The sequence below is a fragment of the Canis lupus genome, chromosome 2, assembly GCF_003254725.2.
Source record: "Canis lupus dingo isolate Sandy chromosome 2, ASM325472v2, whole genome shotgun sequence".
Taxonomy (NCBI): Eukaryota; Metazoa; Chordata; class Mammalia; order Carnivora; family Canidae; genus Canis; species Canis lupus.
Genome location: NC_064244.1, coordinates 55,858,518 through 56,146,875, shown reverse-complemented (window position 1 = coordinate 56,146,875; position 288,358 = coordinate 55,858,518). Strand labels below are relative to the sequence as shown.

At 42.5% G+C, this 288,358-nt stretch overlaps 6 protein-coding genes and 2 pseudogenes across 31 annotated transcripts; 5 read left to right on the top strand and 3 right to left on the bottom strand.

Annotated features, from left to right (window-relative positions):
- Window positions 1-11,203: 11,203 nt before the first annotated feature.
- LOC112659768 (olfactory receptor 6C74-like) lies at window positions 11,204-34,594 on the top strand (annotated as a pseudogene).
- A 2,521-nt stretch (window positions 34,595-37,115) lies between these two features.
- LOC112660537 (olfactory receptor 2AP1-like) lies at window positions 37,116-39,008 on the bottom strand (annotated as a pseudogene).
- Window positions 39,009-60,492: 21,484 nt separating this feature from the next.
- On the top strand, window positions 60,493-71,674 carry LOC118354027 (uncharacterized). 10 transcript variants are annotated; one of them, XR_007404221.1, is made up of 7 exons: window positions 60,493-60,700; window positions 61,208-61,314; window positions 62,442-62,577; window positions 62,749-62,936; window positions 68,885-69,258; window positions 70,160-70,229; window positions 71,609-71,674. XR_007404221.1 is itself a non-coding variant. In XM_049098007.1 (5 exons), the coding sequence occupies exons 2-5, from the start codon at window positions 61,272-61,274 to the stop codon at window positions 63,339-63,341; spliced, it is 708 nt and encodes a 235-aa protein (XP_048953964.1). In that variant the 5' UTR covers window positions 60,493-60,700; window positions 61,208-61,271; the 3' UTR covers window positions 63,342-68,187. The 10 variants fall into 10 exon arrangements, 1 of the variants encoding a protein (XP_048953964.1); XR_007404223.1 differs by having other exon boundaries at window positions 62,442-62,770; window positions 62,893-62,936; XR_007404236.1 differs by having other exon boundaries at window positions 62,442-62,936; window positions 68,885-69,037; window positions 69,212-69,258.
- A 1,268-nt stretch (window positions 71,675-72,942) lies between these two features.
- On the top strand, window positions 72,943-80,437 carry LOC112660289 (USP6 N-terminal-like protein). 4 transcript variants are annotated; one of them, XM_035713583.2, is made up of 10 exons: window positions 72,943-72,980; window positions 73,290-73,389; window positions 73,758-73,867; window positions 75,751-76,177; window positions 76,561-76,681; window positions 77,360-77,454; window positions 77,658-77,723; window positions 78,249-78,348; window positions 78,617-78,772; window positions 79,454-80,437. In XM_035713583.2, the coding sequence occupies exons 3-10, from the start codon at window positions 73,761-73,763 to the stop codon at window positions 79,561-79,563; spliced, it is 1,182 nt and encodes a 393-aa protein (XP_035569476.1). In that variant the 5' UTR covers window positions 72,943-72,980; window positions 73,290-73,389; window positions 73,758-73,760; the 3' UTR covers window positions 79,564-80,437. The 4 variants fall into 4 exon arrangements, with proteins under 4 accessions (XP_035569476.1, XP_035569477.1, XP_035569478.1 ...); XM_035713584.2 differs by having other exon boundaries at window positions 79,066-80,437; XM_035713585.2 differs by having other exon boundaries at window positions 75,751-75,799; window positions 78,617-80,437.
- Window positions 80,438-105,281: 24,844 nt separating this feature from the next.
- Window positions 105,282-169,051, top strand: FAM169A (family with sequence similarity 169 member A). 9 transcript variants are annotated; one of them, XM_025446945.3, is made up of 14 exons: window positions 106,899-106,960; window positions 118,401-118,494; window positions 126,589-126,723; window positions 127,783-127,882; window positions 128,242-128,327; window positions 130,404-130,575; window positions 146,354-146,533; window positions 152,530-152,658; window positions 153,387-153,499; window positions 156,447-156,486; window positions 156,989-157,139; window positions 160,797-160,953; window positions 164,010-164,213; window positions 164,936-169,051. In XM_025446945.3, exons 3-14 carry the CDS (start codon window positions 126,592-126,594, stop codon window positions 165,482-165,484), a joined length of 2,013 nt encoding a protein of 670 aa, XP_025302730.1. In that variant the 5' UTR covers window positions 106,899-106,960; window positions 118,401-118,494; window positions 126,589-126,591; the 3' UTR covers window positions 165,485-169,051. The 9 variants fall into 9 exon arrangements, with proteins under 9 accessions (XP_048953931.1, XP_025302732.1, XP_025302730.1 ...); XM_025446946.3 differs by lacking the exon at window positions 106,899-106,960 and adding an exon at window positions 107,814-108,249; XM_049097974.1 differs by lacking the exons at window positions 106,899-106,960; window positions 118,401-118,494 and adding an exon at window positions 105,282-105,303.
- A 7,255-nt stretch (window positions 169,052-176,306) lies between these two features.
- On the bottom strand, window positions 176,307-183,883 carry NSA2 (NSA2 ribosome biogenesis factor). The gene is made up of 6 exons (XM_025448024.3): window positions 183,745-183,883; window positions 182,273-182,460; window positions 182,035-182,185; window positions 179,768-179,947; window positions 177,623-177,815; window positions 176,307-176,551 (listed from the first exon to the last, which is right to left on the bottom strand). The coding sequence occupies exons 1-6, from the start codon at window positions 183,745-183,747 to the stop codon at window positions 176,484-176,486; spliced, it is 783 nt and encodes a 260-aa protein (XP_025303809.1). The 5' UTR covers window positions 183,748-183,883; the 3' UTR covers window positions 176,307-176,483.
- Window positions 183,884-183,976: 93 nt separating this feature from the next.
- GFM2 (GTP dependent ribosome recycling factor mitochondrial 2) lies at window positions 183,977-245,897 on the top strand. 6 transcript variants are annotated; one of them, XM_025448017.2, is made up of 22 exons: window positions 183,979-184,109; window positions 184,625-184,683; window positions 188,768-188,854; window positions 190,846-190,930; window positions 192,541-192,598; window positions 193,043-193,140; window positions 203,979-204,104; window positions 204,957-205,045; window positions 210,186-210,274; window positions 211,811-211,871; window positions 212,333-212,512; window positions 216,065-216,145; window positions 218,116-218,264; window positions 219,514-219,654; window positions 219,739-219,838; window positions 222,083-222,272; window positions 231,661-231,737; window positions 234,848-234,986; window positions 239,839-240,018; window positions 241,094-241,209; window positions 245,046-245,228; window positions 245,626-245,897. In XM_025448017.2, the coding sequence occupies exons 3-22, from the start codon at window positions 188,792-188,794 to the stop codon at window positions 245,761-245,763; spliced, it is 2,343 nt and encodes a 780-aa protein (XP_025303802.1). In that variant the 5' UTR covers window positions 183,979-184,109; window positions 184,625-184,683; window positions 188,768-188,791; the 3' UTR covers window positions 245,764-245,897. The 6 variants fall into 6 exon arrangements, with proteins under 6 accessions (XP_025303801.1, XP_048953910.1, XP_025303802.1 ...); XM_025448016.3 differs by lacking the exon at window positions 184,625-184,683 and having other exon boundaries at window positions 183,977-184,109; XM_049097949.1 differs by lacking the exons at window positions 183,979-184,109; window positions 184,625-184,683 and adding an exon at window positions 187,953-188,101.
- Window positions 245,898-246,023: 126 nt separating this feature from the next.
- HEXB (hexosaminidase subunit beta) lies at window positions 246,024-275,295 on the bottom strand. The gene is made up of 14 exons (XM_025448023.3): window positions 274,903-275,295; window positions 271,994-272,139; window positions 268,553-268,618; window positions 266,462-266,508; window positions 266,120-266,230; window positions 254,318-254,419; window positions 252,017-252,146; window positions 250,501-250,681; window positions 249,800-249,886; window positions 248,585-248,657; window positions 247,742-247,916; window positions 246,848-246,938; window positions 246,576-246,680; window positions 246,024-246,192 (listed from the first exon to the last, which is right to left on the bottom strand). The coding sequence occupies exons 1-14, from the start codon at window positions 275,112-275,114 to the stop codon at window positions 246,144-246,146; spliced, it is 1,575 nt and encodes a 524-aa protein (XP_025303808.1). The 5' UTR covers window positions 275,115-275,295; the 3' UTR covers window positions 246,024-246,143.
- Between the last annotated feature and the right edge of the window lie 13,063 nt (window positions 275,296-288,358).

Sequence of the window (288,358 nt, the reverse complement as noted above, 5' to 3'; positions counted from 1 at the left end):
CAACAAATATAGCAGATATTAATCCAACTGTATCAACGGTCACTTTGAATGTCAATGGTCTAAATGCACCAATTCTAAGACAAAGATTGTCAAATGGATCAAAACTTTTTTTTTTCCAAAAAAGAGTTTTTATCTTCTAAAAGTATCCAGGTAAAAACTAATGAATTATATGGTATTATAAATGTTTCAAAAACAAGGGTTTGGACAGAAAATAACAGTTTATAAAACATTTAAGTGACAGTCTAAACAACACTACTTAGGCTATTTCAAAGGCTGTTTTCAATTTATCATAGTTGTTCAAATGGTCCCAATTCAAAAAAATTGCAGTTAAAATAAGCCAATTTAGGCCTGACAAATATTGTTTTCAACCCTAGACATGGGTTAAAGTTGTTGATTTTAACAGTAGATTGCCAAATTGATGCAATTACTTGGCCACTGTGACTACTTTGAAAAACCTACCAAATAAAGGATTTTCATTATCATCTGCTATGATATTTGGGTACCATTGCCATTAACAGGCAGTTATTTGAGAATTCTTTTAGATTATGAGGTATAAAGTTGTTCTGAATGACTTGGCCTATAATTAGAATTTATAAGCTCTGTCTTGACTTCTATTTTTGTAACACAAATGTGTTTGCAGACATACTATACCCTGATAACACCAAGTAGTTGGCTTCCTCTTTCTTCTGCTTCTTTAATTACAGAAACAGTTATAATTACAGGTGAACACTGGAAATTTAACACACAGTGATTTTATTTATCCTAGATGCATACTTAGCCCTCTATAAACAAATAGTAGTCCTAAAGGTGAATATTCCCTCTTATTTTTCTTTGTCTTCTCCTTTGTGCTTCAACTATTACTGTTTTAACTATTTCATACTGGGTTTCAGACTTTAAACGCTGTCTTTAACTTTTGACCTCACTTTCTCCTGTCCTCTGGACTAGGCATTTCTACTTGTTTTCTGTCTTTGCTCTATAATTCTGTGTAAAGGACTCTGGCTTGGATTCATTTCATTGGCTATTTTGGAATTTTTTTTCAGATTGCACCCCTACAGTCCTAACTGGCTCCTTGCAATCCAAGTTGGTCTGCCTGAGCCATGACAAAGGGAAGATTCTGACCAGTGGAGTGATTACAGAACCACCTAGTTTGTACTTTCTAGAGTATTAATATTAGTTTAGAAAAAAAATGAATCTTCATTGCATTATGAATTATGAACCTGATTGTGTAGCCAATTTAAAGGAATAGGCTCAGCCAGAGGCTCTTAAAGGCTGAAGAGTTGCAAGGCAGATGATAGGAGGCCCCAAATTCCAAATGTGAAATTTCATCAGCTGAACCTTTTGAGGTAGAGAGTGCCATTGCTGCAATGATACACTGTCAGTACAAGCTACTCCAGACCTCATTTCAGAGCAAATACATTGCACCGGAGAACCCATATCCTATTAATGTCTTTAGATAAATCTGTATTCCTGGGATTCCTAAGATCTGATAAAGGAACCGTAAAATAGGCTAATAGAGATTCATGCAGTCTGGCCTAAGAAACTCCATCTGAGATACTCACAATATAAAAGAAAAATTGCTCTGGATGCTTGTTGAAAATGTTAAGGAAGACTCTATTCAAACTATTGCAATGTGGGATGTCTGGGTGGCTCAGTAGTTGAGCATCTGCCTTCGGCCCAGGGTGAGATCCTGGGGTCCCAGGATAGAATCCCACATTGGGCTCCCTGCATGGAGCCTGCTTCTCTCTCTGCCTATGTCTCTGTCTCCTCTTTCTGTGTCTTTTCATGAATAAATAAATAAAATCTTAAAAAAAAGACTATTGCAGTGTGGGTCAACTCCACTGAAACAAAAGGCAGGAGAGTTTAGAAGCTCTGGGGTGAGCTAGTGGAAGAGTCCTGAAGGATATTAAGGGGGAGGGTTGTCAATGTGACCAGGCCATTTCTGTTTGCCCATGAGTGCTTATCAAGTTGGGCTTCCACTCTCTCACACAGACTTGAAGGTATGGGCACTGTTTTTCTAGATGTCTACATTTCTGGGGGAAGATTTATACCTGGAAGGCACAGAAAAAGAATTTGCATTTGCAAATTCTCAGACCATAATGCCTTGAAATTAGAACTAAATCACAACAAGATGTTTGGAAGGACTTCAAACACGTGGAGGTTAAGGACCATCCTGCTAAAAGATGAAAGGGTCGACCAGGAAATTAAGGAAGAATTCAAAAGATTCATGGAAACTAATGAGAATGAAGATACAACCGTTCAAAATCTTTGGGATGCAGCAAAAGCAGTCCTAAGGGGGAAATACATCGCAATACAAGCATCCATTCAAAAACTGGAAAGAACTCAAATACAAAAGCTAACCTTACACCTAAAGGAGCTAGAGAAAAAACAGCAGATAGATCCCACACCCAGCAGAAGAAGAGAGTTAATTAAAATTCGAGCAGAACTCAACGAAATCGAGACCAGAAGAACTGTGGAACAGATCGACAGAACCAGGAGTTGGTTCTTTGAAAGAATTAATAAGATAGATAAACCATTAGCCAACCTTATTAAAAAGAAGAGAGAGAAGACTCAAATTAATAAAATCATGAATGACAAAAGGAGAGATCACTACCAACACCGAGGGTTCCCCTTTCTCCACATCCTCTGCAATATTTGTTTCCTGTCTTGTTAATTTTCACCATTCTCACTGGGGTGAAGAGGTATGTCATTGTGGTTTTGATGTGTAAATCCCAACACAGAGCAAACATATAGCATATCACCCAGAGCTCATCCCGTCAAGTGCCCCCCTCAGTGCCCATCATCCAGTCACTGCAACCCCCAAAGTACCTCCCATTCCACTACACCTTGATCCTTTCCCAGAGTTAGGAGTCTCTCATAGTCTGTCATCCTCAACTTATATTTCCACTCATTTTATCTCCTTTTTCCTTTATTCCTTTTCACTATTTTTTATATGCTCCAAAGGAATGAGAGCATAAAATGATAGCCTTTCTCCAATTGACTTATTTCCCTCAGCATAATACCGCCAGTTCCATCCACATCGAAGCAAATGGGGGGTATTTGTCATTTCTGTTCTTTTCTTTCTTTTTTAACTTAACAAATATATACAGAACATTTCTTCCTAAAACAGCAGAATGCACAGTTTTTTTGAGTGCATATCGAACATTCTCCACAATAGACCACATACCCCTTCACAAATCAGCCCTTAACAAGTACAAAAAGATTAAGATTATACCAACCACAATGATATGAATCTTAAGGTCAACCACAAGAAAAAAGATTGGAAATACCACAAATACATGGGGGTTAAAGAATATCCTCCTGCTAATAATGCATGGGTTAACCAGGAAATTAAAGTAGAAACTTAAAAATACATGGAAGGAAATGAAAATGAAAACATGAAGGTAATATTAAAAGATGTGTTAAGTGATCCTCTGATTTTCACACATGCTCTTCTTAACCTCCATTGTGGAGCTCATCCCATTCCTCCCAGGAATTTGGAATTAATCACCCAGCCAGCATAGTAACTTCCTTGCTTGCCTATTGATTCAGAGGCATGAAGAGCTCAAAGTGGCCAGGCAGCAGTTTCAATTTCCGGATCAGTGGGATTGTTTTTGTGTCTCTCTTTGTAACTGAGACCTCTAGGCCAGCAGAATATAAAATCGTGGGAGCAGAAAGTAAACAGTTTGCAAGTAGATCATGAAGGATTATAGAGAGTGGTACCACTTCCAGTTCCAGGCCTTGATTTCTGCACCTGTGAATGTGCCCTATGGGAGAAACAGCATCATATATTAAAAGCAGATTTCAAACATATATAGCCCTCTGGAGAAGCTTGTCCTAGCCTGCAAGGAATTGTCACCCAGCTGGCACAAAAAGTGCTTCTTTTTTTAATTTTTTTCTAAAATTTATTTTTATTGGTGTTCAATTTGCCAACATATAGAATCACATCCAGTGCTCATCCCTTCATGTGCCCCCCTACGAGCCCATCTCCCTGTCTCCCCCCATCCCCCCGCCACCAACCTCCCTTTCTACCACCCCTAGTTCATTTCCCAGAGTTAGGAGTCTCTCATGTTCTGTCTCCCTTTCTGGTATTTCCCACTCATGTTTTCTCCTTTCCCCTTTATTCCGTGTCACTATTTTTTATATTCCCCAAATGAATGAGACCACATAATGTTTAGTTTATCCTTCTCTGATTGACTTATTTCCACTCAGCATAATATCCTCCATTTCATCCACGTCAAAGCACACTGTGGGTATTTGTCATTTCTAATGGCTGAGTAATATCCCATTGAATACATAAACCACATCTTTATCCATCTAAACCACATCTTTATCCATTCATCTTCCAATGGACACTGAGGCTCCTTCCACAGTTTGGCTATTTTAATGCTTGTTTAATGCTATAAACATCAGGGTGCAGGCATCCCGGCGTTTCATTGCATCTGTATTTTTGGGGTAAATCCCCAGCATTGAAATTGCTGGGTTGTTGGGCCGCTGTATTTTTAACTCTTTGCAGAACCTCCACAAACTTTTCCAGAGTGGCTGCACCAGTTCACATTCCCACCAAAAGGGCAACAGGATTCCACTTTCTCCGCATCCTCTCCAACATTTGTGATATCCTGCTTTGTTAATATTCCCCATTCTCACTGGTGTGAGGTGGTATCTCCTTGTGGTTTTGATTTGTATCTCCCTGGTGGCCAGTGATACAGAGCATTTTCTCATGTGCTTGTTGGCCATGTCTATATCTTCCTCTGTGAGATTTCTGTTCATGTGTTTTGCCCAGTTCATGATCGGATTGTTTGTTTCTTTGCTGTTGAGTTTAATATGTTCTTTATAGATCTTGGAATCTAGCCCTTTATCTGATACATCATTTTCAAATATATTCTCCCATTCTCAAGTTTGTCTTTGAATTTTGTTGACTGTATCCTTTGCTGTGCAAATGCTTCTTCTCTTGATGAAGTCCCAATAGTTCATTTTTGCTTTTGTTTCTCTGGCCTTCATGGATGTATCTTGCAAGAAGGTACTGTGGCTAGGATCAAAAAGGGTTTTGCTTGTATTCTCCTCTTGGATTTTGGATGGAATCTTGTCTCCCATTAAGATCTTTCATCCAATTTGGGTTGATCTTTGTGTTTGGTGCAAGAGAGTGGTCTAGTTTCATTCTTCTGCATGTGGATGTCCAATTTTCCCGGCACCATTTATTGAAGAGACTGTCTTTTTGCCAGTGGATAGTCTTTCCTATTTGTGGAATATTAGTTCACCATCAAGTTGTGGGTCCACTTATGGATTCTCAGTTCTGTTCCATTGACCTATGTGTCTGTTTTTGTGCCAGTACCACACTGTCTTGATGACAACATCTTTGTAGTACAGGCTGAGACCTGGCATTGTGATGCCCCCAGCTATGGTTTTCTTTTTTAATATTCCCCTGGGTATTCGGCATCTTTTCTGATTCCACACAAATCTTAAAATAATTTGTTCCACCTATCTGGAGAAAGTCCATCGTATTTTGATAGGGGTTGCATTAAACGTGTAAATTGCCCTGGGTAACATTGACATTTTCACAATATTAAGTCTTCCAATCCAAGAGCATCGAGTATTTTTCCATCTCGTTGTGTCCTCCTCACTTTCTTTCAGAAGGGTTCTGTGATTTTTATGGGATAGATCCTTTACCTCTTTGGTTAGGTTTAATCCTAGGTATCATACTTTTGGGTGCAATTGAAACGGGATTGACTCCTTAATTTCTCTTCTTTCAGTCTCACTGTTAGTGTATAAAAATGCCACTGACTTCTGGTCATTGATTTTGTATCCTGCCACACTGCCAAATGGCTGTATGAGTTCTAGCAATCTTGGGGTGGAGTCTTTTGGGTTTTCTAGGTACAGTATAATGTCATCTGCCAAGAGGGAGAGTTTGACTTCTTCTTTGCCAATTTGAATGCCCTTTATTTCTTTTTGTTGCCTAATTGCTGAGGCAAGGACTTCTACTACTCTGTAGAATAGCAGTAGTGAGAGTGCTCATCCCTTTCCTGTTCCGGATCTTCGGGGAAGGGCTCCCAGTGTTTCCCCATTGAGAATGATATTTTCTGTGGGCTTTTCATAGATGGCTTTTAAGATGCTGCGGATTGTTCCCTCTATCCCTATACTCTGAAGAGTTTTGATCAGGAATGGATGCTGTATTTTGTCAAATGCTTTCTCTGCATCTATTGAGAGGATCCGATGGTTCTCGTTTTTTCTCTTGCTGATATGATCAACCACATTGATTGCTTCATGGGTGTTGAACCAGCTTTGTGTCCGGGGATAAATCCCACTTGGTCATGGTGAATAATCTTCTTAATGTTCTGTTGGATCCTCTTGGCTAGTCTCCTGTTGAGAATTTTTGCATCCATGTTCATCGGGGTTATTGGTCTGTAATTCTCCTTTTTGGTGGGTTCTTTGTTTGGTTTTAGAAATAAAGTGACGTTGGGTTCATAGAATGAGTTTGGAACGACTCCATCTCTTTTTATCTTCTGGAACAGCTTTAGTAGAATAGGTTGATAGAATTCCCCCGGGAAGCCATCTGGCCCTGGACTTATGTGCCTTGGGATGTTTTGAGGACTGCTTCATTTTCCTCCCCGGTAAGCAGCTTGTTCAGGTTTTCTATTTCTTCCTGTTCCAGTTTTGGTAGTTTGTGGTGTTCCAGAAATGTGCCCATTTCTTCTAGATTGCCTAATTTAATGGCATACAGCTGCTCCTAATAAGTTTTTTTAATTGTTTGTATTCTTTGGTGTTGGTGGTCATCTCTCTTTTCTCATTCATGATTTTATCAATTTGAGTCCTTTCCCTCTTCTTTTTAATAAGGCTGCCTAATGATTTATCTATCTTATTAATTGTTTCAAAGAACCAACTCCTGGCTTTGTTCATCTGTTCCACATTTCTTCTGATCTGCATTTCATTGAGTTTTGCCCGAATGTTTAATAACTCTCTTCCTCTGCTGTGTTTAGGATCAATTTGCTGGTTTTTTCTCCAGCTCCTTTAGGTGCAAGGTTTGCTTTTGTATTTGAGTTCTTTCCAGTTTTTGAATGGATGCTCGTATTGTGATATATTTCCCCTCAGGACTGCTTTTGCTGTTTCCCAAAGATTTCCAATGGTTGTACTGCGTTCTCATTAGTTTCCAAGAATCTTAATTCTTCTCTAATTTCCAGCTTGATCCTTTCATCTTTTAGCAGAATGGTCCTTAAGCTCCACGTGTTTGAAATCCTTCCAGAGTTGTTCTTGTGATTTAGTTCTAATTTCAAAGCATTATGGTCTGAAAAGATGCAGGGGACGATCCCAATCTTTTGGTATTGGTTAAGACCTGATTTGTGGCCCAGTATGTTGTCTAATCTGGAGACAGTTCCATGTGCACTTGAGTAGAATGTGGATTCAATTGTGTTTGCATGGAAAGTTCTGTAAAGGGATCCCTGGGTGGCGCAGCGGTTTGGCGCCTGCCTTTGGCCCAGGGCGGGATCCTGGAGACCCGGGATCGAATCCCACGTCGGGCTCCCGGTGCATGGAGCCTGCTTCTCCCTCTGCCTGTGTCTCTGCCTCTCTCTCTCTCTCTCTCTCTGTGACTATCATAAAATAAATAAATAAAAAAATTAAAAAAAAAAAAAAAAGAAAGTTCTGTAAATATCTGCGAAATCCATCTGGTCCAGTGTATCATTTAAAGCTCTTGTTTCTTTGGAGATGTTGCGCTTATAAAACCTGTCGATTGTGGAAAGTGCCACATTCAAGTCACCACGTATAAGTGTATTATTATCTAAGTATGTTTTAACTTTGGTGATTAAATGATTGATATACTTGGCAGCTCCCACATTCGGGACATAAAGATTGATGATTGTTAGGTCCTCTTGTTGGATAGATCCTTTAAGTATGATTGATATAGTGTCCCAATTCATCACTTACTGCAGTTTGTGAAGAAATGTAGTATATCTGATCTAAGGATGGCTACCCTGCTTTCTTTGGAGGACCATTGGAATGGTTCGTTTTTCTCCAACCTTTTATTTTCCAGCTGTAGGTTTCCTTATGTCTAAAGTGAGTCTCTTGTAGACAGCAAATAGATGGGTTTTGCTTTTTTATCCAGTCTGAAACCGCAGCTGCACATTTAATGGGGTCATTAAGCCCATTCACGTCCAGAGTTACTATTGAAAGATCTATATTTCGTGTCATCATGATCCCCATTCAGTCCCTGTTTTTGTGCATTGTTCCCTTGGACTTCCTCTATTACAGAATCCCCCTTAGTATTTCTTGCACAGCTGACTTCGTGGTCACATATTCTTTCGGTTTCTGCCTATCTTGGAAGCTCTGAATCTCTCCTTCTATTCTGAATCAGAGCCTTGCTGGATACAGTATTCTTGGCTGCATGTTCTTCTCATGTAGGACCCTGAATATATCCTGCCAGCCCTTTCTGACCTGCCAAGTCTCTGTGGAAGGGTCTGCTCTTATGCTAATACTTCTCCCCATAAAATTTAGAGATTACTTGTCTCTTGCTGCTTTAAGGAAATTCTCTTGATCTTTCGAATTTGCAAGTTTCACTATTAAATATCCAGGTGTAGAGCGGTTTTTATTGATATTGGGGTGGGATCTATCTATTTCCTGCATCTGAATGCCTGTTTCCTTCACCAATTTACGGAAGTTTTCAGCTATGATTTGTTCAATTACATATTCTAGACATCTGTCCCTTTTGGTACCCCCGGAAACACCAGATAAACATAGATTTTTGTTTCTAAGGCTGCTATTTTTTCCCCTTAACCTATCCTCATGATCTTTTAGTCGATTTCTCTTTTTTCCTCAGTTTCCCTCCTTGCCATCAACTTGACTTCTATGTCACTCACCCGTTTAGTTGATTTTTAATTTCGGCCTGATATGATCTAAATTCTGCAGTCATGAAGTCTCTTGAATCCTTCATGCTTTTTTCGAGAGCTACCAGTAGCCTTATAATTGTGCTTCAGAATTGGCTTTCTGACATTGAACTGTAATTCAAATTTTGTAACTCTGCGGGAGAGAGAGCTGTTTCTGATTCTTTTGTGAGGTGAGTTTTTCCTTCTAGTTATTTTACTCAGTGCAAAATGGCCAAAAACAAGTTTTATTGGGAAAATAAAAAAAAGACAGAAGAGAAAGAAGAAAAGAAAAATAAAGAAGAAAAAATAATAAAAAGAAAAAAAGAAAGGAAAGATAAAAGAGAATAGAATAAAAAAAGGGTGGGGGGAAGCAAATCGAAATCAAAAAACAGAAAACAAGGGGGAGTATCCTCTCATTTTCTATCCTGTAAATCCCTCTGCTTCCCCTGAAACTTTCCAGTGCTTCTTGGTCAATAATTTCTTTTTTCCCCTGTCCTTCTAGCTGGTCTTCTGTGGGAGAGGCCTGCTGTGCTGATTTTCGGGTTTTAGCACTTGGGGGAGCTGCTCAGCCCCCTCCCTGGTGAGGGAGGCTCAGTGAAAGATGTTTAACCTCTTTATCCGTTGAGGCCACTGTGAGGTTCAGTGGGGTTGTTTATCCTGTGAGGCCCCAGGAGGAACAACGACAGTAGAGGCGGCCAGCTCTGGAGTCCTGGACTAAGCTCCCGCAGTAGCTATGGAGCTTGCAGTCTGAAGAAGCCTGGATGCTCTGGGGGCACGGGCCGCTGATCTGCCCAGCTCGGGGCCACCCGGCGGCAAGAGTGTCCTTGCTGTCCTGAGGCTTCCTGGCTTCTGCCTGTCCCGGGGGAGGCGCCGGATCTTGGGCTGAGTCCCCGGCGCACTGTGCTCCCAGGCCTGAGCTGTTGGAATCGTGCTACAGGCCGCCCAGCCCCCTCCATGGGGAGCCTCTGCCCGAGCGCATTCTGAGCAGTTCCCAGGGCCACGCAGCCCCCTGCACGGAGCCTCTGCCTGAGCCGCTTCCGAGCTGCGCCCCGGGTCGCGCAGCTCCCTCCCAGCGGAGCCGCTGCCTGAGCCACCTCCAAGCTGTTGTGGGGGCCCCACGGGATGCACGCTGCAGCCCTTTCGGGAGCTCGGCTGCGGAGTGGGGCGCGCTCTCCCTGGGTCGCTGGTGCTCTGTTAGTGTCCCAGGGAGGCTGAGGCCATCCCCGCCCTCCTGGGATCCTGCTCCAACTCCCGGGAAGATTGGTTAAACCCCTGCTTCTCCAGGATGGGGCTTTCCTGTCCTGGGGACACTCGCTATGGCCTTAGCCCAGGTCCTCGCGGGCCCCTCCCACTTGGATGCCTTTTGTTTCTTTATTTCTTCCCCCACCCCGTCTTTCTACCCTGATAGAAGCGTGAACTCTTCTCACTGCAGTATTCCAGCTGTTCTCTCTTTAAATCTCAGGCCGAATTCATAGGTTTTCAGGAGGATTTGAAACTTAGGTAATTTTTGGAGACAGGTGACTTGGGGACCTTACTCTCTGCCATCTTGCCCCTCCTACTCTGTTTTCCGTTTAAAATTGTCTCTAGGCAACGGTATCAGGAGGCTCAATGAGAAAGCCATCTGACATTGGCCACCTGAGCTGCATGGTGATTGGCCACCTGAACCAGGCCCCTCTGAGAGCGTGTGTGATTGGCCAGGGCATGGCGGTGACATCACAGAGGGGCACCCTGATGCACCTGGGTTGATATAAAAGCATGACAACCGAGCAGGTGCCCGTGATGACAGAGATGGCACTTCAGCCACAGATCTCCCTGCTCTCCCTCAGGTTGTCTGCCCTGTTTTCTGCCCATGCCCATGGCAAGCCCCCGGACCACCCTCCTGCCCCAGTCCTCTCACCAAGACTTTGGGGTCCACCTGCATGTTTGCACATCCATTCATCCCCCTCTGTGGTCCTGAGAGTCCTCGAACCCACAGCAGGCGACTCCTGCTCCCATTTCCCACTAAGAGGTTGGCCTGGCTGCTCACGGACATATTCGCAGGTGGACTGTGGGAGCGGGACACCAGGAATCGCTACCATGGGTATTCAGGCAGAGGGCAAATGCCTCTCCGACACCCCTGGGGTCAACCCGGGGCTCAACACAGGAAAGCTGTGAGTCCCTGTCCTGAGGGAACCCAGGGCACTCACTGCTTCTCTGCAGCTCTCCAACCCAGCTCAGTACAGGGCACACGAATGCCCTTAACCTCCACTCCACCCCCATGTGTACAGTGTTTGCAGTGCCTCCAGGCACCCGGCAGAGAAGGGATTGTAGGAAACAAGTATGTCCTGGGACAAGGAGTCACCACATCACTGGACATGGTGGGGGTCATTGGAACACGGGCCCTCAGACCACAAGCTGCCTGCCCCAGCTCAGTAGTGGACAAATGGATGCTCCAGATCCCTGCTGACCAGGCGCCCATTCACCACAAACCCTCGAACACAGCAGGACATGGAGAAATTCAGTCCCCTGAACAGAGCACCTACCAGGATCCCTCAACTGGGAACCCTCTTAACCCTCGTGCCCCCGGGCATGTGAGTCACCCAGACACTGGATCTCTATCAAAATACCATGGACTTTCTTCAGAGAGTTGGAACTACTTATTTTAAGATTTGTGTGGAATCAGAAAAGACCCCGAATAGCCAGGGGAATATTAAAAAGAAATCCACAGCTGGGGGCATCACAATGCCAGATTTCAGGTTGTAATACAAAGCCGTGATCATCAAGACAGTGTGGTACCGGCCCAAAAACAGACACAGAGATCAATGGAACAGAATAGAGAATCCAGAAGTGAACCCTCAACTTTTCGGTCAACTAATAACAAAGGAGGAAAAACTCTCCACTGGAAAAAACAGTCTCTTCCATAAATGGTGCTTGGAAAATTGGACATCCACATGCAGAAGAATGCAACTAGACGACTCCCTTGCACCATACACAAGAGAAACTCAAAACGGATGAAAGATCTCAATGTGAGACAAGAGTCCATCAAAATCCCAGTGAGAACACAGGCAACACCCTTTTTGAACTGGCCACATTAACTTCTTGAAGATTCACCGATGAAGGCAACACAAACAAAAGCAAAAATGAACTATTGGGACTTCATCAAGATAAGAAACTTTTGCACATCAAAAGAAACTGTCAACAAAACTAAAAGACAACCTACAGAATGGGAGAAGATATTTGCAAATGACCTATCAGATAAAGGGCTAGTGTCGAAGATCTCTAAAGAACTTGCTGAACTCAAGAGCAAAGAAACAAACAGTCCAATCGTGAAATGGGCAAAGACATGACCAGAAATTTCACAGGAGAAGACACAGTCATGCCCAAAAAGCACGTGAGAAAATCCGCTGCTTCACTTGCCATCAGGGATATACACATCTAAATCACAATTGGATACCACCTCACACCAGGGAGAAGGGTGAAAATGAACAAGACAGGAAACAACAAATGTTGGAATGAATGTGGAGAAAGGGGAATCCTCTTGCACTGTTGGGGGGAATGTGAACTGGTGCAGCCACTCTGGAACACTGAGTTGTGGTTTGTCAAAGAAAGTTAAAAATAGAACTTCCCTAAACCCAGCAATTGCACTGCTGGGGATTCACCCCAAAGATACAGATGCAATGAAAGACCGGAACACCTCCACCCCAATGTTTATTACAGCAATGTCCACAATTGCCAAATTGCGAAAGAAGCCTCGGTGTCCATCGAAAGATGAATGGATAAAGGAGCCGTGGTCTATGTATACAATGGAATATTACTCAGCCATTAGAAACGACGAGTAACCACTATTTGCTTCGATGTGGATGGGACTGGAGAGTGTTATACTGAGAGAAATAAGTCACTGGGAGACAGACAAATATTATACGGTCTCATTCATTTGGGGAATATAAAAAATAGTGAAAGGGAATAAAGGGGAAAGGAGAAAAAATGAGTGAGAAATAATAGAAAGGGAGACAGAATATGAGAGACTCCTAAGTCTGGGAAACGAACTAGGGATGGTAGAAAGAGAGGAGGGCAGGGGGTGGGGGGGAATGGGAGACATGCACTGAGGGGGGCATTTGATGGGATGAGCACTGAGTGTTATTCTATATGTTGGCAAATTGAACACCATTAAAAATAAATTTAAAAAAATAAAAAAAATAGAAGTTGCAGCCATAGTACCAGCTAGTTGGCAATTCCTTGCAGGCTATGACAACGTTCTCCAGCGGGCTCTATATATTCCAAATCAGCTTCTAATATCAATGCTCTTTATCTCATAGCTCACATTCATAGGTTCAGGACTCAAGGACTGGAACTGGAAGTGGTACTGCTCACTATAACTCTTCATGATCTCTTTGCAAAATGTTTACATTCTGTTACTACGATTTTATCTTCTGCTGACATAAAGGTCTCAGTTTCAAGAGAGACACAAAAAAAATCCCAGTGATCTGGAAATTGATACTGCTGCCTGGCCACTTTTCGCTCTTCATGCCTCTGAATCAATAGGCAAGGAAGGACGTTACTATGCTGGCTGCGTGATTAATCCCAAATACCTGGAAGAAATTGGATGAACTCCACAATGGAGGTTATGTAGAGCCTGTGTGAAAATCAGAGGATCACTTAAGACATCTTTTAATATTACCTTCATGTTTTCCTTTTCATTTCCTTCCATGTATTTTTTAATTTATACTTTAATTTCCTGGTCAACCAATTCATTCTTAGCAGGATGATATGGTTTAACCTCCATGTATTTGTGATCTTTCCAAATTTTTTCTTGTAGTTGACCTTAACTTACATATCATTTTGATTGGAAAATACGCATGGTGTACTCTTCATTTTTTGTACTTGTGAAGGTCTCATTTGTGACCTGGTATGTGATCTATTCTAGAGAATGTTTCATATGCACTCAAAAAGACTGTGTACTCTGCTGTTTTAGGATTAAATGTTCTGAATATATTGTTAAGTTCCAAAAACAAAAATAAAAAGAAAAGAAAAGAAAAGAAACGACAAATACCCACCATTTGCTTCGATGTGGATGGATTAGGAGGGTATTATGCTGAGAGAAATAAGTCAATTGCAGAAGGGCAATCATTTTATGGTCTCATTCATTTGGAGAATATAAAAAGTGAAAGGTAATTAATGGAAAACGGGGGAAAATGAGTGAAAATATCAATTGAGGATGACAGAATATGAGAAACTTCTTATTCTGAGAAACTAACGAAAGGGAGGTGCTGGGATCCCTGGGTGGCGCAGTGGTTTAGCGCCTGCCTTTGGCCCAGGGCGCGATCCTGGAGACCCGGGATCGAATCCCACGTCGGGCTCCCGGTGCATGGAGCCTGCTACTCCCTCTGCCTGTGTCTCTGCCTCTCTCTCTCTCTCTCTCTCTGTGTAACTATCATAAATTAAAAAAAAAAAAAGAAAGGGAGGTGCTTTGGGGGTTATGGTGACTGGAAGTTGGGAGCTGAGGGGGGTCTTTGAAGGGAGGAGCCCAGGGTTTTAAGCTGTATGTTGGCAAATTTAATTCTCATTTAGGAGCCTATGAGAACCTTTCCAACTGGGAAGACTTTTTAAAAGTTTTTTAATTTCTTTTTTATTGATGTTCAATTTGCCAATATATAGAATAAAACCCAGTGCTCACGCTGTCAAGTGCCCACCTCAGTGTCCGTCATCCAGTCACCCATACCCCCCCCCCCCCCCGCCTACCTCCCCTTCCACCACCCGTAGTTCATTTCCCAGAGTTAGGTGTCTTTCATGTTCTGTCTCCCTTTCTGATATTTCACACTCATTTTTCTCCTTTCCCCTTTATTCCCTGTCACTATTTTTTACATTCCCCAAATGAACGAGACCATATAATGTTTGTCCTCCTTCGACTGACTTATGTCATTCAGCATAATACACTCCGGTTCCATCCACGCCTAAGCAAATGGTGGGTATTTGTCGTTTCTAATGGCTGAGTAATATTCCATTGTATACATAAACCACATCTTCGTTATCCATTCATCTTTCGATGGACACCGAGGCTCCTTCCACAGTTTGACTATTATGGACAGTGCTGCTATGAACATAGGGGTGCAGGTGTCCTGGCGTTTCATTGCATCTGTATCTTTGGGGTAAATCCGAGCAGTGCAATTACTGGGTCGTAGGGCAGATCTATTTTTAATTCTTTGAGGAACCTCCACACTGTTTTCCAGAGTGGCTGCACCAGTTCACATTCCCACCAACAGTGCTGGAGGGTTCCCCTTTCTCCACATCCTCTCCAATATTTGTGGCTTCCTGCTTTCTTTTTTCCAGTGCATAGTCTTTACAGCTTTACAGCATTCTCACTGATGTGAGGTGGTATATCATTGTGGTTTTGATTTGTATTTCCATGATGACAAGTGATGCGGAGCATTTGCTCATGTGCTTGTTTGCTTGTTGGCCATGTCTATGTCTTCCTCTGTGAGATTTCTGTTCATGTTTTTGCCTATTTCATGATTGAGTTGTTTGTTTCTTTGCTTTTGAGTTTAATAAGTTCTTTATGGATCTTGGAAACTAACCCTTTATCTGATACGTCATTTGCAAATATCTTCTCCCATTCTATAGGTTGTCTTTGAGTTTTGTTGATGGTATCTTTTGCTTTGCAAAAGCTCCTTATCTTGATGAAGTCCCAATAGTTCATTTTTGCTTTTGTTTCTCTTCCCTTCGTGGATGAATCTTGCAAGAAGTTACTGTGGCCAATTTTTAAAAAGGTGTTGCCTGTGTTCTCCTCTGGGATTTTGGTGGAATTTTGTCTCACATTTAGATCTTTCATCCATTTTGAGTTTTTCTTTGTGTATGGTGTAAGACAATGCTCTAGTTTCATTCTTCTGCATGTGGCTGTCCAATTTGCCCAGCACCATTTTTCGAAGACACTGTCTTTTTTCCAGTGCATAGTCTTTACGGCTTCGTCAAATATTAGTTGACCATAGAGTTGAGGTTCCATTTCTGGGTTCTCTATTCTGCTACATTGATCTATGTGTCTGCTTTCGTGCCAGTACCACACTGTCTTGATGACGACAGCTTTGTAGTACAATGTGATATCTGGCATTGTGATGCCCCCGGCTCTGGTTTTCTTTTTTAATAAATAGACTCCAGTGGGGGAGAGCCCCCAAGAGGAGCCAGGCTAACGCAGGGCAGCAGAGCCTCCAGGACAGGAAAGCCCAGGCCAGGAAAATCAGGAACTTTACCAATCTTCCCGGATGGAAAGGCGCTCACAGGGAACTCCGGCAGGATCCCAGGAGGGGCAGTGGAGCCCCCAGGTTCCCAGGGTGACTAACAGAGGAAGTGGGGAGACTGCGCCAAACACCATGGGCCGAGCTCCGAAAAGGGCTGGAGCGTGAGCCCAGCGGGCCCCAGGAGCAGCTCAGGTGGCGGCTGGGGTAGCGGCTCGGCGAGGAGGGGGATGCGCATCTCTGGGAGAATGATTCCAGTGGTGCAGGCCCCAGGCCAGGGTGCCAGGGGACACAGCCCCTGATCCAGGGATTCCCTTGGGACAGGTGGTGGCCGGGAGGACACAGGACAGCGAGGACGCTCCTGCCGCCGGGCACACCCGAGCTGTGCAGGTCAGTGCCCCCCACACTCGGAGCATCCAGGCTCCTGCGAACTGGGAGATGCAGGACTTACTGCGGGAGCTGACTCCAGGGCTGGAGAGCTGGCCGCCACCAGTGTGGTTGTTACTCCCTATGTCACCTTGTGCCTGAGATGGAACTGGACCCCCAGGGAACATGGGCCTCACAGGATGAAAAGGTCCCACAGAGCTGTGCACCCGGCAGGGAGCGGAGCAGCTCCCCCAGCAGCACACACCTGACAATCAGCAGAGTAGGCCGCTCCCCCAGAAGACCAGCTGGAAGGAAAGGGGAAGAGCAAGTTCTTGACCAAGCAGCGCTGGAAAGATCCAGGGAAAGTCGAGGGACTGACAACACATAGAATCAGAGGAAACCCCTCCTTGTTATTTTTTTAAATTTTGAAATGTTTCTTGTTTTTTGTTGTTTTGTTTGTTTTTGTTTTTGTTTTTTCTTTTCACTCTTCTTTTCTTTATTTCCTTTCTTTTTCCATTGCAACTTGTTTTTTAGGCACTCTGCACTGATCAAAATGACTAGAAGGAAGAACTCACCACAAATGAAACCATGAGATACAGTCCTCTTTCCCACAGAATTACAGAAATTGGGTTACATTTCGATATAAGATTGCCAATTCAGAAGCACTAATATAAAGCTACTGGTGGCTCTGGAAAAAAGCATGAAGGATTCAAGAGACTTCATGACTGCAGAAGTTAGATCTAAACAGGCCGAAATTAAAAATCAATTAAATGAGATGCAATCCAAACTGAAGGTCCTAACGATGAGGTTAATGAGATATAAAATGAGTGAGTGACATAGAAGACAAGTTGATGGCAAGGAGGGACGCTGAGGAAAAAGAGTAAACAAAAGTCCATGAGGAAAGGTTAAGGGAAATAACTGAAAGCCTCAGAAGAAAAAAATCTACGTTTACTGGGGATTCCAGAGGGTACCAAAAGGAACAGAGGACCAGAAAGTGTATTTGAACAAATCATAGCCAAGAACATCCCTAACTTGGGGAAGGAAACAGGCATGTAGAACCTGAAGATAGAGTGATCTGCCCCTAACATCAATAAAAGCCCTTCAACACCCCAATATTTCATGGTGGAACTTCCAAATTCTTAGGATAAAGAGAAGATCCTCAAAGCAGCAGGAGACAAGAGATCCCTAAACTTTATGGGGAGAAGTATTAGGTTAACAGGAGACCTCTCCACAGAGACCTGGAAGGCCAGAAAGGGCTGGCAGGATATAGTCAGGGTCCTAAATAAGAAGAGCTCAATTTGCCAACAAATAGCATATCACCCAGGGCTGATCCCTTCAAGTGCCCCCCTTAGTGACCGTCATCCAGTCACCCCAACCCCCCAAGAACCTCCCTATCCACTATCCCTTGTTCATTTCCCGGAGTTATGACTCTCTCATATGCTGTCATCCTCAATTGATATTTTCACCCATTTTCTCTCCTTTTCCCTTCATTCCCTTTCACTATTTTTCATATTCCCCAAATGAATGAGACCATATAATGATTGCCCTTCTCCCATTGACTTATTTCTTTCAGCATAATAAGCCAGTTCCATCCACATCGAAGCAAATGGGGGGTATTTGTCATTTCTCTTCTTTTCGTTTCTTTTTTTTTTTTTTTGAACGTAACAAATATATTCAGAATATTTCATCCTAAAACAGCAGAATACACAGTCCTTTTGAGTGCATATGAAACATTCTCCAGAATAGGTCACACCCAGGTCACAAATCAGCCCTTAACAACTACAAAAAGATTAAGATTATACAATGCATATTTTCCAACCACAATGCCATGAAACTTAAGGTCAACCACAAGAAAAAAATTGGAAATACCACAAATACATGGTGGTTACGGAATATCCTCCTGCTAACAATGAATGGGTTAACAGGGAAAATAAAGTATAAATTAAAAAATACATGGAAGAAATGAAAATGAAAACATGAGGATAATATTAAAGGATATCTTAAGTGAAACCGGTGGGAGGGGGGCAAGACAGCAGAAGAATAGGTTCCCCAAGTCACCTGTCCCCACCAAATTACCTAGATAGCCTTCAAATCATCCTGATAATCTAGGAATTCGGCCTGAGATTAAAAGAGACAACAGCTGGAATGCTACAGTGAGAAGATTTCATGCTTCTATCAAGGTAGGAAGACCGGGTGGGGGAAGAAATAAAGAAACGAAAGGCATCCAAGGGAGAGGGGCCCCGCGAGGAGCTGTGCTAAGGAGGAGGAGAGTGCCCCAGGACAGGAGAGCCCCGCCTGGCGAAGCAGGAGTTTCACCAACCTTCCCGGACAGAAAGGGGCTCGCAGGGAGTTAGAGCAGGATACCAGGAGGGGCGGGGATGCCCTCAGGCTCCCTGGGACACTAACGGAGCACCTGTGCCCCAGGGAGAGCTCACCACACCCCCGCAGCCGAGCTCCCTAAAGGGCTGCAGCATGCCCAGTGGGTACCGGGAGCAGCTTAGAGTCGGCTCAGGCGGCGCAGGCGGCGGCTCAGCATGGAGGGGGCTGTGCAACCCTGGGAGCAGCTTGGAGGCGGCAGAGGCAGAAGCTCTGCGTGGAGGGGGCTGCCGGGCCACGGGAGCAGCTCAGAGGTGGCTCGGGCGGCGGCTCCCGTGGAGGGGGCTTCGCGGCATGGAGCGCGAATCCAACAGCGCAGGCCCTGGAGCAGAGGCCGCTCGGGACACAGTCCAGGATCCGGCGCTCCCCCGCGGACAGGCTGAAGCCAGGAGGGCACAGGACAGCAAGGACACTCCTGCCCCGAGCTGAGCAGATCAGCAGCCCCGACCCCGGAGCATCCAGGCCCCTGCAGACTGAGAGCTCCGCAGTTCCTGCAGGAGCTGAACCCGGGGCTCCAGAGCTGGCCACCGCCACTGTTGTTGTTCCTCCTGGGCCCTCACGGGGTAAACAACCCCCACTGAGCCTCACAGTGGCCTCACCGTATAAACAGCTTAACATCTTTCACTGAGCCCTTCACCGGGCAGGGGGCAGAGCAGCTCCCCCAAGTGCTAACACCTGAAAATCAGCACAGCAGCCCCCTCCCCCAGAAGATCAGCTAGAGGGACAGGGGCAAAACAAATTATTGACAAACCAGCACTGGAAAGTTCAAGGGGAAGTCAAGGGATTCACAGTATACAGAATCAGAGGATATAACCCCTTGGTCTTTTTTGTTTGTTTTTTGATTTTTATTTTCTGTTTGCTCCCTGCCCCTTTCTTTTTCTTTTCTTCTCTTTTTTCTTTATTCTCTTTTTTTTCTTCTTTTTTTCTTTTTCCATTTTTTCTTTTCTTTCCTTCTTTCTCTTCTCTCTTTTTCTCCTTTTCCTAATACAACATGTTTTTGGCCACTCTGCACTGAGCAAAATGACTAGAAGGAAAACCTCACCTCAAAAGAAAGGACCAGAAACAGTCCTGGCTCCCACTGAGTTACAAAATTTGGATTACAATTCAATGTCAGAAAGCCAATTCAGAAGCACTATTATAAAGCTACTGGTGGCCCTAGAAAAAAGCATAAAGGACTCAAGAGACTTCATGACTGCAGAATTTAGATCTAATCAGGCAGAAATTAAAAATCAGTTAAATGTGATGCAATAAAACCTAGACCTCCTAACGATGAGGGTTAATGAGGTGGAAGAACGAGTGAGTGATATAGAGGACAAGTTGATGGCAAAGAGGGAAACTGAAGAAAAAAGAGACAAAAAGTTAAAAGATCATGTGGATAGATTAAGAGAAATAAGTGACAGCCTGAGGAAGAAAATTCTACGTTTAATTGGGGTTCCCGAGGGCCCCAATAGGGACAGAGGTCCAGAATATGTATGAACAAATCATAGCTGAAAACTTCCCTAATCTGGGAAGGGAACCAGGCATTCAGATCCAGGAAATAGAGAGATCCCGCCCTAAAGTCAATAAAAACTGTTCAACACCTCGACATTTAATAGTGAAGCTTGCAAATTCTGACGATAAACAGAAGATCATTAAAGCAGCAAGAGACTAGACATCCCTAACTTATATGGGGAGAAATATCAGATTAACAGCAGACACGTCCAGAGAGACCTGGCAGGCCAGAAAGGGCTGGCAGGATATATTCAAGGTCCTAAATGAGAAAAACATGCAGCCAAGAATGCTTTATCCAGCAAGTCTCTCATTCAGAATAGAAGGAGAGAGAAAGAGCTTCCAAGACAGGCAGGAACTGAAAGAATATGTGACCATCTAAACAGCGCTGCAAGAAATTTTAAGGGGGACTTTTAAAATTCCCCTTTAAGAAGAAGTCCAATGGAACAATCCACAAAAACAGGGACTGAATAGGTATCATGATGACACGAAATACAGATCTTTCAATAGTAACTCTGGACGTGAATGGGCTTAATGACCCCATCAAAAGGTGCAGGGTTTCAGACTGGATAAAAAATCAGGACCCATCTAATTGCTGTCTACAAGAGACTCATTTTACCTAAGGACAGCTACAACCTGAAAATAAAAGGTTGGAGAACCATTTACCATTCCAGTGGTCCTCAAAAGAAAAGGAGGGGTAGCCATCCTTATATCGGATAAACTAAAATTTATCCCGAAGACTGTAGTGAGAGATGAAGAGGGACACTATATCATACTTAAAGGATCTATCCAACAAGAGGACTTAACGATCATCAATACATATGCTCCGAATGTGGGAGCTACCAAATATATCAATCAATTAATAACAAAAGTTAAGACATACTTAGATAATAATACACTTATACTTGCTGACTTCAATCTAGCACTTTCTACACTTGAAAGGTATTCTAAGCACAGCATCTCTAAAGAAACAAGAGCTTTAAATGATACACTGGACCAGATGGATTTCACAGATATCTACAAACTATGTCCAAACGCAACTGAATACACATTCTTCTCAAGGCCACATGGAACTTTCTCCAGAATAGACTACATACTGTGTCACAAATCAGGTTTGAACCGATACCGAAAGATTGGGATCGTCCCCTGCGTATTCTCAGACCATAATGCCTTGAAATTAGAACTAAATCACAAGAAGTTGGGAAGGACTTCAAACACATGGAGGTTAAGGACCATCCTGCTAAAAGATGAAAGGGTCAACCAGGAAATTAGGGAAGAATTAAAAAGATTCATGGAAACTAAGGAGAATGAAGATACAACCGTTCAAAATGTTTGGGATACAGCAAAAGCAGTCCTGAGTGGGAAATATATCACAATAGAAGCATCCATCCAAAAACTGAAAGAACTCAAATACAGAAGGTAACCTAACACCTAAAGGAGATAGAGAAAAAACAGCAAATAGATCTGACACCCAGCAGAAGAGAGTTAATAAAGATTCGAGCAGAACTCAATGAAATCGAGACCAGAAGGACTGTGGAACAGATCAACAAATCCAGGAGTTGGTTCTTTGAAAGAATTAATAAGATAGATAAACCATTAGCCAGCCTTATTCAGAAGAAGAGAGAGAAGGCTCAAATTAATAAAATCATGAATGAGAAAGGAGAGATCACTACCAACACCAAGGAAATACAAACAATATGAAAAACATATTATGAACAGCTATATGCCAATAAATTAGGCAATCTAGAAGAAATGGACGCATTTCTCAAAACCAGAAATTACCAAAACTGGAACTGGAAGAAATAGAAAACCTGAACAGGCCAATAACCAGGGAGGAAATTGAAGCAGTCATCAAAAACCCTCCAAGACACAAATTCCAGGGCCGGATGGCTTGCTGGGGAATTCTATCAAATGCTTAAAGAAGAAACCATACCTATTCTACTAAAGCTGTTTGGAAAGATAGAAAGAGATGGAGTACTTCCAAATTCGTTCTGTGAGGCCAGCATCACCTTAATACCAAAACCAGACAAAGACCCCACCATAAAGGAGAATTATAGACCAATATCCCTGATGAACATGGATGCAAAAATTCTCTACAAGGTACTAGCCAATAGGATACAACAATACATTGAGAAGATTATTCACCATGACCAACTAGGATTTATCCCCGGGATACAAGCTGGTTCAACTCTCGTAAAACAATCAATGTGTTTGTCCTTCTCCAATTGACTTATTTCACTCAGCACTTGCTCAGCACTTGCACTTGAGTGAAATAAGTCAATCGGAGAAGGACAAACATTATATGTTCTCATTCATTTGGGGAATATCAATAATAGTGAAAGGGAATAGAAGGGAAGAGAGAAGAAATGGGTAGGAAATATCAGAAAGGGAGACAGAACAAAAAGACTCCTAACTCTGGGAAACGAACTAGGGGGGTCGAAGGGGAGAAGGGCAGGGGGAGGGGGTGAATGGGTGACGGGCACTGAGGGGGGCACTTGATGGGATGAGCACTGGGTGTTATTCTGTATGTTGGCAAATTGAACACCAATAAAAAATAACTTTATTATTAAAAAAAACAATCAATATGATTCATCACATCAGCAAGAGAAAAAACAAGAACCATATGATCATTTCAATAGATGCAGAGAAAGCATTTGACAAAATACAGCATCCATTCCTGATCAAAACTCTTCAGAGTGTAGGGAGAGAGGGAACATTCCTCAACATCTTAAAGCCATCTACGAAAAGCCCACAGCTAATACCATTGTCAATGGGGAAGCACTGGGAGACTTTCCCTTAAGATCAGGAACAAGACAGGGATGTCCACTCTCCCCACTGCTATTCAACATAGTACTAGAAGTCCTAGCCTCAGCAATCAGACAACAAAAAAATGAAGGGCATTCAAATTGACAAGAAGAAGTCAAACTCTATCTATTCATTGATGACATGATACTCTCTAGTGAAAACCCAAAACACTCCACCGCAAGATTGCTAGAACTCATTCAGCAATTTGGCAGTGTGGCAGGATACAAAATCAATGCCCAGAAGTCAGTGGCATTTCTATACATTAACAATCTGAAGAAAGAGAAATTAAGGAGTCAATCCCATTTACAATTGCACCCAAAAGCATCAGGTAGATAGGAATAAACCTAACCAAAGACGTAAAGGATCTATACCCTAAAAACTACACGACACTTCTGTGTCACGGGCCCCGTGAGCAGCTCGAAAGGGCTCGGGCGGCGGCTCCGCGGAGGGGGCTGCACGGCCGGGAGCACGAATCCAACAGCGCTGGCCGGGAGCACAAGGTGCTGAGGACACAGCCCAGGATTCCGCCTACCCCCGGACAGGCAGAGGCCGAGAGGGCCCAGCACAGCAAAGACGCTCCTGCCCCGAGCTGAACAGATCAGCGGCGCCGCCCCTGGAGCATCCAGGCCCCTGAAGACAGAGAGCTCCGTAGTTCCTGCAGGAGCTGACTCCGGGGTTCCAGAGCTGGCCGCCGCCACTGCGGTTGTTCCTCCTGGGGCCTCCCGGGGTAAACAACCCCCACTGAGCCCTGCACCAGGCAGGGGGCAGAGCAGCTCCCCCAAGTGCTAACACCTGAAAATCACCACAACAGGCCCCTCCCCCAGAAGACCAGCTACATGGAAGTCAAGGGACTTAAAGTATACAAAATCAGAAGATACTCCCCGTGTTGTTGTTTTTGCTTTTTGATTTCTGTTTGCCTCCCCCACCCTTCTTTTTTGTTTCTTTCTTTTTCTTTTTTCTTTTTTTCTTTTCTTCCTTTTTTCTTTTTTCTTTTTCTCTTTTCTTTCCTTCTTTCTCTCTTTTTCCAAATACAACTTATTTTTCGCCACTCTGCACTGAGCAAAAGGACTAGAAGGAAAACCTCATCTCAAAAGAAAGAATCAGAAACAGTCCTCTCTCCCACAGAGTTACAAAATCTGGATTAAAATTCAATGTCAGAAAGCCAATTCAGAAGCACTATTATACAGCTACTGGTGGCTCTAGAAAAAAGCATAAAGGACTCAAGAGACTTTATGACTGCAGAATTTAGATCTAATCAGGCAGAAATTAAAAATCAATTGAATGAGATGCAATCCAAACTAGAAGTCCTAATAACGAGGGTTAACAAGGTGGAAGAACGAGTGAGTGACATAGAAGACAAGTTGATGGCAAAGAGGGAAACTGAGGAAAAAAGAGAAAAACAATTAAAAGACCATGAGGATAGATTAAGGGAAATAAGTGAGCCTGAGGAAGAAAAACCTACATTTAATTGGGTTTCCCGGGGGCGCCGAAAGGGACAGAGGGCCAGAATATGTATTTGAACAAATCATAGCTGAAAACTTTCCTAATCTGGGAAGGGAAACAGGCATTCAGATCCAGGAAATAGAGAGAACCACCCCCCCAAAATCAATAAAAACCGTTCAACACCCCGACATTTAATAGTTAAGCTTGCAAATTCGAAAGATAAAGAGAAGATCCTTAAAGCAGCAAGAGACAAGAAATCCCTGACATTTATGGGGAGGACTATTAGGGTAACAGCACACCTCTCCACAGAGACCTGGCAGGCCAGAAAGGGCTGGCAGGATATATTCAGGGTCCTAAATGAGAAGAACATGCAGCCAAGAATACTTTATCCAGCAAGGCTCTCATTCAAAATGGAAGGAGAGATAAAGAGCTTCCAAGACAGGCAGGAACTGAAAGAATATGTGACCTCCAAACCAGCTCTGCAAGAAATTTTAAGGGGGACTCTTAAAATTCCCCTTTAAGAAGAAGTTCAATGGAACAATCCACAAAAACAAGCACTGAATAGATATCATGATGACACTAAACTCATATCTGTCAATAGTAACTCTGAACGTGAATGGGTTTAATGACCCCATCAAAAGGCGCAGGGCTTCAGACTGGATAAAAAAACAGGACCCATCTATTAGCTGTCTACAAGAGACTCATTTTAGACAGAAGGACACCTACAGCCTGCAAATAAAAGGTTGGAGAACCATTTACCGTTCAAATGGTCCTCAAAAGAAAGCAGGAGTAGCCATCCTTACATCAGATAAACTAAAATTTACCCCGGAGACTGGAGTGAGAGATGAAGAGGGATAAAATCTCACACTTAAAGGATCTATCCAACAAGAGGACTTAACAATCCTCAATATATATGCCCCGAATGTGGGAGCTGCCAAATATTTAAACCAATTAATAACCAAAGTGAAGAAATACTTAGATAATAATGCACTTATACTTGGTGACTTCAATCTAGCTCGTTCTACCCTTGATAGGTCTTCTAAGCACAACATTCCAAAGAAACGAGAGCTTTAAATGATACACTGGACCAGATGGATTTCACAGATATCCACAGAACTTTACATCCAAACTCAACTGAATACACATTCTTCTCAAGTGCACATGGAACTTTCTCCAGAATAGACCACATACTGGGTCACAAATCGGGTCTGAACCGATACCAAAATTGGGATCGTCCCCTGCATATTCTCAGACCATAATGCCTTGAAATTAGAACTAAATCACAACAAGAAGTTTGGAAGGACCTCAAACACGTGGAGGTTAAGGACCATCCTGCTAAAAGATGAAAGGGTCAACCAGGAAATTAAGGAAAAATTAAAAAGATTCATGGAAACTAATGAGAATGAAGATACAACCTTTCAAAATCTTTGGGATGCAGCAAAAGCAGTCCTAAGGGGGAAATACATCACAATACAAGCATCCATTAAAAAATTGGAAAGAACTCAAATACAAAGGCTAACCTTACACCTAAAGGAGCTAGAGAAAAAACAGCAGATAAATCCTACACCCAGCAGAAGAAAAGAGTTAATTAAAATTCGAGCAGAACTCAACGAAATCGAGACCAGAAGAATTGGAACAGATCAACAGAACCAGGAGTTGGTTCTTTGAAAGAATTAATAAGGTAGATAAACCATTAGCTAACCTTATTAAAAAGAAGAGAGCGAAGACTCAAGATAATAAAATCATGAATGAGAAAGGAGAGATCACTACCAACACCAAGGAAATACAAACGATTTTAAAAACATATTATGAACAGCTATACGCCAATAAATTAGGCAATCTAGAAGAAATGGACGCATTCCTGGAAAGCCACAAACTACCAAAACTGTAACAGGAAGCAATAGAAAACCTGAACAGGCCAATAACCAGGGAGGAAATTGAAGTAGTCATCAAAAACCTCCCAAGACACAAGAGTCCAGGGCCAGATGCCTTCCCAGGGGAATTCTATCAAATGTTTAAAGAAGAAATCAGAGATACCTGGATGGCGCAGCAGTTTAGCACCTGCCTTTGGCCCAGGGCGCAATCTTGGAGACCCGGGATCGAATCCCACGTCGGGCTCCGGGGGCATGGAGCCTGCTTCTCCCTCTGCCTATGTCTCTGCCTCTCTCTCTCTGTGTGTGTGACTATCATAAATAAATAAAAATTTTTAAAAATCTAAAATCTTTTAAAAAAATAAATAAATAAATAAAATAAAGAAGTAATCATACCTATTCTACTAAAGCTGTTTGGAAAGATAGAAAGAGATAGGGTACTTCCAAATTCATTCTATGAGGCCAGCATCACCTTAATTCCAAAGCCAGACAAAGACCCCACCGAAAAGGAAAATTACAGACCAATATCCCTGATGAACATGGATGAAAAATTCTCAACAAGATACTAGCCAATCGGATCCAACAGTACATTAAGAAAATTATTCACCATGACCAAGTAAGATTCATCCCCGGGACACAAAGCTGGTTCAACACTCATAAAACAATCAATGTGATTCATCATATCAGCAAGAGAAAAAACAAGAACCATATAATCCTCTCATTAGATGCAGAGAAAGCATTTGACAAAATACAGCATCCATTCCTGATCAAAACTCTTCAGAGTGTAGGGATAGAGGGAACATTCCTCAACATCTTAAAAGCCATCTACGAAAAGCCTACAGCAAATATCATTCTCAATGGGGAAGCACTGGGAGCCTTCCTCTAAGATCAGGAACAAGACAGGGATGTCCACTCTCACCACTGCTATTCAACATAGTACTGGAAGTCTAGCCTCAGCAATCAGACAACAAAAAGACATTAAAGGCATTCAAATTGGCAAAGAAGAAGTCAAACTCTCCCTCTTGGCCGATGACATGATACTCTACATGGAAAACCCAAAAGCCTCCACCCCAAGATTGCTAGAACTCATACAGCAATTTGGCAGTGTGGCAGGATACAAAATCAATGCCCAGAAATCAGTCGCATTTCTATACACTAACAATGAGACTGAAGAAAGGGAAATTAAGGAGTCAATCCCATTTACAATTGCACCTAAAAGCATAAGATACCTAGGAATAAACCTAAGAGGTAAAGGATCTATACCCTAAAAACTATAGAAGACTTCTGAAAGAAATTGAGGAAGACACAAAGAGATGGAAAAATATTCCATGCTCATGGATCGGCAGAATTAATATTGTGAAAATGTCAATGTTACCCAGTGCAATTTACATGTTTAATGCAATCCCTATCAAAATACCATGGACTTTCTTCAGAGAGTTAGAACAAATTATTTTAAGATTTGTGTGGAATCAGAAAAGACCCCGAATAGGCAGGGGGATTTTATTTATTTATTTTTTTTATTTATTTTTTTTATTGGTGTTCAATTTACTAACATACAGAATAACACCCAGTACCCGTCACCCATTCACTCCCACCCCCTGCCCTCCTCCCCTTCTACCACCCCTAGTTCGTTTCCCAGAGTTAGCAGTCTTTATGTTCTGTCTCCCTTTCTGATATTTCCCACACATTTCTTCTCCCTTCAGGCAGGGGGATTTTAAAAAAGAAAACCATAGCTGGGGGCATCACAATGCCAGATTTCAGGTTCTACTACAAAGCTGTGGTCATCAAGACAGTGTGGTCCTGGCACAAAAACAGACACATAGATCAATGTATCACTATAGACAATCCAGAAGTGGACCCTGAACTTTATGGTCAACTAATATTCGATAAAGGAGGAAAGACTATCCATTGGAAGAAAGACAGTCTCTTCAATAAATGGTGCTGGGAAAATAGGACATCCACATGCAGAAGAATGAAACTAGACCACTCTCTTTCACCATACACCAAGATAAACTCAAAATGGATGAAAGATCTAAATGTGAGACAAGATTCCATCAAAATCCTAAAGGAGGGGATCCCTGGGTGGTGCAGCGGTTTGGCGCCTGCCTTTGGCCCAGGGCGTGATCCCGGAGACCCTGGATCGAATCCTACATTGGGCTCCCGGTGCATGGAGCCTGCTTCTCCCTCTGCCTATGTCTCTGACTCTCTCTCTCTCTTTCTCTCTCTCTCTCTGTTACTATCATAAATTAAAAAAAAAATTAAAAAATCCTAGAGGAGAACACAGGCAACACCCTTTTTGAACTCAGCCACAGTAACTTATTGCAAGATACATCCACGAAGGCAAAAGAAAGTAAAGCAAAAATGAACTATTGGGACTTCATCAAGATAAGAAGCTTTTGCACAGCAAAGGATACAGTCAACAAAACTAAAAGACAACCTACAAATGGGAGAAGATATTTGCAAATGACGTATCAGATAAACGGCTAGTTTCCAAGATCTATACTTATTAAACTCAACACCAAAGAAACAAACAATCCAATCATGAAATGGGCAAAAGACATGAAGAGAAATCTCACAGAGGAAGACATAGACATGGCCAACGTGCACATGAGAAAATGCTCTGCATCACTTGCCATCAGGGAAATACAAATCAAAACCACAATGAGATAGCACCTCACACCCGTGAGAATGGGGAAAATTAACAAGGCAGGAAACAACAAATGTTGGAGAGGATGCAGAGAAAGGGGAACCCTCTTACACTGTTGGTGAGAATGTGAACTGGTGCAGCCACTCTGGAAAACTGTGTGGAGGTTCCTCAAAGAGTTAAAAATAGACCTGCCCTACGACCCAGCAATTGCACTGTTGGGGATTTACCCCAAAGATACAGATGCAATGAAAAGCCGGGACACCTGCACCCCGATGTTTCTAGCAGCAATGTCCACAATAGCCAAACTGTGGAAGTAGCCTCAGTGTCCATCGAAAGATGAATGGATAAGGAAGATGTGGTTTATGTATACAATGGAATATTACTCAGCCATTAGAAATGACAAATACCCACCATTTGCTTTAAGGTGGATGGAACTGGAGGGTATTATGCTGATTGAAGTAAGTCAGTCAGAGAAGGACAAACAGTGTATGTTCTCATTCATTTGGGGAATATAAATAATAGTGAAAGGGAATAGAAGGGAAGGGAGAAAAAAAAGACTCCTAACTCGGGGAAACGAACTAGGGGTGGTGGAAGGGGAGGAGGGCGGGGGGTGGGGGTGACTGGGTGACGGGCACTGAGGGGGGCACTTGACGGGATGAGCACTGGGTGTTATTCTGTATGTTCATAAATTGAACACCAATAAAAAATTAATTTATTTAAAAAATAATTAAAAATAAAGAAAAAATAATAATAATTTACTATTGGTTCCTGTGCATATTGTTTTCTCAATATTTTTACCAGAGCAGAAGCGTATCAATAGGTCAAGATTGAAAATCGTACAACTGTGACAGTATTTATATTAGCCAGATTGACGGAGGACACAAACTGAAGATTGTGCTATTTGTCTTCCTGCTCCTCACCTACTTGCTAAGCATCTCAGGCAACTTAGTTATTATTACCCTCACTTTGCTGGACTCACATCTCAAGACCCCTATGTATTTCTTTTTTTTTTTTAATATTTTTTTTATTTATTTATGACAGTCACACAGAGAGAGAGAGAGAGAGAGAGGCAGAGACACAGGCAGAGGGAGAAGCAGGCTCCATGCACCGGGAGCCCGACGTGGGATTCGATCCCGGGTCTCCAGGATTGCGCCCTGCAGGCGCCAAACCGCTGCGCCACCCAGGGATCCCCCTATGTATTTCTTTCTTTGAAATTTTTCTTTCTTAGAAATTTCTTATACGACAGTCTGCATCCCCAAATTGCTTGTAAGCATGGCCACTGGTGACAAAACCATTTCCTTTAACTGTTGTGCAACTCAGTTGCTTTGCCTTCCTTCTTGGAGCATCTGAATGTTACCTCCTGGCTGTCATGTCCTACAATCGTTATGTAGCCATCTGCAAGCCCCTGCATTACACAACCATTATGAGCAGCAAAATCTGTATCCAGCTAGTTCTTAGCTCTTGGATCACTGGTTTCCTCATCATCTTTCCAGGACTCATTTTAGGCTTAAGCCTGGACTTCTGTGATTCCAATGTCATTGATCATTTCTACTGTGACACTGCTCCCCTCCTGCAGATCTCCTGCACAGACAGACACGTGTTGGAAATGATGAGTTTCATCTTAGCTTTGGTGACTCTGCTGGTCACTTTGGCATTAGTAATTCTATCATACACATATATTGCCCTAACAATTTTAAAAATTCCTTCTGCCAACCAGAGAAAAAAGCTTTCTCCACCTGTTCTTCTCACATGATTGTCATCTCCCTCTCATATGGCAGCTGCATCTTTATGTACCTTAAACCCTCAGTCAAACAGAGGATATCCTTGATGAAGGGAGTGGCAGTTCTCAATACTTCTGTTGCTCCACTTTTGAATCCCTTTATTTATACTCTAAGGAAACAGCAGGTGAAGCAAGCATTTTATTTTTCTGTTCCATTGTAAGCTTTCTCAATTTTTAAAAACATTTTTAGGGGATCCCTGGGTGGTGCAGCGGTTTGGCGCCTGCCTTTGGCCCAGGGCGCGATCCTGGAGACCCGGGATCGAATCCCACATCGGCCTCCCTGCATGGAGCCTGCTTCTCCCTCTGCCTATGTCTCTGCCTCTCTGCCTCTCTCTCTCTCTCTCATAAATTAAAAAATAAAATAAAATTAAAAAAAAAATAAATGTTAAAAAAACATTTTAAAAAAATATTTTTCTTATTTATTCATGAGAGACACAGAGAGAGGGGCAGAAACACAGGAAGAGAGAGAAGCAGTCTCCCCTTTGGGAGTCTGATTTGAGACTAGATCCCAGGACCCCGGGATCACGCCCTGAGCTGAAAGCAGATGCCCAACCACTGAGACACCCAGGCATCCCAACATTCTCAAATTTGACTCATTTCTTCTCTGCTTCTTCCATTTAAATGTAGCAAATACTTGAAAGATTATTTTAGTCAACTCTATATATTAGTTCATGGAGACTTAATTATTTTTATATCTATGCGGTATATTTTGTTCTTATATTTGATTTTCTGCAAAATCTTGATAAGTTTGAAACAATTATATATCTTCCTTGGCTTTTATGTCCTGATACACATTCTCTATTGTTTTAAATAAATATATTTAAAAGTGGGAAGTTGAGATTAAAATATCAATATCATCCTTTGTCTTGAGAATTGAAAAAAAAACCACTATGCTAGTGTAATAAAATATTGTATATTATTTTTATTTTACATTTTATGCCATATAAGTAAATAAGTAAATAAATACTGACTCATGTATGTGTACTAAATCAAGTAACTTTGATTAAGAATAAAATGCATCCTGTAGAGAGAGATCACATTTGATGCTTTATCAGCTATTCTTTATTCATCTTGGAACTGTGTTCCTTAAATTCTACATCTATAACATAGCAACAACAAGTTTTTTTTTTATTTTGAGACATTTTAAGGCTAATTTGAAAGTATAAAATCAGTATTCTCCAGATTAAAAAACAAAATAAAATGAAAACTTGTAGAATAAATTATTCTGATTTTATCTTGTAAAAAAATGCACTTCGGAGAGGTACGATAAGTTACTCTCGTCACATAGCTAGTCAGAGAAACAGAATTCAAATTCATTTCTGCTTGATTCCAGAGGCTATGTCTATCCAGTACCAGCAATCCCCCATCAGTTTGTAGCAAAGACTCGTCTACGTGTATTCTGAAATGATGATGGATTCAGTTTTGGGGTTGAGTGTAGAGATGCAATTAGAGATTCTCATGCTGATTCCATTGCTTGCTAATGTAATTTATTGTAGTGCTTTGTCATTTTATATATGTGATATGCTACTTAAAAATCTGGAAAACTTTGTAATGTAGCAGTTAAGTACTTAGAGGACGCTTCCTACAGTTTTACCATATGGTCTGGTATAGAGTCAAATTGTTTTGAAGTAAATAATTGCTTTTGTATATCCTAAATAATCTCCCTCTCTCTCGCTGTCTCTTCTGACTTTTTCTTTCTCCCTCTCTCTCACATACACACATACACACATACACACCTTTCTCTATTTCAATAAATTTTTCTTTTTTCTTCCATTTCTTCTCTTTTCTTTTTTTCTTTTTTTTTCATTATCTTCTTTTGGTAGAATGACTTCTGTAAGTCATATGCGGATCTATAAACCATAGTTAGCTAATCAAGGCTTTGGACTCCATGATTAGTTCAAGACTACACTTCTACTCTGGGCTTTACAAATGATCATATTCTCTCTACAAATAAGAACTCAATTAATGTTGGGCATGAAACTAAAGTCAGTTCAGTAAAACTCGATGTGATAAAAATTTTGTAAATGTTAGAATATTCTTTTCTGTTATAATTACAGCTATAAAAATAAACCCAGAACTTTCAGGAGTTCATTAAATAGAGCATGTTTACCACTATGAATCTAGGGTAAAGAAAAGCAGAGCCAAGAAATAAACTGAAAGAATATGAATGCCAATAACTTAATTTGATTCTCCGTAACCAATAATAATGAAAGCTCATCCCTTGGAATTTCAGGTGGGACTCATAACTAAGGTGAATCTATCTAATTGTCCTATCTACTAAATGTTCTCTTTACCCCTTGGCCCTTGGTGGGTAGGGCTGTACCTCTTGGCCCTTGGTGGCTTTGTCATCAGGTAGAAAGCAAGAGAAAATGAAAACTAAGAAAACTTTTACTCCCTATTTTTTTGTCTACTACATTTTACTTAATGTTTATGCAAATACCATCAGGCCAGATAGTCCTAGAAATCTGTTTCAGAAAGGGACAATATTTAAGGTGCTAATTTTAGAGCACTTTTAGGTATAGAACAAAATTGAAAGGAAGGTACAGAGATTTCCTATATACCCATGGACCTCATACACACACATACATACGCCTTCCCTATTTACAACCTCCTTCAGCAGAGAGGTATGTTTGTTACAACTGATGAACCTATATTGATACATCATAATTACCCCAAATCCATATTTTGCATTATGGTTCACTCTCAGTGAGTGTTCATTCTATAGATTTGGAAAAAATGTATAATGATTGATAGACATATAAAGGTATAGCTAGGTAGATGATATAGGTTGTTGATAATAATACAGATATTGATGATATATAGACATAAATTCTCTGTGGCCTGCCTACTCATCACTCCCTATCGCTCAGCCACTGAAAACCATTGATTTTACTGTCTTCATTGTTTTTCCTTTTCCAGAATGCCATGTAGTTGGAATCATAAAATTTCAGATTGGTTTTTTCACTTAGTGACGTGCACTTAAGTTTCCTCTGTGTATTTTCATGACTTGATAGCTCATTTATTTTTAGCACTGAATAATATTCTATTTTCTAGAAGTATCATAGATTTGGGGGTCCCTGGGTGGCGCAGCGGTTTGGCGCCTGCCTTTGGCCCAGGGCACGATCCTGGAGACCCGGGATCGAATCCCACGTCGGGCTCCCGGTGCATGGAGCCTGCTTCTCCCTCTGCCTATGTCTCTGCCTCTCTCTCTCTCTCTCTCTCTGACTATCATGAATAAATTTTAAAAAAATAAAAAAAAGAAGTATCATAGATTTTATCCATTTACCTACTAACAGGTATCTTAGCTGCTTCTAAGTTTGGGCAATTATGAATAAAGTTGCTATAAAGATCCGTGTGCAGGTTTTTGCATGGACATGTTTTCATCTCATTTGGGTAAATATCAAGATGAGTGATTGCTGGATCGTATGGTAAGAATGTGTTCAATTTTGCAAGAAACCGCCAAACTGTCTTCCAAAGTTGCTAGACCATCTCACATTCTACCAGCAACAGATGAGAGTTCGTTTTTCTCCACATCCTCATCAGCGTTGGGTGTTGTCATGTTCTAGGATTGTGTGTAGTGGTGGTATCTCCTTATTGTTTTAATTTACATTTTCCTGATTACACGTGATGTGGATCATCTTTTTGTGTGCTTATTTGCCATCTCTGTAGTATCTTGGGTGAGGTGTCTGTCAAGATCTTTGGCCCATTTTTTAATATTGTTGTTCTTTTTCAGATTGTTGAATTCTAAGTTTTTGTGTATTTGAGTTGACAATTCTTTTTAGATGTGTTTTCTCAAATCTTGTCTCCTCTATGTGCCTTGTCTTCTCATTTTCTTGACATTATCTTTTGCAGAGCAGAGGTTTTTAATTTTAATGAAGTCCAGCTTATCCATATTTCTTTCATGGATTATGGTGTTGTATCTAAAAGATCATTACTAAACCCAAAGTCATCTAGATTTTCTCTGTTACTTTTAGAGTTTTAAAGTTTTGTCAGTGTACATATAGGTCCACTCTCAATTTTGAGTTCATTTATGTGATGAATGTAAAGCCAGTGTCTAACATAGCATAAGGAAGAATTGAAACCTGTGTTAGCTGTTGTCGCCTCTGAGCTCAGGTGTACTGGTGTCCTATAAAAGCTTGGACGTTTTGCCACAGAGCTAAACATTGATAACTAGATTTGGAGTTGGAGAAGATGAAAAAAATCCAGGTGAAAATGGAACAATTACCGACAAAATAAACCCACCCGTCTCCTACCAACAAGGTAAACCAGCAGATAAACACAACCTGTGTGAGCTACCAAATGGCTTCTGCTTTATTCTATTCTCCAAATATCCCAATAATCTCTCTGGTGGTTCACCCTAACAGGAAACAAACAGGGAAGGACATCCTAGAGAAATAGTTCAGCCTAGCCAATTGAAACATTACAACGCCTCCAGGGATATATTACCAGAGTGCCTAAGGAAACTTTTGAAGTTCACTATCTTGATTTTGGTAATGGTTTCACAGGTATATACAGGTATCAAATCTCAAGTTCTAAACTTTATTGGATACACTTTATTTTGCATAAATTGTTAACTCCATAAAATTGTAAAAATAACTAAACAAACAAGGGAAAATAGAACAGCAACAAAACCTGCAACTCAGCCTGAAATGAACTCAGATTCTAATTGAATAAATAATAAAAAATAAATTTATTATTAAAAAAAACAAAAAAAAGAATTAAGAGACTCAGTTATTATTCCCTCTTATTATTCTCCTGGATGTCCTAGGGTTCCTCCATCCTGACTAACTTTTTTCCCCCTATCTTCTGCAGATTTTCAACTACTTCAACATAATGTTCCTGGATTTTTGATTGGTTGGTTGGTTGATTGATTTACTTTGGTGTTTTAATCCAATCAGTGATTAACAGAATTTTGTCTGTTTGAAAAGCAGTCACCTCTGTCAATAGTGTTCAGCTACATATCATTATGTGATCTGTCTTCTGAAATTGAGCAGCCACTATAATGTGACGTAATGTTTTGGATAACTATAATTGACATACACTGATGATGTAGAAAACAAATAATCAAGTGAACTAATGAGTCAGTTACCTGTCAATCTAAGTAACTAACACAATATCTAACTTACTCACCTGTTAACATCAGCCATGTGTCAGGTACTTAGGTGTTTTTTTCTGATGAAATTATGGCAGGTGTATATGAACTAACAAGTTCTACATTTTCAATTGTCTTTCCCCATGGCTTCTCAGGGCACTGTTTTAGTATTTCTGCTACTTAATAGAATCTGCATCTAATGATGGGTGAGTAAAGAATTCAAGAGTACAAATATAACTATATACTTTAATAAAAGTTTGTTAATATCTTTAAGTATTCAATTTTCTTCATCTGTACATTGAAAGGATTAAAGTAGAAACATTTATAGCTTCTTTAATTCATTTTTTGGCTTCTTTATATCTAAAAATTTAGAAATTATAGTATGAGTTTGGCCCATGCTTTCTGAGAAATTAATATGAACAAGCAATGTTCAGAAAATATCAGCTTGTGATGGACATTCTGCCTGAGGAGATCAGATTACAAAAATGTAAAGTTTAGTATGAAATTTAGAAAGAATATGATTTAAGCTTACAAGATTATTAACACCATAGATACTGTTAATATAGTTTTGTTTCATATGCTTGTTAAAGAGAACCAGAACAATGATTAGGCACATCACTAAATTGTAAGAATTTGCCATAATGATATGTCGCTAATTAACCTAAATTTGAATCATCCCTTTACCTCTTTTCTGGATTCACTCAGAGTTTAATGTGTGTATAAATCATTATTAACGAATTTCTTGTCAGTTTGAAAACAAACATGTATTGATTTTCCCTTCGTCAGAACTTTCTTTATCTCAAATATTTAGTAGACTAAGTTCTCAGTAAGTGAAACACTAAATTTAAATCTGAATAATATAATTTGAAAATAACCAACTTTCTATTAATTCACTAATATATTATTTAAGCTATTATTAACAAACCAAAGTAGATTTCTTCTGGGTGTATATTTGACTATTCAGTTATCAACTGCAGCATTTGAACACCATATGGCAGTGAGTAAGATAAGCAAAACTCAGTAGCAAAAAGTAAACTATTGGAAGTCATATTCCCAATCTGCTTTTCTCCCAAATCCTTTCCTTATAAGTGAGGTACAGATAAGGAAAAGTAGCATGAAAATGTTTGAGGATACACACACATATACACACAGGCCTGTAAAATTTTAAGAAATAAAGTGATGGCAAAATAGGCTTCATTAAATAAGTAGTTTTACTGTTTTTGTGTCCCTGTTAGGAATATTGATGATAGATAATAGCAAACACTTCAATGTTATAATAATGTACATCTATAATTTTCCAAACATTTATTTGTTATTTTTTATTATTATGAACCTCACTTTCATTTTCCTGAAAACATTGTTATCTTGCTGACCATGTCTTTGAAGGCTATTTTCACTTGCTTTTTCCTTAGGATATAGATGAAAGGGTTCAACAGAGGGGCAACTGAGGTATTTAAAACAGCCACTCTCTTATTAAAAGTTTCTGCATCCTTAACAGAAGGATTTATGTACATAAAGATACAACTTCCATAAGAAAGTGAGACCACAATCATGTGACAGGAGCATGTAGAAAAGGCTTTTTTTCTTTGTTGAACAGAAGGGATTCTCAGAATTGTCCTGATTATGTACGTGTAGGAAAGAATCACTAGCACCAAGGTGAAGATGAGGGTAACTGCTGCAAAGATAAACTCCATCACTTCTATGAACTGTGTGTCTTAACAGGACAGATGCAGCAGTATGGTATAGTCACAGCAACAAGTGATTGATGACATTGGAGGCACAGAAAGGCAGTTGGAGAGTCATTGTATGTGGCACAATGACAACCAAAAAACCAGAGAACCAGGAACACAGAACAAGCTGAATGCAGTTTCCTGCTCATTACAGTTGTATAATGCAGGGGTTTACAAATGGCAGCATAGCAATCATAGGACATGGCAGCTAAAAGATAAAATTCAGTTGCCCCCAGAAGGATGGCAAAAAAATACTGAGTGAAACAACCAGCGAAGGAGATAGTCTTGTCTCCAGTTGCAATATTGACTAGCATTTTGGGAACAAAGACAGAAGTAAAAGATATTTCCAAAATAAAAAATTCCGGAGAAAGAAATACATCGGAGTCTGAAGGCGATAATCCAAAAGGGTCAGAATGATGATGGTCAAGTTTCCCATGATGCTTAAGACATAAGTTAGCAGCAGAAAAAGGAAAAGCACAGCTTGAAGCTCAGTGTCATTCGTCAGTCCAAGAAGAATGAATTCTATCACTGATATCTGGTTTCCCATCATTAACTTCAGACAAATAAGACAGAAAATAATAATAACATGAAGTGATCAACATATTTTCTTATTTTTCTAAATTCAATTAGCCAACATATAGTACATACTCTGTTTCTGATGTAGTATTCAATAATTCATCAGTTGTGTATGACACCCAGTGCTTATCCCATCATGTGTCCTCCTTAATGCCCGTCACCCAGTTACCCTATTCCCCCCACCCTTCTTCCCTCCAGCAATGCTGTTTGTTTCCTATAGTTAAGAGTCTCGTGGTTTTCCTCCCTCTTTGATGACTTCCCATTCAGTTTTCCCTCCCTTACTCTATGGTCCTCTGTGATATTTCTTATATTCCACATATAAGGGATACCATATGGTGTCTTTCTCTGACTGACTTATTTTGTTCAGCATAATACCCTCTAGTTCCATCTGCATTTTATTATTTTACTTTATAATTATCAAAGGTCTTGCTTCTTAAGAACATTTTCAATTGGGCAGCCCCGATGGCACAGCGGTTTAGCGCCGCCTTGCAGCCTAGGGCGTGATCCTGGAGGCCCTGAATCTAGTCCCACGTCAGGCTCTCTGCATGGTGCCTGCTTCTCCCTCTGCCTGTCTCTGCCTCTCTCTCTCTCTCCTCTGTGTGTGTGTGTGTGTCTATCAATAAATAAATAAATAATCTTAAAAAAGAGAACATTTTCAATTATTCTCACCATTTTTTTCATTCATTTATGTTTTCCTTCTTAATCTTTGTATTTTGATTTTTATTTAAGTCATTGGATGTTGTCAGGCCGCCTGGATGGCTCAGCGGTTGAGCATCTGCCTTGGGCCCACGGCGTGACCCCGAGTCCCCCATCGGGCTCCACACGTGGAGCCTGCTTCCCCCTCTGCCTGTGTCTCTGCCTCTCTCTCTCTGTGCCTCTCATGAGTAAATAAAATCCTTTAAAAAAAAAGTCATTGGATGCTGTCATATGTATGTAGACAAACCTAAAACAACTTTAGAGAGTAGGTTTCATTTGATTAAATAGATTTCTTGTTTTCTTATTTATTTATGATAGTCACACACACAGAGAGAGAGAGAGGCAGAGACACAGGCAGAGGGAGAAGCAGGCTCCATGCACCGGGAGCCCGACGTGGGATTCGATCCCGGGTCTCCAGGATCGCGCCCTGGGCCAAAGGCAGGCGCCAAACCGCTGCGCCACCCAGGGATCCCTGATTAAATAGATTTCTTAAATCAACCTCTTAACTCTCAGTTTCTGGCCAATGGAGTAAAAAATCAAGGTATGAACTACAGGAATAAAACTGAACTTGCAAAAAAAAAACTGAACTTGGTTATTTTCTTCTTTTTGCTGTTTTGTATTTTTTATTTCAATTTTCTCAGTTTGAATTATAATTCTGTGCACTTACTAAAGCTCTACATTTGGATGGATTTTTCCCTAATTCTTTTTTTTAGGATCCTAAAATCTATTTTAGCAAATCTATACAGTTGCTATCTTATTGGAGCCCGACGCAGGATTCGATCCCGGGTCTCCAGGATCGCGCCCTGGGCCAAAGGCAGGCGCCAAACTGCTGCGCCACCCAGGGATCACCAGTATACGGTTTTTAAAAGGACGCTGAGGAGGGCACCGTCTGATGTCCACTTCAACTGCAGCTCCTTTCCTCCTCCTGCGAGAGCCTTTGGGACGAGTTCTCCACCCTGGGGCTGGAAGGGCCCGGCCCCTCGGCCCCCATCCCTGCAGCCCTCCGCGGGGGGTGGGGGGGCAGGTGCTGCCATCTGTTCACCTGAGAGCGGCTGCACGGCTACCCCACACCCCGGCCCAGCTCGGAAGCCGGTCCCAAAGCCACTGCAGCTGCTGTACGGACACCCGGGGCGGGGGGCAGCAGGTGTGCAGATGCAGGCAGCTCTCCGAGACAGGGGGGCAGCGCCAGCCAGGCCGAGGGCGAAAGCAGCCTCCTCACCCCTGAGCTCAGTGTGCAGACGGCAGGCACGTCCTCAAGGAAATGGCCACAGGCATCTCAAGTGACAAGGACATAGGCGCCCACACAGCATAAATACCAGCTGCTCCCAGAGGATGAGGTTGAAAAATAGCAGCATGGTCGTGGAGGAGGTGGTGCGGGCTGCGGACTGCACCTGTGGCCGGGCCTCGGGCTGGGGGCTGCACCTGTGCCTGTGCCTCGGACTGGGGGCTGCACCTGTGCCTGTGCCTCAGGCTGGGGGCTGCACCTGGGGCCGGGCCCTGGCTGGGGACTAAACCTGCGGCGGGGCCCGGGGCTGGGGGCTGCACCTATACCTGGACCTCGGGCTGGAGGCTGCACCTGTGCCTTGGCCTTGGGGCTGGAGCCTGCACCTGTGGCCAGACCTCTGGGCTGGGGACTGCATGGGCTGTGGTGTTCACTACAGCCCCCCCGCCCCCGCCCTTCAGCCCCGAAATTGTTAATAAAATGTTAGGAATCATACTACTTAGCTTTCCTGGCTCATGGCAAGGGCTCAATAAACACTATCGCCATTTAATATAGATACATGGGTGGATTGATCAGTACTTGGCAAAATTCAAAATATAACTGATGGTACTTTCTGGCTGAACGCAGGTCCCATCAGCAAATTATAGTTCCTTAAATGTCAGCTCAAGCTCAGCTTTTCATAAATTTTATCTAATAATCACAATCACCAATAATTTTGTCTCCTCTTCTTTCTTAAACTTGACCACAGGGAGGAGGGGCAAGATGGCTGAAGAGTAGGGTCCCCAAATCACCTGTCCCCACCAAATTACCTAGATAACCTTCAAATCATCCTGAAAATCTATGAATTCGGCCTGAGATTTAAAGAGAGAACAGCTGGAATGCTACAGTGAGAAGAGTTTGCGCTTCTATCAAGGTAGGAAGACGGGGAAGAAAGAATTAAAGAAATGAAAGGCATCCAAGGGGGAGCGGCCTCGCGAGGAGCCGGGCTAAGGCCGGGGCGAGTGTCCCCAGGACAGGAGAGCCTCGTCCTGGAGAAGCAGGAGCTGCACCAACCTTCCCGGGTGGAAAGGCGCCCGCAGGGAGTTAGAGCAAGACCCCAGGAGGGCGGGGATGCCCTTGGCTCCCTGGGACACTAACGGACACCTGCGCGCCCAGGAGAGTGGGCCATAACCCGCGGCCGTGCTCCCTAAAAGACTGCAGCCCGCTCGGCAGGACCCAGAGCAGCTCGGAGGCGCTCGGGCGCGGCTCTGCGCGGAGGGGGCTGCCCGGCGGAGCTCGAATCCAACAGGGCAGACCCGGGACACAGGGCGCCGGGACAGAGCCCAGGATCCGGCCTCCCCCCGGACAGGCAGAGGCGAGGAGCGCCCAGGACCGCAAGGACGCTCCTGCCCCAAGCTGAGCAGATCAGCAGCCCTGCCCCGGAGCCTCCAGGACCTGCAGATGGACAGCTCCGAAGTTACTGTGGGAGCTGACTCCAGGGCTCCAGAGCTGGCCACCGCCACTGGGGTTGTTCCTCCTGGGGCCTCACGGGGTAAACAACCCCCACTGAGCCCTGCACCAGGCAGGGGGCAGAGCAGCTCCCCCAAGTGCTAACACCTGAAAATCAGCAAAACAGGCCCCTCCCCCAGAAGACCAACTAGACGGACAAGTTCCAGGAGAAGTCAAGGGATTTAAGTGTACAGAATCAGAAGATACTCCCCCGTGGTTTGTTTTTGTTGTTGTTGTTGTTGTTGTTTTGTTTTTTGTTTTTTGTTTTGTTTTTTTTTTTTTTTTTTTTTTGCTTTTTGATTTCTGTTTGCTTCCCCCACCCTTTTTCTTCCTTTCTTTCTTTTCTTTCTCTTTTTCTTCTCTTTTTACTTCTTTCTTCCTTTTTTCTTTTTTCTTTTTCTCTTTTCTTTCCTTCTTTCTCTCCTCTCTTTTTCTCTTTTTCCAAATACAACTTAATTTTCGCCATTCTGCACTGAGCAAAATGACTAGAAGGAAAACCTCACCTCAGAAGAAAGAATCAGAAACACTCCTCTCTCCCACAGAGTTACAAAATCTGGATTAAAATTCAATGTCAGAAAACCATTCAGAAGCACTATTATACAGCTACTGGTGGCTCTAGAAAAAAGCATAAAGGACTCAAGAGACTTCATGACTGCAGAAGTTAGATCCAATCAGGCAGAAATTAAAAATCAATTGAATGAGATGCAATCCAAACTAGAAGTCCTACCGACGAGGGTTAACGAGGTGGAAGAATAAGTGAGTGACATAGAAGACAAGTTGATGGCAAAGAGGGAAACTGAGGAAAAAAGAGACAAACAATTAAAAGACCATGAGGATAGATTAAGGGAAATAAACGACAGCCTGAAGAAGAAAAAACTACATTTAATTGGGGTTCCCGAGGGCGCCGAAAGGGACAGAGGGCCAGAATATGTATTTGAACAAATCATAGCTGAAAACTTTCCTAATCTGGGAAGGGAAACAGGCATTCAGATCCAGGAAATAGAGAGATTCCCCCCCTAAAATCAATAAAAACCATTCAACACCTCGACATCTAATAGTTAAGCTTGCAAATTCCAAAGAAAAAGAGAAGATCCTTAAAGCAGCAAGAGACAAGAAATCCCTGACTTTTATGGGAGGACTATTAGGGTAACAGCAGATCTCTCCTCAGAGACCTGGCAGGCCACAAAAACGATGGCAGGATATATTCAGGGTCCTAAATGAGAAAAACATGCAACCAAAAATACTTTAGCCAGCAAGGCTCTCATTCAAAATGGAAGGAGAGATAAAGAGCTTGCAAGACAGGCAGGAACTTAAAGAGTATGTGACCTCCAACCAGCTCTGCAAGAAATTTTAAGGGGGACTCTTAAAATTCCCCTTTAAGAGGAAGTCCAGTGGAACAATCCACAAAAACAAGGACTGAATAGATATCATGATGACACTAAACTCATATCTTTCAATAGTAACTGTGAACGTGAATGGGCTTAATGACCCCATCAAAAGGCACAGGGTATCAGACTGGATAAAAAATCAGGACCCATCTAATTGCTGTCTACAAGAGACTCATTTTAGACAGAAGGATACCTACAGCCTGAAAACAAAGGTTGGAGAACCATTTACCATTCAAATGGTCCTCAAAAGAAAGCAGGGGTAGCCATCCTCATATCAGATCAACTAAAATTTACCCCGAAGACTGTAGTGAGAGATGAAGAGGGACACTATCTCATACTTAAAGGATCTACCAACAAGAGGACTTAACAATCCTCAATATACATGCCCCGAATGTGAGAGCTGCCAAATATTTAAGTCAATTAATAACCAAAGTGAAGAAATACTTAGATAATAAAACACTTATACTTGGTGACTTCAATATAGCTGTTTCTATAAGCGATAGGTCTTCTAAGAACAACAGCTCCAAAGAAACGAGAGCTTTAAATGATACAAAGGACCAGATGGATTTCACAGATATCCACAGAACTTTACATCCAAACTCAACTGAATACACATTCTTCTCAAGTGCACATGGAACTTTCTCCAGAATAGACCACATACTGGGTCACAAATCGGGTCAGAACCGATACCTAAAGATTGGGATCGTCCCCTGCATATTCACAGACCATAATGACTTGAAATTAGAACTAAATCACAACAAGAAGTTTGGAAGGACCTCAAACACGTGGAGGTTAAGGACCATCCTGCTAAAAGATGAAAGGGTCAACCAGGAACATAAGGAAGAATTAAAAAGATTCATGGAAACTAATGAGAATGAAGATACAACCGTTCAAAATCTTTGGGATGCAGCAAAAGCAGTCCTAAGGGGGAAATACATCGCAATACAAGCATCCATTCAAAAGCTGGAAAGAACTCATATACAAAAGCTAACCTTACACATAAAGGAGCTAGAGAAAACACAGCAGATAGATCCCACATCCTGCAGAAGAAGAGAGTTAATAAAGATTCGAGCAGAACTCAATGAAATCGAGACCAGAAGAACTGTGGAACAGATCAACAAAACCAGGAGTTGGTTCTTTGAAAGAATTATTAAGATAGATACACCAATAGCCAGTCTTATTAAAAAGAATAGAGAGAAGACTCAAAATAATAAAATCATGAATGAGAAAGGAGAGATCACTACCAACACCAAGGAAATACAAACGATTTTAAAAACATATTATGAACAGCTATACGCCAATAAATTAGGCAATCTAGAAGAAATGGACGCATTCCTGGAACGCCACAAACTACCAAAACTGGAACAGGAAGAAATAGAAAACCTGAAGAGGCCAATAACCAGGAAGGAAATTGAAACAGTCATCAAAAACCTCCCAAGACACAAACGTCCAGGGCCAGATGGCTTCCCAGGGGAATTCTATCAAACGTTTAAAGAAGAAACCATACCTATTCTACTAAAGCTGTTTGGAAAGATAGAAAGAGATGGAGTACTTCCATATTCGTTGTATGAGGCCAACATCACCTTAATTCCAAAACCAGACAATGACCCCACCAAAAAGGAGAATTACAGACCAATATCCCTGATGAACATGGATGTAAAAATTCTCAACAAGATACTAGCCAATCGGATCCAACAGTACATTAAGAAAATTATTCACCATGACGAAGTAGGATTTATCCCCGGGACACAAGGCTGGTTCAACACCCGTAAAACAATCAATGTGATTCATCATATCGGCAAGAGAAAAACCAAGAACCATATGATCCTCTCATTAGATGCAGAGAAAGCATTTGACAAAATATATCATCCATTCCTGATCAAAACTCTTCAGAGTATAGGGATAGAGGGAACATTCCTCGACATCTTAAAAGCCATCTACAAAAAGCCCACAGCAAATATCATTCTAAATGGGGAAGCACTGGGAGCCTTCCTCTAAGATCAGGAACAAGACAGGAATGTCCACTCTCACCACTGCTATTCAACATAGTACTGGAAGTCCTAGCCTCAGCAATCAGACAACAAAAAGACATTGAAGGCATTCAAATTGGCAAAGAAGAAGTCAAACTCTCCCTCTTCGCCAATGACATGATACTCTACGTAGAAAAACCAAAACTCTCTACCCCAAGATCTAAATGTGAGAAAAGAGTCCATCAAAATCCTAGAGGAGAACACAGGCAACACCCTTTTTGAACTCAGCCACAGTAACTTCTTGCAAGATACATCCACGAAGGCAAATAAACAAAAGCAAAAATGAACTACTGGAACTTCATCATGATAAGAAGCTTTTGCACAGCAAAGGATACACTCAACAAAACTAAAAGACAACATACAGAATGGGAGAAGATATTTGCACATGACTTATCAGATAAACGGCTAGTTTCCAAAATCTATAAAGAATTTATTTAACTCAACACCAAAGAAACTAACAATCCAACCATGAAATGGGCAAAAGACATGTAGAGAAATAACATAGAGGAAGACATAGACATGGCCAACATGCGCATGAGAAAATGCTCCGCATCACTGGCCATCAGGGAAATACAAATCAAAACCACAATGAGATACCACCTCACACCAGTGAGAATGGGGAAAATTAACAAGGCAAGCAACCACAAATGTTGGAGAGGATGCGGAGAAAAGGGAACCCTCTTACGCTGTTGGTGGGAATGTGAACTGGTGCAGCCACTCTGGAAAACTGTGTGGAGATCCTCAAAGAGTGAAAAATAGATCTGCCCTACGACCCAGCAATTGCACTTCTGGGGATTTACCCCAAAGATACAGATGCAATGAAACGCCGGGACACCTGCACCCCGGTGTTTCTAGCAGCAATGTCCACAATAGCCAAACTGTGGAAGGAGCCTCGGTGTCCATCAAAAGATGGATCGAAAGATGAATAGATAATGAAGATGTGGTCTATGTATACAATGGAATATTACTCAGCCATTAGAAACGACAAATGCCCACCATTTGCTTCAACGTGGATGGAACTGGAAGGTATTATACTGAGTGAAGTAAGTCAATCAGAGGACAAACATTGTATGTTCTCATTCATTTGGGGAATATAAATAATAGTGAAAGGGAATATAAGGGAAGGGAGAAGAAATGTGTGGGAAATATCAGAAAGAGAGACAGAACATAAAGACTCCTACTTCTGGGAAACGAACAGGGGTGGTGGAATGGGAGGAGGGTGGGTGGTAGAGGTGAATGGGTGAAGGGAACTGTGGGGGGCACTTGACGGGATGAGCACTGGGTGTTATTCTGTATGTTGGTAAATTGAACACGAATAAAAAATAAATTTATTATTAAAAAATAAATAAATAAAATTGACCACAGCATAAAACTTGATAATAAAGTCAAATTGTTTTCCAGTTACATCAAGTATGTACGTTTTATCTGTCCAATTTTAACATAAATGAGTTACCCCTTAGAATAAGGTCTCATTTCTCTATATATTTTATACAGAGGCTAGAAAATTGTACAGATTTGGTAAAAATTTAATGTGAAATATTTTTTGACATTTTTAGATTCATACCGCTATTTTAATAAATGCTGTGGTTTTTATGCAAATAAAATTTCCAACTAAGCGTATGCATAAGCCCCTTAAAATTTTCTTTTAATATTCTTCATCATCAGGCACAGAGATATTAAGGATATCTCTTTATCTTGCTTTTCTCTACTCAGAAAAACCATAAAATTATTTTCATTTTAACAACTGACATATTTTCATATTACACTATGTAATGTTAGTAATAGCTACATATAATATATTCTTTTTTTAATAATAAATTTTTTTTCTATTGGTGTTCAATTTGCCAACATACAGAATAACACCCAGTGCTCATCCCATCAAGTGCCCCCGTCAGGCCCATCACCAATTCACCCCCACCCCCCACCCTCCTCCCCTTCCACCACGCCTAGTTCGTTTCCCAGAGTTAGGAGTCTTCATGTTCTGTCTCCCTTTCTGATATTTCCCACACATTTCTTCTCCCTTCCTTTATATTCCCTTTCACTATTATTTATATTCCCCAAATGAATGAGAACACACACTGTTTGTCCTTCTCTGATTGACTTATTTCACTCACATAATACCATCCAGTTCCATCCACGTTGAAGCAAATGGTGAGTTTTTGTCGTTTCTAATGGCTGAGTAATATTCCATTGTATACATAAACCACATCTTCTTTATCCATTCATCTTTCGATGGACACCGAGGCTCCTTCCACAGTTTGGCTAATGTGGACATTGCTGCTAGAAACACCGGGGTGCAGGTGTCCCGGCATTTCATTGCATGTGAATCTTTGGGGTAAATCCCCAACAGTGCAATTGCTGGGTCGTAGGGCAGGTCTATTTTTAACTCTTTGAGGAACCTCCACACAGTTTTCCAGAGTGGCTCCACCAGTTCACATTCCCACCAACAGTGTAAGAGGGTTCCGTTTTCTCCGCATCCTCTCAAACATTTGTGGCTTCCTGCCTTGTTAATTTTCCCCATTCTCACTGGTGGGAAGTGATATATCATTGTTCCAAATTCATTCTATGAGGCCAACATCACCTTATATCCAAAACCAGACAAAGACCCAAACAAAAAGGAGAATTTCAGACCAATATCCCTGATGAACATGGATGCAAAAATTCTCAACAAGATACTAGCCAATCGGATCCAATAGTACATTAAGAAAATTATTCACCATGACCTAGTAGGATTTATCCCCGGGACACAAGGCTGGTTCAACACTCGTAAAACAATCAATGTGATTCATCATATCGGCAAGAGAAAAACCAAGAACCATATGATCCTCTCATTAGATGCAGAGAAAGCATTTGACAAAATACAGCATCCATTCCTGATCAAAACTCTTCAGAGTGTAGGGATAGAGGGAACATTCCTCAACATCTTAAAAGCCATCTACGAAAAGCCCACAGCAAATATACTTCTCAATGGGGAAGCACTGGGAGCCTTTCCCCTAAGATCAGGAACAAGACAGGGATGTCCACTCTCACCATTGCTATTCAACATAGTACTGGAAGTCCTAGCCTCAGCAATCAGACAACAAAAAGACATTGAAGGCATTCAAATTGGCAAAGAAGAAGTCAAACTCTCCCTCTTGGCCGATGACATGATACTCTACATGGAAAACCCAAAAGCCTCCACCCCAAGATTGCTAGAACTCATACAGCAATTTGGTAGCATGGCAGGATACAAAATCAATGCCCAGAAGTCAGTGGCATTTCTATACACTAACAATGAGACTGAAGAAAGAGAAATTAAGGAGTCAATCCCATTTACAATTGCACCCAAAAGCATAAGATACCTAGGAATAAACCTAACCAAAGAGGTAAAGGATGTATACCCTAAAAACTATAGAAGACTTCTGAAAGAAATTGAGGAAGACACAAAGAGATGGAATAATATTCCATGCTCACGGATTGGCAGAATTATACTGTGAAAATGACAATGTTACCCAGTGCAATTTACACGTTTAATGCAATCCCTATCAAAATACCATGGATTTTCTTCAAAGAGTTAGAACAAATTATTTTAAGATTTGTGTGGAATCAGAAAAGACACCGAATAGCCAGGGGAATTTTAAAAATGAAAACCGTATACGGGGGCATCACAATGCCAGATTTCAGGTTGTACTACAAAGCTGTGGTCGTCAAGACAGTGTGGTCCTGGCACAAAAACAGACACATAGATCAATGGAACAGAATCAATGGTCCTAGAAGTGGACCCTGAACTTTATGGTCAACTAATATTTGATAAAGGAGGAAAGACTATCCATTGGAAGAAAGACAGTCTCTTCAGTAAATGGTGCTGGGAAAATTGGACATCCACATGCAGAAGAATGAAACTAGACCACTCTCTTTCACCATACACAAAGATAAACTCAAAATGGATGAAAGATCTAAATGTGAGACAAGATTCCATCAAAATCCTAGAGGAGAACACAGGCAACACCCTTTTTGAACTCAGCCACAGTAACTTATTGCAAGATACACCCACGAAGGCAAAAGAAATAAAAGCAAAAATGAACTGTTGGGACTTCATCAAGATAAGAAGCTTTTGCACAGCAAAAGATGCACTCAACAAAACTAAAAGACAACCTACAGAATGGGAGAAGATATTTGCAAATGACGTATCAGATAAACGGCTAGTTTCCAAGATCTATAAAGAACTTATTAAACTCAACACCAAAGAAACAAACAATCCAATCATGAAATGGGCAAAAGACATGAAGAGAAATCTCACAGAGGAAGACATAGACATGGCCAACACACACATGAGAAAATGCTCTGCATCACTTGCCATCAGGGAAATACAAATCACATCTACACAAATCTTCAAATAATTTGTTCTAACTCTCTGAAGAAAGTCCACGGTATTTTGATAGGGATTGCATTAAACATGTAAATTGCACTGGGTAACATCGACATTTTCACAATATTAATTTTGCCAATCCATGAGCATGGAATATTATTCCATCTCTTTGTGTCTTCCTCAATTTCTTTCAGAAGTCTTCTATAGTTTTTAGGGTATAGACCCTTACCTCTTTGGTTAGGTTTATTCCTAGGTATCTTATGCTTTTGGGTGCAATTGTAAATGGGATTGACTCCTTAATTTCTCTTTCTTCAGTCTCATTGTTAGTGTATAGAAATGCCACTGACTTCTGGGCATTGATTTTGTATCCTGCCATGCTACCAAATTGCTGTATGAGTTCTAGCAATCTTGGGGTGGAGGCTTTTGGGTTTTCCATGTAGAGTATCATGTCATCGGCCAAGAGGGAGAGTTTGACTTCTTCTTTGCCAATTTGAATGCCTTCAATGTCTTTTTGTTGTCTGATTGCTGAGGCTAGGACTTCCAGTACTATGTTGAATAGCAATGGTGAGAGTGGACATCCCTGTCTTGTTCCTGATCTTAGGGGAAAGGCTCCCAGTGCTTCCCCATTGAGAAGTATATTTGCTGTGGGCTTTTCGTAGATGGCTTTTAAGATGTTGAGGAATGTTCCCTCTATCCCTACACTCTGAAGAGTTTTGATCAGGAATGGATGCTGTATTTTGTCAAATGCTTTCTCTGCATCTAATGAGAGGATCATATGGTTCTTGGTTTTTCTCTTGCCGATATGATGAATCACATTGATTGTTTTACGAGTGTTGAACCAGCCTTGTGTCCCGGGGATAAATCCTACTTGGTCATGTGAATAATTTTCTTAATGTACTATTGGATACGATTGGCTAGAATCTTTTTGAGAATTTTTACATCCATGTTCATCAGGGATATTGGTCTGTAATTCTCCTTTTTGTTTGGGTCTTTGTCTGGTTTTGGAATTAAGGAGATGCTGGCCTCATAAAACGAATTTGGAAGTACTCCATCTCTTTCTATCTTTCCAAACAGCTTTAGTAGAATAGGTATGGTTTCTTCTTTAAACGTTTGATAGAATTCCCCTGGGAAGCCATTGGCCCTGGACTTTTGTGTCTTGGGAGGTTTTTGATGACTGCTTCAATTTCCTCCCTGCTTATTGGTCTGTTCAGGTTTTCTATTTCTTCCTGTTCCAGTTTTGGTAGTTTGTGGCTTTCCAGGAATGCATCCAGTTCTTCTAGATTGCCTAATTTATTGGCGCATAGCTGTTCATATGTTTTTAAAATCGTTTGTATTTCCTTGGTGTTGGCAGTGATCTCTCCTTTCTCATTCATGATTTTATTATTTTGAGTCTTCTCTCTCCTCTTTTTAATAAGGCTGGCTAATGGTGTATCTATCTTATTAATTCTTTCAAAGAACAAACTCCTGGTTTTGTTGATCTGTTCCACAGTTCTTCTGGTTTCGATTTCCTTGAGTTCTGCTCGAATCTTTATTAACTCTCTTCTTCTGCTGGGTGTAGGATCTATTTGCTGTTTTTTCTCTAGCTCCTTTAGGTGTAAGGTTAGCTTTCGCATTTGAGTTCTTTCAGTTTTTGAATGGATGCTTGTATTGCGATGTATTTCCCCCTTAGGACTGCTTTTGCTGCATCCCAAAGATTTCGAACGGTTGTATCTTCATTCTCATTAGTTTCCATGAATCTTTTTAATTCTTCCTTAATTTCCTGGTTGACCCTTTCATCTTTTAGCAGGATGGTCCTTAACCTCCACGTGTTTGAAGTCCTTCCAAACTTCTTGTTGTGATTTAGTTCTAATTTCAAGTCATTATGGTCTGAGAATATGCAGGGGACGATCCCTATCTTTTGGTATCAGTTCTGACCCGATTTGTGACCCAGTATGTGGTCTATTCTGTAGAAAGCTCCATGTGCACTTGAGAAGAATGTGTATTCAGTTGAGTTTGGATGTAAAGTTCTGTAGATATCTGTGAAATCCATCTGGTCCAGTGTATCATTTAAAGCTCTCTTCTTTGGAGATGTTATTCTTAGAAGACCTATCGAGGGTAGAAAGTGCTAGATTGAAGTCACCAAATATAAGTGTATTGTTATCTAAGTATATCTTAACTTTGGTTATTAATTCATTTTTATATTTGGCAGCTCCCACTTTGGGGCATATATATTGAGGATTGTTAAGTCCTCTTGTTGGATAGATCCTCTAAGTATAAGATAGTGTCCCTCTTCACCTCTCACTCCAGTCTTCAGGGTAAATTTTAGTTGATCTGATATAAGGATGGTTACCCCTGCTTTCTTTTGAGGACCATTTGAATGGTAAATGGTTCTCCAACCTTTTATTTTCAGGCTGTAGGTGTCCTTCTGCCTAAAATGTGTCTCTTGTAGACAGCAAATAGATGTGTCCTGATTTTTTATCCAATCTGACACCCTGCACCTTTTGACGGGGTCATTAAGCCCGTTCACGTTCAGAGTTACTATTGAAAGATATGAGTTTAGTGCCATCATGATATCTATTCAGTCCTTGTTTTTGTGGATTGTTCCACTGGACTTCTTCTTAAAGGGGAATTTTAAGAGTCCCCCTTAAAATTTCTTGCAGAGCTGGTTTGGAGGCCACATATTCTTTCAGTTCCTGCCTGTCTTGGAAGCTCTTTATCTCTCCTTCCATTTTGAATGAGAGCCTTGCTGGCTAAAGTATTCTTGGTTGCATGCTTTTCTCATTTAGGACCCTGAATATATCCTGCCATCATTTTCTGGCCTGCCAGGTCTCTGTGGAGAAGTCTGCTGTTACCCTAATAGTCCTCCCCATAAAAGTCAGGGATTTCTTGTCTCTTGCTGCTTTAAGGATCTTCTCTTTATCTTTGGAATTTGCAAGCTTAACTATTAAATGTCGAGGTGTTGAATGGTTTTTATTGATTTTAGGGGGGGATCTCTCTATTTCCTGGATCTGAATGCCTGCTTCCCTTCCCAGATTAGAAAAGTTTTCAGCTATGATTTGGTCAAATAAATATTCTGGCCCTCTGTCCCTTTCGGCTCCTTCGGGAACCCCAATTAAACGTAGATTTTTCTTCCTCAGGCTGTCGTTTATTTCCCTTAATCTATCCTCATGGTCTTTTAATTGTTTGTCTCTTTTTTCCTCAGTTTCCCTCTTTGCCATCAACTTGTCTTCTATGTCACTCACTTATTCTTCCACCTCCTTAACCCTCGTCGTTAGGACTTCTAGTTTGGATTGCATCTCATTCAATTGATTTTTAATTTCTGCCTGATTACATCTAAATTATCCTTTATGCTTTTTTCTAGAGCCACCAGTAGCTGTATAATAGTGCTTCTGAATTGGCTTTCTGACACTGAATTGTAATCCTGAATTTGTAACTCTTTGGGAGAGAGGACTGTTTCTGATTCTTTCTTTTGTGGTGAGGTTTTCCTTCTAGTCATTTTGCTCAGTCAGAGTTGCCAAAAACAAGTTGTATTGGGAAAAGGAGAAAAAGAGAGGAGAGAAAGAAGGAAAGAAAAGAGAGAAAGAAGAAAGGAAAAAGGAAGAAAAAAAGAAAAAAGAGAAGAAAAAGAGAAAGAAAAAGAAAGAAAGGAAAATAAAGGATGGAGGAAACAAACAGAAATCAAAAAGCAAAAAACAAAACAAAACAAAACAAGAATACATGGGGAAGTATCTTCTGATTCTGTACACTTTAAGGCCCTTGACTTCCCTTGGAACTTGTCCGTCTAGCTGGTCTTCTGGGGTAGGGGCCTTTTGTTTGGATTTTTAGGTGTTAGCACTTGGGGGAGCTGCTCTGCCCCCTGCCTGGTGCAGGGCTCAGTGGGGGTTGTTTACCCTGTGAGGCCCCAGGAGGAACAACCGCAGTGGTGGAGCCAGCTCTGGAGCCCTGGATTCAGCCCCCGCAGGAACTCCGGAGCTCTCTGTCTTCAGGGGCCTGGATGCTCCGGGGCCGGTGCCGCTGATTGGCTCAGCTCGGGGCAGGAGCGTCCTTGCTGTCCTGGGCCCTCCTGGCCTCTGTCTGTCCCAGGGGGAGGCGGGATCCTGGGCTGTGTCCCGGACGCCCAGTGCTCCGGGGCCTGCGCTGTTGGATTCACGCTCCCGGCGCGCAGCCCCCTCTGCGGAGCCGCTGCCCGAGCCCCTCCGAGCTGCTCCCGGGTCAATGCGTGTGCGTGTGCTACAGTCCTTTAGGGAGCTCTGTGCACTCTCCCCGGCGCGCAGTTGCTCTGTTAGTGTCCCAGGGAGCCTGAGGGCATCCCCGCCCTTCCTGGGGTCCTGCTCTAACTCCCTGCGGGTGCCTTTCCACCCGGGGAAGATTGGTGAAGCTCCTGCTTCTCTGGGACCGAGCTTTCCTGTCCTGGGGGCACTCCCCTGGCCTTAGCCCGGCTCCTTGCGGGGCCCCTACCCCTCGAATGCCTTTTGTTTCTTTAATTCTTTTTTCCCCCTGTCTTTCTACAGTGATAGAAGCGCGAACTCTTCTCACTGTAGCATTCCAGCTGTTCTCTCTTTAAATATCAGGCCGAATTCGTAGATTTTCAGGATGATTTGAAAGTTATCTAGGTAACTTGGTGGGGACAGGTGATTTGGGGACCCTACTCTTCTGCCATCTTGCCCCTCCCCCTCTCCCCTAATTTGCAATTTTAAAGCTAAGGCATTTTTCAAGTAATCAATACATTAGAAATTTATACGTCATCTAATTTATAGAATTCAAATCAAACTGCCATATTATGATGCAAGCATAAGATGTTTGTTTTTTTTTTTAATTTATTTTTTATTGGTGTTCAATTTACTAACATACAGAATAACCCCCAGTGCCCGTCACCCATTCACTCCCACCCCCCGCCCTCCTCCCCTTCTACCACCCCTAGTTCGTTTCCCAGAGTTAGCAGTCTTTACGTTCTGTCTCCCTTTCTGATGTTTGTTATATAAGACAGAATTATTAATTTCTATGATAGCTTCACATCTAAGTTAATCACTTCAACCTATCCTATTCAAGGTTGAACCTAGTTAAAATCCAAAAATCTAATCCTAGTTCTAGGTCTCAAAATTCAATCCTCTAAAAATAATTATAATACCACTAGCTTGAGTGCCTTCTTAAAAGACTGTGGCATGAAGGAATAAAAACATTTGTATCTACAGGAGTCTCAAAACTAAAAACCTCTTTGTCTAGTTTTTTTTTTTTTCTGAATGATCAAAATAACTTCTCCAAATGGAATATCTGGCAATTTATACTGCCAATCTAGTTCAACGAGGCTGTGTAAAAGCACAGTTGCAAGAATTATATTTGTCTATTTTTTGGGTCAACTATCTCCTCAACAACAACAGTTGATTAGCACATATCTGTCAAAATATACTTTGAATCAACATCTTTCCTTTACTTAAAAACCTGAATCTATACTGGAATAATCAGAATGACAGAATGTTTTTTTAAACATTAATATAAAAGTTGTCTCTGCTATTTTCCTACAGTTGCCCAATGCCCCGTCCTCTATTTTGAAATCCTATTAGTGGGACAGTAGCCAAATATTACCTCAATTCTTATGTTGAAGGTAAAGACAGGGGAAAGACAACTAATGCCTTGTTATAATCAAAAACCGCCAAAACTGTCAGGTGACATGAGGATAAAGGGAAAACAGTTCAAACATTTGGAGAGCTGACCTCCTAAATATTTTTAACACTTCCTGCCTATGCAAGCTAAAAGGAAGATAAAATCCTCAAAAGATCTGGGTTAAAATGATATAAGATTGGGTGCAGGTGGGAGGGGAGGGATTTAGCTTTTCTGACATACTCTTTTCATCTGAGCACAATGCCACAAACTTTAATAAGAGAAGGCAAATACAAAATGACTCAATGTATCAGTGAATAAGGAACAACTGACTGATTACTTCAGCTTTAAAACTCTCTGTTACCAGCGTTCTCTAGAGCCAGGTAAATACCCAGCAAATACAGTTAGTACAGTTGTTAAAATCTGTGACTGAACTTAGGTACAGAAAACAATTAAGTTGCTGTTTAAATCACCATAATTTGCTACTCAATTGGCCTGTAAAATACGTGCGTTTATAGATAGACTATATTGAGAATGATTTTGCAAAGAAAAGTTGAGGATAAAATCCATCTACTACTTATTCTCAATAAGAACTCCAGTTTCCGGTTTGGAACTGTTATTAGTAGTTATTCCACTTTCTTTATCTTTTGGGCGTTTTTGATGCAAACTGTCTTACCCAATTACATGCTTTAAAATTTTCAACTGATAAAAATCTGTACAAGGAAATGATTTAAAAATCACCAAAAAGCCAAAGGACAAGATGTTCAAGACTTTAGACAGTATCTAAGAGAGAATACAATCAGAGAATGGCTACAATCAGGTGGGCAGAGGTCAGAATGGTGGAATTCCTTCCCTGTTGTAATGAATATATGAAAACCACCAGCGGTTTGGTGACTATCACTGGTTACAGTAGTAAAACAGAAGGGGAAAGCCTGGTACAGAAAGCTGACTGGCTCAGAGAAAACCTAAGTGGTGACAAGACCCTAAAGGCACATACAGGTACACATCTTTTATACTGGATGTGATCCACTTACATGGCCCCTGTTGAATCTCTTGGGGACCAACAGTAAAACAAGTTTAGAACTTCATATCTTGAGACATCTCTAGCAAGATGCTGATCCAATGTGGTTCCAAATATCTTCTGTTTTCCTGGCTCACCTGAAGAGGAAAAAACACTACAGAGGATGTGGGAACTGAATTTCTTTATGTAGTTTCTTCTAGAGCAACTGTCTGAAAGTTTTGGCCCAATCCTTTATGAAGACTGGAGATGAGATACTTGAGGGACTAGTGGAAAACAAAATTCAAATGAAAAGGTGGAGTGAGGCATCTAAATGGGGAATATGAGAGCAAAAGATGACCGTCTTAGGTAAATCAGCATTTCTAATCTGTAAGTGGGAGGAGGCAGAGAAAGGAGAGAAAAAGTAGGTACAGATGTTTCTCCCTCAACTCCCTCACCCCAATTGCTACTAAAAATTTCCAAAGTGACTAAACTTATGGACCACAACTAGGGAGTGAATAAGCAAGGTTAATTGGAAAGGTAAACATTTTGTCAAGTCTCCCTCCCCTGGCTATGTGACATTATTAAGCTGCAGAGAGGCCTCTCAGATAATACTTTTTTTCTAAGAACAGATTCTGGTGTAATACAGCTTGAAGCAATAAGAAAGAGAAATATAAACTCAATTTATGCAAAAAGAAGTCACAAGACAATATACCATATTGACAAAGTTTATTTAATTCTGTTTTTCAAAAGGGGAGGGACAGCTTTCATATAATAAGAAATTAGAACAAAAGTAGTTTTTATGTAATAGAAAATATTTTTAAACTAAGCAAAACAAACTGCATGCTTCATCCCCTTAGGAAATATTATCCTCTGGAAAGATAATCTTAAAAAAAACTAATATTAGCAGAAGCAAATCTGATGTACATTACCACACAAAAGCATAAAATGTAGTCCATAATATTTAGATTCAATCTAGTAACTTTTTTCTTAAAATATTTTACCTAAATATTATATTACAGTTATTCTCGAGCGTTCATGTAATAGCCTAGAACATAAAACAATTTTCTTTCCAAATATCTTCCATTTTAACCAGTTTACTTGAACTATGTCTGGTAAAAATAACAGAATTTTCTGACAAATAGGATTGGAGAACCAATTAGATCCTTACCTGACGTAGGGGTCTGATTTCACTTTATTACTAGGGGTCTGATTTCACTTTATTACTAGGGTGAGTTGTGACTTTGGTTACTGGTTGTTTGAAAATTGATGCGGTTTGTCTCATTGGCAATGTTGTATTCAAGTCTGGTTTACTCGGTGGATATAAGCATGTTTTCATTAATAAATTTTATGTATAAATATAATTTGGTCCATTTTTTATTAATTCATTATCCATTACTTTTAAGTTTTTTTTTAAATTCCAGTTAGTTTACATACAGTGTAGTATTAGTTTCAGGTGTGCAACACAGTGATTCAACACTTCCATATATTACCCAGTGCTCATCACTAGTGCACTGCTTCATCCCCATCATCTATTTAACCCATGCCCGAACCCCCTCCCCTCTGGTGTCCATCAGTTCTCTATAACCAAAGAGTCTGTTTCTTGGTTTGTCTCTTTTTTTCCCCTTTGATTTTTAAGTTTACCTATTTAAATAATCTCTACATCCAATGTGGGGCTCGAACTCACGACCGTGAGATCAAGAATCACATGCTCCTCTGAGCCAGGCAGGCACCTCTGTTTTGTTTCTTAAATTCCACGTATGAGCAAAATCACGTGGATGGAGCTAGAGATTATTGTGCTAAGTGAAATAAGTCAGAGAAATACCATTATCCATTACTTTAAATCATATTATACCAAACTTCTCAAACTCAGCATTATAAATACTCGAAAGGACACTTTTAGCACTTCATTATACAAGACATACAAGAAGTTTTCCTATCATAAAAAGCTTTACTTTTTATAAAAAGTTTTCTGTGTATTTTAAAATGTAAGGAAATTATCTATATGTAATGCATGATTAATTTGATTAGCCAGATATTCAGGACTTTTAAATGAATAAATTATGCTTATGGGTAACACAAAAAGGAGCATTTTCAGAACAATCATCAGGATAGCAATCATCTCAACACTTGAGAATGGAGGAAAATATTGGTATACTTGGCCTTTAAAATGTGAACAACCTGGTCAGCTATTAGGAGGCCAGGTTTACATAAAACCATATAAGTTAAACTTCACTCTCAAATTAAAAGGTAACTAGAGATGGAAGTTCTAACAAATAAGACTCAATTTAAATCTTTTATTTTTTTAAATTTTTAATTAATTTATGATAGTCACACACACAGAGAGAGAGGCAGAGACACAGGCAGAGGGAGAAGCAGGCTCCATGCACCGGGAGCCCGACGTGGGACTCGATCCCGGATTTCCAGAATCACGCCCTGGGCCAAAGGCAGGCGCCAAACCACTGCGCCACCCAGGGATCCCATAAAACTCAATTTAGCAACAAACATATCTTTTAATCACCAGTAAATAAAATCTAAGATGCGTTCTAGTAAAGTCAAAATGTGGCAGAGTTACTATTAAGTTCATTTGTGATGGAGGAGCAGAGGGGCAAGGAAGGAGAAGAAGGACAAAAAGAACAAAATGTGATTTAATCATTGTATATTCTGATGCTGGCAAAAATGTATATATACATAAACAGTCATCTGTATCTGCAACAATATACATCTGGTATTTTTGATACACGCACTTGATAAATCTACAGGAGGGTATTCAATAAACTTTTGTCTTTACAACTATCCCCAGATAAAAATTGTGCTATCAACTTCCAGGCTACAAAAGAATGGTTCTCAAACTTCAGTACACATCAGTACCACCCAGGGGATTTATTAAAACATGATTCCTGGATCCCTGGGTGGCGCAGTGGTTTGGCGCCTGCCTTTGGCCCAGGGCGCGATCCTGGAGACCCGGGATCGAATCCCACGTTGGGCTCCCGGTGCATGGAGCCTGCTTCTCCCTCTGCCTGTGTCTCTGCCTCATTCTCTCTCTCTCTCTGTGACTATCACAAATAAATAAAAATTAAAAAAATAAAATAAAATAAAATAAAATAAAATAAAATAAAATAAAATAAAACATGATTCCTGGGCCTCAGCCCTAGAGATTCTGATTCAGGAGAGATGAAGTGAGGCCTGGGAACTTGCATTTCTATTAAGGTGGCACATGATGCTGATGCTACTGATCCAGGGACCACCTGGAGAACCACTACTCTATAACAAAGATTGCAAACTTGTTGCAGAAGAACCAAGTTTAACCCATAGGTGTAATTTGTTCAGTTTTTAGTGTATTAAAATGAGCAAACATCTACAAGATCTGGAGATTTCACATAAAATCCATATTCTAGCTTAAAAATTCAAAGATCTAGAAATACTGGACTTGATTGGGCCACAACAGGCCATAATTAATTAGTAACAGCTGCTCACAAGGGTTTCCCTCACCCCACCCTAACTTTCCCAAACCTGAACCCAAAACTGAACCCTAACCCTACCCCTAAACCATAACCCTAATCTGCAAGCTTAACAGTAACCCTTACACTCACACTAAATCCTAATCCTAACCCTAACCCTAACCCTACCCCTAACCCTAATGCTACACCACAAATCTAACCCTAACCCCAACCCAAAGCCTAACAGTAACATTAAGCATAGTTCCATTTGGAACTTAGGTGTGACATGCCATTGTGTTGGATGTATCGTGTTGGTCAAAACCCATCACGAAACACCCCGCGGTGACACAGGGATATTTATGCCACAGGTCATTATCGCTGGGAGCCATTGTGAAGGCTGCGACCCCCAGAGCCCAGAAGGAGGCACCTCGGTCTCATTCAAAATAGAACAGGACACAACTGGATGGTTTGACTACAGAAGATGACCATGGCTGCATCTTGTAGCATTCCCACCCCATTATGCTGCCCCCATTGAAACGAGGCCAGAGGTAAAGTGACCATTGTGATATTACATTGCTGGTACCCAGGCCACTTTCAAGTGGTAACCCCATGCCACATCTCACCCCTTCATGTCAATGCACCATAATTAAAATTGCGCCTCAGACACACAGGCCACCAGCTCACGTGCATTACAAATATCATCCATAGACCCCTGATGATGTCCCTAGGAAGGAGATTCGGCCTCTTCTATCACCATGCAGGGTGGGAACCTGGGGACTATGTGAGAGACACGGTGGGTTAGATACATCACAGATCTGGGACAGCAAGCACAGAAAGAAAGGTCTGAAATCAGCTCCATCTCCAGAAAAGTAGGACCTTCCTCGCATTTTCAGAGAGTTGTGGCTATGGCATTTTTGGCTCCTGAGGTACAGTTAAGGAGATGGCATGGGGTAAGCAGTCATCTGCCAAGAAGGGGCTCTGGATAGGTCTGACAGAAGGGAGGGGCCCAAGGGCTGGAATCTTGAAAAAGTGACATCACTTCCTTGGGGACAAGCGTATAACAGATTTAGAACTCTGGTAACCAGGAAGCTGCATTGAACAATGTCCCTCTTTCCAGCTCACTTAACTGGAGCCGGTCAAGAGAACAAGATGCTCTGTCGCTGTTGCCCTACTTTCAGTGGCTCTGGGCTTAAGAGAGTCCAGACAGAGAGATGTTCATGTCGCTATGGACGTCAGCTCAGCCCTCTTCGCCGAGGCTTCTGGTTATGTGCGGGAGACCTCAACAGGTACTGCAAGGCACCTGGGACGAAGCCATTGGAGAGCAGGCCACACTGTAATCTCAGCTGAGGGGGCTCACACCGCTTTCACCCTCATTGGGTGTGTGTCCGTTTGTGTATGTGTAAGAGGGTGTGTTAGTGTGAGACTGCATGTGTGTGTGTGTGTGTGTGTGTGTGTGAGTAAGTGTATGGGGACAGAGGAGAGGAACATGCCCTTCCTGGGCAGAAACCAGCTGCCACGGTTTGGAAGCCTGACACATCTTTGGTGATCAGACGCCAGGTCATAGCAGGCAAGATGAGAAGGTGAGTGCTGAGGGTCAAGCTCAACTTCAAGTATGTAAGTCATGAGCGCAAGAGTCTCTTTCATCTGGCTTCTCCTTGCCAGATGTCCCTTCAGCTGCCCCTGTGATGTGAAGCGGAGAACACAATTTCTAAAGGGATTGTCCCCTTATTGTGTTGTGGAGGGAGTATCCTAATGTCTCTTGGCCCTGTACATACGGGGCACTGTATTTAAAGAGCTGCACCCAGGAGATCTTAGAGGAGATGTTCTGTGGCTTCAACTCTTCTAACTCCCTAGACAATGATCAGGTGCACCAGGCAACAAGGAGCAGTGCTGTTCTCAGGTGAGAATGGGAAGAGGGTTCTCCACTGAGAGATGGCCCCCACACAAACATGGAGAGAAACCTGGAACCCTCCCGTAGTGTTTCCACATGAGTGCTGCACAGGCCCAAACGCAAAGAGACCTGAACCTACACTCCTAACCAGCGGCTACGTCTGAGGTGATAAGACACTGTTCCCCTAGGTTGGAATGGTGCAGAATAGATTTCATGCTTTTGAGGAGTGGGGGTGGTTTGTTTTTTTCACTCAGAGCAATGAGTGTCTTTGCATTTCACTACCATTTTCCTTATTTCACCCACGTGCCTCAGGTATCCTGTGTAGAATGCAGCTCCACTGTCGTTGCACAACGTCTGCAGGCCTCACAAAAGATCACACTAAAGAGGGTGATTTAAGACAAAAGGAAGGGTGGGATGAAGCCATTCTCTATGTTTATCTCTAAGGTATTATGTGCCAGAACACATCAGATCATTGTAGACCCAACAGGTCATGAGCTGTGTCCTTAGAGGTCCTCGTAGTACTCCATTAATGGGGCCATCTGCCACAGTGATTCAGCCATTCAAGGCCCTTGGCACTTGAGATGATGCCATTCTCTTGCCATGTCTGCCCTACTGCAAGGAGCACCTTGTGTGTCCCCACAGACTGTTTAAGTTGCTTGATCTGCCATAACCTGGAAGCCAAGTTTGGGTGGAAGCCCTCTGATGTCTCCTGACCCAAGTGGCTCTGTCTTTTTTGTAGAGATCCACACAGGAAATATTGGATGAGTTGCTCCAAGGGTTCACTTACTCCATCTCTGCATCAGGCCACTGACTACAAGTATGGCCGGTCTGGGCTGAGAACAAGTCCCATTCATGGTGGCCGGTCTGGGCTGAGAACAAGTCCCATTCATGGTGAAAGTCAGGACCCACAGATGATCAGGGCAAGCCAAGAGCCCAGACTAGAAACAACTGGCTTCCATGGGGCCTGCCAAAGAAGGTGCTCTTCCCTGATCCTTCCTCCATAGTTCAGGAACAGACCAAGGTCCATCAGCTTAGGGGAAATGCCACTGCAGCCCATGCTTTGGTCTCTTCTCAGGCCCAATCTGTGGGATCATGAGCAGCATTTAAGGTGCTAACCCTCTGTGTTCTATCTGCAGTGGGATGTTTACGGATGACTCCATGGAATACTGGTCTTCGTAAAAGCTCTGAGTTGAGAGAAATGCAGGGTGTTGCTCAGCTACTGGAATGTGTTGAAGTTGCCAATACTCTGCCCTGCGTGCCAACCAACCAATGGTATTTTGAAGCCTAGAACCTTTTTCTATGTGCGCCCTGAAGTCCTTTGTCCTGCACAACTTCCCAGAGGGATGGGTGTCTCTGGGCTGAGCGCCAGACCCTGTTCTTCCAAGTGGCCCATGGTTTGGAAGCAGACTGCAGTGCCCCTCCTTGTGTCTCCGGTTTGGAAAGGAATCATCCACCCTGACCCCGGGTGAGGCCTGGACCATGCAGATGCTCCACGAAGGCAGAATGGATACTTTTGTACAGTCCCTGCTGTGATCCTTCCAGGAGAGGAGCCTCTCAGAAAACGCAGTCATTTTCTGTGTCTACCAGGTGTTCAGCACAGCCCAAAGGGTTCTGGGCCAGCAGCTCCACAGGTGAGTGACCACCCCATACACAGCACAGGGCCTGAGGCTCGCCTCTACTACCGGCATGTTTTGGGAATGTCACTGCACCTCTCTGAGCTTCCTTTCCCTCCTCTGAGAAGGGCTGTGGAAGAGGATGAACCTCATGGGGCTACTGTGGGCAATCCTGGCAGAAAACATGGCCTAGACTTCTCTGCTGCCTGGCCTGTCGAAAAGGCTGCTGGGCATCTTCCTGTGGAGCAGCTGTCTCTCCCCAGCGAAGAAGCTCTCCACATCAAGCCTCATGGGCCTGTGGCACCCTGGGTGTACAGAAGCACGTGGAAAGCAGGCCATTTTCCTGTTTGCAAAAGACTTTTGGGATTCCATCTAACTGGCCCTGCTCCTTGTCCTTCACGTGCCCAGAGCACAGGTTACTAGGGAAGGCAGAGCAGCTCAAGGTCCACTCAGTAGACGGAAAGTGCTGGTTGGGATTCCTTTCTCCAAGAATAGAGATAAAGTGCCTAGGATTGCAGACACATCTCTAAGCACTAAGATCATTGAAAGAATACAGTCGACACAGTGTCTCGGTCTCAAGTCTAATCAGAGTGTCAGACAGTCAATCACTCGACCTGTCGTAGGCACGCATGTCCACAGTTGGTTAGATGTGGTATCTTCATGGCCGCCGCATGGGATGAATGGATCCACCCACATTTCGACAGCTCAGATGGAGAATAAGATCAAGGAAGGGCACTGGGTGGCTCAGTCAGTCAGGCCCCTGCATTCAGGTCAGGTCATGATCCCAGGGACCTGGCTTTGAGACCTCCATTGGATTCCCTGCTCAGTGGGGAGCCTGTTTGCCCTCTCCCCCTGCAGCTCTCTCTGCTTATTCTCTTTCCCTCTCTCCAAGAATTTAAAAAACATCCTTAAAAGTGTTTGTAAACTATCAAGTAAACCTCGGATTGGTCCTTGGATCCAGAAGGAGAACATTGATGCCTCCACAGAGCAGGTTGGGAGACTACAGGGGTTGTCACTGGGGAGCGACTGTCAGCCCAGGATCACATAGATCTCTTGATTTCCAAAGGGAGGGCTTCATGTTGGGATGTTCTTTTGAAGAGACAAATGAGTCAAAGGGAGCGGCATGTGGGGTCCTTAACCTGGACCCAAACCCTGACTCTAAACAAACCTCACCCCGAACCCGAAACCTAACGCTAACCCGAACCCGAACCCTAACCTTAAACCTAACCCTAACCCGAATCCTAACCTGAATCCTAACCCCAAATGCAACACGAACCCTCACCCAACCCTAACTTTCCCGAACTTGAACCTGAACCCAAAACTGTACCCTAACCCTAACCCTACCCCTACCCCTAACCCTAACCCTTACCCTAACCCTAAGGCCTAACCCTGAGGCCTAACCCTGAGGCCTAACCCTGAGGCCTAAACCTAAACACTAACCCTTAGGCCTAACCCTAACCCTAACCCTAAACCCTAACCCTAACTCTAACTCCTAGGCCTCACCCCTAACCCTAAGCCCTTGGCCTAACCCCTAACCCTAACGTCTAACCCTAAACCCTAACCCTAAGGCCTAACCCTAACCCTTAACGCTGAGGCCTAACCCTAACCTTAACCCTGAGGTCTAAACCTAACCCTAACACCTTACCTTAACCCTAACCCTGACCAGAAGGCCAAACCCCAAACCCTAACCCCTCAGCCTAACCCCTAACCCCAACCCTGAGGCCTAACCCTAACCCATAACCCTGAGGCCTAATCCTGACCCTAACCCTGAGGCCTAACACTAACCCTAACCCCTTACCCTAACCCTAACCCTGAAGCCTAACTCTAACCCTAACCCCAACCCTAACGCTGACCCTGACCCTGACCCTAACTGTAACCGTGACCCTAACCTAACCCTGACCCTAACACTGACCCTGACCCTAACCCTGACGCTGACCCTAACCCTAACTCTAACCCTAACCCTAATGCTGATCCTAACCCTAACCCGACCCTGACCCTAAACCTAACCCTGACCCTGACCTTAACCCTAACCCTGAGGCCTAACCCTAACCCCTAACCCTGAGTCCTAACACTAACCCTAACCCCTAACCCTGAGGCCTAACCCCAAGGCCTAACCCAGAGGCCTAAACGTAAACCGTAACCCTGAGGCCTAACCCTTAGGCCTAACCCTAACACTGACCCCAGACCTAACCCTAACCCTAACCCTAAACCCTAACACTAACCCCTAACCCTAACCCCTAACCCTAACCCTAACCCCTGACCCTCACCCTAACTCCTGACCTTACCTTGACCCTAACCCTAACCCTAATGCTAACCCTAACCCTGACCCAAATCTAACCCCTAACCCTGACCATAAACCTGACCCTAACCCTAAACCTGACCCTAACCCTGACCCTAACCCTGACCCTAAACCTGACCCTGACCCTAACCCTGACCCCTAACCCCTAACCTCTAACCCTATCCCTAACCCTAACCCCACCCCTAACCCTAACCCTAACCCTAACTCTAACCCTAACCCTAACCCTACGTCCCCCTGAAGCCTTCCCGCGGGTCCTAAGTAGGCCGGGTTCCCTTTCAGCGTGGACGCTCCCCCTCATCCCCGGAAGCCCTCTCGCGGGCCCTGTTGAGGCCGGGCCCCTGTCAGCATGGACGCAGCCCCACGTCCTCCCCGAGCCTCCCCAGCGCACCCAGGTTCCCGTCAGTGCAGGCGGACAAGGCTACTGCGCACGCGCCCCCGGGGCAAGGCCTGGGCTCGGGCGCCCCCTGCGGGATGCGCAGGCGCTGCAGGAGGCCGTTTGGGAGGTGGCGTCCCCCGCGCAGGGCCGACCCCGCCTCCGTCCCGGCTCCAGCAGAGGCCTGTGAGCGGCTGAAACGCCTCCCTGACACGGAGCCCAACCCCGGCTTCCCCAGGAAGACTGATGGACGGTGACCTGGAGCCCATGGGACGCGACGTGACATGTGAACCAAACTCTCACCACGTCCCGCAAAACCCACTCCACCCTCCTCCGCTGCGGGCGGGGCCGCGGGCCGGTGCGGCCGCCCTGGAGACAGCGCGGAGGCTCCTCGGGGTTCCCGCTAGAGCCGCCCTGCGACCCGCAGGTGCGCGGCCTGGAGCTCGCTGGGAGATAGAGACTCGGGGAGACGCCGGACACCTGCGCCCCGATGTCCACGGCAGCCCTCCGGGCGGAGCCTCGGTGCCCTCGGGCAGAGGATGGATAAAGAGGATGGAGACGGATGGTGGCGAGAGAGAGAGAGAGAGAGAGAGAGAGAGAGAGAGATCGGGATGTCACTCAGCTATCGAAGAGAAGGACATCTTGCCGTTTGCAGTGACGCGGACAGAACTAGAGGGATCATGTTAAGTGAAATAAGTCAGTCGGGAAAGACAATGACCGTGTGGTGTCATTCACAGGTGGAATTAAAGAAGCAAAGTAGAGGAACAGTCTGTGAAGGGAAGGAAAGACAAATAAGATGGAAACAGAGACAGAGGAAAAGAGACTCTTAATCCTAGGAAACACACTGCGGGTCGCTGGAGGGGAGGGGCGGGGGCGGGGTAACGGGGACGGGCATGAAGGAGGGCACAGGATGTCACGAGCACTGCTGTTCTCTCCAACTGGTGAATCCCTGAATTCCACCTCTGAAAGTATAATACACTACACTGTTAACTAATTGGGTTTAAATTAAGTTTAAAAAAAATCCCTTGTATCAGAGCACATGTCCTTCCGGGCTCTCTGTTCTGCTCCTTCAGCTGATGCCGGAACCATCCCCCTGTGGGTCTGGTTTGTTTAAGTAGGCGCCACGCCTCGTCCACGGCCCAGCCCAGGGCTAGAACTCACGACCCCAAGATCAGGACCGGGGCGAGGTCAGGAGTCGGGTGCTTCACCGACGGAGCCAGCCGGGGCCGAGAACCGCGCTGGTTCATCCTGCATCTCTGTGACATCGATTGAAATAGGAAAGTGCTGCGTCCCGCTCTGTCCTGCTTCTCCAATACTGACTTGCTGTCCGGGGTCATTCGTGGGGGCCGACGGATGTTAGGGTTTTTTTTGTTTTTTTGTTTTTTTTTCCCTATTTCTAAGAACTGCCACCATGATTTTGATAGGAGTGACATTGAAACTGAGAGTGGCTTCAGGAACTGCGGACATTTTCACAAGCTGAGGCTCCGGCCCGATGAGCCCAGGACGGCCTCCCAGAGCCTGGAGGGTCTCAGCGCACAAGTCTCGCGCTCCCTTGGTTCAGTCTAACTACTTTGTTCTCTGTGATGCTCCTGAGAAGGGAGTCACGTCCTTAATTTCCTTCCTGAGGCTCATTGTCGGGACACAGAGAGGCTACTGAGCTCTGTAGGGTCGTTCTGTGTCCCTGAATGCTCCTGAATTCACACCTTAGTTCTAACAGGTTTTGGTGGAGGCTCTCGGGTTTCCTGTTTCTAGTGCCGCGTCTTCAGCAAATAGGGACAGTGTGACGCCCCCCTTCCAGGTGTGGAACCTCTGCTGTTTCCTGTCTGTTGACTACATTAGGACTTCCAGCGCTGAGAGGGGACCTCCTTGGCTTGTTCCTGCTCTTAGGGGAGACGATTTCAGGTTTTCACCCTTGAGGATGATGTCAGCTGCGGGCCTTCCTACACGGCCTTTACTCTGTTGATAGACATTTCCTCAAAACCCACTGTACTTTTTTTTTTTTTTTTTTTTTTATGATAGTCACAGAAGAGAGAGAGAGAGAGGCAGAGACACAGGCAGAGGGAGAAGCAGGCTCCATGCAGGGAGCCCAATGTGGGATTCGATCCCGGGTCTCCAGGATCGCACCCTGGGCCAAAGGCAGGCGCCAAACCGCTGCGCCACCCAGGGATCCCCCCACTGTGCTTTTTTATGTTGTATTTTGTCAAATGCTTTTTCTGCAACTCTTGAGGGGATCGTATACTTTTTGTCCTTTCTCTTGTTTTTTGTTTTTAAAGATTTTATTTATATATCCTTGAGAGACACAGAGAGACAGAGAGAGAGAGGCAGAGACACAGGCAGAGAGAGAAGAAGGCTCCATGTAGGGAACCCGATTTGGAACTCGATCCCAGGACTCCAGGATCATGCACTGGGCTGAAGTCAGGCGCTAAAGCGCTGAGCCCCCCGGGGCCGCCCCATGTCCTTTCTCTGGTTAATGGGATGGATCGTGCTGACTGATGGCCAGAGGGGCCGTGGCGGGGAGGTGGGCAACATGGATGAACAATAGTAAAAGCTATAAGCGTCTGGTTCTAAATAAATAAATCCCAGAAATTTAGAAAGTACAGCCTGGCAATAGAGTCAGTACTGTTGTGACAACTTTGTACGGGGACAGTGACGCCGCTTCTCGTGGGGAGAGCTGAGTAAGGCACAGAATTGTCAAGTCATTAGTTGTAGCCCTGAAACTACTGTCACATTGTGTGTCGACTGTACTTCAATAAATATCAAGGAAAAAGGGTTTCTGGTAGGACTCCCGGTGGGTCCGTGAAAGGCATTTACACGGTCGTTACACACACGAAGGCACCTCTGCAGAGGAGATAAAGATGCTCACATGTCTTCATGCTAATTTTTAGAAGATTTACTTGAGAGAGGGTGCGGGGGGGGGGGGGGGGGAGAGAGGGAACCTGGATCAGACTCCTCACCCACCGGAGCCCAAGCCCCACACGAGGCTCCACGCCACAACCTCAAGATCCTGACTTGAGCCAAACTCAAGAGTCGATGTGGAACCGATTGAACCACCCAGAAGCCCCTCAAATGTTCCTAACTGCAACCCCATGCTGTGAACCCTGGGGGACGGGGACATCTGTGACCCCCAGTCTGCCTTGAAGGGCGGGAGGCCTGCAGGGCCCGAGGATGGAAACTGAGGATGTGGGAGGGTGCCTGCATCCGCTTCCCGCTCGGTGTGGGGACAGGACCCTCCCCCGGGACCCTCGGCCTTCAGGGTGAAGGGCTAAGTGCTGATTGGACCCCGCCTGCCCACAGTGATGATGCAGGACCCCACTGTGGGCGGAACTGTGGTGTCCCCAGGTTCCACCGCTGCCTGGTGCCCACTCTGCGTCCACAGACCTTTGGAGGCACTCGTGCTCCGGATCTGGCTCGCAGCAACCCGACTCTCCTGCTCTCCCCAGTAGCCCAGTACTCCTCTTTGCTCAGTACCCCGGTACTCCCACCTTCCCCAGTACCCCAACCCTCCCACTCTCCCCAGTACCCCAACCCTCCCAATCTCCCCAGTATCCCAGTACTCCCACTCTCCCCAGTACCCCAATACTCCCACTCTCCCCAGTACCCCAACCCTCCCACTCTCCTCAGTACCCCAGTGCATAAAGAGGAGGCGCTCACACAGTGACAGGTCACAGGTGAGTGACAGCTGATTCCTGCTCCCTGCGGGCCACAGTGGGGCCTGTGGGTCCGGGTTGGGGCACAGGCCTCCCGGGCTGGGGTCCACAACACCCCGACCCCCCATGCGATGACCGTGAGTAGCTCCTACAGCCCTTCCACAGCCCCATGGGGTGAGAGCAGCCACCCTGCTGCCCCTGTCCAGGGAAGGAGGCTGCAGTCAGAACTCGGGCAGCTCCCCCGGACCCCCACTCCCCTGTAAGCCCTGTGCTGTGCAGAGACCCAAGCCATGACCTTTGCAGCTTGTCCTAGACGCATGGACCCCGACAGGGGTGACTGACAACCCCCATCCTGCCCTGTGCCCGCTGGGTCCCCCTGGCCCGTGAGCAGGCTTGCTCTTCACGCACTGGAATGTGGAGTCCCTTGTGTTCCCCCAGGCCCCCCTCAGGCTATTCACACATCGCTGCCCTCAGGGTAGGGAGTTTGGTCGCACTCTTGCTGGCATCAGGTTTTAATTTTGATGAAGTCCAGTCCGTCGCTTTCTCCCCTTGGTCATTGTGCTTGTGGAATCTAAGAGAAACCTTTGATCCCCCGGGGCTGGGAGACATCACCCCAAGCATCAGATTGGCAGTTCCCCAGAGCCCCTGTGCTCCTGATACTGGGGTGGGAGCGCTCTGTGATCCCAGCGTGACGGCGTGTCCTGGGACAGTGGCTGGGAAGGTGGACTGTAGGTGGGCAAGGGACAGACAGGCAGCGAGGGCCCGTGTGTGATGCTCCAGCCCAGCCTGTGCCCCTCAGGGCTACGGGGTTGTCTCCGGCTCCAGTCAGACAGAGGGGCACCTGCCCATGGGGAGCACCTGGACGCATGTGTCCTCGGAAGGTTCTCATGCGCCGTCATTCTTGGATGTGTTTGGATTGCAGCACGATGCAGGAGGACCTGGAGACCCTGCTGGCCTTGCAAAGGGCCAATATGGTGGCTCAGTACCATCAGGTGAGGCCCAGAAGGGACCATAGACACTACACACCCACGACAGGGGGGACCATACCTGCAAGAGCAAGTGAGGCTCAAGAGGGGATCAGAGCCAAGGATGAGCCAGGTCAGCCCAGACAAGGACCATAGTCACTAGGAACAAGTGAGACCCTGGGGATGGTCCCGGTGTCAGTAGCAACTAAGGGTCCATCCTGGATCCTAGTCATTGGTAGCTGAGGAGCCCAGTCACCAGGTACAGGTGAGGCCCAGGTGGGGACCACAGTCACCAGGTCCAGATGAAGACCACAGCTACCAGGTCCAGGTGAGCCCAGGTGGGACCAGAGTCACCAGGTTCAGGTGAGGCCAAGGTGGGGACCACAGTCGCAGATCCACATGAGGCTCAGGTGGAGACCAGAGTCACCTAGGTGAAGCCCAGTTGGGGACTAGAGTCACCAGGTCTGGGTGAGGTCCAACTGGGGACCAGTCACCAGGTCCAGGTGAGGGCCAGGTAGGATCAGAGTCATCAGGTCAAGTGAGGCCTAGGTGGGGACCACAGTCACCAGGTCAGGTGAGGTCCAGGTAGGAACCACAGTCACCAGGTCCAGGTGAAGCCCAGTGGAGGACCACAGTCACTGGGTCCAGGTGAGGCCACGGTGGGGATCACAGTCACCAGTTCCAGGTGAGGCCCAGGTGGGGACCAGAGTCACCAGGTTCAAGTGAGGCCAAGGTGGGGACCACAGTTGCAGATCCACATGAGGCCCAGGTGGGGACCAGAGTCACCAAGTCCAAGTGAGGCCCAGGTGGGGACCATAGTCACCAGGTCAGGGGATCCCAGGTAGGGCCCATGGTCACCAGGTCCAGGTGAGAGCCAGGTGGAGACCAGAGTCACCAGGTCCAGGTGAGGCCAAGGTGGGAACCACAGTCACCAGGTCCAGGTGAGGCCCAGGTGGGGACCACAGTCACCAGGTCCCAGTGAGGTCCAGGTGGGGACTACAGTCGCCAGGTCCGGGTGAGGCCCAGGTGGGGACCAGCATCACCAGTTCCAGGTGAGGCCCATGTGTGGACCACCGTCACCAGGTCCGGTTGAGGGCCAGGTAGGGATCAGAGTCACCAGGTCAGGGGAGCCCAGGTAGGGATCAGTCACCAGGTCCGGGTGAGGCCCAGGTGGGGACCACAGTCACCAGGTCAGGTCAGGCCCAGGTGGGGATTGTCACTGATAGAAGCAGGTGAGGCTGTCAGGCTGCGCCCACCAGGCAGACAGGCCCTTCCTCTGGTGCCTGGCTAATCTCAGAGGGTCAGCACTCCCTCAGGATTCAGGGGAGGGAGGACCCCTTCTGCTCCCTCCTGTCCCCATTTCCCTCCTCTGATCAGTCTCCACCACGGAGCCCCCTCTGTTGCAGGCGCACCAAGCAGGGTCTCCGCAGGACCTGTCACTGTGGAAGGTCACCGACCACCAGGGCTTTCTGAAATGAGTCCCCTGGACACCTCTCATCCATCTCAGGGTGGGTGCAGTCCCTTTCAGCAGGGGCTCCTGCAGGTGAGGGGCTCTGGGGCCAGGGCGTGCTCTCCATTGGGGGACGGCCTGGTCTGGGGTGAGTCTGCAGGAGTGCTCTCACCCACACCCCCCAGCCAGGGCCCCCACAGTCCCGAAGGCTTCTACGGGGCTGCAGATAGATGCCAGGGACCAGTCCAGGGCAGGGAGGGAGGGGGAGCCACAGAGGGAGGGCCCCACCAGGCAGGAGGAGGGAAGAGGAGGAGGGGGCTGCCCTGGGTGGGAACTAGGGAGGGGACAGCCCAGTGACCTAGGTCGCAGGGGACTAGGCTGATGGGTCAACAGCCCCATGAGAACCTGACGGAGGCTGGAGACCCCAGGTGGGGCCCCCTCAGCCCTGCTCACAGCCCAGTGGCTGCTGGGATGGCTCAGGGGTGGGTCGTGCTCAGGGGCTCTGACAGGACAGGAGGTGAAATGGGCCAGAGGCAGAGGTGACAGCAGAGAGGGGAGTCAGGGGACAGCAGGGGGACGGCCAGGGGGCAGGGTGAGGCCGGCTGGACGCTGGGCAGTCAGGCCCTGGGGAGGCGGGGGGACCTCAGCGGGACGGTCATGGGGCACCTGGGCCACGCTAACAGCTCTCGGGCTGGTCCATCGAGGAGGGGGGCAGGTCACCCCCTGGGGGCACTGAGGGGTCCCCGCCCAGCCCACCACTGGCAAACACCCTTCTCAGACCCCCCAGAACGCCGCCCCTGCCCGCCCTCAGGCTGCTGGCAGCCCCTGCCCTCCCTGGAGGAGCCCTGCCCTCCCCAGGCCCCTGGGTGCAGATGGGGGGGGGGTGGCTGTGGGGCCGGGGCCTCAGGGCTCTGCGTCTCTTGCCCTCCAGGGACAAGGAGCTGCCCGGCCCCAGCCCCCGCGAGGCCAAGGTGAGAACCCGTCCTGGGCCCCGGGCAGGACTTGGGGGGGGGGGCTGGGGCCAGCTGTCTGCACCCCGTCCCCCAGGACATCCCCGGGCGTCTCCCCAGTCCCCCATCCCAGCGCTGCACGGGCTGCCGGGAATGCACCCCAGACCTGGAGCCGCAGTCCGCAGGGAGCCCTGTGCCTTCCTGGCTCCTCCAGGTCCTGCGGGGGACTGGACGCAGCCCAAGCGCCCACCTCCTGTGGCTGGAGCCTCATCTGTGGCCCCCGCTTGTCCTCTTCCAGAAACTCCACCAGGAGACCCAAGCGTGGACAAATGGATAAAAATGCTCAAGCGATGGGACCACTACCTCCCCAGCGAGAAGGTGGGGTGCTGGGTGCCCCCGAGGGCTCTCCGTCCTGACGGAGCTGGGGGGTCGCCCTCAGTGTCCTCCTGCCCCGTCCTGGGGGAGCCCCCTGCCTGGGGAGAGTCTTCCCAGGATGGCGGTGGGGGAGAGTCAGGTCGGGGCCACTGTCCCTGCTCCTCGTGGGGGACAGGGCCCAGCTCCAAGGAGACCCAGCCTCTCCGCAGACACTGTGGAGCCAAAGCCGGAACCTTCTAGATGCCTCGCGCTCCCTGGGCTCCAAGGGGCCTCCCTGGGCCCCTCTCACCAGCACTGCCTTCCTCCCTGCAGCTGAGTCTTCAAGGGGGTCCCGCCCCAGGTGCGGGAACAGGTGTGGCTGCGATTGCTGAAGGTCAACCAGGTTAAGGCCAGGAATGCCGGGAAATACCAGGTGGGGCCCTTCCACTCCCCATGGACCCTCAGTCCCCTCCCCACCAGGGTTGACCCCCTGTCCCCTCCCCACCCAGGGCTGACCCCCCATGTCCCTTCCCCACTGGGCTGATCCTCCATGTCCCCGCCCTGTCCAGGGCTGACCCTCGGTCTTCTCCACCACACAGACAGCTGGGCACAGGCCCTCACGCAGGCCCCGCGGGCACGGTGGACACTCCCGCCATCCCCGGCCTCCCAGGGGAAGGAAGGAGGTTCCTGCAGGACACACTCCCATGGTGGCCCCAGGGCTCCCTGCCCAGGACGGCAGCTGCTGACAGGTTGGGGTCTGTGTCCCTGATGCCGGCTCCTCCTCCCGGGGTCTCCCCACAGGAAATGAAGGAGGCGGCCCTGGTCTCCTCCTGGGACATCATGCAAATCAACCTGGACGTCAACCGGACGTTCCGCAGTCACACCATGTTCTGGGACCGCTACGGGGTCAGGTGAGGCTGCTGGGCCAGCAGGGTTCGGGGGCCCGGGGGAGGCCCAGGGGCTTCTGTGCAGGGGACACAGGGTCTCTGAGGCCGGGGGGAGCAACAGCAACAAACAACACACTGCCACATGGTAAGGTGCTGGGGATGACCCCCGTGCCCCCACCCCCGGGGTCTCGGGGATGGGGAGGCCCCAGGATGGGGCCTCCAGGGGTCACCATCTGAGCTAAACCCCAAAGGGGTGAAGGACAGCCCCATGAAGAGCAGGGGGCCGGGGTGGGGGCGTGGGGGGCAGTAAGGGGACCTGGGGGCCAGGGTGCATGGCCGTGGCTGGACAGGGACACATGGACCTGACGAGGGTCGGACAGGTCAGGGTGACACCCACCCTCGGTGCTTTATGTACTTCTGAATTCGGTGCATTTTATTTTAGACAATTTGCAGTTGGTGAGCACACATAGTATGACGACCCCCAGATGCCGCCCCCAGTCCAGGCAGGCCCTGACCTGAGCACACGGGGCCCCAGGGGCAGGGGTCACAGCAAACCCCAGACTGGGGTCGCCTTTATCTGTAGACGTCTCCATGTGCACCTTAGAGAAGGGGGTGCCCTGTGTCTGCAGGCCCCTACGCCATCCCCCTCAACCACCGCCCCCACGCCATCCCCCTACATCATCCCCCCACACCATCCCCCACACCCCCACACCCCCCACCCCTACACTATCGGTCCCCCACCCCCACTAGGACGCAGTGCAGCTGCCCCCTGTAGGACATGCTCAGCCTCCCCGGCCACCTTGGGGTTCTCTGGACAGCCTGCTCCCATCAGAAGCCTGGGTGTCCCATAGAGTCCCCAGGGGCCGTGGGGAGGGGGGAAGGCAAGGAGCCCCCGACAGGGGGGGTGCAGATGGGTGGAGCAGGGGGTGCAGCTCCCTGTGTGCAGCGGGCGAGGGGGTGTGGGAGCCCGGGACCCCAGAGGTGACCTGCAGGGGCGCCAGGGGTGGGGCTGAGGAGCTGCCAGGCAGGGGTGTGCTGGGGCTTCCCGGGGGGCCGCTGGAACCGTCTCTCCATGAGAGCTCGGTGCTCCTCCCTGCAGGGAACCTGCTGCCCCCTGGGGCCCCCGCGGCCCTCAGAGCACAGCCAGGTCAGGCTGACCTGTGAACCCCGGCCCAGGGGGAGCCAGCCTCCAGCAGCCCGGGCCCGGGGGCCGCGGAGCCGGGGTGCAGACTCAGGCCTCTGTGCAGGGGGCATCAGGTGGCTCCTGGCAGCGCCGAGGGGGCCGCACCCCATACCCCCCCGTGGGCTCAGATAGTGACCCCAGGGGTTCGCAGACTGTATCGGGGTCACACCTGCACGACGTTCCCTGCTCTCCTCATGGCGGCTCAGACCTGGAGCCCTGAGATGCTCTGGGATGGGCGGGCCCGGGGTCCCCCCCACAGAGTCCAGTCCAGGGACACCTGGGAAGGCCTGGGAGTGCGCTCAGGGCCACGGATGCCCCGGCTGTGTGGGCTCAGGGTAGGGGCCACGTGGGGCTGGTGGTGTTCCCGGGACACGGGGCCAGGCCAGGGCAGGGAAGGAGAGGCGTCAGGGGCTGTGGGGACCGGGACAGGGGGAGCGCTGTCTCCCAGGGGGCGTGCAGGGGTGCCGCTCCAGGGCTGGAGGGGGCGCTGGCGGCGCTGGGGGAGCCTGGAGCTGCACACCGCACGGAGGCATCGGACACCCCAGGGTGCACATAACCCCCCGGCACACTGCACGTGTGAGGTCGCTGCCAGACCTGACCCCAGAGATCGGCCCCCGCGGAGGGGCCCTGAGGCCGTGGGGCCTGCGGGGCGGGTGTCGGCAACTCAGGGGCCTCACTGGGCGGGGGCTGACTGAGCAGAGCCCCCCGCTGTCCCCCCTCCTAGGCAGCGAGCCCTGTTCCACGTGCTGGCGGCCTACTCGGTGTACGACACCGTGAGTGTCCCTGCCCCTGCCTCCTGCCCCGCAGGCGGCCTTGTCCTGAGTGCTGGTGACCAGCGGGACTCACGGTTAGGGCCCCAGCTCCACGGCCCCGAGATGCCGGGGAGGGTCTCTCTCCTCCAGGACGAGCAGGGGGCTGGGTGCAGACCTCCCAGGGGAGGCAGGGCCTGCGTACCCCAGGGCCCCCGTGTGCACCGCGGCCGTCCTAGAACTCGGATCTGGACCCTGACAGATGGGACTACTGATGAGAACCCGGGCGGGGAAGGCTCCCACTCCCCTGAAGGGCACCAGGCCGAGGTGCCCAGGAGGCTGCTCCCTTCCATGGCGCATTCCAGAAGGGCCCCCCGAGGACCCCAGCTCACACACTCCAAGGTCCCGTGGGGTGTCCTGGCCCTGCTCCCCTCGTGGGACCTCCCAGGGGCCACAGTCAGGCCCCCGACCTGCCCTCAGTGGGGGGGTCTCCAGACCTGGTGGGTCCCCTGCAGCCTGGCACAGCTCACAGAGGCCCCTCCTCCTGGTCTGAGGACGGGGGCCCTGGTATGGTGGCTGCAGGGCTCGGTAGTGGGGCCCAGGGTGCTGGCGCCCGAGCTGGTCCGGGTGGCCCTCACCTGCCCCGCCCCGCCCTCTGGGAGCCCCCTCCGGGACCCCCCTCCAGGAACCCGGGCTGTGAGGGAGCAGGGGGAGCCTGACGCCCACGGGGAGGGCTCAGAGGGGGCTCGGGGTGCACGCCCTCCGTGGGGCTCTGGCTCTTGCAGGAGGTGGGCTACTGCCAGGGCATGAGCAAGATCACGGCCATCCTCCTCACGTTCCTGCCCGAGGAGGACGCCTTCTGGGCGCTGGCCCAGCTGATGACCATCGACAGGCACGCCATGCACGGTAGGGGCCCGCCGGGCCGCTGGGCGGGAGGGGAGCTCAGGAGGGCCTCCCTGCAGGCTGCTGCACCGGGGGGCAGGCGGGGACCCCCCAGCCCGCCCCACCACAGGCAAGGGCCCCGCCTCCCCGGTGGCCTCGGGGTCCGGAGCTATGGCCACCCGCCCCACCATCTGCAGGCCAGGCTCGCACTCCCACTGCTCCCCCAGCCTCCCGCCCGGCTGCCTGCTTGCCCCCCAGGCCTCCCTGCGAGCCCACGGCCACACGGGGCCCAGGGGGCAGCGTCTCCCCCTCCCGGGGACCCCCAGCCTCACTCCCAAGCCCCACAGAGGGCAATGCACACCCATCACCCTCCCCGTGGCCTGCACCCACTGCCCCTCGGGGCTGGGGACCCGCCTGTCCCTGCGGCGGCCCCTGCAGGAGAGAGGGTGCTGGGTCAGCCAGGCCTGGTCCTCAGCCCCCAGCCCACGACCCGCAGGGTCTCTGTGAGGACGAGGGTCCCCGAGCCCCGCCCCCCCAGCCTGGGAGGCAGCCCTGCCCTCTGGGAAGAGCGGGTCCAGTCAGGGCTCCGAGGGCGGTGGGCACACGGGGGTCAGGGCGTGGGGGGAGGCCCCTGTCCCGACACCCCCCACCCCGCCTGGTGCAGGAGGAGGCCCTGATCGTGGGGGCCTGGGGCCTTCTCAGGCTTCTTCATCCCAGGCTTCCAGAAGCTCCTCAGGTTCCAGGCTCATCATGAGCGCGTCCTCGAAAGAGCTGTCCCCGACCTGAAGAAGCACATGGTGAGTGGGAGCTCCTGAGGCTCCGTCCCCAGGGCCCGGGGCAGGGGGTGGGGGGCATGGCCCTCCGAGCTGCCCAGAGTTGGGGTCACGATCCTCCTCTGGGGCCTGGGGGCCCTCGGGGCTGGGTGGGGCCATGGGCCATGCGTCCACCTGGCTCCAGGGGCCGCGGCGTGGGGCCTGAGCACCTCCTGCCCTTCCGCCAGGACGAGGAGCAGATGTCCACCGGAATCTACACCCCGAAGTGGTTTCCCCAATGCTTCCTCAGCCAGGTGAGGCCCCCCGGGACCCCCGCTCCCGGACCTGCCCCCTGCCCCTGGGGAGGGCTCAGCTCACCCCACCCTCCAGACGAGCCAGGCCCCACCCCGGGGCCCTGAGGCTGAGGCTCGCAGCCCAGCCCGTCCTGGAGAAGCCCAGAGGGTCCCTGGAGGAGGTTCCGGGGGGCGGGCCGTCTCTGCCTCAGCTCCCCCAGGGGAGGCTGGGTCAGCCTGGGGTGTGGACGGACCCTTGGCCCATTGGGCGGCCAGCCTGGGGTCCTCTCGAGGCGTGGTGTCGTCAAGTGGGGGCAGAGTCTGTGCCCCCAGGGGTGCAGGGGGTGCTGGCCGGGGTCAGAACCCGGAGCGGCCGGGAGCCCTGATCTCACTGGGAGGAGGGCACGCAAAGGGGGGCTGTGGGGCCTCGTCAGAGGCAGCCGGGGGACGGCAGGGGCTGTGGGCAGATGGGAGGCCTAGCCTAGCCCCAGCCGAGCCCCCCAGGGGCCCTGCTCAGGCCGCTCTTCCCACCCCACTGTCCCCTAGACCCCCTTCTCACTCACCCAGAAGCTGCGGGATGTGTATATACTGGATGGGGAGCGGGTGCTCACGGCCATGGCCTACACCATCCTCAAGGTGCACAGGAGTAAGTGAGCCCCTGGGAGCCCAGGTGTGCCGGGGCAGGGGGCAGGGGCAGTGACCCTGTGCTCTGAGCAGCACCCAGACCTGGGGAGGGGGGACGGCAGGGCAGGCGGGTGCAGCGGGGCTCCCTGAGAGGAGCAGCGGGCAGGGGCCACCCTGGCCAGTGCACTGCCACAGCGCTCCTGGGCACAGCGAGACCCCAGCCGCTGCCCTGGGGGCACCGGGGGCCACAGGACGGGGCCCTCTGGGTCTGACTCTCGCCCACCGCCCAGAATGCCTCCTGAAGCTGCCCCTGGAAGGGCTCTGGGAGTTCGTCCGGGACTCTCTGGCCCAGCCCTGGGCCCTGGAGGACGAGGCGGTGCTCAGACACCTTCGGGCCTCCATAACCCAGTTCCGGAGGATGCGGTGTGACCTGCCCCCTCCCCCAGGTGGGCTCAGGGCCCCGGCCCCTCCCTGCTCGGCCTGCTGGGGCTGCCCACAGGGGACAGAGCCCCCGGGGCCCCCGTCCTCAACTCTGGGGCTCTCCTCTTCGGCTCCAGCCTCGGGGACCCCAGGCCAGGGCTGAGCGTGTGGGCACCCAATGCAGGGCCCGGGCACCAGTGTGGGGGGCTGAGCACAGGGTCAGGCCGGGGGGCCACGTGGGAGCCGTGAGGACCCCCGGGGCCCCCAGCGGGGGACACACAGCCTGCTGGAGACGCTGACCCCGTCGGCCTCTTTCCAGCGGGACCTGAGGAATTCCCCACAAGGCCCCTGGGCCTGGAGCTAGTGTCCCTGGCGCCCGGGGCCTCTCCTCCCTTCTCCGGCCTCTGAGACACCGCCCAGGGTGGAGGAGCAGGCCTCCTACTGGGCCCAGCCACCCAGCCTAAGCCGCCTGGACCCCCTCCCGGCCAGGCCATCATCCAACTTCCCCCCCAGCGATGGAACTCCCTCCCCATCCTCCCAGTGCAACAAGAGGGTGCAGGCAGGTGGCCCCCAGACATGGGCTTGAAAACAAAAAATGGGGTCCCCTTCCCTTCGGCACCTACCTGGGCCACCCCAGAGACCCTGCGACGGACCAGGCCTTGGAGCATTCCCGGGACTCCCATCACGGGGTCCCCCCAACCCCCCAGGGATGACGCTGTCGGGCCCAGGACACCCTTCCTGCCCCGCGGCCACTGCAGCTCGTGCCCCTCGCTGGGCAGTGACGGGCACAACCAGGGCAGAGCCAGGGAGGCGCTGAGCCCGCTGCCACGAGGCCCCACACAAGCCCGGGACCCTCTGCCCTCCGCATCCACGGGGCAGCTCGATGCTCGCAGGCCTCGGGGGCAGAGTGTGATGGTGAGTGCGGGGGCCCAGAGGCTCTGGCCCGCTGTCACCATGCTCTGCCTCGTCTCGCTGTCCCTCCCAGAGGGCGGCACCCCCCTCCCCCCCCCCCCCCCCCCCCCCCCCCCCCCCCCCGCACAGGACACCAGCCCCTGACGCAGAGGGACCTGGGCTGGCCTGGCCCCAGGCTCTGTGGGGGCAGGGGCAACTCAAGCCCCCCCCCAGGCCCAGCACGAAGACTAATGGGATCCAGCCCCCCTGGGCCCTGGCCAGGCCTGGGTTCTGGTCCCGGGCTGAGTGAGCCCTCTCACAGCCGGATGTGGCCTCCTGGGCCCTAGGCGTGCCCCACAGATCCAGGTCGCTGACCTAGGGCAGCCCTGGGGATCCTGGGACACCCCAGGGCAGGGCAGCAGGGGCAGGCCCGTGGGCCCCACCCGCACCCACACCAGGAGGCAGGCTCCTCCATGTGCTGGGGCTCCAGCAGTCAGTCACCTGGCCCCAGGGGCCCGAGGCCGAGGTCCAGCTGCCCTGCGGGGGGACCCAGCACAGGAGCCCATGGGCCGCAGGTCCAGGTCAGCCCTGCTGTCCTCAGAACCGCCTCTCAACGCCCCAACCTCAGGACACGCGCCCCCACCCAGAGTCCGCACAGGCTCCCAGGTGGGGGACTCCAGCACCCACACCCCTGTGGGATTCCCGCTTTCCTCTAAGGACAGGAAGGTCTCCCAGGGGAAGGCACACACCCTCTGCTCTGAGCCCCTGTTTGCTGTTGCAAGTTCAATAAAGTGTTGTGTGAAAATGCATGGCCGGCTTGTTTCTGCATCTCCCGGAGCTCTGTGCACGGGGTGCGGAGGGACCCCCCAGAGAGGAGGAGGGGCACTGCCAAGGCCCCGACCAGCCCCTGCAGGGGCGCCGCCAGGCACACACAGCTGACGTCCCCACGTGCCTTCCAGGGGCGGCCAGACGCCAGGGTCAGGACCCCACAGACTCTACTGCGACTCAGCCTGTGCCTGGGGCCAGGACGGGCCTGGGACAGAGTGACAGCCGGGGAACCTCAGGTCACCAGGGTCTGTGCAAAGCGCCCTGGGAGGTCTGTGCTCCCTCTGTTCAGGGGGCCTGGGCTGCCCGGGCTCCGGGGCGCTTCCTCCCCTCTCCGCCCCGTGCGTGTGCGCCTGGGGCACAGAGGGCCCACAGGGCGGTCAGTGTGGCCCTGGAGGGGAAGTCAGGACAGCAGGCCCTTGCAGCTCACACAGCTGGACCACCCTCACCGGGCGGGCTCAGCATGCACACCTGGTGCTGTTGGATCTCTCGCACCAGAGTGTGGAGGGCACCCTGCACGCCCTAGAGAGTAGGGGCTGGGTGAGTGTGGGGCTCTGCCTGGGGGCAGGCAGCGCAGGGGACCGAGGGACCCCAGCCCCGTCCCCACCCCAACTCCCACACACAGGCAGCCCCAGGGCTCCCCCCATGGGCAGCCGGCTCCTCAGGAGCTCCCCCCAGGGTGGCCCCGAGGTCTGGCTCCCTGCTGGAAAGGCATCGGGGAGAAGAGAAGCAGCCGGCGCTTGGCGGGGACCCACTGCCACCCACGGGAATGTGGCCGAGCCGGACCTTCCAGCTCAGCTGACCCTCCGGTGGGACGGCACGGCACGAGGGAGCCCGGGTCGGCCAGGAGAACCCAGTTAGCCGCCCAGCGCCAGCACCAGAAGTAATGGTGTTTCAACCATTTCGGCGTCAGGATGACGCGGCCTGAGGATCAGATGGCGGCACGGCGACAGACACACACACCCCAAACCCAACAAACGTCGGAATCCCCCGATTGTTGTCAGACAGCAGCCAGATGGGTACAGACACGATGCTGGGGTCCCCGGTAGGACACACGGAGGATGCTACAGACCACGGCTGCAGAGGCGCTGGAGGCCCGGGGATGTGCCTGCGGGTGCCGACAGGGAGCACGGGGTGGCGGGAAGCACCCTACAGAGGGGGGCCCCTCCTGGGAAAGGACGCCGGGTCCCCGCAAAGGCTCCGGATGCTGACATCTGTTCTCTCCTTCAGCTTCTGGTTTCCCCCCTATTTTGTTCTTCCTGATTCTCCTTCGGCCTCCACCCTGCATCCGAGCCACTGACCACACGGGCTTCTTTACGACGTTGGGCCCCAAAAGGAGGCCGAGCTCTGGCTCCCAGGATCGGGAAGGATCATCACCGAGGTTTATGCTGATCCCCCCGAGCTCGTGCCTTCACGGCTCTTCTCTCCTGCAGAACGAGGGGAGGCAGAGGCCTTACAGGGAAGGAAGCCCACTCCCACTCGGGCGGGACCGTCTCTCATGGAGGACGTCATCTGGGCCAAGGAGTGCAAGCGGGGGGATCAAGAACAGGTCGCAGGTTAGACACAGTCCGCTTTGAGGTTTGTCCTGAAGCAAGCACTTACCTTCGATGTCATGCTTCATCAGTTCATCCATTTATTATTTGTTAAAGATTTTATTTTTATGTCCTCTCTACACCCAACATGGAGTTCAAACTCACAATCCTGAGATCAAGGTCCCCCGACCAGGCCGGCCAGGCATCCCAGGGCCATGTTTCTCATCTCTTTGCTGGCTCGCCTACCTCTGCATCCAACTGGGACATTGAGTCCATGACGGGGGAGCTTTAGCTACCTCTGAACCTAGAACGTTCTCACTGTATCCCCATCCTAGAATGACCTTCGCCATTGAATAGCAATTTAAATAAATTGGCAGTCAAATGACTCCTGGTAAAGGAAATGGCCAACTTGTCATGTGTGTGGGCCCCGCTCCCTGGGCTCCCGGGGAGGCTCTGCTTTCTTTAACGTCGATCAAGGTCCCAATGACTCCACCGCACCTCTATGCGGGGGCTGTTTCTGCCCTGACACAGGCAGCACATAGGCTTCAATTAATACTTATCAATCAATCAAAGGGAGCCTGGCCGCTCGGTGTGGTTTGTAAGAACACGCGACTCTTGTTCTTGGGGTGGAGAGTTCAAGCCCCATGTGGGTGTAGAGATGACAGAAAAATAAAATCTTAAAAAGAAAATCAATCAGTTGGTCTGGGGGGGACACAGCCCCGGATCCCACAGGGGCAGGGAGCCAGCTGACGGGTCTACACACAGTATTATAAGCAGCAGAGCACAAAATCAGAACTTTCAGAAGTCTGCTAGAGTGGGGGACATGCCGGCCTTGACGGTGCTTGGGAGGCGAAGTGGGGGGAGGCCCCTGGAGCGACAGGGTGGGCTCAGGATCCCCGGGGTCCCAAGGACGATGGTGCCAATGGTTCCCAGGCCCAGGAGCGGGGACCCCAGCCAAGAGCCGTGGGACTAGGGCCAGCTGTCTGCCCTGTGTGGCCTAAACTGCAAACCCCTGTGCAGTCACGGGGCCCGTCCCTGGGCCAGGCCAGCAAAGGCCAGAAGTGGGAGGAGACCCTCCGGGCAGGAGGAGCACGGGTCTCCTCCAGGGCAGCCCCTAAAACTTGGAGGTTTGAAACTCAGTCACTTGTCTGAGATCAAAAAACAAACAGAAGCCGGGACGCAGGCAGGGTGAACGCAGGGTCTGTAGAAGCGGCGGAGGCCCCGGGGCCCAGAGGCTCCTCTGCGGAGGCCCCTGCAGACCGGGGGACGGGATGCTCAGCCCCAGGCCCAGGGGACCCGGCGCCCCCGCCCACATCCCGCCCTCAGCGCCGAGGCTCTGGGGCAGCACAGCCCCGCCCGCGGGAGGCCAGACCCTGCCTCTGACCCGCAGGTGCATCGCTCCCGAGGCAGATGCATCGCCCCCGAGGCAGGTGCATCTCCCCGGAGGCAGGTGCGCACCTGACGTCAGCGCTGAGGCTCGAGGAGCAGCACGGCGCCGCCGGCAGGAGGCCAGACCCCGCTTCTGACCTGCAGGTGCATCGCTCCCGAGGCAGGTGCATCCCCGGAAGCAGGTGCATCGCCCCCGAGGCAGGTGCATCGCCCCGGAGGCAGATGCGCACCTGACGTCGGCGCCGCGGCCCGGCCCCCAGACCCCGCCCCGACCCCTTGCTGCCGCCAGGGGAACGGACCGCAGAGGCCGCAGAGCTCTGCGGGGAGAGCGGGGCTTGCTTTATTTTCATTTATTTTCTTCGATTCTTTTGTTTTAATTGCTTAACTTTCATTTTTCGTATATACCTTATGTATTTCTTATTTTTGTTTATTTTCATTGTACTTTACCTTTTTTCCTCTTGTTTTGGGATCTAGATTCTTTTAACAAGCAGGCCAAAACACACCCAGGATCTAGTTTTGGGGGGTTTTGTTTTTATTATTGTTGTTTTTCTTATATTTTGTTTTTCTTTCTTCTTTCTTTTCTGGACATAATAAGGAGATGGAGAAAATCATCCCCCAAAAAACAACATGAGGTAGTACTCACAGCTAGGCAGTTAATCAATACAGATATAAGTGTTGTGCCCAAGATTGTGAATCCGAGAAACCACCAAGGAGCCAACACCGATGCAAGCGCAGGAGGGTTTATTAGGAAGCTGGAGCTTGGGTCCAAGTATACCCGACACAACAGAGCAGGGACTTGGACCCCGAGGTAGGTTTCAGCTAAGTTTTTTATAGGCTGGTCTAGGGGATCTTCAGAAGGGGTGGAGGAATTTTTCAAGCTCTGTTTACATTTTGATATGGGGCTTTTAAGGGCATTGAGCTCTGTTCTTATTCTAATAGGGGCTTCCTGCCACTGGCTTGGGCTGTTTTTATTCTAATATGGGGCTTTCTAGGACCTTAAGCTGTAAGCCGTTTTCTTCCTGTAAGTGAAGTAACATAAATTTCAGCTCTTATACCCAGGGGACTGGGATGGCTGTACTTGTGCTAACGCTAAACTTGAGGTGGAATGGCCTTGATTTTTCTTGGCCTCCACATAAGTAAGATGTCTGAACTAGAATTTAAAACATTGATTATAAGGATAGTCGCTGGGCTGGAAAAGAACACAGGAGTCACTGTTGTGCCCAAGATTGCAAATCCGAGAAACCACCAAGGAGCCGACACCGATGCAAACACACGAGGGTTTATTTACAAGCTCGAGCTTGGGTCCAAGTATACCGGACACAGCGGAGCAGGGACTTGGACCCCGAGGTGGGTTTCAGCTTAGTTTTTTATAGGCTGGTCTAGGGGATCTTCAGAAGGGGTGGAGGAATTTCTCAAGTTCTGTTTACATTTTGATATGGGGCTTTCAAGAATATTGAGCTCTGTTCTTACTCTAATAGGGGCTTTCTGCCCCTGGCTTGGGCTCTGTTCTTATTCTAATAGGGGCTTTGTAGGACATTAAGCTGTAAGCTGTCTTCTTCCTGTAACTGAAGTAACGTAAATTTCAGCTCTTATTCACAGGGGCCTGGGATGGCTGGACTTGTGCTAACGCTAAACTTGATGTGGAATGGCCTTGATTTTTCTCCACCTCCACAGGGACACCTGGGTGGCTCAGTGGTTGAGCGATTGCCTTCAGCTCAGGGTGTCATCCTGGGGTCCTGGGATCGAGTCCCACATCGGCTCCCCTTGGGGAGCCTGCTTCTCCCTCTGCCTCTGCTTCTATCTGTGTATCTCTCATGAATAAATAAATAATTTTTTTTTAAAAAGAAAGAAAGAACAAATACCAACCCTAACAGGTAGAAAACTGCCATTTGGATGAGGGTCAGAGAGGGGGAGCACAAGATAGACAAAAGGCTCCCTGAGCCCAGGCCAATATTCAGCGCCCTCCTGCACATCAGCTTCGAGCCTGAGCTGCACGCTGAGCTTCACCCTCAACTGAGCCCTCCGGGGAAGTCTTCACCGTGGAGGCTGATAGAAGGTTGCGAGCTCCAGGAGCTCCACACCTTAACCCTAACCCTAGTTTGGGTTCTGATCTGAACCAGCTCCAGGGCCTGGCTCTACTTACGGAGGGACTGAGGACACATGCGTGACACCAGAAAGCTCGGGCACCCACCCAGATTGATATGGTGCCATTTAGGAAAGCAGCACAGAGATAGAGCTTGAACAATCTGAAGGGACCTTTGAGACCAGTCCCCTGAGGCTCTAAGTTCAGCACCTCCCTGCACCCAAGCCATGCACCTGAGCCTCACGCTTAGCCTTGTCCTCAACTCAGCCCTCCCGGAAGATTAGCCCAATGCCATCAGATTGGAACATCTGAGCTCCTGGGCCCTAGCCCTAACCCTAGATTGGGTTTGGTCCCGACCCAGGCCCCCAAGCCTGGCTCCAAATTCCAAGGCATTGAGTACACATGAGTGACACCAGAAAACTCGCCCATGCACCCAGATGACATTGTGAAATTTGGAATTCCGGCAATTGATTCCAACCTGAAAAATCAGAAGGGCCTCCAAAGCCCAGTAAACACATTCCCTGGCCCCCTGCACATCAGCTCTGAACCTGAGCCTCATGCTGAGCCTTGCCCTCAACTCAGGCCTCCCAGGAGGTCTCCTCATGCAGGCAGATAGGACTATCTGAGCTCCGGAGCCCTAACCCCAGCCCTAATTTGGGCTCTCCCCCAACCACACCCCAAGGCCTGGCTCTGAACTCCAAAGGATGGGGAACTAGTGAGCGACAGCTTAAAGGCTGGTCAACCCCCCAGGCGGAAAAGTGCCACCTGGATGAAGGGCAGAGAGGGGGAGCCCAAGACAGACAAAGGGCTCCTTGAGCCCAGGCCAATGTTCAGTGCCCCCTGCAAATCAGCTGAGAACCTGAGGTTCATGCTGAGCCTCCCCCTCAACTCAGCCCTCCGGGGAGGCAGATAGGATGGACCTTCCAAGCTCCAGGGCCTTAACCCTAACCCTAGTTTGGGTTCTGATCCAAAACAAGTCCCAGGGCCTGGCTCTAAATCCCAAGGGACTGAGGACACTTGAGTAACACCAGAAAGCCCGGCCACCCACCCAGATTGACATGGTGCCATTTGGGAAAGCCGCACAGAGTTAGAACCTTATCTCAACAGTAGGTGGTGTGGAGGTGCCATGGAAATACTATTTACTTAACTGTGAAACAAGGACTCCTTGAATGCAGCTCTCAACTAGCGTCTCCTTAAGAGAGTTAGAACAAATATCCACAGTAGGTGTAGAGGCTCAGTAAAAACGCACTGCAATATCTCTGGGACACAAGCGTTCCTTGAATGCAGCTTTCCACTAGCCTCGTAAGTAAGGGAGCTAGAACCTATCTTAACAGTAAGTGCAGAGACACAGGGAAATGGGCTGTCCTTAACTCAGAAACAAGTGTCCCTTGAATGCAGTTTTCAGCTAGCCTCTCACTTAAGGGTGAGATATATATAGATAAAGAGAAGGAAACAGAGATAGACAAACAGAGAAACTGGATACATACCTACCTATATCAAGTGCTTACCTCAGGGCTGAATTGTTTTACTTCCTATTTTATACCCTGCTGGGTTGAGTTTAATAGAAGAGCATACATTGATTTGGTAATACAAAAATCTTAAATGCATATTTAGATAACGTCATGTGGATATAGACTAATAATGAACTTTTTTTTAATATAATGAACATTTTTTTAATGAGTTGCCCAGTGTTTTATAGAAATACAAGAGCTGTGGCCCTTTGCGTGGCAAGAGGCCTGGGCTGCAGGAGGATGGAGGTGGGGACAGGCTAGAGACCAGCCAGGACCCATTGCAGTAGGTCCAGGAGAAAATGAGGTGTGAATTACATGCACTCTTTCATTGCTAAGGTTTTGCTCCTACTCTTCCCAAAGTGGGGAATCTGCCCTCTTTACCCCATTTCTCTACCTACTGAGATTCTGCTCATCCTTCAAGGCTGAACATTGTTCAGTTCAAATCTTGGTTTCTCTGTAAAGCCTCTGCACTCCCACTGCTTGGTAGAGTTACCTCCACAGTGTTTTCACAGCCCTCTGTTTCTTCAAGAATGGTATTTCTATCTCCCTTGTTCTATCACTAATCATTTATATCTCCCAACCAGACTGTAATAACATTGAAGAGCCATTTCCTACTTTTAAGGAAAAAAACCCTCATAGTCTTAGTGCAAAGCTTTGTATGTTATAGATTCTCAATAAATGTCCATTGAATGAAAATCATTAAAAAACATATATAGAGAGCTTTAAAAAGAACTATAATTTCATTTTTCTCTGTTCATGTCACTTATCAGTTTTTTCCTAATTTTATTATACTTAAACTAAAAAGAATCTGCTCATAATAACCATACCCCTAAATAAATGCTTGTTTTCTCCAACAGTGTAATTTGATGTTATGCATATCAGCTTCGACTTTGTGGGATTTAAAACTCTTGGTCTGGGGGCAGCCCCAGTGGTGCAGCGGTTTAGCGCCGCCTGCAGCCTAGGGCGGGATCCTGGAGACCTGGGATCGAGTCCCACGTCAGACTCCCTTCAAGGAGCCTGCTTCTCCCTCTGCCTGTGTCTCTGCCTCTCTCTCTCTCTCTCTGTGTCTCTATGAATAAATAAATAAATAACTTAAAAAAAATTAAAAAAAATAAAACTCTTGGTCCATAAGACTCACCTAGGGAGTTCACACACACACACACACACACACACGTTTTCCCAGAGTCACTTCCACATATTATCATATTTTGGTTCAATTGGTCTGACGTGGCCCTTATTTTTAAAAGTTCCTCAGTTGATGTTAGCTTATAGCCAGGTTGAAGTTTTAGTAGATTGATTTATGCCCCAAGGGCATTTCTTTTGAGATCCTCTACCAAAGAAAGATCAAAGTCTTCACTTAGATTCACTTGGGAACAATCTCACTTGGCCATCTGGCTGACTCCCTGGATCCTCCTCATTTCCACCAAAATTCTAGCAATATATAAACTTCCCTTCACTGCCCACAAAATAAGTAAATAAAATCTTTAAAAAAAAGATTTATTTATTTATTCATGAGAGACATGTTGTGCCCAAGATTGCGAATCCGAGAAACCACCAAGGAGCCGACACAGATGCAAGCGCACAAGGGTTTATTTACAAACTCAAGCTTGGGCCCAAGTATACCAGACACAGTGGAGCAGGGACTTGGACCCCGAAGTGGGTTACAGCTGGGTTTTTTATAGGCTGGTCTAGGGGATTTTCAGCAGGGATGGAAGAATTTCTCAAGTTCTGTTTACATTTTGATATGGGGCTTTCAAGGGCATTGAGCTCTGTTTTCATTCTAATATGGGACTTTCTACCACAGGTGTGGGCTCTGTTGTCTTTCTGATATGGGATTCTCTGCCGAGGGCAATTCTGAGCTGTTGTCTTTCTGATATGGGATTACCTGCCTAGGACATTGAGGACATTCTGCAGTTTTTCCTATAAAGTTCAGCTCTTATTCACAGGGGCCTAAGATGGCTGTACTTGTGCTAATGCTAAACTTGAGGTGGAATGGCCTTGATTTTTCTCGGCCTTCACAAGACACACAGAGAGAGGCAGAGACATAGGCAGAGGGAGAAGCAGGCTCTTCACAGGAGCCTGATGCAGAACTTGATCCCAGATCCCAGGATCACCACCTGAGCCGAAGGCAGCCGCCCAACCGCTGAGCCACCCAGGCTTCCCAATATCAAAGTGAACTTTATTTATTTTTTTAAAAAGATTTTATGGGGATCCCTGGGTGGCGCAGTGGTTTGGCACCTGCCTTTGCCCCAGGGCGTGGTTCTGGAGACCCGGGATCGACTCCCACGTCGGGCTCCCTGCATGGAGCCTGCTTCTCCCTTTGCCTGTGTCTCTGCCTCTCTCTCTCTCTCTGTGACTATCATAAATAAATAAAAAAATTTTTTAAAAATATTTTATTTATTTATTCATGAGAGACACAGAGAGAGAGGCAGAGACACAGGCAGAAAGAGAAGCAAGCACCATGCAGGGATCCCGATGTGGGACTCAATCCCTGCCCTGGGCCGAAGGCAGGCGCTCAACCACTGAGCCACCCAGGAATCCCTCGAAGTAAACTTTAATACTAAAGTTAGTAAACAGGAATATTTTACAATGATAAAACGGTCAGGAAGATATAATAATTATACAGATGTACATATTTACCTAAAACTGAGCCCCAAAAGACATGAAGCAATACTTGACAGACTTGAATGGAGAAATAGGCAATTCAGTGATTATAGTTGGACTTAAAAATGCAACTTTCAATAATGTTTAGAGTGACTAGAAAGAAAGGCAGCAAAGGGGGTGCCTGGGTGGGCTCAGTCAGTTAAGCGTCTGCCTTTGACTCAGGTCATGATCCCAGGGTCCTGGGATTGAGCCCCACATCAGGCTCACTGCTCAGTGGGGAGTCTGCTTCTCCCTCTGCCTGTTCTCTATCTCCCTCTCTTTCTCTCAAAATAATAAATAAAATCTTAAAAAAAAAAAAAAGGCAGCAAGGAAATAGAAGACTTTAACAAGACTATTCACCAACTCATGGACCTCATGGACATATATAGAACAGTCCTCCCCACATCGGCATAATACACGTTTTCTTAAATACACATGAAATAGTCTCTAGGATGGACTTTCTTGTAGGCCATAAAACAAATTGCAATAAACATTAAAAGATTAAAAGCATGCAAAGTATGTTATCTGATAACAGTGGAATGAAATTAGAAATTAATAACATAAATTTGAGAAATTTACAAGTATATGAAAACCAAACAACATGCTCTTAAATAATTAATGGGTCCAGGAAGAAATCCCAATGGAATTTAGAAAGTTTTTTTTTTTAAGATTTTATTTATTTATTCATGAGAGACACACACACACAGAGAGAGAGAGAGAGGCAGAGACACAGGCAGAGGGAGAAGCAGGCTCCATGCAGAAAGCCCAACGTGGGACTCGATCCAGGGTCTCCAGGATCATGACCTGGGCTGAAGGCAGCTGCTAAACTGCTGAGCCACCCAGGGATCCCTTAAAAAGTATTTTGAAGTGAATGAAAACAAAAATACAACATTGCAAACTTACGGGAAGCAACAAAAATAGTGCCAAGAGAGAAGTCTATACCTGTAAAGACCTAGATTAAAAAAAAAAAAAAAAAGACCTAGATTAATAAAGAAGATTTCAAATCAATAACCTAACTTCCTACTTAAAGAGACTAGAAAAATAAGAGCACACTAAATCCTAAGCATGGACAAATGAAGTAAATAATAAATACTATAGTGTAAACAAGTGAAATTGAAAAAGAAAAATAACAGAGAAGTTCAACAGAGCCAAAAACTGGTTCTTTGAAATGAATGACAAAATTAAAAAGCCTTTAGATAGACTGACCATGACAAAAAGACCCAAATTACTAAAATCAGAAGTAAAAGGGGGTCATTACTATCCATCTTACAGAAATCAAGAGTATAAAGGAACACTATGAGCAAATGTGTGTCAACAAATTAGACAATCTATATGAAAAGGACAAATTCCTAAAAACACATAAATACTCAAAACTGATTCAAGGAAATAGGGGGCACCTGGATGGTTCAGGTGGTTGAGCATCCTACTCTTGGTTTCAGCTCAGGTCATGACTTCATGGGTCATGGGATCAAGCCCCACATCAGGTTCCACAATCAGTGGGGAATCTGCTTGAAAATTCTCTACTTCTGCCTCCCTATCCCTCTCATAAATAAATAAATCTTTAAAAAAAGAAAAGAAAAAGTAGATAATCTAAATAGACTGACAGTTAGTAAAGAGATTTAATTAGTAAACAAAGATACCCACCAAAAAAAGCCCAGGTACACATTGATTCACTGCTAAATTCTATCAAACATTTAAAGAATTAATTTGGCATTTGGCTGTTTCAGACAGTGGAACATGTGACTCTATCTCAGTGGTGTAAGTTCAAGCCCCACGTTGGGTGTAGAGGTTAAAGGAAGGAATGAAGGAAGAAAAGAGGGAAGGAAGGAAGGGGGAAAGGAAGAGAATAAATCCTCAAAGTCTATCAAAAAACAGGAGAGATTACTTTCTAACTTGTTCTATGAGTTCAATATAATATGATAATGAAGATAGGTATCACAAAAAAGAAAACCACAGACCAATATCACTTATGAACATAGGTGCAAAAATCCTCTGCAAACACTGGAAAACTAAATCTCATATCATAAAAAAAGGATTATGCACCATGACCAAGTGGTATTTATCCCCAAGAAAGCAAGGTTGGTTCAACATATGAGAATCAATGTAATACATCATATTAATAGAATAAAGGAAAACCACAGGATCACCTAAATAGAGGAAAACATTTGACAAAATTCAACGCCCTTTCATAATAAAAACACTCAACAAAATAGGATACAAGGAAACTTTCTCATCCTGCTAAAGATCATTCAGGAAAAACCCATAGCTAAAATCATGCTTACTGGTAAAATACTGAAAACATTTTCCCTAAGATTAGAAACAAGAAAGACAAAGACGTCCATTCTCATCACTTCTATTTAACATTGTGTGGGAGGTTCTGGCCCAGCAATTAGGCCAAAGCAAAAAAAAAAAAAAAAAAAAAAAAGAAGAAGAAGAAGAAAAGAAAGAATCAAGACTGGAAAAGAGGAAGTGAAACTACTTCTGTTTCTGAATCCCAATCCCAAGTTTGCCTGTCACTGAAAAGACAAATTCTCAAGAGACAAGGTTTCATTGGAAAGGAATTTGAGCTTTATTCAGGAGGCCAGCCACCTGGGGAGAAGGCAGAGTCTTGTACCAAAACCAACTGCAAGGTTTCTGCCTTGCCCAGGGGTTCTTAAAAGGGTTTAGGGCAGTTACTCAGCAAAGGGAACGCAGTGGCCTGCAACATGTCTTGATCATGTGCAGACTCCGTGGTGCCAGCTACAGACATTATCTCAGTGCTTGAGGGATGTGTGAGGAGGTACAGTTCCTGTTTTGTGATGCATAGGACTACTTTGTTCTTTCCTCAAAGGAGGGCAAGGTCTACAAGATACACAAAGGAAGGTTAGTAAAATCATTTGTGTGGCCTAAAAAAGAAAAACATTTTGCTAAAAAATTGCTATGCTAATCAGAAAGCCAAGGCAGCCTCAGAGAGGCTTGCTGGCCCCTGGGGCCTGGGAACACTGGGGCCTTCACTCTTCAAGCCCCATGATCCAGAGACTTAGGTCAGCACTTGGGGAGTGCATTAGCCTGAAGCAAGTTAATCCTTAAGATCAGCTCAAGTGCTGTTACACTCCTATTTGCCTGATGACATGATCTCGTGTGTTGAAAACCCTAAGGAACCCACCAAAAAACTATTAAAGCTGATAAGTTAATTCAAGTAGCAGGATACAGGGTCAATATATGAAAATCAATTGAATTTCTATATACTAGCAATGACCAATCTGAAAATTAAATTAAGAACAATTTCATGTATAGTAGCATCAGAAAAAAACAAAATAGGAATAAATTAACTGAGGAGGTGCAAGACTTACATACTGCAAACAAGACCCAAAAAAAGCAGAGGATTTAAATAAATGAAAGACATCCACTGTTTATATATTGGAAGACATGATATTTTTTTACATGACAATACTACACAAATTGAGCTATAGATTCAATGTGATCTGTATAAGAATCTAATTGCCTTTTTTGCAGAACTGGACAAGCTGATCCTAAAATTCATATGGAAATGCCAAGCGATTTTGAAATGATAGATGTCTATCTATATGAAAAGGGGTAAATAAATCATGGCATTTTCATACAATGGGATAGTACACAGAAATTTTAAAAAAGCTACTTCAACAGTCAACAACACAGTTGATTCTCATACACATAAGGGTGAGCAAAAGAAGCTAGATACAAAACATTTCATAATAGAAGTATACTAATTTCTATTTAGTATAGCAGTTGGGTGGTGTTATCTAGTTGTTCACACTAAAAATTCAATGAACTAACTATACACTGAATACTAGAGACTGTATGCCCTTTACTGTAAATATCAGATCTTAATTAAAAAAAAAAATCAGAAGTTTAAATCCCTTCACTTAGTCATACATGTATGATACTCGTTGTCTCATCTCAGTGTTTTTATTGTATTAATTAGCCTCACTATCTATTCAGAGTCTTAAAGATCATAGCTATGGTGCTTATTTAAAATGTGGATTTTGGGGGGATGCAGTACTAGGTGACGGGCACTAAGGAGGGCACCTGACAGGATGAGCACTGGGTGTCATACTATATGTTGGCAAATTGAATTTAAGTAAAATTTTAAAAAATGGATAAATAAAATGTGGATTTGGGGGACGCCTGAGTGGGTCAGTCAGTCAAGCATCTATCTGACTCTTGATTTCAGTTTAGGTCATAATCTCAGGGTCATGAGATTGAGCCCTGGGTCAGGTTCTGAGCTCAGGATGGAGTCTGCTCGAAATTTTCTCTCCTCCCTTTGCCCATTGCCCTGCTTGTGGAGGCCGAGGAAATTAAGGCCATTCCACCTGAAGTTCAGGGTTAGCCCAAGTACAGCCATCCCAGACCCCTGGGAATAAGAGCTGACCTTTACCTTACTGCAGTTAAGCCCCATGTTAGAATGAGAACAGAGCTCAAGCCAGTGGCAGGAAGCCCCATATCAGAATGAGAACAGAGCTTAATGCCCTTGAAAGCCCCATATCAGAATGTAAACAGAACTTGAGAAATTCCTCCCCCCCTTCTGGAGGTCCCCCCTTGGGGTCCAAGTCCCTGCACTTGGACCCAAGCTGGAGCTTGTTAATAAACCCTTGTGTGTTTGCATCGGTGTCGGCTCCTTGGTGGTTTCTCAGATACGTAATCTTGGGCACAACACTGCTCTGTGCACTCTTTCTCTTTCTCAAAAATAAATAAATACATAAATCTTTTTAAAGAATAATAAAAATAAAAAATAAAATAAGGATTCTTTGGTCCCATCGATACAGGGGAGCTTGGTTATTGTCTCACGCAGTTGAAGAATGAGTTTCATGGACAAAGAAGGGTGAGTAAAGGGATACAAGTTTATTAAGCAAAGAGACAGAGAAAGCTGTCAGAAGTGAGAGAGGTCCCAACAGGGTTGCCCCTGAGGGCTTGTACGGTTGGGCTTTTATTGAAAGCCAACCAGGGAACTTAAATCCTTTTAACCCATCTGTGGATATCAGCGTGGAGTAAGGAATAGTGATAATATCTTTAATGGCTACTTCTTCTTTGGGGTCAGGTTATTCTTTGTTGGTCTCAGATGACTGTCATAAAAAAGGCACCCTCCCTGCCCACACCTAGGGCAGGGTAGCCTGGCTTGTTCCCTTATCTCTGGGTTCCTCACAGCTCAGCATTTTTTGAATTTTTGTGAGCTCGATTTCATGGCCCCTACCTAGCCCTGGCTAGCCCCCTTTGTCCCTAACTCACCATTCTGGATCTCCTGGATTGAAATCTTTAGGGAAGAGACTCAGAACTCTGCATTTTTAGCACGGAAGCTGGAAAAGCTTGGCAGCAGGGAGCGAAGGAGGAGGCCTGCGCCACTCCAAAGGCCTAGTCCACCCCATCCCCCACCCGGCTCTACTCATTTCCACTGTAGCTTTTCAACCCTGGGCCAGGCAGAAAAATTGAGAGACATTGTGTATTGTTTCAGACTTGATGTGGGGGAAGCAGAAGACCTTCGAAGCCTCGGCAGGCAGGCAGGCAGGACGTGCCTTTTGCTGTTGGATGTGTCTTTGGGTTGAAAGTACTCTTCTATTTTGCTCCTTTCCAATATAAAGCAATTCGGGTGTTTTGCTTGTATTTTTTATCCCCCTCTAATCATCCTAGTTGAGCTAGAGTATTCAGAGTTTCATAGGTTTTTGTTGGTTTGATTTTGGGTTTTGAAGTTGCAGTAAAGGATTCTTTGCTTTATGTTTTCCTTAATTACAATATCTACGGCTTCCATATGTAAATCATTATGTGGAAAGCATTTTCCGTCCTAGCATTATCTGCAGGACAGAATTTAGTTGTTAATGGAGTCCCTTGTGCAGGTAGCTGACGTGAAGAAAGCTAATTAATAATGTTGCCACTTTCTACTTTGCAATATTTTTCTAAATCAGTAAAGGAAGCTGGTGGTGGGGGTGTTGAACAGGTGGGTGGGGAGGTGAATGGGGGTGGGGGTGAGATTATAATTCCTGTATCTTTAGCAAACACAAGTGTAAGTACTATATACTGTTTAGTTAGTTAAGTAGAGTGTTTGCATAACAATGTTCTCGGAGTGTGGAATATGCCACAATACCCAAAATAATATGCTAGAAATTTACTTTCATTAAAAACATTCCAATTTATGGATAAAACAAATTGACTCTGGTAGGGCAGTGGGTGAGAATTAAAAGTACAGGAACTCATTTATTTATTTTTTATTTTTTAAAGATTTATTTATTTATTTATTTATTTATTTATTTATTTATTTATGAGAGAGAGAGAGAGGCAGAGACACAGGAGGAGGGAGAAGCAGGCTCCATGCCGGGAACCCGACGTGGGACTCGATCCCGGGACTCCAGGATCGCGCACTGGGCCAAAGGCAGGCGCCAAACCGCTGAGCCACCCAGGGATCCCCCTCATTTATTTTTTATTTATTTATTATTATTTTTTAAAGATTTTATTTATTTATTCATAGAGACACAGAGAGAGAGGCAGAGACACAGGCAGAGGGAGAAGCAGGCTCCATGCAGAGAGCCTGACGTGGGACTCGATCCAGTGTCTCCAGGATCACGCCCTGGGCTGCAGGCGGTGCTAAACCGCTGAGCCACCTGGGCTGCCCCCTCATTTATTTTTTTAAGATAGCATTGGGATTTTTTTAATAAAGATTTTATTTAATTATATAAGAGAGAAAGAGAGAATGAAGGGGTAGTAGAGGAAGTGACAGAGGGGGAAGCAGACTTCCTGCTGAGCAGGGAGCCCAATGTGGGACTCAATCCCAGGGATCACGACCCGAGCCAAATGCAGAGGCTTAATGGACTGATCCAAACTCTAGGCAAGAATGACCGCATCCAGACCCCTACAGTAGGAGAACTGAGCAAACTATAGCATGGCTTCTAGCAGCCCAGAGCCCTGGAATGATCTGATCCTGCTTAAGTTTCTGTCTGGAACAGCTCATGGCTGCCAAGAGAATTACTATTTGCTCAACCACTGAGCCACACAGGTGTCCCCGTGCTATACATTTCTTAACAAGAAAAAACATTAAATTTTTAATTATAAAAGGATTTTTATGTTCATCATGCAAAATGATAAAAATAACCACAAAATATAAATCACCTATCCAGTGTTCCCACTACCCTGCTTTGCCTCTTTCTAATCCATTTTCCAACTTTTGCCTCTTTCTAATCCATTTTCTAACTTCTATTAACTTTTCAATATATATATCCTTATGATCTATATATTCTCTGAATATATTTGTATGATTAGCATAATTCTAAAAGCAAAAGTAGTACTGTGCTTTTTAAACAGATGTCTTTTCCACTTAATATTTTCCGATATTGGGGGATCCCTGGGTGGCTCAGTGGTTTAGCTCCTGCCTTTGGCCCAGGGTGTGATCCTGGAGTCCCTGGATGGAGTCCTGCGTCAGGCTCCCGGCATGGAGCCTGCTTCTCCCTCTGCCTGTGTCTCTGTCTCTCTCTATCATGAATAAATAAATAAAATATTAAAAAAATATTTTCCGATATTATTAAACATTGTTTAGAAATGCAATTTTAGGGGCTCCTGGATGGCTCAGTGGTTGAGTGTTTGCCTTTGGCTCAGGTTGTGATCCCGGGGCCTGGGATCGAGTTCCACATCGGGTTCCCCCGCAGGGAGCCTGCTTCTCCTTCTGTCTGTGTCTCTGCCTCTCTCTCTCTGTATCTCTCATGAATAAATATATAAAATCTTTTAAAAAATGCAATTTTAAAATGATACAAGATTCTACAGTTGCTATACTGGATGTGCCATCATTTATTTAGCAACTTCTTGGTGGACTTTCCAGCCCTTTACCCACCAGCAATGTTTCCCTATCACAAACAATATTGAAATAGTTGTATAGGCAAATCATTGTGTTTATCCTTAATTAGTTCCTTTGGATAAATTCTGAAGGGTGCATTTACCTTTACTGAACACGCAGCTCCCACAATCTCCCTTTCCTCTCTGGTCACATTTCGGCTTCCCTTGCAAGATCTTCTTATGAAGATTTAGATCTTCAAAATCTAGATCCTGGGGGGTGGGAGTGAATGGGTGACGGGCACTGGGGGTTATTCTGTATGTTGGTAAATTGAACACCAATAAAAAATAAATTAAAAAAAAATCTAGATCCTATTTGATTTTGACTGGGCATTTTAGGAAGCAGCACCATCATCCACCCAATGCTTCAAGCCAAAAACCTTGTGGTCTTACCTGTCTTCTCTAGTACATTGCACATTTTGCCAAGTCCTGTTCACTCTGCTTCTTACCTTTGAGTGTGAGAATTCATTTACTTCTCTTCATCTTCACTATGACCTTTAGACCAGATTGTCATCAGTCTGTATCAGTTCCATAACTGGCTTAACTCCAGTCTTATTTTCTTAGATTCAATTTCCACATTGCAGCCTGAGAATATTTGCTAACATGCAAGTGTAGTCATGTGACTCTGAAATTTAAACTCCTAAAATGGCTCTCCCATTGCTTTTGGGATTGAGTCCATACTCCTTATCATGGCTGACCAGGACTTTTTAAAAGAATAACCTCATTTCTTGACACTCTGCACTTTGCTAAAAGCCTTGGTTGTCTTTTCAGTTCTGCCAGAAACCGTTATTCTACACACCATATCTACATTTCTTGTTGGCTTTGCCCATCCCCTTCATCATATTACCACATCACAGAGTCCATCTAGCACAATGCCTGACATAATAGATGTTTTATTTTTTGTAAAGATTTTATTTATTTGTGAGAGACCCACATAGAGAGAGAGAGAGGCAAAGACACAGGCAGAGGGAGAAGCAGGCTCCATGCAGGGAGCCGGACGTGGGACTCGATCCCGGGTCTCCAGGATTACACCCCGGGCTGAAGGCAGCACTAAACCGCTGAGCCACCTGGGCTACCCATAATAAACGTTTTATTTTTTTTTTTTATTTTTATTTTTTAAAGATTTTATTTATTTATTCATGATAGTCACACAGAGAGAGAGAGAGAGAGGCAGAGACATAGGCAGAGGGAGAAGCAGGCTCCATGCAGGGAGCCCGATGTGGGATTCGATCCTGGGTCTCCAGGATCGCACCCTGGGCCAAAGGCAGGCGCCAAACCGCTGCGCCACCCAGGGATCCCCATAATAAACGTTTTAAAAGACATGTGTTGAATTAATAGGTGTATAAATACTGGGTGAGAGGATGTTAATACAAATATTTTCTAGAAGGTAGATATATATTAGTTGAGAAGAGGTATAGTTAAGTCTATAGTCTCATGCCTAAGTCTAGAGTAATTCAGAGCAATGGGCAAATTCCTGCTTTACACTGGGGGTCAATTACCTGCTCCAGCATCTTTGGTCAGTTTCTGTGCCTCTCTAAACTTGTTTCCTCATCTCCGGAATGAAGATATAGTGTCTACTTCAAATAGCGTGAGAATTAAGGAAGACAACAAAGGTCAGATATTCAGTACTGCAGGGGAAGAAAGCTTTTCTTCCATTCTAATTTCTTTGGTTGGTCTAATAATTAAGTTATGAGACAGGTGCTCCTGGTTGGCTCAATTGGTGGAGCATGAGACTATTGATCTTGGGGTCATGAGTTCTAGGCCCAAATTGGGGGTAGAGATAACTAAAAAAAAAAATAAATAAAAAAAAATAAATAAAAAATAAATAAAAATAAAAAAATAAATAAACTATCATGGGACAGATTAACAGGAGAAAATCTTAATTAAAACTTACAGGAGGGATCCCTGGGTGGCGCAGTGGTTTGGTGCCTGCCTTTGGCCTAGGGCGCGATCCTGGAGACCCGGGATCGAATCCCACGTCGGGCTCCCGGTGCATGGAGCCTGCTTCTCCCTCTGCCTGTGTCTCTGCCTCTCTCTCTCTCTCTGTGTGACTATCATAAATAAAAAACAAAACAAAACAAAACAAAAAAAACGTACAGGAGCCCGATTAAGACCTGAGAGTCTCTCCAAAAATCAGGCATTTGAGGTTCACATGCTATCCTGAACTAAAGAGAGGGTAAGGATCTGGGATTTCAAAGGGGAGAAAGATAGTAAGAGCAAATACTTGGTAAACAAATGTTTGCCATGCCATGAAGAGAAGTCTTTCTTATGTTAAAAAAAATTATCTTTGTTATAGCTCTCTTCCTGGTACAGCCTTTCTCAATTTTTTTTTTTTTTTAAATATTTTATTTGGGAGGGAGCAGAGGGAGAGGGAGAAGCAGACTCCCTACTGAGCAGGGAGCCCAATGCAGGGCTTGATCCCAGGACCCTGAGATCATGACCTGAGCCAAAGGCAGACACTTAACCAACTGAGCCATCTAGGTGCCCTTTATCTGAATTTCTTTAGATCAGTTAAAGGGGCAGTAAAAAGTTCTTTTTGAGTTTGTTGGGCCTCAATTATCTTTAGCTCCAAATAATCTGCATGCCAAAGTGGCATATTCTGGAATGGCAGGCTCTGAACCCCATCAGTACAGTATCTGGGAAAGAAGTGTTCAATAAATATAATCCAACAATAATGACAATGGAGATTATGATGCATTGCTTCCAGATGGGTGTTCCATTTTGCATGCCATCCTATTATAGCATTTAGCTATTTCAATAAGCCTTCCCAGTTGCTATTAGCAATTAAAAATATTTCCTCTTACTGCCTGCAATAAGATAGGCAAACATTTTGCATTTCTTTAATTAATATCTATTATTAGATATTTGTTACAGTATTTATACATTTTGGCCTTCTTTAAAAACAAAAATGCTTCAAGGGTGCCTGCCTGGCTCAGTTGGAGGAACATGTGATTCTTGATCTCGGGGTCATGAGTTCGAGCCCAACATTTGATGCAGAAATTACTAAAGGAAATAAACTTAAAAAAAAAAAGTTTGAAAGAAGTGCTTCAGGGCCGCCTGGGTGGCTCAGATGGTTAACCATATGCCTTGGGTTCAGGTCATGATCCCAGGGTCCTGGGAGGAAGCTCCTCATCAGGCTCCCTACTCAGCGGGGTGTCTGCCTCTCCCTCTCTCTCTGCTCACCCCCATTCTCTCTCTTTCTCTATTAAATAAATTTAAAAAATCTTTTTAAAAAAGTGCTTCAGTGACATCTTCATAAGCATAACTTTTTTCTTCTTCCTAAGGTTTCCTTCAGATAGGTTTCTAGTAGTATTAGTAGTAGTATTATGGGAACACATTCATATTTTTGACACTTTTGATATGTATCACCAGGTTGCTTTCTATAAAGTACAAACTACATAATCTAATTTTAGGAGCCCTCTCTAAATCCTGATTCTTCTACTTTTTTTTTTTTTTTTTAAGATTTTATTTATTCATGAGAGACACACACACAAAGAGAGAGAGAGAGAGAGAGAGAGAGAGAGGCAGAGACACAGGCAGAGGGAGAAGCAGGCTCCATGCAGGGAGCCCAATGTGGGACTCGATCCAAGGACTCCAGGATCACTTCCTGGGCCCAAGGCAGGCACTAAACCACAGAGCCACCCAGGGATCCCTTCTACTTGTTTTTAGTTAAAAACAAAAAACATAATTTTGCTTTCCTGTGTTTTATGTATATGGTGTGGTGATCAGTTTGGCCACCACCTTGTTTCTAGATGACTATAGCCATTTATCCTTTCCCGTGGTGATATTAGAGACTTCCTGAGGTCATGTGTGAAATGTGTTAAAATCAAATACACTATATAGGATTAAATATAACGGGCACTTGGGTGGCTCAGTTGGTTGAGTGTCGGACTCTTGATTTCGGCTCATGTCATGATGCTGGTGTCATGAGATCAAGGCCAGTGTCAGGCTCCATGCTGCCTGTTTCAGATTCTCTCTTCCCCTCCCACATCTCTAGAAAAATTAATGAAAAAATAAGAGATTCTTTTTACAGTCAAAAATTATCCCCCCCCCACTAACTATTAGGTAGGTAAGTGACAGAGAGCACTGATATCTGCAAAAAATTCAGTTACTTAATACAGCAGCAAAATCAAAGAATAATGACTATATAGTATATACACTAGAGAAGACTGTTTATTTTTATTTTATTTTTAGATCTATCATGGAGGTAGTGTTTGACTTTTAGTTAGGATCGCATTTGTTGGCAAGTAACAGAGAAGAGTTGGAGGTAGGCAGTGTGTGTAATTGGTGTGGCAGCTCCATAAAGTCATCATTGTCCCTGGTTCCTATCTCTTGGTTCTGGGATAGTTACATATGGGTTTCATTCCCATGGTCAGTCAGCTCATGGCTTCAAGGTGGTCAGTTCATGGTTTCAAGGTGGCTACTCTGATCCCAGACTTAAGTCCTCCTTTCAAGCAGGAAGAAGAAAAAAGTACAAATGGCAAAAGGCAAAGGGGTATCTGAATCTTTCTTTCTTTTTTTTTTTTTATCAGAAAAGCAGCTTTCTTGGAAGCCATTCCTAATGATTTTTTGCTTACATTCCATTGCCCAAAAATGATCATATAGCCATCTTAGTTGCAAGAGGAGTCTGGAGAGGAAAATAGTTTTAGTTGGGCACATTGTCACCTGAATAACATTGAGTTGGTTGGAGAAAAGGGGGGAACAAATATTGACCTAGGCAATTGTATAGTATCTGCCACAGATGCAAATATGTATGTATGTAGTTTTTCATTACTAACTTGAAAAATCCCATGTTATTTCTCTTAAACTCAAACTAAACTTACCAAATACTTACTCTGTGATTAAACATCTATTTCATATTAGACCAAACCGAATCAGAAGAAACAAGTGTAACTGGGCTTCTCAAACCTGATATTTCTCTTGTTCTTCAGGTTCTTTTTACCTTTTCCCCACCCATGGTGCATAGTATCACTCAGGAATTTTAAATCTGTGGATAAATGTAGTGCCTGACACAGAAAACCCTATCAAACTGCTGCATTAAATCCTGAAATCATTCCTGTGACATATTTTAGGTACCAGGGAAATAAACAGGACATTCTAGGAAATGGGAGTCCCTTTTCTTCTAGCTCAAGGAGGAAAGGTTGCTTTTTCATTTCTCCTTTGCCATGGCTGACATTATTAGCTAACTAATTAACTAATTGGTTAATATTCTAGATCTGGAAGTCCCTGGGCTGCCTCAGTTATTAAAAGCTTCTCACTGTGATTTTATGAATTTCAAATACATGTATTCCACATATTAGATCCTAAATTCTACCCATTTAAAGCTAATAGAGGGTCAAAGATGGTAACAAATCTCTTCTGGGGAATCGTGTTTCTTCCATACACTAAATAAATATAAGTAAAACTTATAATTGTGCTCTAGAACCTGAAAAAAACTTAGATCTAGGAAATAACTGAAACATGAAGTATTTGGTATGTTTGAGTATTTGGTATGTTTTAGGGATTCAAAAGCAAAATCCAATCATATGGCATAGGATTTTGTACACATAAAAGAGATAACATTAGCATGTACTTCAAAGGATGATTATGAGTTAATTTCCACAAAGAAGCTAGTAGAGCACCTTGCCATTTGTTAGCAGTCCAAAACATTAGCCATTATTTTAGCAATTAGAAATTCCTCTTTTCCACTGCAATTTAAGGGCTCTTCTCTGGGTCATTTGTGTCAGCAAACTCCAAAATCCAGTTGTGGCAAGCTTCTCTTAACATGGTTCCACTCTCTTTTTAACATATACTAAAAATGAAATGGAAACTCTTACTGTGTTTCCTTCTGCTTATAACTTTTTTTTTAATTTTAAAAAATATTTTATTTATTCATGACAGATACAGAAAGAGAGAGCGAGGCAGAGACACAGGCAGAGGGAGAAGCAGGCTCCATGCAGGGAGTCCGACGCGGGACTCAATCCTGGGTCTCCAGGATCTCGCCATGGGCCGAAGGCGGTGCTAAACTGCTGCGCCACCCAGGCTGCCCTCCTTCTGCTTATAACTTTTTTTTTCTTTCATCGAAAATTTCCATGCAGATTTTATTTTATTTTTATTTTTTAAATTTGTTTTTTATTGGTGTTCAATTTACCAACATACAGAATAACCCCCAGTGCCCGTCACCCATTTACTCCTACCCCCCAACCCTCCTCCCCTTCTACCACCCCTAGTTCATTTCCCAGAGTTAGGAGTCTTTACGTTCTGTCTCCCTTTCTGATATTTCCCACACATTTCTTTTCCCTTCCCTTATATTCCCTTTCACTATTATTTATATTCCCCAAATGAATGAGAACATATAATGTTTGTCCTTCTTTGATTGACTTATTTCACTCAGCATAATACCCTCCAGTTCCATCCACCTTAAAGCAAATGGTGGGTATTTGTCATTTCTAATAGCTGAGTAATATTCCATTGTATACATAAACCACATCTTCTTTATCCACTCCTCTTTCGATGGACACCGAGGCTCCTTCCACAGCTTGGCTATTGTGGCCATTGCTGCTATAAACATCGGGGTGCAGGTGTCCCTGCGCTTCATTGCATCTGTATCTTTGGGGTAAATCCCCAACAGTGCAATTGCTGGGTCGTAGGGCAGGTCTATTTTTAACTCTTTGAGGAACCTCCACATAGTTTTCCAGAGTGGCTGCACCAGTTCACATTCCCACCAATAGTGTAAGAGGGTTCCCTTTTCTCCGCATCCTCTCCAACATTTGTGGTTTCCTGCCTTGTTAATTTTCCCCATTCTCACTGGTGTGAGGTGCTATCTCATTGTGGTTTTGATTTGTATTTCCCTGATGGCAAGTGATGCAGAGCATTTTCTCATGTGCATGTTGGCCATGTCTATGTCTTCCTCTGTGAGATTTCTCTTCATGTCTTTTGCCCATTTCATGATTGGATTGTTTGTTTCTTTGGTGTTGAGTTTAATAAGTTCTTTATAGATCTTGGAAACTAGCCCTTTATCTAATGTGTCATTTGCAAATATCTTCTCCCATTCTGTAGGTTGTCTTTTAGTTTTGTTGAGTGTATCCTTTGCTGTGCAAAAGCTTCTTATCTTGATGAAGTCCCAATAGTTCATTTTTGCTTTTGTTTCTTTTGCCTTCTGGCTGTATCTTGCAAGAAGTTACTGTGGCTGAGTTCAAAAAGGGTGTTGCCTGTATTCTTCTCTAGGATTTTTTTTTTTTTTTAATTTACTATAGGCACGCAGTGAGAGAGAGAGAGAGGCAGAGACACAGGCAGAGGGAGAAGCAGGCTCCATGCACTGGGAGCCCGACGTGGGATTTGATCCCGGGTCTCCAGGATCGCGCCCTGGGCCAAAGGCAGGCGCCAAACCGCTGCGCCACCCAGGGATCCCTTCTCTAGGATTTTGATGGAATCTTGTCTCACAAGATTCTGCTTATAACTTAACAAAATAACAATTAAAGGAAGCATGTATAACAACAAAAGCCAAGACGATAATCGTTTTACATTCCACAAAAGTTTTTGGACAAAAGCCTCAAACCTATTTCAAAATGTTTTGGTAGTGGCTTAAAGCATGTACTATGATAAAGACTTACTATTTGGGATCCCTGGGTGGCGCAGCAGTTTAGCGCTTGGCTTTGGCCCAGGGCGCGATCCTGGAGACCCGGGATTGAATCCCATGTCGCTTCCCGGTACATGGAGCCTGCTTCTCCCTCTGCCTCTCTCTCTGTGTGTGACTATCACAAAAAAAAAAAAAAAAAAAAAAGACTATTTTTTAGTTCTTTGCCCACTAAGGGCTCAATGGATCCTCAAGAGTATAGGTAAACGGACAAGCAAGATTTAATGAATTTCTGCCAGAGGTAAGTAAATGGGTTTTTTTTTTTTTTTTTAATTCCTTAAACACTCAAGGCCACATGATGTTGCAAGTAAAGAGAATGCAGTCCCAGTGTCCTCATGGGACACTCCTCACCTAAGAGGAGGCAGCATCTCTTCAGTGGGTCTCAGAAGGTAGCATCCTTGCCACAGGAAGAGCTGGGTTTTGCTGCCTGGATGGGGCTGGGGGGGCGCCGCTGTGATTCCAAGCAGTGGCCAGACATTTGGGAGACCCGCTTCCCAGGCACGAGCACCCCCTGACTAAAAGTAGGGCTAAAAGTCAGACAAGACCATGCATTTCAAACATTACAAACAGGTTGCTCTGGCTAGTTTAGCATTGAGGCCTAAGGTTTCAACAACTGCAGCCTCTGGTAGCAAAAAAAAAAAGAAAAAAAGAAAGGTCTTCCCAAAGCGGCAATTGTTTGGGTTTACCGTGGGGATTCCTACCTACATACAACTCCAGAAATACAAATTTCTAAGTTTTATGAGTTCATTCAACATTTGCTCTGTGTAAAACCCAGCTATATTCAAAATTCCTGCTCAATTAGGTCTAGTTTTTTAAGGTCTAGGACAAATGGTAAATGTCTGGTGTGTAACATTTAAGATTTCTGCTAAATATTATAAATGAAACATGGTTGATGTGAGGTTGTTTCTTAAAAGCAACTGGAGGCAGAAAAACCTATTTGATTACAAAAAAAAAATCCGAGTCTAATAGGTCTCTATCGACAAGTATCCTTTGAAGTATTTATTGAAAGGATAAATAGAAAAAAAAATGAAAGGATAAATAGCGATCAATAGTTTGATCACTATTAAATTTGTGAAAGATTGGTGTTGTGATTGCTAAGTATTTGCAAGCCGAGCAAGAAATCATTTCAAACCTCCTGGATGCGCGGAAAACAACGCCCCGGCTCCTGGACGGTGAGTTTATTTTCCAGAATTTACGTAAAAGGAAATCTTAGAATTCCCTGCACACTCCATCCTCACATTTCTCAAACGCACCTGAGCCGCGGCAAGCGCCACCTTCGCGGAACCCGCCATTCTTCACATCCCGGAGAGCGCATCTTTGTTCCGAGCGGGGGAAGCGAGCGAAGGGGCTCGGCGGGAGTGGGGCGCGGGGTCGGGCCGGCCGGGGGGCAGGGGGTCCCGGCGGGCGCAGCCCCTCCGCCCAGGCCCCGGCGCGTCCACACGGCCCAGGCCGCTGGAGCGTGGCGGTCACAGCCGCGGGCGCGCTGACGGCCGGGGGGGCGGGGGGGAGCGCGCACCTGCCCGCGGCCGCCCGAGCCGGGGGGGGGGGGGGGGGGGCGGGGGGAGGGCGGCGTCCCCGGCGCGGGGGGGCGGCGCGGCGCGGGCGGGGGGATTCGCGGTGGGCGCGGGCGCGGCGCGGCGCGAGGGCTGAGGCGCGGCGGCGCGAGTGCGTCACGCCGGCGGAGGGCACGGTGGGCTGCGGCCGAGCCGCCGACGAGCAGCCGGGCGGCCCGGGCCCCGGGGACCGAGGCGGCCGCACCCGCCTGGCAGCCGCGAGCGGCGCGGCCCGGACCCGCCGGGGGTCGCCCCCCCGCCCGCCGCGCCCGCCGCGCCCGCTCCATTCATTCCCGTGGCCCCGCCTCCTCGCCCGGCGCCGGCGGCTGCGGAGGCCCGTCCGAGGTGAGTGCGCGGCCCGCCCGCGCGGGGTCTGGGCTGAGGCCGCGGCCGCCGCGCCCGACCCCGCGCCCCCCGCCCCGCCGGCGACGACGCGGGCCTCCCGGAGGCCGAGGCCGCGGCCCCCCCCCGCCCTCCTCCCCGCGGGCGCGCGTCCAGCTGCCGGCGGCCGGCCGGGCCCCCCGAGGGGCGTGCGGCGCTCCCCAGGTGCGCGGCCTCCGCGTCGGCGCCACCATTTTGTGTGAGGGGCCGCGGCGTCGTCCTCGGGGCCGGGATCGCGCGCGCCCGCCCGCGCTCGCCGCCGCCCGGCCTGGGTGCAGCGCCGCCCGGGGAGCGGCCCCGAGACGCTGGGGCTGAGGGGGCTGAGGGGGCTGAGGCGCGCGGGGGCCCGGGGATGCTCGGACCGCGTCCCTCACCTCCGCCTCCGGGGCCGCGCGGGTGCTGAGGGGGACCCCGGCGACGCTGGGACCGCGTCCCTCCCCTCGCCTCCCGGCGCGGCCACCGCGAAGGTGCTGCCCTGGAACGCGCGCCCCCCCCCCCCCCCCCCGGGTCTGACCCCGCGCGGCCCGCTGTGCGGAGGCCTGCGCCCCGGGAGCCCGGGAGCCGGGGGGCGGGGAGCGGGGAGCGGGGCCTGGAGCCGGCGCGCTACGCCTCAGGGACCCGCGCTACAGCGGCAGGGACGGTGGCGCATCCTGCTCCCTCGTCGGTCCCGGAGGCCGCTGTGGCTCCGGGAGGCGTCCACCTGCTGCAGGCCCCCTTCCCCCTTCGACGACCCCGTGCCCCCGCGGGACGACCTGGGAGGGGGCCGGGCCGCCGAAGCGGGCCCTCGAAGCCTGCGGAAGGGACATTTGTAACTGAGAATCACAGCTGCCACAGTTTGTCATTTTCAGGGTTGTTGAGGATCTGGTAATTCCTGTTTTGATGTATCTTCTCGAAACTGTGGCGAAGCGCCTGGTGGATTGAGTGGGCGCCGTTTGCAGCTTACGCGGCGTCGCGGGCTTAGAACCTGGCCCGGTGGTGTTGCATAAGACACACGCTCGGCCTCGGCTGGGCCTCGGAGGGAACTCACCAGGATGGGTCTGGCTTTGAGGTTCCACGGATCGTGTGTTTACGTAGGTGGCCTGGTTGCACCCGAGGTGTGCGGGCTCTGTCTGCAAACCACAGGAGGAAAGATTTTTGGTGCCTCACACGGACCAGATTAACTTCCTGTGTTGAGGGGAGGACAGGGCGTGGAATAGTCAGGGGAGCCCGGGAACGGCCCTTTATGATAAGCCTTACAGCATCAGTCTTGCAGGGTAAGTTTGCGGGTGGCCTAGCAGCCTCCTCTCTTTGAATTTATTTATTTATTTTAAGATTTTATTTATTTATTCATGAGAGACACACACACACACACACAGAGGCAGAGACACAGGCAGAGGGAGCCCGATGTGGGACTCGATCCCCGGTCTCCAGGATCACGCCCCGGGCTGCAGGCGGCGGCTAAACCCGCTGCGCCACCGGGGCTGCCCCTCTCTTTGAATTTATGATGAAGATTGGTTTAGGGAAATTAGAATATAAGTAGCAATATGAGCCTGCTGCACGAGTGATTGTAATGGCCTAAGATGCTTCACCTGTGGATTTAAGGTTGTGAAAGGTTTCAAATTAGTCTGACTTGACAGTAGTCCGGAATCGTATTAGAATCATTACAGGTGGTATCCTTTTCTAGTAAAGGTACAGTAAAGGGCACAACTCTGATTCGGATAAAACACAGTGTTTTATAATAAGAGTAAAATTTGTCACTCTTAAGAAATTGCTCTAAACAGAAATGTCCTGCCTCTCATTAGTGACACGTTCTAGGAGAAGAATCACGGAGGTGAAAGAGACCTTGGAGAGATGAGCCTTGTTGTAGGGAACTTGAGCAAAAGTACAGATTGTCTGCAAGGGGTTGGCGCTATTTTAGGTCCGCGGGGAATAAGATTGATCCTCCCGGCAAGTTCAGCTCCGAGCTACAGTTCTGACACCTTTACATTGATTCTGTTAATACACAGTTTATAGAGGTTCACTAAATTGGTACTATAGTATTTTATTAACTCCGGCTTGGATTAATGTGGTTTGTGATTTTGAGCATCATGTTACCAGTGTTTGGGAAATTGAGAAGGAAAAAAAAATCCTCTTAATGTTTTTTTTCCATTAGCTCCTATTCCTCCTCCCCCCTTTTTAATTTTAAGGTTTCTTTGGTGGGGTGGTGGGGAGAGCATGGGTGTGGGGAGGGGCAGAGGGAAAGGGACAAGGAGTGTGGAGCCTACCACGGGGCTGGATCTCAGGAACCCTGAGATCATGACTTAAGCTGAGGCCAGATGCTTAACCAACTGAGCCACCCAGGTGCCTGGTGGCCTAGGAGGAGAAATATGGAGGTGAAAGGGAGCTTAGCTTGGACCTGGAGAGGAGATGAGTCTTGTTTTAGGGAACTTTTACTTAGGGAGAGGGAGGAGTTAGGGGAGGGAAAGAGGGAAGGAGAATCTGAAGCCGACTCCCTGCTGAATGGGGAGCCTGTGGTGGGTTCATCTCACCCCTGATCTTGAGATGTGATCTGAGCCAAAATCAAGAGTCTTTCACTCAGCCTACTGGTGCTAACTGTTTTAAAACCTTACGTGTGTTATGTTATGTGCCTAAAAATGCACAGAGATTTACTTTTTAAAGGTAATTAGAATATAAGAGGATTGAATATTCAGGCAGAGGTTCCAAAGGATTTAAAAAGGATTCTGTAGAAAGGATTATTGGTTGAACAGGAAATGAAACAAAACTTTCATGTTTCTTCTCGTTTCTAAGATTTTGTGATTCTAAAATGAGAAAGGAATTGCATAATTGCTGTGTTTAAGATGATTTTCTCCTCACACATCATTTGGCTTTTGATCTGTTGTATATTTAACCCTGAAATGAAAGTTCGAAAGTTGGTATGCTTCATAGGTAGTAGGATATTTCACAGTTCTTTCCAACAATTACTCAGAGTTGAATTTATTATGGAAAAGGTGTCCTGGTTTAAAATAATCAGGGAAAAGCTGATAATTTACTAAAGACATGCTAAAATAATTAGGCTCATTCAGTTTCAGGGCTGGTATATGAGACCTTAAGGTTTATCCTCTCTGGAGGAGGGAACCACTCCCTTAGCCCCACCTATTCTTTGTCTGAGAAGGTTGTGACATCACATATTTTTAAAAAATATATACCATTTGTAGGTACTGCTGGCTCCAGTGAGACATTACTTTTAGCCGACACTAAAGATAGCTTTCCTTTAATTCAGCAGACAACGAGTGTCTGTTGTATGTGAAGGGACACAAAACCAAATAAACCTCCCCTTCATGAAGTTTATAGTTAAGTGAATTTTTGTGGATTATTTTTTTTAAAGATTTTTTTTTAGATTTATTCATTTATGAAAGAGAGAGAGAGAGAGACAGAGAGGCAGGCAGAGACACAGGCAGAGGGAAAGGCAGGCTCCGTGCAGGGAGCCTGATGTGGGACTCGGTCTCCGGTCTCCAGGGTCACCCCTGGGCCAAAGGCAGGCGCTAAACTGCTGAGCCACCTCGGGATCCCCAATTTTTGTGGATTAAAATGTTAAAGATTCCTTCAAGTCTATAAACGTACACAGAGTTTTGCAGCTATGATTTGTGCAGTGGAGAGTGGTCAGCTGCTGAAAGGAACTGAGGGAAGGAAACTAAGAAATAGAATTGAGAGAGGGTCCAGGGAAGGAGAGAAATATGGAAATAGCAGAATCATCAGTTGGGTTTGGTCTATTGTAAGGTCAGGAGGGTGAGGGTGAAAATAATCCACTGAATTTGAGAGTTAAGAGGTCAGGGAGGCTTTAAGAAGAGTACTGTCAGCGTAATGACGAGGGGAGAAGCCAATTGAGGACTGACTAGGAGCTTGACTTTTTGTTATACAACAATTGATGAGGAAATAAACTGTAGTATTAAGTAATTTTATAGTCTAAAATCGCTCTCTCTTTTTTTTTTTAAGATTCTATGTTTACTTATTTGAGAGAGAAAGCACAAGCAAGGGGAGCAGCAGAGGGAGAGGGAGAAGCAGGCTGCCCACGGAGCAGGAAGCCGGACTGGGGCCCCATCCCAGGACCCCGAGATCATGACCTGAGCCAAAGGCAGATGCTTAACCACCCAGGCACCCCTAGTCTGAAATCTTTTACACGTAAATACCAGTGCTTTCAAGTTTGGGTCAGCCCCCAATTAATACCTGATGAACTGACTCTGATTCTTCACTTAACGGTAGTTACTATTCAGAGGCAGTATAATAATCCACAATTCAAGGCAAATAGACATGGATTTGAAACCTGGCTTTGCTGTTTCTAGCTGCCTTTTAAGATGTTTAATCTCTTTGGGCCCCAGTTTTCTCATCTATAAAAGAGTAGTTATAACAGAGTTTATCTTAAAATGTTGGCAGAGTTAAGTGTGATAATGTATCAAAAGGTGAGCTATTAATATTGAGGAAATTAGGATAGTTTTAAGTACCAAGTTCAGTGTTCCTCATGTTTTTCTCCCTTTTGTTACCTTCTCATACCCACCCTGTGTACAATGTAATACTTTGCTTTTCATTTTTAAAATTAATTGTGATCTGCTTGTCAACCAGAGCTTTTGCACTGCATGAAATAAAGTATAAACCCTTTAAACCCTTTGCGGCTTTTGTGGATTCTAGACTAAGAACCTATCTTTTATTTTAGGTTTATTTATTTTTTTAGTGATTTCTACAAAGCATAGGGCTTGAACTCATGATCGTGAGATCAAGAGTTGCACACTCTTCTGACTGAGCCCAGCCAGGTGCCCCAGAACTTGCCTTCTAATTTTTTTTTTTAATTTTTATTTATTTATGATAGTCACAGAGAGAGAGAGAGGCGCAGAGACACAGGCAGAGGGAGAAGCAGGCTCCATGCACCGGGAGCCCGATGTGGGATTCGATCCCGGGTCTCCAGGATCGCGCCCTGGGCCAAAGGCAGGCGCCAAACCGCTGCGCCACCCAGGGATCCCTTACCTTCTAATTTTAAATCTGGTCCTGTTTGTATTATTTATGCTCATGATGGACTATATAGCTAAGTTTAGCAAAAAGCAAGCATGTATTTGAAGTCTTGATATTTGGCTTTGGAAAATAAGATATATCTAAAAGTACTTGAAATTAATTTTAAGGCTGGGGAGACTTTTTTTTCAATGATTTTTAAAATCAGAATTGATTCTTTTTATTTTTATTTTATTATCATTTTTTTACAGATTGGATTCTTTTATTTATGGTCTTTTTTTTAAATTTATTTTTTTATTGATGTTCAATTTGCCAACATATAGAATAACACCCAGTGCTCATCCCATCAAGTGCCCCGCTCAGTGCCCGTCACCCAGTCACCCCCACCCCCGCCCACCTCCCTTTCTACCGCCCCTAGCTCGTATCAAGGCTGGGGAGACTTATTGATAATATATATATATTTATAAAAAAGAAATTGAAGTGATTCTGAGTAAGTTTTGTTTGGAGAATACTTTTTCTATCTGAGCAGCTTCTCAGAATGGCCAAAAAGGGCATAGTTTTATGAAATGATTTATATGGTTTTACAGTTTGATGTGTAAATGACCACTCAGCTAAAATCTGTGCGCTCTTGATGCTCCTCTCCAGAACTCTGACACTGGCTTGGAGACATTCTTGTCTGTGCGTACGTACTTAGGGCCGAGAGATGTTTCTCCTATCTTGAGTTTGCTCTTTGACTAGCTAGTTGGCTGTGTTTTCATGTGGATGTAATTCATTTGTGGGTAGCATTTGTTTTGGAATGGCCCATTCTTTTTGCCCTTGAGATACGTGCAGAATAACTCTCAAGTTTTTATCTGCATATCGACTCTTCACGTATTTGAAGGGCAACTTCCTTGCTTCCTTTACCCAAGGCTTTCCTTCACTAATTTCTCCCAATTCCTGTTCCTCATCTATTGTACCCGTAGTGTCTAGATCCTTTGCCATCCTGGCTGTTTTCCATTGGAGGCATTCCAGTTTTTCAGTGTGATTTTTCTTAAAAAGTTACCCTAGTGGAATCAAAAACTATGGATGCTGTCTGACCCATGAACAGTAAAGGGATGCTTTTCCATCTCTGGATCTGGACAGTCATAACAGTAATAAAGAAGCCCTATTCTAGGGTTATTTTGCTTTAACTTAAAAATTTTGCTCATGGTTCATGTTACAGTCTACTGTCATCTAAAACTTAAGGTCTTATCTCTGTCCTTCAGCAATGAATAACTTAAAAACTGTAATGTAACTTAGTGAATTTCATTTTTTTCTTTAGCTCTGTTTTGTCGTAATTAAAGAAATATTTGGTAGGGATTTTACTTTGACAGTTTTTATGTTTCCCTTTTATTTTACTTTAAATTTTAAAAGGACTTTATTTATTTGAGAGAGAGAGAAAAGAGAATGTGTGGGAGAGAGCAGGAGCAGGTGGGAGAGGGAGAAGCAGGCTCCCCACTGAGCAGGGTGCCCAACCGAGGCTGCATCCCAGGGCCCTGGGATCATGCCCTGAGCTGAAGGCAGACACTCAACCAGTGAGCCACCCAGGTACCTCTTATTTTTGAAATTCTGGAAGGTATTTCATAGCATTTATATTTTCTGATGCCTGATTTTTTTTTTTACTCGTTACTTCCATGTGCCCATTGTGAAATGTGGCTGTACTGACTGCATGACTTGTCCACTATCCTGTTATTCTCAAAGTTTTGCTATTGTTAAGAGTGTTGCTCAGAATATTTTCATGTTTCCTGGAATGTCTCTAGTTGTTTACATGAACAACATGACACATGAAACCATTATTATTTCTCAAGTATTTGAACCCATTTGCATTCTTACCAGTATGTCTAAATAGTCTTATTGATTCACTACCCACACTTAATAGATTCCTTAATTTTTGCTTATCCAGTGGGTACAAAGTGGTATTTAGTTGTGGTCCCAATTTGCATTGTCCTGATTATGAATAAAGCAGAGAATCTTTATAATAATAAAGTTTGCTTTGTATCGTGTAATAACCATTTAAAAATTCTGAAGACAGTGGACCATAGTTATTAGAACAGGCATTAAAGTCTGAAGAAAAGATTTTACAAGATTTAAAATATCTAACTCCTAAGGAGTGACTACACAATATGTTTGATGTATTCAGTGATACTTGTGTGATGAGATACATCCTGGATTATATTGGCCTTTTGTCTTGACCTGGGAATCTGGGCTCCAGGTTAAATCCCTTGGAGACAGATTGCCTAAATATAGAGCCTGCTTGCCACTTACTAGCTGTGTGATTTTGGGCAACTTACTCAACCTGAGTTTCCTTATTGGGAGACTGCGTGTTAAGAATACCTGCCTCAGGATGCCGGGGTGGCTCAGCGGTTGAGCATCTGCCTTTGACTTAGGTTGTGATCTCCGGATCCTGGGATTGAGTCCCGCATCAGGCTCCCTGCAGGGAGCCTGCTTCTCCATCTATGTCTCTGCCTCTCTCTCTCTCTCTCTCTCTCTCTCTGTCTCTCATGAATAAATAAATAAAATCTTAAAAAAATAAAAAAACGAAGAATATCTGCCTTGTAGAATCATTTGAAGGAATCAACGAGATAACGTGTAGGGCATCATACCTGGTGCAAAGCAAATAAGCCATAAAGGGTAATTCTGTTGTCATCATTGGAAATCATGTTTGAGTTTTAAAAAATAATTATAAATGAATTTTTGATACTACTCCTTTGTAAATTAAGACTTCTTTTTCCTATCTTTTTTCTTCAAGTAATCAAGTATAAACACATAAGTTATTAGTTAGAAGACACGGCAAATAATTTGACCCAAATGTATTATACTTCCGTGGAGTTCTGAACGTGACAGTATAGACAGATGAAGAAAGGTCACATGTTAATGTGTTAAGTATATTAAAAGAAGTATGCACAAGGTATTTCTCAGAGTTTCTCAGTTTGTCTCCCTTCAGTTCTGTTAATCCATCCTATGTACAGCTGTGGGACAGATTATCTGAAAGCATATGCTAGAATGTTTCTTTCCTGCTCAAAATCCTTAAATTGCCTCCTGCATCCCAAGTAAACTCCAGCTCTTTAGTATGGTATTCTTGCACTTTTATGTTCTGTCTTCAGTGGATTTTTCTTGCATTCCTACTAGTATTTCTCTTAATATACTTTATGTCTTTTGGTAAATCCAACTGCTTGCCGTTTTCAGCTTGCTTTCTGGCTTCCATTTAGTGTGCTCCATCTTTTTAGAGCGTTTCCCCCTCTGTCCCTGCCTGTTGAAGTTCCAGGTACTGCTTTTCATCTAGCAGCAAAACCTTACATGTATCATCTGCGGCAGTTCTTCCTCCTAGCACCGTGTGATTTGTTTATACAAACTTTTATTCATTCACTCATTCATTTATTTAGTAAATACGTATTGAAGTCAGGTAAGAAGGCTACTACTATTACTTACCTCTTTCTCTGAAGGCTTATTGCCAGTGAGAGATAAGAAAACAAGTTTTCTCAATCTGGGTGAGCAAACCCACCTGTGGTTGCAAGAGATTTGCAAGAACAGGTGTTTGGGGCCATGGATGGAAGTGCAGAGTTGGAGAAGCCTGAAAGGGAAGGAGGTATGGGGAGCCTGCGTTCCGAATCTGTTTTTTTTCCAAGTTGGTATTAATCTCTGCCCATAGTGGCAACCCTTGATTATGTTTCTTAGTTGTGTAGTGAAAATATTCGGCAGTGGGGTGGGTCATGGTGATCGTGAATCAGCAGAATATTTCATAAATCGTATGCCAAAATTAAGCACCAAGTTTTGTTTTGTTTTTGCTATTGTTTTGGGCTAGATGTATTTCCTTTAAAGTGAAAACATCAGACTTTATGGTTCTAAATGAGATAAGCCTCTGTGATACTTTATGTTGAAGATATCTACTACAACATTGCACATATTGTTGAGACTCCTGTTTTTAATAATTGCTTGTGTCCTTGAGTTTTACTGTGCCAAATTCCTGTTAACTTTAATGAAGCACTATAAAATTAGATCTGTTACGGGGTAAAGAAGCCAGGTAAAAGGATTTTGTTTTGAGAGAGACAAAATTTTATGATGTATTCATCTAAATAGTTATTTTGGTTTTGTTTATTTTGTTTTTTTTTCCCCCTGAGTTTGGAAACTGCTTCTGGGAGATTATAAATAGTGTTCAGTAATCTGGGTCATGAAGTACTAGAGTAGCTGGCATCTTCTAGAGGCAAATGTATTCCTTTTTGCACTACAATAGTCAAGTGGAAGCTTCAGTTATAAGCACATTTCTACTTCTTTGCATATGTATCTGAGTAGTTAAGTAGCTCTCTCTAGATCTTGCTCAAAGTGTATAGATAGTAAGATAACAATTTAGCCTTATGGGTTCTGTTTTGCCTTTCCAAGGTAGACCTCCCCCCACCCCATCACATTCTCGCTCCCTTGCTGATTGGAGGCAGGCAGGTAAACTAAATTTTGTCAGTCAGATGCATCCAAGAGAAAGAGCACTTTTTTTAAAAGTATTTATTCATTCATGAGAGACAGGCAGAGGCAGAAGGGGAAGCAGGCTCCCTGTGGGTACCTGATGCGGGACTCAATCCTGGGACTCCTGGGTCATGCCATGAGCCAAAGGCAAATGCTCGACCACTGAGCCACCCGAGATTGTACTTCCTTGTTTAAATGATGTCTTAGATCTAGGACCATCTTCCTGAATATGAAGAGAGAATTAAATTCTTAGAAACTGTGTAAGACTTCTGATAGGTGTAAGCAGTCTTTAACCATTGCAGGACTCCTAAAATGCTCTACTTTTATTTTATTTTATTTATTTTATTTTATTATTTTATTTTATTTTATTTTATTTTATTTTATTTTATTTTATTTTATTATTTTTTAATGCTCTACTTTTAAACATAGAGTTGTGGTAAAAAGAATAGACATCAGAGCCAGACTGCATGGATTCAAATACTAGTTCTGCCACTTTACCAGAATGTATCCTTGAACAAATTAGCTGATTTTGCTTCCTACTTAAAACAAGCAACAGGCATGAACTCCCCTTCTAACTTCCTGCTCTGTTAGCCTTAAATGTATAGGCAGTCCTCACCCACAAGTGATCAAATCTTTTTTCTTTCTCCGAGAACAGGAGAGGGTTTGTGAGAAGCATGGAGCCAACCTGAGATTTAATGGTTGGAGCAGTTTATTCACTAGTTTTATTCTATCATATTCAGAATCTCAGCTCTAACACTGGAGAAGGATAAAGGTAGGGTTTAGGGTCTTTTGTAGAGCAGGAAGAGTAGAAGAATAAAGGGTAAGATAAAGAGATCATTGAGCTAATGGAATACAGGGACTAGGTTAGTTAGGGAAAAAATGATGTTAGAAAAGAGAAAATGGAACAATCAGAGAAGAATCAAAATAAGGTTCAGAAACAGGCTTTTTCTGTAAAAGTTTGAGAGCATTACCAATTATGTTGCCTGGATACCTAACCCATTTTCAGTGTTGGAGAAACAATCAGGAGAGGTAGGATCACGACTTGGATCGGTTGAGATAATTGTTGTTTTTTTTTTTTTCCTAAGAACTCTTTCAGCTCTAAAATGTCCATATTTTAAAAATATTCCTCTCCCCCTAAAGTCTCCAAATGATCATAATAATCTATAAGAATCTTGAAAATTTAGGAAACGAATTTATAAAATACATTCTTTGTTTTTAAGAGTGTAGTTAACATCTTTTTTTTTTTTTTTTAAAGATTTTATTTATCCATGCAGGGAGCCTGACATGGGACTCGATACCCGGTCTCCAGGATCACACCCCGGGCTGCAGGCGGCGCCAAACCGCTGCGCCACCGGGGCTGCCCTGTAGTTGACATCTAATAATTAACCTTTAATAGGGAAAAAATCACAATAATAGGAATTTGTTTTCTCATTCTCATATTTTCTTCCTATGAACATTCATTCTTTCAAATAGTTATATGATTTTTCAGGAGAAAGGAGTGGAATTTTTAAAAGATGTATGGGAAAAAGCAGCTGAGCATCTTAAAATTCTTATGTAAGAGGTATTAGTATTGTGTTTTTATACAAGTTAGTCAGGATTAATGAGCAGAACATTTGCTTAATTTATAAATTAATTTGGACACTTTTTACACTTCATTATTCATTCTGCGCAAATTTTTTGATGAGTTAGTTTGCTTAAGGCAACACTAAGCTCTCTCATTCATGTAGAATCTAGTTAGCCCTTTTGGTTTATCTCATGGGTAGAGCTTAAAGTATTTGACAAAATTTGATCTGACAGCTTTACAGTTATGTAACACAGAACAGAAGCTGAAAAACAAAGAAGAAGAAGTGATTTATCATAGCAACCTATATTTCTCTTTAGAGCTTTACCACTTTTCTCTTGCTAAACTGTGGCAGAACCACCATAAGGCTGGTAGTTTACAGTTGTAAGTTCACCAGTATATTTTTTTTTTTAGAAGCCATTACAAACCTTTAGAGGTGAAAAGGTCCTTAGGATTATCCTGTCCAGTTGCATCACATTACCAATGAGAATACAGAAGCTTAAAGAGGGTAAGTAACTTGCCCAGGGTCACTGACTTAGCTAGTGGTAGAGCTGACCCAAGAACCAGGGTTGTGCATAGAATTCCAATTCCAGTTGCTCTTTCTCGTGTAATATGTGAATAGAATATTTAATAACAAGGGAATTATAGCAATATTTTACAAAAGGAGATGTCACATAACCATGACAAATATGATTTTGCATACTGAGTAAAAATAATTATATTGGAAGGTATATTTAATTGTCTGGATTTCTATTATTTTAGCCTCAGTAGTGGTAAGGACATTCTGTTTCCTCATCAATATACAGGGGATAATAGAAATATCTCACTATATTTTTAATGTGGCCATCTCTTAAAAGTCTGATATATGGTCATTTCTCAGTAAATGTTACCTGCTGCTGTTAACTTACTGGTTTATAATAACTTCTAGTTATTTAATCTTCATTTACTTACTTTTAGGTGATTATTTAGCCAATAAAATTGAGCACTAAGAGCAACTAGTAATAAAAGTAATGGATTTAAGAACAGATTTGCAACTCATAAACATTTTAGAAGGGGGATGTGTGTATGTGTGTGTCTCTGGGCCTTTGGAATTAGAGAAATACTTGCTAATTCTTTTCATTTTAACAACTATGATGCTATAGTTGTTTTTAAACCGTATTCATAAATTACAACTTCTTGGCAACGTTTCTCTTCCCAGTAATGCTCTTTATGCAAATTTCAAAGTTTTTAAATTGTTGGACTGCAGGAAAACAATTGTTTCATTTTGTGTGTGTGTGTGTGTGTGTGTATGTGAATATTCTTTAATAATAAGCCCAGAAGCAATTATTTTTCTGTTTAAAAATGGTCATCTAAATCGATTAAAGAATGAAAGATAATGAATTTCCGTTTTTACACTTTATTATTATTTTTTTTAATTTTTTTTTTTTATTATTTATTTATGATAGTCACACAGAGAGAGAGAGAGAGAGAGAGAGGCAGAGACATAGGCAGAGGGAGAAACAGGCTCCATGTACCAGGAGCCCAATGTGGGATTCGATCCCAGGTCTCCAGGATCGCGCCCTGGGCCAAAGGCAGGCGCTAAACCACTGCGCCACCCAGGGATCCCCGTTTTTACACTTTAATTAATTTAGTCATTTTGTAATTAATTGCCTTTGATTTGTAATAGCACCTTCCTTCTGGTATGCACGCCTATACCTGTAGTGCAATATTTTCTAAAATGTGCTGATATAATACTGGTGATTTAGGTTTTTTTTTTTTTTTTTTTTTTAAGACTTATTTATTTAGTTAGTTTTTGAGACCACAAGCATGAGCAGGGAGGAGGGGCAGAGGGAGAAGCAGACTTCCCGCTGAGCAGGGAGCATGCCCCGGGGCTCAATCCCAGGACCCTGGATCATGACCTGAGCTAGGGGCAGACACTTAAAGGCAGACACTTAACAGACTTGAGCCACCCAGGTACCCCTAGGAGTATTCATATGAACATTTAAATGATGGTAGTTAGAAATTTTAATGCTGACTAGGAAAATGTATAATCTAATGTCACTTTGGTGACTTTATAGTTTAGGGTAAATGTTTCTAAAAAAGTAAACTGGGATTCTGATACCAGCTGCAACATGGATAAACCTTAAAACCATTATGGTAAGTGAAATAAGCCAGACATCAAGGGATAATTGTTGTTGATTCCACTTAAGTTCCTAGAATAGGCAAATTCATAGAGACAGAATAGAATGGTGGTTAGCAGGAGATGGGGGAAGAGGGAATGAGGAATGATTGTTTAGCGGGTACAGAATTTCTGTTTGGGATGGTAAAGAAAAGTCCTGGAAATGGAGACTGATGATGGTGGTACAATAGTATGGATGTGCTTACTGCTAAGAATTGTAAATCTAGAAGTGGTTAAAATGGTAAGTGTTATATGCATGTTTTACCAACTTAAAAAAGAGGAGGGAAGAAAAGAAGATGGAGAGACGTATGTGTGTATTTTTAAAGAAGTGAATTGAGGGGCATTTGACTGGACTGGTTCAATTGGTAGAACATTTGACTCTTGATCTTGGGGTTGTGAGTTCAAAACTTACTTAAAAAAAAAAGAAAATTAAAAAGAGAAGTGACTTGAGAAACATATTAAATAGTGATATAGGCACTTAACACCCTAGGAAAATGTCCATGGTAGTATGCATTATTGAAGCTTGGACAACACCAGGGTAGAGAACTGATCAATGGTTTAGGGAGACCAGCTCCTATTCAGGCTTAATCTGCTGTGGACTAGTGGGTGGGCCTGCATTTCACTCTTACTTGAAGCATATTAGGTAAGAAACCAAGACCTCTCATCTCAGACTGTATACTGCTCTAAAATTATTCTGGGCTCTGCGAAATGGGTTCTTTTTTTTTAAAATTTTTTAAAATTTTTATTTATTTATGATAGTCACAGAGAGAGAGAGAGAGAGAGAGAGGCAGAGACATAGGCAGAGGGAGAAGCAGGCTCCATGCACCGGGAGCCCGACGTGGGATTCAATCCCGGGTCTCCAGGATCGCGCCCTGGGCCAAAGGCGGGCGCCAAACCGCTGCGCCACCCAGGGATCCCCGAAATGGGTTCTTTATTCAGATCACCTACTTTGCCTGTGTAACAGAATTGTCTTCTTTTCAGTAATGTAACAAAAAAAAATGTACTTAAAACATGACATTAGCATTTGAAATCTTTTTACAGTAACAGCAGATGAAAAAGAAAATCGCTTATAAGCTTGTTTCTCTGTCAAGACTATTTTTCCTTCTATGTCCATTTTGTATGATCTAGAATGCCATGTTTTTGTATGATTTTATAATCAACTGTGCTTTTTTTTAAAAAAAGATTTTATTTATTTGACAGAGAATGAGAGTCAACTGTGCTTTTTATAGACCAAGTTTTGTCAGCAGGGTTTAAACATTATGTTTCATCCTATAGATTATGATTACCGTCAGCAAATGAAATTCTTATTATTTAAAAAAACTTAAAATCTTTTTAGGGCACCTGGGTGAGTCGGTTGGACATCCAACTCTTGATTTTGGCTCAGGTCTTGATCTCAGGGTCATGGTATGGCCATGAGTCAGGCTCTGCGCTCAGCGTGGTATCTGCCTGTCCCTCTCCCTCTGCCCCTCCCCCACTTACTCTCTTAAATAAATGAATAAATAAAATCTTAAAAAAAAAAAGATTTTTAAGTAATCTCTTCACCTAAGGTGTAGCTTAAACTCACAACCCCAAGATCAAGAGTCACATGCTTCGCCTCCTGAGCCAGCGGGGTGCCCCAGCAAATGAAAAAAAAAAATTAAGTAGCCTCCACATCCAGTGTAGAGCCCAGCATGGGGCTTGAACTCACAACCCAGAGATCAAAACCTGAGCTGAGATCAAGGGTCGGATGCTTAACTGACAGCCACCTAGGCATTGCCAGCAACTGAAATTTTTAAATATATTCGTTCATAGCTTGTTGTGGCTGTTAATTTTCAAGAGAGTCTTTTGAGTTGGTTTAAGGGTAATGGTAATCTTTCCTGAGCTTCATGTAGTCAGTGGTATGGTATGGTATATTAAAAATCTCTTAATGTGTTGCTTGGATATAAAGCTGGGGTCTTCTCTATAAGAGAGTAAAAACAGTTGATACATTCTCTTAACTAGTGCTTCTTTTATCACTACTCACCATTTATCTTGTGTTTTTAGTTTGATCTAAATTTTTTTTAAAAGAATGATTTATTTTAGAGAGAATGAGTGAGAAGAGGGGAGGGGCAGAGGGAGAGAGAGAATTCTGAAGCCGACTCCCCGCTGAGTGCAGAGTCCCACCTAGGGCTTGATCTTAGGACCCTGAGATCATGACCTGAATTCCCACTACTTTAGTTTGCTGTTATACACTGAGTTTGATATAGATGAAAAGAGTTACTCAAACTAAAAAGTAAGCTGCCTTCACAGTAGAGCTGCTATTTTATTTTATTGAGCCTTTCCTTACTCTTACTTACCCAAGCTCCTGGTTGATCTCTCTTGAAACATAAAGGGTTTTTTTTTTTTTTTTTTTTTTTCCATTTTCGTAAGTTGGCTAGAAGTCTTGTGGTACAGCTTTCATCAGTAGTTTGGCAAATTTTTCTTTCTTTCTGCTTTTATTTAGACATTTATGGTTACTAACAGAGGGGCTGAATTTGTTCTATTTCTAGGTTTTATTTTATTATAATTATTTTTTAAAGATTTTATTTATTAGAGTGGGAGGGAGAGGGAGAGAGAGAGAGACAGAGAGAAAGAGAGAAGAGCAGTGGAAGGGGCAATGGGAGAGGGAGAAGCAGACTCCTCGCTGAGCAGGGAGCCTCACGTGGGTGTTGATCCCCATCCCAGGAGTCTGGGATTATGACCTGAGCCGAAGGCAGATGCTTAAGCAAGTGAGCCACCCAGGAGCCCCTTTAATTATCTATTTTTCTGTGAAAGAGAGCAAGGGTGACCATGTACAAGTAGGAGGAGGGTCAGAGGGAGAGGGAGAAGCAGACTTCTCAGAGCCCAACGTGGGGTCTGATCCCAGGACCCCAAGATTACGACCTGAGCTGAAGTGAGAGATCCAACCAAGCCACATATACACACAGCATTATTTGAATAAAATTAGGCTCCCAGTCATATGTACACCAAGTTTTAAAGTCCCTAAGACCAATATTTCAGATTATCTCATTATCACCATATCTTCCAAATTCAGAAAACTGTATTTTTAAAAAATATTTTTATTTATTTATTCATGAGAGACACAGAGAGGCAGAGAGAAGCAGGCTCCATGCAGGGAGCCCGACGTGGGACTCGATCCTGGGTCTCCAGGATCATGCCCTGGGCTGAAGGCAGCACTAAACCGCTGAGCCACCCAGGCTACCCCAGAAAACTGTATTTAACTATAACTGTTACCGTGTATGTCCTTTTATGTGTTTGTTATATTTCCACCAGATATTCAATTCCTGTCTAATACTGTTGCTGTGATAAAATGGATTTGAAGGTCATTTCAGAGAAAAGTAACTTTGCTTTTCTCAGTTGCTTTTCTTCTGCCTTTCTTTCCCTTTTTGAATTTTCCTTTATGAAAACTGAAGAGGTTATTGACAAATATAGCTGTTCTTGCTCCCCAGTTTTTATTTTGGGTAAATACAAAATAGGGAATTTTTATTTTATTTAGGTATTTATATATTTTTAAGTAGGCTCTAAGCGCAGTGTGGAGCCAAGCACGGGGCTTGATCTCACAACCCTGAGATCAAGACCTGAGCTGAAGTCGAGTCGGACACTTCACTGACTGAGCCACCCAGGCACCCCCCAAATAGGGAATTTTTAAAGCAAAATCATCTATATTGCTTTATATATACTCTTTTAAGAACTAGTAGCTTGGTATTTGATGTAGATTGTAGGTTTTTATTTAACTTTATGATGGACATTTTAAAGAGTACACAAATCAGGATCCTCTCCATGCATCTGATACGTCTCTGAAGTTTCGTTTAACTTACATTAGTGTTCACCTTTTTTTTGTAAAACTCCATACTGTATATTTATTGTAGAAACAGAGTTCTAAATTTGGCTGACCATATACGTAAGGCTTCATTTCACATTTGTCTAATGATTTGGTTAGATTTGGGTCCAGTTTTCTTGTCATATCACATGAGGATGCATAGGAGTTCTCATCCTACTTTTAGTAAGATTGGTTAAGTGTGGATATACATACCTAGCACATATGAATGCATTTATACGTGCCAAAATACTCCTGCCCAAACGCTCATAGCAGCCCACCTGCCCATCAGTAAGAGAATAGGTAAATAAACTGTATTTGGGTATGATGGAATACTACATAGCAATAAAAGGGGACAAATTAACTGGCATCACCAAAACTGCTGCTATTTCTCACAGAAATAACCTTGAATGAAAAGAGTTGACATAATAGAAAGCCTGCTGTATGATTTTAGATATAAGAAGTTCAAAGATGGGTGAAATTGTCTGATTTAACCATACCATAAGACCGATGAAACAATACTACCTTATTAAAAAGTTCTTTTTACCCCTTCTGATTGAGATAGCTCCCCTTAATCCTGTATTCCATTTCCATAGATCTTAGGGTTTATTTCCATATCTTATTATTACATTGGTTTGTGTATTCATGTGCCTGTTACAGAAGTTTTATGGTTTTGTTTTGTTTTGTTTAGGTTTTATTTTTAAGTGACCTCTACACCCAAGGTGGGGGCTCAAACTTGCAACCCTGAGATCAAGAGTTGCATGCTCCACGACTAAGCCACCCGGGTACACTCCGTTCCCCATTAAAAAAAAAATTATTCTATTTTTTAATTTATTTTTAAGTAAGTCCTATGACCAACGTGGGGCTTAAAGTCACAACCTCAAAATCAAGAGTCACATGCTCTACCAACTGAGCCAGCCATGAGTCCCTAGAAGTTTTAGACTATGTTTTAATATCTGACAAGTCTTATACCTTTCTCCAGCCATTGCTTTGCCTTTTGAGGATTTTTCTAGTTATTCTTGCTTATTTACCTTTTCAAATTAACTTTATAATTAATTTGTTTTGCTTCAGGAAAAAAAAAAAGCTATTTTCATTAGGATTGCCTTAAATTAATAGATTATTTTAGGGAGAGCTACTATCTTTTTGGTATTGAGGTGTCCTTTCCAAAGAACATGGTTTGTCTTTTCCTAGTTTGTTTACTTTGCTTCTTTCAGGAGTGTTTTAGACTTAAATAGATTTCCTGTTGTTTGTTGTTAAACTTAAGCCTATTTTAATTTTTGCTTTTGTAGATGGGATCTTTTTTTTTTTTTTTTTTTTTTTTTTTGTAGATGGGATCTTATTTTCCCTTTTTACTAATTTTTCCATTCATTATTTCCTTTTACTGGTGGTTATTATATATATGAAGTCTTGATGTATGTGTTTAATTTTATATCCTACTATTCAACTACAATTTCCTACTGCTTGGTATAATTTTTCGTAGATTCTTTTGGATTTTTCAATTAAATATGTTATTTGCAAGTAGAAGTAGAGTGAGTCTCTCCCCAAACCCTTACACCTATCTCGAGTTGTTAAGCCTTTAATTGCTTTCTCTTGTCTAATTGCATTGACTAATACCTATATAATTTTATATAGTAGTAGAGTCTTTATTTTTCTTGGTTGTAGTGGAAGTCTTTTTAAAAAATATTTATTTATTTGAGAGAGTGCAAAAGAGAGGACATGTGCGAGAGCATGAAGTGGAGGGCAAAGGGAGAAGCAAACTCCCCTCTGAGCAGGGAGCCCAACTGGGGCTTGTCTGTCCCAGGGCCCTGGGATCATGACCTGAGCCAAAGGCAGATGCTTAACCGACAGAGCCACTCAGGCACACCAGTGGGAAAGTCTTTAGTGTGTCCCGACTAGGAAAGTCTTTAGTGTGTCCCAACTAAGATGCTGGCTTTAAAAATGTATATATGTGCACATCCATATATACGAGATGTAACTTACATGCCATAATATTTATCTATCATAACTGTCCAATTCAGCGATTTTTTTTAAAGAAAATTTATAGGATTGTAAAATATTTTTGTTAATCCCAGAAGTTCCCATGTGTCTGTCCTTTTATATAGTGGTTTATATGTTGACAGATATAGGAGGATATACTTAAATGCATATGTATAGAGACACCTGGGTGGCTCAGTGGTTGAGCATCTGTCTCTGGCTCATGTTGTGATCCCGGGGTCCTGGGATGGAATCCCTCATTGGGCTCCCTGCAGGGAGCCTGCTTTTCCCTCTGCCTCTCTCTCTCTGTGTCTCATGAATAAATAAATAAAATCTTCTAAAAAAAATGCATGTGTATATATGCAAATATGTATACCTTAGCCTGTATATTTTTATATTTTAGGAAATTACCCATTGTTTCCTATTTCATTGCTTATTTTTAGTACAAATGAATATTTCAAAGTTTTTTTTTAATGTATATTTTCATCATCAGGCTCAGATTGTTGTCTGTCTGAGCAAAGGTTTTTTTTTTTTTTTATTTTCTTCTGAGCAAAGGTTTTTTAAAGTGTGGTATTAAAGTAAAAAGTTTTTTCTATGAGTAAAAAGAAGATAACATTTCGTCTTCTAAAATATTTGTCCCATATTGTTTGTTGAAGAGAATGGCATTCCCTGTGGATATGCTGGATAATTGCAGTCATGAGGAACTGGAAAATTCTGCTGAAGATTATATGTCAGATCTAAGGTGTGGGGACCCTGAAAATCCTGAACGTTTTTCTCTTCTCAATATTACGGTAAGGTGTGCGAAGGTGATTTTTGTCAACCTTTTAAGTTGAGTTTATACGTGAAATCAGTATCTTATTATTTTTCATTTAAAAATGTTAATCACCTTTGAAGTTTTCCTCCAAAGACTTGAGTAAAATGGGTAAATATTGGTTGGTTAGTACAGCAGCATGATCAAGTTTTAAAAAGACAGGTTATTGCTTAATATTTATATTTTGCTTTTAAAATTATATGTAAGTTGTTTTGCTAAGAATGGTTATGGCATTTGAGCTAACTAAATTAAGTTTACTTTAGATTTGGAATTTGTGACTTTAGAAATTTTTAATTAAAAAATCAGCAAAACAATTACATATTTTTATGTCACAAATTATCTTTTTTTCTATCCAACTTTCTAATTTATAAGTGTGATGTATTGTGAGGGAAAGATCATTAGCATTCCACTGTGAAATAGATGGTAGGCCAGTTCTGTACACTCTGCTGGCCTCAGAGTTTTCTTCCAGAAAATGATGTTTAAAGGATTCTTTAAAATCTATTCTTCCAAAGCACGAGGATTTAAAAATTTTATTCTTATAAACCGCCAATATTTTATAATTATCTGAATTGTAATATTATCTCTAAATGGGGAATTATGGTCAGATAAATGAAGGTAGAAAAATCTTAAAAGTATCATCTGTGTCTCACAGGGAAAACAAATGTACCTATCTGATGTCTTTGACCATAAAATGAGAGATTTACCCCGTGAGATTGTCTAAATAACAGATGATAAACATAGTTGTTTTTTAATGAGTTTTTGTTCCGTATCATGCCTTTGTTTTTATTCAGATGTGTGGCTAGAGCATAGTAGTAATATTTATTGAAGTAAACTTTAATTTTTTTCCCCAAATAACAAGATTCTTGCAAAAGGGAAGTCTGATTACTAATTTTTTTGAGACTAGAAATATTTTCTATGAAATTAAATTATGTAATTTGTATTAATGTAGAGAAAGTTCAATATTTTGGTAGAAGCATGGTGTTTTTGCCCTATGTTTTCTTAACAAACTCTTCACTACTCTAATCAATTGTCTTTTCAGATTCCTATTAGCCTGTCAAATGTAGGCTTTGTACCTCTTTATGGTGGAGATCAGACTGAGAAAATTCTTGCTCTTTTTGCACCTGAGGACTCACTCACAGGTCTCTTTTCTGCTTAATCTTTATCAATTGAGGAAGTTTTCTCCAAACAATAAGATCTTTATTAAAAAGTAGCTACAAAAAAAAAAAAAAAAAAGTAGCTACTTGAAGGAGCTTAAAAAATTGTTTCAAACTAAATTTCAGAAAATAAAATTTTCACTTGTTTGTAATTTTTTTTTGTTTTTTGTTTTTTACTTATTTGTAATTAAATGTTTACTGAGTGAAATAAAAATGGTGTAAATGGGGCCACATTGTCTTAAAAGTGTGGGTGTATTTAATAAGGTTATCTGTATAAGCTTTTCCAAATAGTAATATTGCATACTATAAGACTGAAATGTTAATAATCATTTATTCTGTTTTAGCTGTGGCACTTTACCTTGCTGATCAGTGGTGGGCTATTGATGATATTGTGAAAACATCTGTTCCTTCTAGAGAAGGGCTTAAGCAGGTAACAAGATCCTGTAATTTAAAAGTGTTTCTTCTGAGGCTGTTTTACAGTATGTTTCCCCTAAACATTGATAGTTGATGAAATTATTGAGCACGTCTCCATTTTAGTATAACCAGGTTGTATTAAACCCTTAGAGTTTCAATGTTATGATGAAACTGGTAGTCTGATTGAACTTCCTTAATTTTACGTGGTTCCAAAAAGTATCAAATTTGGGTGAGGAAGAGTGAATACCTTGGGGTTACTTGAAATGTAGTGACCTGAATCGACCTGTTAACTTCTGGTTTTCTTAAAGGGTAGAGAAAAGGCTAGTAATGTCTGTGTGTTTGCCTGTATTCTCTGTCTATAGGAGAGACTGACCAGGAAACCTGTCTATCAGAAGGGGCCATTTTACGTGGTCTACTCAAGTGTTCTAAAGAGTGGAGTAGAAGGGAGGTCCTCGGGGGCGTACTACCAAACTTTGTCATTTTTTTTCTGTCCTGGTCATCATTTTATCATTTACTGAGAGGAAGGCATACATAGCTGATATGCTGATCACTTCTGCCTGCCACAGTGCTTGATGGGAGAAACCAGTCTATGAAAGGCAGAGTTCAGAAACAAAGAGCAGGATGTAACACAATGAAAAGTAGTACCCGGAGGTTCAAAAAATTAACTGCACATGTGCACCATGAAGAACAAGCTAAAACAGTGCATATGAAAACGCTTGGGCTATAGTTAATTGGGACTAAAGCCAAGGTAAGAAAAACAGCTAATAAAAAATATGCCTATATAGCAAAGTCCCATTGTCTTAGCAATATCTTCAGCATTCGGATCTGTTAATGTCTGCCAAGTCCCAGTGGAAAGAGAGACGTTAAGGATCTGGAGCAGTTTCAAGGGAGAGGACCCCACATTGCATTCAGTCAGTCTCTTTCTTTAGTTGAATGTCTTGGCTTCTTCAAAGTACAGTTTTTGGTTATAGTCTGCTTAGTATGAAGAAGAATTTTATAGTGGTCAGAGCTGTTCAAGGAAGGAATGGGTTGCCTTGAAAGCTAGTGAGCTTTGTCATTTCTTGTATTTGATATCTGGCATCCCCTAGTGTGTAGTATGGTTAAGGTAGTTTTGTTGTTGTTGTTTTATTTTTTGAGAGTAGTGTGTATATAGTTAATACTTTTTGTTCTTCATTCGTTTAATTAGAGGGCACTCTTGTTTTTCCTTGAGGAGACTTGAGGAGAAATAGACTTTATGGATAGAACTCTTGTTTTGAGTGGTGAAAAGATGTCTAAGGAAAACCACATCCTTTGATGTCAGAAAGTTGGTGAGGGGGTCCCGGTGACCATGTGGCTCTGCATGTAGGAAGTGAACCTCTGCCTCCATCCTGTGAGTGTCCCATGTTTGTTTTTATCAGACTTTCCTGTGCCACTGTAGGGTCTGTGGGTATGTATGTGGGGTGAAGTGGGTATTCCTTATAGTTAAGACGCCCAAGACATGACTGTTAAATGAACATTTTACCTGGAAAAGATGAGACAGATTCCTTTTCTTTCTTTTTTTTCTTTTTCTTTTTCTTTTTCTTTTTTTTTTACAGATTCCTTTTCTAAGAGGATAAATACGGCCTTGCTCATCAAATAAGTTATTGTTCTCAAAGTCTTCGAGGATAACATAACTTTTTTTGGTTCCCCCTGTTCTTTTTTAATTTACTATTGAGGCTAGAATGGGGTGAAAAAGAGTTGAAGCAGTAGAGGTGTTGGGGGCAGCACTTATGGTGGGGGAAACTCTGGATCTGGGCAACTGGAAGAGGAAAGAAAACACTTGAGCGCTAAGGAAGAGATGCTGAGGATTGGTACATTAGAAACTCATTTGCCTGTTTTAGAATTTTGCTGAGAGGCAGTATTCCATGCATAGTATGTGTTTGTAGATATGAACTGTTATTGCTGTGAATGATTCATCTCATCTGTGTGATGGAAGGTTTAAGAAATCATTTTGAGTGTATTTCCAGTGCTTTGAATGCTAGTATGAGTTGTAGAAGCAGGAAGCAAGGTAGATGGCATCTCTGAATGGATGCGTATCATAACTGTTGTGCCTGGTGTCTGACTCTCTTTCCAGGTGAGAACTCTTGGGGAGAGAGTGGTTCTGTATGTTCTGAATCGAATTATTTATAGAAAGCAGGAAATGGAGAGAAATGAGATACCATTCCTGTGTCATAGCAGTACTGATTACGCTAAGATTCTGTGGAAGAAAGGAGAGGCCATTGGTTTTTATTCAGTTAAGCCTACAGGTGAGTCTTTAAAAGTTACTTGAAGTATCTATTATAGAAACCTCCTTTTTAGACCCCAACTATGTCAGTATCCTTTCAAATGACTCTTTAGAGTTTAAATTGAGGTGACTTTACTTAGTATTTCTTGGGAGTGCTTTGAGTCTACCTATCTGTGTACATGAGGCTTGTTAGGAAAGTTTGAAAAACAACAAAAATAAACATTTGACAGAGGGTAGGATTTCTGATTTCTCCATGTATGTACAAAGAGAGTTGTGCATTGAGCCTCATATTTGGCTATCTTGATTCCTTACCATGTCCTTTCCTTCATTTAAAGTAGTTGATTCCTGCTGCTATCACTATTACGGTCTCCTCCTAAAACTGCTATCTACCCGTGGACAAAATGTATTGTCTTTGTCTGCCTCACATAGCTGATTCAGCCTGATTTATCAAAGGCAGGTTTGCTGATTATCATAAAAAACAATATATTTATAGAATTCAGCTAGCTTCGAAATCCTTAATCTTCTAAAGTTTGGGTTTTTGGATCCTAAGATCCAACTAGACCCTGTTCCTAAAAGATGGGTGCTACTTCATCATGCCTTCCCTATTTTCCTGCCATTTCTCCTCTATAGAGGTATTGGAGCCAGAAAGATCTAATGTGCTTGGTCCATGTACACACATTCACCCTACACTTTAAAACCACCAGGTGGTTTTTAAAAAGTTGGCCTTTTCTGTACCTTGAACAAAAGACCTTTCATAGAGAACACTCACATTATTTTCAGCCTTTTTCACAAGTCATGCCTTCCAAATTTATCCCTTTTGGTTTGATCACATCTAAAGATCATACCAAATTCACTGTTGATTTGCAGGACAGTTGTGACTGATGGGTTCATTACATGATCAGGACAACACTTAGGATAAGAATTAGTTCATGTAGTCAGTGAGAAGTTTGCTTTTTCTCAGGAATAAAAAATTGTGATCGGTAGCTTAAACTGGTTTGCTGTTTTATTTTATTTTTTCAAAGATTTTTTTATTTTAGAAGGAGAATGCACAATCGGGAGAGAGGGGCAGAGAGAGAATCTCAAGCAGACTCCCCGATGAGTGCAGAGCCTGATATGGGGCTCAGTCTTAACAACCCTGAGATCATGACCTCAGCCGAAATCAAGAGCTGGATGCTCAACTGACTGAGCCACCCAGGCATCCTAGCTGGTTTGCTGTTTTAATAAATACTTTGGTTCTCCTTAATAGGCTGTTTTATTCTTGTATAAATTTGAGATAGAACCAATTCTTTATGTAACTTGAGAAAAATATTACACAAGGGCAGAATAATAATGTTGGATGGAAGCATTGCATAAAAGGCATCAGGGTTTTTTTTTAAGACTTTATTTATTCATGAGACACACAGAGAGAGAGAGAGAGGGAGAGAGAGAGAGGCAGAGACACCAAGGCAGAGGGAGAAGCAGGCTCCATGCAGGGAGCCTGATGTGGGACTCTGTCCTGGGTCTCCAGGATCATACCCTGGGCTGAAGATGGCGCTAAATTGCTGGGCCACCTGGGGATCCCCGGCATTAGGGTTTTTAAAAATGTTTAATAACTTTGGGGTTAGGGTATATTTTGATTACTTTATGCTTTATTTTATACAAGGTTATTCCTATGGCAGTTGGGAGATTTTTTTTTTTTTTTTAAGCTTCTCATACTGCCTCCAGGAAAGTTCTTACTTGAAACTAGCTCATAAACATTTAGAGCACATACTAGTTTATACTAACTTATTTAGAGCTTAAAAGTACACAGTTAAAGGGCATAATATTCCTTTTTCAGTTTTCTAATCAGTACTTGATTCCAAGAGTGTGCCTCTTTTTCTTTTATGTGCTTTTGTGGCTCCTTCTCTCCTTTACAACCTGACCTCTATTTTTGCTTGTTGTGGAAATTAACTAAATTTTATATCCTTGAGCTTTCAAATGCTACTTGTCTACCACTTTTAGCATTTCCATACTTCTCTACTAATTGGATTACCTCCTTACTATTTATTTTAGTTCTTTCCCTTTTTTTTTCTTAAAGATTTTATTTATTTATTTATTCATGAGAGAGAGACAGAGAGAGAGAGAGGCAGAGACACAGGCAGAGGGAGATGCAGGCTCCATGCAGGGAGCCTGATGTGGGACTCGATCCCGGGTCTCCAGGATCACGCCCTGGGCTGAAGGCGGCACTAAACCGCTGAGCCACCCCGGCTACCTAGTTCTTTCCCTCTTTAAGCTCTGGCTGTCATCTACCAGATAAAAGTGGACTTGGGTGTGCTTATACAAGGCTTTGCATTAATAACCATTTTTTTTAAAGATTTTATTTATTCATGAGAGACACAGAGAGAGAGGCAGAGACACAGGCAGAGGGAGAGGCAGGCTCTATGCAGGGAGCCCGATGTGGGACTCAATCCCCGTACTTGGAATTATGCCCTGAGCCAAAGGCAGACACTCAACTGCTGAGCCACCCAGGCGTCCTGACTTAGTAACCGTTTAATTCAGTCTGGAAGTATTCTTTTTAAAGGAAACTCAGATGTACAACATTTTGGAAAAACTGTCCAAAACAAATACTTAAACACTTTGTGATAGATATATTGCTAATATACCTATCAGGAAAAAAACCTGTACCATTAGCAAAAAGATTAAATCTTGATTAAACAAATTTGTAGCCTTATATCGCTTATGTTTATGATTTTTAAATTAAATAGCAAATCATTATATTGGGACATTTGTTGGGTTATAAAAATAGTTTTGATATATAAGAGGAGACTGTATATGAAGTCAAATCCTATTACAGTACAATGAAATTTAAGAAACTATATAAATTCTTTTTAGCCTGAAATAGAGAGTTTACTGTGGGGGACTTAGAGTTTATTTGTGTGTTTTTTGGGTTACATAGATGTCAGATTATTAAAAACCATTCTTTTCAGTATATTGTTATGCAAAATCTAGCATATAACTAAGGGAGCTCAGAGAATTGAATAACATTATAACAAGGTTTTCAGTCCCTTCTGTGGTTATTAATAAGCACTTTTGTCTTAAAAAAAAAAAATAGGAGTAGGGGATGCCTGGGTGGCTTAGCGGTTAAGGGTCTGTCTGCCTTCAGTTCAGGGTGTGATCCTGGAGTCCTGGGATCAAGTCCCACATCAGGCTCCCTACATGAAGCCTGCATCTCCCTCTGCCTGTGTCTGCCTCTCTCTCTCTCTGTGTCTCTCATGAATAAATAAGTGAAACCTTAAAAAAAAAAAAAAAGGGAATAGGATTAATGCTGAACCTTGTCTCCTTCTCATATTAAGTAATACTCATTCATGGATTCATAAACCATAAAAAAATGAGTAAGCTCCTTTTATTTTATAGATATACATTTAATGAAATTTTGTTTTTTGCCTAATAATTAGTTTTCCCAGTGTATAATACACTTGTGTTTTGATCCATCGGGTACTAATGTTAATGATAATGATATTCCAAAATTTCTTTTGGTTTGATAATTAGAACCCATGGTCACAAGAAGTTTAAAAAATATTTATGTAGGGGTATGTTTTTGCAGTGAACAACAGCTGGATAATAAGTATGTAATCCAAGTATAAAAATATGTTACATCAGGATAACCTTTTGTAGAAAAAATACAATAGAAGTTCAAGAAAAAGGAACATGGTAACATTTTTGAGTGTTAAGGATTGCTTAGTTCAGTAGTCAAGGAATAGATAGATGTTCAATGAATGTTTGATGAAGGTTATTATATTTTGACCCTAAATACTTTCTAGGGTCCATGTGATACATTTAGAAGAGTGATGTAATTTTATCTTTAATATTACTTGTTAATTGAAAAGGGAAAAAGAGTAAATTTACATAAAGCATCATGGCAGACACCATGTTAACTAATAGATCATGGTTAATATCACCAGAAATAAGACCTAGCAATACCATGGACTTCTGATCTATCAGGTACTGAGAAGGGCAAAACATCATTTCTTGTTTGCTCAAGACACATAACCTTAATTTTATAATGAGAGATGTTAGACAAAGCCAAACTGAAGGTTGTTCTAGAAAATAACTGATCAGTAATCTCTAAAGTGTCAAAATCATGAAAGACAAGAAAGATGGAGTAATTATCAAAGACCAGAATTAAAGAGATATTACAGTAAATCGAGTATGGAATCCTGGATTGGATTCTAAAACAGAAAAAAGGCATTAGTGGCAAAACTGGTGAATTTTGAATAAGATTGCTAGTCAATAGTATCTTGCAAGTATTCATTTCCTGTTTTTTTTTTTTTTTAAATATTTTTAATTTTATTTATTTATGATAGTCACACACAGAGAGAGAGGCAGAGACACAGGCAGAGGGAGAAGCAGGCTCCATGCACCGGGAGCCCGATGTGGGATTCGATCCCGGGTCTCCAGGATCGCGCCCTGGGCCAAAGGCAGGCGCCAAACCGCTGCACCACCCAGGGATCCCCATTTCCTGGTTTTGATGATAATACTTTGATGTTGTAAGATGTTAACATTAGGGAAGCTGGATGAAGGGTATATGAGACTCTGTATATTTTTGTGACTTTTCTATATGTCTATAATTTTATAATAGTTTCTTAAAAGTTAATATTGATAATATGCCAGAAATTCCATCCTTGAAATTATTGAAATTTAAGGTGAAATTTTTAGATGTTACCAGAGATGTGTGAATACAGGGTATTCCCAAATTATTTAGAGGTTACAACATGAGCAAAAATGTTTCCTTTGAGGAATTTGAATTGGTCAAGAGAGAAAAATTCCATAAATACCAATATAAGTTGTTTGCCTAGGAAAGGTCCCAGTCAGATCACCCTTCCATGAAGTTCATTGTTGGCAGTCGCCGCCATGCACGCAGAACATCTAATCAGCTTTTAAATGTCTCATTCATAACAATGAACAAACAGCTTAGTTAGGGAAAGCTGCTGGTATGAATTATGGAGACCAGAACAAAAGAGAATTAAAGCAATTTGGAAGAGGCAATGAAAAACAAGACTTAATTTTGGAATGTAAGAGTAGTCCTTACACTGATGAAATGAGGACGAGATTCATTAAAAGAATGTAGAGCTCTTGGAAATTCACAATTCAATGTATGGAAGATAAAGTTTAGGAAATTCATCATAAAGAAGAGCAACAGAAACCAAACCCTAAATGATGGAAAATATGTAAGAAAATTACAAGAATGGCCTGAATAATAGATGTTTTATGAGAGAACAAAGAAACCAGAGGGGAAGAAGTTATCAATGAAAATTCGAGAAAAATTCTCAGAACTATAGAACATGCATTTCTACATTAAAATGGCCCATTGAGCATCTGTCAGAATGGATTGGGATAGATTATTATGAAATTTCAGAAATCTGGGATAGAGAGAAGACTTTTTAAGTCTCCAGAGAATGAGAGAAGTATTTGTACAGAGGATCAAGAATCAGAATGACTAGATTCCTCCATGTGAGTCCTGCACCCTGGAAGTGAAATGATGCCCGCAGGGCACTAAGGAAGTGTGGTTCTGTGGAACTGGGACTGGAGTGGACGAATGTATGTAAGAGCTAAATTCTCATCTGCTCTACTGGGAAGGCGGTTGCTGATGCCTAAAATGGAAACAATTGAGAAAAGTAGTAGTGAGTTGTTTAGAGATATGGAAGTAAATACCAGAAAGATCAGTTAAACAATTTCAAAGTGGTCGTTTATAGGGATCAGAAAGCGTCTGTGTGTGGATCATAGAGAAATGAAGTTCAGTCACATGGGGGAGGTGTGGGTTTTGACAAAAGTCAGTGTAATTTATTTATTTATTTGTGATTTTTATTATTTTATTTCTAAGTAATCTCCACATCCAACGTGGGGCTTGAACTCATAACCTCAAGATTAAGAGTTGAATGCTCCACCAAGTCAGCCAGGTGTCTCAGAAATCAGTGTAATTTTAAAATGTAAATGATATCAGTCAAAACTTTTATATAAAGTGAGTGTGTTTATGAATATTGGTGTGAGGATATAAGTTACTGGAAACAGCCTGAGATAACCAAATATAACTGTGGAGGGAGTCTGACAGCAGAAGGTGCTGTCTGCTGAGAAGTGCTCATTGACTTCCTGACAGTTAAAAAGGAAATGTTAATCTACTGGGGGATAAGTGAAAGGGGAAAGTTAGCTGAGGCTGCCAACTGTTCACCAAATATTTGTGCTTAATCTTCTATATTCTAGTCACTGGCCAGTAGCTACCCAGTCAGGGATTCTGTTTTCCACTCACTTTCACAGCTAAATGGGGCTGTGTGACTAGTTGTTCCTAAAATCATGAAAAATAGTATGTTTGATGTTGGATCAAAGTGGTTAAGATTCATTCTTTTTCTTCATCTGTCTGCTGAATGCAAAGGATTTTGAAGACCTGGGGGATGGGAAACCACAAGATGGAAGGAACCTGAGTGCCTGTTACTTTGGTGTCCCCCAGTGAACATGTTTCCAGTATTTCTGTGCTTGTGTAGTCTGCTTGTATTGGGCTGGGCCTGTGACATGGTTTACGAGTAGAATGCAGCACAAGTGACACTGTGCTAAACCTTAGGAAAGCATGGAAGTTTGCACTTTGGTGCAGTTAGAAGCTAAGTTACCCTGTAAGAAATATGACTACTTCAAGGCTGCCGTGTGGTGAGGAAGCCCAGACAGCTGCGGTCAGGAGAACTGAGGTTCCCAGTGGCGAGCCCGGCTGCGCTTCCGGTCAGCAGCCAATACAAACTACCTAACAGGAGTGAAGCCATTTGGACGTTTGGCTGTTCCAGTTACCCATATGATACCACATGAAAGTTGTGATAAAAAATGAAAGATTTTGTTTTCAACCAGTACATTTTGGGATGGTTTGTTGAGCAAAAACAGGTAACTGAAACAGTTCTTGGATGACTGTACATTCACTGTACAGGAACACCTATGTGGGACTGTTAGGAAAAAAGGAGTATTATTTATTTATTTATTTATTTATTTATTTATTTATTTGGAGTATTTTCTTATGTTAAGCTTTTCGTATTGGTTTGCTAATGACAGCTGATGTGACTGTAACTGATTTAGAAAGCATCAAGACTGTGGTGAGAAAAAAAAAAAAAAAAGACTGTGGTGAGAATACTTGTCTGATGGTATATGACGAGAGCTCATGTAGCTATAATCACATTATTTGTTTAGAATTCACCTTATGTATGTGTTCTATGGGGACCGCCAAATGTTGTTGCCTCTGTGAGGCGTTAGACCAATATTTATTGATGGTGAGGGAAGACCTATTTCTGGTGGACCGTGAAGAAATGGTGATTCCACAAGGGGAGAAAGTCACTCAAGTGTGACAGAGTTATCTGTTCTTGAATTTGAATAGATCCTGAATGGTCCTGTGAAAAAAAATTTTTTTTTCCTGTGAAAATTTTATTTTGAAACATGCTATGTAGATAGAGAAGGAAGAACAGAAGAAAGTGAGCAGGAGAAAGAGCAAGAAGGAGAAATGGAGAGTTAGTAATAAAAATTGTGTAGACTCACCTCAGGGAGCTTCGATTTTAGAGGAGTTGGCAATAAATCAGGTAGACAATGCTATAAAGAAAACTGAAGTAGGTAAGAGTAGAATTTGGGGGTATGTGTGTGTGGGGTACTGTTTTATATAGAAATGTCAGGGTAAGGGTCTCTGAGGGAAGTTAGGGGTGATGGGATATGTGAAGCTTGGGGAGAAGAGATTTTGAGGCAAAGCACTGCAATGCAGAAGCCCTGAGGCAGAAGCAAGTTCAGGGTGTTTCAGAAAGAACAACAGAGGGAGTGTGTGATATGGAGATGCAGAGGGGCAGGGCCGTATCCTGAATGGTGTTCTAGGACTAGGAAAGAGTTTGAATTTATTCTTTGGGTAATAAGAATTCACTGAAGGGTTTTGAACATGGGTGTTAACACAATCTGATTTGCCTTTAAAACCGGTAACTAACTCTCTTTTAACTAACAAAACCAGGAGAGGGTGCGTGCAGGTATTGAGTTTAGTTAGTTAAGAGACTTTTGCAGGTAAGAGGTGATGGTGGCTTAGACAAGGGAGATACAGATAGAAGTAATCGTATTTGAGATAAATTATGAAGCTACTGAGGCAGGACTTCTGATGGATTGTACATGAGCTATGTAGGAAATGAGTCAAGGATGAATTCTCGACTTTTTGCTGTAAGCAGCTGGGTGAGTAGTGATGAGATTTAGGTCCACTAAGGGAAGATCAGGTTGGTTGAGAATCTGTGAAAAATCTGATTATAAATGGTTTAATAGAATCACATGTATAAATTTGTTTTGTTATATTTAAAAATTTTAAAAATGTTTTGAAGATTTAGCAAGAACACTTTGAAAGAGTGAGTGAGTGCATACATGGGGGCAGGGGCCAAGGGAGGGAGGGGAATCCCAGGCAGACTCCCCATTTAGTGCCGATTAGTGCCCAGCTCAATGCAGGACTCAATCTCACCACCCTGAGATCATGGCCTGAGCTGTAACCAAGAGTTGGCTACTAACCTGACTGAGCCACCCAGGTGCCCCTGTTCTTTTTAAAATTTTAATGGCTTTTGGAGGTAGTATTTACATTTCATACTATTCACCCATGTAAATTATACAATTTGATTTTTTTTTTTTAGTAGAGTCACCAAATTGTACGACTGTCATCATAACCAATTTTAGATCACTGTGATCATCCCCAAAAGGAAACCATATACTCATTGGCAATCACTTTCAGCTCTCAGCACCTGGCTCTAGGCAACCAGAAACTTGCCTCTATAGATTTCTGTCTCTGTAGATTTGTCTTTTCTGGACATACAGATAGAATCATACATATTATATATAATCAGACACAGTAGTTTCTTTGCCTTAGAGTACTATTTTCAAATTTCATCCATGTTACAGCATGTCATTACCACTTCATTCCTTTCTTGGCCAAATAACATGCCTTTTATGACGTACCAATATTGTCTTTCATCATTTGTTGGACTTTGGAATTGTTTCTACTTTCTGTTATGAATAAGGCTGCTGTGAACATTGGTGTACAGGTTTTTGTGTAGATATGTTTTTATTTCTCTTGAGTATACACCAAAGAGTGGAGTTGCAGGGTCATATAGTAACTCTTAATTTTAGCCTTTAGAGGGGCCACCAAATGATTTTCCAAAGTGACTGCACCATTTTTCATTCCCATATCAGCAATGTGCAGTTTCTCCACATCCTTACCAGCACTTGTTTTTGTTTATCTTTTTGATTTTAGGACAGTATAGTAGATGTGAAGTGTCAGGGCATTGTCATTTTCAGTTGCATTTCCTTAATGGCTAAGGATGTGCAACATCTTTTCATGTAGTATTGGCCATTTATATGTCTCCTTTTAAAATGTCTATTTAGATCCTTTGCCTTTTTTTTTTTTTTTTTTTGGTCAGTAAATCTTACCCATTTTTAAATTGGTTTGTCTTTTTTTTTTTTTTTACTCCCCTCCCCACTTTATTGTAACTGACATTAAAAAATTGCCCATATTTAAAATTTACAATTTGTTGTATTTTATATATGTTTATAGCTGTGAAATTATTACCATAATCAAAATAATAAACATACCCATTATCCCCCAAAATTTGTGTTTCTTTGTAACCATCCCTCCTCCCACTATGAATTGCCAAGCAAACACTTATCTGCCGTCTATTATTATAGATTAGCTTGCTTTTTCTGGAATTTTATGATCATTTCAGTATATATATTTTTGTGTTAGCCTGGGTTCTTTCACTCATTGTAGTTATTTCAAGATTCACGTATCATAAAATTCACTCTATTATAAAGTGATTTTTTTGCATATTTAGAAAGTTGTACAAGCATCAGCATAAATTCCAAAACATTTTCATCACCTCAAAAAGAATCCCTGTGACCATTAGCAGTCACTTATTTCCCTTACCCCATGATCCCTAGGAACCACTAATCTACTATGTTCTGTCTGGATTATTTATCTTTAAAGATAAATCTTTATCTTTTTTTTCTTCTAATGTTTACTTTAATGGTTTAGGAACAGGTAACAAAAGATCTACTCTTGACAAAGTTTTAAGTGTAGAATACAGTATTGTCAACTATAGGAATAATGTTACAGAATATCCATAGAATTTACTAATCTTGCATTAATGAAGCTTTAATTGAAATTCCCATTGATTGGCAACTTCCCATTTCCATCTCCCCTGCCCTTGGTGACCATGGTTCTGTTCTGTGCTTCTTTGAGTTTGACTATTTTAGATAACTTAAATAGTTGGAGTCATATAGTATTTGTTATATAGTATTCTGTGGCTGACTTATTTTACTTAGCATGTCTTCATCATCCATGTTGTCATGTATCACAAGATTTATTTTTTAAAAGACTGAATATTATTCTATTGTATGTATATACCACAATTTTCTTTATTCATCCATCAGTAGACATTTAGGTTGTCATAACCTCTTGGATATTGTGAATAGTGTTGCAGTGAACACTGATTGCTGAGGTCTGGGATCCTGATTTCAATTCTTGGATACCCAGAAGTGGGACTGCTGGATGATACGGTAGTTCTATTTTTTAGTTTTTGAGGAACTTCTAAACCGTTTTCCATAGTGGCTATACCATTTTGTATTCCCATCAACAATGTACAAGGGTTCCAATTTTCCATATTCTCACTAACAATTGTTGTCTTTGGGTTTTTGGTTTGTTTTGTTTTGGTGGTAGTCATCCTTACAGGTGTGAAGGCATCCTTTGTTGCTTTGACTTATATATCCTCACTGATGGATGACATTGAACAGTTTTTTACATACCTGTTGGCCATTTGTATGTCTTCTTTGAAAAAATAAGTATTTATATCCGTTGCCCATTCTAAGATTGGATTTTGTTATTTTATTATTGAGTTATAAACATTCTTTATATATTTTAGATACAAGTCTCTTACTGGACATATAATTTGGAAATATTTTCTCCTATTTTGTGGGTTGTCTTCTCACTATCTTGATGGTGTCCTTTGAAGCACAGAATATTAAAATTTTGATGAAATCCAATTTTTTTTTCTTGCTTTTGGTATTTATGTATGAAAGCTCTGTCTAATCCAAGGTGATAAATGTTTACTGCTATGTTTCCTTCCAAGAATTTTATAGCTTTAGGTCTTACATTTAGATTGATGATCCATTGGCAGTTAATCTGTGTATATGGTATGAGGAAAGGAGTCCAACTTTTTATTTATTTATTTATTTATTTTTGCCGAGGTGAATATCTTGTTGCCTCAGAACTATTCAATGAAAAGACTGTTCTTTTTCCATAGAATTGCCTTGGAACCCCTGCCAGAATCAGTTAACCATGAATACCAGGTTCTGTTTCTGGACTCTTGGTTCTTCTCCATTAATTTTTGTGTCTATTCTTGTGCCAGTACCATACTGTCTTGATTAGTGGAGCTTTGTAAGCTTTAAGATGGTAAATACAAGTCCTCCAACTTTTTCTTCATGATTGTTTTGGCTTTTTGAGGGCGTTCGCATTTCTTTATGAATTTTAGGATCACCTTGTCAATTTCTGTAAAAAGATTTAGCTGAGAATTTTGATTCTTTAGGTCAATTTGTGGAACATATTGACGTCTAAAGTATTAAGTCTTCTGATTCATGAACATGGATGTCTTTCCATTTATTTAGATGTTCTTAAATTTCTTTGAACAGTATTTGTAGTTTTAGTATGTATACAAGCTTTGCATTTCTTAAACTTAACTGTAAGAATTTTATTATTTGTTAATGCTGTGATAAATGGAATTTTCTTTTTTTCCTAAAGATTTTATTTATTTCAGACAGAGTGCACGTGAGTGGGAGGGGAAAAAGAGAATCTCAAGCAGACTCTGTGCTGAACATGGAACCCGATGTGGGGCTTGATCTCATGACCTGAGCCAAAATCAGGATTCAGATGTTCAACTGACTGAGCCACTCAATCGCCCCTGGAATTGTTTTCCTTAATTTCATCTCCAAATTGTTCACTGCTGGGGCACCTGAATGGCTCAATCGGTTAAGCATCTCCCTCTGCCGCTTCCCCTGCTTGTGCTCTTTCTCTCTCAAATAAATAAAAATCTTTTTAAAAAATTGTTCATTGGTGGTGTATAGAAATACGATTGGTTTTTGTATATTGATCTTGCATCCTGCAACCTTGTTGAACTGCTGAACTTTTATCAGTTTTAATAATTTTTCAGTGAATTCCTTAAGATTTTCTCTATATAAAATTATGTCATTGATAAATGTAGTTTTACTTCTTTCTTTTTAGTCTGGCTGCCCTTTATCTCCTTTCTTGCCTAGTTAGAACCTCTAGTACAGTGTTAAATAGAAGCAGTGACAGTGAACAGTTTTGTTTTGTTCCTGATCTTAGGAGGAATCATCCAGTATTTCACCATTAAGTGTGCTGTTAGTTGTGGGTTTTTTGTAGGTCCCTTTATCAGGTTTAGGACATTGAGAATTTTTATCATGAAAGGTGTTGGATTTTGTCAAATGTTTTTTCTCTATTCAACTAATCGTGTGATTTTTGTTACATTTATATGGGCTTTTCCATTCTTTTTTTTTTTTTTTTTTTTTTTTAAGATTTCATTTATTTATTCATGAGAGACAGAGGCAGAGACATAGGCAGAGGGAGAAGCAGGCTCCATGCAGGTAGCCCGATGTAGGACTCAATCTGAGAACTCCAGGATCATGCCCTGAGCCAAAGGCAGACGCTCAACTGCTGAGCCACCCAGGTGTCCCTTGGGCTTTTCCATTCTTGATCTTGGAAAAGTTTCATGCATTATGGAAATTAAAAATTTAGATCAATGGTTGAAGCCTTAGGAGAAGGTGAGATTTCTCAGAATATATAGAAGAATGTGGCCAAAGATGGAATTTTGAGGATTATAAGTATTCAGCCTAATATGTGCAATGCTAAATTCAATTATAGCTAATAAATTTAATGAAAACTTCATCTAAATTAGATTGTGGTTTTGCTTTACTAGGTAATTGTATTATTGTTTACAGCTGTTGATGGGTCTGAAGACTGGTAACATGGGAAGTTTTTCTGCTCTTTATTTGATATTGTATACTGATAGAACTTTTTTTTTTAAGATTTTATTTATTCATGAGGGACACAGACAGAGAGGCAGAGACACAGGCAGAGGGAGAAACAGGCTCCATGCGGGAGCCTGACATGGGACTCGATCCTGGGTCTTCAGGATCATGCCCTGGGCCAAAGGCGGGTGCTCAACTGCTGAGCCACCCAGGGATCCCCTGATAGAACATTTACAAAGTATAGTTGCCCCTTGAACAACACAGGTTTGAACTCCATGGGTCTACTATATGTGGGTTTTATTTTCCAATAAAAACAGTATAGTACTATAAACATATTTTTTCTTATGGCTTTTCAAAAATGTTTTTAAAGATTTTATTTATTAGAGCATGAGTCGGGGGAGGAGCAAAGAGGTGGAAGAGGGACAAGCTCAGAGTGTGGAGGCTGACACAGGGCTTGATCCCAGGATCCTGAGATCATGACCTGAGCTGAAACCAAGAGTAGGATGCTTAAATGACTGAGCCTTCCCAGGTGAACCTCTTATGACTTTTTAAATAACATTTTATTTTCTCTAACCTACTGTATGATGAGAATAACAGTATATGATACATAAACAGCAACAAAAAAATGTGTTGTTTGATATCAGTAAGTCTTCCAGTCAATAGTAGGCTATTAGTAGTTAAGTTTTTGTGGAGTCAGAAGTTATATGTGGATTTTCAGCTGCTCAGGGGGTCAGTGCCCCCAATTCCCAAGTTGTTCAAGGGTAAGTGTATATAACTTTTTAAGTAAAGGAAGAGAATCAGCATCATTTTTTGCAATGAATATGTACATGACAAATGAATAATAGAAGAACTTTAAACCTTATGAATACTACTAGTTCCATAAATTTACCATTTTAACAATATAAGACTCTGGAATTTACCTCTTCTCTGTTAGAAGAAATGCTTGTGTGAAAACAAAAATAATCAATTTGTGGAAAATTTCCTTCATATAATTACTATACTTTTGTAAGGAACCTGAAGTGTGTACAATAGTAAAACAACCATAGTAAATCATCAGACTCTATATTGAGAATTAGAACTAGATAGTGCTTTCACTTCTCATTTTTGCTTTGTCCTTTGAACTATTAGTGCTTATAAAGTAATGTCTCTTGATTTTTGTCATCACTACTAGCAGTTATGAAAGGAACTCTGATTTCAAGGCATTAAAAATAATTAGGGTCATAGTAACATGTTGGTGAAACTGTTAGACTCTTACAAGTAATTTGTTTATATATTTCAGTTTTATTGAGTAAAATTGACAAAAGTGATACATATTTAGGGTGTACAACTTGGTGATTTGATATATGTGTACATTGTGAAATACTCACCAAAATCAAGCTAATTGACAGATACTGCTGCACATAGTTACCATTTTCTCTCTCTCTCTCTTTCTCTCGATTTTTGTAGTGATAACATTATCTACTTTTTAAAAATCAAATTTCAAGTATATAGCATTGGTAACTATATCCATTATATAAGACCTTTTAACTGAATGTCACCAGTTAGGATCTAAGCAGTAAGAATTACCTGTTCTAAGCTTAAATTAGTTGATGGTCTTGGAAACTATTGCTGAAAGTTGCTGAAATTCTCCAATTTCATCAAAAACAATTCAAATTATTTGGTTCAACTAAAAAAGATCTTGTCATATTGACCAATTCATCAAATGATATGATTGGTGAAAGTTAATTTGTGAGATGTTTGTTACCTGAAATTTTATGTCTTCCTTAAACTACATTATTAGAATTACCTGAAATCATATGAATGATCTGAGGACAGGTTTTTAAAATTTGTTTTAATAGGTTTAATAGGTTTTTAAATTTGTTTTAATAGGTTTTTTTAATTTGAGGCATAAAAAGAATAGAATATTGACTGATAATTATGAACTATCTCTCAAATTAATAGAGAGAGGGATGCCCCACCATGATGTCTACAACCTATATACTGTCTTAAAATGTGTTAAAATGTGTTAAATAACACATCTAATTGGAGGGTCAGAACACAAATCAGGTGTCCTTAAAAAGACAAATCGCTATAGCTGTGTAATAGACATATTTAGTTACATTATTTCTTCTGTTTAACCTTAAGCGTACAGGATATTTTAAAAAATACATTCACAGCAAAAAGATTGCTGACTTAGCCATTTCTAAAACACATGTTTGTTTCCATTTAGTCCTAATCTGTAGTCCTTAAAAATCTGGAGAACCAATACATTTCTTTGCCATCATGGAGTAGATAAAAATGAAAGTGTACTCTCCAGTAAAAAGGGAGAAGATGGATGTTCAGGTACTAAAGTTATAATGAGATACTTCATGCATTATATGCTATATACAGTCATCAGATACTCTTCCAGTTTTAAAATGTAATAGTTGATGAGTTTTAAAGTTGTACAAGTCTGTAGGCAGTGATGCATACATATTCTAGTATATAGTTCATAATATGGTAATAGTGATTTGTATTAGATGATACTGTTGATAAACATAAAATACATAGCTTTTCTCATTATCACATGTATACATTGTGATGTAATAGCACCTGGGAAGTATTTTCTGTTGTGAAATTGGTACATTTCTTTAACACTCTTGATGTAGGAAAAAAACTAACCATTTTTAGTTTTTTTAACTAAAAATTTTAACTCACGAAAAAAAAATTCTAACTCACGTTATTTAAACATAGATACATATATGGCCTTTTTAATGTGAAAAATTGTTGGGTTTCTGTTCTTATGACTGCAGGAAGCATATGTGCCTCATTTCTTACCCAAAGCTACCAACTGCCAGTTCTTGATACAATGTTTGTAAGAAAGAAATACCGAGGCAAAGATTTTGGACTTCATATGCTGGAGGACTTTGTTGATTCCTTTACAGAAGATGCACTTGGCTTGCGGTATCCTCTCTCCTCTCTCATGTACACAGGTAAATTAAGTTAAAACATTTATTAAACTTGTCTCCACGTCACTTCCTGAGTTGTTTCTGCAGAATATTGTAAATGCGCATGTGTCATTGTTAACTAAATTTGAATTCTTTGGGTCTGTAGGGCTTCATTTTGCAAATGTGTCCTTATCTCATGTATATGGCTTTTTGGAGGTGTGGTGGGTTTTTTTAAAAAGTTGAAATATAATTCACATGCCATAAAATTCACTCTATTAAAGGGTATAATTCAGCGGTTTTTACTATATTCATAGCTGTGCAACAACCAGAACCAGTATCTAATATTTCATAAAATATGTGTATTGTATATATTGTATGTATATGTATATATAGTATATTTCATAAAATATAATTTACCATTGATTTTAGTCTAGTTGGAGATGTTTATTTCCACTGAAAATATATTTTTGTTCTAAGTTTGCTCCCTCATTTTAATATCAGAAATCCAGAAGACAAGAACAGGAATGGCATGTCAATCTTGAATTGTAATTGCTGGGTAGACCCCCACATGAGAATGGAATGACCCCTGTGTACATCTGGATTATCTGAAAATGACCTTTTCCTTAAAGTCTAATTATGGCTTTATTGAATTTGGGAAGGAATGTAAACACACTCACTGTAGGCAGAATCTCTGAATACTTACTCTTCTGGGTGCCTGAGTGACTCCGTTGGGCAGCTGCCTTTGATCAGGTCATGATCTCAGAGTCCTGGGATTGAGCCCCAGGTCGGGCCTCCTGCTCAGTGGGGAATCTGTTTCTCTGCCCCTCCCCACTGCTTCTGCTGTCTCTCAAATAAATAAATAAAATTAAAAAAAAAAACAAAACCTCTTTTCTAATTCTAATGATAAGTTGAATACCAAATGAATTACAGGTGCATGTCTATTTTTGGATAAAGTCTAAGTGAGTTTTAATGCCATTTATCCTTTAGGTAGGAGATTGCCTGATAATGTTTTATTGATCTCACTTGTATCATTTTGTGAGTAACACTCTTTGAAGTGTGAAAATAAAGGAATATACTGAAAATAGAAAATATTAGACTATGTGCGATCTCCATTTTCTGTTTCTTGCTCTTCCTGTTTTGTACAATGCTTATTATACTTGAAGAACTTGGATTTCCATTTGGTTTTCTCTTTCAACTTAATTCGTAGTTCCTTGAGGCTGCTAGATGTCTACTATTCTTTGATGACCTTATCTTTCTGTGGCTTTCATGAATAAATAAATAAAATCTTTTTTTTTTTTAAGATTTATTTATTTATGATAGACATAGAGAGAGAGAGAGAGGCAGAGACACAGGAGGAGGGAGAAGCAGGCTCCATGCCAGGAGCCCAACGTGGGACTCGATCCCGGGACTCCAGGATCGCGCCCTGGGCCAAAGGCAGGTGCCAAATCGCTGAGCCACCCAGGGATCCCCAAATAAATAAAATCTTTAAAAAAAAACAAAAAAACAAATTACAATGAGATAACCACCTTATACCTGTCAGAATGGCTAAAATAAAAAACTCAAGAAATAAGTGTTGGCAAGGGTGTGGAGAAAAACCAACCCACTTGCACTGTTTGTGGCAGTGCAAACTAGTGCAGACACTGTGTAAAACCATATGGAGTTTCCTCAAAAAATTAAAAATAGAACTATCCTGGGCACATGGCTGAAAGAAAAAAAAAACTAAATAGCACTTTATAGAGTTTATGGACATAGGTCTGAGTTTGAAACTGTGGACAGGAAGGATATACACCAACTTCAGGAACACAGTTATCTCTGGGGAGAAAAGGAGAAAGGCGAATGGGATTAGGGAGGGGTCCAAAGGGAACATCAACAGTATCTACAATGTTTTATTTAATTCTCCTTAAATGAAAACAATATGGCAAAACTTTAATATTGTTACTCTGGTTAATAGAGACATTGACATTAGGATACTATTCTCTCATTTTCTCCCCCTGTATGTATAAATATATAAAACAGGTTTCTCATGTTTTTTAGTTTTAGTTTCCATACCTATAAAAGGAGAAGTTGAGGGGTGCCTGGGTGGCTCGTTCAGTTACGTGTCTGCCTTCTCAGGTCGTGATCCCAGGATTCTGGGATCGAGCCCTGCATTTGGCTCCTGCTTGGCCAGAGGCTTGCTTCACTTTCACTGCCTGCCCCTCCCTCTGCTTATTCTCTGTCTCTGTCAAATAAATGAATAAAATCTTTTTTTCTTTTTCCTAAAGGAAGAAGCTGGAGAAAAGAAGCACAGTAGGCCACATTGAGTTGTCTGAATTTAATGATTAAAATAGGAGAGAATACCTTACATAATTAGTATGAGGTCCAAAAGAAGCATTTTAGAAAAAGTGACTAGAGTTGAAGCTCCCAATCCAGATTTGTCTAGCCCACAAGAAAGAACATTTATCAGCTAAGCAGCATTAACTATTCTTTTTTCTTTTAAGATTTTATTTATTTGTTCCTGAGAGACAAAGAGAGAGAGGCAGAGAAACAGGCAGAAGGAGAAGCAGGCTCCATACAGGGAGCCCGATGTGGGACTTGATCCCGGAACCCCAGGATCATGTCCTGAGCCAAAGGCAGACACTCAACCGCTGAGCCACCCAGGAGCCTCAGTATTAGCTGTTCCTTAAAAAGTTTTGAGTATTTCTACATACAGCATTAGGACACTCTTACAATAAAATTCTTTTTAAAAAATATTTTATTTATTTAATAAATAAAGAGAAGGAAAGCATGAGCAGGGGGAGGGGCGGGGGGGGGGAAGCAGAGTCTCCCCTGAGCAGGAAGCCCAACATATGGGGCTTGATCCCAGGACCCACCTGAGCTGAAGACTGAGCTACCCAGGCACCCTGGGTAGTTCTATTTTTAAAGATTTTATCTTTAAGTAATCTCTACACCCAGTGCGGGGCTCAGACACATAACCCCAAGATCAGGGGTTGTATGCTCTACTGACTGAGCCAGCCAGGTGTACCTAGTTTGCTTTATTATTTTTTTAATTTTTAAGTTTTTTTGGGGCTATAATATATATAATATTTATCATTTAAACTATTTGTAGATGTGCAGTTCAGTGGCGTTAGTCACATTCACTCTCTGTCTTTATTTGCCTATTCTAGGTACCTCATAGAAGTGGAATCATATAATATTGGTTTTTCTATGTGTGTCTTACTGCACCTAGCATAGGATTTAAGGACCATCCGTGTTGTAGCATATATCAAAATTTTCCTGGTGTGCCTGAGTGGCTCAGGTGGTTAAGTGGTTGACTTTTAAAAAAATTTTTTATTTTTTATTTTTTAAGATTTATTTATTTGAGAGACAGTGAGAGAGCTCATGCATAGAAAGGAAGGAGGAGCAGAGCGAAGGGGAGAAAGAAACACAAGCTGACTGCCCTGAGCACGGAGCCTTACGTGGGGCTTAATCTCACCTCTGAGACCAGGACCTAAGCCAGAACCAAGAGTCAGATACTCAGCTGACTCTGCCACCCAGGCACCCCACGGTTGATTTTGGCTTCAGTCATGATCTCAGGGCCCTGGGATCAAGCACTATGACTGGATCCATGCTCAGTGGGAAGTGGGCTTGAGAATTCTCTCTCCCTCTCCCCCTCCCCCTGCTTAAGTGCACGCGCATGCGTGTGCTCTCTCTCTCTCAAATAAACCTTTAAAAATTTTTCATTCCTTTATATGGTTGAGTATATTTTTACTCTGTGTATATGTCACATTTCATTCATTCATCTTTTGACAGACTGTTGGTTGTTTCTACCTTTTGGCTACTGTGGAAAATGCTGCTGTGGACATTGGTATACAGATAACTGTTTGAGTCTCTGCTTTCTGTTCTTTTGGATATATAGCTGAGAGTAGAATTGCTAAGTTATATGGTAATTCTGTGTTTTAACATTTAAAAAAATATTTTATTTATTTATTTATGAGAGACACACAGACAGGCAGAGATACAGGCAGAGGGAGAAGCAGGCTCTCTGTGGGGAACCGGATGTGGGACTCGATCCTGGGACCCCGGGGTCACGACCTGAGCCCAAGGCAGATGCTCAACCACTGAGCCACCCAGGTGCCCCTGTGTTTTAACTTTTTGAAGAATTACCAAACTATTTTCCACAGAGGCTGCATGTGTTTTAAAGATTTTTAAATTTATTCATGAGAGACAGAGAGGCGGAAACACCGGCAGAGGGAGAAGCAGGCTCCATGCTGGGACTCCAGGATGAGGCCCTGGGGCGAAGGTGGTGCTAAACTGCTGAGCCACCTGGGCTGCCCGTGTTTAATGTGTTTTTAAACTTTATATAAATGACATTTTTGCATTTACTAACTTATTTTTTTACTGATCTTTTTTACAGATTTTTTCATTGTTGATATATAGCTGAAATCTGTTGTAACGGCTGTGTGGTATTTTATATACTTTTAAAGTTAATGTATGTATTTCTTAATGATGGGCTCTTAGGTTGAACTCCTCACCCCGGTTTAAAAATGGCCCTGTGGGATCCCTGGGTGGCGCAGTGGTTTGGTGCCTGCCTTTGGCCCAGGGCGCGATCCTGGAGACCTAGGATCGAATCCCACATCGGGCTCCCGGTGCATGGAGCCTGCTTCTCCCTCTGCCTGTGTCTCTGCCTCTCTCTCTCTCTGTGACTATCATAAATAAATAAAAATTAAAAAAAAATAAATAAAAACGGCCCTGTAATGAATATTATAGAAGTCATCTCATGCATATGTATAAATCATTAGGGTATATACCCAGCAGTAGAATTGTAGCATACGTTGTGTCTTTGCATAATTATTCTCACACCAGGAGAATGTGGGAGTTTCCATTTTCTTTATTCTTTGGATGCTTGGGTTATTGGGTGTTTGTGAAAAGGTATCTAGTTGTTTCATCTTGCATTTCCTTGGCAGCTAGTGAGGTTTGCCATCTTTACCTTTATTAAGTGACCTTTCAAGTTTCATTACCTGTAAATTTCTTTTTTTATAGTATCTGCCAGCTTGTTTTGGGGATTGTTTTGTCTTTCTAATTCAATTTTAGACCTTTTTTTAAAGAAAGTTCTCTTGCACAGTTCCTGATTGAAAGTTTTAAACTTTAACAAGTTTATCATAATATTTCATTATGGATGGTGATTTTTGTATCTTTCTTCATGAGAAGTGATTTAGCACCCTTATGTCCAGGAGATATTATCTTATTTGCTTTTCTTAGTAGGTTTTGGAATCCATCTAGAATTTAATTTTATTAATGGTATTGATATGAGGTCTGGATCTGACTTTATTTTTTCTTTCTTTTTTTTTTTTTTAAAGATTTTATTTATTTATTCATAGACACAGAGAGAATGGCAGAGACACAGGCAGAGGGAGAGGGAGAAGCAGGCTCCATGCAGGGAGCCCGATGTGGGACTTGATCCCAGGTCTCCAGGATCACACCCCAGGCTGCAGGCGGCGCCAAACCGCTGTGCCACCAGAGCTGCCCTGCCTTTATTTTCTTGTATATGGATTTTTGTTCTAGCATTATGGTTTTGATAGTTTACCCCCTACCCCGAGATATAATGCCTCCTCTGTTGTTTGCCAGGTTTTTAGTGTATAAGTGCTGCTTTCCTGTTGGGATTTTTTTTTCCCCTTAATTTTTCTTTTTCTTTTTCTTCCATGTCCTTTCTTAACCCTTTATTCTTTCATTTTGAATTTGGGATCAAGTTTTGACAAGTTCTCTTACAAAACAAACTTGTTGGGAATTGCCAATTAATTGGTGAGAATGGGTAGTTTTATACTCATTGAATCTAATAATCGTTTTATTCTAATTTTACGTCCCTCAGTAATATTTAGTAATTTTTAAAGGTAAAGCACATCTTCTATTAGGATTTTTAATTGTTTGGTCATATTAAAGTTTTCATAAATGAGACTGTAATTGAGTTGCATTGGTGTTATGCTAGTCCCATTAAGTGAGTTGGGCAGCTAACTTTCTGTCTTCTTTCTGTTTTCCAAAAAAGTTGATATTTGGGATTTCTAGAAAATTGTAAATGTATTTTTCAGCTTGCAAACAGTACTTTGAAAAGTATCCAGGAGACCATGAACTCCTTTGGGAGGTTGAAGGTGTTGGACACTGGTACCAGCGAATACCAGTCACCAGAGCATTGCAGAGAGAAACACTTAAAATTACAGGTAATAATTACAGGTTTCAAGATTGAACACATGTCCAGCTTAAAGAGCGGTGCCTTTTAATGTTTGTGTCACTTAGCCCAGAGTTTTTTTTTTTTTTTTTAAATTTTTTTTTAATTTATTTATGATAGTCACAGAGAGAGGGAGAGAAAGAGAGACAGGCAGAGGGAGAAGCAGGCTTCATGCACCGGGAGCCCGATGTGGGATTCGATCCCAGGTCTCCAGGATCGCGCCCTGGGCCAAAGGCAGGCGCCAAACCGCTGCTCCACCCAGGGATCCCCCAGAGTTGTTATATTGTAGTGTGACCTCTATAGTAACAGACATTCTTTTTTAAAGTTTGAATTTTTGTTGTGTATTAACATGAGTCACTAATAATAAGAAGACCTAGAATTATAGTAGCCCAGCAGAATCTAACATTTCGGTAGGAATTGGTGGGTGAAAAGGAAACAGATACTGAATCAGCATAGAATAGGCATCAGGGAATCAAAGAGTTGTTCCTGGTCTCATGCATCTTTCCTCAAACTCACTAAATACAGATAACTAGTACTTTTATAATTACGGGGTTTCATTATAAGATACTGGTGAAGGAGATTTTATTCCACACCTAGATTTTTAACACTCTTCTGTTCAGGATGCTATTCAGGGCTTTTGTGAAAATCAGTACAAACCATGTTATAATTAAAATGAAATACTGATTGGCTTACAATTTTTTAAAATTCTTCTATACACAGCAGTTTCTCAAAATGAAGCTAAAAGATCTATGTCTGGAGAATATGGTCTTGCATCTGTTCCAGAATATGAAGCAGAAACTGAAGACAATCAGTCTAGTGAGATGCAGCTAACTGTAGGTACACTGTATGTTTATTGTAGGAAATAATAATTTTTCTATTTCTTTATATTCAGCTGATACTTAATTTGTAAATCTTACAGTTCATTCATCAAAGTTACGTAATTTTAAAATTTTTACTGTGTTAGTTTTCTTGGTATCCCCTGTTAATTGCTTACTAAGGACTTTATTTGGAAAAAAAATTGGAATTTCACAAAATAATATAAAAGAAAATAAAAATCTGTAATCCCACTAACGTAAATACAGCAACTGTTAACATTTTTGTGTTTGTATTTAATATGTTATAAAACGTGCATATATTTTTGTTTTCTGTCATGCTTGTTTTTCCTCCATTAACATGATATTATAAGAATTTTCCATGGTATTACTGTTTTAAAACATGATTGTTAAATAGCAGCATACTATTTTCTATTGTTTGTAAATTCCATTGTTTATTTCTTTGACATATTAAGGTTTTTGCATATGTAAGTGACCCAGCAGTGAACACATTTATACATACATCTTTTTGCCTATGTAATTCTTTTCTTGCATTGATAAATTTCTAGGAGTGAAATTAATAGTAGGTCAAAGGTTATGAAGTTACTGTGGGAAGTTTGAGTCTATTTGCTAAGTCTTTGTAGAATATAATTCATTTTGAAAGTACTAGGTAAACCTTTCCAGGGACAAGTGCTTTGGGGAATTATTTGTGTCTCTTATTCCTTCCGTAATTAGCATGAGTGTTGACTCAACTTTTTTGAAACATTTTTAAGGATAACATAAATCACACAATTACATAAGGAGTTAGATTTTTTGTTTTTATTTTTTCTACATTTGGAAATTGAAATTAAATGATAAGCCTGCATTCGATTATATATGGTCCAAATTCTTCAGATATATTCAGATTTATTCAGCATTGGTTAGACAGCATAATATCAGGGAACGTAGAAAAAGACCTCTTCCTATATATGTGGTGAGAGCAATAACTTACCTTAATAATAAGCCAAATAATTTTAAATGGTTGGGTAAAGGTCATAAGGTTGGCAGCATAAATTCAACTTTCTTTTGTTTTAGAAATTCATAGTCTTCAGATTACTTTAAGATTTTAATTCAAGGAAAATATTTCTCACATTTTATCTCTTTATTGCTAAACAAATGGGGAAGTGGTCTTGTTTGCTTATTTTAACAACTTTTTTTTTAGCTTGTTGAGGTATATAATTGACAAAAATTGTATATATTTAAGGTGTACAGCTTGATTTTTTTTTTTCAACTTGATATTTTGACTGTGAATTAATCACTACATAATTTCTTCTTTAGGTGATGGTGGTATTTCTACTTGCTTTTTCTTGTTTTGTGGCATAGAACGTTACATGCACTTGTTTTATGCTCTTTGTAACCTTTTTAAAATTTTTATTTGTGTGTTAACCTTCTAGTTGAACTACAGACTTATTGAAGATAGGATTTTTGTCTTACCTGTCACAGTTTATCCTTGTTTGTGTCCTGTCAGTAGACCTTCTTAAAGTCTCTGTGCCTACTATATGGTAGGGTGACATTAAGTATGTGATGAATGAATGAATTGTAGTTTATATAATAAAGTAGATACTGTGGCAAGCACTGAATATGCAAAGATATGGTTCTTACAAGCCTGGGAGAAATAGATAGTCCATTATTGGAAACAGATAAGAAGACTACAGGATTACAGTTGCCTTAATAGAGCACATAGCAAGCGATTGAAGGTACATAGCAGAGTATGCATAACTCTACCCAAGGATTGGAATAGGTGAAGTAGCAACCAAGCTGACTTTCATAGGGCATTTGTGAGTTACATAACAAAGGTTAGGGTATTCCAGAGTCTAGCATGAGGGGAAAAAAAAACCCCAAAACAGGTGTGATAGAAAATGGAACATTTGGTATGTAAAAGGTATTTAGTTTTGAAGAGGTTGAGAGTCTGTATTCTAGGCAATGATAAACTTTTAAAGGTTTTTTTTTTTCTTAAAAGATTTTATTTATTTATTCATGAGAGACACACACAGAGAGAGAAAGAGACAGTCAGAGGGAGATAGCAGGCTCCATGCAGGGAGCCTGACGTGGGACTCAATCCCAGGTCTCCAGGATCACGCCCTGGGCCGAAGGCAGGTGCTAAACCACCGAGCCACCCAGGCTGCCCCAGGTTTTGTTTTTTTTAAAGCAAGAGTAGTACAGTTTGTGATTTGGAAGCATCTCTGTCATCAGGTTGCAGATTACAGAGCATGTGATTGGAGTGAGGGATACCAGAGATGAGGCTCTTGGGATAATTCACATTAAAGATGATAAAGGCCTGAACTAAAGCATTAGTAATACAAAGGAGGGGCAGTGTTGAGAGATTTTTTTTCGGAGTTAGAATTGAGAGGCTTTGCAGTTCACTGAGTGCAGGTTAAGAAGAAGTCATTACTGACTCACAGGTTTTTGGCCAGAATGGCTAACTGAATGGTCATTGCCATTAATTAAGATAGGAATAATATTGGGAATAGATAAGAGTTCAGCTTGAAACAGGTTGGTTGTGAAATTGGATGGAGCATCCACATTTCATTGGAAAAAGAGCTTTGGAAATCAAGAAAGAAGTTGGGGAGATTAAATGGTATATCTGGATTTGTCAGCAAATAGATGTTGAAGTAAAGGTAGTAGATAAAATTACACAGGGAGAGCATATGGACAGAGAAGAGGAGAGTAGCTGAGGATGGGACACTAGGAACCTCCAGTGAGTCACACGGTAACATATTAGATGGCTTGGTGAGGGCTCAGCCTCAAGATAAACAGGCTGTAACATAGCCTTTTAATTTCTTAAGTTTCCTTAATTGATGAGTAGTGAATATAAAAAGTACTATTTGAAAAATGTTTCACAAGATTGTCTTTGACATCGACTTAAGTAGATTCACAGGGAGAAAAAATGTTCTAAAACTTCTGGTTTTAATCTGTATTTCTATTTTAGATTGACTCTCTAAAAGATGCCTTTGCAAGCACTTCTGAAGGTAAGAAACTCAGCTAATCTACCAGTATTTGAGATGCTTAGAATTTAGAGTTGGGAGATGTCCCTTAAAGTAAGTGAAGACTTATCCTGCTCTAAGATCTAGAGGGGAGTTATAATGCTACTACCACTGCCACTGGTCTTGCCGTGTGAACAAAGTAAGCTATCATACCTCTCTCTTCCTCATTTTATTATCTGTAAAATAGGGAGAGTGATATCTTCCTTGTTTATTTCCCAAGATTACTGGGGGGAGGGAATATAAATGAAGATGAAAATATACATTGCAGAGCTCAGGGCAATATGGAAATGTGAGGAATGAAAACACAAAGTTATTTCATAATTTTGAAAAAAGACATTGTTTCATGGCCTGATGTAAGTTTGAGAAAGACGTGTAATTGTGGGAATATATGTAAGCTAGCATAGTTCTTACATTTCTATGTATTGTAACAGGTAATCCTTTCAGGACATACAGAATTAATTATATAGTTCTGCTGTCTTTTTCTCAGGTCAAGATAAGACACCAGTTTCCACTCGTACTCGAAGTAGTCATCTAAAGCGGCCAAAGATTGGGAAGAGGTTTCAAGATTCTGAATTTAGTAGTTCTCAGGGAGAAGATGAAAAGACGCTCCAGGCTTTACCTACAGCTTCAATAAACAAGTAAAGTTATTTATTTTATTCTCATTATTTTGTTATTCTTATTTTCATATTCTTTAAAGGTTTTATTTAATTGAGAGAGAGAGAGAGAGACATAGCACAAGCAGAAGAAGGGGCAGGGGCAGAGGGAGAGGGAGAAGCAGAATCCTCACTGAGCATGGAGCCCCACGCAGGGCTCAATCCCAGGACCCTGAAATCATGACCTGAGCTGAAGGCAGACGCTTAACTGACTGAGCCACCCAAGCGCCCCTTCTTATTTTCATATATTAGTATTTAGTATTTAAGGTGGAGGCTATTATTATATTGTTTGTGTAGCAAATCACCTTCGTGTAAAAGTTTGTATTTCAGTTCTTCGGTAGGATTACTGATTGCACTCACTTTGACATATTATGGGGAGAAGTTGCTAGTAAGAGAGTAAAATCACGATTTAATCTCTCATGTCTGAAAATCCAAGAGAATACTCTAGTGATTATCCTGAGGTTTGGGGATCCCTGGATGGCTCAGTGGTTTAGTGACTGCCTTCAGCCCAGGGCGTGATCCTGGAGTCCCAGGATTGAGTCCCGCCTCAGGCTCCCTGCATGAGCCTGCTTCTCCCTCTGCCTGTGTCTCTGCTTCTCTCTCTCTCTCTCTCTCTCTCTCTCTCTCTTTCTCTCTCTGTGTCTCTCATGAATAAATAAAGTCTTTGAAAAAAAAAATGCTAAAGTTTAGTCAGTTTTTAAAAAACCCTAAGTTTTATTTTATAACTGATTCATTTACTGGGTTATTGGCTCTGACACAAATTAGCAATAACTGTAAGTGGTTCAGTCATCTCCAATAACTGTAAGTGGTTCAGTCATCTCCTCTAGGAACTTAATAGCCAGGTGCATCAACAGAACATTTGGGTCAAAAAACCTTTATCCTCTATCTTCCTTGGAATCTTAAAGAAAGCAAGATTTCAAATTCTACTGTAAAACTAGACTTTTTTATCCTTATAGTCCTACCAGCTGTTCCGGACTTAAACCATTCATAGGTTTGCCATTTTATTTGTGAAATTATTTTACTCAAGTAGAAGATTCTGTCGCTATGCTAATTTCATTATGTAAATTTTAAATTAGAATAATTGAGTAATTATGTAAATGCTTTATATTAGTGGAAAATTCATGTTTTTTTTGGTTTTTTTTATTTTTATTTTTTATTTTTTGGAAAATTCATGTTAAAGGCAAATATAACTATTGTTTTTTTTTTTAAGATTTTATTTATTTATTAGACACACACACACACACACACACACACACACACACACACACACAGAGGCAGAGAGAGAAGCAGGCTCCACGCAGGGAGCCTGACATGGAACTCTATCCTGGGTCTCCAGGATCATGCTCCGGGCTGAAGGCAACGCTAAACCGCTAAGCCACCAGGGCTGCCCAAAGGCAAATCTAACTAAATATTTAAATCTAGTAATTTGTGAAAAGATAAGAGGTTAGATAAGCATAGTTTTCTTACTGTGTAACATTTCAATGTAATACCCTTTTTAGAAGGGAATTTCACAGTGCATTTTCTCTTGAACATCCCAGAATTATTTTGGAATTTTGCTTTTCCTAAATAGAACAGTGACAGTAAAACTAAATGGTTGACTCCTTACTCACCTGTTAGGAAGAACAAAATTTCCTCTTTGCTTTTGAAAAATTTGCTGCATAGTGGTTTCTAATTCAATATATAGGGTGGCTTGTGATGGTACAAAACAGTGTAGATGCAGAGGAGAGATTTGATTGAATCTAATTGAGGGGATAGAGAGATTGGGCATTCGGACCAGGGCTTGAAAGATAATTTGAAACTCGATGAGCATAGTTGAGAGAGATGTTCTAGGCCAAGGGTCCACAAACTATGGTCTGTAGATCAAATCTGACCCACTACCTATTGTTATAAATAAGACTTTAATGTAACACTTCCATGTTCATTAGTTTACATGTTTGAATGTTTGCTTTTGCATTACAGTGGCAAAGCTGAGTAGTTGTTCAGAGACCATGTAGCCCATAAAACCTAAAAGAAAAGATTGTTGACTTCTGATGTTTAACAGAATTGTCCAGAAAACTTAATGTGATGATGAAAATATGCTTTATCTGCCTTGTCCAAAATGGCCCTACCTAGTATGCCCATTGAGCACTTAAAGTGTGGCCAGTGCAACTTAGGAACTGAATTTTAAATTTCATTTTATTTAATTAATGTAAATCATGACGTGTTGTGGCTACTGCTTTGCACCATGCAGATCTAGAATACAGGAATAGCATGAGCAAAGGCAAAAAGCTAATAAGGATAACTGATTTATAATGTAAATGTTACCATCTAGTAGGAAATAAAAATATGAGAGTCTGGGTCCCAGGCCATTAGGTACTGTAGCAGCATGAATGACTCCTTGAAGTACTTGGTGATATGATGAGCAAGAAGACCTCCTTTGCCTGGTGGGTGTGGCACAGCAAAATAACTCATGCAGGGGAAGCAAGTAGCCATACTGTGAGCAGCACTATGAGGAGGTACCATGTGTCAAGAGTCCCCAAGGAATTAGGCCCTCAGTCTATTAGCCTGCATGAAGAACTGAATGCTGCCAACAACTGCATGAGTGAGAGCTTTGACGGGGTGATTGGAGAGGGGAACACTTCCAGTCAGGCCTTCAGATGAGACTGCATCCCCAATAGGCGGCTTGATTGCAACTCTATGAGGTCTTGAGCCAGAGATACCCAGCTAGACCACACCTAGATTCCTAATTCAAAGAAACAAGATGTTTCAGGTGTTAAAAAATATATAACTAGGGACCCCTGGATGTCCCTCAACTCAGCAGTTGAGCATCTGCCTTTGGCCCAGGGTGTGATCCCTGTCCGGGGATCAAGTCCTGTGTCAGGCCTGCTTCTCCCTCTGTCTCTCTGCCTCTCTGCCTCTCTCTCTCTCATGGATAAATAGATGGATAAAATCTTAAAAAAAATATGTCTATCAATCGACTGATAGATTAAGATACATATATATATGAGGGTCTAGTCATGTTAGGCTTTGTAAGAAGGTACACTTTTTCCCTTAAGCCATAGAGAACCAAAGAATTTTCTGAGCCGGACTGTCACAGGTAGAAATGGGTGTATTATAAACAGAGCTCTGACAGCTTTACTAAAGAATGTACATACTGCAGGTATAGAGATGAGTTGGAACAAAGTTATGGTGGTCCAGAGAGAATTGGGGCCTGAGGGAGGGCCATGAAAATGGGAACAGAAAATTAGGGATATGTTTGAAAGGCATTTTGGAGGTAGAACAAAACTATATCATTTATTGTCCAAACTGATATCTTTGAGAATGAAAGGGGCATTATTAATGATTGTGCCAAAGCTGGGACAAAATTATGAAGGTGGACTGTCTTCATGTAAATTGGGATGTGTGTTCATTTAATAGAATGAGAGCCAATGAGGTATGGATAGAGTAAAAGAAGAATCTAGCTTACGTGATTGAGGGCATGGGGTGGTGTTACTACTCAGACTGGAGAATAAGGTAGGAAAGAGGACAAGTTTGTGAGAGGAGGAGATTGGTTTTGGACCTGTTAGATTGGTTAGTTGTTGACTACAGAACATTTGGTTGATTCTCTAAAGTGTTACTTTATTCATCCTTAATAAAACAAGTAAGAGTGGTTTTCTTTTCTAGATTGGAATCTACTGCACGCACATCAGAGAGCTCAGAAGAATTCCTGGAAGAAGAACCTGAACAAAGTGTGATTGAATTTGAGGATGAAAGTAGTGATAAGGATGCTCGGCCTGCACCAGAAGCCCAGCCACGCCTGGAAAAGCAAGATGGTGAAAAGGTACGAGATCTCACTTCTTAAATAAAGTGAATGAACGTAGACTAAATTTTAACTTTTGTAATCATGTATTGTTAGAAAAATATGATATATTTTAGAGTTGTAGTAGAATTGTGTTTAATGCTAAAAAGCATATGTCTATACTAAGCAAGGTCAGGTACTCAAGTTGGGGAGAGGATAAAGTTACAAGTATTTCTTGTATCAAACTGAATTTTTAAAAGTTTGAATTACAGTAAAGGTAAAGTTGAAGATGTTTAGTTAGTAAGATCCCTCTGTACATTTAAAATACAGATTAATTTGAGAGAGTAAACATACTTAAGTGACACAAATTATATGACCACAGGGTCTGTCTTGTAGAATCAGTTAGAATTGCTGTAAGGTCTTGTCTGATGGCTGTAGTTCCTCAAGTATTTATCCTTAACCTTTTTTCGTTTTCTTTACCATTTCCTATTTTTCTCTTCTTTTCCCTAAGTGTCTTCTATCTTTGGCTCTCTAGAGATTCCTTATTTCTTTTTATAGGTGCTTACATTTCTTTAAAAGTCTTTTACCTGGGGATCCCTGGGTGGCTCAGCGGTTTGGCACTTGCCTTTGGCCCAGGGCGCGATCCTGGGGTCCTGGGATCCAGTCCCGCGTCGGGCTCCTGGCGTGGAGTCTGCTTCTCCCTCCTCCCGTGTGTCTGCCTCTCTCTATGTGTCTGTCATGAATAAATAAATGGATAAATCTTTAAAAAAAAAAAAAAGTCTTTTACCTGTTTGCCAAGTCAGCCAGCATCCAAACAAGTGAAACTACATTACCAATTTTATTTTCTTAACTTACTCCAGTTTGATCCTGCTTTCTCTGTTGCATGAAACTGTATTTGTAAATGCATTTTTTTCTTGTAAAAAATGTGGACACTTAAGCACATCTTTAAAAGGGATTTATGTGCACCCAGATGTTTAAAGGAATATATATTTGTGTTATTTTCTCTTTTAAAAACTGAAGACTATGCTGTATGTGCTTCATGTAATAGGTGTCATTTGTCCAGCGATACATTGAGCACATGCTCTCGTAGGTCAGCATTGACACTTGAGTTCCAGTGGTTTCCTTACCTGCACTGACCATTGTGTCTTCCTTAATACTCTCTAGGCCCCTGTAATGTAGGCTTTACAACATCATTGTTTTTTTTTTTTTTTTTTTTTTACTTTATTTATTTATTCATAGAGACACAGAGAGAGAGACAGAGAACACAGAGAGAGAAGCAGGCAGGCACCATGCAGAGAGCCTGACATGGGACTGGATCCCGGGACTCCAGGATCACGCCCTGGGCTGCAGGTGGCGCTAAACCACTGCGCCACTGGGGCTGCCCAACACCATTGTATTTTGGTTTCTTGGTTTTCCTATCTCTGAAGTTCTGTCTTGGTTTTATTTATTATTTGACTATTGTGCTTCTTCCTTTTTTCCCCTTTATTTGTGGACATTCTAGAAAACTCAGTTCTTGGCTTTCTGCTCTTGGTTCATGTCTTCTCTATGAAAATGCATCCAGTTGGATGGTTGAACTCTCAATTCTGTGGGGTGACCAATAACTCTAGACTTTGAATATTGATTCAGTCTATAATGCCACAGTATTACTTGTCTTCTGAATATTCTATGTAGACAGATGTCTTCTATCATCTTAAATTCAACATAATCTATTCTAATCTATTCTTTCTTATCACTTATGTATTGAGCCTTTTTTTCCTGTGTGTGTTTTTGTTTTTTAATCTTCCATTCTTGGGATCCCTGGGTGGCTCAGTGGTTTAGTGCCTGCTTTTGGCCCAGGGCATGATCCTGGAGCCCCGGGATCAAATCCCACATCAGACTCCCTGCATGGAGCCTGCTTCTCCCTCTGCCTGTGTCTCTGCCTCTCTCTCTCTGTGTGTCTCTCATGAATAAATAAATAAAATCTTAAAAAAAAAAAAAAAAAAAGATAGAGCCTCATCATTAAAAAAAAAAAAAATAATCTTCCATTCTTTTCCCAAACCTAAAACTTAAAGAAACCAGGTTTCTCTCTTCTGTTGCTTCTTACATTTAGTTAGTTACCAACATTCTGAGTTTTTTAAGCTTTTGCTTGATTATATAATTTTCTTCCTTTCAACATTTTTTCCTACCCTAGTTGATCATTTTATGAGCTTTCTTATAATTACCTTCTGTGTGCAGTCTATTCTCTGCATACTGTCTGGCAAGATAAATTTTTTTAGTCCTTGATTTCAGTATCCCTACGACTTTAGGGATCCTACATAATCTGGACAAACCTGTTACTGAGCTCTTGAGTTGAGTTGCATCATTATTTAATTTTTATAATGGTAATAAAATGCCCTTATCAGAATGTCACTAAGACTCATTAGAACTATTAAACATTAAATAGAAGTATTTTACATTGATAAATGTTGGCAGAAGAGTTTCAGAAATGCAAAGTTTGTGTTATCACTTCACTGATATTTCTATATTTAGTGTGATATAAGGAGTAAGATTGTTCAAAAAAATGACCCAAAGTTGACTGGATAGGGAGCTGACTGAGATTGGGGGCTTTCTTCTTACAGTAAGAAGCTGTATCCAAACTCAGCTTCCCACAAGACTGGTAGTGCCGCTGCTTCCCCCTGGCACGGTAACCCCTAACTTCCCATGGTCCCCAAAGATTCCAAGTGCTGATTAGCTAGTGTCCTGTAAAGAGCTGGCTGGCATCAAATCTACAGTATTTGGGGCCTTTTTATTACTGAAAAGGTTCCACTCTTGATGGCTGTATAAGAAAGAACAAGAAGGGGGCAGGGTTTCTTCCCTGCATCTCTGACCTGTACTTCGTCTGCAAAGTATCATGGTCTCTCTGTTGTCTGCATGAGAACAGAGGGAGTTTGGGTTTCTTGTGGGTTCTTTTTTTTTACTGACCCCGCCTGAAAAGTTTCCTCTTTCCCTCAGTAGGACTATTTGGGAGACTGTATCTTGAGTCCTGCTGTATGACAGGTAGAGACTGAGAGTGGACCCCTGGCAAGACCGATAAGTTAGTCTATCATTGTGTCCTGACTTCTTTCCCCCCAATGATGCAGGACTCTGAATTAGAGCCTATGAATGGTGAGATAATGGATGATACTCTTAAAACCTCACTTATAACTGAAGAGGAGGACTCTGCCAGTGAAGTTTTAGATGAAGAAATGAAATTGCAGTCTCTTAATTCCAGTGAAGACTCTACTGCTTTTGTTCCACTGGTGGTAGAACCTTCAAAACCCCCTGAAACTGTTGCACAGGACAAGGTAAGAGGGAAGTAACTTAATTTTTTCTAGTCCAGCTGTTCCAGTGTCGGTGAAACGGAAGCGGTATTGTGGTTTGTATATTTTCCTTCACCTTGATGTATATAGTCCTTCAGGAAGATTAGTTATATGTTAATTATTATGCTAAATTAGGTATTTTCAGAAAATACAATCAGTAATAGTCCATAAATTCAAATCTTTCTAACCTTATCCACATATCTGATTGCTGATAGAGTATTTTAAGAGAAATTTCATTTTTACTTTCAAATATTCCAACCTAAGACTAAACTATTGTATAGTGTTATCTTATTAGTGTCTCAAATAAATAAATGAATAATATTTCCATTGTCCTTACATATCATCTAATGAAATTATAGTCAAACTTAGTGGATTGGCCCAGTGTCAAACTCCAAAGGGCTCTTGATTCTGGCTCCAGTAATACCAAGAAACTAGAAACTTGATTTGAAGAAACTTGATAAGTTTAAAATGTTCTAAGTACTTTTTGAGATAAAATGATTACTTTCATTGTATCTTCAAAGCAAGAAGCAGATTATCACGTAAGATAGTTGTGAAATAAGACTTGTATTCAGACTAAGTACACCTAATTAACAAAAGCTATGCGTACTGAATTCTTGACAACGCAGTTCATTGTCATTGCGTATTAGTGTGTGATTTATGTAAGAATTGTACTGCAAAAGTTTGTTCACCGGGTTCTTTATTTTTAGACCTCACATGTAACTGACTCAGAAATGTTGCTAGATGAAGGCCCATCTGATGAAAAAGGGCACACTGAAGAGAAACTGCCGCTGGTTTCAAGAAAGAAAGCACATTTTGGGAGTTCAGACAATGCTGCTACTATCCCAAATGAAGAACGATCCGACAGTGGTTTTCCAAACTCTGTGATAGCGGAATTTTCTGAGGAATCAATCTCTGAAAATTTATCACCCAACACTACTTCTTCATTGGAAGACCAGGGTGAGGAGGGGGTACCTGAGTCCCAGGAAACATCTACAGCTCTTCCTCAGAGCTCTCTGATAGAGGTTGAACTTGAAGATGTGCCGTTTTCACAGAATGCGGGACAGAAGAATCAGTCAGAGGAGCAGTCTGAAGCATCTTCTGAGCAACTGGATCAGTTTGCACAGGCAACAGAAAAAACTGTGGACAGCAGCTCAGAGGAAATAGAAGTGGAAGTACCTGTGGTAGACAGGCGGAATTTAAGAAGAAAGGCCAAAGGGCATAAAGGACCTGCTAAGAAGAAAGCCAAGCTGACATGAATGAAGAAGATACGCAGATGATAAACCCTCTTCTTTGTAAAATAATTGTTGTTTTTAAAATATGGCAATTAATAAATGGCATGGGGCACAGGGCAAAAATTCCAAAATTCCACTTTGAACTTATTTATGATACCAGTTTTCCCTTCCCCCTTAGGACCTAAGATTCACCATTCTTTTTAATTTTTCAGGCTGTTCAGTGTAAATACAATTTTTTATTTTTATTAACCATGGAAACCAGATCATACTATATTTTCTTTAGCAATTGGAGACATCTGACCATTAATATTTCAGGAAATTTAAATTAAACTGAAAGTAGTAGGCTTTCCGTTACTTGTAAGGATCACAGAAATCTTTTATACTATGGATTTTAATAGTAAACTTGGTGAGGGTTCTAGAAGTTTTATCTCAAAGATCAAAACTAATCATTTTTTTAAATGTAGGCATGTCTAAACAAAAATGTCAGTAAATGAAAATGTACTTCAACTAAACGAGAGCACAAATACAGAAATTTATGGTGAAAGGTTTATGAAGGTGGTATATCGGCTTCTTAATTAGTTGTATAGATGCAGTTTCTTCTCTGACTTTAGTGTCTGAGGAAAGGTATAAAATCTGGTTCCACCTCAGTCTTTTAACGTCTAATATTTATAGTACTGCTAGGGATTTAACTCTGGTGTGTGGGCACTAATATAATCATAGAAAATTTCATTTGAAGCGGGGGACGATACTTTTGTCCTCATGTAATTAACGTGTACTTCAGAAGTGTGAGAAACCTTCCTAAGGCTTCTCCTTAATCCTGCCACTGCCTTTACTCTAGAATCGTCTGTTCTTCTCAGCTTTCATCCACTTCCCTAACTCAGAGTGATTCCTGCCGAGAGATCTGCCTGCCTGTCTGCCGGCTTCTGGATGGGTTTGGACTGTGCCCCACTATCTTAGATCTAGATGGCAGGAACAGCTGAATGAGTTGAGATTGCATTGGAGGCCTCGCTTGTTGCTTTGGTCTTGCTCACTCTTAGTTTGCTCTGTGACGACAGGGTTACAAGCTAGCCTGTGTGTATACATTGTGGTATGACAGCAAAGGCCTTTGCCTAGTAAAACTTAAAAAACAAATTCTCTTGTTAATTTTTACATAATTTATCTGAAAATGAATAAAATGGTTATTCTTAGAATCCAGAGAGAATCTTAAAACAGTCTTACTCTTTGGAAGTATTGTGTGTGCTCAGATTTGCAGTTAACTCATAGAATGCTTTGGCACCATGTGGATTGTTTTTAAAACCACTTGGTCCTTAAATAAAAACACATTGTGACTTTGTGTCATTATTTGAGGTGCTCACGAGGACTGATGTCAAAGGTTTATCCAGTCTGCAGTCCGGTGATGTCATTAAATTTTATTTTGGAATGTTGATGTTTTAGGTCTAATGAGCTAAGTTAAAATGTGAAACAGACAAAACAGTAAACCCTCCTATTCATGTAAAATTTTGAATACTTGTATCCCTTACATTTCCCTTAATTGTCAGAGACAAGCCAGATGATTTCACCCCAAATGAAAATTAAAGCACTTTGGCCATTTGTTCTCTCAACAAATGCTAATTAATTGAAAAAATAAGTATGACTGGTACTAGGACTAGTATATCTGTCACATATTTATGCTATTTTATAGATTTTGTGAGAAACTTTACTACCACAATTAGGGAAATAAAGATACGAAGATTTAGTAAATTCTTAACTTTTCCATTTTTAATTTCTCAAAATAGATTTAAAAACCTAACAGTTTACTTTTTTTACTTGGATTGCTCTCTTGAGAATACTTTAAAAGGGTGTAGTTTTAAGATTGAGCTCACTGACAACTATTGATATCTGAATATAGTTGCGGAGTTCACAGAACATGGTTATTCTTATATAACGGGACTAAACAGTATAAACTCATACTTGTTAAACTTGTTTGGTTTATTCTTAAACAGCAAGAGCATTTTAAGCAGTTTCAGTACTTTTTGCTTAGCATTCAAGAAAACTTTTATTGCGTATCATCTCTGACTGAAAATGTTATTTTGGGGGTTTGTAGATGGTAGAGAAAGCTAGGTAGCATAGAAAAACCTTACTTCTGTGTTCAGTAACACGTTCATGTTCAGTATGAGTTCTATACTCAGTAAGTGTAGAATTTATAACAAAACTTCTCCATAAGGAATCTAAATAAAACTAATCAGATACTTAGTTTTTACAAGGCATTAGAAAAACTCAAAAATTACAGAGGACTGAAATCTGATTTCAGCCAGTCTGGTTGTTGAGTGTCTTGTCAACATTCTATATAGTCCTTTGTGAACTTTTTTCTTGTTTAGACGTTTTATTTCTGGAAAAGGATTTCACTTCAGTTTGTGTAAATACATGTATATTTCCTTGTGTAATATAAAACATAGAGATTAGCAGAGTTTTAGTTCCTTCAAGTTTAAATTATCCAATTGCTAGACATCACAGAAATATATTTAAGAATTTATTATAAAGCTCCTCTGCACCTTTTAAAGGTGAGAGGATCTATTATGATTTTTTATAAAATCAAATAGCATGACAATGTCAGTCTTCTACTTAAAATGTCTGTATTCATGATGTTTCCATTCACAGCAGAGAATAAAACGGCAAGGATCACACTGGTGATTAATGGTTCACTTTTAGCTGACCAGAACACTACCTAAAACATTGTTTCCGTGACTTGAGAAATCATCTTGAAGGTTTAGGATTACATCAAATCGAGTCTTTCCCTAGTATCTAAATATCTGCTCTAACGTACTGCTTTCCCTTTAGGGATTACCGTCTAAGGTTTGGTCACACCAGCAAACTGATACAGATCTTAATGTAAATACAGAATTTATACTAACATTACTCATCTGTGTAACAGCATTTTAGAAATTTCTGCCTTGTATAATCTGGTGTTTTTAAGGTGTTATCCAGTCTTTCATGGGTGTGATTAGTTACAAATGTTATGCTTTTGTTGGCATACTTACTATCAAGATTTCTTTGTACAAGATAATTTGCTTATTTTGGGTTCTAAAAAATAAGCAGACTGAGTTTTGTAGGATTGTGCTTACCTTTAGTCTATTTTTTTTTCACCTTCCAAATCTTAGTCATTCACACATTCCCCACTTCTATTAGTGGCAAAATCAGTTGTTAAAATCTAATTGTGAGAAAGGTCCAGCTTCTGTCATCCTGAAGTAATTGTATCATATTGGATAGTCATTCCCAAGGAACTAGCCTTTCTTTTCCTAAGTGTGTATGTGTTCTAAAACTTCTCTGTTTACAGAACTTAGAAAAGATGTTACATTATTCAGAATAGCAAGTCTTACTGAAGTACTCAAGTTTGTTTTCTTGGTAGTTTTTTTTAAGTTTAAAAGTAGTATGTTTTGTGATTGTTTCTTGGCCTGTGTTTTGATATTCTTTCCCTTTTCCCTATTTTAATAGACAAAGATGTGTTTAGATATTGAATTTGTTTAAACATTAAATGATTTTGTTAAAGGCACAATTAATCACATTGGTTGTACTTTCAAGACAGACTTTAAAAATAAACAGAATTTAAAACCATTAACGTGATCATAGATTAATGTAATACTATGGACACCTTAAAGCTCAAAGCCACAAACATAATTCAGATCACAAAAGTGCTTTGACCAAGCTTACAAACCTAAAACATGGCCTTTTTTTATATTACTGAAGTAACTGCCAACAAATTTCTCTTTAAGGGTATCAGTGCAGTTTTTTTTTTTCTTAAATGGTTTTACCTGGCATTACTTAAGTTTGTGACCATTCCAAAAATGTGAAAGCATAAACATTTTGGTGCATTTTTCTCCATATATTTGGAGTAGAAAATACAGTTCCAGGTAGGTATTACTATACATGATGGAGAGAAAAATGTTTAAAATATAAGTTCACTGACTTATGAATAGAGGTGAAAAGATTTATCTAAACCCTTCTGAACTCTTAGTGTAGTGTGCCTTCTTTCTCCTGTAATTTGGTATAAATACTTTCTAAATGAACGCTACCGTGTGTTTATTAATCTTAAGAAATGTAGCATTAAGAGATAGAGCAAGATGGCGGAAGAGTAGGGTCTCCAAATCACCTGTCTCCACCAAACTACCTAGAAAACCTTCAAATTATCCTGAAAATCTATGAATTCGGCCTGAGATTTAAAGAGAGACCAGCTGGAATGCTACAGTGAGAAGAGTTCGCGCTTCTATCAAGGTAGGAAGACGGGGAAAAAGAAATAAAGGAACAAAGGCCTCCAAGGGGGAGGGGCCCCGCGAGGAGCCGGGCTGAGGCCGGGGCGAGTGTCCCCAGGACAGGAGAGCCCCGTCCCGGAGACGCAGGAGCTGCACCGACCTTCCCGGGCGGAGAGGGGCTCGCAGGGAGGTGGAGCAGGACCCAGGAGGGCGGGGATGCCCTCGGGCTCCCGGGGACAGTAACAGCAACTGCGCGCCCAGGAGAGTGCGCCAAGCTCCCTAAGGGCTGCAGCGCGCACGGCGGGACCCGGCGGGACCCGGAGCAACTGAAGGGGCTCGGGCGGCGGCTCCGCGGAGGGGGCTGCGCGGCCCCGGGAGCAGCTCGGAGGGGCTCGGGCAGAGGAAGAGGCTCCGTGCGGAGGGGGCTGCGCGGTTCCAGGAGCAGCTCGGAGGGGCTTGGGCGGCAGCTCCGCGGAGGGGGCTGCGCGGCCCGGGAGCGCGAATCCAACAGCGCAGGCCCCGGAGCACAGGGCGCCGGGACACAGCCCAGGATCCGGCCTCCCCCGGGACAGGCAGAGGCCGGGAGGGCCCAGGACAGCAAGGACGCTCCTGCCCCGAGCTGAGCAGATCAGCGGCCCCGCCCAGAGCCTCCAGGCCCTGCAGACGGAGAGCTCTGTAGTTCCTGCCGGAACTGAATCCAGATTTCCAGAGCTGCCCCGCCACTGGGGCTGTTCCTCCTGCGGCCTCACGGGGTAAACAACCCCCACCGAGCCCTGCACCAGGCAGGGGCACAGCAGCTCCCCCAATGCTAACACCTGAAAATCAGCACAAAAGGCCCCTCCCCAGAACACCAGCTAGACGGACAACTTCCAGGAGAAGCCAAGGGACTTAAAGTACACAGAATCAGAAGATACTCCCCGGTGGTTCTTTGTTTGTTTTTGTTTTTGTTTTGTTTTGCTTTTTGATTTGTTTCCTTCCCCCACCCCCTTTTTTTCCTCCTTTCTTTTTCTTTCTCTTTTTCTTTTTTTTTTTTTTTTGTTTTTTTTTTTTTCTTTTTCTTCCCTTTTTTTTTTCTCTTTCTCTTTTCTTTCCTTCTTTCTCTCCTCTCTTTTTCTCTTTTTCCCAATACATCTTGCTTTTGGCCACTCTGCACTGAGCAAAATGACTAGAAGGAAAACCTCACCTCAAAAGAAAGAATCAGAAACAGTCCTCTCTCCCACAGAGTTACAAAATCTGGATTACAATTCAGTGTCAGAAAGCCAATTCAGAAGCACTATTATACAGCTACTGGTGGCTCTAGAAAAAAGTATAAAGGACTCAAGAGACTTCATGACTGCAGAATTTAGAGCTAATCAGGCAGAAATTAAAAATCAATTGAATGAGATGCAATCCAAACTAGAAGTCCTAACGACGAGGGTTAACGAGGTGGAAGAACGAGTGAGTGACCTAGAAGACAAGTTGATAGCAAAGAGGGAAACTGAGGAAAAAAGAGACAAACAAAAGACCATGAAGATAGATTAAGGGAAATAAACGACAGCCTGAGGAAGAAAAACCTACGTTTAATTGGGGTTCCCGAGGGCGCCGAAAGGGACAGAGGGCCAGAATATGTATTTGAACAAATTCTAGCTGAAAACTTTCCTAATCTGAGAAGGGAAACAGGCATTCAGATCCAGGAAATAGAGAGATCCCCCCCTAAAATCAATAAAAACCGTTCAACACCTCGACATTTAATTGTGAAGCTTGCAAATTCCAAAGATAAAGAGAAGATCCTTAAAGCAGCAAGAGACAAGAAATCCCTGACTTTTATGGGGAGGAGTATTAGGGTAACAGCAGACCTCTCCACAGAGACCTGGCAGGCCAGAAAGGGCTGGCAGGATATATTCAGGGTCCTAAATGAGAAGAACATGCAACCAAGAATACTTTATCCAGCAAGGCTCTCATTCAAAATGGAAGGAGAGATAAAGAGCTTCCAAGACAGGCAGCAACTAAAAGAATATGTGACCTCCAAACCAGCTCTGCAAGAAATTTTAAGGGGGCCTCTTAAAATTCCCCATTAAGAAGAAGTTCAGTGGAACAGTCCACAAAAACAAAGACTGAATAGATATCATGATGACACTAAACTCATATCTCTCAATAGTAACTCTGAATGTGAACGGGCTTAATGACCCCATCAAAAGGTGCAGGGTTTCAGACTGGATAAAAAAGCAGGACCCATCTATTTGCTGTCTACAAGAGACTAATTTTAGACAGAAGGACACCTACAGCCTGAAAATAAAAGGTTGGAGAACCATTTACCATTCGAATGGTCCTCAAAAGAAAGCAGGGGTAGCCATCCTTATATCAGATAAACTAAAATTTACCCCAAAGACTGTAGTGAGAGATGAAGAGGGACACTATATCATACTTAAAGGATCTATTCAACAAGAGGACTTAACAATCCTCAATATATATGCTCCGAATGTGGGAGCTGCCAAATATATAAATCAATTATTAACCAAAGTGAAGAAATACTTAGATAATAATACACTTATACTTGGTGACTTCAATCTAGCTCTTTCTATACTCGATAGGTCTTCTAAGCAAAACATCTCCAAAGAAATGAGAGCTTTAAATGATACACTGGACCAGATGGATTTCACAGATATCTACAGAACTTTACATCCAAAGTCAACTGAATACACATTCTTCTCAAGCGCACATGGAACTCTCTCCAGAATAGACCACATATTGGGTCACAAATCGGGTCTGAACCGATACCAAAAGATTGGGATTGTCCCCTGCATATTCTCGGACCATAATGCCTTGAAATTAGAACTAAATCACAACAAGAAGTTTGGAAGGACCTCAAACACATGGAGGTTAAGGACCATCCTGCTAAAAGATAAAAGGGTCAACCAGGAAATTAAGGAAGAATTAAAAAGATTCATGGAAACTAATGAGAATGAAGATACAACCGTTCAAAATCTTTGGGATGCAGCAAAAGCAGTCCTAAGGGGGAAATACATCGCAATACAAGCATCCATTCAAAAACTGGAAAGAACTCAAATACAAAAGCTAACCTTACACATAAAGGAGCTAGAGAAAAAACAGCAAATAGATTCTACACCCAAGAGAAGAAGGGAGTTAATAAAGATTCGAGCAGAACTCAACGAAATCGAGACCAGAAGAACTGTGGAACAGATCAACAGAACCAGGAGTTGGTTCTTTGAAAGAATTAATAAGATAGATAAACCATTAGCCAGCCTTATTAAAAGAAGAGAGAGAAGACTCAAATTAATAAAATCATGAATGAGAAAGGAGAGATCACTACCAACACCAAGGAAATACAAACGATTTTAAAAACATATTATGAACAGCTATACGCCAATAAATTAGGCAATCTAGAAGTAATGGATGCATTCCTGGAAAGCCACAAACTACCAAAACTGGAACAGGAAGAAATAGAAAACCTGAACAGGCCAATAACCAGGGAGGAAATTGAAGCAGTCATCAAAAACCTCCCAAGACACAAGAGTCCAGGGCCAGATGGCTTCCCAGGAGAATTTTATCAAACGTTTAAAGAAGAAATCATACCTATTCTCCTAAAGCTGTTTGGAAAGATAGAAAGAGATGGAGTACTTCCAAATTCGTTCTATGAAGCCAGCATCACCTTAATTCCAAAGCCAGACAAAGACCCCGCCAAAAAGGAGAATTACAGACCAATATCCCTGATGAACATGGATGCAAAAATTCTCAACAAGATACTGGCCAATAGGATCCAACAGTACATTAAGAAAATTATTCACCATGACCAAGTAGGATTTATCCCTGGGACACAAGGCTGGTTCAACACCCGTAAAACAATCAATGTGATTCATCATATCAGCAAGAGAAAAACCAAGAACCATATGATCCTCTCATTGGATGCAGAGAAAGCATTTGACAAAATACAGCATCCATTCCTGATCAAAACTCTTCAGAGTGTAGGGATAGAGGGAACATTCCTCGACATCTTAAAAGCCATCTATGAAAAGCCCACAGCAAATATCATTCTCAATGGGGAAGCACTGGGAGCCTTTCCCCTAAGATCAGGAACAAGACAGGGATGTCCACTCTCACCACTGCTATTCAACATAGTACTGGAAGTCCTAGCCTCAGCAATCAGACAACAAAAAGACATTAAAGGCATTCAAATTGGCAAAGAAGAAGTCAAACTCTCCCTCTTGGCCGATGACATGATACTCTACATAGAAAACCCAAAAGTCTCCACCCCAAGATTGCTAGAACTCATACAGCAATTCGGTAGCGTGGCAGGATACAAAATCAATGCCCAGAAGTCAGTGGCATTTCTATACACTAACAATGAGACTGAAGAAAGAGAAATTAAGGAGTCAATCCCATTTACAATTGCACCCAAAAGCATAAGATACCTAGGAATAAACCTCACCAAAGATGTAAAGGATCTATACCCTCAAAACTATAGAACACTTCTGAAAGAAATTGAGGAAGACACAAAGAGATGGAAAAATATTCCATGCTCATGGATTGGCAGAATTAATATTGTGAAAATGTCAATGTTACCCAGGGCAATATACACGTTTAATGCAATCCCTATCAAAATACCATGGACTTTCTTCAGAGAGTTAGAACAAATTATTTTAAGATTTGTGTGGAATCAGAAAAGACCCCGAATAGCCAGGGGAATTTTAAAAAAGAAAACCATATCTGGGGGCATCACAATGCCAGATTTCAGGTTGTACTACAAAGCTGTGGTCGTCAAGACAGTGTGGTACTGGCACAAAAACAGACACATAGATCAGTGGAACAGAATAGAGAATCCAGAAGTGGACCCTGAACTTTATGGGCAACTAATATTCGATAAAGGAGGAAAGACTATCCATTGGAAGAAAGACAGTCTCTTCAATAAATGGTGCTGGGAAAATTGGACATCCACATGCAGAAGAATGAAACTAGACCACTCTCTTTCACCATACACAAAGATAAACTCAAAATGGATGAAAGATCTAAATGTGAGACAAGATTCCATCAAAATCCTAGAGAAGAACACAGGCAACACCCTTTTTGAACTCGGCCATAGTAACTTCTTGCAAGATACATCCATGAAGGCAAAAGAAACAAAAGCAAAAATGAACTATTGGGACTTCATCAAGATAAGAAGCTTTTGCACAGCAAAGGATACAGTCAACAAAACTCAAAGACAACCTACAGAATGGGAGAAGATATTTGCAAATGACATATCAGATAAAGGGCTAGTTTCCAAGATCTATAAAGAACTTATTAAACTCAACACCAAAGAAACAAACAATCCAATCATGAAATGGGCAAAAGACATGAACAGAAATCTCACAGAGGAAGACATAGACATGGCCAACATGCATATGAGAAAATGCTCTGCATCACTTGCCATCAGGGAAATACAAATCAAAACCACAATGAGATAGCACCTCACACCAGTGAGAATGGGGAAAATTAACAAGGCAGGAAACAACAAATGTTGGAGAGGATGCGGAGAAAAGGGAACCCTCTTACACTGTTGGTGGGAATGTGAACTGGTGCAGCCACTCTGGAAAACTGTGTGGAGGTTCCTCAAACAGTTAAAAATATACCTGCCCTACGACCCAGCAATTGCACTGTTGGGGATTTACCCCAAAGATACAAATGCAATGAAACGCCGGGACACCTGCACCCCGATGTTTCTAGCAGCAATGGCCACGATAGCCAAACTGTGGAAGGAGCCTCGGTGTCCAACGAAAGATGAATGGATAAAGAAGATGTGGTTTATGTATACAATGGAATATTACTCAGCTATTAGAAATGACAAATACCCACCATTTGCTTCAACGTGGATGGAACTGGAGGGTATTATGCTGAGTGAAGTAAGTCAGTCGGAGAAGGACAAACATTATATGTTCTCATTCATTTGGGGAATATAAATAATAGTGAAAGGGAAAATAAGGGAAGGGAGAAGAAATGTGTGGGAAATATCAGAAAGGGAGACAGAACGTAAAGACTGCTAACTCTGGGAAACGAACTAGGGGTGGTGGAAGGGGAGAAGGGCGGGGGGTGGGAGTGAATGGGTGACGGGCACTGGGTGTTATTCTGTATGTTAGTAAATTGAACACCAATAAAAAAAAAAAAAAAAAAAGAAATGTAGCATTAAGAAAAATGAGGTGGAAGAGACTTCAGGTAAGGTCTCAGAAATGACCATTTTGTAGTCTTTAAGTGTGCACTGACCTTCATGATAAGAGGATAAAAGAGGATTTCAACTACACTGTGTTTTCCAGGAACAAAAGGTCTGCATTGCTGAGTCCACTTCTTAATGCAGATCTGGACCAAGAGTTTTTTTTTTTTTTTTTTTTTTTTAATATTTTATCCATCTATTGGAGAGAGCGAGCGAGCGTGCGCACACACAAGCAAGGGGAAAGAGAGGGAGAAGCAGGCTCCTCACTGAGCAGGGAACTGGACGCAAGGCTCCATCCCAGGATCCTGGGATCACAACCCCAGCCGAAGGCAGACGCCTAACTGAGCCACCCAGGTGCCCTGGGCCAAGATATTAACTATGATTGTTTTTCTAAATTATTCAAATTCATGAACATCTAAATGCTAAAAAGACTCAAAAATAAAGACCACTTATTTTAATAAATGTCTATTTCAACTTTTTTATAGTAGAATAAATGTCTTGATGACTGTAGATATGTAAGGCTGTTTGGTAGCATCCAGAACCACAACAATAATGGTCTTCCTGACAGGTGTGTAGTCTTCAGTAATTATAAGGGATTACTCGTCTGAAACTGCTGTTAAACCAGCAGGACTGCATTTATGCATCCATCATTTTCAGGATTGTTGGTAACCTGGGCATATTTTCCTGAAAAAAACAAAATGGGAAAAAGAGGGATATTAATACTAATAAAAATGAACTTTGCCCAAAATATTTCTATTACCACTTTTAAGAAAGAAAAAAGTGATAGTAGGATCAATGAGATTTTACTCAAAATCAAACCAGTTCCGGAAACAATTTTCATATACTGTTTTTACACTTTTTACAAATGGTGGTCTGCTCCATTCTGTTAGTGCATTGTATCAACAAGCCTCTGGATTGACCTGAGCATTGCTGCTTTTCCACATACTTTTTTTTTTTTTTAATTTATTTATGATAGTCAGAGAGAGAGAGAGAGAGAGAGGGGCAGAGACATAGGCAGAGGGAGAAGCAGGCTCCATGCACCGGGAGCCCGACGTGGGATTTGATCCTGGGTCTCCAGGATCGCGCCCTGGGCCAAAGGCAGGCGCCAAACCGCTGCACCACCCAGGGATCCCTTCCACATACTTTTCTTACTAGAAAATGCAACAAGTTTTAATTAGGTTAAATTAATTTGAAACTTATTTTAAAGTTGAGGTCAGCCAATATGAAGTATGAATGACTCATAAAGATTCAAGAAGCTGGAAGGTATTCTTTAATTTCAGAGAACATTAAAGTTTCAAAATACCTGGACACTAAAAGCAGAAAACTAAGAAAAGGGAAGAATTAAAATTGCTGCATGACACCTATTTTTAATTACTGAAATAGTGTGGCGATGTGTTTAATATAGGTCTCCCTTCCTCTGCTCATGGTTAATATATTGTATTTTCTTCCAATGTATTTTGGTTATAACTTATTCCATCTGCTTCCCTCCTAATGAATGCCTTTTGAAACAGTCCTAAATCTAACAATAAAGTACACTTTATAGAACTGAAACCAATAATCTAAGTTAAAAAGAATCACATTCACTACTTTGTCTACAAAAAGTATTCTTCCTAAAGATTTAAACCTGATTTACATTATTTTAACTTAATCTAGCTCTTCTGCATTAAAATTTGCTGTGTGCTTTCTATCAACTTGAAAAATTTTAATCTTAGGATTGTTGAACAGCAGCAGCTCCGTATTCAAAAGTTTACTTACCCCAAATAACTTTGCCTCCTTGTGTCACAAGGCCCAACTCACTCACGTTCACTTCAATGACAGTACCTTTGGTAATAACACCCAAAGTTGTATATAGTGGGGATGAGGGATTCTTTTTTACACCGAGTATTGGCAGGCAAAAGGTGGCTTTCAATTCAGGATGTGTTACATGGGCCTTTTTGAAACGTAAGCCCTAGTAAGTCAAACACAAAAATATTATACGAGTCTAAAATGTTAACAACGATGAGCTTCTTCCTTTTTGATTTTCCAATTGTCTTCCAAGTCAAAAATCCCCCCATGGATGAACAATGTCAAATATTAAGGCATCAAACTAAATACTTAAAATTCTACACATTAAAAACCTGATAAATACGTGAGAGAAAACCCTTAACACATACTCCTTAAGTTTTTACCACAGCATGTTGCCTTGCATCGTGCTCAGATTTATCCTGTTACCTATGTTTCCTGAGGACTTGCTGCATGCCAGGCACTATGGTGGAGCATACAAATAGCTCATTCAAGCATATTAACCTTACAGCTCCCCCCCCCCCGCCCCCTTTTTTGAATGATAAGCTAAAGATTGGCAGGTGAAATGACTGGTTCCTGGGTTGAACGGTGTGGTGTGTGTGGATGGAATTAAATTATCCTGACCTCAAGGCTCTCTAGACCTCAGCTGTTTTACATGATGAAAAAGGAGGGTGGACTGTCAGCTTTTCACTAATGAGAATACTGGTCAGAGACTGGAGAGAGCCCAGAGAGGTCTGTTAATCACCTGGAATCACCCCAGTCACCTACATCTGACCTTGTGGAGTGTAACACTTCAGAAGCCACAACACTTTACAGTCTCTTAACTGATTCTTGCCTGTTTGGGAGAATAAAGGGTAATGATACTTAAGTTCTTAGTAACGGACTCATTCATGAGATGTACCTGCCCGGCTACAGAAAGCCTGTAACAGCTTATTAGTATATTTCCTCCCTACAGAACTGATAAAGTTACCAAACTATATTTAGAAGATTATGAGTATGAAATCAACACAGAGCAGTTCATGATACAATCCAGGGATGGCTGAAAATAGACAGTCAACACTCATACTGTGTCTCCTGCAACTACTCAAAGTCTGCGGAGAAAAACAGCCATAGACAATATGTAAATAGAAGGGCACGGCCAGGTTCCAACAGAATCTTAATTATACAAACAGGCTGTTGGCCAACATTTTAATCCATTAAGAATTATTCAAAGTGAAAGCTAAGGTAACACGGCCAACCTTCCTCTGACTTTTTCTAAGCAAGTTGGAGATCCACTGAGGGGAGCAATTCAGTCAGTTTAAAAGGATTCTGGAAAAGTAGATAGTTGAACCTAGAACACAGGTTTGAACGGCACAGATCCACTCACATGCAGATGTTTTCAATAAATACAGTACTACAGATCTATTTTCTCTTATGATTTGAATACTTTTCTCTTGCTTTAAGAATATATGATACACATAACATACAAGTATATATTAGTTGATCATTTAGATTATCAGTAAGGCTATAGGCAACAGTAGGCTGTTTAGTTTTGGGGGAGTCAAAGTTTTATGTGGATTTTACATCTTTGCAGGGGGTGGGCACCCACTGTTCAATGGTCAACCAAATGTTCAGTTACATTTGGGAAAGGGGAGGAGAATGGTTTTGACCATCACTGTTGTCTACAGAAATTAAAGTTCCACTTTTATATTAAATTCTTTTTCCAATGACTACATACTGAATGTTTTCAAAAGCATTAAGATAATTTTCTTATTAAATGGGAATTGCTTCTTGAAAAAGCAGTCCTACCCGTTTTCTAACTGTTCTCAGAACAAGTATCAGCATATAGATAACCTGTGGAATGAGTACAATGACCTCACATGGAAAATGAAGATACTAATATGACATATTTAAAAATCAGGATTCACCAGCACTGTCTGTAATAATTATTTTTCATCTCCTGTCTTACAAAGATGAAGACAAGATTCTTGACGGTAGTGGAAAACTTAAGCCATCCCTATCAGTAACTTAAAAAAAAAAAAAAAACCTAAAAATGTCTTTCAATCTTTTTTCACAGGAAATTGTATTTTATATAACATAACAAATATTTAATCCATCCCACTCTAGCAAGGGACTTACCATTGGCCTAATGAATCTTTCGTATTTAGGTGGTTTTCTAGTAAAGCCATCTCCAACAAAGCAGACTTTAGTGACCATCCTCTTCCATGCTTTCTTTTTTCTCTTTCCTGTTCGAATGACTTTTAATACTTCTGTTTCTCCCTGAGCACGAACTTTGGGTAAAGGAACTTCCCACTTTCCCTAAAAATAGACCATAGTCAAAATTTATATTAGTAAAAGGCAATGAGAACAAAAAATTAAGTATGTTTTAGTGTACAAAATAGTGGATTCACTTTTTTCCTAAATCAAGATTTTGACTCCAATGTTTTCTAGAGGTCTGCACGGTCTCTTCAAAAGCCCCAAATTAATTGGAATTAATTAAGCTTCTTATCATGGATACATTAAATGGTTTGTGGGGCACCTAGGTGGCTCAGTTGGTTAACACAACTATCTGCCTTTGGCTCGGGTCATGATCCTGGGGTCCTGAGACCAAGACTGGCCATCTTGGTCTCTGCTCAGTGGGGAGCCTCCTTCTCCCTTTCCCTCTGCCTGCTGCTCCCTCTACTTGTCCCTTGGCTCTGTTAATAAATAAAATCTTAAAAAATAAATAAATAAAATAGTCTGCTTAAGCTAAAGATCTCAATGCCTTGTTATGGATGAAAAATGCCACCTGTAATAAGGCAGTGATTTCTCGAAACAGTGTATGTGCTTACCACTAGATGGTTAGTAGTGTCAAAACACCTCTTAATGTATCTCTGTTTTAAAAAAAAAATGTATCTCTGTATCCACCTTGAGTGGCCTTTTAGATCACATTACCAGTGAGACAAAATCATTGCCATATACTTTGAACCTCTGCAGAACGAAAATTCTATGAAAAAACTGAAGCAATACAGATTCTAAAAGCAATTCTATCACACTCCATTAATATATGACCATGCAGAATGATTTACAACCAACTGGACTTCACTCTTTTTATTTGTAAAGTGAAGAGGAGTTAAGTGGACAACCTCTAACATTTCTCATTTTACACCATTCTAACTTTAGATAGCGCACACCAAAATATAAGCAGTGTGATCAAAAAAAATTCATTCATTCATTATTTATTTACTTATGAATGACACACAGAGAGAGAGGCCGGCTCCTCGCAGGAAGCCTGATGCAGGACTCGATCCCCGGACCCCAGGATCACGCCCTGGGCCCACGGCAGACACTCAACCACTGAGCCACCCAGGTATCTGGTTGTGTGATTTTTAAAATCAAATTAGGATCTGTTGCTACCTGGATTTGTCAATTTATCTACAGATGTTTATAAACAGTATTTATGCCGTTTTCTGATTTCTGCAGACTTTAAACTGACACTAAGGGATCCCTGGGTGGTGCAGCGGTTTGGCGCCTGCCTTTGGCCCAGGGCGCGATCCTGCAGACCCGGGATCGAATCCCACATCGGGCTCCCGGTGCATGGAGCCTGCTTCTCCCTCTGCCTGTGTCTCTGCACCTCTCTCTCTCTCTCTGTGGCTATCATAAATAAATAAAAATTAAAAAAAAAAAAAACTGACACTAAGCATAATACACAAAATGTATTACATAATACACAAAACGGACACTAAGCGTATTAAACAAAAATGCTAAATTTGTACTTAAGTTAAATCAGTTAAAGGGTTTTCCACTATTCTACTTTTTAACAAATTTTACCAACATAGGCCAACAGATAGAAGCAGTTGTATCTTTCTCCATAGGAGCACAGCATTAGGAAGTGTCACGTATAGGAAGCTGTTAAAATACTGAATTTAAGATTCATGCCTAACTTTTTAGATACTTTTTTAACACTAAAAATGTCTGCTATTTTAATAACTTTAAAAACCTGTTAAATGCTAACATGTTCTCTTAATGAGAAAGCATGTTTTATTACTCAAATATTTATTTATTTTTAAAGATTTTACTTATTTATTCACGAGAGAGACAAAGAAAGACAGAGGGAGAGGCAGAGACACAGGCAGAGGGAGAAGCAGGCTCCATGCAGGGAACCCGACACGGGACTCAATCCTGGGTCTCCAGGATCACGCCCTGGGCTGAAGGCGGCGCTAAACCACTGAGCCACCCAGGCTGCCTGCCTATTACTCGAATATTTAATACAAAATGAACTTTACAAAGACTTTGTGTCTAAATAATGGAAAGAGTAGCTGGACTTCATCATGCTTCCAATTAAACTGAAGAAAGTAACTAGTATTAAATTTTAGTAATTCTCCTGAACAAAAAAGAAATAAAAGACTTCAATTTTTATCTCTTACCGCTTTCTCTTTTCGCTTTTGTTTAATCATATTGGAAAGTACTTTAGCTCGGGACTGCCCCTCCCTGTCCAGTAGATATGCAGGTACTGCTCCCTGTGGAGTCTTTTCATCATTCTTTTGTTTGGTGTTTCTCTTTTCATGCATCTTGATACTGACAAGAAGGAAAAATATTCAAGATCATTAGTTTTAAAAACTATTACTCAAAACATGTTAGCTTGTTAAAGAACTCAGCACTTACGTCTTTTTCATTTGTATTTTCTCAGCATGGCGCTGTTTATGGTAGAGCTTAGCTTTCAGACCAATCATCTTTTTTGCTTTTTTTGAACGTTCATGAGCCTCTCGACCTTCTTTCTTTCTCTTTTTCTCATGGTAATCCAAACGATAGCCATAGCGCTTCCGGTGTAACTCAATATATTCATTTTGTGGCTAAAACGAAAGAAACATTAATTTAAAAAATTGACAGAACTAAACTAAAAGAATTTTCTGAGCACCATCTAAAGTACAGAAGGCCTTAAGTCACCCCAATGTTCCCTAGCTTAAGTAACTCTCGTGCTATTAAGCCCACGTCCATGACACGCGCCCAGTACATTCGGTCCTGGATGGTATCAGACGCGAGGATTTACGTCTGCAAGAATCTCAGGGAAAGTCACCATTCGTTGAGGGGATCTGTACAAAATCAGCTGGACCACAGAGGACGGCCTCATTCCAGGGTCTCTTTTTCCCTCGGGAACACCAGCAATCTGGTTTTTCAAAGACATCATCATCATTATTCATAGTTTTTTTTTTTATTCATAGTTTTTATCAGAGAAATCTCTCAGCTTTATCAAAGTACAATCCACATATGATGAGATGTGCTAAGAGGCGTACAGTCTTACACTCCGACAAACTACCCAGCTTTGTGACCGCCAATCGGATAGAGAACATTCCATCACCTCAGAAAACCTCGCCGTACTCTGGGGACAGTGTGGTCCACCTCGCACCTGCAGGTATCCCTCTAGCCTTCCCCCTCCGGGAAGGACCTGAAGCGGCACCTACAGCACGGAGCCTCTGGTGTCTGCTTTCACTTACGGCTCCTCCGACGCCTCCACGGAGGGCTCCTCGGACGACAGCCTCCACTTACGGCTCCTCGGACGGCCGCCTCCACTTACGGCTCCTCAGATTCCCACCCGTGTCAGGACCCAGACCCTTTCCACCGCCAGACAGCGGTCCACGCGGGAACGTGTCACCCCCGACCCTCTGACCGGCTCACGGATATGTGGGCTGTTTCCCGTCTTTAGCGAATGAAACCGGAAGCCTCGTGTGGCCACACGCCACGCCGTCCTCACAAGTGGCCTTGAAGCGCCTGTTTTTACTTGAGGCGCCACTTTTACTCGGAATATGTGGTCACAGCCCGCTTGGATTTAAAGAACGCAAAAAATAAACTGCCGAGGCCGAGCCGCCCCAGCGCGGAACAATGCCGGGTGCCACCTGACCGCCGTGGCCGTGGCCGCCCGGGCAGAAGCCGGGAGAGAAGCCAGCGCAGCGCCGCTCCGCAGACCAGGCGGCGGCCGGAAGAGCGCGCGTGGCGGGCGGCCTGGCTGGAAGCTCGCTCCGCATAGGTGAGCGGCCGCGGAGCCCGGGACCTCACACCGCGGCGCCGGCAGCCGTCCCGGTCTGCGTCCCGTCCCTCCCCTCCCCTCGCCTCCCCGGGGCCCCGAACTGCCCCCTCACCATGGTGACGGCCGCCGGGCCGCCGCGAGCAGCCGCCGGGCGCCAAGAGGCTCTCTAGCTTCGGGCTCCCGGCCCGCGAGCTCGCTCCGCGCCGGCCGCGACGGAAAGAGACGGCCCCGCGCCCACCGACTCCGGGGGAAGCGCGCCAGGCGCGCCACGTTGGTTCCGGGCCCGCATTCTCCGCGTTCGGCCTGGAGGACGGAAGGTGCCGGCAGGCGGCGTTTGAGCGTGGCACTCCCGGAAGTGGCGGGCGCGGCGGCCGGAAGCGGCGGCTCCAGGGCCCTGGGTCCTGCGGGTGGCGGGGCGTTCGGGCAGGTGGCGTGTCCCGGCGGGAGGAAGCCGGCCTCCGAGCGACCTGGTGCCGGGTGGGTACCGGGACCCGCCGCCCGCGGGCACCGGACGACGGCCAGCCGGGGCGGGAGCGGGGACGGGGACACGGTCAGCGGGAGGGGCGGGGGACGACGAGTGCCCGAGGCCGCGGCCGTCCCGAGTCTTCGTGCCCGGAGTGGAGGCACCTCGGTGGGTCTGCGGTGTGAGGCTCTTCACGCCCCATCTTCTAGGGCGATTTCTTTTTTTTTTTTTTTTTTTTTTTTTGGGGGGGGGGTATTTTCTTTAAGACCCGAATGCGAACCAGCATGTTCAGGCGCAGTGAAGTCCGTGATGTCGCTTCCTAGAACTCCAGCGGGTTTTGCTTCCCCCACCGCCTGACGTCTTTGCTTAAACGTCATTTAAGTATCACTTAAGGGGCCTTGCCTGCAGCTCCCACCCGGTTCCGCTTTCCTGCCTGATTCTCCGCCAAGTGTTTAATTTCTTCTGTTTATCGCCGGTCTCCACTGGCCAGGATAGACACGGCCTGAGGCAGGGATGTCTTTCGTTTCAGCTTTCAACACGTTTACTAGGAGGCAGTGATAGGACAGAGTAACGACGAATTCTTGTTGAGTAAGTGAACTTAGTTCTTTTTTTTAAGTTTTTATTTATTTACTCATGAGAGACACGGAGGCAGAGACGCAGGCGGGGGAGAAGCAGGCTCCACGCAGGAGCCCGACGCGGGACTCGATCCAGGGACCCCGGGCTCACGCCCTGGGCCGGGGCCGAGGCTGACGCTCCGCCGCTGAGCCCCCGGGCGCCCCCGAACTTAGCTCTCCTACTGACCCGGGAATGACCCGGGAATGTGATAGGTGGAAAGAAAGGTGCAGAGACTTTACGTGATTGACCCGAGGTCACAGAAGACTTGGGACCCCAGCAAGTCTTCTGTAAACTAGTCAGGTCTTTGCCCACTTGACATTTCTGTTATGAGAAGTGTATGGGAAGCTTTAAAAAGAGGCGTAAGACACACGTAAAAAGTGCGTACCGTAGACATATGCTTCAGTGGGTTTTCGGACTCTGACCACACAGATAAGCAGCCCCTGAGTCCAGAAATTACATTAACCCGCGCCCCCCCCGGGAGCCTTCCTCCTGCCTCTTCCCAGTCACTGCCATTCCCGTGAAAATACCATCCTGACTTGTAACATAACGGATTAGCTTTTCCTGTTTTGTATTTTATATAATTGGAATCGTACAGTGTGAACTCTTTGTGTTGGCTTCGCTCGCTTAATATTGTGAGATTTATCCTTCTTGTTTTCCTGTTATAGTTCTTTCAGCTTAAGGAGAATTTTAGTAGCTGTTAAGTTGTGAACTCATCAGTATGATTTTTTCCATTTGTGATTCTCAAATCCACTCATGCCCTTTTTTGCCATCTGATCCAGGAATAGAAAGTAAGTTCTAAAGGTTAGGCAGTAGACCTATTTTGATTTGTGTAAAATAGAGGCGGCATACTGGTTGGCTGTTTATCTTATTTTCAGCGGTGATTGCCAGCTAAAAATGGCCTAAGCAGATCAACGTCAAACTTTTTTAGAAAAATTGACTTCCTATATACCTGGCAAGTAGATACCCACTCTACATTTTGGCAATCAGAAGCATGAAGTGTATTCCTCTGATTGGATGAAACTTTAGATAGTATTTATTGCTATAGGTGAGATTATAAGTGAGAAATCAGGAGGATGTGAGACGATGCTTTTTATTGATTGTGTATGGTTAAGCCAAGCTTATTTGTTTTACAGAAGAGGAACAGGTATAGTAAGAGCTTTGTAAAAATTACTATGAATGAAGCCATTTGCTATTGTGATATGCAGGAGACAGACTAGAGTTTTTAAAGCTAACGGTATTCTCAAGGTTGGGAATCATGTGTTACTCATTTTTACATTTTCTAATAACCAGCTTCTTGCATTGCTCCAATAAATTTTTATGGTAGTGTAACTTGTTGCTAATAACGTAGGATGGGTATTACCTGTTTTTTTTCCCTCATTATTGCTCTTTTACCATCAGGTGTTAGAGCATTTAATGAGTACTATATTAGGCCTTAAGGAGGTCTGGACCTTTTATAGCATAACTTACTTGATGGCACCAGTGGTAGGCAGCTATTTTTATTGAAAATCATTGATCCATGGGGAAGAAGAAAATCACTGGAGGGCCCTAATCAACTTAATAGGTGAAGAAATGAAGCATTTTGCTGGGCAGTGCTAGAAAAAGATCCCTCCTTTTGGAGAGCTCACAATAAAGGAGAGCTTGTAAATACTCTATTTGTCACAAGTAGATGTAAGGTCCAAGCCTTATGGAAACAGGAAATTGGGAAAAGCTTTCAAGCGGGGCCTTGAAGATCTAATAGTAATTGAAAAGGTATGGGGGGGCAGGGTCTTGAGGATTCTAGGACTGCTTTCAGGCAGTGGCTGTGTTACATACTAAGGTGAGAAGGCACCAGAGTATAATGTTTCTGGGGGAATTTTGGCAAGAGCTCCCTGATACAGAGTAGGGAATAGGAGAGTATAAGGATGTGACAGTAGTTGGGGATAGATTTTGTTGTATTAGAAACCTTTAAATGTTTTTGAGTAGGTAAATGACGAGAGGAGGTTCTTTATTTGAAGGATATGGAATAAAGCAGTATTTCCCACTTCAGTGATTTGAATACTACTTTTAAGACTGGTTATATCTGAATGTCACCTGTGTTATTTACTTAATTTTCCTCAAATTCACATTTTAAAGTAAAAAAAAATTACCTTCTTAAGCATAAGTATCTGCAAAATGGGTCCTGTTGGCTAGTTTTCCTAATATTTATCTAGTAAACCGTTTTTGTTTTTCTATAACCTAAAATAATCATGGGCATTCACTTGGAGGAAACAAGATGTTGGAATAAGCTTTCAAAATTTAATCTGTAGGAATCCTTCACACTCTTAAAAATGATTTAGAACTCTAAAGAGTATTGTTTATTATATTCAACTAGTTAAGAATTAAAACCTTACAATACTTTAGAAATTCACTTAAACTTAATCCACTAAATCTTAATATAAGTAATATAGATGTATGAGAAATATCTATTATTTCCAAAGCAAAAATAACTTAGTTTGAGGAAAGTTTTACATTGCCTTACAATTTTGCAAGTTTCTTCAGTGTTGGGCATAATAGAAAATAGCTGGCATCTCCTCTCACTTTCTGTATTTGTTACTATGTGTGTATGATTTTTATTTTTGGTTGAACTATCTGATGAAAATTCAGCCTCATTATACATAGGTCATATAGGTGATTGGGGAAGGGAAGAGTATTTTAAGTCTTTTCAGACAATTGTAGATGACCTTAGATGCTCTACCAGCCTTTGACAAGTGGTAGTTGCTTAGTTGCAATGTGGAGTCAAACCTTATTAGGGAGTTTATTTGTATTTGCTAGTGTTAAAACCTGTGGTTCTACATTGAATGGATCGAACATGCATGAGTGTTGTAAGTATCCTGAACTTTGGCACTGGAAGTCAATGGGTTCAAGATATATTTAAGAAATAAAATCAAAAGGATTTGGTGACTTCTTAAATGAGGGTTAGTGAGGAGTGCCTGGGTGGCTCAGTGGGTTAATCAGTCTGCTCTTGATTTTAGCTCAGGTCATGATCTCAAAGTGGTGACGTTAAGCCCTGCCTACATCGGTCTCCTTGCTGAGCATGGAACCTGCATAAGATTCTCCCTCCCCTCCCCCTTCACTCTTTATGCTCTCGCTAAAAAAATAAATGAGAGTTAGTGTGGCTGTTTTGAGACAAAAAGGAAGAGATTTAGGAGTAAAAATAATGAATTTTTTTTAAAGATTTCACTTTTTTTTTTTTTTTTTTTGGTAAGGAATCTCCACTCCCAGCGTGGAGCTCAAAGTCCCAACCCCAAGGTAAAGAGTTACACACTCCACCAACTGAGCCAGCCAGGTGCCCCAAAGTAAAGAGTTTGGACATGGCTTCTATTGTAACATGGCACACAGGGTCTCCCTGCTGTCTGCTTCCAACCAGTCTCAGGTGCTTCCATGAACTTTTCATAGCTTTGATAATGTACTTGAAACATAGTTAATATTCAGGGAATGTTTTTAAACTAAAGATACTTAGTTTTATAATTCCTGAAGAGGACTTCATTTTCTATATTTTTTACTTATTTATGGTAGAAAAATCAGAATATACAGATAAACCAGTAAGACTGCCAATGAGAATTTACTGACTTAACATGTAGATGCTTACCTTCCTATACTAAATTTTGTATAATTACATAAATACATTGTAATTGGGGCGCCTAGGTAGCTCTGCCTATGTGTCTGCCTCTCTGTGTTTCTCATTGGATAAATAAAATCTAAAAACAAACAAAAACAAAAACAAAAAAACCATTGTAATTGCTGTGGTAAGTTTCTTTAATTTCTGTCTTTTTCCAGAATATGTTCATATCTTTTTTTTTAACATGTTCATATCTTGAAGAATTAAAGCATGTTGAAAAAAATATTTTAATTTGAGAACCATTTCTCATATTTTTCAGAATTTTTGTTTTCTGAATGATGCACTGAGTTTTTGATAGCTAAAAATATTGTACCTACTTTATAAAATAGAATTTTACCGTATATATTACATATGCCTTGCTTTGTGTATGTCTTACATATAATACATAAACTTAGTTTTAAAATCTTATTTCTTTTTCAGAGAATAGCAGTTTAGAGGGTCAACATGTTGTCCAACTTGAGGAAGTTTGGAGTAAATAATAAGAAAATACCCATCCTGAACATTAATGTAAGCGTTTCTTATAAAATTAAATGTACTTCAGCAACTTCAGTTACTTTACTTCCCAAAATGCCTAATGTACTCTTAAACTAGCATATCTTTATTTTCATCAGTTTTTCTTAACAGGGAGAAACTGTGACCAAGAATCAGCACACCTTATTACTAGTCTGTAAATTTACCTTGTTACTTTAAAATTCCCTCTGTAGCATTTTAAAGATTATCCATTTGTATATTCCATTTTGAGGTCATTAGTGTGGCCCGAGGGAGGAGTTAACACAAGTTTTCTTTGGTGTTTTCATTGCTGATGCTTTTAGACTGCACATCTGTGACAGGTAGCTACGGTCTTGGCCTGGTTATTATGCAGTGGAAATTGAAATAGCTTTGAGTCTCTACTCTTGAAATATTTCCTTAGGATAATAGTGTTTTATTTCTAAAAATCTGGTAACTAATGTACAAGTAATACAGAAAACACAGGAATGCATTCCAAGATATCAAAAAGGGCATGTTGTGACAACCCAGAATTATTATATATACTAAGTGTAACAATTCTAAATGTATTGGTGGGGTGGTGATGGTGGAAATAAATGTATTCCAGTCATAATGTGTATATCTAATGGTCTGGGGATAAATAGGGATGGAGAATATTCAACCTCTGTGTGGAAACACTGGGAGAAGATACCTCAGGAATTTTTTTGAAATGCCAGATCCTAGTTCTTCCAACTTCTTCCCCCTCAGATATTTTTAAAGTTTCCCAGGTGATTCTAAGGTGTAGCCACTATAATAAATCCTGAGTTCTGGGACCCCCACCAGCTCTTAGCACTTATAGAGGAGAATCAAGGAGTAGCCAGTGTGAGAGATTACGTTTAACTTTTCTGGTTCTCTGGAAATTTCAGGATTCTGGTGTTCAAACCGTAGCTCTCAGACTCCCCTGGAGGTTGGGGTGCCTGCGTGGTATAGTCGGTTGAGCATCATACTCTTGTTTCTGCTCAGGTCTTGATCTCTGGGTCGTGAGCTTGAGCCCTATCTCAGCCTCTGCACTCCATGCAGAGTCTGCTTGGGACTCTGCCTCTCTCTCTTAAATAAATCAGTCTTTAAAAACATCACCTGGAGGACTTGTTGAACCACAGCTTGTTCAGTACACTTGAAGCTAATATAGCATTATGTTAATTTTACTTCAAGTTTTAAAAGGAACTCCACAGGGATCCCTGGGTGGCGCAGCGGTTTGGCGCCTGCCTTTGGCCCAGGGCGCGATCCTGGAGACCCGGGATCGAATCCCACATCGGGCTCCCGGTGCATGGAGCCTGCTTCTCCCTCGGCCTGTGTCTCTGCCTCTCTCTCTCTCTCTCTCTGTGACTATCATAAATAAATAAAAATTGAAAAAAAAAATAAAAGGAACTCCACAGACTGTTTGCCTCTATCCTCGAGTTCTTGATTCTCTTGTCTGGAGTAAGTCCAGAGAATTTGTGTTCCCCGTGTTGATAATGCTGCATATCTCAGAGAACCACCTTCTAAACTCAGGTCAAAATACCATGTCAGTATTAGTTTTATTTTATTTTATTTTATTTTATTTTATTTTATTTTATTTTATTTTATTTTATTTATTTTATTATTTTAGACCTATTTATTTATTTATGATAGACACAGTGAGAAGGAGAGAGAGAGAGATAGAGACACGGGAGGAGGGCGAAGCAGGCTCCATGCCGGGAGCCCAATGTGGGACTCGTGGGACTCGATCCCTGGACTCCAGGATCACTCCCTGGGCCAAAGGCAGGCACCAAACCACTGAGCCACCTAGGGATCCCCATTAGTTTTATTTTTGTTATTTCCTGTAGTTTAGTTTTGGGTTGTCACGTTTTAAAGGAGCTGGAGTTAAATTGGGACTACTTTGAGGAGATTCAAGAGTACTTTGTTCTCTGACAAAGCATAGTTAGATGTTAAAAGTACTCTAAGAAGTCATGCTAAAATAAAATTAATGTCAAGTTTCTTTTTCTCCTCACTAGAATATGCCTTGCTCTAAAATAAGAGCAATTTTGAAAAGATTAAAGCCGTATGTGCCTCCTGGAAGAAATTACAGTTCTCTACCAGGTACAAATTTTGATTATTCTCACTGTACTTAAGCTGCTTTTTTGCTTTCTCTTGTTGGCAAACATTCCTTTATTAAGGGTCTCCATTTTGAAAATAGTTCTTTTTACTTCTTGGCTCTTTTCTTGACATTATTAGGAGTTGGAAGTATTCTGATAGATGCCAGGAGGGAGTAACAGTAGGTGTGTACTTCTCACCTACTGGCTGTCCAAATGAGCTAAACAAAGAGAAGTGTTGCTGGCTTTAGCAGCTGCCTCAGAAGTTTAGAGGGCTGTCTACTTGTAGAGTGCTCTTGCTGCAAAATACTGTTTGTCTAGTTCGTTTCCGGTTTTTATACAAAAGTATTTTCTGTCAATAGAGGTTTGCCTAAATAATTTATTTTGAAAGTTCTTAAGAGTAGTTGGTTAAATATTTATCTGGGACAGTTTGTATTAGGTAAAATGGTTATTAAAAGCTTGATGCTTGAAGAACTAATTCTGAATGGTCCTCCTGGGTTTGAAGTAAGCTAGCACATGGGAGACTTGAAACTGGTTTCCTTATGTGGCTGTTCTCATTACCATCTTTTTCATGTGAGAATCATATAGTAAAAATACTGATTAGCTGTGTGAGTTGTAATAGTATGTGAATTGAATGGCCTGCATTACTGGTTTGTATCTGCATTTCTATATTTTGTCATGCAGATTTATCTATAGCCATGCAGATCACCTGTAAGTCTTAAAACTGCCATGAGGTTTTCAAAATACAGTAGAACTGTTCTTATTAGAGAAATTTTGCAGAACTGATTTAAATAGTAGGAAGGTATAGCTTAAAATTAAAAGTGTAACTGCATTTTTGCTTTAATATTATTAATAAAATACATGATAAGCACTGAGTAGATTATTAAGGGCTTTTTGTATTCCAGAAATACTACTTGACCTTTTAAAAGTATTAGATTGTTATAGCTCCTGTTCAGTGATTTCTCTCAGGCCATCTTTAAAGGTACTGTGTGCTTGGAATTACTGAGGGAAGATAGAATTCAAATTGTACAAAAATTCATTATTATCTGATATGGGGATCACTCTTTAACTCTTCAAGCCTTTACAGTGTAGGTTTATAGGACTGTGCATTTTATATTTCTTTGTTTCACTAGCTGTGGCCTTAAGATTATTGCTATGAATATTCTAATTCTACATCTGTTACTATGTCTATTACAGAATTATAGAGGGTGGCAAATATTGGGGTAAATTTATATTTTTCTAAAAATATGATCTAGAAATTGACTTTTAAAAACTTTATCTTGTTCATTGTCTTTTCTTTCTTTCTTTCTTTCTTTCTTTCTTTCTTTCTTTCTTTCTTTCTTTCTTTCTTTCTTCCTTCCTTCCTTCCTTCCTTCCTTCCTTCCTTCCTTCCTTCCTTCCTTCCTTTCTTTCTTTCTTTCTTCTTTCTTCTTTCTTTTTTTCCATTGCCTTTTCTTTACAAAGTACAGGGAAATAATTTTTAGGTAAATGAGTGTTTTATTGAGCTTGGAATTTTCTTTAATTGGAGTTATAGTATTTGCGTAAAATTACTTCTTTGATGTGTAAATTAAAGGGAAAAATTTTAAACTTTTATATATATAACCGTCTTTCCATTAGGTTTAGTTGGAAATGATATCAAATCTCTTCATTCTATCATCAGTCCTCCCATAGCTAAGTAAGTACTATTATTGATATACTCTTTTCTGTATACTGCTTAAAAAGTTAAGAGTTTCTGTCATAGGCTTAATTTAGCATTGTTAATTCAGCTTTCTGCCCTAGCTAATTATAAATCATAGTTAATTATAGATAAGTGTTGGTATGTATCTTAAAAGCTATTTTTTGCTCAATTCAATACTAAGTATTTTTAATGCAGTAACAGCATTAGAAATAAAAGCAGCATAGAAATAAAAGATTTGTAAGATAGTTCGCTCTTTTGTTAGCTGTTTTGTCAGAATAATTTGGTAGGGATATGTTTTCTGTTTATCTGGGTTTTATGCCTTATCAAAATTCCTGAAATATTAACCAGCTTTGAAATTTGTATTGCACAGACATTTTGGTTTTACATTTTTAGTAATGTCCATCTTGTACTATGTGCTTCATTTTCCTACTGTTTTAACAGAATCCGTAATATTGGAATTATGGCTCATATTGATGCAGGCAAAACGACCACGACAGAAAGAATATTGTACTATTCTGGATACACAAGATCACTGGGAGGTTAGAATGGATTCCTCCTCTTCCCAACCCCCATTAGCAAACACATCATTGGAAAATATTTTGATTAAGAAGTCAACCTAGAGATCGTGAGTATGGCACGGAAGCAATGATGATCTAAACCACAACACAAAGATAAGGTAGTTGTGACATCCACTAAAGAGTCTTCTTAGGTTCAACTAAACATTCAGATTCACAGGATTATTTTGGGCCATAGTTCACCCTGGTCTACTCAGAAGGCTATTAGGACAGGAACCATAGTTTCCCAGTACACCGGTGATAGAGGTTTGTTTCCGCACTTCAAGTCCACATAGCTTCTGGGAGCTATCCATCTTTGGCTCCCTAAAAGTGATAGTTTACTTAAACGTAATAAGATTCACAGGAAACAATGTGGCTTACCATCCTCATGTCCCTTAGGAATAGATACCTTTTGTTCTAGCTCCGTGGGCTATCTTGAGGTTTACTACAAAGGACATGTCCTATCCCACTCCGAACCGTAAAGCTATGTATCTCCATCAGCTATTTACAGTTCACATAAAGCTCTTCCCAGTTCAGATGTAGCTTACCAATCACAAATTATTTTTTCTATGTGATATGTTGCCTTGCAATATAGTTGACATACTTGTGTTTTCTGGCTTCTAGAAGAAAAGAACCAGAAAGTTAACCAAAGGTCAAATTCTCCTGTAGAAGAAAGTCTTGTTAATCCAACCTGCAGTAGTAGTAGTATTTACCTGTTTTTATTTTTTAATTGTGTCAAAAACTGTGGTTCTTGACCAGTTGTGCACATTTGAATTCCCGTGTAGTTGTGTTTTTTTTTTTTTTTTTAAGATTTTATTTATTCATGAGAGAGAGAGAGAGAGAGAGAGAGAGAGGCAGAGATACAGGCAGAGGGAGAAGCAGGCTCCATACAGGGAGCCCGACTTGGGACTCTATCCCGGGTCTCCAGGATCAGGCCCTGGGCTGAAAGTGGCACTAAACTACTGAGGCACCGGGCTGCCCTGTTTATTTTGTTTTTAAATGACAGTGCCCTAGCTCTATTCTGGAGATTAAGATTCAGCAAGTATGTAGTGTGGCCTAGTGTCTGTATTTTTTTTTTTTTTTAAACATTTTATTTATTCATGAGGGACACAGGGAGAGAGAGAGAGAGAGGCAGAGACACAGGCAGAGGGAGAAGCAGGCACCACGCAGGGAGCCTGACGTGGGACTCGATCCCAGGTCTCCAGGATCACATCCTGGGCTGAAGGCGGCACTAAACTGCTGGGCCACGGGGGCTGCCCCTGGTGTATTTTTGTGTCCTATATTTTGAAACTGTTTATCTCCTACACATTTATGATTGTTGTCTCTGATAAACCCACTTTTTTTTATCATTATGAAATGCCTCTCTTTATCTCTGGTAAAATACTTTGTTTTGAAATTTGAAATGTCAAGGTCATGATGTCTTTATTACCAGAAGTGGAAATAAATATCTTTTTCAAAAGCTCCACAGAAATTTTGAAATGCATTCTATTGGGAACCATTTCTCTAGACCCTTGAAATTGGTTGAAACTTCACATAGAATGTTCATAAGAACATTCATGGTGATAGTTTCCAAAACATGAACACATGCTTTTTTCATAAAATTACTGCTATGTTAATGGGGCTCTAACAGCAAAACATGGAACATTATCAGGCTTCCTTTGTCGTGACACAAATATGATCTTAATTCTTCCCTCACATCCCAGCTGATATCCCTGAAGCAAGGGTCCAGATGAGGTGGCACAAGTAATGTTCAAGTTACCTTTTTTTTAACTGTGTTAAAAAAACATGTAACATTTACCATATTAACCATTTGTAAGTGCACGTTTAAGTAGTGTTATATATATTTATACTGTTGGCAACCAGTCTTCAGAACTTTTTAATCTTGTGTAACCCATCCTAAACCCATTAAATAATAACTCCACATATTTTCCTCTGCCCAGCTCCTGGAAACTACCATTCCACTCTTTCTGTTAATTTGATACCTCATGTAAGTGGGATCGTAGAGTGTCTTTTTGTGACTGGCTTATTTAATATGTAGCCCCATGTCCTTAGGGTTTGTTTTTACAGCTCTGCTTCTACAACAGCTCTGTATGTTATGCTGTGCTCACCATGAGTGTAGCTACCATCTGACACCACACAACACTATTACAACGCCATCAACTATAGTCTATATGCTGTACCTTTCATCACCAGCACTTATTTATTCCGTAACCAGAAGTCTTCCAGTCCCCTTAACTCATTTGCCATCCTCCTATCTTCCTTGCCTCTGGCAGCTGTCAGTTCTCATGGTATTTATGGGTCTGCTTCTGCTTTTTGTTTGTTTTAGATTCCACATATAAGTGAAATCATATGGTATTTGTCTGTCTTGGTATGATTTATTTTACTTAGCCTGATACCCTCTAGTTCCATCTGTGTTTAGATGGAAAGATCTCATTATTCTTTGTGGCTGAAAGCCACAAATAGCCATACTATTCCTGTGTGTGTGTGTGTGTGTGTGTACACACCACATCTTTATTCATTTATCTATTGTTGGACTCTTAGATTGCTTCCATATCTTGGCTGTTGTAAATAATGCTGCAATAAACGTAGGGGTGCATGTTTCCCTTTCAGTTAGTGTTTTTGTATTTTGAGGGTAAATACCCAGTAGTGTGATTACTGGGTTGTTAGGGTAGTTCTATTTTTAGCTTTTTGAGGAACCTCCCAACTGTTTTCCACAGTAGCTCCACCAGTTTGTACTGCCACCAATAGTGTAAGAGGATTCCTTTTTTTCCACATCTTTGCCAACACTTGTTTTCATGTGTTTTTGAGCCCAGCCATTCTGACAGATGTGAGGCAGTAGCTCATTGTGGTTGTGATTTGTATTTCCCTGATGAAGAGTGATTTTGAGCATCTTTTTATGCATCTGTTGGTCATCTGTATGTCCTCTTTGGAGAAACATCTGTTCACATCTTCTACCCATCTTTTAATTGGATTGTTTTTGGGTGTTGTATCAATTCTTAGATATATTTTTGGATACTAATCCAGCATTGAATATGTCATTTGCAAATATCTTCTCCTATTCAATACGTTGTGTTTTAGTTTTGTTGTTTCCTTTGCTACACAGAACATTTTATTTCATTGTAGTCCCAATAGTTTATTATTGCTTTTATTTCCCTTTCCTCAGGAGATATATTTAGAAGGATGTTGCTAAAACTTAGGTTAAAGAAATTACCTCCTGTGTTCTCTTTCAGGATTTGTATGGTTTCAGGTCTCACATTTAGGTCTTTATTCTGTTTGAGATTATTTTTGTGTATGGTGATAGAAACTGGTCTGGTTTCGTTCTTTGTATGTGGTTGTCCAGTTTTCCCAACATGATATATTGAAGAGACTTTTCCTCATTGGATAATCATTCCTCCTTTGTCAAATGCTAAGTTTTATATTATATTTATATAATATTTATATATTTGGTTTTGTGTTTTATTCCATTGATCTATGTGTCTATTTTTACGCCAAGTACCATACTTTTTATTACTACAGCTTTGTAATATAACTTGAAATCTGGAATTGTGATACCTCCAGTTTTACTTTTCTTTTTCAAGATTGCTTTGGCTATTTAGGGTTTTTTGAGTTCCATAAAAATTTTAGGATTATTTGTTCTAGTTCTGTGAAAAATGTTGATATTTTGATAGGAATTGCATTAAATATGTAGATCACTTTAGGCATTTTGGACATTTTAACAGTATTCTTGAGCATGGAGTATCTTTCCATTTCTTTGTGTCATTTTGAATTTCTTTCATCAGCGTTTTATAGTTTTTATTTTTTTTAGTTTTTATTTTTATTTTTTTTTAAAGATTTTATTTATTCATGAGAGACAGAGAGAGGCAGAGACACAGACAGAGGGAGAAGCAGGCTCCGTGCAGGGAGCCCGACATGGGACTCGATCCAGGGTCTCCAGGATCACGCCCTGGGCTGAAGATGGCCCCAAACCGCTGAGCCACCCGGGCTGCCCCGTTTTATAGTTTTTAGAGTACAAGTCTTTCATGTCTTTGGTTAAGTTTATTTGATGGTATTTTATTTTTGGTGCAATTATAAGTTGTAAATGGGATTGTTTTCTTAATTTTTGCTGCTGCTCTACTATTAGTTTGTAAGAATGCAATAGATTTTTGAACATTGATTTTGTATCCTATGACCTGACTTTGTGGTGGAGTCTTTAGGGTTTTGTTTTGTTTCATTTTTAAATTTTATTTATTTATTTTTAAAGATTTTATTTCTATTCATGAGAAAGACACACACACACACACAGAGAGAGAGAGAGAGAGAGAGAGAGAGAGAGAGAGAGAGGTAGAGACACAGGCAGAGGGAGAAGCAGGCTTCATGCAGGGAGCCGGATGTGGGACTTGATCCCAGGACTCCAGGATCACACCCTGGACCAAAGGCAGGTGCTAAACCACTGAGCCACCCAGGGATCCTGTTTGATTTTTTTAAATTTAAATTTAATTTGCCAACATACAGTGTAATACCTAGTGCTCATCCCATCAGGTGCCCAACTCTGTGCTTAGGGTTTTTTTATGTATAGTGTCATGTCAAATGCAAGTAATGACAGTTTGACTTATTCCTTACCAATTTAGTTGCCTTTTGTTTCTTTATGTTGTCTGATTGCTGCGGCTAGGACTTCTAGTACTATGTTGAATAAAAGGGGTGATAGTAGATACATCTGTCGTGTTCCTGTCCTTAGTGGGGAAACTCTCAGTTTTTATCTATTATGTAAAATGTTGGCTGTGGATTTTTCATATAAGGCCTTTTATTATGTGAGGTATATTTCCTCTAGACCTACCTTGTTGAACATTTTTTTTTTTTTTTTTTTTTATTCATGATAGACATAGAGAGAGAGAGGCAGAGACACAGGCAGAGGGATAAGCAGGCTCCATGCCGGGAGCCCGACGTGGGACTCGATCCCGAGACTCCAGGATCGCGCCCTGCGCCAAAGGCAGGCGCCAAACCGCTGAGCCACCCAGGGATCCCTTGTTGAACATTTTTATCATGAATGGATGTTGTACTTTGTCAAATGCTTATTTTGCATCTGTTGAAATGATTATATAGGGATCCCTGGGTGGCGCAGCGGTTTGGCGCCTGCCTTTGGCCCAGGGCGCGATCCTGGAGACCCGGGATCGAGTCCCACGTCGGGCTCCCGGTGCATGGAGCCTGCTTCTCCCTCTATGTCTCTGCCTCTCTCTCTCTCTCTCTGTGACTATCATAAATAAATAAAATTAAAAAAAAATGATTATATAGTTTTTATCTTTTATTGATGTGAGATATCATGTTGTTTTACAGATATTCAATCACTGTTGTATCCTAGGAATATATGATTTTTTTAATACATTGGATTAATACAATTGGATTTTTATTTAAAGATTTATTTATTTATTCATTCAGAGAGAGCGAAGAGAGAGGCAGAGACACAGGCAGAGGGAGAAGCAGGTTCCATGCAGGAAGCCCGATGTGGGACTCGATCCTGGGTCTCCAGGATCACACCCCGGGCTGCAGGTGGCACTAAACCGCTGCGCCACTGGGGCTGCCCCAATTGGATTTTTTTAAGACACTGGATTCAGGGATCCCTGGGTGGCGCAGCGGTTTGGCGCCTGTCTTTGGCCCAGGGCGCGATCCTGGAGACCCGGGATCGAATCCCACATCGGGCTCCCGGTGCATGGAGCCTGCTTTTCCCTCTGCCTATGTCTCTGCCTCTCTCTCTCTCTCTCTCTCCCCCTGTGACTATCATAAATAAATAAAAATTAAAAAAAAAATACATTGGATTCAGTTTGCTAGTATCTTGTTGAGGGTTTTACATATATATTCATGAGAGAGATTGGCCTGTAGTTCTCTTTTTTGGCAGTGTCTTTACTGGTTTTGGTATCAGGATGATACTGGCTTCATAGAATAAAATTGAAAGTTTTCCTTACTCTTATATTTTTTGGAACAGTTTGAGAAGAATAAGTATTACCTTTATAAATGTTTGGTAGAATTTGCCTGTGAAGCGGTCTGGTCCTGGATGTCTGTTTTTTGAGTTTTTTAATTACTGATTCAATTTTATTGCCAGTAACTGGTCTGTTCAAATTTTCTATTTCTTCCTGCTTTAGTTTTGGGAGATAATATGTTTCTATGAATCCATCCATTTCTTATGAATTGTCCAATTTGTTGGCATATAGGTTTTCATAATATTCTGTAAAGTTTATATTTTTATGGTATTGGTATTTCTCTTCTTTGATTAATGATTTTATTTGGGTCCTCTTTTTTTTAATGAGTCTTGCAAGAGGTTTATCAATTTTGAACTTTTCAGAGAACCGGTTCCTGGTTTCGTTGGTCTGTTCTATTTTTTTTTTTTTTTTTAGTTTACGTATCATATTTGGTCTAATCTGTATTATTTCCTTCCTTTTGCTGGGTTTGGGCTTCATGTGTTCTTTTTCTTGCTCCTTTAAATGTAAGTTTAAGTTGTTTTGAGATTTTTTTTTTTCTTGAGGTAGGCCTATATTGCTATAAACTTTCCTCTTAAAACCACTTTTGATGCATCCCAGAGTTTTGGATTGTTGTGTTTTCATTTTCATTTGTTTCCATGTAATTTTTAATTTCTCAGTTGACCCATTCATTGTTTAGAAGTGTGTTATTTAACCTTCATATATCTGCTCTTTCCAGATTTTTTTCTTGTAGTTGATTTCTAGTTCATGGTGTTGTGATCAGGGAAGATTAGTGATATACCTTTGATTTTTATAATTTTATAATTTGTTGAGACTTGTTTTGGCCTAATATGTGATCTTCTCAGTAGGACAGTATTCTTTGTGCACTTCAAAAGAATGTATATTCTGTTATTTTAGGATGAAATTTCTGAATGTGTCTGTTAAATACATCTGGTCCAGTTTGGCATTCAAAGTCCTTGTTTCCTTGTGTATTTTCTCTTTGAATGATCTGTCTCTTGATGCAAGTGGTGCGTTACAATCTGCTCCTATTACTATATTATTATCAATTAGTTCCTTTAAGTTTGTTATTAAGTGTTTAATGTATTTGGATGCTCCCATGTTGAGTGCATAAATATTTTGTGATTATTATATTCTCTTGCTATGGAATGTATCCTTTATTATTATATAGTGTTCTTTTTTGTTTCTTGTTATAGACTTTGTTTTAAAGTCTGTTTTGTCTTATACAAATATTGCTGCTCCAGTTTTCTTTTGACATCCATTTGCATGATAAATGTTTCTCCGTCCCTTCACTTTCTTTTAAAATTTAAACCCATTCTTTACTCCTCTCCCCGCAACATCTTAGGTATATGGACTGAATTTTACAGAAATAATTATTTTTAATACTTTTGTGTTTTTTACCTTTTATACTTTCACTGTGGTCTTTGCGAGTCCCCTGTTATATTTCTAATAGGGCTAATTTAGTGGTCTTGAACTCCCTTAGATTTTGTTAGGCTGAGAAACTCTCTCTCCTTCTGTTCCAAATGATAGCCTTGCTGGATAGAGTATTCTTGGCTGCAAATATTTCTCCTTTCAGCACTTTGAATATATCATGCCACTTCTTTATGGCCTGCAAAGTTTCCACTCAAAGGCTGCTGATAGCCTCATAAGGTTTTCTTTGTATGTAACTGTCTTTTCTCTTTAAAGTGCTTTTTTTATCACTATTTTTTCTGTTCTAATTCTTAATGTGTCTTGGTGTGAACCTCCTTGCATTGAATTTGTTGGGAGTCTCTGTGCCTCTTGAATCTGGATCTCTGTTTCCTGCCCCACATTTGGGATGTTTTCAGCTATTTTTTCTTCAGATACATTTTCTGCCCCCCTTTCTCTACTTCTGGGATCACTATAATGCGAATGTTGTTATACTTGATTGAGTCACTGAGTTCTCTAAGTCTATTTCTGTTATGCATTGTTCCTCTCTCATCTGTTCAGCTTATTTGCTTTCCATTACTCTGTCCTCCAGGTCACTAGTAAGTTCCTGTTTTTTATAGCCTACTGTTTATTCCATCTATCATATTTTTAACTTCATTTATTGAGTTCTTTATGTCTGATAATATTATTTTATTTCTTTGCTAAGGATCACACCGATAATGTCCACTCTTCTCAAGTTCAGTGAATATCTTTATGATCATTACTTTTTACTTATTTTTTAAATGATCATTACTTTAAATTCTCTGTCAGGTATACTAACTTCTTTTTCACTTGTATCTCCAGTTGTGATTTTGTCAAGTTCTTTCCTTTGGGTCACATTCCTCTGTCTCCTCATTTTGTCTATCTCTGTGTTCTTTTTCTGTGTGGTAGGAAAGTCAGTTAAAATCTCATGCTCTTTAAAGTAGTGGCTTCATGAAGGAGAGGTTCTGTATCTCCCTGCAGCACAGTGTTTCCTGTTCAGCAGAATGTGACACTTCAATGGAGTCCCCTCTGTGTGTTTCTTGCATCCTACTATTTTGCTTTCCTTTTCATTTTAGACTTCTGCACAGACTCTCCCTGTTGGGAGCTGTACTTGCTTTCTCTGGGTGTTAGTGAGACCCAGGCAGACTGGCTATGAGGAGGCATGACCATAGAAAGGCTAGGGGGCGGGTACAGCATTGCTTTCAAAATTTGTGGAGTCACTAGTCCTAGGTCCAGATCCCCTACATTGTGGTGGTAGCCATTTGTGCAGCACATGTTAGCAGCCTGGCACAAGGCACATGTCTGAGGTCACAGCAAGGGGCACGTGGGTCTGTGTGCATGGTGGCTGGGGGCCTGTGGCGGTTGGGCAGGGCACACGTGTCTTCACAAAGTCTGCACCAAGCTGCTAGGCCTGGCCACATCCCCCCAGAGTGCAGTGGTGGCACAGTAGGCAGAGGCATCGACTAGGTGGGGCACGCATAATGCTGAAAAAATTTGCCTTGAGTCCAGGGATGACAGACTTAGAGTGGGCGAGTCCTGGGGAGAACTCATGGTCATGGTGCATTGCTCACAAGTTAGTAGCAAGTGTCTGTGCAGCACTCTCCTGGCAGGTGGCTCTGTGTTAATGCCGAGGAATAGGGGAGGAAAATGCCACCTGCCAGCTCCTTTGTTCCCAGGGAAGTTCCCCAATCTGCCCTGAAATCCAAATAAATGGATCTCCTTCCCCTTGTGCCATCTGTTGCTTCTATGTTGCCTTTTGTGCAGACTCTTACCTCTTAAAGGGCAGGGACCTGGCTATCGCCCATCCTCCTTGCTCATCTAGTGCTGAGTCAGCTGACCTTCAGAGCTCCAGACTCCAAGTCTGCTGCTTATACTAACTCATGGAATTCAGCCCTTCTGGTTTCTAGGCCAGATTGTACAGGGATTTATTTTCCCTGGTGCTTTCTCTTCTTCTCTCCCTCCTGCGGGCACCTCTCCACCACCTTTCTGCTTTCCCTAACCTCTCCCATGCTGGCTACTTCTCTGCATCGGGCTGTGGAGTTTGTTCTGCTAGTCTTCAGATTGCTCTCCAGTTAATGGACGTGTATGTGAGTGATAACCTAGTGGTAAACGTGGACTGGGGTGGGTGTAGGGTCCTCCTACTCTGTCATCTTGTACTCCCTCCTCCTACAGATGTTTAAAAAACTGTTTAGAACTTTTGGTTAGCTACTTGGTTATTGTTTCATTAATGGTGCTTGTTTGCTTGGTTATGTTGTGAATAACGATGTAATTCTTTAACATAGATATTTGGAGGTCCTGACAAATCCATATTTCTTGCTGTTTCTCCCTTTTTTGGTACATTATACATTTATATGCACGTTTACATACATAAACAGTGGTGAACCTGGCTAGGATTTCAGAGGTTTAATGCTGACATAAGTAGTGGTAGTATAAGGCCATGATAATTTGGGTTTTGAATTTTGAATGATAAAGATGAGCTCATTTTCATTACTTCTATATAAGTTTAATCAGAATACAATGTTTATAATTCAAGAATTTTAATGCAGAATAATTTGACCTTTTGTGTAGTCAAGATGAACTTTATCCATGGCTTTGTACTGTAGAAATTCTACCAAGATTTTATTTTCATTTGTACAAATAAATGCCTTTGGGGGGAACATTTAATGAAAAGGGTTTGAAAAGGAGAATTTAACTTTGGAGGAATTTTTTCTCTACCTTGTTCCATGTACCTGCCATTTACTTACTCATTTCATTCTTAGAGCAACCCTGCAAGGTTGCCTTTATTCATATTTTACAAACTAGGTTAAGTAACTTGTTTAAGATAATAGAGTAGTAATGGTAAAGTTGGGACTTAAATCTAGGTCTGTCTGGGCCCTTTCATTGCCCTGTCAAGGAATCAGCCATGAGGAACATAAAGGATAATGAAAGGTAAACTAGGGGGAAAAAAATAAAAGGAATATCAAGTTCAGTAAAATTAAAGTATTTAAACAAATTTTATCTTAATTATTACAGAAAAATTATTTTTTATGGAAAAATTACTAATTTTGCTGGAAAAGCTTTTTCTGGAATAAGGACTTATTTAATCTAAGGGCCATAAATATTAAACCAAATTTTTTTTTTAAACCAAATATTTTATAAACAGTCTTAAAGCAAATTAAAATGTCAGGTAGAAGGGCACCTGGATGGCTCACTGATTAAAAATCCTACTCTTGATTTCAGCCCAGGGTCATGATCATAGGATCCTGGGATCAAGCTCTGCTCAGGTGGTGACTGCCTGGGATTCTCTCTTTCCCTCTGCCTGTCCCTCCACCCCTGCTCACACTCCACACTGTTTCAGAGTATCTCTCTTTCTCTCTCTGCAAAAAAATAAATAAACTGTCTAGTAGATATCATACCACAGTGAAATATATTTGGTATCAAGCTTAACTGTGTTGTCTTTTTCTTTGTTAGATGTTGATGATGGAGACACGGTGACAGATTTTATGGCTCAAGAGCGAGAAAGAGGCATTACCATTCAATCTGCTGCTGTTACATTTGATTGGAAGGGATATAGAGTCAATCTAATTGATACTCCAGGTATGGTACTGTTCTAGCAATGCAGAGATGCTACATTATTGGAGGTTTTTGTTGTGGATGTGTTTTCTTTTAAATTGTGACAAAACATATATATTGGGGTACCTGGGTGGTTCAGACAGTTAAGTGTCTGCCTTTGGCTTATGTCATAATCTCTGGGTCCTGGGATCGAACCCCAAGTCAGGCTTCCTGCTCAGCAGGATGTTCCTCCCCCCCGCCAACCCATTCCCCCTACTCGTTCCCTCTCTCTCTCAAATAAATAAATCTTTAAAATATATATGTAAGGTAAAACTTACCATCCTAACCATTTTTAAGTGTACAGTTCAGTAGTTAAGTATATTTACATTGTTGTAAAACTGATCTCCAGAAGTACTTCATCTTTCAGGTCTGAAACTATGTATCTACTATACAACTACTCTTGTTTGTCCCCACCTCCTGTCCCTTGTAACTAACTACCTGTCTACCTTTTTTTATCTAGGAGATTAATACTTCATATAAGTAGAATCATGCAGTATTTGTCCTTTTGTGATTGGCTTTTTTTGTTTAGCATGAAGTCCTTCAGAATCCATCTGTGTTGTAATATATGAAGATTTCCTTCATTTTTTAAGGCTGCATAACATTCCATTTTACCTATGTAATATATTTGTATATATACAAAACTTTATACCATTCATCCATTGATGGACATTTGGGTTGTTTCCACCTTTTGGCTATTGTGAAAAGTGTTGCTATGAACATAGTTTGCAAATATTTCTTTGACTCCTTTTTCAGTTCTTTTGAATATATACCCAAAAGTAGGATTGCTGGATCATGCTTTTTTAAAGATTAAGTGTATGTTTCTCATCTTTTTCTTAGGTCATGTGGACTTTACCTTGGAAGTTGAGCGCTGCCTTAGAGTGTTGGATGGTGCAGTAGCTGTGTTTGATGCTTCTGCTGGTGTAGAGGTAAAAATACTGCCAAAGTAAAATGAAGCTACAATAACGTGATTATCTTTTTTTAAAGTAGAATGTATCAGATTTAATTAACTATAACCTGAAAGAAGTTTATATAAATCAAATTATGGTGAAAGAATTGGAATTTAATATTGTAGTATGATCTATATGTGATCTCAGATGTTTCATAGTAAGAGGAAAGTTTCTTTTCTGTAGGAAATAGGAAAGTTGTGGTGAGAACTATGACGGGCTTGAGGTTCTTCTACCTTACTTTCGAGCTAACTAGTTAATCTGCCACAGTTTTATGACATGGTGGCAGAAGACAAAAGACTCTTGAGTCAGAGACAAAGAACTTTATTAGTCACAGAAATAGCAATGAAATAGCAATAGCCAGAGTATCAATATTATCTTGCATTAGTTCCCTAAGCCCCAGTTCCACAGGATGACCCAAAGGGAGCCAAGTGATAGCTGCACATACAGGGGAACCCTGTGGTTGGAAAACACATATATTTTATAATGGGCAGTAAACCTACTTGCTGTTTGCTCTGGAGACCGATATTATCTTCCAGGGTTACAAGCAAAATCGACCTTTCAATCCAGAGGGAGACACTGTCTCTGTCTTGCTAAGCTGTTGATTATATCAACATCTTTTAAAAACATAGTCCAGAACAAAGGCATTCACTGCCTCTCTTAACAAAATATGTAGAAAGGTTAAAAACCAATGAAGAATTATCTCCCAACAGTTAATACGTATTAAATTCTTGAATGAATCTTAAAAATGGATTTATAATAAATTATACTGGGGTTATTTACACACTTTTTAGCTGATACCTATCTCCATTTTTCTTATAATCTCAAGATTGGCTCCATGTTGAATATAGAATCATCTTCAGCTCTTCTAGTTGAATATAGAATCATCTTCAGCTCTTCTAATTTTAAAGTTTTACTAAAAATGATACCTTAATTAAGTGATCACAATTAACATAACTCCAAATGATACAAACTGACACCATGGGCTTCCTGATAGGATGCACTAAGAAGGACACAACTTTACCAATGTTATATTCCTGACACACTGCTTGGCCCCAATCTGATCATGAGAAGACAGATGAATTTAAATTGAAAGACATTCTGTAAAACAACTGGATGGGGCTTTTCAGAAATTGAAAAAAAAAAAAAAAGTAAGTGCAAGGAAGGTGAATGATTGGGAGTAAAAAGTTGAGGTACTGTTTTGTTTTAAATGATTCTAAAGATAAAAGAAGGGGTGCTTGGGTACCTCAGTTGGTTAAGCATCTGCCTTTGGCTCAGGTCATGATCTCAGGGTCCTGGGATTGAGTCCTGCATTGGGCTCCCTACTCCTTGGGGAGTCTGCTTCTCCCTTTTCCTCTGCCCTTCTCTACCCCCACCCCACCCCCACACTTGTGTTTTCTCTAAAATGAGTAAATAAAATCTTTTTTAAAAATAGAGATACCGGGGATCCCTGGGTGGCTCAGCGGTTTAGCGCCTGCCTTTAGCCCAGGGCACGATCCTGGAGACTCGGGATCAAGTCCCACGTCGGGCTCCCTGCATGGAGCCTGCTTCTCTCTCCTCCTGGCCTGTCTCTCTGTTTATCATAAATAAATAAACCTTAAAAGAAAAAAGAATTTGCTTTTAAAAAAAAAAAAGCAAAAACAAACAAAAAAACCAAAAAAAAAATAGAGATACAAGAAAACTAAATGTAATATGATCTTTTGGATCCTGGATCCAAAACCAGAAAGTTAAAAAGGACATCATTAGGAAAACCAGAAAAATTTTAATTTGGCCTATATGTTATTAGAAAAAAGTATTGTGTCAGCTTAAATTTTTCTGAATGTGATGATTGAAAATTATTATGTAGGGGAATATCCCTATTTTTAGAAAATACAGGCTGGAGTATTTAGGATCAAAATGTCATGATACGTGCATCTTAATCTAGTGGTTCACCTTCCACCCACACATACACGTATATTGTTAGTTTGGGTACTTTGTGCGGTAGATGCCAAGATAGGGTTAGATATATAGAAGATTTACTGGGGGAAATGCTTGTGTAGAATAAAGAAGAGAAAAGAGCAATGGGAGAGAAGAGTCACACCACAGGGCAGATCTGACATCTGTCCATTAGGAGACCATAAAAGAAGGTTTGGGTAGGAAGAGGCTCAGATTACAGTGCAGTTCCCAAAAGGGTTTGGTGAAATTGATGGGGAATCCTCAAGCCAAAATCACCTGTTGGAGAAGTCCCACGTGTCTTTTTTTTTTTTTTTTTTTAAGTTCCACGTGTCTTAAAGGAATAGCTTACATTAGCGTTTCTGCTGTACTCAGCCATTAGCTGGGCTTTGGGAGACCATGCTGTCAGTTAATTATGCTCTTTGTTGTAGATCAAAATGGCACACTCCCATAGTCACTCATGTAATGTGTGTATATGTACATATTTTAAAAAAAGGCAAGTGTGGCAAAGTGTTCATATGTGGTGAATCTAGATGAAGGGTACAAAGATGTTTATTGTATTATTCTTTCACCATTTTTTATAGGCTTGACATTTTTCTTAATGTAAAATTATTGGGGGAAATAATACAGTTATTGAAAGCCTGACCCTGAGGTCTGAGGTTGATTATGCATTGTTATTTCCATTTCTTTCTGAATCACTTCATTTCCTAATGGTTGTGTTCCTTCTGTCATTATGACTCTTGTAAATTTCATAGTCATTGACAGATGGCATTTACAAGATTGAAAATGTTGGAATAGAAAGTTTCTGAATTTGTGACACAGAAACCACTTATTTGCTACAACGGTAGGTGGACTTTTAGCTAGCAGGTGTTGATGGGAGTTTTTGTTTATTTTTTAGTATCTTTTCTTAGAAAATGTATAGTGTACCTTTCCCCACCTCACCATACACAACTATTAACTTGGAGTGCATCTAGTGTTAAGCTACATCTGTATAACTTCTAGAAGAAAAGTAACATTTGTTTACAAGCTTAGGGATAGGTTAACAGTTTTTAATGACACAAAGCATAAAAAACACAGAAGAAAAGTTGATTCATTGGAACTTACCAAAATTACATCTTATTAAAATGAAAAAAATTAAAAAATTAAAAGACAGGTTATAGGCTATGAGAAAATTTGTCATGTTATATAAGTATTGTATGAATGTTAAATTTCCAGAGTGCTTTAACACTACTGAGTATGTAGGAAAATATCATTGTTTTAGGAAGTATGTGCTGAAATTTTCACAGTACATGGGTATAATAAAGGACTTGTATCCAGGATATCTGAAGAACTACAAATGAGTGATAAAAACTAACAACCCAAGAAAAAAAAATGGACAAAGGACTTCAGTGGATAGTTCACCAAGGAAGATATATGAATGGTCCAATGAGCACATGAAAAGATGGTCAGTCTCACTGGTTGTCAGGGAAATGCAAATTAAAATTACAAAGAGACAATTCATACCCACAGGAATGGCTAAAATTAAGAAGAATAATGATGGCAAATATTGGTTGAGGTGGAACAACTCACTGTTCCACTGTAGGTGGAACAACTCCTATACAGTGTTGGTGGGACTATAAAATATTAATTATACCTTAGAAGATTAGCAGATTGTTTTTTTTTTTTTTTTAAAGATTTTATTTATTTATTTGACAGAGATACCACAAGGGAGAACAAGCATGAGTAGTGGGGAAGGGCAGAGGGAGAGGGAGAAGCAGGCTCCTCACTGAGCAGGGAGCCAGACACAGGGCTCATGGGATCATGACCTAAGCCAAAGGCAGATGCTTAACTGACTGAGCTACTGAGGCACCTTGGTAGTTTCTTATAAAGTGAAATTTGCACATGTCCTTCGACTCCGCACTTGAAACTCCTACATCTTTATCCAATAGAATGAGAACATTTGTCCTCTAAAGACTTGTTCAAAATGTTTATAGTAGCTAAATTCGTAATAGCCCTAAACTAGAAATAATCTAAGTGCTCATCCACAAGCAGATAGGAAAACCAGCTGGCACATTTATACAAAGGAATTTAGCCAAAAAAAATAAAGAAGAGAGAAAGAAAAAATGAACCGGTATACCCAACAATATAAATGAGTATCAGAAACTTTATGTTGAGCAAAAAAAAGCCGTTATTTATGAGATTCAAAACAAGGGAGAATGAATCTGTGGTGACAAATATAAGAACAGATTGTTATTGGGGGATAGAGCTTAAGAAAACTTATGTTCCATATTTTGATTGGGATAGCTATACTATACTTATCAGAACTCACTGTACACTTAAGATGAGTGTTTTTATTCTATATAAATTTTAGTTAATAAATTATAAAGTGGCTTCTATTTTAGCTAATGTCATTACATTAGTCTTTTTATGCTGTTTCAGGGCTTTGGGATCCACTAGGCACAGATACTGTAATAGACTGGAACTATTGAAATATATTTTTAAAAAGTAGAATCAAAAGGAGTGAAATAGAAAAGTATATGAAAATTGCTACTTAGAAGTACAGTTACTGGGGACACTTGGGTGGCTCAGTGGTTGATCTTCTGCCTGTGTCTCTGCCTCTCTGTCTTTCATGAATAAATAAAATCTTAAAAAAAAATACAGTTACTGGCTTTTTTTTCTTCTTTAAATCCTCTTTAGTTTACAACAACATTCACACATTCACAAATACATGTTTTTATTACAATAGCATTTTTGTAGTACACTCCTATTCTTTTAATGACACAACAACTATATGAATTAAGACAAAAGTCCATATTTCACAGGTCAGCAAGCTTAGGAGTTCAGTATTATTTGATCTGTACTAAGTAAGGTGAAACCAGACAAAAATTACATTTTTAAATTTTAAGGCATCTTTCCATGACTCTCCGTACCTTCCAGATGTATTGTTCTCTTTGTGTAGCAACCTAAATCACCCAAATTAGTATTCTTAGTTTGAAGTTTGCTCTTCATCAGACTTCATTACATTCTTAGCTTTGTTAGCCTACTAGCAGCAGAGTGACTGCCTCTAGAAGTGTGAATGCAACAGGACTAATTCTGTGCTAGAACAGAGCCCAATTCCATGTTATAATAGTTTCTTAGATCTGTTTGTTCCGTACATAGTAACAGTTATTTTTGTCTAGTATGAGTATTTCTTCCTTTTTCTTTGCTTTAGGCACAAACTCTCACAGTATGGAGGCAAGCTGATAAACACAAGGTACCTCGAATCTGTTTTTTAAACAAAATGGACAAAACTGGAGCAAGGTATTGTAAGTGTTGTGTTTTCACTTATTAAAGTAGAAATATACTTCGAGCTTTAGTGGACTATAACTTAAATTTACAAACAGCTGTTTCCTGTAGAGTATAAATATTCCATGGAATCTCAGTTCAATCCCATTTTTAAAAAGTTTCAAAGCAGGTAGTTCGTAGCTTGAATAGCAGTGTGGGATTAATAGAGAGCTGACAGGTGATGAATCATGATTCTAACGCAGAGAGGCTGTATCCTATTTTCTAGAATCCTGACAGTGATATCTTGCTGATTCCACTGGTTCTGTCTAGGGCAGTATTATATAATCACTGTTTTGCTGAAGGCTATGGTGCTTCTCATCATTGCTAAAGGTAGAGGATAGATGATTGTTTCCTGTCCTCTGATTTTCCTTAGTTACTGGCTAATGGGCTCTCCCTTGGCAACTGGGAGAGAATATAGATGTTTTAAGACCTGCATATAGGGCAAAAAGGTTAATCCTGAGATGTGGTGGTAATGCTCAGACTCACAGGATGCTAATCCAAAATGGATAAATGGTTCTGAGGAAATGAGAATTCAGAGAATCAAGAATATTAAGAATTTTGGGGAAATGTGATGAGAGAGATCTAGGGTGTCTGGGTGGCTTACATGGTTAAGTGTGTGCTTTTGGCTCAGGTCATGATCTCCACGTCCTAAGATCGAGCTCCACGTTGGGCTCCCAACTCAGTGGGGAGTCTGATTCTCTTTCTCCCTCTGCCTCTCCCCCAGCTCACGTTTTCTCTCTCTGTATCTTTGTGTCTTTAATGAATTAAAAAAAAAAAAAAAGATCCTGGTCTGTGATACGAGAGTGGCAAAAACAAAGCATAAACTATCCTTCTCCTAAAACCACGCAGTATGCTATCTAATTATCTACAGTAATTCTAAAACTGATAACGTGATACTAAGAATGCCTAAGATAAAGGTATAGAAAAATTAGGCTGCCTTTTGGAAAAAAGGTAGCTGTTTGTGATAGCAAGTTGTTGGAAAGAATCATGGACTTGTAATCACGAATCATGCATTTGAATCTCCTAATTGCAATTTATTATCAGTGACCTTAATCAGTTTATTGAATCTTAATTTCAGAGTATAAGTGAAGCTTACAGTAGTACCCTGGATACCTGTGTGGCAGGATTACAGTAAATACTCAAGCACTCTTATCTGAAATTGACATTGAAAGTTTTTTCAACATATTGTTCTATGGAAAACTGTTAAGTGATGAACCTGAGAGACAGTACAAAGGGTTCTAATTTTAGAGAACATTCTTAAACCTGTTCTAAGAATCTTAATGTTTTTGTTTTTGTGTTTTTAAAGATTTTATTTTTATTTATTCATGAGAGATAGAGGAAGGCAGAGACACAGGCAGAGGGAGAAGCAGGCTCCATGCAAGGAGCCGGACATGGGACTGGATTCTGGGTCTCCAGGATCACACCTCGGGCTGAAAGTGGCACTAAACTGTGGAGCCACCTGGGGTGCCCGAATCTTAATGTTTTTAACTCTAGTTATTTTGCTTTCTGCAGTTTTAAGTATGCAGTTGAAAGCATCAGAGAGAAGTTGAAGGCAAAGCCTTTGCTTTTACAGGTTGGTTGATAAATATTTGGTTGATTAATAGCAACTCCAGGGGCACTTGGGTGGCGTGGTTGGTTAAGTGTCTAACTCTTGATTTCGGCTTAGGTCATGATCTCGGGGTCGTAGGATCATGTGTGGAGCCTGCTTAAGGTTCTTTCTCCCTCGCCCTCTGCCTCTCTGCCTCTCCTTCTGTGCTGGCACATGCTGCCTGTGCTCACTTGCTCGCTTTCTCAAAAAAAAAAAAAAAAAAAAAAAAACCACAACTCTACATTTCCTTATCAGCTTGTTTTATTGCAACTGACATATTTCTAAAACTATCTCACATCTTTTTTGAAAGAAGTTGGCATAAAAATAAAGACTGTGGTAATAATGATAATAGACAGTTGGGGGAAAGTAGAGAAAGATCAGTTTTATCAGCACCAGTGCAATTCTAATTGAGTGGTCATTTAACGAAGTTAATCTCTGATTTGCAGTTACCACTTGGTGAAGGCAAAGCTTTTGAAGGAGTTGTAGATGTTGTAAGTAAAGAAAAACTTGTTTGGAATCGTAAATCAGAGGATGGAAAAGACTTTGAGAGGAAACCTCTCTTGGAAATGAGTGATGCTAAACTGTTGAAGGAGACAACGGAAGCAAGGAATGCCTTAATTGAACAGGTGAAATAAATACTTTTATTTGTATACATATTTAGAAACTTTAGAAATATTTCATATATTGTGAAATTTTATATAAAATTGCATATGGGATATGAAGTATACTGAATAATAGAATGAACACCCACATTTGCACCATTCCAGGTTAAGAAATAGAATATTAGCAATACTCTTGAATCTCTGTGTGCCATTTACTATCTCTCTCTCTCTTTTCCACTAATCATTTACACCTGTCTCCACCAGTATCCTGACTCTAGTGTTTTTCTTTCATTGCTTTGCTTTTTACTTTACTACAAATGGATATATTCATGAAGGACTTAATTTTCCATGTTTTTCAACTTTTCATAAATGAAATGATGTTGTTTGTACTCTATAACATTTTGTTGCAGATTCATTCCTGTTATGTGTGATTATGCTTCATTTGCAATCTTTCACAGTGTTCAAGAAGTAATATACCACAACTTACTGTCTGTTCTTCTGTGGATAGACTTTGAGGTTATGTATTTTTTGCTGTTTCAAATAGTATTGTGAACATCTTTGTAGGTATCTCCTTGTGCACACGTGAAAGAATTTGTTTAGGATCACACCTGGGAATGGAATTACTGAGTCAAAAGTTATGTCCATCTTTTACTGTATCAAAAGTCACATTAACTTAGAAAATTTTAAAATCATTAATTTTATATTTAATAAAGAACTCTGGACCTCATCCACCCTCAAGGTTTTTTTTTTTTTTTTCTTTTTTTAAGATTTTATTTGAGAGAGACAGTGAAGTACGACAGGGGGAGGGGCAGAGGGAAAGGGAGAAAAAGACTCTCTGCTGATCAGGGACTCCCTCATCACCACCCCCTCCATGATTTAGGGCTCAATACCAGGACCCTGAGATCATGACCTAAGCTGAAGGCATATGCTTAATGGACTGAGCTATCCAGGTGCCCTCACCCTCAAATTTTAATGGAAAATACTAAGATTCTTAATACTTATAATATTTATATAGTACTGTTGGTATATATAGATTAATAAGTAAAACATGCCTTAAACTCTCTGAATCTTCTGGTAGAGAAAAATATTGGAGTCCAAACCATTTGATTGATTGATTGATTGATTCATTCATTCATTCAATTTATATATTTTTAAAGATTTATTTATTCATTCATTCAGAGAGAGCAAGAGAGAGGCAGAGACACAGGCAGAGGGAGAAGCAGGCTCCATGCAGGAAGCCCGATGTGGGACTCGATCCCGGGTCTCCAGGATCACACCCTGGGCTGCAGGCGGCGCTAAACCGCTGCGCCACCGGGGCTGCCTGATTTTTTTTTTTTTTTTAGTTCTAAATTAAACTGTTCAGAATAGATCCTCACACCATTTCATTCATCTTTTGTATGAATTTATTTTTTGAAGTAATTTTCCATTATCCTCCATAATAATCATTAAATTTATCATTAACAGGATGTCAATTGTTGTTACTTTTATTATTGGGTAACAGTTACTGAGGACCTATGATGATCTAGCTTAAGTGTTTTACATTATAATTTAATCCTTAAATAAGTTGTTACACAGCTAAAAAGTAGCAGAGCTGGAGTCTAAACCCAGGACTGTCTGCATTTGGAGGTAGAGCTCTTAGCCACTTTGCTAAACCACTTCTCTAATTTGGGAGGCCATAAACATAATGAAAGTGGAATTCACATTTATTAATAAATGGGTACATAGTTGGTTCCCCTTTGAGGTTTTCTTTGTTGTCTGTGCATGTCTTAGAACATGATGGTATAGAATGAAAATAAAATTTGAGACTATACAAAATAATAACGTGCTAATTACAAGGAATATATATGTAGGTATACAATTAGAATTTAAGACCACATTACACCCATTAGGATATCTCCTGTGAAACCTCCAAATCAGAAGAGTGCTGGCAAGGATATGGAGAAACTGTAGCCTTTGTGTACTGTTGGGAGGAATGAAAATGAGGCAGCCACTGTGGGAAATGGGTGGGTGGGTGGGGGGGTTACTCAGAAAACCAGAAAATAGAATTACCATATGATTTAGCAGTTTTACTTCTGGATGTATAGCCAAAAGAACTGGAAGCAGGGTCTTGAAGAGATAATTGCATATCCTTATGCATAGCAGCCTTATTCATAATGGCCAGAAGGTGGAAGCAACCCAAGTGTTCATCAACAAGATGAGTGGATAAAATGTGGTATATACATATAATGGAATACTATTCAGCCTTAAAGAGGAAGGCTGTTGATACATAGTACAATGTGGATGAACCTTGATGAAATTATGCTAATTGAAATAAGCCAATCACAAAAACAAATACTGTAGTGATTCCACTTTTATATGAGGTATTTACGGTAGTCACATTAATAGAGACAGAAGTTAGAATCATAGTTGCCAAGGGTTAAGAGAGTGGAGGTTGAGGAGGAATTTGTTGCATGGATCAGATTTTTTGGTTTTGTGGATTGGAAAAGTTCCAGAGTTTAGTTTTACAACAATGTGAATATATTTAACACTATTCAGCTGTTCAGTTAGAAATGGCTAAGATGGTAAATTTTATGTAATGTTTATGTTATATTTTACCACAATTAATTTTTTTTAGAGAGTAAAATTAATGTGGACTAGAATCAACTTCCTGTGTTCTGGAGGTGAATAGTGATAATTACTGTATACTTATGTATGTCCTAGAAAGAGGATTTGGTTATTTAATCCTTGTCCTATGAGGTAGGTACTAGTATTATCTGCATGCATAACCAAGGTAAAGAGGGATGATGTAACCTGACCTAAGATTTTGAACAAGTTAGTAAGTAGTGGAGCTACTCCAGAAGCTGTGTTTAACCATCATATCTGCTGCTTTTCAGTAGAATGATTAGTTATGTTTCTACAGTAGTTAGCAGTTAGAAGTGTGTTTTTCTCCCTCAAGTTTGAATGTTTTGCTCCCTTGTACTTTCACAAACTTTTGAAACTTTTATTAAAGTTATTGTCAGCTGAATTCTATTTCATACAGGCAGATGATTAAGAACATGAATTAGATAATTGCATTTTTATTGCTGAAATGATGCCTTTGATCCCTACCCCACCCCCAACTTAAATCTGTTCCCTCAGTGCAGGATTACAATAAGATGAGTTATTTTAATTGGAGTGCCTTAGGAGATGTGAACATTTATAATGTGAAAGGACTACCAGGTGAAACTTTATGAACTAAGACTTCCAAATTTATCTAAAAACAGCAATCCATCATATATATTATCACTGATGGTAAATTTTGTATCTTCTTTTGAGCACTCTGAGTAGATAGCACTTTATTGACATACTTTATCTGGCTATTGCTTCCATGAATAATATAAGGAACTCATAATAGCCTATCTTCAGCTTTTAATCCCTTTTCCTTTCCTTTGAAAGAAGCAGTATTTGTCTCCTGAGCAGATGTGGAGAGTTCCTTGACCTGGATAAGATAGATCATGTAGCTGTCTTGAAATATTTGGATAATGCACATTTATGGTATTTGGACTTAACAGCTGTGACAATAAAAGTAAGTTACAGAACTAAAACCTTTTTTTATAGGTTGCAGATTTGGATGATGAATTTGCTGACTTGGTTTTAGGAGAATTTAGTGAAAATTTTGATTTGCTACCAGCTGAAAAGGTAAATTTTATTCATTTGCTTTGAAATTTTATTAATCAGATGTGGTATGATTTTTGTCTCATGTGTCTTGTTTTTTTCAACTTTGCATAGCATTAGAAAGCATTAGGAGAAAAAAAAACATTAGGAGAACTTTAAGGTAAAGTCACTATTAATACAAGTACTTAAATAATGATAATGATTTGCTTTTGTCATATATACTTTACAAAATCAGAAATTGAATCTTTACTGCTGTTGAGTCAGCATAAGCTAAATGTTCCTTCTTTGCAGCATTTTCATTGAGATCATTTTTCTAAGTAGCTAAGGTAAATTACAGGTAGAAATTTTGTATTGAAAATTTGTTTTATAGACTGCTGCAAGTGATTATTTTTCTCATTTTTTCTAAATATGATTTAATTTTTCTTGGAAGCTCATTACAGGTCTTTAATTTTTTGTTTTCTTTTCAAATACATTAAGCCAGACAATAGCCATGTTAAATAGTGGTAGTCATTGAATTAGGACAGATTTCTTCAAGGCATTTCTGTTATTTTCTGCCAGGAACCTTACCCCACAAATTTGGCAAACTTAATTTTTAGTTTTCTTTGTGAAACAAGAGTTACACAGTTAAAGTTGATTTTTGTTTTGTTTTGTTTTTTAAGTAAACTCTGTGACCAATGGAGGGTTGAACTTAGGAGCCTGAGGTCAGGCCCTGAATGCTCCACCAGCTGAGTCAGCCAGGGACCCCCTGCAAGTTACATGTTTTTAGGTGGTGGTATGTGTAATGGGGACCAGGATGAGCCCAGCAAAATTACTTACTTTTCACAAAAGGAATTAGGAAAAACATGAGTCTCTAGATTAATTTTGAGACCTTGAAGTTAGAAACAGAAAAAAGTATTTTTCTTTTGAATGCCTTAATTACAGAAATTATTTTTTGTTCAATGTTTAATTTTTTTATTTTTTTTTAAATTTATTTATGATAGTCACACAGAGAGAGAGAGAGAGAGAGAGAGGCAGAGACATAGGCAGAGGGAGAAGCAGGCTCCATGTACCGGGAGCCCGATGTGGGATTCGATCCCGGATCTCCGGGATCGCTCCCTGGGCCAAAGGCAGGCGCCAAACTGCTGCGCCACCCAGGGATCCCCTTGTTCAATGTTTAAATGTTAGGTGTGATGTTTATTGTGCCTTATAGTTGCATAACATGATTTCTGTTTTCAAAAGCTTATAATCTGAGATAGAATTGACCCACCATGTCTCTTATCAATAACTTGCAAGCGCACCCAAGTTTTTCTAGGTTTTTGAGGTCTTTCAAATTTGATTTCCACTTTGATTTTTCATTTTTCTTTGGATTTGATTGGATGTGGGTCTGATTCCTTTGAACAATTATAATTCATAGTTACATTTTTAATTTCTGGTCAGTTCCTCTATTAGACTATAAATGCTAAATCAGAAGTATATTCAAGAAATATTTTTAGGGGATCCCTGGGTGTCGCAGCGGTTTGGCGCCTGCCTTTGGCCCAGGGCGTGATCCTGGAGACCCGGGATCGAGTCCCACGTTGGGCTCCCGGTGCATGGAGCCTGCTTCTCCCTCTGCCTATGTCTCTGCGTCTCTCTCTCTCTCTCTCGCTCTCTCTGTGTGACTATCATAAATAAATAAAAATTAAAAAAAAGAAATATTTTTAAACCTACTTATTCGAAGTAATTTTTCTAGCTTCTGGGGATTTAGCAGTGTTTTTATGGGACTCGTTATAATGCTTATATGGATTTTGTATTCTAGTGGGTGGGGAGACAGACAATAAACCATAAATACATATCCAAGATACCAAATAGTGATTAATGTTATAAAGAAAAGTAAAGAATAATAAAGCCAGAAAGAACAATGGAAGTGTGCTAAGTAGTTCTGTTTTGCATAGTTGTTGGGGAGGTCATCTAATTCTGAGTTACTTTGGTCGAGGCCAGTATACCGCACACAGAATACTTCTATCTCTGCCTTATAGCTACAGACTGCAATACACAGAGTAACCCTGGCTCAGACAGCAGTGCCTGTGCTTTGTGGAAGTGCCCTGAAAAACAAAGGGGTCCAGCCCTTGTTAGATGCTATTACTATGTACTTGCCTTCACCCGAAGAGCGCAACTATGAATTTTTGTAAGTATGCACGTGTTAAATTAAAATCTTACATCCTTGAAAAAACAGGCAGATAGGTCTTGTTTCACAAAGAGTAGTTGAATCATCATTTTTGAATAACATTGGCAAAGAATAAATTATAAATAATACAGAACTCTATGTTACTTGAAAGGGACATTTGTCATTATCTCTTGTAACCTGCTATGTTTACAGATAGAGGTAGAATATGTGGCTTTTTTGCTGTATAAAAGTAGAAGTGTTTACTAAGCTGTCTTATTTTTTTTACAAAACAGTATGGGGGGATGTTTGATAAATATTCTGTAACTATGTTTATACTAGATTTCAAGCTTTTTAATAAGCTCAAAATACTTTGTGGCTATAAAGAAAGGTCATCGTTTTACTTTTGTTGCTAACAGCTTTGTACTTAGTGATAAATCCTCTAAAATCTGCGTGAGCATTGTACAAAATGGCAGTTAGAAATGGGCTTTAATCCTTTAAGTAGAACATGAATCACTTTACATGTCTCTCAATTGGAGAAGCATTAATGGTAAAGTGATTATGAGCTTGGACTGTATGCTGTCTGGATTTAAATTCCAGGTCTTCCAAGTTATTTAACCTCTTACCTGTAAAATGGCAGAGAATATAACATATACAATAATATTTAATAGAAGTGTCTCACCTACTTTGAGTCATGGGCTCCTTTGAAACTGAGGAGAACAGGGAGCTTTTCCTTAGAAAAATGTGCCTGTTTGTAAAATTTGGTAATTTCATAAGGATTCGGGTTTTCTGAAACTTACTAATGCACACTAATTTAAGGACATCAATCTGTGAGAATCTTGGTCGTGTAAACAAGTTCAAGTTTATAGTGTAGATTTCTGTGGTTATGCAACTGGAGAGAAAGTGGGAAGGAGTGAAAGTAGTAATTGGAAAGTACCTACCTTATATGTATACCGTGTGCAGGCTTTTGTGAGTAGTAGTATGATGTCCCTAGGTATATTTTCTGAGGAATTAACTCTATGCATTGGAATTATTTGCAAGTAGAGGTAATATTTGTGAAAGGATCTATTATTTTAGTTTTGAGGAATAATTTAGTCCAGTGGAGGAAGGGAATTGTAGTCAGTACTGACATTATTTAATCAGTCTGAGTAGCTAAACTAGAAGATAAGAGGGAGGACATTAAGGTTAGGTTTGTACAATGATTCTGATATGATCTTCATAGAAACATGAGAAGTGTATTTTAAAGGCTTTTCTGTAATGTCTTAATTTATAGGCAGTGGTATAAGGGTGACTTATGTGCCCTGTCATTTAAAGTTCTTCATGACAAGCAGCGAGGACCACTGGTGTTTATGCGCATTTACTCTGGCACGATAAAACCCCAGTCAGCCATCTATAATATTAATGGAAACTGCACGTAAGTAGCAGCTTAGGTTATTTTGTAAAATTGTACTCATTTCTTTAAAAATTCTTTTACTAATATGAGTGATGATTTTTACAGGGAGAGAATAAGCCGTCTTCTTTTGCCATTTGCTGACCAACATATAGAAATCCCTTCACTGACCGCTGGTAATATTGCTTTGACAGTTGGCCTTAAACATGTAAGTGACCAGATGGTTTCTCCAGGAAATACTAACTTAAATGCTTAGTTGAGGGATCCCTGGGTGGCGCAGCGGTTTGGCGCCTGCCTTTGGCCCAGGGCGCGATCCTGGAGACCCAGGATCAAATCCCACGTCCGGCTCCCGGTGCATGGAGCCTGCTTCTCCCTCTGCCTGTGTCTCTGCCTCTCTCTCTCTCACTGTGTGCCTATCATAAATAAATAAAAATTAAAAAAAAAAAAAAAAAAAAAAAAAAAAAAAAAAAATAAATGCTTAGTTGAAAGCAGATATTTTGATGTAACAAAACCCCACAATCCAAATAGCATCAGTAGGGGGATAATGAATATTGTAGGCCTAGTCATCAATGTGGCTGAATTTCATAATAGAAGGAAAGAAGATTACAGAAGACTATAAACAGTATGGAGTATATTCACATGAAGTTCAACTTCGAGTAAAATAATATACTATTCATGGTTACATACCTGTGTTACAAGTTTAATAAATATTTTGTTACTGGGTTTTCTCCTGTTTTGATCACTGCTGACAGTTTAACCTCATAACTGATCCAGATAATAACTGAAGATATTTTGCTAATGAAGGAAGGCTCCTTCCTGAGAAGAATCCTTCCTGAGGGCAAGGATTTTAGTGTCTTTTCTTTATCTTTAGTCCCTAGATCAGTGCATCACACATAGTAGGCAGTTCATAACTTTCGTCAGGTAAATGGATGAAAATAGTTGATGTATGTGTTTTTGCTAGGTTAAAACTATAAAGACATTTCATTTATATATGGATTAAATTGAATACATTTTCTCATTAAACTTTGGTATATTTGGCATTTAGGATAAACATTGTTACTTTGAACATTTTTTAATCTCTTAATGATTAATTGATGGATTCAAGATCTCTTAGTATAAAATTTCAACAGTCCAGGGCACTTGGTGGCTCAGTCAGTTAAGCATCTGCCTTTGGCTTGGGGTCATGATCCTATGGTCCTGTGATCAAGTTCCACATTGGGCTCCCTGCTTAGTGGGGAGTCTGCTTTTCCTTCTCCCCTTATCCCTTCCGCTTTCTCACGCTGTTTCTCACAAATAAATAAAAATCTTTAAAAAAAATTAATAAAATTACCACAGTCCAAATATTGGACTTTCAGCATTGAAAATATCCTCTGTCTACCCAAAGGCAGGAGCTCCATGTACATATTTGGAGTTACACAAATACATTTGAACTATTGCTTCAGTAGGAATATCTATTTTTTTTTAAGATTTTATTTATTTATTCATATAGAAAGAGAGAGAGAGAGAGGCAGAGATAGGCAGAGGGAGAAGCAGGCTCCATGCAGGGAGCCTGATGTGGGACTCGATCCCGGGTCTTCAGGATCACACCCCAGGCTATAGGCGGTGCTAAATTGCTGCGCCACTGGGGCTGCCCGGGAATATCTTTACAGAGAAGGAAACTGGCACCCAACTTTATAATATTTAAGTTTAAAAGTGAAATTACAGATTTATTTATTTATTTATTTATTTATTTATTTATTTATTTATTTTTGAAATTACAGTTTTAAAAAATAACGAGTCTATTAAGAAGCTATCAATTTTGCATAGAAAATTCTGGTTTATTGCTTATTTTAGTTAATAGATTTTCTGTAAAAGAGCAAAAAAATTTTTATATTTTTTAAAGATTTTATTTTTTTATTTATTTATGAGAGACACAAAGAGAGAGGCAGAGACGTAGGCAGAGGGAGAAGCAGGCTCCATGCAGGGAGTCCAATGTGGGACTTGATCCCAGGACCCCAGGATCATGACCTGAGCTGAAGGCAGACGCTCAACCGCTGAGCCACCCAGGCGTCCCCAAAATAATTTTTTATTGGTGGGCAAACTCTAGAATGGACTTCTAGTAGAACTAGCTTATTTTGCCCTGATTGAAAATTTAGGAAGGTACATTTGTTTTACCAGATGAATTTTGGATATGGGGGGGGGGTCTGTGTGTGTGTGTGTCTGTGTGTGTGTGTGAGAGAGAGAGAGAGAGAGAATGTTTTATTGTTAGGATTTATTATAGCAGCATTTTGGATAGAATTTTTACTCAAATTTACCTATGCAAAGTTACAGCGAGTTTTATGAATTTGTCTCTGTTTTAAGTTCTGTTGAAAGTGTCACATGAAAATTTTTCCTGTTTGGTGAATCTTGGTGGAAGCTGAGTGCTTGCCAAGAGCTTTTTTTTTTTTTTCCAAGGCATCTTGTTTGCTTACAGACAGCCACTGGAGACACCATTGCCTCATCCAAGTCCAGTGCATTAGCTGCAGCTCGTCGAGCCGAAAGGGAAGGAGAAAAGAAGCATAGGCAAAACAGTGAGGCAGAGAGACTTTTATTGGCTGGGGTGGAGATTCCAGAACCTGTTTTCTTCTGTACCATAGAGCCTCCATCAGTGGCTAAGCAGCCAGGTACAAATAGTTTTGATGTATTAATTAGTGCTCTGATAATTTAGATAGAAATAGTTATGTTATATCCTCAAAAGGTTTCTTACATGATTGAGTTCAATTTTATCAGAATTTATGGATAAGTATTACTTGTGATTAGTCTCATTTATTATTTAAGATGCTTTGATTTTTACAAACTTATTTATTTTCTTAGATATTGGCCATTTTTTGCATATCCTGTTTTTCCTTACTCTTGTTCTTGTGGTACTGTCTGTGGCATTATAAGTAACCAGCGTCGGGACTGCCTTTCCAGTTATATTAATAGACAGTTACCAATTTATAACTGATTGATTTTCTCATCACCATTTATAAAATACTCCTTTTCCTTTCTTCCTCACCCAACCCTTAGGACTCAGTGAAGATATTACATACTCTGGTTAAAGTTGTTTGACCTTTTTGAGTGTTGTGTACTTCATTCTTTAGCCTGTTTCCTCAGAAATCTTCAATGGCTCCTCATTATTTACAGCACAAATTCAGACTCCTTAATATGGTATATAAATATGATTTCAGCTGTATTATTTCCACTTAGCTTTGGCTACATATTACAGAAGCCCCCCAAATAACAGATATTTTAATGAAAAGTTTATTTCTCTCCCTTGTAAAATATGACTTGAGTTGGTAGCCCAGGGTCAGAGGGTGGCTCTACCAGGTCACTAGGCACCCAGCCTCCAGTTTTTCCGCCTTGACTCTGAGTGCATAGCTCCAGTCCTTAGTTACAGCACAATGGCTACTAGAGCCTTTGGCATCACAGAGTAGTTCCTGACAGAGGAATGGAGTAAGGAGGAAGAAGATGTGTTCCTTTTAAGATTCCTTCTTGAGTACTGAGGACGAAAGAAAGGGGAAGATCCTTAGCCAAATTAGGGGTTCTAGTTCCTCACCTGTGGAACTGGAGTTCACATGAAAGAAGTCTGAGTACTGGTCTAGGACAGCCCCCTAAATACTGGAGGAAGCTAAGTCTCTGCTTCTCTAGTTGGCAAAGAAATCGCAATTAAGCTAAAACAAGTGTAGCAGCAGTTTTCTTGTCACCTTAAAATGCCATGAGGTCAACTAAGTGTAGTCTTGACTCCAGTGGAGGAGGATCAGACTGCCCATTTACATTAGACCCCAAACAAGATATCTGAGTTTTTAAAAATATGTTTGAAAGTCACTTCAAACATAATGTGAGCACATGAATTCAAATTGTGGGATTGAGGTTAAATTATACCGGCCAACTTTAAATTTCCTGCCTCAGCTTTAACTCCTTGAGGAGAAGTTTGGTGTCCAAACTAAGTCTCCGGGCATTAGCTTAGAGGTCCCAAGCCCCACTGGGCAGGGGATGTCCTAGAGTCCTCCTTAGACTTCTTTCAAACAGATCTCCACATTCTTTTTTCTGGCCCTCCATTGTATTTAACCCATAATCGTGTTTTTAGCACTTGACACCCTGTTTTCATCTCAATACACTCCTGAAGGATAGATTTATAAGTGTTTTTGAATGAATTTATTTATAATAAATTTTCTGTGTTTTCATTCCAAAAGCTACAGTGTCATAAGCTTGCTTTCTTTCTTTGAAAATCTGAAGATAAGATACTATCTAAAATAATGCCCCTTAACTTTAACGTATATAATACATCTCTTGGAATTCTTGTTAAGTGCAGACTCTGATTCAGTCTGGAACCTGAGATTTGTATTTCTTTTTTTTTTTTTTTTTTTTATTGGTGTTCAATTTACTAACATACAGAATAACACCCAGTGCCCGTCACCCATTCACTCCCACCCCCCGCCCTCCTCCCCTTCTACCACCCCTAGTTCGTTTCCCAGAGTTAGCAGTCTTTACGTTCTGTCTCCCTTTCTGATATTTCCCACACATTTCTTCTCCCTTCCCTTATATTCCCTTTGACTATTATTTATATTCCCCAAATGAATGAGAACATATAATGTTTGTCCTTCTCCGACTGACTTACTTCACTCAGCATAATACCCTCCAGTTCCATCCACGTTGAAGCAAATGGTGGGTATTTGTCATTTCTAATAGCTGAGTAATATTCCATTGTATACATAAACCACATCTTCTTTATCCATTCATCTTTCGTTGGACACCGAGGCTCCTTCCACAGTTTGGCTATCGTGGCCATTGCTGCTAGAAACATCGGGGTGCAGGTGTCCCGGCGTTTCATTGCATTTGTATCTTTGGGGTAAATCCCCAACAGTGCAATTGCTGGGTCGTAGGGCAGGTATATTTTTAACTGTTTGAGGAACCTCCACACAGTTTTCCAGAGTGGCTGCACCAGTTCACATCCCCACCAACAGTGTAAGAGGGTTCCCTTTTCTCCGCATCCTCTCCAACATTTGTTGTTTCCTGCCTTGTTAATTTTCCCCATTCTCACTGGTGTGAGGTGGTATCTCATTGTAGTTTTGATTTGTATTTCCCTGATGGCAAGTGATGCAGAGCATTTTCTCATATGCATGTTGGCCATGTCTATGTCTTCCTCTGTGAGATTTCTGTTCATGTCTTTTGCCCATTTCATGATTGGATTGTTTGTTTCTTTGGTGTTGAGTTTAATAAGTTCTTTATAGATCTTGGAAACTAGCCCTTTATCTGATATGTCATTTGCAAATATCTTCTCCCATTCTGTAGGTTGTCTTTGAGTTTTGTTGACTGTATCCTTTGCTGTGCAAAAGCTTCTTATCTTGATGAAGTCCCAATAGTTCATTTTTGCTTTTGTTTCTTTTGCCTTCATAGATGTATCTTGCAAGAAGTTACTATGGCCGAGTTCAAAAAGGGTGTTGCCTGTGTTCTTCTCTAGGATTTTGATGGAATCTTGTCTCACATTTAGATCTTTCATCCATTTTGAGTTTATCTTTGTGTATGGTGAAAGAGAGTGGTCTAGTTTCATTCTTCTGCATGTGGATGTCCAATTTTCCCAGCACCATTTATTGAAGAGACTGTCTTTCTTCCAATGGATAGTCTTTCCTCCTTTATCGAATATTAGTTGCCCATAAAGTTCAGGGTCCACTTCTGGATTCTCTATTCTGTTCCACTGATCTATGTGTCTGTTTTTGTGCCAGTACCACACTGTCTTGATGACCACAGCTTTGTAGTACAACCTGAAATCTGGCATTGTGATGCCCCCAGATATGGTTTTCTTTTTTAAAATTCCCCTGGCTATTCGGGGTCTTTTCTGATTCCACACAAATCTTAAAATAATTTGTTCTAACTCTCTGAAGAAAGTCCATGGTATTTTGATAGGGATTGCATTAAACGTGTATATTGCCCTGGGTAACATTGACATTTTCACAATATTAATTCTGCCAATCCATGAGCATGGAATATTTTTCCATCTCTTTGTGTCTTCCTCAATTTCTTACAGAAGTGTTCTATAGTTTTGAGGGTATAGATCCTTTACATCTTTGGTGAGGTTTATTCCTAGGTATCTTATGCTTTTGGGTGCAATTGTAAATGGGATTGACTCCTTAATTTCTCTTTCTTCAGTCTCATTGTTAGTGTATAGAAATGCCACTGACTTCTGGGCATTGATTTTGTATCCTGCCACGCTACCGAATTGCTGTATGAGTTCTAGCAATCTTGGGGTGGAGACTTTTGGGTTTTCTATGTAGAGTATCATGTCATCGGCGAAGAGGGAGAGTTTGACTTCTTCTTTGCCAATTTGAATGCCTTTAATGTCTTTTTGTTGTCTGATTGCTGAGGCTAGGACTTCCAGTACTATGTTGAATAGCAGTGGTGAGAGTGGACATCCCTGTCTTGTTCCTGATCTTAGGGGAAAGGCTCCCAGTGCTTCCCCATTGAGAATGATATTTGCTGTGGGCTTTTCATAGATGGCTTTTAAGATGTCGAGGAATGTTCCCTCTATCCCTACACTCTGAAGAGTTTTGATCAGGAATGGATGCTGTATTCTGTCAAATGCTTTCTCTGCATCCAATGAGAGGATCATATGGTTCTTGGTTTTTCTCTTGCTGATATGATGAATCACATTGATTGTTTTACGGGTGTTGAACCAGCCTTGTGTCCCAGGGATAAATCCTACTTGGTCATGGTGAATAATTTTCTTAATGTACTGTTGGATCCTATTGGCCAGTATCTTGTTGAGAATTTTTGCATCCATGTTCATCAGGGATATTGGTCTGTAATTCTCCTTTTTGGCGGGGTCTTTGTCTGGCTTTGGAATTAAGGTGATGCTGGCTTCATAGAACGAATTTGGAAGTACTCCATCTCTTTCTATCTTTCCAAACAGCTTTAGGAGAATAGGTATGATTTCTTCTTTAAACGTTTGATAAAATTCTCCTGGGAAGCCATCTGGCCCTGGACTCTTGTGTCTTGGGAGGTTTTTGATGACTGCTTCAATTTCCTCCCTGGTTATTGGCCTGTTCAGGTTTTCTATTTCTTCCTGTTCCAGTTTTGGTAGTTTGTGGCTTTCCAGGAATGCGTCCATTTCTTCTAGATTGCCTAATTTATTGGCGTATAGCTGTTCATAATATGTTTTTAAAATCGTTTGTATTTCCTTGGTGTTGGTAGTGATCTCTCCTTTCTCATTCATGATTTTATTAATTTGAGTCTTCTCTCTCTTCTTTTTAATAAGGCTGGCTAATGGTTTATCTATCTTATTAATTCTTTCAAAGAACCAACTCCTGGTTCTGTTGATCTGTTCCACAGTTCTTCTGGTCTCGATTTCGTTGAGTTCTGCTCGAATCTTTATTAACTCCCTTCTTCTCTTGGGTGTAGGATCTATTTGCTGTTTTTTCTCTAGCTCCTTTATGTGTAAGGTTAGCTTTTGTATTTGAGTTCTTTCCAGTTTTTGAATGGATGCTTGTATTGCGATGTATTTCCCCCTTAGGACTGCTTTTGCTGCATCCCAAAGATTTTGAACGGTTGTATCTTCATTCTCATTAGTTTCCATGAATCTTTTTAATTCTTCCTTAATTTCCTGGTTGACCCTTTTATCTTTTAGCAGGATGGTCCTTAACCTCCATGTGTTTGAGGTCCTTCCAAACTTCTTGTTGTGATTTAGTTCTAATTTCAAGGCATTATGGTCCGAGAATATGCAGGGGACAATCCCAATCTTTTGGTATCGGTTCAGACCCGATTTGTGACCCAATATGTGGTCTATTCTGGAGAAAGTTCCATGTGCGCTTGAGAAGAATGTGTATTCAGTTGAGTTTGGATGTAAAGTTCTGTAGATATCTGTGAACTCCATCTGGTTCAGTGTATCATTTAAAGCTCTCGTTTCTTTGGAGATGTTGTGCTTAGAAGACCTATCGAGTATAGAAAGAGCTAGATTGAAGTCCCCAAGTACAAGTGTATTATTATCTAAGTAGTTCTTCACTTTGGTTAATAATTGATTTATATATTTGGCAGCTCCCACATTCGGAGCATATATATTGAGGATTGTTAAGTCCTCTTGTTGAATAGATCCTTTAAGTATGATATAGTGTCCCTCTTCATCTCTCACTACCGTCTTTGGGGTAAATTTTAGTTTATCTGATATAAGGATGGCTACCCCTGCTTTCTTTTGAGGACCATTCGAATGGTAAATGGTTCTCCAACCTTTTATTTTCAGGCTGTAGTTGTCCTTCTGTCTAAAATGAGTCTCTTGTAGACAGCAAATAGATGGGTCCTGCTTTTTTATCCAGTCTGAAACCCTGCGCCTTTTGATGGGGTCATTAAGCCCGTTTACATTCAGAGTTACTATTGAGAGATATGAGTTTAGTGTCATCATGATATCTATTCAGTCTTTGTTTTTGTGGACTGTTCCACTGAACTTCTTCTTAAAGGGGAATTTTAAGAGGCCCCCTTAAAATTTCTTGCAGAGCTGGTTTGGAGGTCACATATTCTTTTAGTTGCTGCCTGTCTTGGAAGCTCTTTATCTCTCCTTCCATTTTGAATGAGAGCCTTGCTGGATAAAGTATTCTTGGTTGCATGTTCTTTTCATTTAGGACCCTGAATATATCCTGCCAGCCCTTTCTGGCCTGCCAGGTCTCTGTGGAGAGGTCTGCTGTTACCCTAATACTCCTCCCCATAAAAGTCAGGGATTTCTTGTCTCTTGCTGCTTTAAGGATCTTCTCTTTATCTTTGGAATTTGCAAGCTTCACAATTAAATGTCGAGGTGTTGAACGGTTTTTATTGATTTTAGGGGGGGATCTCTCTATTTCCTGGATCTGAATGCCTGTTTCCCTTCCCAGATTAGGAAAGTTTTCAGCTAGAATTTGTTCAAATACATATTCTGGCCCTCTGTCCCTTTCGGCGCCCTCGGGAACCCCAATTAAACGTAGGTTTTTCTTCCTCAGGCTGTCGTTTATTTCCCTTAATCTATCCTCATGGTCTTTTAATTGTTTGTCTCTTTTTTCCTCAGTTTCCCTCTTTGCTATCAACTTGTCTTCTAGGTCACTCACTCGTTCTTCCACCTAGTTAACCCTCGTCGTTAGGACTTCTAGTTTGGATTGCATCTCATTCAATTGATTTTTAATTTCTGCCTGATTAGCTCTAAATTCTGCAGTCATGAAGTCTCTTGAGTCCTTTATACTTTTTTCTAGAGCCACCAGTAGCTGTATAATAGTGCTTCTGAATTGGCTTTCTGACATTGAATTGTAATCCAGATTTTGTAACTCTGTGGGAGAGAGGACTGTTTCTGATTCTTTCTTTTGAGGTGAGGTTTTCCTTCTAGTCATTTTGCTCAGTGCAGAGTGGCCAAAAGCAAGTTGTATTGGGAAAAAGAGAAAAAGAGAGGAGAGAAAGAAGGAAAGAAAAGAGAAAGAGAAAAAAAGGGAAGAAAAAGAAAAAAAAACGAAAAAAAAAAAAAGGAAGAAGAAAAAGAGAAAGAAAAAGAAAGGAGAAAAAAAGGGGGTGGGGGAAGGAAACAAATCAAAAAGCAAAACAAAACAAAAACAAAAACAAAAACAAACAAACAAAAAAAAGAACCACCGGGGAGTATCTTCTGATTCTGTGTACTTTAAGTCCCTTGGCTTCTCCTGGAAGTTGTCCGTCTAGCTGGTGTTCTGAGGGAGGGGCCTGTTGTGCTGATTTTCAGGTGTTAGCAGTTGGGGGAGCTGCTGTGCCCCTGCCTGGTGCAGGGCTCAGTGGGGGTTGTTTACCCCGTGAGGCCGCAGGAGGAACAGCCCCAGTGGCGGGGCAGCTCTGGAAACCTGGATTCAGCTCCGGCAGGAACTCCGTCTGCAGGGCCTGGAGGCTCCGGGGCGGGGCCGCTGATGTGCTCAGCTGGGGCAGGAGCGTCCTTGCTGTCCTGGGCCCTCCCGGCCTCTGCCTGTCCCGGGGGAGGCCGGATCCTGGGCTGTGTCCCGGCGCCCTGTGCTCCGGGGCCTGCGCTGTTGGATTCGCGCTCCCGGGCCGCGCAGCCCCCTCCGCGGAGCCGCCGCCCGAGCCCCCCGAGCTGCTCCTGGAACCGCGCAGCCCCCTCCGCACGGAGCCTCTTCCTCTGCCCGAGCCCCTCCGAGCTGCTCCCGGGGCCGCGCAGCCCCCTCCGCGGAGCCGCCGCCCGAGCCCCTTCAACTGCTCCAGGTCCCGCCGTGCGCGCTGCAGCCCTTAGGGAGCTCGGCGCACTCTCCTGGGCGCGCAGTTGCTGTTACTGTCCCCGGGAGCCCGAGGGCATCCCCGCCCTCCTGGGTCCTGCTCCAACTCCCCACGAGCCCCTTTCCGCCCGGGAAGGTCGGTGCAGCTCCTGCTCCTCCGGGACGGGGCTCTCCTGTCCTGGGGACACTCGCCCCGGCCTCAGCCCGGCTCCTCGCGGGGCCCCTCCCCCTTGGAGGCCTTTGTTCCTTTATTCCTTTTTCCTCGTCTTCCTACCTTGATAGAAGCGCGAACTCTTCTCACTGTAGCATTCCAGCTGGTCTCTCTTTAAATCTCAGGCCGAATTCATAGATTTTCAGGATAATTTGAAGGTTTTCTAGGTAGTTTGGTGGAGACAGGTGATTTGGAGACCCTACTCTTCCGCCATCTTGCTCCTCCTCCTCCCGAGATTTGTATTTCTAACAGGCTCCCGGTGATGCCGGTGTTGCTGGTCCTTGGACCCGACTAGAGGATGTCAGGAGTCTAGAAGAGCACGATGCAATAGAAATACAATATCCACTTTAACCTAAAATTGTCTTAGAGCCACATAAAAAAAAAGTTAAACTGGCAAAATTAATTTTGATAATGTATTTTATTTAACTCAGTTTATCAAAAACAGTACCATTTCAACATGTAATCAACATAAATTAATGAGATATTTTACTTTCTTTTCATATTAAGTCTTTGAAACCTAGTGTGTATTTTATACATAGAGCACATGTCAGTTTGTACTGGTAATATCCTAATGAGTCGGCTATTGACTACTACTTGGACAGTGCATGTCCAGAAGTTTGTATTCCTGCTTTATGTCCCTAAAACCACTTTAAATGTGTGGCTGATGAGGTTGGTTCTTTAATCCATTGCTCAACTCTTCAGCCACATTTTATGTCTGTGAAACTTCTAACATCTCTTGTAAAGAGGGACAATACATTTAACAGTTAGTTGATTGTATTTAAATGTCATATGACTTCAGAGCCCATATTTAATGTAAATAGTCTTATTTCCTCTTTGGGTGCGATAATTCAGCATGGAATGATCATATTAGCATTTCTTTCTTCAGTTTAATTTAGTTTCCTTTTGTCAGTTTCTCAATATTGCTTCTGTTTCTGAAGGCATTTTGCTCTTTTGTCAGCTCCTAGATTGATCTATGGTTACTGTCCAAATTAAAACTCTTCAGTGGGGGATCCCTGGGTGGCGCAGCGGTTTGGCGCCTGCCTTTGGCCCAGGGCGCGATCCTGGAGACCCAGGATCGAATCCCACATCAGGCTCCCGGTGCATGGAGCCTGCTTCTCCCTCTGCCTATGTCTCTGCCTCTCTCTCTCTCTGTGACTATCATAAATAAATTAAAAAAAAAAAAAATTTAAAACTCTTCAGTGGCTTCCCAGTGTCAATACAGACTCTTCACCTCAGCTTATGAAACCTTATGTGATATGATTCCTGGCACACCTTCACCACCTCATCTGATGCTGCTCCCCCTTTTACCCACTAATATCCAGCTACTCTGGCTATATCTTGTTATTTTTCCTTTAGCAGTCTGTGTCTGGTATTCTTTTTCTTCAGGATTTTTTGTGCCCTCATTTAAGTTATCTTGGAGAGGCCTTTTGCAAATCATTCATTCTCAGATAACCTCCTATCACTATCTTACTATCTTCTTTTGTTCTCTATAAAGCATTTATAACCATTTGAATTCTTTTTTTTCAAAGTTTGTTTGCTAGTTCATTCTTTCCCCCTTTAATACTTATTTTACATTATTTAAAAAATGAATTGTAGAGATAACAGTTACCGTTTATGCTCTAGATTTGGATTATGCATTGAAATGCCTTCAGCGTGAAGATCCCAGTTTGAAAGTGAAGCTAGATCCTGACTCTGGACAGGTACACATTTTATTAATTAATCCCAGAAATCCTTCAATAATAGCATTTGTGTGTGTGTATGTTTGTGTGTTTAAATGCATAGATCTAAAAGAGCTTGATTTGGGCCTCTGAAAGAAAAAATTTCTCTCATAATACAAATTTCTGATTAGAACATTGACTGTCAAGCTGTTAGTTTCTCAATACAATTACTTACACTTCACTTTTGTAAACCACTCTTTATCATTTCAGCTTTCCAGAAGACAACCTTTTGTGAAATTTTGAAATAAGGTTCAGCCCCAAGACAAAGCCTTGAGCCTTTAATGCTAAGGCTTATAGACTCAGCATACAAAAGGGAGGGTGCACAGGTGCTTTTAATGTCACTGTGGGGGAGCAGTGACTGCTTACACCCTAACAGAGTGGGAGGAAGTAAAGCTAAAGTAGGTGGTATGAAGTTTGTGTATGTTATATTACAGTAGAAGGACACATGTTCCATTCTTCATCTTTTAAGAAGGCTGGGTAAATTGTATATAAAATTTTAGAGAAAGTTTCTTTAAAAGATTATACATTTGTCTTTACAGATAAATTGATTTAGTTAATCTGAAAAACCGAGATATTTTATTTCCTAAATGCCAGCTAAATGAGGTAGTGATTTATTAATACTGTAGGATAAAACAAGCAGTTAAAACGAACTTTTTATTTGAAAGAATTTTCATTTAAAAAATGCCAATATTGGGACACTGGGTTGCTTAGCAGTTGAGTGTCTGCCTTTGGCTCAGGGTGGGATCGAGTCCCACATTGGGCTCCCTGCAGGGAGCCTGCTCTCCCTCTGCCTGTGTCTCTGCCTCTCTGTGTGTCTCATGAATAAAGCAATAAAAATAATTAAAAAGTTAAAAATGCCAATATATATATTTTTAATAGCAAATAACACACAAGGATACAAAGTACAAAATTAAAGTTTCCCTTTTTTTTTCATTGTCTTTTACACAGGTGACCACTGAAAATGTGAATAACTTTTCACACTACCAGATGTCTTATGTTTTAAAGCACAATATGTTTTTGCCATATATATTCATATATATATATATATGATATATACACACACAAATATTCTAACAAGTCATTCTATTTGTATTCTACAACTTATTTTTCACAAATAATCCAATTCTATAACTTTATATTAAAGTACAAAAATTTTACACAAAATAATCCTCTCCTCTTTCTTTTGTTCCTTACATTTATAGTTCTAGTGTAGCAAAAATATAAAATTAGAACCAGCCAAAGGAAGAGACAAATAGGGCAAAATCTGGGAGGATGCTAAATGCATATCTTCATTCATCTTCAGGGATGTGTTAACCCTCCCCCCCCTTTTTTAAAAATTTTATTTATTTATTCATGAGAGACAGAAAGAGAGAGAGAGAGAGAGAGAGAGGCAGAGACACAGGCAGAGGGAGAAGCAGGCTCCATGCAGGGAGCTGGATGCGGGACTCGATCCCAGGTCTCCAGGATCAGGCCCTGGACTGAAGGTGGCGCTAAACCGCTGGGCCACCCAGGCTGCCCAACCCTTTTTTTAAAGAGTATTGCCAACCAGGGAGGCTCACCCCAGCCCTGTTCAGAGTTCTTACTAAGGCTTGATACACACTGCTAATGTGGTTGACCTGTAGTTACTAGTAAATCCTCTAAGTTGAGACTACACTACCTTTACTCTCCAGGTTAGAACTGATAGGGGCTGTTTCAAAGCCTACATCATAAATCTGGTGGGCGTAGCCTCCAGACAAGCAAAGACACTTTTGTCGGGCAGCATCCTGGCCTAGAGATAATGTACCTGAGAGAGTAGCTGAGAGAAAGGACCATATCTCTCTTTGGGTGAGGTTAATTCTACACTACATAGGTGGCATAGGAGTTAGATTGAGCAGCTATGGGTCCCTTGCACTACACTGTTTCTCATACACAAAGATATTCTTAAGGAATAACCATTGTTCTACAGAAATTTTCTAAAAAGCATGTCTTAATTGATTTTGATAGAGATTTGACTTGTTCTAACAAAGGCCCTAAATATAACGCTGGTTCAAAGAAGATAAAAGTCAGTTTCTTTGTTGAATAAAGGTCCAAGCTGGCCTGAAAGATTTGACTGCTCACAAAACTGTAAGGTGCCCAGGATGATTGGAAAATGCCCATGTTGTTGGGAATGTTTGGGGAAAAGGTTATCCTATCCTCCAGTTAACAAGATGCTGCCCTCATCTGCATTGCTCAAGGCAGTTTCCTACATCTTTAGTAAGAAAAGGACTTGGGACGCCTGGGTGGCCTAGCAGTTGAGCGTCTGCCTTTGGCCCAGCGGTATGATCCTGGGGGTCCTGGGATGGAGTCCCTCATCAAGCCTGCTTCTCCCTCTGCCTACGTCTCTGCTTCTCTCTCTGTGTCTCTCATGAATAAATGAATAAAAACTTTAAAAAAAGAAAAGAAAAGAGCTTTATTATTTCTTTAAAGGGATAGCCAGAGGTTGCCTGCATCAGTTATACTCATGTCGCATTGACTAGAACCAAGTTATATGGTTGGGGAGTATAGTACTAGCTAGATCCTACTTGCCTGATTAAGCTACCATGTAATAAGGACAGAATAGCACCAATTCACTTTTTATTTTTATTTTTTAATTTTTTAAAAAGATTTTGTTTATTCATGAGAGACAGAGGCAGAGACAGGTAGAGGGAGAAGCAGGCTCCATGCAGGGAGCCTGATGTGTGGGACTCGATCCTAGGTTTCCAGGATTACGCCCTGGGCCGAAGTCGGCGCTAAACTGCTGAGTACCCAGGCTCCCCCCAATTCACTTTTTAATTTTTTTGTTTCTTTTTTTAACTGAGATTTATGCCCAACATGGGACTTGAACTCACAACTCTGAGATCAAGAGTTGCATGCTCTATTGACTAAGCCAGCCAGGTACCCAGCAATTAATTCCCTTTTAATTGACTTCTTCCACTCAGAAAAGTTAAACTGTTTTGAGGAGGAGCCAAAAAAATTTGCAAAGAAACTTAGTTTCTAATTATCAAAAAATAGCATTGATATCATACCTTTATATAGTATTCTATGATAAACATAATTTTTTGATTTTGGTTTTATTTTCTTTCTCTTTTAACCAGACCATCCTATGTGGTATGGGGGAGTTACATATTGAGATTATTCATGACCGAATCAAGAGGGAATATGGACTGGAAACCTATTTAGGGCCTCTCCAGGTAGCATACCGAGAAACCATCCTAAATGTAGTTCATGCCACAGGTAAAAAATAAAACATTTAGACTTTGCTATTTCTCTCTCTCTCTCTCTCTCTCTCTCTCTGTCTCTGTCTCTGTCTCCGTCTTTCCAGGATCTGTTTTCTGAAAGCAGGGTTCACATTCACTAGTATCTTGCATCCTTGGGGATAGGTTTTATATGTTTTCTTGTTTTTTTAGGATTTTGTTCTGCTTTGTTTTAACCCAGCTCTCTTCCTTTACCACTCATTACATCAAGCAAATGATAAGCCTCATCAAAGAAGTACGCTTTTCAGTGGTGGTCTTGGGGTAGAATAAGCCCTTGGTGCAGGTGGCTCATGCTAATACTCAATACCAGAATGAGTATAAGAACTTGAAGTCCCTGTGTTATTTTTACTCTACCACTAGAGTGGAAAATAATATCATCTGTTGCTGGTGATGTTCTTGAGAAAGTACAGTTTTATATTTCTGTCCCAAAATTTAAGAATTCTTGTTTTTTCTGTATATGGTAGTTTCAGTTTGGTTTTCTTAAGCACAGAAACATGACAGTCATGCTTGCTCATCCCCCAAGGAGTAAACCTGGATAGATTTCTGGGGGGAAAAAAAAAAAGATACTAAGGATAACTAGGAAAAAAAAGGATAACTAGATGGAAGTCAGTGATTTATTAGGAAAAAAAAAAAAGGCTGGGTGGTTACTTCTCAGTAAAACTTGAAAAATTAAACAAGCAGAATGTAGGAGCAAATGATCTGAGGATTTCTGTTTTTGGATTTTTTATTTGGAAAAACTAAAATGCTGGAAAAATATAAATCTTTAGTTTTTAAAATTTTCTTAGTGTGTACAAGTTGGGGATTTGGAGGCAGAGAGAGAGAACTTTTTTTAAAAATTTTTTTTATTTGAGTTCAATTTGCCAACATATAGCATAACACCCAGTGCTCATCCCACCAAATGCCCCCCTCAGTGCCCATCACCCAGTCACCCCAACCCCCTGCCCACCTCTGCTTCCACTACCCCTTGTTTATTTCCCAGAATTAGGTGTCTGTCATGTTTTGTCACCCTCACTGCTATTTTCACTCATTTTTGAGAGAGAGAGAATCTTAAGCAGACTCCACGAGCAGCACAAAGTCCGACGCACAGCTTGATCTCATGATTCTGAGATCATGACCTGACCCAAAATCAAAGAGTCAGCTGCTTAGCCTACTAAGCCACCTATATGCCCCTAAATAACATCTTTTTAATTAATGTCTGAACTGGTTAGAACATGATAGAAGTTTCCAGAAGTCAGAAAGGAAGCTGGAGCAGGAATCTCAGAAAAGAAGTCTGCACCAAAGCTACTGGCTATTCTGGAGGTATCTGTAGTAGTTATCTCTTACCTAATACTTGAAGGTCACGTGATCATGCAAATAATGAACTACTAGGAGAGTCTCCATAAAAGAAGAGGACAAGGAAACTTGTTTATATCTGGGGGCAAGAGTCAAAATTTCTAAGAATTTGTAATCATTGGCTTCTGATAGGGTTTTTAGTCTAAATTCATAAGAACCAGGTTTTGGAAGAAAAACTCTAGAGAAGAATTTAGTATAAAGTGCTAATGGAGGGGCAGCCCGGGTGGCTCAGCGTTTTAGTGCCTCCTCAACCCAGGGCCTGATCTTGGAGACCTGGGAGACCCGAGATCGAGTCCCACGTCAGGCTCCCTGCATGGAGCCTGCTTCTCCTTCTGCCTGTGTCTCTGCCTCTCTCTCTCTCCCTCTGTGTCTGTCATGAATAAATAAATAAAATCTTTAAAAAAAAAAAAAGTGCTAATGGAGGGCAGCCTTGGGTGGCTTAGCGGTTTAGTACCACGTTGGCCCAGGGCGTGATCCTGTAGACCTGGGATCGAGTCCTGTGTTGGGGTCCCTGCATGGAACCTGCTTCTTTCTCTGCCTGTGTCTCTGCCTCTCTCTCTCTCTCTCCTCTCTGTCTCTCTGTCTCTCTCATAAATAAATAAAATCTTTAAAAAATAATAAAGTGCTAATGGAAAAAACAGAGATAAATGTATCTTTAACCCATTCTGCAAAGAAAATCCCACAGATAAAGGAGTATTAATTTACAATTCAAAAAATATTTTAAAATTACAATATCATGAGAAAAGGCAGTGAGCATAAAAGCAGTAGAAACATCATCAGTCAGAACAGTTAAGGCTTCTCATATTGGAATTATTGGATGCAGAATATAAAAGAAGGATATTTATTTTTGAAGAAATAAAAGATAAAACCTATTAGGAACAAGAGACCATTGGAATAAGCAATAGAACGTTATGGTGTATTAAAAAGAAAGGAAATGCTCAATATCAGTGGGGACAGGTCATAAGCATACAGGAACCAACTTGAAGAGGCTCTACTGGCCATATTTGAATGAACTAGAATAGCATTTAAGTCTAATAGGTATAGGCCATTGAGACAAAGTAGGGATTCGTGAGTCCCCTACTAACAATAGATAAACAAATGGGAAAGAAGAGGGGATTCTTCCTTAGAGTGGAATGCCAACTGCTGACTCTTAGATGCTAAGACAGGAGGGTTGGAGTGGGAAAATAGTCATTTTGTAGTTACTGTGATTGTTTAATATTGGGTATCTTGTTGAGGAGCACCATATCTTTGCATAGTCTTTGAAGTGTCTCCGCACAGAGTGCTTATTAGTTGCAAGGTAAAAAAAACCACTAAGTAGATGCTGTAGTAATATGATGCATCACTAATGAGGGGCAGGTTGGCATTGTGTACATCCACAAAATTTTTAAAAGTTAAAAGTTACAACAAAAGTTAAAAGACCAAGTTAAATGGACAACCATAGTATTCATTGATAAGAAGACTAAATATTGTGAAGCCACCAAGTTTACCCAAAGAAGTGTATCAGACATGAGTATATATTATAAAACCACAGTGGTTATGATACTAATTAAGCTAGAAACAGACAAATAGACCATTGGAACACACCAGAAAACCTAGAAGCAGACTACTACATATTTGGAAATTTAATTTATGCCAGAGTGTTATTACAGTCGGCAAAGGATGGATTGACTATTCAATAAATGGGCCTGTGATAATTATCCATATGGAAAGAGATTTAATTAGATTCCTACCCCATGCCATAACCAAAAATCACTTCCAACTGAATCAGAAAACTTAAACGTGGGGGTGCCTGGCTGGCTCAGCCAATAAAGTGTATGACTCTTGAGTTCAGGATTGTGAATTTGAGCCCCACATCAGGTGTAGAGATTATTTAAGAAATAAAATATTTTAAAAACCTAAACATGAAAGAAGAATTGCAAATTTTCCTTATATAGCACAAAAGTATAAAGAAAAAGAAATGCTAATATATGAAAAACAGCAAACCCCAAAATTTTATGAAAGGCAGACCTTCAAATTTTGAAAGTAAGTACAGAATTATCTTACTAACCAGGTTAGGGTAGGACTTCCATAACACCAGAAGTTGAAACTCTGAACCCATCTATATGCTGCCTACAAGAGGCTCATTTCAGACAGACACCTGCAGATTGAAAGTGAATGGAGGGTCCCAGGTGGCTCAGTCAAGTGTCTGCTTTGGTGCCTTTGGCTCAGGCATGATCCCAGAGTTCTGGGATCAAGCCCTGCATTGGGCTCCCTAGTCAGCGGGGAGCCTGCTTCTCCCTCTGCCCTTCCCACCCGCTTGTTCTCGTTCTCTCTCTCTCTCTCTCTCTCTCTCTCTCTCTCTCAATAAACAAAAAAACAAATAAAATCTTAAAAAAATGTGAAGCAAAAGAAGTTGCAGGGTACATAATAGAATAGCAAATTCAAAACAACAGAGTGAACTGTATTGTTGAGGAATGCATGCATATGTGGTATGACTGGAAAATCAGGGATGATTGTATCATGATAGTGGTTGCTTTGGAAGGCTTGTAGGTTTCTGGTAATGGTCTATTTCTGAGTAGTTCTAGGTTTCATAAATATTCCCTTTATTTTTAGCTTATGCATATATTTATATATTTTTAAGTAAAAAATATTTCATAATATAGAAATAAGCTTAAAAAGGAATTATAAAGAGGAATTGTAGGTTATAATTCTTAGTTTGAATTTGGGCTATGTGTCGTTCTGTTACACAGTCCCTCACGTAAATACAGCATAGTTTTGGTGACAACTATAGGTTGTTAGCAAATGAGAGATACTTTAAAAAAAAGTCACTAGTTTTGAGAAAAATCATAATGCATAAAACATTACTGGAAGAGGGGACCCCTGGGTTGCTCAGTGGTTTAGAGGCTTGTCTTTGTCCCGGGGCGTGATCCTGGAGTCCCGGGATCGAGTCCCGCATCAGGCTCCATGCATGGAGCCTGCTTCTCCCTCTGCCTGTGTTTCTGTCTCTCTGTCTCTGTCTCTGTGTCTTGTGAATGAATAAATGAAATCTTAAAAAAACATTACTGGAAGAATATGGAATTTAGCAGTTTGTGGGGTGAGAGGGTTAAAAAAGCCTTTTAATTTTCATTCGATAACCTTTTGTACTCTAAATGTTTTACTGTTAAATAACAGTTTTGCAATTAAAAGAATTTCAGTCATGTAAGATATTTCAGAAAGTTTAAATGTGTCATCTGCATATCAAAACTCTGAGATCTTCTTCCATAACACATCTTAACACTGAAGTAACATTAATGAGTGATTCATAGCTGGCTTTTAACATTGGTAAAGACGGAAGCAAATGTTTTCTTGGTAGAACTTTTTACTCTTACCTGTTCATATTGTATTTAGTGCCACTGTAATGTTTTCTCCCACTTTATCTTCTTTAAGACCTTGAACTTGTTGATGGTAATTTTGTGAGTTGTGGCACCTTGATATCTTTTCTGGAACAAATCTGTGAGGTACTATAATCCATTTATTTATAGATACCTTAGATAGAACTTTAGGAGACAAACGACATCTTGTGACTGTAGAACTGGAAGTAAAACCAAATGAAACGTGCTGTGTTACGCCAGTCCTCAAGTATGCTGGATGTGTTAGTGAAGACCTTCCAAAGGCCTCCCAAGAGGCCATTGAAAATGGAATTCACAGTGCGTGCCTCCAAGGTAAGATACTCAAAGAAGAGTAAGCTTTAGTATCACAATCAACCCCTGAGTCGCTCCTAGTATTCTAGATTATTTCAGTCTTTCTTTCTAGCGTTGATAGTGTTTTCTTCTTCCCATTATATGTATGTTACACCCTTTCCATTGTCCCACAGTCCTTGGATATTCTGTTCTGGGTGGGGTTTTTTTTGGTTTTGTTTGATTGTTTTGCTTTTGCTTTTTAATATGCCTTGTAATTTTTTCTTGGTGGCCAGAAATGATGTATTGTTTAAAAGGAACTGCTGTAAACACACCTTTAGTAATGTGGAGGTAGTGTAGGGGAAGGGAAGCATTCTCTAATTCTAGGATTAGGACTCAGTCTTACAGTGAGCCCATGCCTCAGGACTGGGAACTGCACGCGTTTCCCCCAACCCCACGCCCCCACCCCTACCCTGGTTGGATGGGATGGATAGGATGGCTACGGTAGACTGGAGTTTGGTACTTCACCCAAGTCAGTTAGGTCCTGCTGATGCCCCTGCTGGTTAGGCTCTAGTTAACTAGTTCCTGACAGCAAGCCTTTGTAAGAACAGAGTGCTCTGGAGTATTTCAGTGATTTCCTTTCCCTTCTGTCGGCAGCTTAAGGAGCTTTTTCTCTGACACTTTTGGTAAGAATCTGCTTGAGCTCCTGGAGGTAAATCTCACTGAGTTGTGGGGGTCCCCTTATGATTTATGACTGGGTGCCCCTGGAGTTTTTAACTCCTAAACTTGTCCACACTGAGCTTCCAGCAGTTCATCAATTATAGTTGAGGTTTTCCTACCCTGGCAGTGGTTCCTGGGCTAGTGAGCCTCTACTCCAGGAAGCTGTGACTTCTGTGTTTACTTGCCTTTCGAGTTTTTTGGGGCAGTGGTTTTGTCCTTTGTTGTCTCTCTTATGGATTCCAGAAGAGTTGATTTTTCAGTCTGTTCTGCTTCTTTCTTGCTGGAACAGAGTAACAACTTCTAAACTGCCTACGTGAACTGGAAACCAGAAGTCCCCTCCCTGTCTTTACTGCTCTTTGCATACTGAGTGCTAACCCAGTTGTTTTTTCCCCTTGCCTAGGACCGTTGCTTGGATCCCCAATTCAAGATGTGGCAATTACTTTACATTCCCTGATAATCCATCCTGGTACCTCCACAACTATGATTTCCGCCTGTGTCTCAAGATGCGTACAAAAGGTATAGAACTGTCCTGTGTTATCCTTTTTGCTTTACGGTGACTCTCCTGACAGCGGTGCACCATTGCTCCACAGGCAGTTGTGCTTCGCATGGCCTTAAACTTGTATTGTTGCTTTTTGAGCCTTAGAGTCAATAAGAGTTTTTTTTACCTTAGAGAGTCTTTGATTTCTTAATCACCAGGGTTATTTTTGAAAGAGGACCTAGGAAATTACTCTTTAACGTGATGGCCAGGAAATATCTTCTGATTTTGACAAAGAGGCAGGTTTCCTTAACTGGCATTTCTGGTTTCCCCATCCCAGACACACAGGTGTTAGAGGTAAGCTTGGTGGTTTGAGTAGGGGATGTTTTGGGGGTCACCTGGGCCCAAGATGAACTATAAAGGACATTAAAGATGTAATGTTGGTTCCAATTCTGGAGTTCCTGTTTGAGTAAGATTACCTTAGTCAAGGATCATTGAAATCAGAGAAGTCTCATTGAAAAAAAAATTCAGGATAAGCACCTAACCTTATGAAAGTATCAAGCAATCTGGTCTTCTTGGAATGTTTACCTCCCTACATGTCCTTGAGCATCTTGCCTCAGTAAGCTACCAGAGCTGAATTAAGCTAAATGGTGACTCCATGCATTCCTCTCAGAGTGGGAAGACTATAGTTTTGTAGGTGACTGATGTGCATTAAAACACTTGCTTTTTAAAACAATTTTCTAAAATTTTAGACTGTGTTTGAGACTTCATTTTCTATAGCTCATTTGAATCCACAATTATAAAAAGTTGATGTAAATACCCTAAGTCCCTGACCTAGGAAGGTGGAATTCATTCATTCATTCATTCATTCATTCATTCATTCATTCATTTATTTATTTATTTATTTATGAAGGTGGAATTTAATGTCTTTCTCTCTTTTTTAAAAAAGATCTTATTTTTTTTATTTGAGAGAGAATGCAAGAATGAGCAAGGGGGAGGAACAGAGGGAGAGGGAGAAGCCGACTCCCCGCTGAGCAGGGAGTCCAGTGTGGGACTTGATTCCACAACCCTGGGATCATGACCTGAGCTGAAGGCAGATGCTTCACTAACTGACCCACCAAGGTGCCCTTAATGTTTCTGTGTGTTCAGGTGTGTAGTGTTTTTTTTTTTAAGATTTTGTTTATTTATTCATAAGAGACACAGAGAGGGGCAGAGACATAGCAGAGGGAGAAGCAGGCTCCGTGCAGGGAGCCTGACGTTGGACTCGATCCCAGGACCCCAGGGTCACGCCCTGAGCCAAAGGCAAACGGTTAACTGATGAGCCACCCAGGCGTTCCCATTCTCCCCCCGCCCCTTTTATTTTAGAGTAGGCTCTATGCCCAGTGTGGAGATCAAGTTCTGAGCTGAGTACCAGAATCTGACATTCAATTGACTGAGCCACCCAAGCACCCCTCAAGTCCATACTTCCTAAGATTTTTTTTATTTAAAAAAACTGTAGGGGATCCCTGGGTGGCACAGCAGTTTGGCGCCTGCCTTTGGCCCAGGGCGTGATCCTGGAGACCTGGGATCGAATCCCGCATCAGGCTCCCGGTGCATGGAGCCTGCTTCTCCCTCTGCCTATGTCTCTGCCTCTCTCTCTTTCTCTCTCTATCATAAATAAATAAAAATTAAAAAAATAAAAATAAAAAAGCTGTACATTCTAAAAGCATTATTTAAATATTGTTTGCTTGGGAGCACCTGGTGGCTCAGTCGGTTGAGTGTCTGCCTTTGGTTCAGGTCATGATCTCAGGGTGCTGAGATCAAGCCCCGTATCGGGCTCCCTGCTCATCAGGGAGTTTGCTGCTCTCTCCCTCTCCCTCTGCCCCTTCCTACTGCTTGTTCTTTCTTTCTCAAATAAATCTTTATTTTCTTTAAATTTTTATTTATTTATGAGAGAGAGAGAGAGAGAGAGAGAGGGGCAGAGACACAGGCAGAGGGAGAAGCAGGCTCCATGCACCGGGAACCCGACGTGGGATTCGATCCCGGGTCTCCAGGATTGTGCCCTGGGCCAAAGGCAGGCGCTAAACCGCTGCGCCACCCAGGGATCCCTGGAATACAGGAGGAACTAGTAGGGAGGAGACAGTCCGGGACAGAGAAGGGCCTGGGTCTGAACGAGCTTATTGGCAATGGGAATGGAAATCTTACAGCTACTTGGGGAAAGGAAAGTCAGAGATGCACGTCCAGGTGAACTGAAGATTATGAAGTCATCCACAGAGTAGGAAAGCACACAGTAATGTTTGTGAAGGGAAATGATGAGGTCATCTTGGGTTGCTCTGTGACATTTGGACACTGTCGCAAAGCAGGCCAGTGGTGTAAAGGCTGGAGCACTCAGACCGTAGTCTGTGGAGTATAAAGGTTTTTGAGGAAGCTACATAGATGTTTTTGAAACTTAAAAGTATGGTTTTGCCAAGAGAAAGAATGTGAAGAGGCAGCTGAGGACAGATGCTGTGTATCTTAGTAACACAGCATTCAGTCCTTTCCTTGTTGCAGTGCTTTTCCTTTTAATTCTTATCTTGTTCCACTCCGTTTTGTGCCAAAAGATATTTCGTGAAGTGGCAACAAAGCTCTGGATAAGAATTGCAAAAAGAGAGGATTTATAGTTGTTTGCTGATTGATGGTCATTATTTTTAGTATTATTTTCATTCAAGGACTGTTAGATGTATTTTCTATAGTTGAGCCCTTTCAGTTGGCTAGATTTTAAAGCTATGAAGAACTGAACTGATTGTTTTACTATGTGTGTTTTGAAATTTTGATAGAGAATATACTCTTGGTTTTACTCATGCGTCCCATTTTTTTAAAAAAAGATTTTATTTATTTATTCATGAGAGACAGAGAGGCAGAGACCCAGGCAGAGGGAGAAGCAGGCTCCATGCAGGGAGCCTGATGTGGGACTTGATCCCACGTCTCCAGGATCACACCCTAGGCCGAAGGCAGACGCTAAACTGCTGAGCCACCCGGGCTGCCCATGTATCCCATTTTTAATGGTTGGGTGAAGGGCAGGAAAGGAGGTGGTGACAAATCAGGGACGAAAGGGTTCAAGGCCCCAGAACCTTTACTTAACAATACAAGCAGTGATCATGCCCCCTCTAAGGCCTTAGTATTAAGAAGTGAGGGGTGGGTGGTAGAGCGGGAACAGAACGATGAACAGCTAACCGTAAAGGTGAGGGCACATTCTAGAGCCCCAGCTCCCGTATTTAGTTGCCATTGCTTAGTCTCAGTTTATAACATCCCACCTAATAACCAGAGGCTTAGAATTTATAGGAAATGGTTTTGTTACTGTTGAACTCTGGCAGGCTCCAGCAGTAAGGCAGCTTTTAAAATCAGACCCACTGATACTTATGGTCTTTGGAGTGTCCTCCAAAACCCATTACCCAGTTTGTCTGATGTAGCGATAGTCTGAGAGACTGTCTCTCCTGGGGACCCTAATGCCTTCATTTTATCTAGTAACTACTTGCCCTGTGTGCCTCAGTGGCTTTTTTCAGTTTATACATTATTTATGTGCTTTTTCTTCTTGCCTTTGTTGAGAATGTTTGTGTAGTACATTTCTTGATTTGCCCTGACACAGACTATGAGTGGAAAGGGAAAACCATTTTCTTTCATTTTATCTCTGGCCATGTGTTCATAGGTGCTCTATATAACCAAGCTTTACTAAGCACCCCCTGGCCATGTACCTGGTTTATTATCTTTGTAGACAGTGAAAGCAGGCTTATTATGTCTTGTTGCTAGAGCTCTAGGCTTACAAGGACAGGCAAAATTTGTGTTCAAGTGGTTATGAATCTAATGGGAATTTGATTTCTAATTTTAGGAAGGGAGTTTAACACTCTATTAACTTCTTTAGGCTCTGAAGAAAGCTGATAAGCAAGTGTTAGAGCCCCTGATGAATCTCGAGGTGACGGTGCCTGGAGATTACCTCAGCCCTGTGCTAGCAGATCTGGCACAAAGAAGAGGGACCATTCAGGAAATCCAGACTCGTCAGGAAAACAAAATTGTTATTGGATTTGTGCCTTTAGCAGAAATTATGGTAGGTACTCAACGACTGTGAAGTATATATTCTTTTTAATACTGGGGATATTTATGCTGAAAAGTAGACAATCGGGGCTTTAATTTATAGGAGGCAGGTTAGTTAGGTCTTTGGATTTAAATCGTTAAGGAAATCCAAGGGGTAACATCAGCTTGGTGGGATCATTTCCATTCTCCTCAAAGATTGAGCTATATCAAATTGTGGCGCCAGCCTAAATGGCCATTTTTCCCCCTTCCCAGCACTTACCTTACGGAGTGTGGAGACCAGGGAATACACCTGAAGCTTACCCACACTAGATACCTGCCCTCCACAGTATCTCCCTATCAAATAGTTCCTGCCACAGTGGTTAAGCCTCCTGGTTAAATTTGACAACGGTCTTAAATTTTATTTTGATTAGGGTTATTCAACTGTGCTTCGAACGCTTACATCAGGCTCAGCTACTTTTGCCTTAGAACTATCTAATTATCAAGCTATGAATCCTCAAGACCAATCTATACTGCTCAGCCGGCGAAGTGGCTTGACCCAAGTGCTTTAGGTCTTTGGAGAGACACTCGAGAGCACCTACCTACTGCATTTTCTTAAGAAGAATTTTTATTGTTTTACTAAACTGACAGGGGCACTGGAGCTGCACATTCTGCTCTGTATAATAAACTTGGATGTTGAAAGTTATGTACATGAACTGTATTATGTATAAAGTTATTACTATGGAATATGTTCAGTGTCACCATGATATTTTTTTTGAGCTTCTTTAACAAGATGCCAGTCTTCTAAATGTAATATATAATGAGGTAGAGGTTCAATCTTTAAAAAGATATTTTATTTGAAAACTATACGAAATTTTAATTTCCATGATTTCATAATCAAGTTGATTGTAGCGTTTTCTTCTTTGTTTAGGCTCATTTTTTTGTTTTGTATTCAGTGGTTACAATATCCAGTATAAAGAGGTTCTGCAGCTATTCCCCGGCTAGAACAGATAAAGTATGAATTAGGTTTTAGATTGATGTTATGATTGATGTTATAGTTTAAATCAGAATCACTAGCTGTAGCATTCATTAATGAAAAAAGACTGTTAAAGTGGTCAAGATGGAATTAAAAATTACACCAAGGTCAATATCAGGGCACTCAGGTTATGATAGGGTTGTGGCACCAAGCCCCTCATCGGGCTCCCTGCTTCTCCCTCGCTCTTTCTCAAATCAAGTATCTCTTTTCCATATAGGAATAATTACGTTTCCTACAGAAATTACTGATTAATTATAAACTGGAAACTGTTAGAGGCTATACATTTCTATTTATAGAGGAAAAAAAAATCACCCTGGACTTCGTGTCCTTGCTTTGACAAGGTCTTACCTGACCATTCTGCAGCGGTGAACTGTCAGTCTGTTGTAGGCATCCTCTAGGTCTTTGACGTCGCTGTGACTCCACAGTCTCTCACCAATAGCACTTGCCCGGGGCCTGAAAGGTAAACCAACATGTCCACCAAAGCAATTTAAATGCATGTTTTCTTAAGTATCTAAAGTATATGCTTGGGGATATTTCTAGTGCTTCACCACTTGGATGGAGAAGAAGAAAAATAAGGCACTTTAATTTTTAATTCACACATTACCACTTAAATTCCATACCATAATCTTGGAGTGAGGTTAGTTGCATCCACATATTCTCCCCACAGACAAGCTTCTCCACCCATGACAAGTTTTTTCTGTTCTGGAGAACCTACATTAAAATCATTGAATTGGTATGAATGAAATAAGCTGCTCAAAGCTTTTACACAGAGGCAATAACTGATTTCTCATTCTACCTTTATTGTAGGCCAACACTTCTGGGGTCCACAGAACCATGGGAGGTATTCATGGCTTTTCACACAAAAAGGGTAGAAAACTTTATCCCCACAGTGCTTGTTAGCATATTTTTACTTTATTTCAATTTTATGAAAACTTAATCGGGTACTTGTGACAATTAACTCCTGTGATGCACCTTCTGATTCTCAGAAAATACCTTCTGCAGAAAGGTCAATTCCTAACAGACCTACAGTTTTGAAGTATTTTTTAACACTAAAATCCTTCTTCTTGAAGGAAATTTTGTGAAATCTGGTGTAGAAAGCTGGACAAAGCAGAGCTGGTCTTAAGGACAGGGATCTGAGAGCCTAAGGCTCCACCACTCTGTTCCTCTTACTGTCGCCTCCTCGAAGGATGCCTAACTCCTCAGGATCCAAAAACGACACAGCCCGAAACCCATGGAAGTAGACTATAGCCTTGCTTCAGTGTCTTACAGTGGAAAGGCCCATTGAAGGAGATACAAGGTTAATGCAATCCAGAGTCTTTGAACTGTAGGGTGAGTAACAATGCTCATTGGTGGAAAGAGATACTTTTACAAGGTTTAAAATGAACAGGGCCTTCTCTTTTTCTTAAGAAACCAAGAATCAAACATAAAAGTGAGGATAGTGAGTTGGTAATATCCTAGTGGTAAATTAAGGAAGAAAACTAGCCAATCAACGTAATGATGGGTATGTCACTTACCACTAAAATCAAGAGGGTCCACTTTATAGTAACCTTTCCAGTCTTGTCCATAACTAATCCAATCTAAGTACCAAGGAGCAGAAAGGATGACAGGGAAGCCAGCGGCTGTGACTTGAGCTTGTTCCTCACTATACGATTGAAATTTCCATACTTGAACAATCGTGCCTGGCTGAAGCTATTAAAGTTACAAAGGATATGTACGATTAGGGCCAACAATTACAAATGAAAGTTGAAGCCATCGTAGTTATTAGGAAAGTAACCACCTAAGATTCTTGGAAAAAAAAAAAAAATTTTCCCCTTCTGAGTTAGTACTAAACACAATGGTTGTAGGGACTTGAAATTAGAAGTTTCATCAACCCTAAGGTTGGAGATTTCACCTCTGCCTATACAGGACACCAGTTAGGTATAATGGACTAAGGCTTTCTTCCCATCTGTACACTGCTGTTATCCTTACTTGGAAGATGTCGCTAACCCTTCTCTAAGGGTAATAGCGTAACTAGATTTGAAACGGTCAGTTACCCAAAGGAAAGTAAAAAGCGTGTTTGTTGACAATTTAAAACTACCTTTGTAGCTATAAAGACTCCTTCATTCTTGTTTGTTCTGCCCTTGTGAAAAAAGAATTTACTTCAAAGTACTCTGATTTGTGACATAATGTGATGGTGGGGGGAGGAACGTGGGAGAGGGTGGAAGGGAGAGATGTAAAGGTGGCACTAATCTCAGTCTACAGAAAGTTTAAAAGGTAAGCTAACTTCCCTGTAATGTTGAGGACAACTTTGCTTCCTTCCAAGATGTTAATAAGTCTCTCTTATTATCAGAATCAAAAGCAGTCTTCATACTTCTCACCTTCACATGATCATCAAAAACTTCTTGCCAGACTATGGCTCCCTTGTTTACAGTTGAAGCAATATCCAAAACCCTACCGTTGGGGGGGAAAAAAGTTATTTCAGAGCATGAGCTTAACAATGTTTAAAGTTTTCTATAAAGGATTGTCATGTTGGCAGGCCTTTCACTGCAGCACAGCTTTATAGCAGAACCTGAAGTTGGGGTTCCTTCTTTCAAGCACATGGTGCAGAATGTCACACAGCAGAGGACTTAAAAATCATGTGCTGAAGGAATGGGCCAATAATTAGCACGTCCCAAAGTGGGGAAGACATGGCAACTCACAGCGTAGTATATAAACCACAATCTCTGGTAATTTCATGGCTATCTTAGAAGAAACTGATTTAGCCTGTGATGTCAACTACGTAACATTCAACGATTGCTGACAATTCAAAAATACTTCCTGGTATTTAGACAATGCCAATTATTCTGCAGGATTAGAAAATTAGAATGTACCACACAAAGAGCAAAACAGGAAAAGGCTGGAATCTGAGCTGCCTTGATTCAAGAGTTGGCAAACGATAGCCCACAGCCTGATTTTGTATGGCTTATCAGCGAGGAATGGTTTTCACACTTGTAAATATTGTTTAAAAAACAAGAATGGGGCCCACGAAGCCTATGAAAGATTTTACTCTCTGGGCCTTTAACGAAAAAGCTTACTGATTACTAATCTAGAGCAGTGCCCAGTTTCGGCAATGATCAAGACATCCTATCTCACGCTTTCCAGCATGGGAGCCAGTAGCCTCATCCAGCTGTTGAACACATGAAATGTGGCTGATCTAAGTCCCTGAATTACAGCCCGTGCAGCTGCGCCTATCCTACTGGACATCACAGGAAGTAAAAGAAATGTTCCTGGAGTTGACCAAAGGGAACGAATTCTACAGGTTGGACGGTGATAAAGACTTCACAGGGAAGCCAGGGCTTCGCACTGAAATCTCTGAGCAGCTGAGCGCTACCCTCCGACACTTCCTGCAAGCCTTAGTCATCATTGCATTGCTTCAAAGAAAGCCGTGGATACTATTTTCTTTTGATGATTTTTCACTGACACTGTGTATAACAAAGTATAACAGTATCTACACTTTGACAAGGAGTGGAGAGAAAACGAAACAACTACTACAGCTAAAAGTTTTACAAAAGGCACAGATCAAATAAAATAGAAGTTGGCTTACAAAAACTTACTTCTGAACATAGAAAGATTCTAGTTTTTTATAATCTTCACCAAAGCCTTTCCACTTCATGAAATCTCTGATTTCTGGATTGGACTCCCTTCAACAAAAACAGTGATTACAATTGCATTAGAATTTGATAAACCCAGTCTCTGTCAAGCAGCACACATCCCTACCTTTATTTGTGCAAATTTAAAACTTAAAGTTTTGAGCCTAAAAACTTTATTATGAGGGATGCCTGAGTGGCTCAGTTGGTTAAGCATCTGCCTTCCGCTCAGGTCTGGATCTCAGGGTCCTGGGATTGAGTTCCACATTGAGCTCCTTGCTCACAGGGAACCTGCTTCTCCCTCTCTTCCCTGCTCACGCTCGCTTTCTCAAATCAATAATCTTAAAAGAGAATAACTTCTTTATGGGTTATCCTAGTTTGCTATTTCATGCCTCTCTTCTCCATCTAAGGCTATTGGCAAAGAGCATTTTTACTTCTTTTTAATTCTCCCCCGCTTAATCATCGCCCTTCACTGTAGTCTTCAATCTCCACTGTCTCTCACATCTTGATTCTCCTTCCTAAAAGCTTGTACTCTCGAGTTATCTTACTAACTTAAAACCTTGCAAGCAGAGATCTTTCCCCACATCTTCCCTTTTCATGTGGAGACCTCAAATACCTACTTCAAATGCAATGGTTAAAAAAATAAGGATTTTAAAGAACTGTCATACCAACATTTAAATTCCACTTCGTCTCCTCCCAAGTGAATGAACTGATCTGGAAACACTGCACTAACTTCTTTGAAAAGCTGAGACAGGAAGGAGTAAGTTGAATTCAGAATAGGGTTTATGGGTCCAAAGGTCTCAGACTGCTTATGTCCATTGTAACATGGAGTCAGGAGGTTTTTCTGACCTAGAAGAAGTAGTATTTTAATCACGAAGACAAGGCTTTGCACATGATTATACTATTTTATTTTTAAGCTGTGAGTTTATACAGAAAAAAATAAGCACATTTACTAGGAGTTACCTTGGTAAATTCCTCCAAGTAAGATGATGGAACTGATTCTTGAGTTCTATCCCCTGTGCCTGTTTCCTTTTCCATCATTCTATTTTATCTACTTCAAATATCTCAAATATTAATAACTCCCAAATCTCCAGCTCACCCAAACCCTTTTTCTTGAGCTTCAATCTGTATTTCAGATTCCCTGCTCGACACTCTTTTTTTATTTTTTATTTTTAAATTTACCTATTTTTTTTTTTTTTGACACTTTTAGATACTCCAGCTGCACTTCAAATGCCGTCTAACAAAAGCTAAATTCTCTGTTGAGTAAGTTCCTAGGGTAGCTGCTCCTGCTCCTTCCCTGGAACTTTCCGTCCTTCTCCACACAGCTGGTCAGTTGCCAAGTTCCATGGACCACACACCCAGAATGTCTCTCAGTTCCGTACATTATTTTCCATTCCCATTATCGCCATTCTGGTCTAGGACTTCAGGTTCTTTCCACTTCCAGTCTGTCACCTCTTCCTCACATAGGTTTTCCCGGAGTGTGGTTCCCATCATGTGATGATTCTCCTCTAACTTTCACTTGTTTCCATGTGTCCTGATGGAGCCCACCTTCCTCACCCAAGGCCCCCCCTCCCTCTACATGTATTTCATCAGATTTATCTCCCATGTCTGCCCTCAGTATTATCTGAATGAATATAAAGCTAGCATTTATAATTGTTATTTAACCCTCAACAAAATACATGACAGTTACTACATTTTAGATATGGGGAAACTGAGATGAGACATTCTTTAACATGCTCAGGGCCATTCAGGTTATAAAAGGCAGAAACAGGATTCAAAGCCAGGTTCTGTGGCTCCAGTGCCAGTTCCTAACCACCCTCTAGTGCTTACTATTTGCTGCGCTTACACTCCAACTTCTGCCTTTCCTCATGATATTCCCTTTACCAGAAACATAAATGTATTTTTTAATCCCTCAAAAGCATTTTAAGTGTCCTTCTCATCCATGAAACCATTTCTTAAAATCACTTAGCATGTTCTACTTGTAATTCTTCCTCTAGCCCTTGTTGTCATACTTTAGGCAGCGCCTAGCTTAAAGTACCTTGCTCACAATAATTATTCAATTCCATCTGTCAACAGTGCTACTTTTGTGCAAACCACACTTATGAACAAAATGAATAAACACCAGCTCATAAAAGATGGAGGACCTCAGGTACTCATTCTTTGCAACTTGCAGACACTCCTTACCTTTTCCCCAAGACTGTGTATGTCCAGGGCTGTCAAATTCTGGTATGACTCGAATCCCTCGTAATCGGGCATATTCAATTACTGTATGGACGTCAGTTGGTGTATAAACGTGAGACAAAGAATAGCTTCCCTATAAAAGCCATATTTATTAAAATATATGGGGTGGATCTGTCCAGGATACTCTCAACAGTTGTATTTGCACAATGATACCGGAACAAGTCATTTTTCTAGTATCACAATGTATTAAATAGTCCTATGTGATGTTGGAGGAGTCAGTTTTAAAATTTTTTCTTTAATCCCCACATTTTATTTACTTATTCATTCATTCAAGCCCAGTGGCGCAGTGGTTTGGCGCCGCCTGCAGCCTGGGGCGTGATCCTGGAGACCCGGGATCAAGTCCCACGTCGGGCTCCCTGCATGGAGCCCGCTTCTCCCCGCTGCCTGGGTCTCTGCCTCTCTCTTTCTCTGTGCCTCTATGAATAAATAAATAAAATCTTAAAAAAAACACTTAATCATTCATGCATTCATGAGTAAGCTCTGTGCCCAGTGTGGGCTCAAACTCATGCACTCAAGAGTCCCATGCTCTACTGACTGAGCCAGCCAGGCACCTGGAGGACTCATTTAAACTATTTACCATATCTTATCAGTAGGCTCAGCACACTGTGGGTTATTTCTGGATTTACTAATGGAACTATCTCTACTAGCTCCTCTTGTTTCAGGAACATTTACCGTCATGCTATTTCAACCTCGTAACCATACAACAAAAGAGAAATAAAATGTTTGACTTCCAAAGTCAAATCTGTGAAAACTGAATACACTGCCTTGTCCGTTTTAGAATGAAAATTCACACACTATGACAGAGTTGGGCTGTCACCTTTCAAAGTCATTTTAATTATTATCAGCTTTAAAAATTCCCTCAGACATGCTCTGATAAGTGGCTTTTTTTTAAAAAAATCATTTCTCTCAATCCCTTTATAATGAGTATGGGTTGTGACTAAAGATAAAGGTCAATTAAAGGTGTTACTGTAGCACCTTTAAGATATAAATAAATATTACATACAATTTATAAGCTATATCTTAAGTTATACATAAATATAAATGCTCAACTCCTAAAAAGTAGTATTGTCCCATGCACCCCATCAAATTTATATCCAAGCAAGATCAGATCTACTTACTTAGAGTAAATATTAGAGATAGAAGAACACGTTAACGGACAGTATGGAAATGTCATCGGCAAAACTCAGACTTTGGGAACTAGACAAATGATTTAGTTTAACAAAAATAACAAATTATCAAGAAAAAAAAAAAAAGATGGGCAGGGAGGACACCCATAGATCAAAAGACAATTAATGGACATATTAACTGACCACAGTATATGTAACTCATTTGCATCCTATTGCAAATAAAATTTTTTTCATTAAGAAAAGGTAAAGGCACTTGGGGAAATGTAAATAACTGTTGGCTAGCTAGATTGTTAATTTCTCAGCTGCAATAATATGGGGTTTTTGTTTTAACAAAAACATACCTTTTTTTACAAATGAGATATGGTGTGTGGGATTTCCTTAAAAGTAATGGTGGCAAGGGAGGATGAGTACAGGTGATACAAGATTGGCCAAGTACTGATTACTGAAGTTATGTGGCAAGAACATGGAAGTCATTATCTACTTCTGCATATGTGTGAGATTTTGTGTAATAAAAAGCAAGTGCAAACAGGAGTACTACTAACATTTCAACCTATACTACATAACACTGGAGAAAGCGTCGGAATTGTGACCAGAGGACAACACACAGAGTCCCTTCCTAACTGCAACTCTGGATGGGAAGGTCAGTTACCAAGCAAGATGACACCAAGGCTTGCTCCCACCTCCAAGGGTTTCATAATAGACTTAATTTGAACACTTATGAGACAGCCATTATTTTCTAAGGAGCTCTCATCTCTAAAATTCTCTATGTAGTTTTTCAGAGAGAAAACATCGTTTACAGAATCTAGTACAACTGCAGACTACGTGATAAAAATACTCAACCCTACATTAGTTATATGTGCTTCAGGTCTCTTACATTAAGTTTTTTAAAGTTATTTGTGTAACTACTAGAGATTATTTTCATTCATAATAACAATTATAGTAAGTTTTATGGATGGATCTAAATTGGTAAGCCACGGCCTACTAAAAAAGCTTTTAAACCACAAACATGTAACTTTTATACTTTAATTCTATCCATAAGTAAGACTTAAGCTAAAAACTTCCAAAGAAACCATACAAACATTTTTGTAGACAGAGTACAATAACATGAATTACTCACTTTGTTGCTTAACTCAGGAAAAGTGACACTCTGATAAGGGAAAGACTGGTCATCGACTATGTGCCAGTGGAGAACATTAAACTTATTAAAAGCCATGGCATCCTGCAAGCAAACATATATAAAAAATTATATATCACAGATACGATACCCATACAATTTCAATTTACTTACCTGTATTCAGGATTGTTTCCAGTGTGTCTACTTCCTTTTAAATTCTTTTCAGCAAAGCAAGAATGCAAAAGAAATTTCAATTATCTTTTTTTTTTTTTTAAGATTTTATTTATTTGAGGGAGAGAGAGAGCATGAGTGGAAGGCAGAGGGAAAGGGAGGAGACTCCCCGCTGAGCAGGGCGCCCAGTGCTGGGCTCGATCCCAGGACACGGAGATCATGACCTAAGCAGAAGGTAGACATGTAACCAACTGAGCCACCGACGTGCCCCAAGTTACTTATCTGTACTTCATGCAGCATATCACTTTTCAAAAAGCCTATTCAGCATTTGTATTTAATTCTAAACAGGGAGCTAGAGCTTTGTTCTGTGAGAAGGTAGCATTCTTGTACATTCCAAATATTTCAGGGTTGGCCAAGAATGGAAAGGAGTTCTTGGCTGCTATCATATTTGGGAATGGAGCAGGGGAAACAATGGAGGTATTGAAGCACCAGGATTTATAATCCCTACAGAAAAAGTCATTTACATAATTCAACACAATTCTAAGATTTGAGTGCCATCCCTTCCTTTAGAAATTAAAGAAACCTGGTAAAAACGCAATATTCCCAGAAATTTGGGGGGGAAATCATTATTAATTTTATGTGTATTCTGGAGGAATAAACAATGTTAATATTTATATAAAATATAAGCAGACTACTTGAAAAAGATAAAAACTTAACCCTTCTCCTTCATCAGGGCTTAAAGGATTTGCTGATGCATTTGGGACATAGTTTACCTAACAAGGGAATTATGCAAAGAAGTAGACGTTTTTTATTGAATAGTGACAGGATTTTTACCATCAGAGGAGTGAGTTCCTCAGTAAAGACCAGGGGCTTGCAAACTTTTTTCATAAAGGGCCCAACAGTACATATCTTGGTTTTGTGCATTTTTTGGTTACTGTCACAATTGATCCTGCAGTTGTAGAGCAAGACAAAGTATAAACCAATGGACGTGGCTGTATTCCAGTAGAACTTCATTAGCAAAGACAGGTGACAGACTGGATTTGGCCCTTGGGCTGTAGTATGCCATCCCCTAATATGGATAAGATATAGGATTAGACCTAGAGATGTAGGAGTCAGATAGAAGATAGGGTAGTAAGATTCCCAAGTTCACCTCGTCCCACTGACACGCCAAGGTAACAGCTGCACGTGGACAGCCAACACTGAAGACGGCCACAACAGACCTTCCACGGGTGATCCCAGAGGGAAGGCCACATGAAACAGGAGTGGAGAAGGGGTTGGGAACATAAGCCCTGGTGAGACCTAACCACAAGCAGGAGGGACTCATGCAGAGACATGAAACCCCACACCAGGCACCCCAGATACTGGGGACCTGAACCAGGAAGAGGAGTCTAACATCTGGTTTGGAAACCAGTGGGACTTTAAAAACCAATGGGCTTACTCTAAGAGCCAGAGGGCAATAGGAAGCGAAGTTCTGCCCTTAAAGAACAAGCATGATAAGCAACTATGGACACAGCACCAAAGTCGCAGTTTGGAAAGAGCCTGGGGTGGACCGAAGGAGATTTATTTACTAATCTCAGAACAGGGCAGAGATCTTTAGGAGACTTCTCCAAGAAGCTAAGTGCTGGCAGGCACCGTTTCTCTCTCTCTCCTTCCCCAGCCTAGACAGCTGAACACTAACACTTCACCCATCTTGCTAACACCATATGCCCTGCCCCATTCAACCCACCAGCCTTAGCAGGTGTCCCTCCAAAGTGACTCCTGCCATGCGGAGAGGAGGAGGATACCCCATATCCCAGCACACCTGCAGTTTGCACAGCTGAGCCTGTCAGCTGGCTTGACAGATAAAGTCCTGTTGGTCGGTGTTCCTGCAACTGCGGCGGAGAGGCTAACTCCAGACAACTAGTCTGACTGCTGCTCCCCCCACCTATTAGCCCACCATGGACCCCGGCCCTTCAGCAGTATAGGGACCAAACCCTGAGTGTGTACTCCGAGCAGGCACGGTGGTTTATGGGCTAACGGCAATGTCCTAATGGCAAACGCAGCCCAAGCACAACAGTAGGGTGCATGTGGCCTCCAAAGACCTGCCTCGAGCAGCTGGTTTGAGGAAACAGGAGTGCTGCGCTACAGGGCATCAAAGGACCTCTTCTACACAAGGCCACTATTTTCAAGACCAGGAGACACAGCCGATCTCCCTAATCCATAGAAACAGAGAGGCAGAATGAGAAGATAGAAATAGGTCCCAAATGAACAAGACAAAAATCAAAGTAAGAGTTCAATGAAACAGAGAAAAACAATACACCTGATAAAGAATTCAAAGTAATGGTCATACCTAAAACTAATATTATACTGTATGTTAACTAACTAGAATTTATAGAAAATAAATGGTCATAAAGATACTCCCTGAACTTGAGAAAAGAGTAGAGAAGCTCAGACTATCAACAAAGAAGGAATAAAGAATTCAGTAAATGAAATTTTTAAGAACCACACATACTAGAGGGAACAGGTTAGAAGATGCATAAGAACAGATCAGCGATCTGTAAGACACAATAACTGAAAGCAACCACAATGAACAGCAATGAAAAAAATAGAATAGTTTAGGGGGACTCAGTGACATCAACTGTAACAACATTTACATTAGAGGAATCCTAAGAGAAGAGAGAGAAGAAAGCAAAAAACTTATTTGAAGAAATAGCTAAAAACTTAGCTAATCTGGGGCAGTAAATAAACACCCATATCCAGGAAACACAAAGAGGTCCACTTCAAGACACATAATAACTAAAACAACAAATGCTGGGGCACCTGGGTTGCTCAGTTGGTTAAGCATCCCACTCTTGATTTGGGCTCAGGTCATGATCTTAGGGTCGTGGGATTGAGCCCCGTGTTGGGGTCCACACTCAATGCAGAGCCTACCTGAGATTCTCTCTTCCTTTCCCTCTGTCCCTGCCCCACTCCCTGCTCTAAATAAATAAGTAAGTAAATAAATAAATAACCAGCAAGCATAATGAGAGGGCGTTTTAGAGCCACAACAGACAACAGTTACACACAAGGGAAATCCTATAAGGCTGTCAGCTGATTTTACAGCAGAAACTTTGCTGGCCAGAGGGAGCAGAATGATACATTCAAAGTGCTGAAAGCAAAAACCTGGCAACCAAGAAAGCCTATCATTCAGAAAAGGCGTTCCCCAGGCAAAAAAAAGTTCAAAGATTTCACCACCATTTAACTGGCCTTAAAAGAAATGTCAAAGAGAACTCTTTAAGTGGAAAGGTAAGGCAATAAATAGAAGAAAATCATGAAAGAAAAAAATTTCATAGGTAAAAGCAAACACAATAAAAATAGCAGATTACTTATAATGCCAGTATGGACGTTAAACCACCTAGTAGTAAATTCCAATCTACAAAAATCAGTGAAGGGATACACATACAAAAAAGACGTAGAATATGACATGATATATATAAAACACGGAGAGTGGGTTAAAATTTAGTGCTTTTGGAATACGTTTGAACTTAAGCAACCATCAACTTAATATAGACTGCTATATACGTAAGATGGTAAGCACCAAACACTTGTAATAGACACACCAAAAATGAAGAGAAAGGAATCTAAGCATAACACTAAACAAAGGCATCAACCACAAAAAGCAAAGGAAGAAAGCAACAGACAAAAACTACAAAAACAACCAGAAAAGAATAAACAAAATGGCTATAAGTACATACCTATCAATAATTACTTTAAATATAAGTAGACTAAATGCTCCAATTAAAAGACACAGGTGGGATCCTTGGGTGGCGCAGCGGTTTGGCGCCTGCCTTTGGACCAGGGCACGATCCTGGAGACCCGGGGTCGAGTCCCACATCGGGCTCCCGGTGCATGGAGCCTGCTTCTCCCTCTGCCTGTGTCTCTGCCTCTCTCTCTCTCTGTGTGCCTATCATAAATAAATAAAAATTAAAAAAAAAAAAAAAAGACACAGGTGACTGGATAATAAGCAAGACCCATCTACATGCTGTCTACAAGAGACTAACTTCAGACCTAAAAGAACAGATAGACTGAAAGTGAAGGGCTGGAAAACATATATCAAATGGAAGAGAAAGAAAAACCCAGGTAGCAATACTTGCATGAGACAAAAGAGACTTCAAAACAAACTCTGTATCAAGAAAGAAACAAACAAAAAAGGTGCTATATAATGAAGAAGGGAAAAATTCAACAAAAGGCTGTCGCAACTGTAAACATCTATGCACCCAACACAGGAGCACCTAAATACATTAAGCAATTAACACAGACAGAAAAATTGACAAAACTACAATACTAGTAGGAGACTTTCACACCTCGCTTACATCAATAGATAGATTGATCATCCAGACAAAAATCAAGAAGAAAACAGTGGCTTTGAATGACATATTACACTACATGGAGGACCTTACAGATACATACAGAACAGTCCATCCAAAAATAACAATATACATTCTTCTCAAGTGCACAAGGAACATCCTCCAGGATCATATGAGGCCACAAAACAAGTCTCAATATATCAAGATTGAAATCCTATCAAGCATCTTCTCTGACCACAAAGGTATGAAACCAGAAATTACAAGAAAAGACCTGGAAAGAACACAAATACATGGAATCTAAACAACATAACATGCTACTGAACAACCAAGAAATCAAAGAGGAAATAAGAATACATGGAGACAAATTAAAATGAAAACACGACAGTCCAAAATCTTTAGGATACAGCAAAAGCTATTCTAAAGGAGAGGTTTATAGCAGTATAGGACTATCTCAAGTTACAAGAAAAATCTCAAATAAATAATCTTCCACCTAAAAGAGCTAGAAGAACAAAGTGCAAAGCTAACAGAAGGCAAGAAGTAATAAAGATTAGAGCAAAAATAAATGAAATAGACAGTAAAAGAAGTATATAGAAAAGATGAAGCTAAGACCTGATTCTTTGAAAAGATAAAATTGATGAACCTCTTAGCCACACTCATCAAGAAAAACAGAGAGGACTCAATAGGTATGAAGGAGGAAGAACCCCCACCACAGAAATACAAAGGATTATATTATTATAAAACATTATATGCCAGTAAATTGGACAATATACAAGGAATGAGTAAATTTCTGGGAACATCATCTTCCAAAACTGAACCAGAAGAAATAGAAAATCTGAACTGATGGATTGCTAGTAATGGAACTGAATCCGTAATCAACGACCAACAAATCCAAGTCCAGGGACCAGATGACCTCACAAGTAAATTCTACTAACCAGTCTTCTCAAATTATTCCAAAAAATAAAAAAAGGAAAACTTCCAAAGTCATTCTATGAGGCTGGCATTACCCTGATACCACAACCAAAGACACTACAAAAAAGCTACAGTCCACTATCTCTAATGAACATACATGTAAAAATCCCCAACAAAGTATCAGTAAATCAAATGCAAAAAATACATTAAAAATCACTCATTATGATCAAGTAGGATTTATTACAGGGATGCAAGATGGTTCAATATTCACAAATCAATCACTTTCTTAACAAGAGAAAGGATGAAACCCATGTGACTATCTCCACAGATGCAGAAAAAGCATTTGACAAAATACAATATCCAATCATGATAAAAACTCTCAACAAGGTGGGTATAGAGGGAACACACCTCAACATAATAAAAGCCATATATGAAAAATGCACAACTAGCATCATCCTTAATGGTGGAAAACTGAGAGAGCTCTTCCTCAAAGGTCAGGAGCAAGACAAGGATGCCCACTCTCCCCACTTTTATTCAACAAGGTATAGGAGATCCCAGCTGCTGCAAGCGGACAATAAAAGACATCCAAATTGGTAAGGAAGAAGTAAAACTCACAGCTTGCAGATGACATGATATTTATATGTCCACCATAGGCTCCACCAAAAAACAAAGTTGCAGGATAGGAAGTTAATGTACAGAAATCTGTTGCATTTCTATACACTAATAATGAAATGGCAGAAAGGGAAAAAACAACCCCACTTAACAACAGCTTCAAAAAGAATAAAATAACCTAGAAATAACCAATGAGGGGAGAAAAAAGGCCTATATTCTGAAAACTATAAAGTATTGATGAAGGAAATTGAGGACAACATGAGCAAGTGGCAAGATAGCCCAGGCTCACAGACTGCAAGAATTCGTACCGTTAAAATGTCCACACTACAGAAAGCAATTTACAGAATCAGTTCAATCCCCATCAAAATACCAAAAGCATTTTTCACAGAAGTAAAACATTAATTCTAGAATCTGTACGGAACCACAAGAGTCCCTGAAGAGCCAAAATAATCTTGAGAAAGGCCAAAGCTGGTAGTATCACAATCCCAGATTTCAAAATATACTACAAAGCTGTAGGGATCGCACCATGATACTGGCACAAAAGCAGACACGAATCTGTGGAAAAGAGCAGACAGCCCAGAAACAGGTCAATTAGTCTATGGAGGAGGAGGCAGAGGCAGGAACATACAACGGGGAAAAGACAATCTTCAATGAATGGTGTTGGGACAGCTGGGCCCCCCCACATGCAAAAGAATGAAACTGGATCACATTCTTATGCCATACACAAATAATAAACTCAAAATGGATTAAAAACCTACGTGGGAGACCTGAAGCCATAAAAATCCTGGAAAAAAAACATGGGCAGTAATCTGTTTGGCCTCAGCATGAGCAACATCTTGCTGGATATGACTCACTGGGCAAGGGAAACAAAAACAAAACTACTGGGCCTACACCAGAATTAAAAGCTTTTGCACAGTGAAGGGAGCCACCGACAAAACAAAAAGGTGAGCTGCTGAATGGGAAAAGATACTTGCAAATAATATATCCCATAACGGGTTAATATCCAAAATATATAAAGTTATACAACAGCAAAAACCCCCCAATAATCCAATTAAAAATGGGCAGAGGACCTGAAGAGATATTTTTCCAAAGAAGATCTGCATATGGCCGATAGACACACGAAGAGGTGCTCAACATCATTCCTCAGGGAAATGCAAATCAGAACTACAATGAGGTATCAGCTGACACTCTTCAGAATGGCTAAGATAAAAAAGACAAGAAATAACAAGGGTTGGATATGGAACATGAGGAGAAAAAGAAGAAACCCTTGTGCCTTGCTACTAGCCATGTACACCGGTGCTGTCACTGTGGGATGGGGAGTGTCCTCAAAAAATCAAAAACAGAATTACCATATGATCCAGTAATGCCACTAGTGGTTTCCCCGAAGAAAACAAAAACACTCATTTGAAAACCCCTCTGCAGCCTTCGGTGTTTGTCCCGCGTTGCTCGCAGCGGCCGGGCCACGGAAGCAGCCAGCGTCCGCGGCGGGACGAGTGGATGAACAAGATGTAGCACGTGCTTATACGCAGTCACACAGTGGAAAATCAGCTACGGAAAAGCATGAGATTTTGCCCTTTGCAACAACACGGAAGGGCCCAGAAGGTAAGAGGCCAAGAGAAGCAGGTCGGAGAGTGACGAGTGCCCACGACTGCCCTTCTGCGCCGAATCCCCACAACAAAACCAGTGAACAAAGAACCTGCAAGACAGCAGCCCCTGAACCCGGAGGACGCCTGGGAGTCCAAGCAGCTAGAGGAGACAGAGACACACAGACTTAGGCCTTGACACGTGGACGACGCGGAGCCCACAGCGCAGCAGGGAGGGAGGTCGAGGCCGGAACAGCCGCGGGTGACAGGGTGACAGGGTGACAAGCGGCGGGAAGGACGGCAGCGGCGCTGCTGGAGCCACAGGCTGTGCCCGGGAGCTGCCAGGCCGCTGCACACTAGTTAATAGCTCAATAATAGTGACAGGAACAAACGGAGCTCGGGTGTTAGAAAAGGCAAATGTGTGCGTGTGTTCGTGGAGGTGCAGTGGGGTCCCTGCTGTGGCCTGCGCGCCGGGGGCGGGGGGGGGGGGGGCAGGCAGGGGTCCCCGCGGCCCAGGTTTCAGGCCCCCGCCTCTCGCACCGCTGCATGGGTTCCTGGGAGAAGAGTGGCTCCAGGACCGGGAAAGAGAGACGATGGGTGCGGAAGGTCACGGGCCGAGAGCACCTCCCGAGAATGCGGCGCGAGGCCCGACCTGGGCGGCGGCGGCACAAGCTGCCAACAGGGCCAGGAGCGGCCCGCAGCCCTCGGTAAAGGCCCCGAGCACCTACTGATGAAAACGCGGACCTCGAGCGAGGCTCCACCTCACAGGAAAATGCCTTTGGACGCGGCACCTCCCTTTCGGGGAACCCAGCCCCTGGCGGCCGCCCCAGCGCTAAGTGGCCAGGCAGGACCCCGGGGGGATGCTAAGGCCAGCGGAGGAACGCGGCCTGAAGAACAAGCTTCCGTCATCTCAAAATACCACCTGCAAGACACCGACTTTTTTTTTTTTTTTTTAATTTTTTTTTAACTTTTATTTATTTATGATAGTCACAGAGAGAGAGAGAGGCAGAGACACAGGCAGAGGGAGAAGCAGGCTCCATGCACCGGGAGCCCGACGTGGGACTCGATCCCGGGTCTCCAGGATCGTGCCCCGGGCCAAAGGCAGGCGCCAAACCGCTGCGCCACCCAGGGATCCCACACCGACTTTTTTTTTTATTAACAAATACGAAATACATTTTGGGGGACTTTTTTTTTTTTTTTTTTTTTAAGATTTTATGTGAGAGGGAGCAGGCACGAACCAAGGGAGGGGCAGAGGGAGAGGGACAAGGAGACTCCTCACTGAGCAGGGGCCCGACATGGGGCTCAATCCCAGAAGCCCGGGATCCAGACCTGAGCCTAAGGCAGACCCTTACCGACTGAGCCCCTGGGGCCCCAATCCAAGATACTTTTAAGTTGACTTCACAGTGAGAAACCTGGCGGATGACCTGTGTCAACATCCTGGCTGTTAACATTACCGGTGATGGAATAAAGAAGGTGCCACCTGCCGTGGAGAGAACATGGCATCACTTTTGTCTTATTCCTGCCAGAATGTGTGACCTGAATCTACTCATGTAAAAACACAGGCTGAAGTGCATTCTACAAAGTGACTGAGCTAAACTCTTCAAAAATGTCATGGTTTTGAAAGACAAGGGAGATAAATAGTACCAAACTGTAGGTGCTAAAGAGACATGACAAACTCAACACCTGATCCCAGATTAGACACTGAATTTACAAAGGACCTGATTAGAACAACTGATCAAAGAATGAGGTCTGTAGATGACAGCATGATCATTTAGATTAAATAAAAATCTAAAAAAAAATAAATAAAAAATAAAAGAAAATGTTTAAAAAATATATTTTTCCTACTTTTTTTTTTCTTTAAAAGATTTTATTTATTTATTCATGAGAGACACAGAGAGAGAGGCAGAGACACAGGCAAAGGGAGAAGCAGGCTCCCTGCAGGGAGCCCGATGCAGGACTCAATCCTAGGACCCCAGGGTCACGCCCTGAGCCGAAGGCAGACACTCAACCACTGAGCCCCTCAGATGCCCCTGACATTTTTTTTTTTTAAGTAATCTCTACACCCAGTGTGGGGCTCAAACCCACAACTCTGAGATCAGGAGCCCCATGCTCTACCAACTGAGCCAGCCACTCACCCTGAAAAAGTATATTAAGAGAAAATTTGGGAGGTTATTTTTATATTTATATCCTTGTTCTGGAGTCCTTTCTTAGCTCACTTCCCAAGACAAAAAATAATAAAAGGTTAGATTGAAAGATTATACTACATATAAAACTATTTACTTCTACAGAAAAAGACACTATAGTTTAAAAAACACATCTGGTGGGCAGCCTGGGTGGCTCAGCAGTTTAGCACCGCCTTCGGTTCAGGGTGTGACCCCGGGTCCCGGGATGGAGTCCCACATCGGGTCCCCACATGGAGCCTGCTTCTCCCTCTGCCTGTATCTCTGCCTCTCTCTCTCTCTCTCTGTCTCTCATGAATAAATAAATAAAATCTTAAAAAAAAAAATCTGGAAAACTTCACAAGAATATACAAGGGATAAGCATATATAAACAAACACCGAAGTATCACTGATACATATATAAACAAATATAACATTAAAGAGCTCTTATATCAACAAGGAATCAATATTCCAGAAGAAAAAAAATGGACACTGAAAATATATTTGCAGCTTACAATATTAAAAACACAAGTATCTAATAAGAGAGGCTTATATTCACTAAAATATCACAGAAGTGAAAATTAAAACACAGAGATATTAGATGAACAAACAATATGGCAAAAGTGTGCCCCCGTTGGCCACGCATCCACTTGCACGACCTCTCTAAAAGGCAATCTTTTTTTTTTTTAATTTATTTTTTATTGGTGTTCAATTTACTAACATACAGAATAACCCCCAGTGCCCGTCACCCATTCACTCCCACCCCCCGCCCTCCTCCCCTTCTACCACCCCTAGTTCGTTTCCCAGAGTTAGCAGTCTTTACGTTCTGTCTCCCTTTCTGATATTTCCCACACATCTAAAAGGCACTCCGATCATATGTAACAATTTAAAATCTCCCCGAAAATAAAGTGTGTCCATTTTTAAGCCCGGAAATTGACTTGCAAGAATTTATATTTGGGAAATAATCCTGATGAATATGCAAATGTTAGAATACTTACTCTACAGGACTGTTTGTGATAAATTAACCTAGGTGTCCATCAGCATGAGAATGGTTAAATTCACATCATGGTATATAAAATATAATAATCAACTGTTTAAAAAGATGATACAGGGGATCCCTGGGTAGCGCAGCGGTTTGGTGCCTGCCTCTGGCCCAGGGCGCGATCCTGGAGACCCGAGATCAAATCCCACATCGGGCTCCCAGTGCATGGAGTCTGCTTCTCCCTCTGCCTATGTCTCTGCCTCTCTCTCTATCATAAATAAATAAAAATTTTAAAAAAATTTAAAAAAAAAGATGATACAGACCTTACATATTTTTTCATAAAAACATGGCCATAACAAGTTTTTTTGAGGTAGAAAAAATGCAATTCCATTCAAGGTTTTTAAAAAGCCATGTCCTATGTGTTAATATATTACATTTTTAAGTGTAAGAGGAGATAAATGGGACACCGAAATTTATGTCAACCTTTGGTAAAAGCAATTATGGGATTACTACCTATTTTATGCCACATATTTGTTGAAACTTTTTACACCAAGCATTTATTTCTTTCACAAAAGTAACAATAATGTCTTTTGGAGAAAAAAAATTTAGGATATTCATGCAAATGTAAAAATCACTTTCTAATAATACGGTGCGTTCATAAGCGATCAAGGGAAGACGCAGAAGAACATGGGAGGAGAACTTGCCCATGTGGCGACGGGGCGCACGAACCACTAAGGAGCAGACAGGAAGAAACAGTTCCTGGGAGCCTCACCCCCAACTCCCACCATCGGAAAAGTCCATGCTCCTTTGGAACCTCTCCCTAGGTACGGGCAGCGCCCAGCCTCCTTTCTACGCCACTTCAAATAAATTAAGTGGCAGTCCCAATATTTAACACTGACTTTCTCAGTGGAGGAAACAGCCCTTCCAGAGCTCAGTGCCCGAGTACAGGACCGGCAATCGCCCCGTTCCCACCCATACAGCAGCGTCAGTAACCCACGCACAGTAACACCATGAAAGGACGAAGCTTCAGAACAGAAAACGGGTGACATAAAATAATCACCTACCAGGGTTTCAAGAATACTCTTAATGGGCAGGAAATGTCTAGCTGTATCAATTAAAATTCCCCTGTGCGGAAACCTTGGAGAATCAATAATGTTGCACTCGTTGATGGTAAACTAGAAAACAAAATAAAACTAACTTTAGAATTTTCTCTTGACTTGAGCTTAGTTAAGAGGCCTACATTTATGCAAGCACTGGATAAAAGACTTAGAACAAGTAGGAAATTTACATTTACCAGAGAAGTTAAACATCTGGAAAGAAGAAATGCAATAAACAACTAAAGACTTTACATTTTTTTACAGTAATACATCTATCCAACAATTTAGTAACATAATAATCATACTTACAGTCCCATAAGAATCTTGATAAATTAACTGGCTAAAGGTCTCTAAACCTAGGGAGAGTAAAATTTATAGTTTATTGCCTTAATTTATATATGAGATTGAGTCAATAAAAGTTGCATTATACTAACATACACTCATAATGAGAAAAGGCAAATAAAACTAAAAATAATGTTAGACCTACACCTTCTAACATATTTTCTAAAATCAAAGCTCAGCTTTTTAAAAACATCCCTGTTGCTTTTGTTTCATTAAAACGTTTTACCGTCACTGTACCCACACACTGAGTTTTGTTTGAATGATAAACACAAAACAAATAGCGATTTAATACAACAAAACACCACTTAACAAGGAAATGTATGGCATTATAAAAAAGAATTTTTATGATAAAATATAGCAAAACTTCAGAGGTCACAGAAAGTTAACAGAGGGGAGACGGTCCCAAGCCACCATGAAGCTATAAATAAGAGCCCAAGTAAACGCCTACGATGTTTTGCTCACAGCTGCAGACTCTGTCCCGGGCATTTTTCACTTAAGTGGATTGTTTCCTTAATACACTACATTACGGGCCAGTTCCTCCAACTGCCCTTGACTTTTCCATGATTTTTGTCCCTAAAGATTTTCATTTTTAATTGATCTCCACACCCTGGGCCTGGAGCCCACAACCCGAGATCCAGAGTCGCGGGAGCAGCCGGGCCTTTACCCTTGTCGCCCCTCGAGGCAGCCTGGGGGTCAGGAGGGAGGGAGGAGCCCTAAGTGACACCGCGGGAACAGAAAGACCATGAGAGACAGCTGAGCGATTAAGGCAACAGGTGTGACGCCCTCCTGGGACCGAGAGGGGAAGACGCCGGAGGGAAGCTCTGCTCACTGGGCCCGGGAGGCCAGGTCACTGGTCACAGCCGCCCCCACCCCCCGAGGGGTCCAGGGCTGCCCCCCATGCGGGCGAGTGCCACGGGACATTTAAGGAAGCAACACCAGCTCTTCTCAGACTTTTCCAAAAAAACAGAGGAGGAGACAAGAGTTTCGAACTCCTTTTACAAGCCCAGCGTTACCCTGAAGGCAACCAGAGGGGAGGAGAGAGCCGCCGGCCCGCCTCCCCAGGAACAGAAATTCAGGAATCCTCAGCCAAGGGCCCCCGTGTTCGCGCCCGGCCCGCAGCAGACCCAGGCCGCCGGTGTTCGAGGACCCGAACCTGGTCCGTTCACATTAAGGAAGAGTCTCCTTTTTTAAAGCCCTACTGCTTGGAAGTCTCTTTGAATTAGAGGAAGAGAAAGCAGCTTCTGAACAGTGGAAGGAAATGTGCCAACACCCAAATTCTGACCCAGCTCTGAAATCCAGAAGGGGCCTCTGGGGTTTCCTCCCACCCTTTGCCTCCAGCCCCTCAGGGAGCGGCTCTGCTCCCCGCGCCTGGGCTGCGCTCACGTCTGCGAGCCCCGGGGACCAACCCCCCCTCCCCCCCACCCCGGGTTTGTGGCCAAGGCTCTCCCAGTCCCCTCACAAGACTCTCAGGATCAAGTGATTCCTGGCCCAGAAACCAAAGCAGAATCACCCATTCTCCAAGGGGTCCCGATGAAAACCGGTAGCAAAAGCAGGACCGAGCCCAGGAGGCCCTTGGAGGAGCCGAGCAGCTCAGGCCCCGCGTCCCTCCCAGGGCCGCCCGCGGGAACCGTGGCCGCTGCGTGGAGGCGGGCCTTACAGGCGATGTTCTCAGTCTGTTTCTGTGCTTCTGCCCTGGCAGGTTCAGGAATCAATTCGGGCCTTTTGTTTGTGAAAACTAAGTCCGTTTCTTAGGGGGAGACCGCGCTCGCGAGGCAGCCAGCCAGGCCGCACCCCGCACGAGGTCACTCGCAGCGGCCGGGAAGACCCTGTGGACACACAGCCAAGGGGCCAGCGACCTCCGCTCGTGGACGAACGCGCCTCCGCGTCCCCTGCGAGGCCTAAGGATCTCTCCCCGTTCCGTGGAAGTCATTTTGGGAATACCCGACACCCCCTGCAGAGGGGCCGAGGAAGCAAACTCCTGCTGTGCTTGATTTTCCAAAGCACCAAATGGAAACAAATCTTTACTCGAAAACGACAATCGGACTACACAGAACTTACCTCGCAATGCTCCCCACACTCTGTTGGCCTTGAGGAAAGCCACCGGTGCTTTCACAACCAAACTATCTGCATGAGGGGAGAAGGTGGTTAATCCTTCAGTGACACGCGATGTATTTAAGCACAGACTCATCTCGGGACCATCCCCGCCCCCCACTGCAGGCCCTCCCTCGGCCGCCGTACTCTCTAGGGACGCCCGTGGGCTCCTGAGGCCCAGTCCCCGCTGTCCCCAGGCGGCCTCCAGCCAGCAGGGGCGCAGGTCAACAATCCCCAGCCCCGCTTCCCTCCATGACCCTCGGCAGAGAGCTTCCTACTTTGGCTATGGTTCCTTGGTTGGGTTTTTTTTTTTTTTTTTTTTTTTTTTAAAGATTTTATTTATTCATGAGACACAGAGGCAGAGGGAGAAGCAGACTCCGCGCAGGGAGCCCAACTCAGGACGCAATCCCGGGACCCGAGATCACAGCCTGGGCCGACGGCAGGCACCGAGCCCCCCGGGGATCCCCCGTGCTATGGTTTCAGATCAACGGTGCAAGCGCCCCCCCCCACCCCCGCCGGAACCCCTGTTGAGCATGGAGCCTACACGTTCCCCCCCACCCCCCGGGACACACCTGCCACCTCACCTGAGCTACACTCAGCTTCGTGCCCCTCAACAGACTAGTGCACGCCCATCTCCTCCGGCTCCCGGCTGCTTGGGGGGGGGGGGGGACACGGGGCAACGCTTCAGGGCCTTGAATGCCACTTGGCTGGGCTGTGCCGTCCCCGAGACCCCGGGGAGGCCCGGAGGGGACCGGCCATAGAGTAGGGAAGGCCCCGCTACGGGCTGGGGCCGCCCTTGCCCTCCGGCTCGGCTCCCAGGGCACCTGGCAGCGCCTACCAGAAGCGGGTTCCACCGACGGCCAGGAAGCATGCAACCTCCCGGGTGACAGCCTCTGACGAGGCGGCCTTCCCTGGGGAGGGGCGCAGAGGGCGCTCGCGGCCGGGCTAGCAGGCCTGCTCCTCGGCTGTGGCCTAATCCCGCCTCCTCTCCGTCTCCATCAAGTTCTCGGCCACCAGACTCACTGGCCGCTGTTTCACAACAGTTTTTAATGCACATGGTTTTGGGGTCTCTCAGAAATAGTGCGACATGGTCACCCACAAGTCACCTAAAAGCCACTAACATGTGTGTTCTCCGGGCTAAACACTTCCGGTAGCTGACGGCCGATCGTAACAAGGGTCCTGATTCAACTCAATGCAAAACCCCCAGACAGAGCAGGTAAAAGGACACTGTGTCCTGTACGTACAGACACCTAAGCTGTAGAATTTCAAGTTTTATTTCAAAACCAAGTTACTGGTGTCAACGACGACCTCCGTGATGTGGGGTGGGAGTGGCACCCCTGACCTCAGTTACCCCGCTCTGTGCTCTACTGTGACTACTGTAACTCTGTGCTGTAACTGTAACTACTCTGTGTTTAGGACCGGACACACAAATAGCATCAAGACAGGATTCTTCAAAAATAAAACAGGTAAGGCTAAAATGGCCTGAGATGCCCACTCACCTCCCTTTACTTTCATCAGAAGACACTTCTCAGACCTCCCCCTGCGCACTGACACACGGACGTGCAACGACCGCAGTACTGCCCCGTGTGTGGACACACTAACGGCAGCAACTCCTGCACGGGGCCTCTGTGCACCTCAGGCTCTCCAAGCTCGCTCTCTCACTCTGCGCCTTCATTCCTCACTGTTCCACAGGAGTCCTCAGCACCAGCTCACGAAGTCTACCCAGTCATCCCTGGACCGATGAACCCGTAGTTTTGTTCAGGGCTCTTCACTCCCAAGCAAGCTGCATCGAACATCCTCGTTACATGCAATTAATTCTCCGCAGCAGAAACTAGTCCACTTCTGGGTCCCAGGGCATAATAATTTCATTTTAATATGTGATGCTGTAGCACCTGTCACTTCCTTCAACATTTTCTCACACTCCGGAACCACAGTTGATATTTGCATCTGTGTTCATTTTATCAACTAGTTCAAAACTTGACTAGTTAATGAGAAATGAGAAAATTTCACAACCAGCTTGTCCTAAGAAGCCTCCCTTTCAGAATAAAGAAGTTTGCAAAGCCAAATTGATGACAAGCTATAACCCTCCAGTTTCAAAACACTACCATTTTCTGCAATTTACAATAGGTCATCAGTATTGCTAACAGCAGAGATTCCTTAGGGAGTGAATGACCACTTCCGTCTCAATTCAGATTACAAAACCTAATTCGTGAAGGGTCTGAGTGCTGCCAACTGAAATCACATGTCACATGGTGTCGGAAAATCTTGTTTCTCTATGAACAGCTAGAGAATTGAAGAGAAATGTACTTATTCTTCTGAGATGTATTATGAAATCTGATCTCGGGGCACCGGGGGGCTCAGCGGTGGAGCGTCTGTCTTCGGCCCAGGGTGTAACCCCAGGGTCCCGGGATCGAGTCCTGCATCGGGCTCCCTGCAGGGGCCTGCTTCTCCCTCTGCCTGGGTCTCTGCGTCTCATGAATAAATAAATTAAATCTTTAAAAAAAAAAAAGAAAGAAAGAAACCTGATCTCTACGCAAAGGATGAAGAGATACACTCAACCATCTGTTAAGCAGTCTGAGGACACAGGAGTGGCCCCTCTCTTACCCCCTATCTTTCCGCCCTGCCCACAGTCTGCTCTGTGCGTACTGATCTAGCACCTACGGCCTCGCGTGGCTTCCCTTGCCTCCTTGCTGTAGTTCCATATTCTTCCTAGTCAGGAGGCCCAGGAAAAAGGCCCGCCCAATTATTTCCTTCCTGCACAATTTGGGAAAGGCCCGAACGTCTTAGGCAACAAAAGGATCCTATAGGTAAATGTTGACTGTATTATAAAATGAAATAGCCCCGCCCCACTCCCCGTTCTGCATTATCTTTGTATCAAATTAGATTATAAATAGAGATCATGGATATAAGCATAGATTTATCTTCAAAATAAAAAAATTACTAGATGTCCAAAAATAAGGGATTAGCCAATTAAGTCCTTGCACTAAAAATGATGTCACAGAAAAATATTTAATACATGTTTATGACGTTAGGCCAAAGAGCAGAATACAAAAGCCACATGAGCAGAATTACCCCATTCTCGTGTCCCTTTTATAGGTTTATACTTAAATCTATGTATAATATTTAAACGTATCTATAGAAACAACACAGCCAAGGCGACGGTCATTAACTAAGCACTGGGGTTATGAACGATTTCTTTCCTCCTCTTCACTTACTGCACTTAAAGATTTTCTACAATGACTAGGTCTTACTTTTATCATCAAACTTTAATGATAATTTTAAAACTAAAACTTCTTAACTCATTGACCACGAACTCAGAATAGTTCATGCCACGGAACCTATTTGGGGCACGTAAGGCCAGAACGAGCAGCTCCCAACACGCTGCACTCACGCTGCACAGGTACTCACAGGACTCATCTGAAGTGACGTTGGGGTAAAGATCACACTCCGAGTCAAGGACAATGGAGACGAGAAGTTGCTTTAACTCCACCGCACTGTTACGTTTAGCAGGGCCACGCTGTGACTTGTCCAAATTAAAAATATAGCCATGGTATCTGTGTGAGAAATAAATTCAAACAAACTTTTAAAGTACTGTAACCACATTTTCGATGCATATGTGGCCGTGGACCCTGCAGCTGACCCCTCCAATCCCTGCTACCCAGACCTGGTCCAATGACAGGCTCTCACTCCAACTGCACATTGGATTTTCTGGGGGAGCTTTCTGAAAATAGGGCTGTCCAGACCGTCTCGGAATCTCTGAGAGTGGGATACAGGCACGGGAACTTGAGAAGTTATGCCCACACTTCCAAGTGCCTCGTATGAAGTTGCTGTTAAGAACCAGTAATGGCAATCCCAACCCTCTTGGGTACCTAAGCCGATGATCACCAGCAGGAGGTGGGCCATCAGGGGTGCTGGGGGCAGAGGTTTCCCACACCAAGTGAGCCACAAGAGCCCCACTCTTCAGTATGTGACACCTGGACTGGTGGCAGCCACACTAAAAATGGCAGAGATGGCAAGAGCATGGATTTCCTAACGATACTGCTGAGCCACCTGAGCCACCGAGGCAACTAAAACCCTCTCTGATTTTGGACTTCCTCAAGTATGAGATAAGAGCTGTTCTTGCTTAAGCTTGATTCAGTCACAGTTCCTGTTATCTTCCCCAAAAAGCTAATATATAACCACCACTCCCCCCTCCAAGAGGTCATCAGCCCACAGAATTCTCAACAGGGCCTTGAAAATTTACCCAAGCACCCCAACAATTCAGCGATCTTAATTTTCTCCTGAATCTGCCAAAGTTTTCCCACGGGAAGGGCTCTCAGCCCCTTCATCCTTTCCACTCTCGCTGGTTAACTTCCATACGCTTCCAGACTCATTGGAACTTTCCTACTTCTCCTTACTTTTCTGGAAACACACAAGATGTTCTTACACATAAGTAGCATACACAACCTCTCTGGCTTATCAAAATCTATTTAAAATGTTATTTAAAGAATTACTTTGAAGCTTTATTTGGTCTTCTGATACTTTCAAATGTTGTTTTAATTTCCCCTTTCTCTGGTATGTGGGTACCAGACAGAAAATTAAGATCACTGAACTGCTGGGGCGCCTGGGTGGCTCAGTTAAGCATCCACCTTGGGCTCGGGTCGTGGTCCCAGGGGTCTGGGACGGAGACCCACGTTGGACTCTGCTCAGCAGGGAGTCTATTTCTCCCTCTCCTGTCACTCCACCTGCTAGGTGTGCACACACACTCTATCAAATGAATAAAATCTTGAAAAAAAAATAGATCACTAATTATAAACTCAGAAATGGCTAAGAAGGTAAACTTTATCGTCTATATTTACCACAGTGAAGCACATTAAAATAAACAAACAAACAAGGAAATTAAAGTTGCCAGCAGTTCTGAGATCTGACTTAGGTGCTGGCTTGTCCCAAATAAGGAAAACCTTCGTCCTGGGTATTAAAACTTCTAACCGAAAACTCAAAGGGTTCTAAAGCAGTGGTGTCCAGGGGTTAATTTTGCCTTTCAGGAGCTGAGGGAATGGAGCTATTCATTGTAAAAAAAAAAAAAAAAAAAAAAAAAAAAGATGTATGAGTGATGGATCCTGCTCTACAAGTTGAGGAAGCTGTCACGCACCAGAGCAAACTCTCTGCTTGCAAAATGCATAGTATTTGAAAGCAGGGTCTGTGATGTAGGCTGGGCCCTTCGAAGACAGGAGCCTCTGACCTACCTAGGGCCTGGACTGTGTGCTCCCCAGCACCTAGTGCCTTGGGACATCCCTGTCATCCCTGCAGTCCACACCCACACTGACCCCTCTAAGTTCCTGGAATGCTCGCCCGAATACCTTCACTTCCTAGGCGTCCGGGCTGATGCTTTATAACCTGCTTCCTAACAATGTAGGGTATGATTAGCAACAGCTGCCTCACACACCAGGCACGAATTAGCCAAATTTCAGCTAATCACCCGCGCTGCCTCAAAATGCCAAGCCTTGTTTTTAAACCATCTCACAGCTGACTCGAGCCTCGGGCATCACACCATCAACTTGTCTCCCACGCCTTCTTGCCACACTCCTCATCGTTTTAAGCATATTCCTGAGTCCTTGTTTAACGGACGGTATGGCACAGAAGGAAAATACAATTTTACAGACCGAGTCCCAATGCAAATGTGTTCACCCTGTTTGCCTCTTAAAAAGATTTCCTAGCCCCGACCTTCCTTCCTGATGACCTTTCTCCTCAGTATCCCGAGGCAACCAGCCGGCTTGGTTTTACTACTTCACCCCGAGTCTGGCCATTGGATGGGGTTTAGCAGATTCAGTCCCAAAGGCTCATTGAAGCACGAGTCTAAGGTGGCCGTGTCCAGTGCAAAAGTGAAGGCGAGAAATAAGCCATGCAGGGTCTCTGCACCCCGACCTCACGTTCCAGGCCTATCTGGGCCAGCAGGTTCCTCTGGTTTCGCTTTTTTCTTTCCCCACCAGTTGCCTTCTGTCCTGCAGGGAAAACCACGCCGCAGTGTGCGCTGGAAGGAGGCGCAACCTGGGGGAGCAAGGGCAGCTCGGGGAGCCCGGGGGCCTCCGCGGGGTCCGGGCTGCGGGGGGCGACGCGGCTGCGAGAGGGGCCGCGGGGCGGGGGCCCGAGCTCGGCCAGGGCGCCGCACGGAGACCGACGGTTCCTTGGAGGGATTTCGGGGTGCGGGGCCCAGCCGGGCGCGGGGTCCCGGGGGCGCGGCTCTCCCCAGACCTCCTCCGGCGGCCCCCGAGCCCCCGGCGCCCAGGAGGCCCCTCCGAGCCCCCCCACCCGGCCCGGCCGGGCCCCGGAGCGCTCACCGCCGGAAGGCTTCCTGCAGGAGGGCGCACGACGGGCCGGCGCTGGACCCGGGGTCGTGGGAGACGGAGAAGTTCTCGCGGGACACGTGCAGGGCGCGCGGGGTCGTCCGCACCGACAGCGGCAGAGGCCACAGCGCCGGGCCCGACGCGGCGGCGGAGCGAGGGGACAGCGCCGCCAGCAGCGCCAGCAGCCCCAGCCCGCGGGGCCCCATGGCCGCCCGGATGCGCGCGCTCGCTCGCTCGGTCCGTCCGTCGGTCGGTCCGTCCGTCGGTCGGTCGGCGCAGGTGCGCGCAGCCCGGGACCCGACCTCCGGCCCGAGCCCGGGGAGGAAGCGCCGGCGCCAGGGCGGAGGGGTCAGCTGACAGCGCGCGCCCCGCCCGGGCCTGCCCCGCGGCTGCTGGGCCCGCCCCCGCCCCGCCCCGCCCCGCCCCGCCTCCGCCCGCCAGGCCCCGCCCCCGCCCGATCCGGCCCCGCCCCAGGCCCCGCCCCCGCCGCCGCCCCGGCCCTGCTCCGGCTCCCAGCCCCGCACCCAGCCCCGCCCCCTCCGCCCCGGCCCCGCCCATGCTCCCGACCCAGGCCCCGGTGCCGCCCCGGCCCTGCTCCTGCTCCCAGCCCCGCCCCCGCCCCGCCCTCTCCGCCCAGTCCCCGCCCCCAGCCGAGCTCGGGGCCCGCCCCCGGCCCAAGCCCCGACCCAAGCCCCGCCCCCGCCAGGCCCAGGCCCAGGCCCAGGCCCCGCCGCCACCGCCCCTGTCCCGTCCCCTGATCCAAGCCCCGCCGCCTGGTCCAAGCCCCGCCCCCGGTCCAAGCTCCGCCCCGCCACAGCCGGCCTCGGGCCCCGCCCCCGGGCCAAGCCCAGGCCCCGCCCCCGATGCCGGCCCCGCTTCCGCCGCAGCCAGCCTGGGGCTGGGGGGGCGCCCACGCAGGGGGTCGGTGGCTCCGCAGCGCAGGCCGTCCTCCACCCAGCTCAGCCCAAACTGAAACCTCCCGGCGGACCACCCCCCGCCCCGGGCAGAGTTCGCGACAGGGGGCAGGTTAAAAGAGGCTGTGGGCCGAGGACGCCTGAAGCGCTTGCAGGACACCAGGGACCCAGGTAATTAGGCAGTTGATATAAAGAGGCAATAGGTTTTAACCAAGGATTAATAGTATTGCCAGACTGTCATTTTCAAGAAAACTAAAAACAGGACAATTACAAAAGAGAACAAAAATATGTCGAATACTTTATTGGCCTTATTAGACTATTAAATAAGTCTGGTTCAAAGACAATTTAATAGAGCAAAGTTTAAGGACGCAAACTAGCTCTACAACTAGGAAGTGTGCTGCAATGACTCAGCCCTCATCATCTGACCAAACGTGGAAACCCCCGTCCTACAAAAAAAAAAAAAAAGGAAGAAAGAAAGATTCCGTTTATAATGAATTCCTAAGAACAACTTAAATACTTATTGTGGCAGACCCCTCTAAATATTTGGAGATAAAATAGCAGACCTACAAGCAAGCAGAAACAATGTCACCAGACCCCGTGAGGATCAGATGTCCCCTCTCCCTCCTTCCTCTCTCCTCTCCATATATGCCTCTATTTTTCAACTCAGTCTTTCTCCCTGTTGGCTTCATTGTCAGACAGGCCTCGTGATAGCCCTTTTCATGGGTAGCAGGAACAACCTGTCCAGGAAGCTTAGGTCCTCCACTCATCCCTGTCATTCCTGATAAAGGATCCCAGTTGAAAAGCTCAATTTCACACCCACCCCTAAGGCAGACTGAGTGAAGTCACATGACCCACATGGAATGGAGGATGCTGATATTCCCCAAATTAAAAAGAAAACTACAGGGACAGAAGGCTGTCCTTCTGGGTGGCTGAGCGGTTGAGCATCTGCCTTCGGCTCAGGTCATGATTCCTGGGGCCTGGAATCGAGTCCTGCATCAGTTCCCGGCAGGGAGCTTGCTTCTCCCTCTGCCTCTCCTGAATAGATAAATAATCTGAAAAACAAAACAAAAGAACTCCAGTCCCAAAACGGCATCACTTACGTTAAAGCCCTGAGTCAGTAAACCAAGACTTAATACCTAATCTAAATATGATTTCGATCCCCCAGGAATATAACCTTTAACCGGTCACCATGGGCTTTCCCAGTCAACATTAGGAAACTTAACTGATAGACCCCATACACTCCTAAGGAAGGCAACCTTGCCTAACCAATGTATTCCTTGCTAATAAATGCTTTCCATTTTTTTTAAATGCCCTCTCTTGCTTTTAAAAACATTTCTCTTATTTAGCTCAGCAGAGCTCCCTTCTACTTGCTGGATGGGAATGCTGTCTGATTCATGAATCGCTGAATAAAGCCAATTAGATCTTAAAATTTACTCAGTTGAATTTTGTTTTTTTTAACAGGGTGGTCTGTTACCAGAAGAAAGAGAAAGGGATGCTAGACAGGCCCAAACTGCATATCTACTACAGTAAGGATTCTCAAAATTTTGGCGAAGAGCTGTAAGAAAAGACTTCAAAGAAACTTTATGGGACGTGCTTAAAATATACTTCTTCCATAAGACCAAGCATCAGTGGCACACTATTTTTCCCTTTTTTATAATTAATATAAATTTAATTTGCAGTATCCACCTTCACTGCCACTTTTTACTGTTAATTGAAGGCTAACAGCATAATTTATCCAAGATTTAATCTCCAATTCATATTGTTGCAATTACCACATCCTTAATGACAACTTTACCTTGTGTATTAGCTGTCTCTTGCTGCAACAAATTACTGCAAAACATAGCTTAAGACAGCAACAAATAGGGCAGCCAGGGTGGCTCAGCGGTTTGGCGCCTCCTTCAGCCCAGGGTGTGATTCTGGAGACCCGGGATCGAGTCCCGCGTCGGGCTCCCTGCATGGAGCCTGCTTCTCCCTCTGCCTACATCTCCGTCTCTCTCTCTCTGTGTCTCTCATGAATAAATAAATAAAATCTTAAAAAAAAAAAACAGCTACAAATGATAAGATGATAAACATCTCACCATTTCTGTGAATCAGGAATTCAGGAGTTTTGCTGCGTGATTCTGGCTCAGTCTCTCATGAGATTGCAATCATCCGAAGACATTTTTCTAAGGCGTGGCTAATGCCAAAGATGTGAGTCTAAGCTGGCTGACGCGGTCGTCGGCAAGAGACCCAAGTGACTTGCTGGCTGTTGGCTGAAGGCCTCAGTTACTTGCCACGTGAGTCTCTCCATGGGTTTATTGTGCTGCTGGCCTCCCCCAGACCAAGTGATCCAAAAGAGAACAAGAGCAAAGAGGAAGCTACGACACCTTTCCATGGCTTCGTCTTGTAGGTGACACTTCCGCAACATTCACGCTCACAGACATGTGTTGCTAACGACAGTCACATCCATGGGGAGAGAGGTTAGGCTACACTTTTTGAAGGGAGGAGTCTACTCCCTGACCACAAATTACTTCTATTCCTTCCACATATAAAATATATTCCCTTCCTCCCAAGAAACCCCAAAGTCTCATCCTTTTAGAACATTAGCTTGAAATCCAGAATGCTGGCATCTAAGTTAGTTCTAAGTATGGATGAGTCTCCTAAATGTATCCTTAAAATCCTTTAGTACAGTTTCTCTTGAACTACAGAACTCTCTTGAATAAATAAATAATCTGAGACAAGTACACTTGTAAAATACTATGGTGCAAAAGATCTGGGATAACCAGTATGGACAGTTCTGTTCAAAAGAGGGAAAATGAGAAGCACCAAGGGGTCTATAGCAATTCCCAAAACCAGCCAGGCAAATTTTGGAGGTTCCTTGATTAGGATTCGAAGCCTGGAAATAATTCTCCAGGTCTCTTGACTCCACTCTCTGGCTTTGGGTTCTACCTTCTGAGTCACATTTTCTTGTTCACGGTAGTACATATTTGCAACCGACTAGCCCTCCCACCTGTGGAACTTCGGAGTCCAAGGACGTCTTTTCTCCTGGCACTGCCCCTATTTCTCAGTTCAGACTGGAGGCATTTCTGCTGATGTATTTCTGTTAAAAACCATTGATTCCCTGTGAATCTGACTAAGGCTTATGCCATTACACAAAAGCTATGCCCACCAATTTTTTTAAGGTACGCACTTCTCTACTTTGGGCTTCTGCTGAGAATGGCATCCTTGGAAACCCTATTGTCTTATTGAAACATACCTTTAAAATATTTAGATGTCAGGCATCCCTTAAAATATTTAGATGACCGGTACGCCTGGGTGGCTTAGCAGTTGAGCGTCTGCCTTCGGCTCAGGGCGTGGTCCCAGGATCCAGGATGGAGTCCCACATCGGGCTCTCCTTGCGGGGAGGCTGCTTCTCCCTCTGCCTATGTCTCTGCCTCTATCTACAATAAATAAATAAATAAAATCTTTATATATATATATTTATATGTATATATATATATGATATATGTATATGAGAGAGAGCATGAGCAGAGGGAGGGGCAGAGGGAGAGGGAGAAGCAGACTCCCAGCTGAGCAGGAAGCCCAATGCAGGGCTGGATCCCAGTACCCTGAGGTCATGACCTGAGCCAAAGGCAGATGCTTAACCCACTGAGCCACCCAAATGCCCCTGAAAATTTGGAAATTATAAAAAACGATTGTCTTGGCAGCGAGATGTTTACCAGTCCTTCCTTTCCTTTATCTTGTTCCTTTTACATTTCAGTACAGCAGAAAGATGGAGGCACCTTGAATACTCTAGCTGGAAATCTTCGTTAGTAGGCACATCTTCCTGTAGGCCAGTGCGTTGCTGGCTTCCTGCCAGGGTGACAAGGATCACATCATCTCCAGGCTCCAGCAAGAGTTTCTTCGCTCTCCTTAGTGTAACCGAGCCTCCTCAGGTCTATATCCTTCTACTAACAGTCTTTTGAAGGCAGGTCATGATTTCACTAATACTGTCTTCAAAATCATTCCAGCTTTTGTCCCCTGCCTGAGTCCAAGAGCACTCCTGCATTTTAGGTGTGCGTTATGGCTGCACCTGACTTCCAGGGATCAAAATAGTTGTTTTTAACCTATTGCTGTCTGACACATTAACAACACTTAAAAGATGTATACAAACACAATTTTGATAGATGGTGCCAAGTTTCTTTCCAAAATAGGTAACAGTGTAGGAGAATATCCATTTCCCCACAACTTCATATCACAATGTTGTTAATCTTTCCCAATTTGAAAACATGTTTTAATTTGTGCTTCCTTGATTACTCATGAAGTTGAATAAAATGACCATTTTATATATTCTTCCAGTAAGAGCTTTTTTCATATCCCTTGGGTTTTCTTTCTTTAATGATTTGTGTGAATGTTTTAAAAATTATGGACAGTAATCTCTACTGTATATTGCAAAAATGTTCTACCAGTCCCTCCATTTTCTTTTGTCTTTATGTGACATTTTGTCTTAAAGTGGTTTTAACTATTTTTGAGCTCTTATTTTTCAGGCAGCCTGGGTGGCTTAACAATTTAGTGCCACCTTCAGCTCAGGTCATGATCCTGGGGTCCTGGGATTGAGTCCCGTGTCAAACTCCCTGCATGGAGCCTGCTTCTCCCTCTGTCTGTGTCTCTGTGTCTCTCTCTCTCTCTGTCTCTCATGAATAAATAAATAAAATCGTAAAAAAAAAAAAAAAGATTGAGCTCTTATTTTTCGATTTTCTTTTTATGGCTTTAAGACTTGTCTTGATTAGAATTCAAAGATGATACAAATTCTCCTATTTTCTTCTAATGCTTCTACAGTTTCCTTTTTGAAGTATATACTTTTCTCCAACTGATGTTTACTTTTGTGCATAGTTGAGGTAAGGCTGTAAATTTTTTCCCACCCTGATGGATAGCCAGTTGTCAAAATGCCATTTATTGAATAGGCCATTCTTTCTTCACTGATTTAAAACACTTTCTATGCTTTATTTTAAATTTTCATAGAGATATGTAATTCTAAGGATCTCTGTTCTGTTGGCCTATGTATCTTTTCCTGGTCCAAGTGCTAAGCTATCAATGTTATAATATTTAAAATCACTATAATTTTGAATAGTGCTTTGATATCTCGAAGGACGTACACAAACACTGTTCTTATTTCTAAAATTTCTGGGCATTTTAAAATCATATGTCCTTCCGCATTAACTTAAAGACCTGATTGCTGAAATAAAAAAGACTTGATTGCCAACGTTCAGAAAAGTTGTCGAATATTATTAGAATGGCATAGATTCTGTATATGAACTGGGGAAGAACTGTCATCACTGAGTCTGCTCACTTAGAAATAACTCCCTTAATTTATAAAGTTTTTATGCTTGTCACCAAAGTCTCATAGATGACTTTACATGGACTTTCTTATTTCTTAGGCATGTTCCTAGGTCTTTCATTTTTTTGTTGATTATAGAATTCCTCCCCCAGTCCACCCCAGAAATGACAAAAGAATGAAGTAGAGCTTTAGGCCATTGGCCTGGAAAGATCTTTCCACTGACTACTTATACCACCAGCCTCATTTCCACCTCAACCAGCGTGAAAACATTTGCTCAAATCTTTGTAAAATATAAACTAGGTCATGCTACTTCCTTCCTCAAAACATATCAACGGCTCGTTTCCTCCTGCCCAAAGAACAAAATACAATGTTCCTTCCGGTGATTCACACAGTGGCACAGGATCTGTCTGCCCAGCTCTCTGATCACAGCACTTCCTCCGTGGATGACCCTGCTCCGGACGCTCTGACCTTCGGTGACTTCCATTCCTTGAGCTTTAAAGCCTCTCTCCCAGCCTGACCTAAGACGTTAGCAAAATGGGGAAGAGAAACAGAACTAGCACAGCCTCTTATATCCTGGGCCGAGCATATTTGCATGTACCGCTTGACAGAGACATTCTCTTCGACTCAACTTGGGTCAAGCCTTTCTGAGCCCTCTTCCTGACCAGCAGAGCCCAGTCCCAGCAAGACTCTTACTGAGTCTGTTCCTCAAGTCTCCCCCCAGCTTCCATACCCCATCACCTTGGCCTCCTCTAACAACAACCCTCTTAGGCCGTCTAGCAAGCATCTGCCCTACTGCAGAGGTTTCCTTTCAGTAACTTTCCATCCACTGACATCCCCCAGCCCAACTCCGCTCATTGGCTATAAACCCCCAGCTGTCTTTGTTGTATTCAGAGTTGATCCCAATCTCCCCCCCCCCTTTTTTTTTTATTTTAAGTAGGCTTCATGCCCATTGTGGGACTTGAACTCAACGTCCCTGAGATCAAGAGTCGCATGTTCTATCCACTGAACCAGCCAGGCACCCCCTCTTGGTAGTCTTAACACCTATTGTGATGGTCTTGAATTAAGTCTTCCTTCCTTTTTTAAAAAAGATATTATTTATTTATTCATGAGAGAGGCAGAGACTCAGGCAGAGGGAGCAGGCTCCCTGCAGGGAGCCCGATGCGGGACTCGATCCCGGGACCCCGGGGTCACGCCCTGAGCCAAAGGCAGATGCTCAACCACTGAGCCACCCAGGCGTCCCTTCCTTCCCATTTTAACAGATGCCAGAAAAATTCTTTCTTTAAAACAAGCTTATTTAGATACTATTTGTGGATCGATGAGCCGTGGGGACTGAGGGGGAAAGAGGCATTCGGGAAATTTATATTTCTCACTCAGCCTGGAGGGCAATTTATTCATCATTCAAGGCTTAGTTTGTGAGGAGCAGGATCCACTCCAGGCTGCCATAGCAGCATCAGCCACAGGGTGTCGGGCACAGGCTATGAACTCAGGAGTGTGACTCACTCAGGCCTGTGAGAGCCCACAGCCACTTGCGGCTGAACTCCCTCGGGCGACTGCTCCTGCGGGACTAGAAAGCCGGGCGCCTTGTGCAGAAGCCTGTGCTACAGCTGTAGCCTGGAGTCGCACCGGCTCAGCTCCCAGCGGTGCCAGGAAAGGGGTTCCTGGGGCGCCGTCTCTGTCACTTAGTCACTTGTGATTTCAGTTTGGTCAGCACGTGGACCTCAGAGCAAGGGGAGTCCCCAGCTTCCCTGCTGCAGGCGCCCCACTTACTGGAGGGTCACAGCAGGCACCGCGCATCGCAGAAGACCTGCCTTAGCAGTAGTTTCCACTGACTGAAGGAAATTCAAAGAGGACTTTCACTTTTGTGAAAAAAAAAAAAAAAAAAAAAAGGCAGCGGGGGGTGGGGGGCACCTCCTTCCCAGGACCACACTCAGCATCTGAGCCTCAGGCCGCCCGGCCTTCAGACCGCCACCGAGCCCCCGCGCTTGGTCTCCACGTGTCATTAGTGACGAGTGTCTTCTGGTATCAGAAAAGCTAAAAGAGGTTATTTTGGGGGTCTGGGAAAGCTCAGCATTTTTTCCACGCGAGTTAAGGATCATCGCTTCTTGGCTTCATGCCACCTGGGCCTGTGACAGTGTTGACGGGAGCGCTCTGCCTTCAGGCCAGGAAAGGCCTGTGCGGGGCTGGAGCGGGGGTGCGGGGTGGGAGGGTAAGGCGCCCCCAGAAGCTGATGCACTTGACTGAGGGGGACAGACAGCCTGGCCTGGGCAGCCCCCGCCCCCGAGGAAGCAGGACGGCTCCGACCCTGGCCCTGTATGGCCCCCGACGGCACTTCTCGGCTCTCCACGCACAGCCTTGGTCCTGAAGCATGTGGGGTTCGGGCGCCGTGACCCCGGGAACGGGCCTGAGCCGGGTCTGGCCTGTGAATGTGGCCCTGGCGCTCCCGCTCTGGCCACAGCAGGCGTCCGGGCCTGGCCGGCCCCTCCAGCCCAGCATGTGACCTGGGGGGTCCCGGGATCGAGTTCCACGTCAGGCTCCCTGCACGGAGCCTACTTCTCCCTCTGCCTGGGTCTGTGCCTCTCTCTCTGGGTCTCTCATGAATGAATAAATAAATAAAAATCTAAAAAAAAAAGAAAGGTGCACTGGTTGGATGAGGGAGCTGTGGCTCTCGGAGAGCCACCCCATCTGAACAAGGGGTGCAGCCTAAGTGGCCCACGGGTACACCACGGGCAGGGGGACGAAGACCTGGTCACCGCACCTGACAGTTCACGACATCATGAGGCCAGAGGGGGTGAGGGTGCGGGCCGTGGCCCGAGAGCAAGCAGCACATCCGCGGGGACATCTGAAAGAGCTCAGATCGCAGCGTCCCCAGGAGCAAAGTGCACGAGGGCCTGGGTGAGAAGAGAGGCAGGGACAATATAGTCAGGGAGTGGCCACTGCCTGGGCCTTCCGAGGTGCCGGACTCCACTCGAGAGGAAAATACGTTCCTAGTATCTGTGGAGGAAGCCCCAGCACCCGACTGTAGAGAGACAGAGTCTGAGGACCAGGAAGCAGCTCTGATATCCAGGGGTCACAACCTCCTCGTGCACCAGGCTCACCTTGGGAGTCGGCGGTTGAGCTTCAGCCCAGATCCATTTTCTTTAAAGATTACTTATATATTTATTTGACAGAGATGGGAAGAGGGAGCACAGGAGGGGAGCAGCAGAGGCAGAGGGAGAAGCAGGCTCCCGGCTGAGCGGGATCAGGCCCCATCCCGGGAGCCCGGGGTCATGACCTGAGCCGAAGGCAGCTGCTCAACCGCGGAGCCACCCAGGCGCCCCTGCCCAGATCTGTCCAGTGAGAACTAGCAGGAGTAAGGCAAGGTGACTTTTCTTTACAAGTTTATAGAGTGTGACATATAATAAACCGCGTATACGTATTTAAAGTATACAGTTTGGTAGGTTTTATGTGTGTGACAGCGGAGCCATTACCACATCAAGATAACGGACTGATCCATCACCCCCAAATGTCTCCTCTAGTCCTTTTGCGCTCCCTTCCTCCTCCCTCCCCTCCCCACTCAGCTCGCCCACCCCACCCAGACGACGACAGCTGATCAGCTCCCTATCACCACGGATCGGTTGGAATTGTCTAGAATATCATAGAAATAAAGCCACACAGTTTGTCCTCTTCTTTGATCTTACTGTTTTCACTCAGCATAATTATTTTGAGATTCGTGTGGCGTGTGTCCCTCTTCATTCCCATGAACTGCTGAGTCATACTCCACCGGATACACCACAAATGGCTTTTCCCCTTCACCAGGTGATGGACCTTTGGGTCACTTCTAGTCCTCCAGAGATTTGGCGGAGGTGAGGTCACATCTGGGTAGGATGAACCAGAAGACAGGGAGTCTACCAGCCTGGAGCACTTTGGTGGGGATGCTCTTGTGGCACCCTCATCCCTGCTTACAGCTGGCGTTTTGTCATTGGTGTGGCCGCACGGCCTTGGGCCTGAAGGACAGCAAGTCGATGTCTTCCACAGTCACACACCCCTATAGCAGCCCCCGGGGTAGTTCCTTGTTGACCTGGGCTCCAGCCCATCACACTTTGCGGCCCCTGCTACTTTCCCATCCTTCTCCCTCGTCCCCTATATCCCTCATCTCCAGCCAAGCCCAGATATCTGCTTTCCATTCTCTGATGAGGCCTTGACCTGCCCCCTGGCCCTGTTCATGCTCAGATGGCACTGTGTGGCCTGGAAGGCCTGCCCCTGGGTGGCCACCCCGTGCTGCGCCCCTGTGGCCTGGCTCCACTCGCCAGCACTCTCCAGCACTGAGTGCGCTGCCGCTCGGCCGATGGGACAGGCCAACAACAGTGAGCTCTGGCCTCGCATGTTAGACGTGAGAATGTGACAGGGCTGGAGAAGGCGTCACAGGGCAGGGCAGAGAAGGATGGTTGATAAATGGCATAGGAACAGTTGGTGAGGTTGGCTAAGGAGCTTATGGACAAATGTTCAACCCTATTTGCTGTGTTCAAATACGTGTACAATTAAAAACAGAATGAGATGAGACACCATCCTTTATAGACTAAATTACTCAAGACTAAAGATGGTTAGAACACTTCATGGGTTACGCTTCGGTCAACTGCCCATGACTTGTGTGTCTGTGTCTCCGTGGGTGCTGTGCCCACAGCTAGCGGCTCCTGGGGGCTAAGGTGCCATCCTTTGAAAAGCCCTGCTTTTCCCAGAATCTTTACGCACAGTCTCTCAAACCCTTAGGACCACCTTCCAAGATGCGGAGGGCTCGGCTCATTTTACAGATCAGGAAAGTGCAGCTCAGAGGGGCACAGCTGGGAGGCTCGAGGGCCAGGGTTAGGGCCCCATCTGGCCTAACACACGCACATTCTCCTCCCACCGGGGTAGGCTCCTCTCTGAAGTGCTCTCAGCTGGTAGGGGCCCCCCCGCTGGCTCGATGGCTTGCTGGCTCAGGCAGGAGAGCATGTGACTCCTGATCTTGGGGTCACGAGGGCGGGCCCCACTCTGGGTGCAGAGACTACCTAAACAAATAGACAAACATTAAGAAAAGACACTCTTAGCTGGTAAAGAAGGTGGCAGCCTCTGCTGTTGAAGCCTGAATCTGAAAGAACTGCTTCCTCCCTCCCCCGTAATGCCCCTTCTAGAAGAAAGATGAAGAGGTTATAAAGAAGAGATCAGAGTGAAGTCTGAGAAGTAAAAAGCAGAATTCAAAATCAAAGACAAAGTGTGCAGAGAAAACAAAAGTAGGTGCTGGAAGAGACTCACTGCTGCTGCTCAGGAGACGACCCGGCCCCCCAGGCGCCCCCACAACTGATCCGGGTCTCCATTAGGGACTCTGCCCCCAGCCCAGCCTCACAGAGGCTGGTTTACAGCCGCATATCAAAGAGCCAGGCTCCACCCTTTGGTGGAGCAACAGAACAGGTGTCTGTGCTCTGGGAACCTTCGACCCTGACCAATCTGTCCTCTTAGATGGTGGATGCCATAAACTGGGGATGATTCAGCTTACCATTATCCAGCATAAACTGTGTGATGCATGTGGAAACAGCCTTTGAGGACCCGTAATCAGAAATTCACACTTTGAGGCATGAGAAGTGAGTCCCCGAAGGACCCTAACCAAGAAGATACACCCCGGGACTACACATTCAATTATTGTCTTTGAAATTTAATGACAAAAGTGCAGTTGACCAGCATAAGGAATGACCGGAGTGGGGCACCTGGGAGGCTCAGCGGTTTAGCGCCACCTTCCGCCCAGGGCGTGACCCTGGAGACCCAGGATCGAGTCCCACATCGGGCTCCCTGCGTGGAGCCTGCTTCTCCCTCTGCCTGGGTCTCTGCCTCTCTCTCTCTGTGTCTCTCATGAATAAATAAAATCCTAAAAGTAAGTAAATAAATAAATAAATAAATAAATAAATAAATAAAATAAAATAAAGGAATGCCTGGAGCGGTTTCTCATTGGTGGAATACAGAACTGGCATCCAAGGCTGACTGGAAAGGCTGAGCAAGGACGGGAGTCCGCAGGCCCAGCCTGGCTCCGCCGGAGCAGCGCGGCTCAGGCTCGCACGGCCTGTGCTCTCCTGGTGGTCGTGCACTGAGCTCCCTGACCCAGCCAGGAATCTGGTTAATCCTGATGGAAAAACCTCCTTCCTTCCCGGAGTGAGCCTCTCAGGCAGAAAGCTGGTTGGAATGCGGAAGTGCCCGAGGAGGGGACCTTGCCCAGCTCAGCAGAGCGGACTCGGGTCATCTTCATCCTGCATGTTAGGGAACAGGGGCACACGCTGCACAATCTGCTCTGGGAATCCTTTTCATCGTAATAAAACGAGGCTGTCAGGCGGAGGACCGGCATATGCGGAGGCTACACGGTCCTCTCCCTGTATCCTGCCAAGTCAAGCACCGAGGCCCCAGCACGTAGGACCGAACACGCGTGAGCTACCTAACACTTGCTGTAGACACGGGGACTTGAATCGGTTTGCAACGTGGCCCTTTAGCCTGAGAATACATCTCCACGATGCCCCGAGGGCTTTCTCCTGCCTCTGAGTGTGAAGGGAAGGCCGGGATGCTACCTTCAGAGGTGTGACGCTAGAAGGGTTCCACTCCCTTGGAATCCCTGCTTGGATTGACAGATGGGGAGAATGGGCCACAGTTTGGTGCCTTCTAATTAGCTGCAGTGACTATGGCTGCCAGGCCCCCCTCCACTAATGCCCCAAGGCTAGTGTGTGCGTGTGTGTGTGTGTGCACACACACACGCGTGCGTGCGCACACGCGCGATGGAGACTTGTTGGTGAAAAGGTGGGGGAAGTGACACCTGCTCCTGTTGAACCTGATCCTGTTGAGCACAAGACCTCCAACTGGTCCAACTGAGAATTTTGCTGCACATGGACGATGAGAAACCAGGCTCTGGTCACAGCCAACCCGGGCCAGTCTCGGGATCACTGCCAACTTGACCTACTATTATGGAAATTGCTCCAATTACACGCATAATATCTGCATGTGAAATGACAACTAAGTGAGAGGCGATTTTTGCAAATGAAGCTGGGTGTTTCTAAAAGAGGGTATTTTGCCCTTTGTTGGGATTACTTGTGCCCGGATAAGATGACAGCCCTCTTCAAACAGCGCCTTGTGGCCTGTCATAAATTACTTGTCCCTGAACCGCTTCCTATGGCTTGCAGACGAGCCCTCTGAAATAAATGGGCTTCAATCACTAGTTTCAACAATTCTCCTGTCTCCAAGTAATAAAACA

Excerpts from the sequence above, each read along its gene's own strand:
- LOC118354027 (XM_049098007.1), top strand. The coding sequence starts at position 61,272 with ATGATCAGGTGCACCAGGCAACAAGGAGCAGTGCTGTTCTCAG. Across the intron at positions 62,578-62,690 it reads TGCGTGCCAACCAACCAATG|TGGCCCATGGTTTGGAAGCA; the intron begins GTATTTTGAAGC and ends TGTTCTTCCAAG. Across the intron at positions 62,771-62,892 it reads ATCATCCACCCTGACCCCGG|GTGTTCAGCACAGCCCAAAG; the intron begins GTGAGGCCTGGA and ends TGTGTCTACCAG.
- LOC112660289 (XM_035713582.2), top strand. The coding sequence starts at position 73,761 with ATGAAGGAGGCGGCCCTGGTCTCCTCCTGGGACATCATGCAAATCAAC. Across the intron at positions 76,178-76,560 it reads CCCAGCTCACACACTCCAAG|GAGGTGGGCTACTGCCAGGG; the intron begins GTCCCGTGGGGT and ends TGGCTCTTGCAG. Across the intron at positions 77,455-77,657 it reads CCGACCTGAAGAAGCACATG|GACGAGGAGCAGATGTCCAC; the intron begins GTGAGTGGGAGC and ends CCCTTCCGCCAG.
- NSA2 (XM_025448024.3), bottom strand. Across the intron at positions 182,186-182,272 it reads AAAATACAAATGAAAAAGAC|TATCAAGATGCATGAAAAGA; the intron begins GTAAGTGCTGAG and ends CCTTCTTGTCAG. Across the intron at positions 176,552-177,622 it reads AGGAGGCAAAGTTATTTGGG|GAAAATATGCCCAGGTTACC; the intron begins GTAAGTAAACTT and ends TGTTTTTTTCAG.
- FAM169A (XM_049097974.1), top strand. The coding sequence starts at position 126,592 with ATGGCATTCCCTGTGGATATGCTGGATAATTGCAGTCATGAGGAACTG. Across the intron at positions 156,487-156,988 it reads CTTTGCAAGCACTTCTGAAG|GTCAAGATAAGACACCAGTT; the intron begins GTAAGAAACTCA and ends TCTTTTTCTCAG. Across the intron at positions 157,140-160,796 it reads CCTACAGCTTCAATAAACAA|ATTGGAATCTACTGCACGCA; the intron begins GTAAAGTTATTT and ends TTTCTTTTCTAG.
- GFM2 (XM_025448016.3), top strand. The coding sequence starts at position 188,792 with ATGTTGTCCAACTTGAGGAAGTTTGGAGTAAATAATAAGAAAATACCC. Across the intron at positions 192,599-193,042 it reads ATCAGTCCTCCCATAGCTAA|AATCCGTAATATTGGAATTA; the intron begins GTAAGTACTATT and ends CTGTTTTAACAG. Across the intron at positions 219,839-222,082 it reads TGACAGTTGGCCTTAAACAT|ACAGCCACTGGAGACACCAT; the intron begins GTAAGTGACCAG and ends GTTTGCTTACAG.
- HEXB (XM_025448023.3), bottom strand. The coding sequence starts at position 275,114 with ATGGGGCCCCGCGGGCTGGGGCTGCTGGCGCTGCTGGCGGCGCTGTCC. Across the intron at positions 250,682-252,016 it reads TACACAGTCTTGGGGAAAAG|GTCAGAAAAACCTCCTGACT; the intron begins GTAAGGAGTGTC and ends TACTTCTTCTAG. Across the intron at positions 249,887-250,500 it reads GAAGTGGAATTTAAATGTTG|GGAGTCCAATCCAGAAATCA; the intron begins GTATGACAGTTC and ends TTTTTGTTGAAG.